At 46.3% G+C, this 269,243-nt stretch overlaps 5 protein-coding genes and 1 non-coding gene across 11 annotated transcripts in view; 2 read left to right on the forward strand and 4 right to left on the reverse strand.

The window, feature by feature from the left end:
• Positions 1 to 83, reverse strand: part of LOC136176094 (U6 spliceosomal RNA) — a 102-nt gene extending 19 nt beyond the window's left edge. Inside the window, exon 1 of the small nuclear RNA XR_010664475.1 lies at positions 1 to 83. This exon is cut by the window's left edge and continues 19 nt beyond it. This is a non-coding gene — a small nuclear RNA (U6 spliceosomal RNA).
• A 22,731-nt stretch (positions 84 to 22,814) lies between these two features.
• Positions 22,815 to 92,066, forward strand: NUCB2 (nucleobindin 2). Of its 2 annotated transcripts, none has more exons than XM_065944392.1 (17): positions 22,815 to 22,951; positions 28,043 to 28,196; positions 41,739 to 41,882; positions 42,548 to 42,655; positions 46,386 to 46,512; positions 52,040 to 52,143; positions 53,183 to 53,368; positions 53,653 to 53,743; positions 54,316 to 54,374; positions 54,472 to 54,564; positions 55,702 to 55,791; positions 62,864 to 63,034; positions 63,306 to 63,384; positions 63,796 to 66,582; positions 69,327 to 69,573; positions 82,597 to 82,762; positions 92,033 to 92,066. In XM_065944392.1, the coding sequence occupies exons 3-13, from the start codon at positions 41,739 to 41,741 to the stop codon at positions 63,378 to 63,380; spliced, it is 1,248 nt and encodes a 415-aa protein (XP_065800464.1). In that variant the 5' UTR covers positions 22,815 to 22,951; positions 28,043 to 28,196; the 3' UTR covers positions 63,381 to 63,384; positions 63,796 to 66,582; positions 69,327 to 69,573; positions 82,597 to 82,762; positions 92,033 to 92,066. The 2 variants fall into 2 exon arrangements, with proteins under 2 accessions (XP_065800464.1, XP_065800465.1); XM_065944393.1 differs by having other exon boundaries at positions 69,327 to 69,449.
• Positions 91,766 to 106,134, forward strand: NCR3LG1 (natural killer cell cytotoxicity receptor 3 ligand 1). The gene is made up of 5 exons (XM_065944394.1): positions 91,766 to 92,204; positions 93,129 to 93,476; positions 103,052 to 103,378; positions 104,931 to 105,030; positions 105,772 to 106,134. Exons 1-5 carry the CDS (start codon positions 92,105 to 92,107, stop codon positions 106,061 to 106,063), a joined length of 1,167 nt encoding a protein of 388 aa, XP_065800466.1. The 5' UTR covers positions 91,766 to 92,104; the 3' UTR covers positions 106,064 to 106,134.
• A 7,159-nt stretch (positions 106,135 to 113,293) lies between these two features.
• On the reverse strand, positions 113,294 to 116,177 carry KCNJ11 (potassium inwardly rectifying channel subfamily J member 11). Its single transcript, XM_065945368.1, has one exon. It carries the CDS (start codon positions 115,509 to 115,511, stop codon positions 114,345 to 114,347), a length of 1,167 nt encoding a protein of 388 aa, XP_065801440.1. The 5' UTR covers positions 115,512 to 116,177; the 3' UTR covers positions 113,294 to 114,344.
• A 4,124-nt stretch (positions 116,178 to 120,301) lies between these two features.
• Positions 120,302 to 198,228, reverse strand: ABCC8 (ATP binding cassette subfamily C member 8). Of its 4 annotated transcripts, none has more exons than XM_065944175.1 (39): positions 198,081 to 198,228; positions 196,676 to 196,817; positions 192,955 to 193,076; positions 187,268 to 187,434; positions 185,390 to 185,629; positions 184,307 to 184,495; positions 176,442 to 176,606; positions 173,078 to 173,233; positions 167,565 to 167,699; positions 167,084 to 167,246; positions 157,716 to 157,756; positions 156,392 to 156,537; positions 154,029 to 154,134; positions 153,774 to 153,890; positions 153,295 to 153,370; positions 152,513 to 152,618; positions 143,569 to 143,601; positions 141,777 to 141,812; positions 140,964 to 141,062; positions 139,818 to 139,902; positions 138,780 to 138,860; positions 136,875 to 137,012; positions 135,267 to 135,392; positions 134,228 to 134,327; positions 133,762 to 134,003; positions 133,497 to 133,663; positions 132,344 to 132,413; positions 131,378 to 131,535; positions 129,541 to 129,633; positions 125,408 to 125,510; positions 124,758 to 124,871; positions 124,324 to 124,444; positions 124,061 to 124,191; positions 123,188 to 123,266; positions 122,883 to 122,991; positions 122,392 to 122,495; positions 121,485 to 121,618; positions 120,959 to 121,021; positions 120,302 to 120,439 (listed from the first exon to the last, which is right to left on the reverse strand). In XM_065944175.1, exons 1-39 carry the CDS (start codon positions 198,226 to 198,228, stop codon positions 120,302 to 120,304), a joined length of 4,743 nt encoding a protein of 1,580 aa, XP_065800247.1. The 4 variants fall into 4 exon arrangements, with proteins under 4 accessions (XP_065800247.1, XP_065800246.1, XP_065800245.1 ...); XM_065944174.1 differs by having other exon boundaries at positions 143,569 to 143,604; XM_065944173.1 differs by having other exon boundaries at positions 185,387 to 185,629.
• A 19,408-nt stretch (positions 198,229 to 217,636) lies between these two features.
• On the reverse strand, positions 217,637 to 266,086 carry USH1C (USH1 protein network component harmonin). 2 transcript variants are annotated; one of them, XM_065944849.1, is made up of 27 exons: positions 265,976 to 266,086; positions 255,009 to 255,076; positions 254,070 to 254,213; positions 253,789 to 253,927; positions 249,445 to 249,553; positions 249,293 to 249,317; positions 249,042 to 249,099; positions 248,647 to 248,741; positions 247,122 to 247,206; positions 246,116 to 246,175; positions 245,895 to 245,951; positions 245,454 to 245,596; positions 244,343 to 244,408; positions 243,795 to 243,919; positions 239,510 to 239,559; positions 235,483 to 235,635; positions 234,331 to 234,447; positions 233,289 to 233,771; positions 229,970 to 230,089; positions 228,555 to 228,605; positions 225,809 to 225,850; positions 225,271 to 225,324; positions 224,833 to 224,932; positions 221,754 to 221,860; positions 221,668 to 221,670; positions 220,333 to 220,388; positions 218,113 to 219,326 (listed from the first exon to the last, which is right to left on the reverse strand). In XM_065944849.1, the coding sequence occupies exons 1-27, from the start codon at positions 266,009 to 266,011 to the stop codon at positions 219,200 to 219,202; spliced, it is 2,673 nt and encodes an 890-aa protein (XP_065800921.1). In that variant the 5' UTR covers positions 266,012 to 266,086; the 3' UTR covers positions 218,113 to 219,199. The 2 variants fall into 2 exon arrangements, with proteins under 2 accessions (XP_065800920.1, XP_065800921.1); XM_065944848.1 differs by lacking the exons at positions 218,113 to 219,326; positions 221,668 to 221,670; positions 228,555 to 228,605; ... (3 more) ...; positions 235,483 to 235,635; positions 239,510 to 239,559 and adding exons at positions 217,637 to 218,106; positions 240,665 to 240,738.
• Positions 266,087 to 269,243: the final 3,157 nt, after the last annotated feature.

A 269,243-nucleotide genomic window follows, 5' to 3' on the forward strand; every position in this document is an offset into this window, starting at 1 on the left:
CGAATTTGCGTGTCAGCACAGGGGCCATGCTAATCTTCTCTGTATCGTTCCAATTTTAGTATATGTGCTGCCGAAGCGAGCACTCTCTCTGGAATCTTGATTCCAACCTGTGCTTCATACAGCCTGGCATTTCTCATGATGTACTCTGCATATAATTTAAATAAGCACGGTGACAATATACAGACTTAACGTACTCCTTTCCCAATTTGGAAGCAGTCTGTTGTTCCATGTTTGCTTCTAACTGTTGCTTCTGGACCTGCACACAGGTTTCTCAGGAAGCAGGTAAGGTGGTCTGGTATTCCCATCTCTTTAAGAATTTTCCACAGCTTGTTGAACTCCACACAGTCAAAGGATTTCGTGTAGTCAATGAAGCAGAAATAGATGTTCTTCTGGAATTCTCTTGCTTTTTCTATGATCCGACAGATGTTGGTAATTTGATTTCTGGTTACTCTGCCTTTTCTAAAACCAGCTAGAACATCTGGAAGTTCTCAGTTCATGTACTGTTGAAGCCTAGCTTGGAGAATTTTGAGCATTACTTTGCCAGTATGTGAAATGAGTGTAATTGTGCTGTAGTTTTAACATTCTTTGGCATTGCCTTTCTTTGGGATTGGAGTGAAAATTGACCTTTCCCAGACTGGTGGCCACTGCTGAGTTTTCCAAATTTGCTTCCATATTGAGTGAAGCACTTTACAGCATCATTTTTTAGGATTTGAAACAGCTCAGCTGGAATTCCATCACCTCCACCCTCTTTGATCATAGTGATGCTTCTTAAGGCCCACTTGACTTCATACTCCAAGATGTCTGGCTCTAGGTGAGTGATCACAACATCCTGGTTATCTGGGTCATGAAGATGTTTTTTGTATATTTCGTCTGTGTATTCTTGGCATCTTTTCTTAATATCTTCTGTTTCTGTTAGGTCCATATCATTTCTGTCCTTTATTGTGCCCATATTTGCACGAAATATTCCCTTGGTATTTCTAATTCTCTTGAAGAGATCTCTAGTCTTTCCCATTCTATTGTTTTCCTCTATTTCTTTGCACTGTTCACCTGGAAGGCTTTCTTATCTCTCCTTGCTATTCTTTGGAACTCTGAATTCAGATGGGTATATTGTTCTTCATCTCCTTTGCCTTTCGCTTCTCTTCTTTTCTCAGCTATTTGCAAGGCCTCCTCAGACAACCATTTTGCCTTCTTGCATTTCTTTTTCTTGGGGATGTTTTGCTCACTGCCTTCTGAACAATGTTACAACCCCCCATCAAATTACCATATAATCCAGCAATTCTACTTCTGGGTATTGCAGGGAGCCGGCCTGAACGTACAGGCCCCTTATGGCTCTAAGAGAGAACAAAGGGTGGTCTCTCTTTGTCCTGCCACCCCTTCTTGTTAAAGTATAGACTGGCATTTATCTCCTTCAGGGAAAAAACACACCGGTGACCTTTTGCCTGTTTTTCTGGTGCTGATAAACTCATCATACTTGAAACCTGTTTTTCATCTAGATGATGATCTATTGATAAAGCCTGTTTTCTATCTAATGTTCTATTGATCTTAATCATGTTGGGCGCTAGGGTAATTAATGCTTTACTGATCTTGAGTGTGGGAATTTAAAACATCTGTAGCTCTGCACGTATGCAAACCCTCGATCTATTCTTAGTAACTCCTGTTAGCGTATATATAGGCGTGGTATTCTTCAATAAAGTTGGCGGAGTCAGACGCAAGCAGACTCCGTCCCTCTCAACCCCATCTTTCTCTTTCTGAGTCTTATTTTTCCTAGGTACTCTGGTAATTGCGTTCTCGACCAGTTCGTTTGCCGGCAGGCTCCGGCAGGTATTTATCCAAAGGAAATGAAAACACTAATTTGAAAAAGATATCTGCACCCCTGTGTTCACTGCAGCATTATTTACAATAACCAAGACATGGAAACAATCTACATGTCCATCAGTATTATTTACAATAACCAAGACATGGAAACAATCTACATGTCCATCAGTCAATGAATGGATAAATAAAATATACATATAAAACAATAGAATATTATTTAGCCACAAAAAAGAAGAAAATTCCTCCATTTGTGACAACATGGGTGAACCCTGAGGGCATTATGCTAAGTGAATAAGCCAAATAGAAAAAGACAAACACTATATGATCTCTTTATATATGGAATCTAAAAAACAAACATGAAAACAGGAACTCACAGATACAGAGAACACATTGGTGGTTGCCAGAGGCAATGTGGATCAAGATCAAGTGAAATGGGTGAAGTTAGTCAAAAGGTACAAACTTCCAATTATAAAATAAATAAGTCCTGCAGATGTCAAGTAAATCCTGGTGACTATAGCTTATTTTTATTATTTTATTTTAATTTTCATTGGAGTATAGTGGTGCTAGTTTCAGATGAACAGCAAAGTGAATCAGTTATACATATACATATATCTACTTTTTTTAAGATTCTTTTTCCATATAGGTCATTATAGACTACTGCGTAGAATTCTCTGTGCTATGCAGTCAGTTGTTTATATAGTTTAAAATACTGTATTTCATATTTAAAAGTTGCTAAGAGAGTACATCTTAAGTCTCATCACAAGAAAAAAATCTTATCTAGGTGTGGTGATGGACACTTAACTAGACATTGTGGTGATCATTTTGATATAGGGACTAGCAATACTGGTATCACCTTGATATTTATGAGAAATGCAGCATCTCAGGCCTCACTGTAGACCTACTGAATCAGAATCTGCCTTTTTAACAAGACCCCCAGGTAATCTATATGTACATTTAAATTTGAGAAGCAATGGATTAGGGGATTTGATGAAGGTGAAAATTTTTGCACTCAGGATACTGATGATATTTCTGGGTGAATTGTCAGGATCAGAGGTTAGCAAAAATTTTTTTTTCTTCTGTAAAGAGTCAGGTAGTAAATATATTTGGCTTTGAGAGCCATACATTCTCCATTATAACCACTGAACCTTACTCTCGTAGTACAAAAGTAATCAGAGACACTATATAGGCATATGAGTCTGGTTGCTGAGAATGGCTGTGTTCCAATAAAACTATTTACAAAAAACAGGCAGTGAAGGAGTCTTTGGGCCTAGAAAAGAAAACAAGAGTGTCAAAGACCCTTGCTGAATCACCTAACTTCAGAGAAAACAAAACCGAACTTTAGGTCCCGCCCTGATGCTCCAGGCCGGTTGTATCTATCTTAGACTTATCACCCCCTGCCCAGGGGACTTATCACCCCTGTCCAGAAACCTTCCACCCCCTACATCTGCCAAGATTTATCACCCTTGCTCAGAAGACTTATCACCCCCTGCCCAACTACAAATGCCATCTCATCTTTGGGTACTAAAGAGTACCCAAAACATCCCACCTGACTAATGTTTCCGCTATCGCTTCCACAAACCTCCCTTTAAATATGAAGCCTCCCTGATCCCTCTTGTGCTCAACCTGGTCCTTAGGCCGACTGTCGCCCCTCCTTGCTTGAATAAAGGTAACCTACTTCCACTGTGGTCGTCTCTCCTTCTTTTCTGCCTTGGCCCGAACTATGTCTTATGTTCTTGGTGCCGAAACCCGAAATCCAGGAGAGAGCGAGGCACCCGTCTCCTTTCTCTCTCTCTCTCACTCTTCCTCCCTCTTACTGTTTTCCTTTTTCCTGGAGTCTGGGAGCCTGAACACCTGCAGAGCTCACTTTCTTCCAGGGCTCATAAGATCCCCTCAGGGATGCCTAGTGCCTTTGTGAGCGGTACAAGCCTTTTTCTAAGGTTTTATTGGTACTTTGCATACCCCCCAGGCCTCGGCTCTACCCCCTTTCTCTCTCTTTCTCTCTCTGACAACCTCCGGAATAGGGAACTCTTGCCATTCAACCGGTCTACATGCAACACTCCACTCAAGCTGCCCCCTAGATTAAAGTAAGATCCTGACCATGTTCTAGAGGCGCCCTAGAACTCAGTCCTCTCTGGGTTCCAGGGACCCCCGGTATAGGGCCACTCTGTAGGTAAAGTCGTGGAGGATGCTCCACCTTGACACAGAGCTCTGTTCTCAGAACTCCTATTGCGACTACAGATGATGACTCGAACTCCCAATAGGAGCCTTTGCTTGCCTTTCAATTATGGGGTCTGGCCAATCTGTCCCAAAAGATTCCCCTCTGGCCTATGTTCTCAAAAATCTCAAATTGCTCTTACTCACTGAACTCAAAGCTAACCACTTAAAACAACTCTGTAAACAGATCTGGCCTCAATACCAATTAGACAATCAAGACCGCTGGCCTGAATTCGGCACATTTGACTTTAATATTCTTCAAAATCCCACCAACTTCCTTAAACAGAATGGCAAGTTGTTGGAGGTCCCATATGCCCAAGCCTTTTGGGCCCTTCAGAGCAGTCCCTCCCTATGCAAGGCCCGTTCCACCCATGAGGTTCTTCTATGCACATTGCCTCCCAAGCCAAAGGGCTCTTCTTCAATTAACAGACAACTGCAACCTTCCACACCCCCAGACAAGCCCCTTCCACGACCCCACGGAGAAGCCCCCTCCCTACCCACCACCCCACCAACCCTCTCCTTCCCTCTCATCCAACTCACCTGACCCCAAAACCTTGCCTGACTCCCCCTCGACCCTACTACCCCATCTCCCTGACTCCCCCTGCCCCATTCCCTCCCCACCTCCCCACACAGTCACGTACCCAACACGTTTCCCCTGAGAGAAGTGACAGGACCAGAGGGCCCCACCCAATTTTTTTATTTCCAATTAAAAAAATTATTTATTTTAATAGGAGGCTAAGTAGTTTACAATATTGTAGTGGTTTTTGATATGAATCAGCCATATGTGTACATGTGTTCCCCATCCTGAACACCCCTCCCTCTTCCCTCCCCATCCCATTCCTCTGGGTCATCCCAGTGCACCAGCCCTTAGCACCCTGTCTCATGCATCAAAACTGGAATGACCATCTGTTTCACATATAATAACATACATGTTTCAATGGTATTCTCTCAAATCATCCCTCCCTCCCCTTTTCCCACAGAGTCTAAAAGACTGTTCTATGCATGTGTCTTTTTTGCTGTCTCGCATACAGGGTTATCGTTACCATCTTTCTAAATTCCATATATATGTGTTAATATACTGTATTGGTGTTTTTCTTTCTGACTTGCTTCACTCTGTATAATAGGCTCTAGTTTCATCCACCTCATTAGAACTGATTCAAATGTATTCTTTTTAATGGGTGAGTAGTATTCCATAACTCCAATACTTTGGCCACCTCATGCGAAGAGATGACTCATTGGAAAAGACCCTGATGCTGGGAGGGATTGGGGGCAGGAGGAGAAGGTGACGACAGAGGATGAGATGGCTGGATGGCATCACTGACTCGATGAGCATGGGTTTGGGTAGACTCTGGTAGTTGGCGATGGACAGGGAGGCCTGGTGTGCTGCGATTCATGGGGTCGCAAAGAGTCAGACACGACTGAGTGACTGAACTGAACTGAATATTCCATTGTGTATATGTACCACAGCTTTCTTATACATTTGTCTGCCGATGGACATCTAGGTTGCTTCCATGTCCTGGCTATTATAAACAGTGCTGTGATGAACATTGGGGTATATGTGTCTCTTTCAATTCTGGTTTCCTAGGAGTGTATGCCCAGCAGTGGAATTGCTGGATCATATGGCAGTTCTATTTCCAGTTTTTTAAGGAATCTCCACACTGTTTGCCATAGTGGCTGTACTAGCTTGCATTCCCACTAACAGTGTAAGAGGGTTCCCTTTTCTCCACACCCTCTCCAGCATTTATTGTTTGTAAACTTTTGGATAGCAGTCATTCTGACCAGTGTGAGATGTTACCTCATTGTGGTTTTGATTTGCATTTTTCTGATAATGACTGATGTTGAGCATCTTTTCATGTGTTTGTTAGCCATCTGTATGTCTTCTTTGGAGAAATGTCTGTTTAGTTCTTTGGCCCATTTTTTGACTGGATCACTTATTTTTCTGGAATTGAGCTGCAGGAGTTGCTTGTATATTTTTGAGATTAATTCGTTGTTGCTTCATCTGCTATTATTTTCTCCCATTCTGAAGGCTGTCTTTTTACATTGCTTAGGGTTTCCTTCATTGTGCAAAAGCCTTTAAGTTTAATTAGGTCCATTTGTTTATTTTTGCTTTTATTTCCATTACTCTGGGAGGTGGGTCATAGACGATCCTGCTATGATTTACGTCAGAGAGTGTTTTGCCTATGTTCTCCTCTAGGAGTTTTTTAATTTCTGGCCTTACATTTAGATCTTTAATCCATTTTGAGTTTATTTTTGTGTATGGTGTTAGAAAGTGTTCTAGCTTCATTCTTTTACAAGTGGTTGACCAGTTTTCCCAGCACCACTTGTTAAAGAGATTGTCTTTTTTCCATTGTATATTCTTGCCTCCTTTGTCAAAGATAAGGTGTCCATAGGTTCGTGGATATATCTCTGGGCTTTCTGTTTTGTCCCATTGACCTATGTTTCTGTTTTTGTGCCAGTACCATACTGTCTTGATGACTGTGGCTTTGTAGTATAGCCTTAAGTCAGGCACATTGATTCCTCCAGTTCCATTTTCTTTCTCAAGATTACTTTGGCTATTTGAGGTTTTTTGTATTTCCATACAAATTGTGAAATTATTTGTTTTAATTCTCTGAAAAATACCATTGGTAGCTTGATAGGGGTTGCATTGAATCTATAGATTGCTTTGGGTAGTATACTTATTTTCACTATATTGATTCTTCCAATCCATGAACATGGTATATTTCTCCATCTATTTGTGTCGTCTTTGATTTCTTTCATCGGCGTTTTATAGTCGGACACGACTGAGCGACAGAACTGAACTGAACGTATATAGGTCTTTTGTTTCTTTAGGTAGATTTATTCTAAGTATATTATTCTTTTTGTTGCAATGGTGAATAGAATTGTTTCCTTAATTTCTCTTTCTGTTTTCTCATTGGTGTATAGGAATGCAAGGGATTTCTGTGTGTTAATTTTATATCCTGCAACTTTACTATATTCAATGACTAAGCTCTAGTAATTTTCTGGTGGAGTCTTTAGGGTTTTCTATGTAGAGGATCATGTCATCTGCAAACAGTGAGAGTTTTACTTTTTCTTTTCCAAATTGGATTCCCTTTATTTCTTTTTCTGCTTTGATTGCTGTGGCCAAAACTTCCAGAACTATGTTGAATAGTAGTGGTGAGAGTGGGCATCCTTGTCTTGTTCCTGACTTTAGGGGAAATGCTTTCAATTTTTCACCATTGAGGATAATGTTTGCTGTGGGTTTGTCATATATAGCTTTTATTGAGGTATGTTCCTTCTATTCCTGCTTTCTGGAGGGTTTGTTTTTATCATAAATGGATGTTGAATTTTGTCAAAGGCTTTCTCTGCATCTATTGAGATAATCGTACGGGTTTTATCTTTCAATTTGTTAATGGGGTGTATTACATTGATTGATTTGCAGGAATTGAAGAATCCTTGCGTCCCTGGGATAAAGCCCACTTGGTCATGATGTATGATCTTTTTAATATGTTGTTGGATTCTGTTTGCTAGAATTTTGTTAAAGTTTTTTGCATCTATGTTCATCAGTGATATTGGTCTATAGTTTTCTTTTTTTGTGGCATCTTTGTGTGATTTTTGTACTAGGGTGATGGTGGCCTCATAGAATGAGTTTGGAAGTTTACCTTCCTCTGCAATTTTCTGGAAGAGTTTGAATAGGATAGGTGTTAGCTCTTCTCTAAATTTTTGGTAGAATTCAGCTGTGAAGCCATCTGTTTCCAGGCTTTTGTTTGCTAGAAGATTTCTGATTATAGTTTCGACTTCCATGCTTGTGATGAATCTGTTAAGATTTTCTATTTCTTGCTGGTTCAGTTTTGGAAAGTTATACTTTTCTAAGAATTTGTCCATTTCTTCCAAGTTGTCCGTTTTATTGGCATATAGTTGCTGATAGTAGTCTCTTATGATCCTTTGTCTTTCTGTGTTGTCTGTTGTGATTTCTCCATTTTCATTTCTAATTATGTTGAAATGATGCTTCTCCATTTGTTTCTTGATGAGTCTGGCTAATGGTTTGTCTATTTTATTTATCCTCTCGAAGACCCAGCTTTTAGCTTTGTTGATTTTTGCTATGGTCTCTTTTGTTTCTTTTGCATTTATTTTTGCCCTAATTTTTAAGATTTCTTTCCTTCTACTAACCCTGGGGTCCTTCATTTCTTCCTTTTCTAGTTGTTTTAGGTGTAGAATTAGGTTATTTATTTGACTTTTTTCTTGTTTCTTGAGGTAAGCCTGTATTGCTATGAACCTTCCTCTTAACACTACTTTTACAGTGTCCCATAGGTTTTGGGTTGTTGTGTGTCCATTTTCATTCATTTCAACGCACATTTTGATTTCTTTTTTTATTTCTTCTGTGATTTATTAGTTATTCAGAAGCATGTTATTCAGCCTCCATTTGTTGGAATTTTTAATAACTTTTCTTCTGTAATTGACATCTAATCTTACTGCATTGTGGTCAGAAAAGACACTTGGAATGATTTCAATTGCTTTGAATTTAGCAAGGCTAGACTTATGGCCCAAGATGTGATCTATCCTGGAGAAAGTTCCATGTGCACTTGAGAAAAAGGTAAAATTCATTGTTTTGTGGTGAAATGTCCTATAGATATCAATTAGGTCTAACTGGTCCACTGTATCATTTAAAGTTGGTGTTTCCTTGCTAATTTTTGGTTTAGTTGATCTATCCATAGGTGTGAGGGGGTATTAAAGTCTCCCACTGTTATTGCGTTATTGTTAATATCCCCTTTCATACTTGTTAGCATTTGCCTTACATATTGAGGTGTTCCGATATTGGGTGCATATATATTTATAATTGTTATATCTTCTTCTTGGATTGATCCTTTGATCATTATGTAGTGTCCTTCTTTGTCCCTTTTCACAGCCTTTATTTTAAAGTTTATTTTATCTGATATGAGTATTGCGACTCCTCCTTTCTTTTGGTCTCTATTTGCGTGAAATATCTTTTTCCAGCCCTTCACTTTCAGTTTGCATGTGTCCCTTGTTTTGAGGTGGGTCTCTTGTAGACAACATATATAGAGGTCTTGTATTTGTATCCATTCAGCCAGTCTTTGTCTTTTGGTTGGGGCATTCGACCCATTTATGTTTAAGGTGATTATTGATGAGTATGACCTCGTTGCCATTTACTTTGTTGTTTTGGGATCGAGTTTATACCTTCTTTCTGTGTTTTCTGTTTAGAGAAGATTCTTTAGCATTTGTTGAAGAGATGGTTTGGTGGTGCTGAATTCTCTCAGCTTTTGCTTGTCTGTCTGTAAAGCTTTTGATTTCTCCTTCATATTTGAATGAGATCCTTGCTGGGTACAGTACTCTGGGTTGTAGGTTTTTCTCTTTCATCACTTTAAGTATGTCCTGCCATTCCCTTCTGGTCTGAAGAGTTTCTATTGAAAGATCAGCTGTTATCCTTATGGGAATCCCCTTGTGCGTTGTTTGTTGTTTTTCCCTTGCTGCTTTTAATATTTGCTCTTTGTGTTTGATCTTCATTAATTTGATTAATATGTGTCATGTGGTGTTTTGACTTGGGTTTATCCTGTTTGGGACTCTCTGGGTTTCTTGGACTTGGGTGGCTATTTCCTTCCCCATTTTAGGGAAGTTTTCAACTATTATCTCCTCAAGTATTTTCTCATGGCCTTTCTTTTTCTCTTCTTCTTCTGGGTGTTCCTATGATTCAAATGTTGGGGCATTTAACATTGTCCCAGAGGTCTCTGAGGTTGTCCTCATTTCTTTTAATTCTTTTTTCTTCTCTGCTTCATTTATTTCTACCATTCTATCTTCTACCTCACTTATTCTATCTTCTGCCTCTGTTATTCTACTGTTGGTTCCCTCCAGAGTGTTTTTGATCTCATTTATTGCATTATTCATTATTGACTGACTCTTTTTTATTTCTTCTAGGTCCTTGTTAAACATTTCTTGCATCTTCTCAATTCTTGTCTCCAGGCTATTTATCTGTAACTCCATTTTGTTTTTAAGATTTTTGGATCATTTTTACTATCATTATTATAAATTCTTTTTCAGGTAGACCCCCATCTCCTCCTCTTTTGTTTGGTTTGCTGGGCATTTATCATGTTCCTTTACCTGCTGAGTATTTCTCTGCTTTTTCATCTCGTTTAGATTGCTGTGTTTGTGGTGGCCTTTCTGTATTCTGGCAGTTTGTGGTTTCTCTTTATTGTGGAGGGTCCTCACTGTGGGTGGGGTTGGATGGGTGGCTTGTCACAGTTTCCTTGTTAGGGAAGCTTGTGGCAGTGTTCTGATGGGTGGAGCTGGATCTCTTCTCTCTGGAGAGCAATGAAGTGTCCAGTAGTGAGTTTTGAGGTGTCTATGGGTTTGGTGTGAGTTTGGGCAGCCTGTATATTGAAGCTCGGGGTATGTTCCTCTGTTGCTGGGGAATTTGCGTGGTGTGTCTTGCTCTGGAACTTGTTGGCTCTTGGGTGGAACTTTATTTCAGTGCAGGTATGGAGACTTTTGGATGAGCTCTTATTGATTAATGGTCCCTGGAGTCAGGAGTTCTCTGGTATTCTCAGGTTTTGGACTTAAGCCTCCTGCCTCTGGTTTTCAGTCTTATTCTTACAGTAGCCTCAAGACTTCTCCATCCATACAGCACTGATGATAAAACATCTAGGTTAATGATGAAAAGATTCTCTACAGTGAGGGACAAACTCACACTGTGAGTGAACCAGAGAGGTTCACAGAGTTACATGGAGAAGAGAAGAGAGAGGAGGGAGATAGAGGTGACCAGGAGGAGAAGAGGGGGAATCAAAAGGAGAGAGAAAAAGCTGGTCAGTAATCAATTCCCTATTTTTCGCTCCACAGTCTGGACCCCTCAGAGAGGTTCCCAGAGTTACATAGAGAAGAGGGAGGAAGGAAATAGAGGTGACCAGGAGCAGAAAAGGGAGAATCAAAAGGAGAGAGACAGATCTAGCCCATAATCCGTTCCCTAAGTGTCCTCCTCAGCCCAGAACACACAAAGATTCACAGTGTTGGGTAGAGAAGAGAAGGGGGAGGGAGGAGATAGAGGTGACCTGGGGGAGAAAAAGGAGAATCAAAGGGGGGAGCGAGTAATCAAGCCAGTAATCACACTCCTAAGTAAAAATGGGTACTGAAGATTGGATTCTTAAAGGTACAAAATTGGTAACAAATACCAGAAAGCAAAGATTAAAAATCTAGAGTAGAGGTTAGACTCTCAAAAATACAATCTTAAAAAAACCATACAAATTAACAAAAATTATAATATATATATATGAAGTTTGCTTTAAAAATAATCCTTTTTTTTGCAAGGTAATAATAGGTTATAAAAATGAGTCAAAGGGGTAATAGATAACTTAAAAATAAAAAACAAATTTTTTAATGATAATAATAAAAATACATCTAGGAATTTCTCTGGAGCTGTTGTGGGCAGTGTGGGTTCAGTTCAGTTTCAGATAGTTCCTTGATCCGGCTTATACTTCTCAAGATCTATAGGCCCCTTCCAATGTAGTTGGTACTAACTACAGGGTTTTAACCTGTTGCACCTGTCACTTCCAAAGCGGTTCCCTCTGTTTATTTTAGCTTCTTCTGTTTGCTGGTCTCTTCAGTGTCTAATTTCCACCCTGATACAAGGGGGCAAAGGTGGTCACTTATTTAGGCTCACCTGTTCAGTCGTGCTGTGGGGAGGGAGGAACACTGCAAACAAATATCACTGGCGTGTGTGGGAAGTGCTCGCAGTGTCTCGGGCACACTGGGTTTGCCCCCTGTTCATGGCGTGTGTGCTTTCCCGGGCTACACTTCTCAGGCTCTAGGTTGCTCTGCCAGGGAACTGTCTGAGGTGGGTCTTGGATTGCGTGCACTTCCCAGGTCTAAGCTGCTCAGGTGCAGGTTCTCCGTTACTCCACAAAGGCGCAGACTCAGCTGGGCCTGCGTTTTGTGCCCTTCCCAGGTCCGAGCAGCTCAGGCGACCAGGTGCTTGACAAGCACACTCTCCCCAGGTGGGCGGTGCGTCTTATCACCTCCCTGGTCCCAGCCGCTCGGCTTCCTGGGTGGCAGTGGGTGCACCCGTCTCAGGTGTGCCATGTGTCTGTCTCCTCTGGAGAGCTGGTCTCTGGCTGCAACCCTCCCGGTGGATGTCAACCGTCCAGAATCCAAAGAAGTGTTGGTTAGCAACTGGGAGCCTGCTCACAGTTTGGTAGAGGATGCCATCTCTGGGGCTGAGTTTGCCCCTTTCTGGCTCTGGCTGCCCCCCACCTGCCTCCATGCCTCTGGTGGGGGTTGGGCCGGTTCAGAGCTGGCTAGCTCTCCTCTGGTATTCACTTAGTCCTCTGTTCTGTTAGCGGGCCTGGTAGTGCCTTAGGTTAGGGCTTTTTGCGGGATAGTCCTCTCTCTCTCTCTCTCTTTCTTCTCTCTCTCTGGCTATCCCACAGTTTGGGTTGCTATCTCACATTAGTTCCCTTAGATTCCCCTCAGGGCATTCAGGCCCAGTTACCCTAAGCAGTGCAGCTCACACCTCCCTGTTCAGCCCCTGATTGCTGGTGGCAGATGCAAGCGTCTGGGCTACTTCTCTGCTGGGAGTTGCCATTGGGCATGTAATCTGTAGGTTTTATTTATTTATTTATTTATCCTCCTGGTTATGTTGCCCTCTGGGATTCCAAAACTCCCCACAGACCCACCGGTGAGAGGGTTTCTTGTCTCTCTTTTTATCTTTTAAAATATAAAAGACAAAATATGTCCTACCTCCTTTCGAAGACAACGGGCTGCCTTTCTGAGTGCCTGATTGTCCTCTACCAGCATTCAGAAGTTGTTTTGTGGAATTTGCTCAGTGTTCAAATGTTCTTTCAATGAATTTGTAGGGGAGAAAGTGGTCTCCCTGTCCTATTCCTCCGCCATCTTAGGACCGCCCTCCCATGTGCCATTTTCATTGTCAGACAAGAGCCACATAGAAGAAAAGTTAGCATCATTTTCTGAAAATCCTACCAGATACAGAAAAAAATTCTTGAGACTCTCCCAGGCCTATAACCTCACAAGAAGTGACATATATTATATCCTAAATGCCACTCTCACCCCAGATGAAAAACACCGTATCTGGCAAGTGGCGAAAGCCCATGCCAATCACTTACATAACCAGGACTGGGATAGCCCAGTTGCTGAAGTGGTGGTGCCTCAGTTAGATCCCCACTAGACTTACCAGCCTGATGACCCAGGTTTCAGGAGATTCAATCATATGATTACCTGCCTTCTAAAAGAAATGCAGAAAAATACTCATATCCATGTCAATTATGATAAAATCAGGGAAATCACCCAAGGGGCAGACGAAAATCCAGCCTTATTCTTGGCATGCCTCACAAAGGCAGTCCAGAAGTATACCAACCTAGATATTACCACGCCTGCTGGGTTACTCTACCTTCATGTTCAATTTATCAGCCAGTCTGCCTCTGACATTAGACGCAAGCTTTGACAACTAGAGAAGGGCCCTGAGACCTCCCCCAAAGAGACCTTCTAGAAGTAGCCTTCAAGGTGTTCAATAATAGAGAGGAGGCAGCTAAGAGAGAAAAAGACTGTGAGAGAAAAGCTAAGTATGCATTTTTGGCGGCAGCAATTAAGGGAAGAGATCAGCCCGGCCCAAGTCATCCCAGAATGGGGGTTAAGATGGCCCCCTGGACTCTGCTTCTGATGCAACCAGTCAGGACACCGGGCAAAGGCAGGCCCCCCACAAAAGCATGTCCCCATGTGGTCAATGGGGACACTGGAAGATGGACTGTCCCCAGGGGTGCCCTGACACCCCTGTGGAGGTCACCACCTCCCAGACCTGGAGAGTGGAATGTCCACAGGGTCGCCCTGGCGCTCCTGGGGAGATCCCCACTTCTCCCCAAATCCCCAGCACAACCCTATGAGAGTTGTTCCAATGACGGGGCCCGGGTTCCAGCCCCTGGCCCGTGTACCAGACACAAGCTTGGAACTTAGGGTAGATGGGGTAGTGGCCAGAAAAAAGACCTCCTTTATAGTAGACACTGAAGCTGCTTTCTCTCTCTTAACTTCCTACTCTGGCCCAACTCAAGACTCAGAACTCACAATCAAGGGCGTCTCTGGAGTTCCCTTAAGGCCAAAAATCAGCCCTCCACTACTCTGTCAATTTGGAAAATCGACCCTCATACACTCATTCCTCATAATGCCTCAATGCCTGATAGCACTCCTAGGGAGAGATTTGTTTTCCAAAATGGGGGTCTTTATTACCATAGCCCATCTCGATACAGTCTCTATATTCTGCATGCAGATGGCACCTGGACCATCCCTATCCCTCACCCCTGACCTTCCCTTGGATCTACCTGCTTTAGACCCCCAAATTTGGGACACTGATCACCCATCTATAGCCAAACATCATCCCCCAGTCCACATTTCCCTAAAGGACCGCTCGACTATAATCACCCAACAACAGTACTCTCTCATCCCAGAGGCCCACAAGGGACTTAAGCCTATCATAGACTGTCTTCTTCAAGCCTCTATCTTAATTCCTACCCATTCACCACACAACACCCCTATTCTGGCAGTAAGAAAGGGACCAAACTCTTGGAGACTGGTCGAGGATCTGTGAAAAATCAATGAGGCCATCACGCCAACATTCCCGGTAGTCCCTAATCCTTACACCATTCTGTCCGCCATACCTCTGACTGCAACCCACTCACGGTATTAGATCTCAAAGACACGTTTTGCACCATCCCCCTCCACACCCTCTCCCAACCCCTTTTTGCTGAGAAGACCCTGAGACTCATATTTCCCAACAACTAACATGGACAGTTTTCCCCCAGGGGTTGAGATAATCCCCACTTTTTTGGACAGACTTTACAAAAGGACCTACAGACACTCGACCTAGCCCCGAGTCATCTCCTGCAATACGTAGATGATCTCCTCCTTCATAGCCCAACTCGAAAACTCTGCCTGCAACATACTGCCAAACTCCTTGGGGCCCTGGGATCCTGGGGTTATCGGGTGTCCTGATCCAAGGCCCAAATAGTCCAGACAGAAGTCACCTACCTGGGGCTCTCCGTATCCCACCAACAAAGAACTATTCCCCTAGAGAGAATCCAGGCCTTAATTAACGGTACACTTCCAAAAACAAAAAGGGAACTCCTGTCTATCCTCGGCCTCCTAAGCTTTTTCCTTATTTGGATCCCTAACTTCTCCCTCATTACAAAGCCGCTCTATGAAGCAACTAAAGAATATCTGGATGAGCCCCTCTTTAACCCTTCCTCGCTGGCCAATCCTATTCGCCAGCTCACCCAGAGCCTCCTCTGAGTTTCAGCTCTCTAGCTGCGAGATCACACCAGACCATTCTTTCTCTTTGCTCATTCCAACCAAGGACAGGCCCCAGGACTTCTATGTCAGCAGGCTGGAGACACCTGGGTTCCCATAGCCTATCTATCAAAACAGCTGGACATGGTGACCAAGGGGTGGCCTCCCTGTTTACAGGCCATGGCTGCCATTGCAGTCCTTGTACCTGAAGCAAATAAACTCTCTAGGCATGCCCCTTTAACAGTTTGTTCTCCACACACCTTCTGAGACTTACTATCACATCGGGCTTTCCTCTCCCTTCCCCCTTCCAGGGTACAGGTCCTACAAGCTTTTCTCCTCTATCCTCAGCTCTCATTCTCCCCCTGTTCTCCCCTTAACCCCGCTAGTTTATTACCCACATCCTCTACAACGGACTCCCTCCTACATAGCTGCAGCCTAACAGGAGATCTTACCCCAAACCCCTTCCAACATTTAACAGATCAGCCCATCCTAGACCCAGACACCCCACACTGGTTCATTGATGGCAGCTGTCAAAAATCCCCACGCTTCACAGCAGGATATGCCATCATCCAGGGGACCTTCGTGACAATCACGGGACCCAGACAATTGAAGCTTCACCTCTGCCACCTCACACCACCTCCCAACAGGCAGAACTGATAGCTCTCACCAGAGCTTTGACTCTGGCTAAAAATCTAAGGATTAAGATCCGCATAGACTCCAAATATGCCTATAACATACTTCACTCAAACATCCTAATATGGAGAGAAAGAGGTTTCCTAACCAAAAAGGGATCCCCCATTATTAATTCAGACCAGATCCACAAACTTCTAGAGGCAGCACTCTTACCAAACAAAGCCGCCATGTAGGGGACATCAAAAGGGAAGTCTCCTATCAGCCTACAACAATGCTGCAGACCAGAAGGCAAAGGAGATAGCCCTGTCCCATCCTTCCCTCCAGTCCCCTGTCATCTTAGCCCTGACTCCATCCGACCCTCCAACCACCAGAGAAATCCTCTTTTATCTATACTCACTCTTTCATTCCTCGTCCAAAACACTCCAACAGTTCCTCCATAACCACTTCCCCATATCCACTGCTGACCAACAATATTTAGATAACCTTATCCGCTCCTGTCAAACATGTCAACGTACTAATCCCAATTCCAATCTTAAACTGACATCCTTTCCAACCCATCAAATGCAAGGTAGCCTCTCAGCACAGGAATGGCAGATAGACTTTACTCATATGCCCCTGGTTTGAAGAGTCAGATACCTCCTGGTCCTTGTGGACACCTTTTTGGGATGGGTAGAAGCATTTCCCACTACAAACAAAAGCTCCCACACCATGGCCCAAACCCTCCTCACAGAAATTATCCCCAGATTTGGTCTGCCTTCATCCCTACAGTCTGATAATGGCTGGGAATTTACGTTCAAGGTCAGCCAACAACTTGTCCAATTCTTACAGATACCCTGGAAATTTCACATTCCATAGCATCCCCAGTCCTCAGGAAAGGTAGAAAGGATGAATAGAATAATCAAAGAAACTCTTACCAAACTAACCCTCGGGGTACATCTGGATTGGACTAAACTTTTGTCAACTGTTCTCCTCAGAGTACGGGCTTTGCCCAGAAAGACCCTAGGGCTGAGTCCCTTTGAAGTGATGTATGGAAGGCCCATGCTCCCTCCTGGACTCCCTCCTGAACCTCCTCCCATTCCAAGCTTCCTACATTCCCCTCTGCTAGCAGAACTCCGCAATGCCATCTGGAAATATATTAACCACAAATTGCCCGCCCCTGACCCCCAAGTCCCCTTTACAAATAGGGGACATGGTCTATCTGTCTGATAATCCTCAGGGTGACCTAACCCCAAAGAGGCAGGGAGCATTCAAAATCATCCTCCTTACCCTAACTGCAGCTAAACTTGAGAAGGTCACCCCCTGGATACACCTCTCTCGCCTAAAACAGGTAACCTCTGATCCTGCGCTGCCCTCCTTAACTGACCCCTATCAGGTCTCCTTCATAGGACCTACCTCCGTAAAAATCACCTGGTGACAACCTCTGTCAACCATCCAATAAGACACTGAATGACCTGGATACTCTTCAACCTACAACTGTTCCTGACCCAACTACTACAAGACCTCTGGACCAGCGCCCCAACAGGAACCTCCTTCAAAGACCTGACCACACTGGTGTCTCAACTGTGGCTTCAGGGAACCTTCTACAACCTGACTCCAGGTGAAATTGATTTCTTTACTGTCATTCTCTACATCATTCTACATCCTAATGAACACTGTTCCTCCTCAGATTCAAGCAACCACCAACTTGGGGCCTTCTGCCCCTTGCCCTGACTGGCCTCTCCCCATCTTTCCAACTACGACTGCACTCTTAATCTTAGTCCTTGCTATAGGTCTAATAACTGTCTCCCCTCAGGACTGGTCACCTATCCTTCATCTTTTCATCGGTATCGCCTACAGTGTTAGTTGTGTTCTACTCCTAGGGTGCTACTTCCTCTGCACTGCCTAACTAACAGCCCCATGACTCCCCCGTTCCTTATCCTTGCTGCACTCCCCAGCCTTCTGGCTACTCCCTGCCCCTGCATTTATTCTTATGTTCATTCCTCATGTTATAATACGGCTCCAAGATCATGCACCATGAACCTCGGTTGGGGGGGGGGGAGTCCAAATCCTTACTGTTAAAGTACAAAAGAGAGGAAGTTTCATGAGCACCTGCCATAAGCCAAATGGAAGAAACATTTTTCTATCCCATTACCCATTGGGGGTACTCAGACGGGGGCAGGGTACTAGATCAAAATCGGGGAAAAGAAACAAGAACAAGTCATAAAGAACATAATTTCCTAGTTACAGGCGACCCCTGAAACTTATCAATGCCTAGACCTCCTTTCCCAATTATGGCCTCTTCTAAAACCTCCCTCTGGCAAACGACACCTTACATGCCTTCTCAACTCTTCTTTCCAATTCTTCCAGTACACACAATACACATCCCAGTGTTCTGTCTCCCTCCCTCATAGCAATTCTCTTACCCTCAACCTGGCTGTCACAGGGCAACTATACCTCCCCTTCCCAACAAAAAACTACACAACTCACTGGGCCAGTCTCTGACAATGTCCTACTGTCAGCCTTTTCAAACCTATATCAACTACTCTAGTCCCAACTACACTGGTCTTACAAACTCTGCTCCCTCCTTCTGTTCCACTTGGGTTCCCTGGAAAAGCACAAATAATTGAACCAAACAGGGGCTCTTCATTCTCTGCAGGACCTATGCATATTCATGTCTCCCCCTGGACTCTCTTGGACCTTGCATCTTGGTCTTCCTGACCCCGGGTCTAACATTCCTCAAAGAAGAAGAGGTAGAACAAATAGTCTACCCCCAAGGGGAACTTTCGCACAGGAAAAGACGAGCTGTCATAGCCCCCCTCCTGATTGGGACTGGCATTAGCAGCAGCCCTAGGCACCAGGATTGGGGACATCTTGACCTCGGCCCATTTTTACTACAAGCTGTCCCAAGAACTTAATGAAGACATGGAGCAGGTAGTGGAGCCCTTCGTTTCAGTCCAAAGACAAATTAACTCATTAGCTTCTGTGGCCCTACAAAATAGGTGAGCCCTGGACCTTCTCACTGCAGAAAAGGGAGGGACCTGCCTTTTCCTAGGAGAGGACTGCTGCTACTTTGTTAATTAAATGGGCATAGTCCAGGGCAGAGTCAAAGAACTTAGAGACAGAATTGAACACTGCAGAAAAGAGTTACAAAGCCTTTACACTCCCCAAAACCTGTTCCAACAGATCCTCCCTTGGTTGCTCCCTTTCCTGGGACCACTGGTACTTATCATTCTATTCCTCTTATTTGGATCCTGTCTCTTCAATCTCTTTCAAAGGTTTCTCCAAGAACTGATTCGGGCCATCTCTCGAGACCAGGTCAAGACTGTTCTTCTTTTCAAGAGCCTCATCCCAAGCTCAGGAAAAGGAGACCCTGGGCCCAAAACCGTCACCCTTATCGAGCAGGTAGCAGCCAGAGAGATACGGCACTCTTTTTCCCATTTTTTATGATTTCAGGGTCTGGAATGAAGGAGTCTTTGGGCCTAGAAAAGAAAACAACAGTGTCAAAGGCCCTTGCTGAATCATCTAACTTCAGAGAAAACAAAACTGAACTTTAGGTCCCGCCCTGATGCTCCAGGCTGTATCTATCTGAGACTTATCACCCCCTGCCCAGAAGACTTATCACCCCCACCCCCACCGCCCAACTACAAATGCCTTCGCAACTAAAGAATACCCAAAACGTCCCGCCTGACTAACGTTTCCCTTATCGCTTCCACAAACCTCCCTTTAAATATGAAGCCTCCCTGATCCCTCTTGCTCTCAGCCTGGCCTTTAGGCCGACTGTTGCCCCGCTTTGCATGAATAAAGGTAACCTACTTCCGTTGAGGTCATCTCTCCTTCTTTTCTGCCTCAGCCCAAATTATACCTTACAGGCAGTTGGGTAATTTGGCCCAAAGGCCATAGTTTGCTGACCACTGACCTAGACCATATAAAACTACAAAGTCTTGGTGCCCATGTAGAGTGTACTATTGTTTTCTTCTTTCAGATTACTTACTGTCTCTTGTAAGTATTACTGCCTCCCTCTCTTCCATTCTAAACACAATGAAGAACGTGGCCAGGTTATATCCTGTGGGACCCTAGAAAAAGTGAGAAGGGGAAAGTAGAAGTATTGAAAAGCCAGAATCCCCCTGACACCTTTTTGGTTTTTTTTTTTTCCTGGAGGACCCAGAGTATGGGGGTAGGCTTCACATCAGCTGGTTCTCTGGAGTTGTTTCCCTTTCATTTTCTCCTGGCCTCTAGTAAACTCATTTTGAGCTTTTCACCTGAGTCAAGAAAAATCATGCAATGATATTTTATCCTTGCTTAGACCAGGTTGAGCAATAGCCCCCTGATGGCAGTGGCAGGGTTAATCATAAAGGAGTTCAGAGGTAACAGGTTGGAGGCTTGTAGGGGTGGAGGAGCAGAGAAGTAATGTCTATGAGCATCTCTTCTCTAACAGTTTACATACATCATTTGAACCCTTATAGTAAGTTCACTATTATGATCCCAGGTTACAGATAGAGAAACTGATATCAGTATTTTATCCAACATTAATATATGGGCTATGGACTTACTATTTGCCAAGCACCCCTTTGCTTTACAAATATGAACTCATTTAATCCTCACATGTTTATGAAGTGGGAACTATTATTGCCTCCATGTTATAAATAAGGAAGCTATGCTATGGACAGAGGTTAAGTTACTTGGCAGAGAACACTCAGGTAATAAAGATAGAACCGGGTTTTTAATTCAGGCAGGGTTGGGACCTAGTTTTGACTCCAAAACCTTGTTTTCGTCTTTGAACAGTGCAGTAATGTGTTCTTCTGTCCTCCTCCCCATCAGGAGATTTTCCATTAGTGCTAAAGCCTGAAGTTTGGAGTTTTAACTAATAAATAAAGTAACATTTCCTTATAAGCCCCTCAGCCCACAGTTCCAGGGTTCATGATTAACATTCTTATTTTTCTCTATCACAAAATCACCTTTACTAGTATAGATGCTGTTGCCTGCTTTACAGGCACATGACATACTGAAATATCTTCCTTAGTGATCTCTCCTAATCCTGAATCTTGCTGTTTCGTCTCTGTTTGCCCTGTCTTCCTGTTTTCTTCTTCCTTCACCTCAGAATACTGCGGAGAATATTGCTGACATCTCAGTCACCCAGCTATGGTTCTTTCTTTTTTCATTGTGGTGTTGGACTAATCCAATTTCTTATTTTCCACTGGGTTACTAGATAATAATAATAAATAATATTTATCTTGATAATAGTGTAGAAAATTACCGTATCTTTCAGGGCTTCTCCTTAAAGGGTTTAATTCAAATGTTAGGGCTTAGATCAAGCACAGTGTATTTGGCCCTGGGGCAGATAATGGGTAATAAAAATGTGGAAGATACTTCCTGCTTTTGATGTATTTACAATTTAGTATTTTCCTCAGGGATGGGATGTGGCTTGTCTCCTAATCTAACACTAACATTGGTTACTAGTGATATATTAATATTATCAATACCCTCACATTAGTATTTATATTTTTCAGATAGACATTTAGTGTTCCTACACCATAACTTCTTGAACATCTTTTCTTACTCTAGTGCTTTCATTCTTCAATCTGTCCATCAGAACTGGGTATGATTATTTTCCTTACATTTGCCTCTGCTATTAAACCTTCAGTGGAGGCAGTCACAACATTCTAGGACTTTCATGACAGTAAGGGAGATAGTTTGAGATTTTAAGAAAAGGGACAAGCATTTCCTCCTGAACCTTAAAAAAAGCGGAACTTCTAGGCATTGTTCTACGTGTACAGATGAGAGTTGTGTAAGAAAAGAGATGGCTGGTCTTGGAATCTAGAGAGCTGAATTACAGTCGTGGCTCAGCCACTCACATGAGACGGACTAACATTTATCGAGCATTTACTATGTGCCCGTCACTTTTCTATTTACTTATGCTGTAAAGAGGAGGATACTATTATTATTCTCATTTTACAGACCAGGAAAGTGAGGCACAGAGCGCTTAAGTAACTCGCGGCGAGTCAAAGAATTGGTTTCATGTGGGCAGTTGGGCTCCAAATAGGTGATTTCGCTACTACCCTGTATTATTTCCTGATTAAAAGCAGCTAACATTACTAACATATGCAGCAGGTTCTCTACTGGTTTTCTGGAATCTTATCTAATCTTCACTAACAACTCTGAGATAAACACCATTTTCACAAGCAAGAGAACAGCTTCAGAGAAAGATGCCATTACTTAGCAGACTCAATCAAAAGCAGCCTCGAGGCTCCAAAAGTTTCTCTAATCCTCGAGCCACGAGTATCTTTGAGGATCAGTTTCCCCATCTTTAAAATGATGGGTGTGGAACAGATGTCTCAGTTCTACAAGAAGGAGGGTGAGGAGAAAAGAAAGATACCGCACATGGGTGTGAGAGAAGGTGAAACAAAAAGAAATCAAGCCACAGTGGCCCACGGCATAACAAAACCGGGGTAGGTGAGGTTACAAATACGGGTAAGATTCCCGCCATGGAGGAGGCCCGGGGTGTTAGACCCAAAGGAGGCCTGCGGGCGACAACCGCCCGACCCTCTGTCTCTGACCAGGCTGGGCGCTGCCAGCGCGCACTGGCGGCCGAGGGGTAGGAGACACCTGTTTTTTTTGTCCCAGTCCCGGGTAAGCACCTCACCCACCCAAATCCTGCTCCACAGGATTCTCCATGAAAGCCCTAGAAGGAAGGGGCGCGGCTTCCTAGTCCGCACCGCAGAGCGCCACGTCCCTCTTGGCTCACCCTCCTCGAGGCTCCTACGCCTTAGAGCTCCACACCGCCCGCCCCCTAGCCCTCCGGCGCGGCCTGGTCTCCGCCCTAGCCAATCGGCGCCTTCCACTCCCCCGGTGGGACCAATCAGCGGCTGCCGGGAACCCGGGCTGTCGCCATGGCAATAAGGAGGCGGGAGCGCGCCGTGGGTAGAAGTACAGTGCAGAGCCGGCGGCTGGGGGCTTTAGAGGCCAGCCTGTTCCCTGCAAGCGTTCAGCAGGCGGAGCCTCGCGCTTGGAGACCCGGCTTCGTAAAACTGGCGGCCTCGAGGTGGGTGAGGATCGGGAGGCTGGGGCGGGTCCTGAGATAAAGCTCAGTTCTTCGCCTGCCCTGCCCCAGCAGTGAGGATGGTGGGAGCTCCACCATGGACGGGCACCGTGGGGAGTAGGTTCCAGCTCTAGCTGGAGGCGCGGGGTCCCCTTCTCCGTTCCACTCTCTGCGGGGCACCGGTGCTTCCTTTGGGGTCTATCAAGGGGCAGGCTCTTGGCGAAGAGCAGGCGAGGGGCGGTAAGTGCAGGACCGAGTCCCAGGGTGGACTCCAGCCTGGCCTTGGCAGGGCGATGGGCGAGGGAGGTGCTCACTGGTGAAGAGAGTACACCTACCACTTCCAGGCTGATGCTTACCACATCCCGCGACACCGAGCTAAGCTAGGCCGGTGAATCCTGCTCTTCTCCCGGTTCTGTTAAGCCGGCTGCCGCTGACATCAGGAGAGGAGAAAGTTCGTGCCAGTTGTGGTATTGTCTTCTCTAAGTGACAAATCTTTAGATGTGAGATGGTGGTATGGAGTTTGAGAAAGACGGTACTGTCTTGTTGCACCTGCTAATGATAACTGAGTGACTAAATGTGCTTATTGTTGTGGTTGGTTCTGGGCAGTGGTTTTGGATGACAGTTATTTTTATAAAGTCAAGCAAGAGAGGAAATATGAACTTGAACCATTGAACCATTCTCGTTTCTTGGAGACAGAAACCTCTTGAAAGTCTCAAAGTGTCTACTAAACTGCTAAACTGGATCTGTCCATATACACAATTGAATAAGAATGGTGCCATCTAAGCCTTTTATTAAAGCTATTAAATCCATGGGTGAATATGAACACCAAACTATGTATTACTTTGGTTAGAAAAGGGAGGAGGAGGGAGAAGAGAGGTTAAATGCAATTATATCTGATTGTCAATTTTGTTTGAAGGAAATTGTGGACTTTCCTTATAAGAACTGAATTGATGAGATGGTTCCTTTAAGGAATGGATGAAAAGTAATATGATTAGTGGTATAAGATTTGGATCGGGTAGCTTATAGTGGTTTTTTGTTTTTTGGTTTTTTTTTTGGCAGCCTACTTAAATTACTTAAGATCCTCCCTCATAAATTTGATTGAATAGTGTGAGACTGTCTTCAGATTCTTATCTTGTTCCTCATAGATAGTGCCTTGGATTCATTCAGATTTAAGCCAAGTTGTATTTCTTGTTTTATAAAATTTGAAAACTAAGTTCAACAAATGTTGAACAAACAGATATTTGAACAATTCTTCCTCAGTTAGTAGAGTCCCAAGTTTAAGAAAAACATAGAAATTTAGAATTAGAAATGAAATATCAAATAATATCCCTCTTGTTACTAGGGTGAACATAGGAACTTCTGTTTCTCATCTTGGTCTTGAAACTCCCCATGATCTGCTCCAGCTTTCCAAGATGAGTGAGAAATTCGTTTGTCTCCTTGTAGTTGTCCATGTTGTTCTCCATCTATTCTAGTTTTATCTGCTTTGCAAGGGTGGAGTCCATGTTGCGTTTACATTATCTCTGATTTCCTGAGGGTATTTATTGTTTATACCACACATTTTGTATATACCCTTTCAGTATGCTTTTTGCTAAGTTGATTTGTGCTCTGTAAATGCCAGTTAAAATAACTTGCACAATTAAGGTGATAAAGGTACTCTTCAAAACAGTGGCTATTGATTATGGGCACTAATATAGAGTATAGGTAGCATGCTCGATACCAGTGTCATTTTATTTTGGGGCATATTATATACCTCCTAGATATTCAAACTAATTTTTATGTTATTTAGAATATGCACGTTCTAAGTGTTTTCCACTTTCTAAGGACCGTTTGGGTGACTGAAGTGTGTAAAATACCCTTTTAAGTATTGGGTAGCTGGAGGAATCAAGTGTAAGATTTAAAAATGTATCAAAAATAATTCTTAAATAAATAATCCTCTAAGTATTGTGAGTAGTTGACTATATTTCCGTGATAGATGGTTAGCTTTTTAAAAATAATTGAAGGTCTAAAATGGGGAAACTGTTATTCTTATGCTTAATACATGCAGTTAGTTTATAGACTTTAAAAAACAGGTTTCTAACAATTTCAAATAATTTATTCAAGGAAAAACCTTGATAACTTTAATGACTAATCTAAATTTTCTAAAACCTCCACAAACTGGTAAAAACTATATTTCATTAGAATTAATTCTAAAGGCCAGATTCCAATCCTGGCTCTGCCACGTGATCTTGGCCAAGTCAGTTAACTTCCCTGTGCCTTAAACCTTTTATAAAAGTAGGATCTGAACTGAACCACTTCTAAGATCATTTCTGATTCCAGCATGCTCTGATTTTAAAAATCTAAAGCAACCTAATGAAAAATTAAATAGCAGCTGCATTTCTTTTATTTTTTGGCAGAACTTTTTGACATACTATATTTTAGTTATCTGAAGTACAGTTCTCAGTCGTGTCTGACTCTGCCACCCTGTGGACTGTAGCGTGCCAGGCCTCCCTGTCCATCACCAACTCCTGGAGTTTACTCAAACTCATGTCCATTGAGTCAGTGATGCCATCCAACCATCTCATCCTCTGTTGTCCCCTTCTCCTCCCTCCTTCGATCTTTCCCAGCATCAGGGTCTTTTCAAATGAGTCAGCTCTTCGCATGAGGTGGCCAAAGTATTGGAGTTTCAGCTTCATCATCAGTCCTTCCAATGATCACTCAGGACTGATCTCCTTTAGGATGGACTGGTTGCATCTCCTTGCAGTCCAAGGGACTCTCAAGAGTCCTCCAACACCACAGTTGAAAAGCATTAATTCTTTGGTGCTCAGCTTTCTTTATAGTCCAACTCTCACATCCATACATGACTACTGTAAAAACCATAGCCTTGATGAGACAGACCTTTGTTGGCAAAGTAATGTCTCTGCTTTTTAATATGCTGTTTAGGTTGGTCATAACTTTTCTTCCATGGAGTAAGCGTCTTAATTTCATGGCTGCAGTCACCATCTGTAATGATTTTGGAGCCCCCCAAAATAAGGTCTGTCACTGTTTCCACTGTTTCTCCATCTATTTGCCATGAAGTAATGGGACTGGATGCCCTGATCTTTGTTTTCTGAATGTTGAGCTTTAAGCCAACTTTTTCACTCTCCTCTTTCACTTTCAAGAGACTCTGAAGTACAGTACGTGTAAATAATGAAGACATTGTAATTTTAATAAATTAAAAAATTTTGCTGTTGCTTTTATGTTTATTGAATATACATGTGAGCAACAGTATTTGCTTTTCAGAAACTCATTATCAAGCATCTTGTAGGGACTGGGGAGAGATAAATTAGGAGTTTGAGGTTAATATACACACATTATCAATTATAAAACAGATAAGCAGCAGGGACCTGCTGTATATCACAGGGAACTATATTCAATATCTTAATAACCTATAATGTAAAATAATCTGAAAAGACTATATATATATATCTGAATCACTTTGTTGTGTACCTGAAAGTAGCACAACATTGTAAATGAGTTATACTTCAGTTTTTAAAAAGAGTTGATTTGAAAAAAATTAATACTTATAGCCATCTGTTAAGATTGAGAAAAAAGGCAAAGTACTGGTTTTCTTGATTGGTGTCCTTTTCTACAGATACGAGCATCAAAGACACTAGGATCTATACTGATATCTTGATACAGGGAAGGGTTAGAATACAGCTCAGCTGGTCATACATCTGATATTTTATTTTGAATCTCACTTTCCTATTGACTCTCACTTTCAAATGGAAAAATGGAGTTGAGCAGTGGGTTGCCTTTTGCCCTTTTCACTGCTGCCATGGAGAAATTTAGAAGCCATCTATTTTTCTCCACTCTACTCCTTTTCTCCGTCAGAATTCTGACACTGACAGTAGGATGAAACAACCCAAGTTTCCTGACTTGAAGGAAGAAACCTGGGTCTCTTTCAGAAGCTTTATTTTAATGTCAGGGAGGAAGAGATTGTATTCTTCTTTTGTGGGTTGTATTTTTTTCATTGACTTGCACCAATACTTTGGCTGTGACAATGCTCTAGGGAGAGCTCTAATGTGGCCTTTCAAAAAAAAAAAAAAATGACATTTTAAGGTTGTATGTCAAACTGGCTTATTGCTTTTTAAGTTCAATGACTTTGGGTACTTACAACACAGAATTTTATTATTTAAATATATAGATATTAAATTTTCAAGATAGGAAGGGCATTACTGTTTATGAAGCATTTACTGTTGCCATGTACTGTGCTAGTTCCATTGTATTCATTCTTATTTTCATCCAGTCAAAAACTTATGAAGAAGTATTAGTTTGATTTATGGATAAGAAAATCAAGACTCAGAGAGTCAAGTAGCTTGGCAGTAAATGGGAGTGGTTAGGATTCAATCTGCAGTTTATTTTTGACCATGCTAATAAAAGTCATGTGCCTTTCCAACATAACTTGCATATGATCACTCTCCTACTTAGATAATTTTTTTGTTAACTATAGTACCATGAAAAGAAATAAATATGTGTTCTTAAAATTTGAAGATATTTTATTTCTTTATTTTCTTTATATACTGCCTCAAAATAATTGATTATATTCACTGGTGAGTTTGCAATATAACTGCCTTATGTTTTACAGTTGGGTGGTGGGTTTCAAAAAAGAACTCGAGATGTTGTGCTTTATTACTGATCTCTGTGTTTTAGGGGTGAGCCAAGCTTAATTTTTAAAAGTGGTGATAAGAGTAAAAAAGGATTCTAGGTAAAGATTTTAAGAAAAAATCCAGTTAAGGATTGAATGGGGAAACTTAGACTGTATATTGAAGTCTCACTGAAGAGGAAAAATAAACTTTTAGTTTGAACTTTTCTTAACTATTTCAAAGAAGGGCAATATGGTAAAACCTTGGCATATAAATAAATATCTTTGCTTATTTTGGTCTTTGATTCTATTTAGATAATATATTTCTTTTCCTTCCCCACTGGGATATGATATAGACTCCTTCCACTGTATAGAAATTTTGGCACCTTTTATTTTCACAGAATTTGACAAATATATACACTATAATGTGCCACTACCATTAATAAGCCTAAATTTATGTTTATGTTTATTTTTCTTTATTTTTTAATATTTAGAACCTGTGAAGAGTCAGTTCTTAGTGAAAAAGCATTGAGACAGGAGCCAGACCCACTTCTTCACTAATTTGATACTGTGCAAGTCACCTTACCTCTCTGGATCTCAGTTGCCTCATCTGTAAAAAGGAGATAGAAATTCTTAACCTGTTTGAAGGTAAGTGATCAGTTAAGAGGGCTTCCCAGGTGGCTCAGTGGTAAAGAACCCTCCTGCCAAGGCAGAAGATGTAAGAGACATGGGTTTGATCTCTGGGTCGGGAAGATCCCCTGAAGGAGGGCATGGCAACCCACTCCAGTATTCTTGCCTGGAAAATCCCATGGACAGAGGAGCCTGCTAGGCTACAGTCCATAGGATTGCAACGAGTCAGATACGACTGAAGCAACTTAGCACACTTGCACGATCAGTTCAGAAAGCAAAAATGAAAACACACTTAGTGGTGGCTTAAACATAAAATATTTATTTCCTCATGTAAAGTAATTCTTAAAGTAGGCAATCTAGAATAGTAGCTTCATAAAGTTGCCAGGGACCTAAACTTTTTCCAGTTCTTTCATCTGTTATCCCTAAAATGTGGCCCTGGTCCTCAAAGTCCAAAATAGCTGCCAGAGCTGTATCCATCAAAGCAAAGTTCCAGGTAGCAAGGCAAAGACAAAGAAGGATGCAACCTCTCCCTTTAAGGAGATTATTCTGAACCAAAGGAATTATCCTTTGGTTATATAATAACCAAAAGATTATCCTGAACCAGGGAAGCAGGGAAATGTATCTGAATGCATGGTTTGCCTTGAATAAAATTGGGCTTTTGATATTGCAGAGGAAGGGAAGATTTGGATATTGACTGGCAAATAGAAGTGTTTGCACAATATGAATCTTTTCCTCTTTCATCCCTGAGATCTGTGTGCTGTGATAAGCACTCAAAGAAGCTTCAGTAATTTGTCATGTCAGAGTTTTAAGTCTGGCCATTATCTCCAGAAGGAAATAACTTTCATCTAACCAATTGTTTTTCTTTTTTTATGTTTATCCCAGGATTCATTGTAGAAGGTTTCTGTCTTAATTGGGTATTTGTTCTGGTTATAAAAAAAAAAATTACCCATAAATATTCAATAGTATATGTTTGTTATATAGCTAACATTTATTGAGCCACTTGCTTTATGCAAAGTACTAAAAAGACAGAGATAAGTGATCCAAAGAGTATCACATAAAAAATCACCAGGAAGTAAATTTATGTTGAAAATTGTTATCCACCTTAAGATACTTTTAAGTTCAATGTTGTCATGCAAGGAACATTGTTGCCTTTGTTGGTTAAAAGATGTTGTTGTGGGTTTTTTTTTTAACCACTCAACTGTTAACTGTCTTGAAATTTCCTTTTACTTAACTACTCTCCCTTGCCTAACTTACTTAGGTATACCAATATTTTATTTCCTTCTAGAAGTTTATGGATAAATACTATGTAAATATACCCTATACTTGTCACATGAAATGATTCAATTGCCATTTTATCTGTAAAGAAAGTGAATTGAAATAAAATTTTGAGAAAAGGAAACTGAAATTTAGGGAATGGAAATTGGATGAGGGAAGAACTTAAAGATTCAGTTCATCATTTAGGGATATTAGAAAGAATTTAAGGAGCATTTAGCACTGTAAGTCATCTGACTGAGAATATCTTATTTGCTGAATACAATCTTAATGCCTTAAGTTTTTTTCAATTAATAGAAAGAATAATGTTATATGTTGTTCTGTAAGCAGCTTTTTTCAAATTGCAATTGTTTACTTAATAGGCTGCCTTCCACATTGGATTGAAAACCCTGTGAAGATAGAGACTGTGTCTATCTCACTTACCTTTGTATCCAGCATGATATCTGGAATATAGTGGGTACTTAGTAAGTGTTTGTTAAATTAATAAATAACAGATAGCAGAGTAAAGAAAACATACTTCAATTCAGTCTTAAATTTAAAAGCAATATGAGTAAAAGAAGAAGGTTAGGGGGAGAAAACAGTAGATGAGGAAGGAAGACAGATTGTTGAAAGGAAAGCGAGACAAACTAGTTTCAGTTTTCTGTATTCTTCACCCTTCTTACCCATGACCATTCTTGTTAACCACTTCCAGGATATTTGTCCCTATAAGCAAAACAGGAAACACACACATACAGACACACACTCACACATACCCCTACCCACTCACACCCACACCCACCCATCCACATGCACCCCAGGTAGACTTAATCCAGATAATTACTGGTAAGAATCAGTAGTTGAGAAATGTGCCTCTGTGTATGAATGGGAATTTTGTTTTGGTGGAGACAGGGAAGGAGAGAGCCACTTATTTTTAGAAATTGGAAATTGAGGGAAATAATTTTGTATCTATTGAATGTTAGGAGAGGCTTAAGAACTCTGTTTATTTTGTGCTTTTGCTTAAGGCACCAATGCCTTTGGGATCAGTGCGTTCCATGCTGTCTTGAGATCACTGCCTGATTTAGAATATCACATTATCCTACTTGAGAGTGATAATTCAGCCTATCCTGATTTGGATCAGTTTACTGTGTCAGCCTCCTTTGGCCCAGTACTTTCTCTTTAGGTCTCTGTTCTTATGGACAAAGAGGTTGATAAAAGAAAGGAGAAGACCATTCTTACTGATCTGATAGTGGAAGAAAAGTATCAATAAATTAGTTTCCCTTTTTCTGCATTGCCTCTCTTTATCACTCATCTCTCTTTTTGTATGGCCATTTGTATATTACTGGATTCATGAAAATCTGGAAACTTGTCTCTGACACGTTTGACATTATCTTGGCATTTAAAGAGATTTTTACAACATTACTTTTATACCTAATGAGCTAGAAAAATGTACATTTCTTTTGTTATGATAACAGTTAACTTTTATTGAGGCCTTATTAAGGAGTAAATATTTTAGTTAGCTTTAGGCTGCAGTAAGTTAATTGTCCTAATTATTTATAAAAATAAACACTACATGTAACGCCATGGCTGATTCATGTCAATGTATGACAAAACCCACTGCAATGTTGTGAAGTAATTAGCCTCCAACTAATAAAAATAAATGAAAAAAAAAATAAAGTGACAACACTCACATGTCCTTAAAATGTTACTTGCTTATCGCAAGCACCCACTGCTTTTATGAACACTTTTTCAATATTCAAAACAAACCCCAAATTTACCCTCTATTGCCACTGTCATGCAAATTTGAGTACTTTAAATGTGTCAGTTTATTATTATAGTGGATACATCTAACCATCTTTTAAAGTCTGAAGAATAGTTGTTGGTGCACATACATGCACCCAGAGTAAAATCTACTCGGAATACCAGTTACATCAAAACAGGCTGTTAATTATACCAGGAAAAAGATATTGTCAGTTGTACCAGGAAAAAAAAAATGTTGTTATATGATATTGAATGATGGAAGAAAGTTGTACCCCTAAAATAAAATAATAAAATTGTTTGGTTTATCATTCCATGTATTTCTAACTAACAAGATATTAAACTAAATCTAAAACTAAAAAAAAAAAAAAAAAAAGAAAAGAAACACATGTATTTCACCATGTAATTGTGGTTTCTACTTCTGTATTAGTGTTAGATAACATTTAATTTAAATAACATTCCTTTTATACTTTCCTCATAATTTAGAAGGCAAGAGCACTTTTAAAAATGAAAACATTAATTAGGGAGGGGGGATCGGGATGGGGAATACGTGTAACTCTATGACTGATTCATGTCAATGTATGACAAAACCCACTGAAATGTTGTGAAGTAATTAGCCTCCAACTAATAAAATAAAAATTAAAAAAAAATTAGATATGCAGCTAGCAAAATAAGTAAATATGTTGTGTTTAGGATAAAAAATAAATAAATAATAAAAATAAAAAAAATAAAAATGAAAACATTAATTAATAAACATGCTTCCAGTAAAAAAATAAATAAATAAATAAACACTAAGAGATTCAAAATTAATAGAAGGAAAAAGTATATTTAAAAATTCTTCATCAATCAAAAACAATATTTAGACACAGGCAAGAAAGGAGAGGAGATAAATAGTAAAGAGGCAGGGTACATAGCCCCCCAAAAGGTGGTGTTTCATTGACTCTAAGACTCCATTCATGAGGTCGCAGAGAGTCAGACACGACTGAGCGACTGAACCGAACTGAACTGAAGACTCCATTTGTTGCAGGAAGGAGGACCTCTTCCAGGGCCTGAAAGTGGGCTCTTATCTAGCACTCGGCAATGAATTGCCCGAGGAGACACATGAGCTGACAAAGCAAGAGGTTTTATTGGAAAGGGAGCCCAGGGTGAGAGCAGGAGGGTAAGGGAACCCAGGAGAAGTGCTCTGACACGTGGCTCTCAGTCTTGGGTTTTATGGTGATGGGGTTAGTTTCCAGGTTTTCTTTGGCCAGTCATTCTGACTCAGAGTCCTTGGTGACACGCGCATTGCTTAGCCAAGATGGATGCCAGCAAGAAGGATTCTGGGAGGTGGTCGGACACGTGTTTCTCCTTTTGACCTTTCCCCGAACTCTTCTGATTGGTGGTGGCTTATTAGTTCTGTGTTTGTTACTAGGACCTCCTGTCCTAAAACAGCTCATGCAAATGGTTACTATGGTGCCCGGCCAGGGTGGGTGGTTTCAGTCACTGTGTTTCCCCTAACACACCGATATTAGGACACACCATTTTATACCATATAGAATACATACTGCCCATAAAACTGAGTTCTTTATCACTTAGAATATCATTCTGTGTTTACCGAAAGTGCTTTTTAAGATATATTTAAACATGCAGGTTTTTCTTACATCGCATTTGCAGATATATTAAGAAATTTAAAGAAGCTAAATAAATCAGTTAAGGTATTTCTAAGACTCTTTCACATTCATAACCTAAGTCTTCTGAAATGCTTCCTTGATTCAGAATTGTGAATGTTTGTGTTTTCCCACATGACATTTCCCCCTCTACTGTGGAGAGTGATGGTGATTTAATTCTGGGAGTTTCTTTAAAACCATTTGCCTGGAATTTTCTTCCAAGCCTCTGACCTTCATTTTGCAAGCTTTGATCCCAGTGCATTCCTGAAGATGATCATCATCTTACAAGCTTTGATGCTGGTGCTTTTCAAAAGATGATGATGGGAAGTTGTCAGATTCATCTTCTTTCCCCAGTCCCTCCATCAGTGGTTTATTTACCACTGAGGGGTTACAGTTTGTCTAGACATGGCATCAGAGATAGCATCCAGTTGGGATGCCTTTCAGGTAACCTGTTCTTCAAATATTCAGGTATGCAGCCTCAGAATGCATCAAGAACTAAACTCACACACTTGGAAGGCTACTGAAGGCTACTAAAGGCTCTTGGACATTCAAGCCAGCTTTAGTTAACCTTCCTTTAACTTAGCCATAATCCCTCTTTTACATGTAACAGTAACATTTTTGGGAAATTCTTTTGTAGTTTAAAATTTAATATGGCAAGAACTTTTGGCCATAGATGCCTATGCTAGTGTTACAGTAATATGCTATTTCTTGTGTAAGTCATTCTTGGAGTATCAATCTCTTTAACTCCTTTAGCATTACTATATCATTTTGAGGGCTGTAAAAGAGCATCAGGGTTTTTTCAGCATTTCCTGTTGACTAAATTCATCTTTGTTTTTTCCTCAAAATTACTTGGAAGTTATGTGGCTTCTGTTCAGTGTTGGTTGGAAGTCTCTGACAAATTGACATTTGCCTTAGTGATTCGTGAATCCATCAAATCAGTCTTATATTCTATATAATTTTTTTTATTGGAGACATAGTTTCTGCTGCCTTCATTTGTGTTGTTTGACTGCTTATAAATTATCTTGTTCTATCTCAAAATGTAAGGTAGTTTTGTCTATTTGTGGGTATCTTCCTGTCTGTAGTTAGTAAAACACTTAGATGTTCCTTTACAAGAAAATGTAAAGTTGCTGTTATTCCTTTAACATCAAATATTTGCTTTACTAATATCAGCTACTTCATTTCTATGTTTAAAAAATAAATTTTTCTTTTCTTTTTTTTTTTGGTCGGAAGGCTTGTGGCATCTTGTTTCCTGAACAGGGATTGACCCTGGGCAGTGAAAGCCCAGAATCCTAACCACTAGGCCACCAGTTGTTGTTGTTGTTATTGTTCAGTTGCTTAGTCATGTTCTCTTTGTGAAGGCATGGTCTGCAGCACACCAGGCTTCCCTGTCCTTCACTCTCTCTCAGATTTTGCTCAAACTCATTTCCATTGAATTGGTGATGCCATCCAACCGTCTCATCCTCTGTCATCCCCTTCTTCTCCTGCCTTCAATCTTTCGCAGTGTCAGGGTCTTTTCCCATGAGGTGACTCTTTGCATCAAGTGACCAGCTTTAGCATAGGTGCTTCCAAAGAATATTCAGGATTGATTTCTTTTAGGATTGACTGGTCAAACCAGGCCACCAGGGAACTCCCCCAAATAGCCTTTCATTTTAATGCCAAATCATAATTTAATCCTTTTGAAGATGTATTAAATGGCAATTAAATTCAGTTTGTGAGAGACCAAAAATGCAAAAACTCAGTCTAAAGTAATAGCAGTAGGAATAGCTATGATAAAGTTCATGTGTGTGTTGGCAGTAAAGATTAAGTTGCTATTGCCACTTAATCAACCACTTTTAATGTTCTATTAACTGAAAAACACTCTGATTTCTGAGATGTTAAACTGAGGAATTAAGTACATTGTCAGTAATTTGATTAAATATAAACAGAGAAAATACTCTAGTTGGAAAGACTGGTATGCTGAATTTTAAGAAAGTGTGTGAGAATGTATGTGTGTGGGTGTGTATGTGTATCTACACACTAATAACAAAAAAAAAGCTGGTTTAAAAACTATCAAAATAGACCTTAAGGCAAATTAGGGTATAAAGGTCACTCAAATATGAAAAAGATTAAATCTACCAGAAACCTAGAAAATCTTGTTTGTGTACATTTAAAAACATAGCCTCAAAATATTTAAAGGAAAATGGCCAGAATTATAAGGAAGAACAGATACATCCAAAATTAAAGTGCAAGATTTTCACTTTTCTAGTATGATAATAGTCATTTTATCTAGACAAAAATGATTAAGAATGTAAAAACTGGATAATTATGAAATGTTATAGAGCTTAGCTAATTTTAAAACTTAGATCAGTTCAGTTCAGTTCAGTTGCTCAGTCGTGTTCGACTCTTTGCGACCCCATGAATTGCAGCATGCCAGGCCTCCCTGTCCATCACCAGCTCCCGGAATTTACTCAAACTCATGCCCATCGAGTCGGTGATGCCATCCAGCCATCTCATCCTCTGTCGTCCCCTCCTCCTCCTGCCCCCAATCACTCCCAGCATCAGGGCCTTTTCCAATGAGTCAACTCTTCACATGAGGTGACCACAGTACTGGAGTTTCAGCTTCAGCATCAGTCCTTCCATACTTTTATAGTAAATTATGTTTGCAAATTGCAATTGTTCCTTTTTTAATGTTCACATTTCTTTTACAAGCTCAGGTTTTTTTCTCTATTTTTCATTACTTTAAAAAAAGTTGAAGTATGATTCACATGTCTTAAAACTCACTCTTTGAAAAGTGTACAGTGTCTCACACTCTGTATCCAAAGTGTGAGACGTTCTTGGCTTTGCTTCATTTTTACTATATCTAGACAGGAAATCGTATTGGTAGTTGATTTTTGTGTTCTTTGTATCCCACCACCTAAATTTTCTATTTGATATACCAAGGCAGTTTTCAGCTGATTGAATAAGCAGTGTTTGGTTTAAAGGCATTTATAAATCATATAGCTTAATCATTTCTTAAAATCGTTGTGAATACAAGCAATTTTATTAGTATTTCTGATAATGTAGCAGAAAAGATCTACACTTTATTCAATAGAATTAACTACTAATAGAATCTAAGAGCATAAATAATACTGAGGTCTTATAGCAAGTGGATAGTGTATACACCTAAATTTAATTTGCCTTACTCTTCTTAGGTATAACTCCTTTTAAAAAAATTAGGGTTTAACTGCTTTACAATATTGTGTTAGTTTCTGCTGTACTACAAAGTGGGTCAGTTATATGTATACATATATCCCCTCCCTTTTGAACCTTCTACTTCCCGCTAGTGGTAAAGAACCTGTCTGCCAATGCAGGAGACTTAAGAGATGTGGGATTTGATCCCTGGGTCATGAAGATCCCCTGGGGAAGGAAATGGCAACCCACTCCAGTATTCTTGCCTGGAAAATCCCATGGACAGAGGAGCCTGGCGGGCTACAGTCCATGGGGTTGCAAAGAGACTGAAGTGACTTAGCATGCATGCATTCCCTTCCCCTTGAACCTCCCACCTCCCCCTCATCCCTCTAGATCATCACAGAGCACCATGCTAACTCCCTGTACTAGAGAGCATCTTCCCTCTAGCTATTTTACACATGGTAGTATCATCCATTTTTCTTTTCCTTGAGGATCCAAATTTACTTTTCAGATAAGCATTCTCTTTGTCTCTCATTGCAGAGGAGGTTTATGAATAACAGAGCTAAGGGAAATGGCATGTTTTCAAATGTTAGCTACTTTGGAACCACCTGTATTTTAACCACTTGTTAAAATAGACTTTGCATCCGTCACCCCCCACCTCCCTCAAAGATTCTCTGATTTAGATGATCTGGAATAAGCCCTGATAATTTGCATTTCTAACAAATTCCCAAGTGGTGCTGGTGCTGCTGGCTCAGGGACCACCATGCTTTGAGAATCACTGCTTAAAAGCAGCCATAGGCTTTGGACATAGGCTTTCAGTCACTCCCAGGTCCAAACTCTGGGTCTACCACTTACTGCCATGTGACCCAGTTCAAAATTTTTAACTGATAGGTTTCAGATTCCTGTACTTTAAAATGGGAATAATAGTATTTATTTCACAGGGCCATTGTAAGAATTAAATTAATGTAATAAAAAAATTTAGCATACTGATTAGTACGTAGTGTGTGTGTGTGTGTGTGTGTGTGTGAAAGTCGCTCAGTCGTGTCCGACTCTTTGCGACCCCATGGACTATACAGTCCATGGAATTCTCCATGCCAGAATACTGAAGTGGGTATCCATTCCCTTCTCCAGGGGATCTTCCCAACCCAGGGATCAAACCCAGGTCTCCCGCTTTGCAGGAGGACTCTTTACCAGCTGAGTCATGAGGGAAGTACGTAGTAGACACTCAATAGATGGTTTCTGTTGTTGTTTATAATGAGCCTAGGACTCAGTTAAATGTTTATGTACCATAAACTCATCCACTATTTTAGAGCAGATTCTCAGACACTTTTTGTCACTTTGAGATGCTATCAGGACACATGCACACAGACATTTTCATATATACAAACACGTTCCTCCGTGACTCTCTTCATTTTATGATATACTTGAAAGAAGAATGAGAGAGTAGAAATGACAAATTGGTGAAGGGATTCCACTTCCAAGACTGTATTTAACTAAGGTTTATTTTTATTACTCTCAGGCTTCTATTGTGTATTGAAGTAAAGGTGGACACTATTAAAAAGGGCATATTTAACAGCATGCAACATAGCTTCCAGTTGCTAAGCAGAACTGTTTATTAATGCATGTGTTGTATGGTGGGAAAAGGAGAGCCTGAGGAGCATTGGAGATGAACCCAGGTGGAGGAAGGAGTCTGTGTGAAAGGGTCTTTTAAACTCTGGATTGACTGTATCAAGTGATAGCAGTCACAGTTCCTGGTGGGGTTTGCAAAATAAAGTTGTGGAGGTACAACACTGAGCTGACTTTCCACATGCACATTGTAGAGACTATTCAAATCATTTTTAGCTTCCCTGGTGGCTAATTGGTAAAGGATCTGGCTGCAGTGCAGGAGCTGCAGGAGATGCAGGTTCTGTCCCTGGGTTGGGAAGAGCCCCTGGAGGAGGACATGGCAACCTACTCCAGTGTTCTTGCCTGGAGAATCCCATGGACAGAGGAGCCTCATGGGCTACAGTCCGTAGGGTCACAAAGAGTTGGACGTGACTGAAGCAACTTAGCATGCATGCCCAAATCATTTTAGCAATTATTCATTTTCTAACTATATGTGTACTATGTTAGGGGCCATTGAGACTCAATTAAGCCCCAGAAGTATATGTAGAAGACATCAAAATTGACTTGAGCAGTTAAGTCATAACTTGGGCTTTTCAGTCATGATTGCACTTAAAACTCTAGTGTTGTCTAACAGTCATTTGGTCAGCCTATTTACAGTGGCATAGGGGACTTGGCAAAGGTAAACAAAAATTTCAATTCAGAATTAAAAAAAACTAACTCACACTTTTTAAGTTAATTTTTTAAAAGGTAAAAGGTATTGCTAATAAATACTTGAAAAGATGGTCAACATCAGTAGCCAATAAAACGCAAATCAAACTCACAATAAGATACTGCTTCACACCCAGTAGGTTATCTATAATAAAAGATAGACAATAAATAATATGTGTTAGCGAGGATGCAGAAATTAGGGCCCTTGTATAGTGCTGGTGGTAGTGGGAAAAGATATAGCTGCCATGGAAAACAGTTTGGCAGTTCCTCAAGAAATTATAAATGGAGTTACAGAATTGATCTAGCAATTCTCCTCCTAGATATACAACAAAAAGAATTCAAGTCATTGTGTCAGACACAGTAACTGGAACATAAATATCCATAGTAGTATTATTCATACTAACCAAAAAAAGTAGAAATAGGACTTCCCTGGCAGTGCAGTAGCTAAGAATCTGCCTGCCAGTACAGGAGACAGGAGCTCGATTCCTGGTCTGGGAAGATTCCACATGCTGTGGAGCAACTAAATCTGTGTGCCACAACTACTAAGCCCGTGCTTTAGGCCCTAAGAGCCGCAACTACTGAGCCCTGGAGCCTAGAACCTGTGTCCGCAGCAAGGGAAGCCACCATAATGAGAAGCCCGTGCACTGCAATGAAGAGTAGCCCCTGCCCCCTGCAACTAGAGAAAGCCCGCTCACAGCAACAAAGACTGAGTGTGACCAATAAATAAATAAAAATTTAAAATAACAACAAAAAAGGAGACCGTTTATTGTAATCTTTAATAAAAAAAGAAAGCATAAATAACCCAAATTTTCATCAACTGATGAACTGATAAACAAAATGTAGAATATCCATACAGTAGAATATCTATTCAGCTGTAAAAAAAAAAAGAATGAAGTGCTGATTGATGTTACAACATGGTTGTACCTTGAAAGCATAATGCTATGTGAAAAAAACCAGATATAAAAAATACCATATGTTATACGATTCCATTTATATAAAATGCCCAGAGTAGGCAAATCTATAAAGCAGATTTATGGTTGCCACAGATTGAGAGAACAGGAGAAATGGGGAGTGACTGCTAATAGGTATGTGGTTTCTTTTTGGTGTGATGAAAATGTTCTAAAATTGGATAATGTTGATAATCACACAGCCTTGTGAATATACTAAAAACCATTGAATTGTGTGATTGAAAAGGGTAAGTTTTATAGCATGTAAATTATATCTCAAAAGAACAAAAGCAAAGCATATACCTATAGTGGTCATGAGGCATGAAATGAGAAATAAACCTTTGTTATCATAAAAAATCGTTGTGAGGAGAGGAGGTGATTCATGGCCGGGAAAAGATTCTGTGGGAAAACAAATCATCCTTCTGTTAGAGATTCCTAACGCTGAGTAGCCTGTCTCAAGTTCTAAAAGTCTTATGAAGATGGGAACATATTTAACTTCTTTGAGCCAGTATCTCCCAAACATTTCAGTATAAGTAACATTTACTCACAACAGTCGTGTTGAAGGACTAGTGTTCTAGAGAAGAGTGAGTCTTGGACTTGAGTATCCGTATGTAGGGATCACTTGGAGTGTTTGTTAAAACAGATTCCAGGGTCCCACCTCAGAGATTCTGACTCCAGAAGTCTTGGGTGCAACCTGAGAATCTGCATTTCCAACAAACTCCCAGATGATTTTATCCTTTAGGTTTGAGAACTAGACTTTGAGTAACATCTTTATAGAATAGACAAATCCTGTACCTTAGATGGAAGAATTTTATGGCAAGTGAATTGTATCACAATAATGTTGCTAAAAATTTTGATATACTAGAAATAGCACTAAAATGTGAATTCTAGTGATTTTGTTAATTCAAGACAATGCTGTGTGAGTGAATTATTTCCATTAAAAATTTCTTCATCTGTAAAATGAGTCACTGCTATATACTACCTAGGGTTGTGGTGAAAATGAGGCAGTGTATTCTTCCAGACTGGGTTTTGTGGATAAAGACATGTTACTTAAAAAAATGTCCATGGCCAGCTAAATTTGGAAGTCTCTGAATTAAATAATGCATATTCCAGATTGACGGTCAGACCATTATTTTTGACTTGGATCCTATTATCAGTCTATGTGTATCAAATAAATTAAGTATGAGCTTTTCATTCATTCTAATTCTTGTAGTAGATCCTCTGGAGCTACAAATATCCTTATGAAGTAGAAAATTAATAAGCAAGATTTGAACAATATATATTTTTTAAATTAACTTATTTATTTTAGGCTGCACTGGCCCTTGGTTGCTGTGAGTAGGCTTTCTCTAGCTGGAGAGCAGGGCTTACTCTCTAGCTGGGGTGCTTGGACTTCTCACTGTTGTGGCTGTCTTGCTTCAGGGCACAGGCTCTAGGCATACAGGCTTCAGTAGTTGCAGCACATGGGCTCAGTAGTTGTGGCACATAGGTTTAGTTGCTCAGTGGCATGTGGGATCTCCCTGGACCAGGGATTGAACTGATGTCCTCTGCCTTGCAAGATGGATTCTTAACCACTGGAACACCAAGGATGTCCAAGATTTGAATAATATTCTGGGACCAGCACTAGTTGTTACTCTTTTGCTTCAACCCTGTTACATCCTGCTTGATATTTTATTGACCTATTTATTTGAAAAATTCTTGACCAAAAATAACTTTGTCATATATGGGAGGAGAAGAGGGCAACAGAGGATGAGTTGGTTGGATGGCATCACTGACTTAATGGACATGAGTTTGATCAAACTCCAGGAGATAGTGAAGGACAGGGAAGCCTGGCATGCTGCAGTCCATGGGGTCACAAAAAATCAGACATGATTTAACAACTGGACAATGAACAACATTGGCTATGATAAAATAATGTCTGGTAAGGTTAAGAGAATATTTTCAGCCAGTTATTTGTCTTTTTAAATCAATTTATGTTCATAGAGCAAATTACTTTCAAAATTAGATCAAAGCTAATTTAAATATCATATCCAGAAGTAATTTTCTCTTTAGTATTTTAATTGAGAAAAAATATATATATAGTTTTCCCTTCTCCCTTTCTTAAACTTGGGCTATTTATTTTTTAAAAAATTGAGTCCCTCATTACCACCTTTATTTGAAGCTTTTTAAATTAACCAAATGTTTTCTTATATAACCAAATGTTTTCTTATATAAACAGTTTAAACTTCAAAATTTTGTTTACTTGTCTGTTTATTCTTAGCTGAAAAGCATTTTTTCCTGATTTTCTTTAGTGATATACTTTAAACATTTTTTTTGATGTTATAATCTATTCTTAACCCCTTTCCTAGAATTCTGGAATTCCTGGAATTAAGCTCCCTAAAATCAAATATATTATATTATTAATTGTGGTATTATTAATGTGGTACTAATGTGGTAATGTGGTATATATATATAGTTTGAAAATGTTTTTTCAGAACCTTAATATAATTTTGCCTTCATTTCAGATGAAGTGGAGGACCATCCTTCCACAATGTTGTTTTCTCTTGCTTATGTGCGCACTTACTACTCTTGAAGCTGTGCCTATAGACATAGACAAGACAAAAGTAAAATCTGCTCAGCCTGTGGACAGTGCAAAGATAGAACCACCAGTAAGTGAAACGACAAAGATAACCTGGTGGGAAGAATTTTAACTAAAATATTGCTAAGATTTTTTACTTATAAAATTGGAAATTTAGGAACTATTTTTCAAAAAGTAGTAAAATGTATAATGAATAAGTATATGTTGTTGTTTAATATTAGACAGAATTTATTTAATGTAGTTATGTTATATATATATATCTAGTTAGTATATTAGATAGTATATAAGAGAATATATATTAACCATATATATTATGGTTATTAACCATATATATCATGGTTATTAACCATATATTAACCATAATATATTTCCAAGATGGAGATAACCAGCCAAAAAACATTGTATTTTATTCAGAGAAGAGACAGATAACAATGAAGGAGACAGGTGACAATGGGGTAAACTCAATAATTTTAATATTATTGGTTAAGTCTACATTGTCTAAGCGATATAGAAAATTGGCTTTTACATAGGAGTAAAACATGATATTGGTTCTGATACAATGTTCTTTATTTGAGAAATAGAGTTTTTTAACTTTGCCCAAACTGTCAAAGTAGGTTTGTCTCAGTACCATTTTTCTAGACATTTGTTTTTTTGTTTGTTTTTTAGGATTGAGATCTTTAGATACAGGGAAGGAAAAACTTTCAGAAGAGTTATTGTTTGTTTCTTAATTTGAAGGATACTGGACTTTATTATGATGAATACCTCAAGCAAGTGATTGATGTGCTGGAAACAGATAGTCATTTCAGAGAAAAGCTCCAGAAAGCAGACATAGAGGAAATAAAGGTAAATGTAATTAAATAATTGTTTGACAAATATTTAAGCATGTCAGACACTGAGCTAAGTATTGGGATTACAAAGATGAGTCTCATTCGCAGCCCTTAAAGAACCCTCAAGGGAGACTAATACCGAGAAAAAGATTACTACAATGAATATGTGACAAGTGTATAATGTATTTTGGAGCTATAAGATTGGACACCTAATTCAGTGGGGGAAGGTGGGTCATATTTCTTCCTAGAGATTATGTCTATTGCTTAAAGATGTGGCTGAGAAAAGGAGAAAGACTGGGAGACATCCCAGGCCAAAGTGCAGGAGATATATAGGAACCTGGAAGTAGCAAATGTTTCTGGAAGCTAGCCTGGGAAGTGGAGGCCATGATTGGCCTAAAGATGAGGTTGGAAGGAATCATGGGCTAGATGATAGAGGGTCTTGTACATCATGGTAAGAGACTTGAAACACGATGGGAGGCCAGCAGGAAGCTATTCAAATGTTTAGAGTTAGTTTAGTTCTGGTGTTTAATCAGATCCAGATTAATAGAGGATGTAATGGCCCATACCTTATCTTAATAGGGGAGGTTTAATTAGCATCTGTCCTAAGAACCCCATTTATTAGACATTATCTTAGTCCTAGACCTCTCCTTAGTACTCATTATAAAGAAAAGAGGTTGCAAAAACAAGATCTGACATGAGAGATTCTTTCAAAGCCCATCCTTGAAAGGTGAAAGTGAAAGTGTAGTCTCCCAGTCGTGTCCGACTCTTTGTGACCCCTTGGACAGTAGCCCACCAGACTCCTCTGTCCATGGGATTCTCCAAGCAAGAGTACTGGAGTGGGTTGCCATTTCCTTCTTCAGGGCATCTTCCTGACCCAGGGCTTGAACTCGGGTCTCTTGCCTTGAGGGAGATTCTTTACCATCTGAGCCACCAGGGAAGCCCATCCTTGAAGGGTATTGAATCCATTTAATTTGGTTTATCTTAGAGTCAGAAGTAAAAAAAAAAAGAAAAAAAAATCCAATGATTTAATTTTAAGCTTTCAGTTATATCTCTCAAGATAGTTTTATTGGTTTGCTTATATTATTCTTATCTGTTTTTAACTTTCCTAAAAAATTATCTCAGCTGTTTCTAGAATCAGAACTAGAGAACTTCATTTGAAGGAAACATTCTGGATCAAGCATCCTTCTTATTTTAGTTTCTGTCCCTGGTCTGGGCCCCTTTTGAAAGTCTGACTGCATAAGGTTGTGGCTACTATCAGAGCCTGTGTGTAGCTTTTAGTTCACAGCTTTCCTCTTGGAAGCTGTGAACTTTTCTGGGAGAATGGTAGCAGCCTTATGCCAATAATTCCCTTGAATTATCTTTATTTTATTTTAGCATTTCATTTTTTTAAAAAAATTGACATATATTTGACATATGGTATTATATTAGTTTAATGTTTAGGACATAGTGATTTGACATTTGTATACTTTGGGAAATATGGGTCTAGTAACCATCTATCACTTCACAAAATTAATACAATATTATTGACTGCACACCCCATGTAGTGTATTACATCCCCATGGCTTATTTATTTTACATCTGGGAGTTTGTACCTCTTGATCCCCTTAACCCATTCCCCAACCTCCCTCCACTCTGGCAACCACCAATTTGTTCTCTGCATGTGTGTGTCTGTTTTTCATTTGGTTTAGTTGGTTTGTTCTGTTTTTTTAGATTCCACATATGTCAGGAAGCATTTTTCTTTCTCTGCCTGACTTATTTCACTTAGATAATACCCACAACCCCCTGAATAATCTTGTGTTTCCTTGAAAACTTTATTTGAGCTATGGAACTAACTTCCTGGGATGAATGATATCTAATAGAGACCTTTCAGTTTCTCTTATCTACAGTACTTCAGTTAGGACTAAGAGCATTATTTGAGGGCCAACAAAAATGTGGATAATGGGAGTTACTATATAGAAATAACCAGGGGAAAAAAGGCAGCTAGCTTGGCTTATTTGGTATGGGAATACTTTTATAACTGCCTTCCTTTCATGGTCAATTCCTTTTCTTTATGGGGTTGGATTGGGGAGGCGGGGAGAAAAAAATGGAGTAAGTTAAACAGTTATTTAATGAAAAAGAAATGAATAAAACTAGACAACAAAACCCAACCCCACAGAATCATTTCAAACAGCTAGGCAGTTCCTCTTTTCTCAGGAAAAACTGGAGAAAAAAGTCAGAAGTTGTCCTTTCCTTTTCAGGTAAGCATTTTGAAAGGAGCCTCATACTACATTTCTTCCCTTACCAAACATTGCTAACTGGGAGGATCATGGCATTGCCTTTGCCACTTCCCCGAGTGTACTTTTGTGAAGGATGTCATGACTTCTTAATTGCCAGATCTAGTGAACACATTCTATTCCTCTTCTTACTGGACTCCTTTATTTTATCTCAGTGGTTCTCAAAATTTTGAATTGTTAAAACGGATTTCTGGACCCCACCTCCCAACTTTATGATTCAGTAAGTCTAGGGCCTGCGGATCTGGTGTTCCCAAGTGATGTTGGTGCTTCTGCTTGACAACTATTGTTTTATCAATAATAGTGACCATCTCCCCTTGAAATATACTGCTCTTTTTGCTTCTGTAACAGACTATTCTCTTGGCTCTCCTTTCCCCACTCTGAACATTCTTGGTGTCCCTTGTGGAGTTTCTTTCCCTTCCCTTCCTCAGCAGGCCCCCTTGACTCAAGCCTGAAGGGTTTGTGTGCCTGATTGCTAGCTAGACTTGCAGTTTATGATTGCAAATGCATTTATAAACAAGAGAAAGTAAACCACCAACTATTTCACCTCTTAAAATTTGAAGCATGTATCTATTCATCTAAGTAATCAAAGGAGACAACCTAAAAAAGATGAATTTTGATAAGTTTTTTATATATGGAATGACTAAAGCTTAAGGAAGCCATGTTACTTAAAAAAGCTTTATCGAAATATAATTAATATACCATAAAATTTGCCCCTTTAAAGTGTACAATGCAGTGGTTTTCATATATGTACAGAGTTATATATCCATCACTACTATCTAATTTTAGAACAATTTTATTTCCTCTAACATGAAACCCTGTAACCACCAAGCAGTCTCTCTCCCTTTCCTCTCCTCAGCCCCTGGCCAACATTAATCTACTTTCTATCTCTGTGGTTTTGCCTGTTCTGTGCATTTCATATGAGTGGAATTATACAAAATTTGGCCTTTTGTGCTTGGCTTCTTTGACTTAGCATAGTGGTTTCAACGTTCAGCATATTGTAGCATATATTGATATATTCCATATTTTATCAATTCATCAGTTGATGGGCATTTGGGTTATTTCTACTTTTTTGGCTAGTGTGAAAAATGCTGCTGTGAACATTCATATTTAAGACTTTATGTGAACATGTGTTTCTACTCTTTCGGTATATATCTAGCAATGGATTGGTAGGATCATATGGTAACTCAGTGTTTAACTTTTTGAGAAATTGTCAAATTGTTTTCCAAAGTGGCTGCACCATTTTACAATTTAAGTTACTTTTTGAGTTTCTTGTTTTTGCTTTAATTATGGCTGTTAGATGTCTTAATTTAGAGTTACAAACTGAATTTCTTCTGAAAGAAATGTTTGTAATATCAAATTTATCTCAATCAGAGTATTTATCACTACTTTATCATAACCCTATTTTAGATATATTGTATCTTATCTAAAAATGTAATATTATAGATAACATTAATTTTTCATTTTTGTTAACAGAGTGGGAGGCTAAGCAAAGAACTGGATTTAGTAAGTCACCATGTGAGGACAAAACTTGATGAACTGAAAAGGCAAGAAGTGGCAAGGTTAAGAATGCTGATTAAAGCTAAATTAGATTCTTTTCAAGGTAAGTGCTAAAGAAAAGGTCTGAAAATTCCAATATTTGGTTTTGAGGTCAGTTTACAGACCATGTTCCTTTAGTCAAAATTTAATATTAGAGTTGATTTGGCTTCTCTTAATTTTCAAAATGTCATTCAAAAATCAGAATGATTGCCCTTAAATAATTATATCAAAAAAGGAAGATTGAAAAGTAATGAATTAAGCCATTGCTTTAAAGAGGAAAAATAACATCAAAGAAGACCAAAAGAAAGTAGGGGAGAGAAACTAATTAGAACAATTTTCATAGATGAAATATAAAAATTGTCAGAGCTAGCTCCACAAAAACACCACGTTCAGACAATGCCAAAGGCAATTCCACTAAACCATTAGAGAGCAGATTGTCAGTGCTATTTAAAGTATTCCAGAGCACAAATGAAGAAGGAAACTTCCACACTCTTATCGTGTATTGATGCCAAACCCAAAATAACTGGATGTTAAAAGAATACTCTGTCATAGCAAGTGGATTTATTTTAGGAATGCAAGATTAACTTTTTAGGAAATCTAATATTATAAATTATTATATGTGTAGATACAGGAAGAAAAAATTTTTTGGTGACAAAAGAACTTACAGAGTCAAAGGACAAATAATGAATTGGAATAAATCTTTCAAATTTGTATTTTTTAAAAAATTATATTTATCTATTTATGCATTTCTTTGGCTGTGCCTGGTCTTAGTTGTGGCATGGGGGTATCTTTGAACTTCACTGTGGCATGCAGGATCTAGTTCCCTGACCAAGGATCAAACTTGGGCTCCCGGCATTGAAAGTGTGGACTCTAAAACACTGGACCACTAGGGAATTCCCCTCAATTTTTTTTTAAATTGAGATATTTATTTTTGGTACAATATAAGGTTCATAGTAAGATTGAGGGGAAGGTACAGATATTTCCCATATACCCCCTGTCCCCAAACGTTCACAGCCTACCCCAATACCAACATCTCCCAACAACTGATGAACCTACACTGACATATCATGATACCCCCAAATCTATAGTTTATATTTCACTCTTGGTTTATAGGTCCAGGTAAATTTATAATGACATGTGTCTACCATTATAGTATCATACAGAGTAGTTTCACTGCTCTAAAACTCCTCTGGCTCTGCCTATTTATCCTCTCATATTCTAATTTTAGACTATGAGGAGATTATGTAGCTAAGAAGCAGAGTTTTTGAAATGTGAAGGTATCTCAAAGAAAGTTCATATGATCACCTCCATATATTCAGAAAAGGCATTTGACAGGAATTAACACACCTAATTAATTTTTTAAAAATAATAAAATAGTAATCAATAGATATTTCTGTAACATGATCATATATGTCCTGCTCAGCTACACATACTTATTGGAGAAACACAAATATGTATTTTAACTAAAATTAGAAACAAAATAATGATGCTCACTATGTCACCACTACTAATTAATATTGTATTGGAGGTATTAATCAAAGCAATTATACAAATGAAAAAATTGGAGGTGAAGTAAATGGAAAGTAGGCAATAAAATCATCTCTGTTTTCAGATAATAGGTGCTTGGAAAACTCAATGTAATTGTCTGAAAAACTTAGTATATACAACAGGAATATTCAGCAAGGTAAACAATATACAGAGGGCATCCCAGGTGGTGCTAGTGGTAAAGAACCCTCCTGCCAATGCAGGAGATATAAGAGACACGAATTTAATCCCAGGGTATCTTTAGGGAAGATACCCTGGAGGAGGGAATGACAACCCACTCCAGTATTCTTTTTTTTTTTAATTTATTTTTATTAGTTGGAGGCTAATTACAATATTGTAGTGTTTTTTGTCATACATTGACGTGAATCAGCCATGGATTTACATGTATTCCCCATCCCGATCCCCCCTCCCACCTCCCTCTCCACCCGATTCCTCTGGGTCTTCCCAGTGCACCAGGCCTGAGCACTTGTCTCATGCATCCACTCCAGTATTCTTGCCTGGAGAATCCCATGAACAGAGAAGCCTGGTGGGCTATGGTCCATAGGGTCTCAAAGAGCCAGATCAGACTGAAACAATTTAGCATGCACACAAACAATATATAGAAATCAGTGTTTTTTCATATGTGCAAAGAACGGCCAGTTAGGAGATGTAATGGAAGAGAAGACTATTCACAATACCAACAAAAATAAAATACCCAAAATAAACCTGTTAAGAGATGTGAAAGACTTACAGCTAAAAACTTGAAAATGTTCCTGAAGGACACAAAAGTAGATTTGAAAAAACAAGGAAGACATAGCATTTTTCTGATACAAAACTCAGCATTATAAACATGTCAATTCTTCCTAGGTTAATTTATAAATTTAACATGATCCAAATAAAAAAGATGTACATTTTTCCCTTGGTACTGGCCAAGTTAATTTTAAAATTCATATGAAAAGGGAAATAAGCAAGAAGAGCAATATGCCTCTTAGAAAGAACAAAGAAGAAGGACTTGATATACTAGATATCAAAACATATCACTGAACATCAGACATTAGAACTCTATGATTTTGTCATGTAAGTAGAAGGACCAGTGAAACAAAATAAAAATTCCAGAAATAAAATTAAATACATATAGAATTTAGTTTGCATTAAAGGTGGTATCTCATTATTAGATAAAGATTTAAAAAAATGAGTGGTCTTAATAGAGTTGGATAGCCATTTGGAAAAAGGTACAGTTAGATTTATATCTCATATATATCAGGATAAGTGCTTATGTAAATCAAGGATTTCAGTGTAGAAAATAAAACCATAAAAGCAAAGCTGACAGCATAAGCGAATTCCTTTATTGTCTTGGAATGGCCTTTCTAATTATGAATCAAAACCCAGGGGCCAGATTTGGCAAGTGAGATACCCTTCAAGTTGGCTCCTGTATCCTTATAATATGCCTGTATAGGTTGGTTATCTGGGTGGTTCATTGTCATCAATAAATATCTGAATATTTACTAAGGGCAGAATATCAGTTTTTAAACTCCAGTTGCATAAAAATCACCTGGGGAGCTAGTTTAAAAATACAAATTACTGAATCTCACCTCTATATATGCTGATCCTGGAGATAAGTAATATGCATTTTAAACATGTACCTCTGGTCAATGGATCATATTGGAGAAATTGTGTAGAGCAGTGGTCCCCAAACTTTTTGGTACCAAGGACCAGTTTCACGGAAGACAATTTTTCCATGAACTGATGGTGATGGGGATGGTGTCAGGATGAATCAAGTGCTTTACATTTAATGTATACTATATTTCTATTATTATTACATTGCCTCCACCTTAGATCCCTGGAGAAGGAAAAGGCTACCCACTCCAGTATTCTGGCCTAGAGAATTCCATGGGCTGTATAGTCCATGGGGTTGCAAAGAGTCAGACATAACTGAGCGACTTTCATTCATTCATTCATTCTACCTCAGATCATCAGGCATTAGTCCTGGAGGTTGGGGACCCCTTGTGGCTCAGATGGTAAAGCATCTTCCTACAATGCAGGAGACCAAGGTTCGATGCCTGGGTTGGGAAGATCCTCTGGGGAAGGAAATGGCAACCGACTCCAATACTTTTGCCTGGAAAATCCTATGGACAGAGGAGCCTGGTAGGCTACAGTCCCTGGGGTCACAAAGAGTCGGACATGACTGAGCGACTTCACTTCTTCACTTCACTTCTTCACTTCACTTCTTCACTTCACTTCTTCACTTCACTTCAGTGTAGAGGGTAAACTCTTTGCTGGTGAATAGACTTAGAAAACAAGTACCAAATACTCATTATCCTGAAACCAAGGACATCAATGAGAGGTAAACTAACTCATACCATCCTACTTCATGTAGTCAGACACACAGGGCAATTCTGTCCTTGAAGCCAGGCCTAAAGTGGTTTGAGATTTCTTTGCATTTAGACAACTTCCATCGTCCTTAATCTCGGAGAAGGCAATGGCAACCCACTCCAGTACTCTTGCCTGGAAAATCCCATGGTCGGAGGAGTTCGGTAGGCTGCGGTCCGTGGAGTCACTAGGAGTCGGACACGACTGAGCGACTTCACTTTCACTTTTCACTTCCATGCATTGGAGAAGGAAATGGTAACCCACTCCAGTGTTCTTGCCTGAAGAATCCCAGGGACGGGGGAGCCTGGTGGGCTGCCGTCTATGGGGTCGCACAGAGTTGGACACGACTGAAGCGACTTAGCAGCAGCAGCAGCAACATCTCCTTAATCTTGGCAATGTTTTCTTTATTCCAAGACAGGGGCTAGATTTCATTATCTAAAGTAAACTGTCTTACATCCTTAGAAAAGTTATGAATATTTTCTCCTTGATTCACAATTTATGAGTTAAAATTTCTGATAATTTGAAGAAGAGCTTAATGTTTCTTAATTTGAAAGTGAAGTTCGCTCAGTCGTTTCTGACTCTTTACGACCCCATGGACTATACAGGCCATGGAGTTCTCCAGGCCCAAATACTTGAATGGGTAGCCTTTCCCTTCTCCAGGGGATCTTCCCAACCCAGGGATTGAACCCAGGTCTCCTGCATCGTGGGTGGATTCTTTACCAGCTGAACTGTGGGGGAGGTGTATGTATAATTTTTAAAGTAGGCAATAGATTCATATGGTTTAAAACAAGAGAGTATAAGAAAGTTCCTGGATGGTTTTGTACATTATTGGTTTGCACTGCCCCCTAATACCATCCTTCCTGAGTTTCTTTACTCATATATAAGCAAATACAAATAAAAGTTCTCATTTTTCCTCTCTTTTTATGCAAAACATACATGCAATATGCATTTTGTGCTGTGTATTTTTCCTTTAATAATATATTTTGGAGAGCTTTCTGTATTAATATGCAGAGACCATCTTTTTTTTTTTTTAGCAGCTGCATATATTTCCATTATATATATATATCATAATTTATATACCAGAACCCTGTTGATGGATATTTGGGACATGGGGAGAGGGGAGGAGAGGGTGAGATGTATGGAAAGAGTAACATGGAAACTTATATTACCATATGTAAAATAGATAGCGAATGGGAATGTGCTGTCTGGCTCAGGAAACTCAAACAGGGGCTCTGTATCAACCTAGAGGGGTGGGATGGGGAGGGAGATGGGAGGGAGTTTCAAAAGGGAGGAAATATATGTATACCTATGGCTGATTCATGTTGAAGTTTGACAGAAAACAACAAAATTCTATAAAGCAATTATCCTTCAATAAAAAATAAATTAAAAAGAAGAAAAAAGTTTTTACCATAAGTTACACTGGTAGTCAACTAGTCTTTCTTGAAATAACATTAAAATGCACACATTAAATTGTATTCCATTCCAGATTCAATGATATTATCTTTGCCTAGAATAACAATGTGTACAATATTCTTTTTTTCCCAATTTGTACAATATTCTTAAAAAAATTAACCTTTAATCTAAAATGTTGAGCTTTCTTATAAAATATGAATCTTTATTCTTATGAATCATTTATATTAATTAATTATTCTAGCTTCTAGTAACTTATTGTTTACAGTTTTCTCATTTTCTTTCAGATACAGGTATAGACCACCATGCTCTTCTAAAACAATTTGATCATCTAAACCACCTGAATCCTGACAAGTTTGAATCTACAGATTTAGATATGCTAATCAAAGCGGTGAGAATAATTGTCAAAATATATTGTTTTTGTTGTAGCTTTGAGATTTTGTAATTTGACAAATTCCGTGAAGTGGTAGTATAACTTTTGTATACTCTCTAGAATATCTTTAAAGGGAGATAGTGTAACTCTTATTAGTACAATGTAGACATACAGATCTGTAATCCCTTGCCAACAATTCCCAAATCCAAAATACTATAAAAATGGAAACCTGGCTTGAATTCTAGTAAGGCTGTTTATAGTTTTTTTCTTAGCTTACTTAATATGAGTACTCATAGATTTTGATAAAGAAGTACTAATCTATTTGATTATGCTCTTCATGGGTGTTACATAATATTGCATATATGCCATATATCTTTTCTAAAATCTTGAAGATTCTGAAACACATCTGGCCTCAGGAATTTTAGATAGCAGTTCATAGACCTCCTGCGTTGTACTGTATGGAGTTAGCAGACTAGATGTTCTAGTCTGGGTATTCTTATGTTTAGTTAAGTTGTTAGAAACCATTCTAGTTCTCTATATGATACAGATTTGATACAGTCTCTTCCTTTTTCTTCTTTTTAAAATAAATTTATATATTACTTGCTTATGCAGAACTTCCTAAGGTTGAAACTAGCTTTGAACTTTTAGCTTCTTTGAATGCCTACACCTCTGATAGTGTTAATTGATTTAGTTACTAAGTCATGTCCAACTCCTTTTTGAGCCCATGGACTGTAGCCCTCCAGGCTCCTCTGTCCATGAGATTTCTCAGGCAAGAATACTGGAGTAGGTTGCCATTTTCTTCTCCAAGGGATCTTCCCGACACAGAGCATGAACCTGCATCTCCTACATCGGCAGACGGATTCTTTACCACTGAGCCACCTGGAAAGCCCATCTCTGAGAATAATGACCAAGTTAGAAGGGTAGAATTTAAAACGAAAGTTGAGTATGTTTTAGCCCTCCTATACTACCTTCTGTTAGAGAGTATGCTATATGGAAGAAAACTTTTATTTATATTTTCAATCACATCTTCTTATTTAATTTAAATACTGCTTTATAGGCTACAAGTGATCTGGAACACTATGATAAGGCTCGGCATGAAGAATTTAAAAAATATGAAATGATGAAGGAACATGAAAGGAGAGAATACTTAAAAACACTGAGTGAAGAAAAGAGAAAAGAAGAAGAATCTAAATTTGCAGAAATGAAGAAAAAACATGAAAATCACCCTAAAATTAATCATCCAGTAAGGACTGTGACTTTACCTATGGCTGATCATGTTGATGTATGGCAGAAACCAACACACTATTGTAAAGCAATTATCCTTCAATTAAAAATAAAAAATTAATTAAAACAAAATATATATAAAATCATAATTAAATGAAGATACTTCTTTGTGCCAGATAGTAGAATTTTATCATGTTATTAGTTCTTAAAATCTTGAGTTAATTTTTCATAGTTTTTCAATTTTGCATTTGAGTCTCTATATATGGATTACAGTTTATGTGTTTTTTTAAAATTGATTCACAGGGAAGCAAAGATCAGCTTAAAGAAGTGTGGGAAGAGGCTGATGGATTGGATCCTAATGACTTCGACCCCAAGACATTTTTCAAATTACATGGTAACAGAGTTGATTCAAATATTAATATTTATATCATCTATTTGAAAAATAATAGATGCTTTAGTCTTAATTCATTTCTGCTAAACTTTCCTAATTGAGTCCTATTGATAGTAAATATTTAGAGTTTTTCCTCAAGGGTAATATAATAGTCTTTATTACTGGTCTGCAGTATAAAATATTTTAGTTCAGTAGCTGTCTTTATACTTGCTTTTATTTTTGAATCATTATATGACTTACTGCAAGTTTCTCTGTTAAGTGACTAGCTAGGTTGCATCTAATAGACTAGGCTGTGATATTAAAATATAGTCTTAAAGCACATTGCTTTATATTTTGGGAAAAATTTGTTAACATGTATTTTTCTCAATAACTATGGTGAATTATGAGTAAGTAGTGAATTGTTATCAGTTGGACTGCTCGGAGGCTTCATAAAAAGAAAGAAACCTTTTTCTGTAGCATGTTGATGCTTTATGTAAGTAATATTTTTGCAAACCACTTGTAATTAGTTGTACTTTAATTATCTATTTTCTAAGGCATTAAAATCAGTTTTTGCATTTGTAACTTTTAAACTTTAGATGTCAATAGTGATGGCTTCCTAGATGAACAAGAATTAGAAGCCCTATTTACTAAAGAGGTAAATGAGTTCATTAAGTATTCAGTGGCTTTGCTCTCTCTTTTTCCCTTCTATTATCTTCCTTTCTTTTATGTTGGTTTTAAAATTTTCCTTTTAGTTGGAGAAAGTATATGACCCCAAAAATGAAGAGGATGATATGGTAGAAATGGAGGAAGAAAGGCTTAGAATGAGGGAACATGTAATGAATGAGGTATGTTTGAAATGTTTACCTGTTACTTCTGTAGATTATTCAAGTTCTTGCAATAAATCTTATTGTTAAATGGAAAACAAATATATAGAATAGATATATATAATTGTATTTTGCATTTTTGATTCTTAACACTCAATAGATTCCCTTAGGGTAAATAAAATTATTTTGTAACTACTTTAAAATGTTTTAAAAGATTAAGATGCTCTGTATATAGAAGAATGCTATACAACATTCTTTAGAAGTAAAAAATTAATTTTTGCTGAGAAATTAAAAACTCAATTAATGGTTTATAACAACAAATATTTATTTCTTGTTCATGTTATTAAGCTAAAAACTCTGAAAGAGCTATCATAGACAGGATAACTTCAGCCCACGGTTTCTGTTTTTGTCTGTGCTGCATAGCTTGTGTGATTAGCTTGTGGGATCTTAGTTCCCTGAGCATGCTTGAACCCAGACTGTTGGCAGTGAAAGTGTAGAGTCCTAACTGCTAGACCACCAGGGAATTCCTCGAGCCCACTGCTTTGCTTCAGTGATTTTCACCTGATATTTGAGCTATTCGTGGTAAATTGGGATTTCTGTTGAGTGCTGGCATCTTACATAACAAATGAATTTCTTTGGCCATCATAGAGTTCAATTTTGTAACTGAATTTGCCATAGTCTATAAGAGCCACTGAGAAGGATTTGGAAAGGTTGTCAACTTTACCTTTGATTTAGTTAGTTGTTTGTTTTTAGGAAAAAATTGCTGTGAGCATTTAACTTAAACTCCTTTATTCTTGCCTAAAAATGTCCTTTTTCTAGGAAGATTGTTGCCCAAGCACTTAGCTTCAAAAGAAGTTATAAATGGTGTAGGGAGGAAGGAAAATAATATTAGTCTAACCAGTCATATCAGCAGACTCAAACTTGGTGATCTTTGGGGATTTCAGGTATTTTCAAATTTGAATTATATAGAAGAGAAAGTTACTTATTTTCTGATTCTAGTATGATATTGAGTGTTCTGTTTTTTTTCTCCCTCAATTTCTATGGATGTTAGGCTAATGCTAATTGCTGTATGTTTATGTAGCAGCATCTATTAGAAGAATTTCTAGTGTCTAAATGAGAAAGTAATTTTATTTTATATATACATTTTCCTTTAATCAGGTTGATACTAACAAAGACCGATTGGTGACACTAGAGGAATTTCTAAAGGCTACAGAAAAAAAGGAATTCTTAGAGCCGGATAACTGGGAGGTAAGAGAACCTACTTGAAAAAGGATATGTGGTTCAAGAAATTTATATCAGTTTATTCCCTTTTAACTTTTATTTGCCATTATGTTTGCATGGATAGTTTTACCATCTTGACTTTTCATATAAAATGTCACTATAAAATAATGAACTCGATTTCTTGAAAAGCTGTGGCTGATCTCCACTAGTAATCAGTTTGCATGTAATGAGAAGTCTTTTTAAAATTGTACTTAAGTGTAAAATAATGCTCATTCTTGAAAATTAAAAATATGGATACATTTGAAGAGTGAATTGAAAGTTACATGTAATTGTACCATCCAGAAATAGACACAAATTATGCATTGTGTTATGCAAGTTTGGAAATCCTTTGTATATTTAGTATATGCATATATATAGCATACAGTGTATAAATAGTGTCTGTCCCATTTTTAGTTTATGTATATGCATAAATTCATATCTATATATGTTTTAAATGGCTTTATACTATATAAATGACTTTGTGAAATTCTGTTTTGTAAAATTTAGTGATATTTCATGAAAAATTTGCAAAGCCACATCTCAAAACCATGATTTAAAAAATGACCACTTAGCATGCAGTTGTGTGATAGCATAATTTTTATAGCCATTCTTCCAGATTTAGATGTTTGATTTTTTTTTTTTTACTGTGATAAATAACATTGTGATAACTATCCATTTGTTCATGCATTTTGGGGCATCTGTGATGATTTCCCTAAGATTAACTCCTAGAAATAGAACTTTTCTCAAGTTTTATGAGCAGGTTTTAGTTTCTAAACATAGCTGCCAAATTGCTCCCCGCCAAAGGTATTTGAATTTATACCACAGTTTACTGTGTATAAGTGAGTGCAGACATGTCTTGAAAAGAATGGTTGACGCAATGAGGTACCATTACACACCAGTCAGCATGGCTGCTATCCAAAAGTCTACAAGCAATAAATGCTGGAGAGGGTGTGGAGAAAAGGGAACCCTCTTACACTGTTGGTGGGAATGCAAACTAGTACAGCCACTATGGAAAACAGTGTGGAGATTTCTTAAAAAACTGAAAATAGAACTGCCATATGACCCAGCAATCCCACTCCTGGGCATACACACCGAGGAAACCAGAACTGAAAGAGACATGTGTACCCCAATGTTCATCACAGCACTGTTTATAATAGCCAGGACATGGAAGCAACCTAGATGTCCATCAGCAGACAAATGGATAAGGAAGCTGTGGTACATATACACCATGGAATATTACTCAGCCATTAAAAAGAATTCATTTGAATCAGTTCTAATGAGATGGATGAAACTGGAGCCCATTATACAGAGTGAAGTAAGCCAGAAAGATAAACACCAATACAGTATACTAATGCATATATATGGAATTTAGAAAGAAGGTAACGATAACCCTATATGCAAAACAGAAAAAGAGACACAGATGTATAGAACAGACTTTTGAACCCTATGGGAGAAGGCAAGGGTGGGATGATCTGAGAGAACAGCATCGAAACAGGTATATTATCAAGTGTGAAGCAGATCGCCAGGCCAGGTTGGATGCAGGAGACAAGTGCTCGGGGCTGGTGCATTGGGATGACCCAGAGGGATGGAATGGGGAGGGAGGTGGGAGAAGGGTTCAGGATGGGGAACACATGTAAATCCATGGCTGATTCATATCAATGTATGGCAAAAACCACTACAATATTGTAAAGTAATTAGCCTCCAATTAATAAAAATAAATGGAGAAAAAGAAAAGAATGATTGAGAGGTACCAACTGAAGTAGACTGAAAGAGAATATTGTCTTTTCCTATATAAAATAAAATTACCTCTAGTTAGTTTGAAATAAGGTGGCCAACTGTCCTGGTTTGCCTTGGATTGAGGAGTTTCCCAGGATGTGTAACTTTTCATTGTTTTAACCTGGATGGTCTTTGACAAATTGGGACAATTGGTCATCTTAGTGTGAAGTTAAATAAATCAGCTTCTTTTTTGTTTTAAGTTTTTGTCTAACATTTGAACTATTTCTGGACATTGGTGAAGAAGAAGAATGCTCAGATTATTTGAACATGAATTCCCTTGAATGCTTCCGGAGAACTGGATCAATAGATAATTACATACCTTTTTCACTTTGACTTAATTTCAGATTTAAAAAAAAAGCTGCAAGACTAAACAAAGAATTCCCGAACATCTTTTTTTTTTGACAGTTGCACATGCTGCTGCTTTAACCTTAAATACTTGAGGGTGTTTTTTCTGCAAAGATTTATCTTATATAATCACAGTAAGATTATCAATGCTATACGCAATACTATTCTCTAATCTCTAGCTTTTGTTGATATTTTTGTTAATTTTCCCTATATTGTCCTTTATAAAGGAAAATACAAGATCATGCATTGGATTTAGTTGTACTGTCTTTCTAGTGTCGTTGAATCTGGAAGTTTCTGAGTCTTTGTATCTCATAGCATTGATATTTCTAAAAAGTTGTTCAGTCACCCAGTTGTGTCCAACTTTGCGACCCCATGGACTGCAGCACGCCAGGCCTCTGTGTCCCTCACCATCTCCCGAAGTTTGCCCAAGTTCATGTCCATTGCATTGGTGATGCCATCCAGCCATCTCATCCTCCAATACCCTCTTCTCCTTCTGCCCTCAATCTTTCCAAGCATCAGGGACTTTTCTAATGAGTTAGTTGTTCCCATCAGATGACCAAAATACTGGAGTTTCAGCTTCAGCATCAGTCCTGCCAATGAGTATTCAGGGTTGATTTCCCTTAAGATTGACTAGTTTGATCTCCTTGCTGTCCAAGGGATTCTCAGGAGTCTCCTCCAGCACCACAGTTCAAAGGCATCAATTCTTTGGCGCTCCGCCTTCTTTATGGTCCAGCTCTCACAGCTGTATGTGACCACTGGGAAGACCATAGCCCGACTATACAGACCTTTGTCAGAGGAGTAATGTCTCTCCTTTTCAAAACACTGTCTAGGTTTGTTATAACTTTCCTGCCAAGAAGCAAACGTCTTCTGATTTCATGACTGCATTCACCATCCGCAGTGATTTTAGAGCCCAAGAAGAGGAAATCTGTCACTACCTCCCATTTTTTCTCCCTCTATTTGCATGAAGTAACTGATATTTCTAAAAAGTACAGACCAGTTATTATGTGGAATGACTCTCAGTTTGAATTTGTCTGCTGTTTCTTTATGATTCCTACTTTTGGTAGGAATATCACTGAAGTGATGCTAAGTGCATCATATCAAGAAGCATATGCTGCTGATTATTTCCATAACTGGCTAGGTTAACTTTGATTATTTGGTTAAGGTGGTGTCATCCAGGTTTTCCCAATGTAAAATTACTATTTTACCTTTGGTAATATGAAAAGTAACTTGTCTAATCCACTGCCAGAATCCTTAAAAAAGAATCATTCAACATCATATCAAAAGTATTGGTAAGCATTGTTTTAATAACTTTGGAGGTACTTAACTGTTTTCTGAGGGTTAGACATTTAGGTTATTTCCAGTCTTTTATTGTTACTTAAAAAGATAGTGCTCTATTAACACATTTTTATATTAGGTTTTTCTGTGTTCAAGATTATTTTATAAGATAGATTCTCAATGTAGTATTACCAGGACCAAGGGAATATTTGTAAGGTTTTTCATGGGAATAATATTTACTTATTTCTTCAACCCTAGGATTTACAAAGAGTTTCAGAATTGCTCATCAATATCTCTGAAAAACCAGACTTTAATATTTGTTTACATTTTTTGTCATTGTTCTAGCCTAAGCGGGTATAGTCCACATACTGTGATCACAAGTTTCTTGGATTAGTTCTTTTTTTCCCCTCCCCCTTCTGTGAAGTATTTTGTTCACTTAAAATAAAAGTATTATTTATTTGTTTCTATTTGTATTCAATATGGAGAAGTTTTCTGTCCTTATGGATTTTGTTTGTTTATTGAGCATGTGAAACATTGACATATCACCAGCAATCACATCTGTGCAAAAACATTTATTCAGAGAAGTATGATTTTCTTTCTCATATTTTCTTTGTCCTTACCACGCAGTTCTCTATTTATTCTGTAGGTAACCAATCTCGTTCAGTTCAGTTCAGTTGCTCAGTTGTGTCCGACTCTTTGCAACCCCATGGACTGTAGCACGCCAGGCTTCCCTGTTCATCACCAGCTCCGGGAGCTTGCTCAAACTCATGTCCATCGAGTCGGTGATGCCATCCAATGATCTCATCCTCTGTTGTCCCCTTCTACACCTGCCTTCAGTCTTTCCCAGCATCAGGTTCTTTTCCAATGAGTCAGTTCTTTGCATCAGGTGGCCAAATTATTGGGATTTCAACTTCAGCATCAGTCCTTCCAATGAATGTTCAGGACTGATTTTCTTTAGGATTAGACTGGTTGGATCTCCTTGCAGTCCAAGGGACTCTCAGGAGTCTTCTCCAATACCACAGTTCAAAAGCATCAATTCTTCAGTGCTCAGCCTTCTTTATAATCCAATTCTCACATCCATACATGACTACTGGAAAAACCATAGCATTGACTAGACAGACCTTTGTCCATAAAGCAATGTCTCTGCTTTTTAATATGCTGTCTAGGTTGGTCATCGTTTTTCTTCCAAGGAGCAAGTGTCTTTTAATTTCATGGCTGCAGTCACCATTTGCAGTGATTTTGGAGTCCCCAAAAATAAAGTCTGTCACTGTTTCCATTGTTTCCCCATCTATTTGCCATGAAGTGATGGGACTGGATGCCATGATCTTAGTTTTTTGAATGTTCAGTTTTAAGTCAACTTTTTACTCTCCTCTTTCACTTCATCAAGAGGCTCTTTAGTCTTCACTTTCTGCAGTAAGGCTGGTGTCATCTGTGTATCTGAGGTTATTGCTATTTCTCCTGGCAGTCTTGATTCCAGCTTGTGCTTCATCCAGCCTGGCATTTCACATGATGTACTCTGCATATAAGTTAAATAAGCAGGGTGACAATATACAGTCTTGACGTACTCCTTTCCCAATTTGGAACCCATCTGTTGTTCCATGTCCAGTTCTAACTTCTTGACCTGCATACAGATTTCTCAGGAGGCAGTTAAGTTGGTCTGGTATTTCTATCTCTTTCAGAATTTTCCACAGTTTATTGTGATCCACACAGTCAAAGGCTAAAGCATGGTCAATAAAGCAGAAATAGATATTTTTCTGGAACTCTCTTGCTTTTTCAATAATCCAACAGATGTTGGCAATTTGATCTCTGGTTCTTCTGCCTTTTTTAAATCCAGCTTGAACATCTGGAATTTCACAGTTCACATACTGTTGAAGCCTCACTTGGAGAATTTAGAGCATTGCTTTGCTAACCTGTGAGATGAGTGCAATTGTGTGATAGTTTGAACATTCTTTGGCATTGCCTTTCTTTGGAACTGGAATGAAAACTGACCTTTTCCAGTCCTGTGGCCACTGCTGAGTTTTCCAAATTTGCTGACATATTGAATGGAACACTTTCACAGCATCCTCTTTTAGGATTTGAAATAGCTCAATTGGAATTCCATCACCTCCACTAGCCTTGTTTGTAGTGATGCTTCTTAAGGCCCACTTGACTTCGCATTTCACGATGCCTGGCTCTAGGTGAGTGATCACACCATTGTGTTTATCTGGGTCGTGAAGATCTTTTTTGTATAGTTCTTTCGTGTATTGTTGCCACCTCTTCTTAATATCTCCTCCTTCTGTTAGGTCCATACCATTTCTGTCCTTTATTGTGCCCATCTTTGCATGAAGTGTTCCCTTGGTATCTCTAATTTTCTTGAAGAAATCTCTAGTCTTTCCCATCCTATTGTTTTTGTCTATTTCTTTGCACTGATCACTGAGGAAGGCTTTCTTACCTCTCCTTGCTATTCTTTGGAACTCTGCATTCAAATGGGTGTATCTTTCCTTTTCTCCTTTGCCTTTAGGTTCTCTTCTTTTCTCAGCTATTTGTAAGGCCTCCTCAGACAACCGTTTTGCCTTTTTACATTTCTTTTTTTGGAGATGGTCTTGATCCCTTCCTCCTACAATGTCACGAACCTCTGTCCATAGTTTTTCAGGCGATCTAAGCTCTTGAATCTTTTTGTCACTTCCACTGTATAATTGTAAGGAATTTGATTTAGGTCATACCTGAATGGTCTAGTGGTTTTCCCTACTTTCTTCAATTTAAGTCTGAATTTTGCAATGAAGTGTTCATGGTCTGAGCGGCAGTCAGCTCCCGGTCTTGTTTTTGCTGACTGTACAGAGCTTCTCCGTCTTTGGCTTTGAGGAATATAATCAATCTGATTTCAGTATTGATCATCTGGTAATGTCCATGTGTAGAGTCTTCTCTTGTATTGTTGGAAGAGGGTGTTTGCTATGACCAGTGCATTCTCTTGGCAAAACTCTGTTAGCCTTTGCCCTGCTTCATTTTGTACTCCAAGGCCAAATTTTCCTATTACTCCAGGTATCTCTTGACTTCCTACTTTTGCATTCCTGTCTCCTGTGATGAGAAGGACATCTTTTTTGGGTGTTAGTTCTAGAAGGTTTTGTAGGTCTTCACAGAACCATTCAACTTCAGGTTCTTCAGCATTACTGCTTGAGGCATAGACTTGGATTACTATGATATTGAATGGTTTGGCTTGGAAATGAACAGAGATCATTCTGTCGTTTTTGAGATTGCACCCAAGTACTGCATTTCAAACTCTTTTGTTGACTAAGAGGGTACTCCATTTTTTCCTAAGGAAATCTTGCCCACAGTGGTAGATATAATGGTCATCTGAATTAAATTTGTCCATTCTAGTCCATTTTAGTTCACTGATTCCTAAAATGTCAATGTTCACTTCTGCCATCTCCTGTGTGACCACTTCCAATTTACCTTGATTCATGGATCAATAACCAGTCTCAGTAGTTTCTGGATTTTTCCTTCCTGTCATACTTTTTGCCCAGATAAATATAAGTATATATTTTCTTTTTCCCCTTCTTTATTACCCCAAAGATATAATACTATAGATATTCTTCTGTACTTTGTTAATCATAGAATTTGAAAGCTGAATCAGAGCTTTTTGTTTTATTTCTAAGGTTATTCTTTTCTCATTTTTTTTGTCTTTTAGACATTGGACCACCAACAGTTCTTCACAGAGGAAGAACTGAAGGAATATGAAAATCTCATCTCCGTACAAGAAAGTAAACTTAAGAAAAAGGCAGATGAGCTTCAGAAACAAAAAGAAGACCTACAACGTCAGCATGACCAACTTGAGGCTCAGAAGCTGGAATACCATCAGGTGGTATTTTATAAAAGGCTTGTGGCATTAAACAGGATTCTAGGGTCTTTGCTACATGCCTCTGTTTTTGTACTATAATATTTCAATTAGCTGTTATATTTTAAATCTTAGTATTTTTTAAACTGCATTGTTGACTACTCTGAATTTTAAAATGTGAATATCTCATTTTGGACAACAATTTTTAGTTGGTTTGTTGTGCTTTGGCAAAGGTCATCCATATCAGAAAATCAAATAATACTTACTTTTAAGACATTCTTTTTCCATTCACTAGGTTGTACAGCAGATGGAACAAAAAAAATTACAACAAATTTCCCCATCAGCACCTGGTGGAGAATCAAAGATCTAGCCACGTATGTAATTTTATTTGTTTGTTTGAGAAAATTTAAAAAAAATGGAATAAATAGAAATTTACTTTTGTTATAAATATAACTTCAAATCATTAATATCTGTGCTACTTTCTCTTTATGTGTAGTAATAGAACAATTTGTATTATAGAAAAGTGAAAAGGCCTCTAGAATCTTTATATACTAGTACATTTCAAAAGCTATGTAATTTGATAGCCATATACATGGTGAAATGATTTTTTTCAATATTACTCATAATTCTTCCTAATCAATTATTGATATCAGAGAACATGTTTTTAAATTATGATCTGTGATTAAGCATGGTTAAGAAACAAATACTCAATATGTCTATGTATAAATATTCAGAGTAAAGGAAGATACCTTTAAAATGAGGGCATATATTTTTCTTTTGTACAGACATTTAAAGTCTGAAGTCCACCAGAACTTGGAAGAAAATTGTTGAATCATCATCTGTGTCATCTTTTTACCTCCCTTCCTTCTCCTCTGCTCAATAAATATTTTAAAGCATATGTGGAATAAAGGAAGATACTTTTTAAACGGGAACATATTTCTTTTAACACAGATATTTAGGGATTGAAGCCTATCAGAACCAGCAAGGAAGCAAACTCAGTACCTGCTGTCATTTTCATACCTCCCTTCTTTTCCCTTTGTTCTCCTTGAGTTATTTAATTAAGCAGCCTATGCCATAATTTAATGAAATTATTAGTAGCTATTTAAGTGAGAAAGCTCCATCCATTGCTTTTAAAATAAATTGCTTTCATTTATTCATAAAGATAGATACTCTTATGGGTGCTTATCATCCCCTCTCTCAATAAAAGTCTCTTTGATATTAATGATTCTTCTCCTAAGAATACCGTAGTATTCCCCAGTGTTTGCTGGTAACATTTTCCTGAAACTTTTAACTTTCAGCAATATTAACTGCTAGAAATTCTTCTACCAAACAGCTCCTACCCCTTAAGATCATTTTTCATTTACAGTATTTTTGCGTTATAGTCTATCATTCAAGATCAGGTTTTGCTACATGTAACAGAAAAGCCAAAGAGAATGCCAGTTTAACTAAAGAAGAGTTTTTGCCTTTTACATAAAAGAAATCCATAAGTAGGTAGTGTCCAGATTCCCATCTTTCTGCTCTGCTCTCCTCATTGCATGGTTTTTATTCTCAAGTTATTTCATTTTCATTGTCCAAAGTGGCTTTTGGAAGCAGTGGGCAAAGGGCAACCAAAGGAAATTTCCCCAGCTGAGTCAGCATCCTGGGTGCAGTTTTCCCAGAGAACCACACAGCACTTAAATTTACATCTTGTTGGCCAGAGCTGTGTCACATTGCCATCTAGCTGCTAGGGAAGCTGAGAAATCCAGTGTAAGTGAGACCAGCTAAAAGTCAGGATGTTTTAACTGGGGAAAAATTCGGTTTCAGAAGGGAAGGGGGAATGTTTGATGGGCAACTACAGCTCTGAAAACTTAATAAGCCTTTTGGTGACCTAATTATCTGTGTACATTCTTCTGAAACAGAACGCCCACTTCCCCCACCACAAAAGGAAACCACCAAAATCAAATCCATTAATGACTGTAACACAGAGCCTATGATATCTAAGTATAGTCCCCTTCGAGAGGATAGAATGTGGTTTCTTACATCCTGGCCACTTGCAAACTATAAAGCAGCGTGTCTGCCCCCTGAGCACCTTATGCATAATGAGGTAGGTACAGGAAAACTGCAGTAAAATCAACCTTTTAAAAAAGAGGAAAAGAGGAAACAGAGTAGTCATACATCCATGGAAATTAAAAAAAAAATACTCTGTGGCAAAAATAGCAAGGTGCTAATAACTCTCTGCTCTGTCCATAAATACACTCTTTGGTTTTTCTATCAGGCAACCCCTGTTTCAGATTTCTGGGAGGAACTCCCTTCTCTTATGTCCTCAGGGGCCCTTGGCATTGCCCTCTCGGATGTTTTTATTGCCCAGTAACCTTCAAGGACACAAGTGGCCTTTAGAAAGTGTCCCTTTCTTGAAGAGTGGACAGCTTTTTACACTTTTCTTCCTGTTATTATGGGTTTAGGGCCTTGGGGATTGTTTTAGATAGTTACAGGTTGTTTCAGCTTAGGGTTTTTATTTGTTTTTTGTTTTCTTCTGCTTTTTGGCAAAACAGTTCCCTAAAAACTTATTAGGTCTCTGGTCTGTTTTCTTCCATTTTTACCATGAGAAAGCACAAAGATCTTATCAAGATTGCTTTTAACAAAGAACCTCATCTTTTACTTGCTGGCCTCTATGTTCTTTCTCTCCCTTTGGGTCTTAAATGAGTGGGACCTACTTAGGATTGTTTTGAACTGTAGGCTGGGATGGGATAACAAGAGTCTTACTCTAATCTTTTTCTTTAGGATGGTTCCCATTACTTGGCAGAAAATTCTTAAGGGAAGGTTCTTGGAAAGGTTGCAAAAGCTTTAGCAGCTTCCTCAGAATCTTTATTTATAATTGTTTCAGTCTGGAGTATGGTAGTACAATAGTTGCCTTTTTCAGTTCTTCAGGGCTCCAGATTTGGGACTTTATCAATTTATTTGGTAGATAGCAGTTCTCTCTGCAAAGCTACATTCCCTTCCATATCTCTAGACCTGATCATTCTTAGCCTAAGTCATATCTGTCTTGTTGGACTTTGCTGAAAGAGGGAAGGCAGAGCCTACACGTGCTAGCATTTTGAAATTCTACTACCATTTTCTCTAATACCTTATCCTGAGTTTGCATGAGATATCACTGCCCCAAACCTGACCTCCTCAATAAGCAAGTTCCATTCTTAATATCGCTTTACTTGCTATATCTTACTTCTAGTTACCAAATTCTCTGTAGGTTAATATTCTTCATTGTAGGTCATTGAATCCTCTTCAGCTATCAAACAGAATGGAATTAATGTGGGAGGGGTGTATAGATAGCTCACAGCATCTTTGGGAGGGCTGAAAGAAGGGAACTCAGTCTGAACTTCTAGGAACTGCATCACAAGACTAGGCTGCTGAAGAAGCTGCTGCTTTGGGAACAGTTGGGAAGCTGTCTACTAAGGAAGCCACCCACTGGATTAGGAAGCCATGAAGTTGCCAACTCCAGAACCACACCACCACTGCCACAATTTAGATCAGCACAAATGGATACTTCACGTCCTGCTTCACTCCCCATGGAACTCAGCTCTGAGTAAGAGTTTCAAGTGAGTGCAACCAATTGTTTGAACCAATCATATATGAAATCCCAGCTGCAAGGGAGGTTGGGAAATAATATTTGATTTCCTACCCCTGTTGTAGCATGCTTACAGCTGCTAAGTGAACAAATCCACAGTAATACTTCAAAATTTTAATTGCTTCTCTTAACATTAATTATTTTAAAAACAGTTCTCATTTTATAAATTTTAAAATAATCTCCTCCAAACACTTCAGATTTCTTCCCCTTAAATCATGAATCCTAGAATTGACTAGAATCTAGTAGAATCTAGAAAAGTTCTACTTATATGTATCTTAAAAAAACCCTATAAAATCACTCAGCAGAGTAATGCTATTTTTCTAGAGATGGGGAAGAATTCCTATCTCTGTTGTTTAAATTGTAGGAAATATTTTTAAATGCTCTGGGGGATCCTTTTGTTGATGACTCTATATGTAACTGATATTGTGATAAGACAGGGATTCACATAGGATAAAACTTTTTAGATGTTGGACTGGGGTCAAATCAGAAAGTGATGGAGACAATGATATTGTACTTTTATGTGACAGAGAACAATACAACAGCAGTCGTATTGCATATGTGCTAAGTCACTTCAGTCATGTCCAACTCTATACAACCCTACCGGCTGCAGCCTGCCAGGCTCCTCTGTCCACAGGATACTCCAGGCAAGAATATTGGAGTAGGTTGCCATGCCTTTCTCCAGGGGATTTTCCTGACCCAAGGATGGAAACCGTGTCTGTTATGGTTGCATTGGCATGTAGGTTCTTTACCACTAGCACCACCTGGGAAACCTAGCAGTCATATTACAATACATTAAATATATCAAAGTAACACGTTTTACTGAAGAAGAAAAATGGCAACCCACTTTGGTGGAATCCCATGGACAGAGGAGTCTGGTGGGCTACAGTCCATGGGGTTGCAAAGAGTTGGACATGACTTAGCGACTAAACAATAACATGTTCTACACCTTAGGTTTATACAGTGTCATGTATCAAATATATTCAAGTAAAAAAATTAATTGGAGGAGAGCATAGAGAAATTTTTAAAAATACTTTTTTGGCATGAGTAGATAAGGGACAGATGTTAATGTAGATATACCTCAGTTTCCAACAAATTATAATTTATTAAAAATAGAATTGTTAGCCTAAGATTATTTATGGACATAAGGAATTCCAGTTGTTATAAGTGTTGGGCATTTATTACTGAGGGTTATTTCTTTTTTTTTTTTTTTTTCTTTTCATTTGGCTCGCAGTTTTCTTTTTTTTTTTTATGTCTTTTATTTTATTTTTTTTTTTTATTTTTCACTGGGTTTTGTCATACATTGATATGAATCAGCCATAGAGTTACCCGTATTCCCCATCCCGATCCCCCCTCCCACCTGAGGGTTATTTCTTAAAGAGTTGCTAATCGTATTCTTTCCAGCTCTCTTACAAAGTATTGGTCCTCTGTTTGATTTACCCCATTCATTTTTATATTGTTTCGATATTAAAAAGTCTTTGGCTTAGTTGACTTAGTAGTATGTATAAATAATTTGGAATTTTGTTTCACGTATGAATTTCCATGAAACATTTTATAGTATACTTGTTTTTATTTAGTTGTTAAGTCATGTCCAACTCTTTTGTGATCCCATGGACTGTAACCCACTATGCTCCTCTGTCTCTGGAATTTCCCAGGCAAGAATACTGGAGTGGGTTGTCATTTCCTTCTCTAGGGGAATCTTCCTGACCCAGGGATCAAACCTGTGCCTCCTGCATTGGCAGACGGATTCTTTACCACTGAGCCACCGGGAAGCCCTATAGCATACTTAGGTATATGTAATTAAAACCATATTTTCAAAGACAATAGTCCTCTATAATATTTGATTCTCACTGAAGGAAACTGAAATTTAGAAGTTTAGAAGTAGTGGTAAAAGATCTTTTTGAGAGATGGCTCTTTTTTTTTTAAACCAAGATTTGTTTACAACAGCATTTTTTCATGCTAATTGAACATATTTGTATTACCATAAATCTAAGAACAAGTCTGTTTTTCACATGAAAAAGAAAAAGAAAAAATTCGCGATAATGTGACCTTTTTTTAAGATAGTCAAACTAATAAAAGAGGTGATGAGAAATGTGTGTGTGTTTAAATATTTATTTATTTATTCTTTGGCCAGTTTGGGTGCTCGTTGCTGTGTGTGGGTTTGCTCTAGTTCTTGCTCATGGGCTTCTCATTGTGGTGGCTCCTCCTGCTGCTGAGCAGGGGCCTCAGGGTGCTTGGGCTTCGCTGGTTGGAGCACACGGGCTCAGTAGTTGCAGATTCTGGGCTCAGGAGCACAGGCGCAGTAGTTGTGGCTCATGCGCTTAGTTGCTCCGCAGCATGTGGGACCTTGGTGGGCCAGGGATGGAATCCATGTCTCCTGCATTGGCAGATGAATTCTTTACCACTGAGCCACCAGGGACAGCCAAAATGTGTTCTTTTAGGGAGAAATATTGACAAGTCTGGGCTTTCCTGCTGGCTCAATGGTAAAGAAACTGCCTGCAATGCAGGACACATGGGTTCAATCTCTGGGTCGGGAAGATCCCCTGGAGAAGGGCATGGCAACCCACTCCAATATTCTTGCCTGGAGAATCCCATGAACAGAGGAGCCTGGTGGGCTACAGTCCATGGGGTTGTAAAGAGTCGGACACAACTGAGCGACTAAGCACATTGACAAGTCTCGTTCTGGTTGGTGCCTAAAGTTTAATTTCTCTCTTATAGCTGTACAGTAAATAGAGAAGAAATTGAAAAAGAAGCAGTTAGCTGATGACTTTTATAATTTTCATGCAAGATTTGTGTCTCCTGAAAAAGCTGCTGGAGAAGATCATCTTTACCCTTAACCAAGTACGTCAACTTGATACTTTAATGCATTTGTTTGTTGGAATTGAGAGACTAAGGTGTATTCAGTAAAATGCAGAGTTCCTGTGGATGATAAAATGGAAGACTATAATGACAGCTTGTTTTCAAGGTACGCGATTTGAAGGAAATCAGATCTTTTCTTTGCTTTTTGTTTTTCCTTTAACACAATATCGTTAGCAGGACTTCAGTCTTTTCATACTGTTTTAATTAATCAATTAGTTAATGAAAATCCAACAACTTCGATCTAATAAATGGCAATTTTTTCCAGCTTTTAGCTTTTAAAATTTCGTATTGAGCTATAGTTGATTTACAGTATTATGTTAGTTTCAAGTATATAGCAAACTGATTTATATATATATATACACACACACTTTTTCAGATTCTTTTTCATTATAGGTTTTCACAAGATACTGAATATAATTCCCTGTGCTGTACAGTAAATCCTTGTTGTTTATCTGTTTTATATATAGTGTTATGTATCTGTTAATCCCATATTCCTGAGTTATCCCTCCATTCCTCTATTCCCCTTTGATAACCATGTTTGTTTTCTATGTCTGTGAGTCTGCTTCTGTTTTGTAAATAAGTTTATTTGTATTATTTTTTAGATTCCACATATGAGTTGTATAGTTATCTTTCTCTGATTTATTTCGCTTAGTATGATAATCTCTTGGTTCATCCATGTTGCTGCCGATGGCAATATTTCGTTCTTTTTTATGACCGAGTAATATTCCATTGTTATATATATATATATATATATATATATATATATATATTATACACACACACACACACACACACACACATATACACATATAGCTATATATATGCCACATCTTCGTCATCCATTCATTTGTTTATGGACACTTAGATTGCTTGGCTATTATAAATGGTGCTGCTATAATTTATTTGTTGTTTTTCATTAAAATTTTTTTATTGGAGTATAATTAATTTACAACATTGTGTTAATTTCAGGTGTACAGCAAAGTGAGTCAGTTATATGTATATCCACTCTTTTTTAGATTGTTTTCCTATATAGGCCATTACAGAGTGTTGAGTAGAGTTCCCTGCACTGTACAGTAGGTCCTTATTAGTTATCAATTTTATGTATAGTCGTGGGTATATGTCAATCTCAACCTCCCAATTTATCCCTCTATGCACATAACCCCTGGTAACCATAAGTTTGTCTTCTATGTCTGTTAGTCTGTTTCTGTTTTATAAATAAGTTCATTTGTATCATTTATTTAGATTCCACATATAAGTGACATCATTTGTCTTTATCTGACTAACTTCACTCAGTATGACAATCTGAAGTATGTCATACTTCAGTCTAGTATGACAACCTAGAGATTGTCATACTCTAGGTCCTTCCATATTGCTACAAATGGCATTATTTCATTCTCTTTTATGATTGTATAGTTATTATGAATTAGTAACCATAGTTAAAGAATTCAAGAACTGAGCCACAGCAAGCAGTAGCAGCAAGTGGTGAAGACACCAAATTGAAAAATTTGAACTTATGGTTGCCAGCACTACCAACCTGTTTATTGAGACAAAAACAAAGCAAAACCAATAAAACCTTTTATTACATTTTAGAAATTTAGGATTTCCCTCCAAATATTTCCTATTAGAATTATGTAGAAAAACACTTAAATTTCATGTTTCAGTTCAGTTCAGTTCAGTCGCACAGTTGTGTCTGACTCTTTGCAACCCCGTGGACTGCAGCACGCCAGGTTTTCCTGTTCATTACCAACTCCCAGAGCTTGCTCAAACTCAAGTCCATCGAGTCAGTGATACTATCCAACCATTTCATCCTCTGTCGTTCCCTTCTTCTCCTGCCTTCAGTCTTTCCCAGCTTCAGGGTCTCTTCCAATGAGTCAGTTCTTCACATCAGGTGGCCAAAGTATTGGTGCTTCAGCTTCAGCTTTAGTCCTTCCAATGAATATTCAGGACTGATTTCCTTTAGGATTGACTGGCTTGATCTCCTTGTAGTCCGAGGGACTCTCAAGAGTTTTCTCCAACACCACAGTTCAAAAGCATCAATTCTTCAGCACTCAGCTTTCTTTATAGTCCAACTGTCACATCCATACACGACTACTGGAAAAACCATAGCTTTGACTAGATAGACCTTTGTTGTCAAAGTGAAAAACAGAGGCTTTTTAATATGCTGTCTAGATTCGTCATAACTTTTCTTCCAAGGATCAAGCGTCTTTTCATTTCATGGCTGCAGTCACCATCTGCAGTGATTTTGGAGCCCCCCAAAATAAAACATTTCATGTTTACAGACGTCTATAATTTTCACAAATTTATTTTGTATTTTAATTGATATTAGTCATAGTCTGGATGATGCACCATGTACCAGCTTGGTCAGCCAGCCCTTGACTGTCATTACAGGCTCACCGTTCCAGTTGCCTTCCAAGCTCTGCCTGCCTGTAAACAAGGTGTTTTTTTTAAAAAAATAATTTTAAAAATAAGTTTTGTTTTGTTTATAATTTGTTTACAATCTACTATAAGCAATAGATATGACTTTTGCTGTGCAAATTTTCTCCCCTCTGGTTTTTTTTTTTTTTTTTTTGGCCACGTCACACAATTTATGGCAAATTAGTTTCCCAACCAGGATGAAACCCAGGCTCACAGTAGTGAAAGTGTCGAGTCCTAACCACTGGACCATCAGGGAATTCCTCCTCCTTTTGTTTTATCCTTAGTGATGAGTATGTTTCCTAAGACTGTCCAGGATTATGAAAATATATCTTGCAATTAAAGTGTTAGAATATTTCATTTTAAGGGACTGTTTACCCCCTCTCAGTGTCTATGTTGACAGCTTTGTACTTTCCTTCTTAATAAATCCTATTTGCTTGCAAAAAAAATTTCATTTTACAATTCTTGAAATTTTTAAATGAATAATTTATTTTCCATGTGATTTTAAAGTTCTAATTTTAAAGTTTCCTTGTCTGAGTGTTTTAAAAATAAGGGAGAAAAAAAAAATTCCATCTATTAGTATTCTTTGCCACCTCCCGGGAATCATTGTTTTAAAATGTTACTTTTAAATTTTAGTCCATTTAAAATGCTCTTTTTTAGTGATATGAGAATATGTGCCCTTTAATTAAATCCTTATCCTCACTTTAGAGTCCCTGCATATGGAGTAAGAAACGTGTGTTCGGCCTATGCCATTCTGTTTTTGTTTTGTTCCATGTGACTTTACCCATTGTGCTCTCCACTGTTACACTACATTTGTTAAAGTGATCTAAGTTTGCTTTACTTTTGAACTTTATCCTTTCTTTTCTTGGGATTGTTCCTTCATAAATATTTCCTTATTCGAATAGTGATATTTTACAGATTATTTCCTTTTTGAGACATATTTGCCATGTCCCTTGATGTTTTAAACATTTTTAATGGTAGTACTGAAGCACTTTTTCCTTCTTGTTCTCTAGCATTGAGTAAGGTATCTTAGAATTTGTATTTTTAACTCTTTCCCTGACTAAAACTCCACCCTAATCCTGTATTTATTTCTTGTTTCCTTTGATGTGTTTCATTCTCTGAAAACACATACACATCTCTGTTTCATTGAGAGTCAAGAATTGATCTTGGGGAAAAGAAAACCATGTTTGCAGAAAAGTCAGGTTTTCTAGGGCTCGTTAGGCAACAAGGCAATCTTCCTTGTGGTTTCTGAGCTCAGAGTGGTTTCTGAGCATTGCAGAGAGTGTTTCTACCCCTGAAGAAAGTCTCTGACTCATGAGTAGAGATGTCCTGACTTCCTCCCTTTAACAGAGTGAAACAGAAGGTTATGGAGCAAAAGCATCCATTCAGACTGCAGTAAATGTCCCTTGTCCAATTCTTTACATTTTTAATACCCTCCTTAAATAATAATAGTGTTTATGAAAATATTTTGTGCATTCCAACAGACATTTTCCATCTTACAGTTGTTAGTAAAGGAAAATAAGTATTTGGGGGAGCAGGAAGACCAGGACATAAATTTGACAATCTCTGATATGAAAAGAGGGGCTTCTCAGGTGGCGCTAGTGGTAAAGAGCCCACCTGCCAATGCAGGAGACTTAAGAGATGTGGGTTTGACCCCTGGGTCAGGAAGATGCCCTGGAGGAGGGCACGGCAGCCAGTGTTCATGCCTGGAGAATCCCATGGACAGAGGAGTCTGGCAGGTTACAGTCCATAGGGTCACAAAGAGTTGGACACAATTGAAGTGATTTAGCACATGCACTCACTGATTAGATGAGAAGTAGCATAGTGTATTGTTTCATTATTACTTTTGCCTGAATGATCTGAGTTTTAATTAAGTTCTTTCCTCTCTAAGTACTCTACCATTTTTCTACTGTTGTATTGACTTTTCCACTATTGTATTTCCAGTGCACCTCCTTAATCATTAGAGAAAGCTTAGAGGGATGCAGAAAGTTGTAGTATCATTGTTAGCCATCTTAAGGTTTCATGGCCACCATCTTCATGGCACTTATCTAGTATTTCAAACAAATTCTCCTCTTCCCTTGTAATCTCAAACTATTAATCTTTTCTCTAAGGAAGTCTGTTGTATTACTAATTAAAATTTGGAGGTGATTTTATTAAAACAGGATTAATTTTCTTTTCTTTCATTTATTTTTATTAGTTGGAGGCTAATTACTTTACAATATTGTAGTGGTTTTTGCCATACATTGACATGAATCAGCCATGGATTTACATGTATTCCCCATCCTGATCCCCTCTTCCACCTCCCTCCCCAACCCATCCCTCTGGGTCTTCCCAGTGCACCAGCCCTGAGCACTTGTCTCCTGCATCCAACCTGGGCTGGTGATCTGTTTCACACTTGATAATATACATGTTTCAATGCTATTCTCTCAGATCATCCCACCCTCGCCTTCTCCCACAGAGTCCAAAAGTCTGTTCTATACATCTGTGTCTCTTTTTCTGTCCTGCATATAGGGTTATCATTACCATCTTTTAAATCCCATATATATGCGTTAGTATACTGTATTGGTGTTTATCTTTCTGGCTTACTTCACTCTGTATAATGGGCTCCAGTTTTAAAACAGGATTAATTTTCAAAAAAATTATATTAAAGATAAAATAGAGGCTAATCTTTTAAGGACAACAATTTGAAGGCAGTTAATGATCAGAGTCGGAGAAGGCAATGGCACCCCATTCCAGTACTCTTGCCTGGAAAATCCCATGGACGGAGGAGCCTGGTAGGCTGCAGTTCATGGGGTCGCGAAGAGTCGGACATGACTGAGCGACTTCACTTTCACTTTTCACTTTCATGCATTGGAGGAGGAAATGGCAACTCACTCCAGTGTTCTTGCCTGGAGAATCCCAGGGACAGGAGAGCCTGGTGGGCTGCTGTCTATGGGGTCGCACAGAGTTTGACATGACTGAAGTGACTTAGCAGCAGCAGAATGACCAGAGTGACCTTCATTCATTTTCGATGGCTTTGGTGACTTACAGGTAGTTCAGTTTGCCCCTGTCAATCCAGTTTCAGGCCCCAAGAATGGACGGGCCCTAGAGGCTGAAAGAGCCAAGGGGGAGGAAGGAGCCCCCTTCCCACTGAAGATATTTCTTTCTCTGAGGTGGTTAATCCAGGATCTTATTAGCACATGAAAGTTCCAAGCCCTTGCAATTTTCAAAGTATCTTTATGTGTACCAATTTATATAGCCTCTAACTGAAAGTTCATAGTTTTGGAAGGAGTATGTGTTTATGTGTAAGCTTGTGCCTAAAACAGGTCCGGAGGGAAGACCATTAGTTATCTTGTGTCTTTTGAAAAAAACTGTCTTCTGGAATTAAAACATAAAAAAACTTTTTTTTCATTGTTGCCTTTTCTTCTCATGAAGGAGACCAATATTGCACAACCCATATTTTATCAATATTTATTATATTCTAAAAACCATTTAATAATGGTGGTTTATATATCCTATTTGAGGTCAAGATTATAAAGACCTTTTATTTGTTATAATTAATTTGGGGGGATTTTTTTGAAGTTTTCAAAAATTAAATGTTAAAAAATAACCTTTTATAAGTATGTGGCCATACTTCATACGTCAATTGTTCTATCAATTGTTCTTAAACTTTGGGAAGAAATTTTATTAGTTTGAAGTGTCCTCAGATGTAATTCTTCTTGGCTTATTTACATATTTGGGGCTATTTTTAAGACTACAAATAAATATTTGGATTTTAATTTGATAATAGGAAGACACAGAGACTTTATAAAACTTTGCTATATTTGAATTTGTTTTTTGGTTATATGTTGTAAGAATTCTTTCAGGGAAATATTTGTTGGAAAATATTATTCTGGTCATCATTTGTATAGGTTTATATTTAATTATAGGGCTTCCCTGGTGGCTCAGAGGTTAAAGCGTCTGCCTGCAATGCAAGAGACCCAGATTCAATCCCTGAGTCGGGAAGATCCCCTGGAGAAGGAAATGGCAACCCACTCCAGTATTCTTGCCTGGAGAATCCCATGGAGGGAGGAGCCTGGGAGGCTACAGTCCATGGGGTTGCAAAGAGTCGGACACGACTGAGCACTTTCATATATTTAATTATATTAAATGTAAAATCAGAAAAATATGTAGTATTTGTTGTAATTTTCTGGGAATTTGACAATATTGAAAGAATGAATTATTTGCAAAACATTAAAGTTGCAGAGTTCATGGAACCTCAGGGTCTTAGAAATTGTTTCCCTGGAAGGGACCTCTTCTCCTGTATTTCTTAGTAGACTTTTATCCAGTGATAGGATTGAAGTGGATATCATCTGGGCACTAGTGGTAAAGAACCTGCCTGCCAATGCAGGGGACATAAGAGAAGTGGGTTTGATTCCTGGGTCTGGGAGATTCCCCTGGATGAAGACATGTTAACCCACTCCAGTATTCTTGTCTGGAGCATCCCATGGACAGAGGAACCTGGCAGGCTATAGTCCACATGATTGCAAAGAGTCAAACACGACTGAAATGACTTAGCACTCACACATATGCTTCCAGGGACAGGACTGAAGTGAAAATCACAGTAGTTTCTAGGCTCTTGTCTTCAATATTGAAATCACCTAAGAGCTTCAGAAAAGAATGATTCCTGGGTCTCATCTCCAGAGACTGTGATTTCATTCTTCTGGAGTGTGATCTAGGCTTTGGAATTTTTGAAAGATCTTCAGGTGATTCTAATGTGCAGACCAGTTTGGGAACTGCTGGTAAATTATGTGGAAATCAACCAATATTAGAGAATCTACACTGGGGAGGAAAGCTGACCGATGTTATAAAGGTTCTATAAGCATTTAAATGTCTCTTCAGTTACCTGCTTCCCTGGTGGTTCAGCTGGTAAAGAATCTGCCTGCAATGTGGGAGATATGGGTTTGATCCCTGGGTTGGGAAGATCCCCTGGAGAAGGGAACAGCTACCCACTCTAGTATTCTGGCCTGGAGAATTCCATGGACTGTATAGTCCATGGGGTCACAAAGAGTTGGACTTGACAGAGCAATGTTCACTTTCAGTTACCTGCATGCACACACCAGTGTTTGTAACATGCAGGAAACATTTCCACCTAAATTCAAGAACAGTGACAAAGAATCTCTGATTATAGGGTAGAGGAAAGTTCTGGGGTCTGGGTGTTAGGACTTTGGTTATGTCTTTCTCCAACTATATGATTTTTTTTTTCCCCTCCTAGAGCCTGGAGAAAAAACTCTAAAGTTTAGACTGTGAGATTTTACTAATTTTACTAAAATTTCTCAACTTTTCCATTTGAAATCATTTCAGCTTTGCAAAAAACTTGCAAAAATAGTATATGCCTTTCACCTAGCTTCCTCAAATGTTAACACCTTAAGCAGAGTTAGTAAAATCAGGAAGTCAACATTAACATAATTTTATTAACTAATCTTCAAATTTTGTCAATTATCCCGCTAATACACTTTTGCTAGGTTAAAGAGCCAATTCAGGATCACACATTGCAGTTAGTTATATATATGGGTGGTTTGTTAACTCTGGAAGAAAAAAAAGCTTATCCAAAAAAGTTGCAACAGTAGGTCAGCTAATTCTAGAATGCCCTTCCCCTAGATATATCAGTTGTTAGCAGCTTGCCACGTTTGCCATCCAGCTCTCTCTCTCCAATTCTGATTTTTTACTGAAGCATTTCAGAAGTTTCAGACACTGTGATCCTTTACCCTAAATCTGTGAGTTAGCATCTCCTAAGAACAAGGACATTCTTTTATAATAACCGTCTTTTAAAAGTGGTCAAATTATCATCTTATTCAAATTCAGGAAATTTCCTGTAGACAAAAAATGTGGTCTGCCCCTTCAGTAAATAAAGAATGTTGCATTACCACCATCATCGGCCTCCATGGCTGCCCTCTGTGCAGCTGTGCACCTCGAGGGGAACTCTGGAAGGAGATAAACAGGATACCAGCCTTAGTGAGTTAAGGTGCTTATCAAAGGCTTGATTTCAATGAGCCAAGACTCTTGAATCTTTCCATACATAGAAAGGCACTAAATTCATTACTTGAGATGTATGGTTTTCTTTACTTAATGGGAATCTTTTGATATTCCAAGAAGCTGTCTCTTGGGCTTTAGTCCTCAGTAAGACCACTGATGGAGAAGGCAACGGCAACCCACTCCAGTACTCTTGCCTGGAAAATCCCATGGACGGAGGAGCCTGGTAGGCTGCAGTCCATGGGGTCACTAAGAGTCGGACACGACTGGACGACTTCACTTTCACTTTTCATGCATTGGAGAAGGAAATGGCAACCCACTCCAGTGTTCTTGCCTGGAGAATCCCAGGGATGGGGGAGTCTGGTGGGCTGCCGTCTATGGGGTCGCACAGAGTCGGACAGACTGAAGCAACTTAGCAGCAGCAGCAGCAGCAAGACCACTGAATAAAACACAATTCTCAATTTTTTGATTATGTGTTTTTTTCAGTTGACATTACAAAGTATTGATCTAACATCTGGTCCATATTCAGATTTCACCAATTGTCTCAATACTGTTCTTCATGGTTATTATTTATTTATTTGTAATCTAGGATTTAATCCAGAATCAAGCTTTGCATTTACCTGTCACATCTCTTTCATTTCCCTTTATCTAAAATGGCTCTTCAACCTTTCTTTGTCTTTCATGACATTGACACTTTTGAAAAGTACAGGCCAGTTATTTTATAGAATGGTCCTCAACTTGCATTTGTCTAGACCATTATTTCTCAAAGTATGTTCTATGACTGATGTTGTCTATACACCAGTGTCACCCAACAATGAGGGATCAACATAGAAACTGAAATTCGTTGTGCCTTTGAAAATAATTTTATGTTTGTTTTATAGTAAAAGTTAGAGGCTTAATTTTTATGTCTTTTGTTTTCATTTTTCTAAGAATTCATTTTTATTGTATTTTACAAAATATCAGTCCTCAATAGGTTGGATATTCTCTTTCTTTTTTTTTTTTAAACTTTTTCTTTTATGTTGGAGTACAGTCAATTAACAATGTTGTGATAGTTTCATGTGTCATCAAAGGGAATCAGTTATACATATACATGTATCTATTTTTCAGCATACTCCCTTCCCATTCAGCCTATCACATAACACTGAGGAGAGTTCCCTGTGCTATACCGTAGGTCCTTGTTGGTTATCCATTTAAAATACAGCAGTGTGTACTTCTTGATCCCAAATTCCCTAACTATCCCTTCTTCCCCCCATCCTTCACCCCTGCAACCATTAAGTTCATTCTCTACGTCTGTGAGTCTGTTTCTGTTTTGTAAATAAGTTCATTTGTATCATTTTTTTTTAAGATTCTGCATATAAGGGATGTTATACAATATTTTAGGTTGAATTTTTTTTTTTACAAAGGTCTTTTGTCTCAGTTATTTTGACAAACAGCGGTCTAGAATAGCCTTTTGAGGCTTAGGACTGTGCTTTAGTCACCTGAATCCATTACATTCAGACCATACCTGTCAGAGTTCAGTGAATGGTTGCCTGTGGGGTGACTTAAAATGACCATTCCTTTATTGGAGGGGCTTTTCTTATGCTGAGTTCAAATCTGTCTCTCCATAAATTCTACATAGGGACTTTACTTCTGCCTGCAAAAACATCATATAACATGTCTATGCATATCCTCAGGTGTTAGCTTTTTGAAGATTTAAAAACCTGAGACACATCTTAAAGCCTCAGTCTGCTTCAAGCAAAAGTAACTCCATTTCTTTTACCATTTGTAGTGATTAGGATTAAATTCTGCTGAAAATAAGAACACCTCAAATAAGAATGACTTACTGACTTTGTTTCTTGTGTTCCGCAAGTTCTGGGGTGTCATTCTAGGTCTGGTAGGGAAGTTTCACAAATCATCAGGGACCCAGCACCCCTCTATTTTGCTGTCACATTGTCCCCAGTGCGTGACTTCTGTGCTGTGGTTTAAGATGTCTGCTTGTGCTCTAGCTATTACATCTGCATTCCTTCCAGCAGACGAATGAAAGGGTAAAGAGCATATCCCTCCCTTTAAGGACATTTCCCAGAAATAACACAAAACACTTCCATTTATTGCACTCATCTCACACGCTAGTAAAATAATGCTAAAAATTCTCCAAGCCAGGCTTCAGCAATACGTGAACCATGAACTTCCAGATGTTCAAGCTGGTTTTAGAAAAGGCAGAGGAACCAGAGATCAAATTGCCAACATCCGCTGGATCATCAAAAAAGCAAGAGAGTTCCAGAAAAACATCTATTTTTGCTTTATTGACTATTCCAGAGCCTTTGGCTGTGTGGATCACAATAAACTGTGGAAAATTGTGAAAGAGATGGGAATACCAGACCACCTGACCTGCCTCTTGAGAAACCTGTGTGCAGGTCAGGAAGCAACAGTTAGAACTGGACATGGACCAACAGACTGGTTCCAAATAGGAAAAGGAGTACATCAAGGCTGTATATTGTCACCATGCTTATTTAACTTATATGCAGAATACATCATGAGAAATGCTGGACTGGATGAAGCATAAGCTGGAATCAAGATTGCCGAGAGAAATATCAATAAACTCAGATATGCAGATGATACCACCCTTATGGCAGAAAGTGAAGAAGAACTAAAGAGCCTCTTGATGAAAGTGAAAGAAGAGAGTGAAAAAGTTGGCTTAAAGTTCAACATTCAGAAAACTAAGATCATGGCATCTGGTCCCATCACTTCATGGCAAATAGATGGGGAAACAATGGAAACAGTGACAGACTTTATATATTGGAGCTCCAAAACCACTGCAGATGGTGATTGCAGCCATGAAATTAAAAGATGCTCCTTGGAAGAAAAGCTATGACCAACCTAGACAGTATATTGAAAAGCAGAGACATCACTTTGCCAACAAAGGTTCATGTAGTCAAAGCTATAGCTGTTCTAGTAGTCATGTATGGATGTGAGAGTTGGACTATAAAGAAAGCTGAGTGCTGAAGAATTGGTGCTTTTGAACTGTGGTGTTGGAGAAGACTCTTGAGAGTCCCTTGGACTGCAACGAGACCAAACCAGTCAATCCTAAAGGAAGTCAGTCCTGAATATTCATTGGAAGGACTGATGCTGAAGCTGAAACTCCAATATTTTGGCCACCTGATGTGAAGAACTGACTCATTGGAAAAGACCCTGATGCTGGGAAAGACTAAAGGCAGGAGGAGAAGGGGATGACAGAGAATAAGATAGTTGGATGGCATCACCGACTCAATGGGCATGAGTTTGAGCAAGCTCTGGGAGTTGGTGATGGACAGGGAAGCCTGGCATGCTGCAGTCCATGGGGTCGCAAAGAGTTGGACATGACTGAGCAACCAGACTGAACTGAACTGAACTTCCACTTATATTGCTTGGGTCAGAACTTCGTCATATGGCCATAGTGTGCTCCAAGAGAAGCTTGGAAATGTAGTCTTTTATTTTGGTGATCCCTGTAGTCAGGAAAAAAATTGGTGACTTTTCTAATGAAGAAGGAGAAAATAGTTATTGACTGACAAATAGCAGTCTCTGCCATTTTGTCCTTGTGTGCATGTCTTTTATTCAGTATTTTTATTTCTCATTGGATGTTTTCATGAATTTAAATACAGTTCCATGTTGTATGTGACTTCCAAAAACACATTGGACAAGTTGTGTCTTATATAAATGGCCTCAATATTAACTAGCATTTGAGGACCATGTCTCAACATGAGACATCTATGAATGTAAGCTCATTTCTTTTATTTATTCATGATAAAACCAATTTATTTATTTATGATAAAGCAATAACTTTATTACTAGTAAAGGCTAGATTTATGAGAAACTGAGATTTCTTACAATAAACTCCAGAATTATATACAGTCTTATACATCCCACTACAAGCTGTGCTGGACTACCACATAAGAGACAAATCTTTGCAAAAATGGTCCTGCTTGGAGCAGCAGAGAGAGCAAGTTCTCCCAGTGGGAACCTGGTTTCAGAAAGAGAAAGTGGGAGAAAATGGGGCCAGGCTATGTGAGTCAGTCATCAGAAAACCCTTCAGGAAGGCTGAGTGAGGCAAATCCTAGCTGTCAAGAGGAGTTGGGGATGGACAGCCTCTGTTCTGTCAAAGGGCTCTGAACAAAGTCATTCTCCTTTTTCTTTTCATAATCAATGGATCCTTGCATAGTATAACATGCCTTATTCTTTTATTTTTATTGGAATCTAATTTCTTTACGATGTTAAACTCATTTGTTTTAGAAACATTTGTGAAGCTTCTGCTGTGTGCTTTGGGATTGAATGAAAGACTGGCAAACACATTAGAAGATATGTTTTCTTGTGTGTTTTCAGGAATTCAAAGTATTTGAAACTGGAAAAGATGATAACATAAGTAAATTTATTTAATGTAAATTTGATTAACATTTAAATGCTAATAAAAATGGTGAAAGCTGCCAATTTTACTCTGCTTACTTTTTGAGGCAATTTCTCCAGTTTTGTACAGGGTGCTTTTTATATGTCACAACTGTGTACATTATTTTGGGCAGGTATAGGGATTTATCATAGATTTCCATAGAGGATGTTATTTAATGTCAGTAATACCAGAATCAAGATTGCTAGGAGAAATAGCAACCTCAGATATGCAGATGTACCACTCTAATGGCAAGAAGTAAAGAGGAACTTAAGCTCTTGATGAGGGTGAAAGAGGAGAGTGAAAAAGCTGACTTAAAACTCAACATTGCAGGGGGCGGTCCTAAGATGGAGGAGGAATACGACGGGGAGACCACATTCTCCCCCACAAATTCATCAAAAGATCATTTGATCGCTGAGCAAATACCACAAAACAACTTTTGAACGCTGGTGGAGGACACCAGGCACCCAGAAAGGCAGCCCATTGTCTTCGAAAGGAGGTAGGACAAAATATAAAAGATAAAAAGAGAGACCAAAGAGTTAGGGATGGAGACCCATCCTGGGGAGGGAGTCGTAAAAGAGGAGAAGTTTCCAAACACCAGGACACCCCCTCACTGGCGGGTCTGAGGGGAGTTTTGGAATCTCAGAGGGCATCATAATCGGGAGGAAAAAAATAAATAAAACCCATAGATTACACGCCTAACTGCAACTCCCAGCAGAGAAGTAGCACAGACGCTCATGTCCACTACCAGCAAGCGGGGGCTGAACATGGAGGTGCAGGCTGCATTGCTTAGGGTAAGGACCAGGCCTGAATGCGAGGGAAATCTGAGGGAGCTAATGTGAGACAGCAACCCAAACCATGTATCCCATGAGAAATTTAAAAAAAAAAAAAAGAGGAAAGGGAGAGAGAGAGAACTTTCCTGCGAAAAGCTCTAACCTAAGGTACTGCTGGGCCTGCTCACAGAACAAAGGACTGAGCGAATACCAGAAGAGAGTTAACTGGCTGAGGACTGGCCTATCCCCCGCCGGAGGTAGAGAGGCAGGTGGGCGACAGCCAGAGCTGGAAGGCAAGGGGCAAACTTGGCCCCAGGGATGGCATCCCCTACCAAACTGTGAGCGGGCTCGCAGTTGCTAACCAAGTCTTCCTGGGATCCTGGACGGTTGACATCTGCCAGGAGGGTTGCAGCCAGAGATCAGCTCCCCAGAGGAGACACACTGCACACCTAAGCTGGCGTTCCCGCTGCGCACCCAGGAAACAAGTGGCTGGGACTGGGGAGGTGATAAGATGCATCGTACCTGGGGAGAGCGCACTCACCAAGCATCTGGTCACCTGAACTGCTCGTATCAGGGAAGGGCACAAAACGCAGGCCCAACTGAGTCTGTGCCTTTGTGGAGCACCTGAGAACCTGAACCTGAGCAGTGTAGACCTGGGAAGTGCACACAACCCAGGGCCCACCTTAGACAGTTCCCGGCAGAGCAACCTGGAGCCTGAGCAGTGTAGACCGGGAAAGCACACATGCCATGAGCGGGGGCAAACCCAGTGTGGCCAAACATAGCAAGGACTCGCCACACATGCAGTGTTCCTTCTTCCCTGCAGCACAATTGAACAAGTGAGCCTAAATAAATGACCACCTTCACCCCCTTGTGTCAGGGCAAAGTTAGATACGGAGAGGCTTGCAAACAGAGGAAACCAAAATAAACAAAGAAGAACAGCTTTGGAAGTGACGGGTGCAACAGATTAAAACCCTGTAGTTAGCACTGGCTACACTGGAAGGGACCTATAGACCTTGAGAACTATAAGCTGGAACAAGGAACTATCTGAAACTGAACTGACCCTACACTGCCTTCAACAACTCCAGAGAAATTCCTAGATATATTTTACTATTACCATGTTTTAATTAAAAAAAAATTTTTATCTTTAAGTTCTTTATTACACCTTTGATTTTCATTTTTAAAACCTACTATTACCATGAAAAAAAAGACCCTATTTTTAAAGCAAATTTCATATATATATATATATATATATATTTATAACTTTTGCAATTTTATTTTGTTTTTTTTTTAATATTGTATTTTTGAGAGTCTAACCTCTACTCTAGATTTTTAATCTTTGCTTTTTAGTATTTGTTATCAATTCTGTACCTTTAAGAATTCAATCATCAGTTCCAGTTTTTACTTAGGAGTGTGATTACTGACTTGATTGCTCTCTCCCCTTTTGACTCTCCTTTTTCTCCCCCAGGTCACCTCTATCTCCTCCCTCCCCCTTCTCTTCTCTACTTAACTCTGTGAATCTCCTTGGGTATTCTGGGCTGTGGAGAACACTTAGGGAACTGATCACAGGCTAGATTGGTCTCTCTCTTCTTGACTCCCCCTCTCTCCTCCTGGTCACCTTTATCTGTTCTCACCTCCTCCCTCTTCTCTTCTTCATGTAACTCTGTGAACCTCTCAGGGTGTCCCCCATGGTGGAGAATCTTCTCACTATTAATCTAGATGTTTTATCATCAGTGCTGTATGGATGGAGAGGTCTTGGGCTGCTGTAAGAATAAGACTGAAAGCCAGAGGCAGGAGGCTTAAATCCAAAACTTGAGAATACCAGAAAACTCCTGACTCCAGGGAACATTAATCGACAAGAGCTCATCCAAAAGCCTCCATACCTATACTGAAACCAAGCTCCACCCAAGAGCCAACAAGTTTCAGAGCAAGACATACCAAGCAAATTCTCCAACAAAGCAGGAAAATAACCCTGAGCACAAAAAAACAGGCGGGCAAAAGTCATACCAAACCCATAGACACCTCAAAACTCACTACTGGACACTTCATTGTACTCCAGAGAGAAGAGATCCAGCTCCACCCACAAGAACACCGACGCAAGCTTCCCTAACCAGGAAACCTTGACAAGCCACTTGTCCAACCCCACCCTCAGGGAGGACCCTCCACAAGAAAGAGGAACCACAGACTCCCAGCATACAGAAAGGTCACCCCAAACACAGCAACCTAAACAAGATGAAAAGGCAGAGAAATATTCAGCAGGTTAAGGAACATCATAAAAGGCCACCAAACCAAACGAAAGAAGAGGCGATAGGGAGCCTAACTGAGAAAGAATTCAGAATAATGATAGTAAAAATGATCCAACATTTTGAAAACAAAATGGATTTACATTTGGAGTTATAATTTTGAAAATAAAATGGAGTTATTTATCAATAGTCTGGAGACAAGGATTGAGAAGATGCAAGAAAAGTTTAACAAGGACCTAGAAGAAATAAAAAAGTCAATCAATAATGAATAATGCAATAACTGAGATCAAAAGCACTCTGGAGGAAATCAACAGTAGAATAACTGAGGCAGAAGATAGGATAAATGAAGTGGAAGATAGAGTGGTGGAAATAAATGAAGCAGAGAGGAAAAAAGAAAAAAGAATTAAAAGAAATGAGGACAATCAGAGACCTATGAGACAATCTTAAATGCCCCAACATTCAAATCATAGGAGTCCCAGAAGAAGAAGACAAAAAGAAAGGCCATGAGAAAATACTTGAGGAGATAATAGTTGAAAACTTCCCTAAAATGGGGAAGGAAATAGCCACCCAAGTCCAAGAAACCCAGAGTCCCAAACAGGATAAACCCAAGGCAAAACACCACAAGACACATATTAATCAAATTAACAAAGATCAAACACAAAGAGCAAATATTAAAAGCAGCAAGGGAAAAACAACAAATAACCCACAAGGGGATCCCCATAAGGATAACAGCTGATCTTTCAATAGAAACTCTTCAGGCCAGAAGGGAATGGCAGGACATACTTAAAGTGATGAAAGAGAAAAACCTACAACCCAGAGTACTGTACCCAGCAAGGATCTCATTCAATATGAAGGAGAAATCAAAAGCTTTACAGACAAGCAAAAGTTGAGAGAATTCAGCACCACCAAACCAGCTCTTCAACAAATGCTAAAGAATCTTCTCTAGACGGGAAACACAGAAAAGGTTTATAAACTCAAACCCAAAACAACAAAGTAAATGGCAATGGGATCATACCTATCAATAATTACTTTAAATGTAAATGGGTTGAATGGCCCAACCAAAAGACAAAGACTGGCTGAATGGATACAAAAATAAGACCCCGATATATGTTGTCTACAAGAGACCCACCTCAAAACAAGGGACACATGCAAACTGAAAGTGAAGGGCTGGAAAAAGATATTTCAGGCAAATAGAGACCAAAAGAAAGGAGGAGTCACAATACTCATATCAGATAAAATAAACTTTAAAATAAAGGCTGTTAAAAGGGACAAAGAAGGACACTACATAATGATCAAAGGATCAATCCAAGAAGATATAACAATTATAAATTATATGCACCCAATATAGGAGCACTGCAATATGTAAGGCAAATGCTAATAAGTATGAAAGGGGATATTAACAATAACACAATAACAGTGGATAGATCAACACAATAACACCTATGGATAGATCAACTAAACAGAAAATTAGCAAGGGATCACAAACTTTAAATGATACAATGGACCAATTAGACCTAATTGATATCTATAGGACATTTCACCACAAAACAATGAATTTTACCTTTTTCTCAAGTGCACATGGAACTTTCTCCAGGATAGATCACATCCTGGGCCATAAATCTAGCCTTGGTAAGTTCAAAAAAATTGAAATCATCCCAGGCGTCTTTTCTGACCACAATGCAGTAAGATTAGATGTCAATTACAGAAGAAAAATTATTAAAAATTCCAACATATGGAGGCTGAACAACATGCTTCTGAATAGTTAATAAATCACAGAAGAAATAAAAGAAATCAAAATGTGCATAGAAATGAATGAAAATAAACACACAACAACCCAAAACCTATGGGACACAGTAAAAGCAGTGTTAAGAGGAAGGTTCATAGCAATACAGGCTTACCTCAAGAAACAAGAAAAAAGTCAAATAAATAACCTAACTCTACACCTAAAGCAACTAGAAAAGGAAGAAATGAAGAATCCCAGGGCTAGTAGAAGGAAAGAAATCTTAAAAGTTAGGGCAAAAATAAATGCAAAAGAAACAAAAGAGACCATAGCAAAAATCAACAAAGCTAAAAGCTGGGTCTTCGAGAGGATAAATAAAATAGACAAACCATTAGCCAGACTCATCAAGAAATAAAGGGAGAAGCATCAAATCAACATAATTAGAAATGAAAATGGAGAAATCACAACAGACAACACAGAAAGACAAAGGATCATAAGAGACTACTATCAGCAACTATATGCCAATAAAATGGACAACTTGGAAGAAATGGACAAATTCTTAGAAAAGTATAACTTTCCAAAACTGAACCAGAAAGAAATAGAAAATCTTAACAGGCCCATCACAAGCATGGAAATTGAAACTATAATCAGAAATCTTCTAGCAAACAAAAGCCCAGGATCAGACAGCTTCACAGATGAATTCTACCAAAATTTAAGAGAAAAACTAACACCTATCCTACTCAAACTCTTCCAAAAAATTGCAGAGGAAGGTAAACTTCCAACCTCATTCTATGAGGCCATCATCACCCTAGTACCAAAACCAGACAAAGAAGCCACAAAAAAAGAAAACTACAGGCCAATATCACTGATAAAGAGATGCAAAAAACCTTAACAAATTCTAGCAAACAGAATCCAACAACATATTGAAAAGATCATACATCATCACCAAGTAGGCTTTATCCCAGGGATGCAAGGATTCTTCAATATCAGCAAATCAATCAATGTAATACACCCCATTAACAAATTAAAAGATAAAACCTGTATGATTATCTCAATAGATGCAGAGAAAGCCTTTGACAAAATTCAACATCCATTTATGATAAAAACCCTCCAGAAAGCAGAAATAGAAGGAACATACCTCTACATAATAAAAGCAATATATGACAAACCCACAGCAAATGTTATCCTCAATGGTGAAAAATTGAAAGCATTTCCCCTAAAGTCAGGAACAAGACAAGGATGCCCATTCTCACCACTACTACTCAACATAGTTTTGGAAGTTTTGGCCACAGCAATCAAAGCAGAAGAAGAAATAAAAGGAATACAGATTGGGAAAGAAAAAGTAAAACTCTCACTGTTTGCAGATGACATGATCCTCTACATAGAAAACCCTAAAGACTCCATCAGAAAATTACTAGAGCTTAATCAATGAATATAGTAAAGTTGCAGGATATAAAATTGACACACAGAAATCCCTTGCATTCCTCTACACCAACAATGAGAAAACAGAAAGAGAAATTAAGGAAACAATTCCATTCACCATTGCAACAAAAAGAATAAAATACTTAGGAATAAATCTACCTAAAGAAACAAGATTATATATATATATATATATATATATATATATATATATATATATATAATGCTGATGAAAGAAATCAAAGAGGACACAAATAGATGGAGAAATATACCATGTTCATGGATCAGAAGAATCAATATAGTGTAAATGAGTATACTACCCAAAGCAATCTATAGATTCAGTGCAATCCCTATCAAGCTATCAATGGTATTTTTCAGAGAATTAAAACAAATAATTTCACAATTTGTATGGAAATACAAAAAACCTCGAATAGCCAAAGTAATCTTGAGAAAGAAGAATGGAACTGGAGGAATCAATGTGTCTGACTTAAGGCTATACTACAAAGCCACAGTCATCAAGACAGTATGGTACTGGCACAAAGACAGAAACATAGATCAATGGAACAAAACAGAAAGCCCAGAGATATATCCACACACCTATGGACACCTTATCTTTGACAAAGGAGGCAAGAATATACAATGGAGAAAAGACAGTCTCTTTAACAAGTGGTGCTGGGAAAACTGGTCAACCAGTTGTAGAAGAATGAAACTAGAACACGTTCTAACACCATGCACAAAAATAAACTCAAAATGGATTAAAGATCTAAATGTAAGACCAGAAACTATAAAACTCCTAGAGGAAAATATAGGCAAATCACTCTCTGACGTAAATCATAGCAGGATCCTCTATGACCCACCTCCCAGAGTAATGGAAATAAAAGCAAAAATAAACAAATGGGACCTAATTAAACTTAAAAGCTTTTGCACAATGAAGGAAACTCTAAGTAAGGTGAAAAGACAGCCTTCAGAATGGGAGAAAATAATAGCAAATGAAGCAACAGATAAAGAATTAATCTCAAAAATATACAAGCAACTGCTGCAGCTCAATTCCAGAAAAATAAGACACCCAATCAAAAAATGGGCCAAAGATCTAAACAGACATTTCTCCAAAGAAGACATATAGACTGCTAACAGACACGTGAAAAGATGCTCAACATCAGTCATTATCAGAGAAATGCAAATCAAAACCACAATGAGGTACCATCTCATGACAGTCAGAACAGTTGCTATCCAAAAGTCTAAAAACAATAAATGCTGGAGAGGGTGTGGAGAAAAGGGAATCTTCTTACACTGTTGGTCGGAATGCAAACTAGTACAGCACTATGGCGAACAGTGTGAGAGTCCTTAAAAAGCTGGAAATAGAACTGCCATACAACCCAGCAATCCCACTGCTGGGCATACACACTCAGGAAACCAGATCTGAAAGAGACACGTGTACCCCAATGTTCATAGCAGCACTGTTTACAATAGCCAGGTCATGAAGTAACCTAGATGTCCAATAGCAGACAAAGGGATAAGAAAGCTGTGGTACATATACACAATGGAATATTACTCAGCCTTTAAAAAGAATGCATTTGAATCAGTTCTAATGAGCTGGATGAAACTGGAGCCTATTATACGGAGCAAATTAAGTCAGAAAGAAAAACACAAATACAATATATTAATGCATATATATGGAATTTAGAAAGATGGTAATGATGACCCTATATGCAAGACAGCAAAGAGACACAGATGTAAAAACAGACTGTTGGACTCTGTGGGAGAATGCGAGGGTTGGATGACTTGAGAGAATAGCAATAAAACAGGTATATATCATAAGTGAAATAGATTGACAGTCCAGGTTCAATGCATCAGACAGGGTGCTCAGGGCTGGTGCACTGGGATGACCCTGAGGGATGGGATGGGGTGGGAGGTGAGAGAGAGGGTCATGACGGGGAACACATGTACACCCATGGCTGATAATGTGAATGTATGGCAAAAACCACCACAATATTGTAAAGTAATTAGTCTCCAATTAAAATTCAAAAAAAGAAAAAAATTAACCCCCCCCCCCCAAAACTCAACAATCATAAAACTAAGATCATGGCATCCAGCACCATCACTTAGTGGCAAGTAGAAGTGGAAAAGTGGAAGCAGTGACAGATTTTATTTTCTTGGGCTCCAAAAGCACTGTGGATGGTGACTGCAGCCATGAAATGAAAGATGCTTCCTCCTTGAAAGGAAAGCTATGACAAACCTAGGCGGGTTTTCAAAAGCAGACCTCTACTTTGCCGGTAGAGGTCCATATAGTCAAAGCTATGGTTTTTCCAGTAGTCACATACAGATGTGAGAGCTGGACCATGAAGAAGGCTAAGCGCCAAAGAATTGATGCTTTTGAGTTGTGCTGGAGTAGACTCTTGAGAGCCCCTTGCACTGTAAACCAGTTAGTCTTAAAGGAAATCAACCCTGAATATTTATTGGAAGGACTGATGCTGAAGCGTCAATATTTTGGCCACCTGATGTGAAGAGTCCACTGATTGGAAAAGACCCTGCTGCTGAAAAAGACTGAAGGTAAAAAGAGAAGGAGGGGAAGAGGATAAGATGGTTAGATAGCATCATCGACTCAGTGGACATGAATTTGAGCTAACTCCATGAGATAATGAAAGACAGGGGAACCTGGTGTGGTGCAGTCCATGGGGCCGCAGCAAGTCAGATAAACTTAGGCCCCGAACAACAATACCAGAAGAGGATTTCTCTTCAGGGGCGACTCCTTGGAAGACGTAGCAGTTGAGAAAAGGTGTAATTTAGGATGTTAGAATTCCATAGCTGGACCTAACTTTGCAGTCTATTTGTTACAACTGTGGCCCAGAAGCTAACATTCTGAAGGCCCCTCAGCTAGTGATGTCAGTGTGGGCACCCTGTTCCTCCTCAAGTTCTTTGCTTTTTCCAAAAACCGGCGGGATGCTGCGTGCTGCTTATTCCGCAGGTAAGAGAGAATATAAATATCTGTTTAGTTACTGATAGTATTAGTAAGTCTAATTTAGTACATTAACTCTAAATTCACCATGCCAGTAAGGCTACTCTTTATTGGGACGTTTATCATGCCACCCTAAGCGGATCTTCTTTAGAGCAGCGCCCGGGTTAACCGGATCCTGGCCAGTTTACAAAGCGATACTAGAGACAGCCCGCCCGTCCGCCCACCTGTTCACAGGTCCGCGCGTCCGTCCGCCGGCTCCCCCGCGCGTCTGCCCCTCCGCCCAGGCGCGCATCCCTCCGCGTGCACGCGCATCCCTCCGCGTGCACGCGCGTCCGCCCCTCCGCCCGTGCGCGCATTCCTCCGCTCCTTAGCCCGTCCGTTGGTCAACACGTCCGCCAGTCAACACATCCTCCAGTCCGCCCCGCGCTGCGGAGGCGGGGATTGCGTGTCCCCCGGACCGCGCCTCATTTTCTGCCGTAGGTGTGACTGAGCAGGGGCTCGCCGAAACTTTTCCTTCTTTGGGAACGGAGTTACCAAGACGACTTCGCAGAGTTCTGCAGAAGGGGCCCAGAGACCTAAGTGGGTGAACGTGCGCCCTTAGTTAAATACGCCTACAGTTCGGTCTGGACGCGAGAGAATACACGTTCCACCCACTTTTTAGGTGCTGCTCTCTCTTAAGAGGAAAAAGGAAGAAAGAGGAAGTTCGAGGCCTCGGTCCCGCTAGGCTCCGGCAATGGCGAAGAGGGCGGCTGTCTGCGTGCAGTGGGGCTCCGTGTGGCTGCTACGCGTTCTGATGTCGGTGTTGGAGCTGGAGCAGTTTCAGCTAATAGCGGGTAGGACGCGAGGGAGAGAGGAGGGAGGGAAGAGGGGGTAGCCGTCACTAGGCCGTGAGATCGCGGTCGGTTGGGTTAAGAGCCGAGAATAACCCGCGGTTAGGACTGATTTTCAGGAAATACTGATTCCTCCACTGATTGAACAATTGTATACCGAATCCCTGCTTTGTGCAGAGTCGCCACGTGTAGGAGCCCGAGAACAAGTGTTTCCTCAAGTTTGTGCTGTGGTGTTCTGTAAAATTCTTTCTTTCTTGCATCATGCTAGTTGCTGGAACTGAGGGAAAAAATAAAGGATGTGAAATGAGATTACTCTGGGACTTCACTGCTTGTCCAGTGGTTGAGACTCCACGCTTCCACTGCAGGAGGCAGGGATTCAATTTCTGTTGGTAGTAAACTAAAATCCTGCATGATACCCGTGGTGGCCAAAAACAAAAAACACTCAACAGAAACCTCTTCAACAGGGGAGAAGGAATTGGGCCATGGATCATACTAGCTGAGTCCCTTAAATTCCCTTCAAAAAGAAAAAGAAATAGACTCCACCGCATATCAGTGACTTCACTGAAGTCTTTACTGAGAGTGAATGGGTGTAACCGAAAGTGGGGTACGCCTGTTGGTCCCTCAAAAGCCAGTGATGAGGCCAGGTTGGTGGAAAGGAAACTGCTTTATTTTGGATATTGGCAGATTGCTGGGTGGATGGAGTGGGGGTGGGGTTGGTGGGGGGAAGGGAGAAACAAAGTTTGAGGATTTTATGTGGATTAATGAGGGGCCATGAACTAAGGGCTTTTGTATCTGAGGATGCCGCCCTGCGACCTGCCCCCCACCCCCAAAAAGGGGAAGATGTTCCCAGTCATGTGATGGTGTTTTAGAGTACCAGGACTATGTTTCTTTCAAGTGTCTTCCGTAACCTTCTCTTGTTGGCCACAGGTTTACTGCAAGTGGAGATGGCGGGGAGGACTCAGATGGTTTTCTTGAATGAAAATGTGACTATCTCTTGCAAGATCCCTGATTCCCCACACTTGGACATCAACAGTATAGGTATCACCTGGTTTCAAAAGACTAGAACTTCTGAAACTGACACCAAACTGTTTGAGTATTTTGGAAACCACAGAGAGGCATCCCAGCGTGGAGCCAGCGTGTCTCTACAGAGTCTGCAGAGGGGAGATGCCTCGTTGCAGCTGCCTGGTGTCCGGCTAGAAGATGCAGGGGAGTACCGCTGTGAGCTGGTGGTGACTCCTCAGAAGGCACAGGGGACTGTCACGCTGGAGGTTGTAGGTGAGCGCCTGAGGGCAGCACCCTGTGGTTTCCATGGTGATGGGGCTTGTGGTGGAGATGTGGATGGGCTGAGTGGAGCAGAAGTTCAGAGCCTGGGCCTGGGAGTCAAATAGACATAGGTTTGAGTCCAGGATTCCATGGACTTCTTAACAACTTTGGGCAAGTTTTTAATCACGCTGAAACTCTTAAGCACATGTAATAGTATTTTTTCTCAGAGAATTGATTGTAGGGAAGTGGCTATGAAAAATGCAGGTGAGATAGCTAGGAGGAAGCTGTTGTACAGCACACGGAGCTCAGCTGTGTGTCCTGGGATGCCCTAGAAGGGTGGGATAGGTGTTGGGGTCAAGAGGCTCAGGAGGGAGGGAATATATGCATACATAGAGCTGATTCACGCTGTTATACAGCAGGAATTAACACAGCATTGTACAGCAATTATACTCCAATTAAAATTTTTTTTAAATGCAGGTAAAAATGCTTAGACTAGAGCGTGATCCATTTTAAGTGTCAGTAAAAGGTAGCCACGGTAATTAGATAATTTCCCTGGTATGTATAGCAGTGAACGGCGGCTGCGTTGCGCTAGACATACCAGGGATATTATCTAATTACTGTAGCTATCTTTTACTGACACTTAAAATGGACCACACTCTATGCTAAGCATTTTAATTGCATTCAAAGATGGGCTCAATAAAGGACAGAAATGGTATGGACCTAACAGAAGTAGAAGATATTAAGAAGAGGTGTCAAAAATACACAGAAGAACTGTACAAAAAGATCTTCATGACCCCGATAATCGTGTTGGTGTGATCACTCACCTAGAGCCAGACATCCTGGAATGGGAACTCAAGTGGGCCTTAGGAAGCATCACTATGAACAAAGCTAGTGGAGATGATGGAATTCCAGTTGAGCTATTTCAAATCCTAAGAGGTGATGCTGTGAAAGTGCTGCACTCAATATGTCAGCAAATTTGGAAAACTCAGCAGTGGCCACAGGATTGGAAAAGGTCAGTTTTCATTCCAATCCCAAAGAAAGGAAATGCCGAAGAATGCTCAAACTACTATACAATTGCACTCATCTCACATGCGAGTAAAGTAATGCTCAGAATTCTCCAAGCCAGACTTCAGCAGTACATGAACTGTGAACTTCCAGATGTTCAAGCTTGTTTTAGAAAACACAGAGGAACCAGAGATCAAATTGCCAATATCTGCTGGATCATCAAAAAAACAAGAGAGTTCCAGAAAAAACATCTGTTTCTGCTTAATTGACTACGCCAAAGCCTTTGACTGTGTGGATCACAATAAACTGTGGAAAATTCTGAAAGAGATGGAAATACCAGACCACCTGACCTGCCTCTTGAGAAACCTGTATGTACATCAGGGAGTACCAGTTAGAGCTGGACATGGACCAACAGACTGGTTCCAAATAGGAAAAGGAGTCCGTCAAGTCTGTATACTGTCACCCTGCTTATTTAACGTATATGCAGAGTACATCATGAGAAATGCTGGGCTGGATGAAGCACAAGCTGAAATCAAGATTGCCAGGAGAAATATCAATAACCTCAGATATGCAGATGACATCACCCTTATGGCAGAAAGTGAAGAAGAACTAAAGAGCCTCTTGATGAAGGTGAAAGAGGAGAGTGAAAAAGTTGGCTTAAAGTTCAACTTTCAGAAAACTAAGATCATGGCATCTGGTCCCATCACTTCATGGCAAATAGATGGGGAGACAGTGGAAACAATGGGTGACTTATTTTTTTGGGGGGCTCCAAAATCACTGCAGATGGTGATTGCAACTATGAAATTAAAAGACGCTTGCTCCTTGGAAGGAAATTTATGACCAAACTAGACAACATATTAAAAAGCAGAGACATTACTTTGCCAGCAAAGATCCTTCTAGTCAAAGCTGTGGTTTTTCCAGTAGTCATGTATGGATGTGAGAGTTGGACTACAAAGAAAGCTGAGTGCCAAAGAACTGATGCTTTTGAACTGTGGTGTTGGAGAAGACTCTTGAGAGTCCCTTGGACTGCAAGAAGATCCAACCAGTGCATCCTAAAGGACATCATTCCTGGGTGTTCATTGATGTTGAAGCTGAAACTCCAATACTTTGGCCACCTGATGCGAAGAGCTGACTCATTTGAAAAGACCCTGATGCTAGGAAAGACTGAAGGCAGAAGGAGAAGGGGTCGACAGAGGATCAGATGGTTGGATGGCATTACCGACTCAATGAACATGAGTTTGGGTGGACCCCGGGAGTTGGTGATGGACAGGGAGGCCTGGCGTGCTGTGGTTCACGGGGTCGCAAAGAGTGGGACATGACTGAGCAACTGAACTGAACTGAACTGATATGTCTATAGTTAGCCTTCACTGAATGGATACCTCTGAAAGGTAGCTAGGGAAGGAGAGCGATTGCACTCTGGTTCCATGGATCTGAATCCTATTCTGTCTGACTTTGCTGCTTCCAATCTGAGCGATTGGTCAGCCATTTAATATCTTTGCCTGTGAATTTTCCCACTCAAAATGAGGTGGCAACTGTAACCTGCCTCATAGTGTTCTGAGGATTAGATAAGCTCATGTACGAAAATGCTCGACCAGTGCTGTTGTAAGGCAGGTGCTCAGTCATGACTTACAACAGCAACATTCTTCCCTAAACACCTTTTTGAGCTCCTGTTTCTGCTATTATAAGGAGGCTGGATTCTCTGTGGATGGGCTTGGGGCTGCCATAACAAAACACTACTGACTGGGTAACTTATACAACAGAAATTAATTTTTGCACAATTTTGGAGTCCAGAAGTCTGAGATCAAGGTGACAGCAGGGTTGGTTTCTTCTGAGGCCTGTTTCTTTGGCTTGTAGGTGGTGTCTTTTCCCTGTATTTGTGTATCCTAATCTCCTTCTATAAAGACATGCGTCAGATTAGGGCTCAACCTAATGATCTCTTTTAACTTAGCAACAACCTCACTAAAAACCCTATGACTCAGCTTTTGCTTGTCTGTAAAGCTTTTGATTTCTCCTACATATTTGAATGAGATCCTTGCTGGGTATAGTAATCTGGGTTGTAGGTTTTTCTCTTTTGTCACTTTAAGTATGTCCTGCCATTACCTTCTGGCTTGAAGAGTTTCTATTGAAAGATCAGCTGTTATTCTTATGGGAATCCCCTTGTATGTTATTTGTTGGTTTTCCCTTGCAGCTTTTAATATTTACTGTTTGTGTTTGATCTTCATTAATTTGATTAATATGTGTCTTGGGGTGTTTCACCTTGGGTTTATCCTGTTTGGGACTTTTAATGGACCGGAACCTGGTGGTCTGGAGTCTACGATGAGAAAGTGAAAGAAGGAAAGAGGCTAATATTCCCTGGGTTACGCAGCCGGTCTTCGCAGTCCAGGGAATCAGTCAGAAATAGAGAGAGAGAGAGAGAAAGACAGACATGGGGACCCAAGCTCTGATGGAGCAAAGGTGTTTTAATCAACATGGTGTGGGCATATATACTGTCTTACAAGGTAGTTATTCTCAGCAAAGATAAAGATTAAAATTCCAGACTTACAAAACATAAGGTGATCCATGTTAAAGAGAGAGAGTTGTAAACAATCACTTTTACCACATGGTTCATAAGAAGGAAGAGGGTACTTATCACTGTATTGAATAACTAAGGAAGGGTATGCCTGGATTCCTCAGCCCTGGGAGAGGCTTGCCTCTCCTCTTAATTCCTGAATATTCAGGAATTAATAAGGAACAGGGGATTCATGACAGATCCAAAACAGCACACACAAAGTCTCCTGTTAAATGCTTCCTGACAGGGACTCTCTGGGTTTCTTGGACTTGGGTGGCTATTTCCTTCCCTATTTTTGGGAAATTTTCAACATTATCTCCTCAAGTATTTTCTCATGGCCTTTCTTTTTGTCTTCTTCTGGGACTCCTATGATTTGAATGTTGGGACGTTTAACATTGTCCCAGAGGTCTCTGAGGTTGTCCTCATTTCTTTTAATTCATTTTTCCTCTCTGCTTCATTTATTTCCACTATTCTATCTTCCACCTCACTTATCCTATCTTCTGCTCAGTTATTCTACTGTTGGTTCCCTCCAGAGTGCTTTTGATCTCAGTTATTGCATTATTCATTATTGATTGACTTTTTTATTTCTTCTAGGTCCTTGTTAAACATTTCTTGCATTTTCTCAATCCTTGTCTCCAGTCTATTTATCTGTAACTCCATTTTGTTTTCGAGATTTTGGGTCATCTTTGCTATCATTATTCTGAATTCTTTTTCAGGTAGACCCCCTATCACCTCCTCTTTTGTTTGGTTTGCTGGGCATTTATCATGTTCCTTTACCGACTGAGTATTTCTCTGCCTTTTCATTTTGTTATAGATTGCTGTGTTTGGGGTGGCCTTTCTGTATGCTGGGAGTCTGTGGTTCCTCTTACTTGTGGAGGGTCCTCCCTGAGGGTGGGGTTGGACGAGTGGCTTGTCAAGGTTTCCTGGTTAGGGAAGCTTGCGTCGGTGTTCTTGTGGGTGGAGCTGGATCTCTTCTCTCTGGAGTACAATGAAGTGTCCAGTAGTGAGTTTTGAGGTGTCTGTGGGTTTGGTATGACTTTTGCCCGCCTGTTTTTTTGTGCTCAGGGTTATTTTCCTGCTTTGTTGGAGAATTTGCTTGGTATGTCTTGCTCTGAAACTTGTTGGCTCTTGGGTGGAGCTTGGTTTCAGTATAGGTATGGAGGCTTTTGGATGAGCTCTTGTCAATTAATGTTCCCTGGAATCAGGAGTTTTCTGGTATTCTCAAGTTTTGGACTTAAGCCTCCTGCCTCTGGCTTTCAGTCTTATTCTTACAGCAGCCTCAAGACTTCTCCATCCATACAGCACTGATGATGAAGCATCTAGGTTAATGGTGAAAAGATTCTCCACAGTGAGGGACACCCAGAGAGGTTCACAGAGTTACACGGAGAAGAGAAGAGGGAGGAAGGAGATAGAGGTGACCAGGAGGAGAAGAGGGGTAGTCTAAAGGAGAGAGAGCAATCTAGCCAGTAATCAATTTGCTATGTGCTCTCCACAGTCTGGATCACCCAGAGAGGTTCATTGAGTTCCATAGAGAAGAGGGAGGAAGGAGATAGAGGTGACCAGGAGGAGAAAAGGGGGAGTCAAAAGGAGAGAAGAGCAGTCTAGCAGTAATCAGTTCCCTAAGTGTTCTCCACAGTCCAGAACACCCAAAGAGAGTCACAGAGTAAGTAGAGAAGAGAAGGGGAGGGAGGAGATAGAGGTGACCTGGGGGAGAAAAAGGAGAGTCAAAAGGGAAGAGAGCAATCAAGCCAGTAATCACACTCCTAAGTAAAAATTCGAACTAAAGATTGGATTCTTAAAGGTACAGAATTGATAACAAATAGTAAAAAGCAAAGATTAAAAGTCTAGAGTAGAGGTTAGACTCTCAAAAATACAATATTAAAAATATAAAACAAAATCACAAAAATTATTTTAAAATATATATGAAATTTGCTTTAAAATAGCATCTTTATTTTGCAAGGTAGTAGTAGATTATAAAAATGAAAACTAAGGGAGCAATAAAGAACTTAAAAACATTAAAAAATGGTAATAGTAAAATATATCTAGGAATTTCTCTTGAGTTGTTGAGGGCAGTGTGGGGTCAGTTCAGTTTCAGATAGTTCCTTGTTCCAGCTTGTATTTCTTCTCAAGGTCCATAGGCCCCTTCCAATGCTTAGTCAATGCTAACTACAGGGTTTTAATCTGTTGCACCTGTCACTTCCAAAGCAGTTCCCTCTTTGTTTATTTTGGCTTCTGCTGTTTGCAAGTCTCTTCAGTGTCTGATTTCCACCCTGACACAAGGGGGCGATGGTGTTCACTTATTTAGGCTCACTTGTTCAGTTGTGCTGTGGGGAGGGAGGAACACTGCGAACAAATATCACTGGCGTGTGTGGGGAGTGTATGGACCACACTGGGTTTGCTCCAGCTCATGGCGCGTGTGCTTATATGACTCAGCTATCTCACTGCTGGGCATGCACACTGAGGAAACTGGAATTGAAAGAGACACGTGTACTCCAGTGTTCATCACAGCACTGTTTACAATAGCCAGGACATGGAAGCAACCTAGACGTCCATCGGCAGATGAATGGATAAGAAAGCTGTGGTACATATACACAATGGAATATTATTCAGCCATTAAAAAAAATAAATTTGAATCAGTTCTAATGAGGTGGATGAAACTGGAGCCTATTAACAGAGTGAAGTAAGCCAGAAAGAAAAGCACCAATACAGTATATTAACACATACATATGGAATTTAGAAAGATGGTAACGATAACCCTGTATGTGAGACAGAAAAAGAGACACAGATGTAAAGAACAGACTTTTGGACTTGGTGGGAGAAGGCGAGGGTGGGATGATTTGAGAGAATAACATTGAGACATGTATATTACCATATGTGAAATAGATCGCCAGTCCAGGTTTGATGCATGAGACAGGGTGCTCAGGGCTGGTGCACTGGAATGACCCTGAGGGACAGGATAGGGAGGGAGGTGGGAGCGGGGTTCAGGATGGTGAACACATGTAAATCCATGGCTGATTCATGTCAATGTATGGCAAAAACCACTACAATATTGTAAAGTAATTAGCCTCCAATTAAAATAAATTAATTAATTAAAAAAAAAAAAACCCTATCTCTAAATATAGTCACAGTCTGAGGGACTAGGTTTAGGACTTCAACATATGAATTTGGGACGGGTTCAATTCAGTATAATTGGGGGGCAGTATCTGTGAGCTCCTCACAATTGCACTGAAGACTTGGAATGTTTTATACCTATCAATTTTGGAGGTGGGGATGTATATTAGAATTCCTCTGCAATTGATAGCCTAAAATAAAAGTTTTTTTTTTTTTTCAAAAATTGAATAAATTGACTTTTTTTTTTAGAAGAGGTTTAGATTTATGGAGAAATTGCAAAGATAGTACAGAGTTCCCATATTACTCTTGCCTCCACACCTTACTTGCCCTATTAACATCTTGCATTTGTGCTATACTTTTATAATTAATGAACCAATATTGATACATTTTTGTTTATTAAAGTCCATAGTTTATTCACTTGTAGCTCAGTCAGTAAAGAATCTGCCTGTAGTGTGGGAGACCCGGGTTTGATACCTGAGTCAGGAAGATCCCCTGAAGAAGGAAATGGCAACCCACTCCAGTATACTTGCCTGGAAAATCTCATGGACACAGGAACCTGGTGGGCTGCAGTCCATGGGGTCGCAAATAATAGGGCATGACTGAGCAACTAACACTTAACTTACTTACATAGTTTGTTCAGGTTTCCTTAGTTTTTTTGTCCTGATAATTTTTTTTTGCTCTGAAGGCTACTTTTTTCAAAAATAGTTTTATTTATTTATTTGTTTTTGGCTGTGCTGGGTCTTCATCGCTCCATGGGCTTTTCTCTAGTTGTGGCAAATAGGGGGTGCTTCTCATTGCAGTGGCCTCTCATTGTGGAGCATGGGCTCTAGGGCACATGTGCTTAATCATTATTTAAAAGTCTCTATCTGATCATTCCAAAATCTGTGTCATACCAGAGTTTGGGTCTGATGCTTGCTTTGTCTTTTCATACTTTTTGGCATGCCTTGTAATTTTTTGTCGAAAACCAGATGTTACATATCAGATAATAGGAACCGAGGTGAATAGGCTTTTGGTATGAGGATCTGTGTTTCTTTGGCTAGGAGTTGGACTGTGTTTAATGTTAATGCTGTACATACAGGTGCCAGAGACTTCAGTTCCTTCTGGTGCCTTTCCCCCCCTGCCTTGTTTCCTTTGAGTTTCCTCATGAACTCCTTCTGAAATAGAGCCCGTGTTTAACAGCTCTCTCAGTTGTACTCTACTGTTATCATTCTGGGGCTCTGTTGATGTAGTGGTTAGGTGTAGAGGGGAAGCTGTTTATAATTTTCTGATTAAATCTCATTCTTTGAGTTGCCTGAGCCCCTAGGCTGTCTCACCTTCACAAGTGTTTCTAGGTGAGACAGGAAGGCTAGAGGGGGCTGGAGTTGGCTAAACATCACTATCCCAGGTCAGATAAGACTTTGGCAAATTCTTTTCCCTTAAGAGCATCCTTTATTGTGGAGAATGCACTGGCTGTATATATATAAAAACTTAATTTTTATTTATTTAATTACTTAGTTTTGACTGCTCTGGGCCTTTGTTGCTGTGCACGGGCTTTCCCTAGTTGCAGCAAGTAGGCGCTACTCTCAGGCTGAGGTGTGTGGGCTTCTCATTACGGTGGCTTCTCTTGTTGCAGAGCACAGGCTGTGGGGTGCACAGGCTTCAGTAGTCATAGTGCATGGGCTTAGTTGCTCTGCAGCATGTGAAATCTTCCCAGACCAGGGATCAAGCCCATGTCCCCTACAGTGGCAGGCACATACTTAACCCCTGGACCACAAGGGAGTCCTGGGTATATTTTGAAATAGTTACTTTTCTTCTCTTCCCTGCTCAAAAGAGGAGGGGATTTTTCTTGGATCTTCACAGTGAGAGCCTGGTGGGATTCTTGGAGGTACAACTCATGAAAGTGTGTGGCCCGCTCTAAGGCTGGGCCGCTAGGAGTTCTTTCCTCTCAATCTAGTCCACACTCATCCCCTAGGAGTTTGTCAGAGTTAGTGCTTATGTGTGTCAACCAGTTTATTACTCTAGTATCTTCTGCTCAAGGTTTTATGATCTTGGCCGTGATTCGCTCAATCTGCCTGTCTCCCTTGTTTATATGGAGGTGATTTGCCCTGTCACCTCAGTTCTCCGATGAACTAAGGAAAGCTGTGGATTTTCAGTTTGTTCAGCTTAGCTTTCTTTCCTGTTCCAAGGGTAGAAATGATGACTTTCAAGATCTTTACATGTGAGAGGGGAAGCCAGAGGTCAGCAGTGATTTTAAGAAGGCGACTTATTTTCCTTTCACAAAAATGTAGCCAACCCAGGGCAGATATGGCAGTGCTCTGATCATCTGGGACCCAGGATCCTTTTATCTTGTCACTTTGCTGTCCTTAAGCTGCATTTCCTCCTTCTGTTTAGAAATGGCTTCTCTGTCCCCAGCCATGATATACTATTCCAGCCATTCTGTATTAAGAAGGAAGTGGAGGGGGAGAGACACTGTTCTTTTCTGTAAGATACCCTTGTTATTTCAGGATACTTCTTAGAAGTTGCTCTCACCACTTCTGATTACAACAAAACTTTCAGACCCTTAGTTCACATGACTACACCCAGCTGCAGAGGAGGGTGGGAGAAGTAGCTTTAACTTGGAGGTGTCATGGAAGAAGGAGAATGGCAGCAATTAGCAGTCTCTGCCCACATCAGTGTTTATTCCAAGGGTTTCCTCAGATTCCCAAAGGTATCTATGACACAGACGGACTTAAGAAACTCTGCTTTATAAAACTGCCTGAGATTCGGGGTCACAGCATATCAGTACCCCGCTGGCACTGGGACCAACGTACCCAGAACATTTAGTCTAAGCAGAATACCATTCAGTTTACTTCACTTTCCTGAAGGCTTGCCATGGGTCTGACATTAAGCTGATAATAAGCAAATCTCTACCTACCCTCAAAGAATGACTTCTCTCCCCTGACAGCTCCACCAGTCAGCAGCTTGTCTAAACAAGTCATTGTGAAAGATAACGAGGAGAAACATATTTTCTGTACATCAAGTGGGTTCTACCCAGAGCATATTAACATCACGTGGAAAAAGTGGACCCAGAAGGATCCCCAGTTCCGGGAGTTGTCTAAGAACATCACCACTGACCACATAGTCGAGAATGAGGATGGTACATTTAATATCACTAGCCACCTGAGGCTGAAGCCATCTCTGGAAGACAATGGGACCATCTATCAGTGTGTGGTATGGCATGTATCCTTGCCCACAATCCAGAGTTTCGACTTCCACTTGATTATACATCCAGGTAAGCATCTTCCTGGACATTTCCCTTACTCTTCATCTTGAGAGGAGGATCATATAAACTTTGGTTATATAGGGAAGGGGAGAAAGACTGGTCTGATTTAGCTCAGCCCCAGAGTCTGCAGTCCAGATTAGGTCCCTAAGCCAGGACAGATGGTCTAATAGGTAGACAGATGGTCCAATAGGTGACCTGGCTTCTGTGGTCATGGCTCTGGTCCTAGGTGGGGATGACCCTGTTGGTCCAATGCATCTGCATAGGGCTGAGAGAGGTAATGAGGGCAGAGACTGACTGGTGGCCCTGAGGAATGTGGTCTGGGTGTGCCAGATGGGGCTTGAGATGATCCTGAAGGGAGAGAGACATCGTTCTTAGAAGTAAAGACTAGTACACAGCTGTGTAGTATGTGCACAGATGTGTTTAGGGTGTCTCTGGAACATGGGGAGTATGAAATTGAAATATGCTTTGTGTGTTTGGTATCAGGGATTTGTCTGGGCTGGGTGATATGTATATATCTTAGCCCATTGTTGTTGTTTAGCCGCTAAGTTGTATCCAACTCTTTTGTGACCCCATGCACTGTAACTCGCCACGCTCTTCTGTCCATGCGATTTCCTAGGTAAGAATACGGAAATAGGTTGGCAGGCAGATTCTTTACCATCACCAGTCACCAGGTAAGCCCTCTTAGTCCATGTGGACTGCTGTAACAAATTGCCACAGACCAGGTGGCTTGTAAGTGCCTCCTCAGGTGGTGCTGTGGTAAAGACCACCTGCCAATGAAGGAGATGCGGGTTCAACCCCTGGGTTGGGAAGATCCCCTGGAGAAGGAAATGGCAACCCACTTCAGTAATTTTACCTAGGAAATCCCATGGACCAGAAGAGCCTGATAGGCTACAGTGCATGGGATCGCAAAGAGTCAGCCACGCCTGAGTGACTGAGCATGCACATGCACGCATGCGGGTGGCGTATAAGCAACAGAACTTCATTTCTCACAGTTTCAGAGGCTGGAATCCCAAGATTAGTGGCCAGCATGGTTGAGTGAGAGCCCTTTGGCAGATTTCAGACTTCTCATGCTGTCCTCACAAGGTGGAAGGGGTGAGGGATCTCTCAAGTTCCTCCTTTATAGGGCACTGATCTCACTCCTGAGTGCCCCATCCTCATGACCTAATCACCTCCCCAAAGCCCTGTCTCCTAATGCTATCATGCTGGGCATTAAGATTTCAGCATTCACATTTTGAGGGGAGAGTGACATTCAGTCTTTAGCTGTATACAGGTGATACAGGATGGTATAGTGGTATGGAAGCTTTAAACATGTGCCCAGCATGTGCATATTGTATGTGGTGTTTGATATTGCTGTGTTTCTGATACGTGCTAAACAGGCTGTTTGACGTCTGGAGGTGTAAGTGATAGGATGGAGGAGGGCAAAGACATGTGGCAGAAGGTTGGTGGTACTATCTCTGACAGAAGATGACATACAACCACACAAATCCTAGAAGCAGTCGTGTGGTCTCTTTGCCCCCTGTGAGTAGGCTTCCTCTTAATGTTTTCTTCCTTCTTTCCGCAGAATCTGAGAAGAAAACTTACTGGTTCTATATTGGAATAAGCATATTAATCATTATTGGACTGATCATTATTGGACTGATCTTTCTTTTTCTTAAGAAAAGGTAAGGGGCTCCAAAGCAAAGTTTAGCCTTGTGTTTTGGAGTAGGCTCTGGGAGTTCAGAATTCATTGCCAGTGCATGGTGTTGGGGAGCTCTCAGGATTGATGCTGGAGTGTTCTAAGTGTATTTATGATGTATGACTTTTTTTGATGTGTTGGGGAGGAACTGTCTCATCTGGTCTCCATGTAGCAGCCTGGGACTCTGGGAAGATGTGCTGTAAAGCCCCTCTGCTTCCTCCTGATGAACTGGCTCACTGTGAATCAAGACCTCATTGTTCACCCCAGGCCTGTGAATGATATATGAGCTGCAGTGTTACTGTCACATATAGAGTCCATGGCTCAGAGAGGGGATTTCCTTCCCCACCATTTGGGCATATTTTGTTAGTAACTCAATGGGATAACTTACCACCCAGATTATACTGGTTTAACCAAGAATTTCCAACCCTAGCGAGGGTGTTTCCAATCTAAAACATGTTTCCAAACATGTTATTCCCTATGGCCCAAATAGCAAATAAAACAACTCAAACTGTTGTCGAGGCCAGTTTAAATGCAGTTAAATGCTTCTGGATAATAAAATTGCCCGCAATTATTTACAGGCCTGCCAATGCAGAATCTGTGCAATAGCTAGTATATCTCATTATAAATGCTTTTGGAAAAGTAGACCAGTCCATTCATCAGGAAAAAAAGCTGTTTGTCTAAAGTTGACCAACTGATTCATAGGACTTACTCTCCTGATTTGACCTAGGTCAGTAAAATGCTGGAAATGCTGCCTGCTGGAGGATGAGGAGAGAGGGTCTGTGCTCAGTGTTGTCCAACTCTCCATGAAACTACGGCCTGTAGTCCTCCAGGCTCCTCTGTCCATGAAATTTTCCAAGCAAGAACACTGGAATGGGTTGCCATTTCCTTCTCCAGGGGCTCTTCCCAACCCAGAGATTGAACCCAAGCCTCCTGCATTCCAGGCAGATTCTTTACTGCTTGAGCCATTGGGGAAGCTGGAGGATGAGAGACACTGTAAATCAGAGACTTCTGGAGGATGAGACCCTCGAAACTGGAACTGGATCAGATGACCGCTCCCTCAATGCATCAACAAATCTAGCTATGACCCAGAGGGATGGGATGGGGAGGGAGGGGGGAGGGGAGTTCAGGCTGGGGAACACATGTAAACCCATGGCTGATTCATGTCAATGTATGGCAAAAACCACTACAATATTGTAAAGTAATTAGCCTCCAACTAATAAAAATAATAGAGGGAAAAAAAAGCAAAAAAAATTCTAGCTAAGATCATCAGTACCAACAGAACTGACTCTTGAGTGCATGAGACTTCTTTTTCAAAGCCACTTGAAAAATAAAGCAGTAGAGTGGCTTGTCACACAGTGAAAGCTGACTGATACAGCTCTTCTGGAAGCTGGATTTTGACCCAAAAGTGTGATTGCCATGGAGATGTGCTGCTGAGACCCCCTCCAAGAGAGCCTGCTATGAAGAGCATACTTAGCCACCATGTTCCAGCTATGGCATCTCAGGCATCTGCTATAGTTTTCAGGCTTACTTGAAAGCTAATGTCATGCTATCCCTCACTTATCCCTTCTTCCTCCCTTCACAGATAGCAGACCTGTGTCAAAGTTTCAGTCAGAACTGTACTTACTTCCCTCTGATTTACCCTGTATGTATTTCTATTCTCCAATAACAATGGCATAGTGAGAAAAACTGGAATTGATCAAGGGAAGTAAGAGTACATAGAAGCAGGGTTATGTAATGAATTGTGTAGTTGCATGTGCACTTTGTATCACTGCTTCAATTATTGGCATCAATGCCTGGAAGGACATTGGAAGGGGAAAAGGACAGGGGAAAGACAAGTTTACACTCCTGTACCCAGGTTGGCCAGTTTAGGTGACCTGCCTTTCATATCACTCCAGAGAGGAAATAGAGTACGGTGTAGGTAGATGAAGATATACAATGCCCCCAGCCAGGTGGACCTGGCAGAGAGGATGCCAATTGTAGGGAAAGAGCAATCGGTGGTGGCAGTAGTCAGGCTCTCTCTTGTTCTATAGCCTCTCGCTCTTGCCCCACGTTTGGTAAATAATGATTATGTAAGAGCTGAGATCACTTACAGTACTGTGCATGCATGTCATGAGGTACTTCTTGGCCCCAGGCTGCTTTTGTTCTGTAAGTATATATAAGCTCCGCCTGAAAAGCCCTGGAGGCTGCATTAAGGCTACATTATGGCTTTGTTAAAGTTATGTTATGGCTGCTGCTATGGGTGCTGTGCCAGTCAGGAGAGAATAAATGTGTCTGCAGTTCCTATAGCTCCTTGCGTCTTCTTGCAGCCTCTTAGTTCACGCCTCACCTACCCTGGGTTCAGCGAACAGTGCATATAATGAGATACAGCAAGACAGCTGGTATAGTCAGCAGGATACAGCGAAACACCAATACTCTGGGTACTAATGCAAGAAACCCATTCTCTGGAACCCAGTTTTGACTCTAATCCCATTCTTTGGCCTTTCCCCAACTCCTTTCAAGTTGGAACAGATCTGTTGTTATTCAAGCCTACCCTAATCTGGGGGTCAGCAGCCTTCATGTCTTCTTCCTCCAGGTCTTCTGCATGTCTTAGTACAATAAGGTGTCTGACACTAACCCTGGGGAGACCACAGAGGTGAACCTAGATACAGATGGGGAGCCAGAGCTACTCTTTGCAGCAAGCACTCTAGGAAAGTTCTCCCTAAGAAAAGATGTTGGAGAGGAACTCGAGAGCAGGACAGAGCTGAGAGGATGATCCATGAGGAGAGTGGGTTCGTAGAAGCTGGCTGAGTTCACCCCAGCAGAAAGACCAGAGGGCCATCTAGGTGGGCCACATGTGGGCTGTGTGACTGGCTGGAGATGCCAAACCCAGAGGCATTAGGCCTGAGCAGTTTTTCAGAATGTCTAAGTAGATCATGAACTCCTTACTGCCAAATTCAGACTTAAACTGAAGAGAGTAGGGATAACCACTAGACCATTCAGGTATGACCTAAGTCAAATCCCTTATGAATATACAGTGGAAGTGAGAAATAGATTTAAGGGACTAGATCTGGTAGACAGAGAGCCTGATGAACTATGGACGGAGGTTCATGACATTGTACAAGAGACAGGGATCAAGACCATCCCCATGGAAAAGAAATGCAAAAAGGCAAAATGGTTGTCTAAAGAGGCCTTACAAATAGCTGTGAAAAGAAGTAAAAAGCAAAGGAGAAAAGGAAAGATATTCCCATTTGAATGCAGAGTTCCAAAGAATAGCCAGGAGAGATAAGAAAGCCTTCCTCAGCAATCAATGCAAAGAAATAGAGGAAAACAACAGAATGGGAAAGACTAGAGATCTTTTCAAGAAAATTAGAGATATCAAGGGAGCATTTCATGCAAAAATGGGCTCAATAAAGGACAGAAATCGTATGGACCTAATAAGCAGAAGATACTAAAAAGAGGTGGCAAGAACACAGAAGAACTGTACAAAAAAGATCTTCACAACCCAGATAATCACAATGGTGTGATCAGTCACCTAGAACCAGACATCCTGGAATGTGAAGTCAAGTAGGCCTTAGAAAGCATCACTACGAACAAAGCTAGTGGATGTGATGGAATTCCAGTTGAGCTATTTCAAATCCTGAAAGATGATGCTGTGAAAGTGCTGCACTCAACATGCCAGCAAATTTGGAAAACTCAGCAGTGGCCACAGGACTAGAAAAGGTCCATTTTCATTCCATCCCTAAGAAAGGCAATCCCAAAGAATGCTCAAACTACCACACAATTGCACTTATCTCACACGCTAGTAAAGTAATGCTCAAAATTCTCCAAGCCAGGCTTCAGCAATATGTGAACCGTGAACTTCCAGATGTTCAAGCTGGTTTTAGAAAAGGCAGAGGAACCAGAGATCAAATTGCCCATATCTGCTGGATCATCAAAAAAGCAAGAGAGTTCCAGAAAAACATCTATTTCTGCTTTATTGACTACGCCAAAGCCTTTGACTGTGTGGATCACACAGTAAACTGTGGAAAATTCTGAAGGAGATGGGAATACCAGACCACCTGACCTGCCTCTTGAGAAACCTGTATGCAGATCAGGAAGCAGCAGTTAGAACTGGACAGGGAACAACAGACTGGTTCCAAATAGGAAAAGGAGTACGTCAAGGCTGTATATTGTCACCCTGCTTATTTAACTTAGATGCAGAGTACATCATGAGAAACGCTGGGCTGGAGGGAGCACAAGCTAGAGTCAAGATTGCTGGGAGAAATATCAATAACCTCAGATATGCAGATGACACCATCCTTATGGCAGAAAGTGAAGAGGAACTAAAAAGCCTCTTGATGAAAGCGAAAGAGGAGAGTGAAAAAGTTGGCTTAAAGCTCAACATTCAGAAAACTAAGATCATGGCATCTGGTCCCATCACCTCATGGGAAATAGATGGGGAGACAGTGGAAACAGTGTCAGACTTTATTTTTGGGGGCTCCAGAATCACTGCAGATGGTGACTGCAACCATGAAATTGAAAGATGCTGCTTTTTGGAAGGAAAGTTATGACTAACCTAGATAGCATATTAAAAAGCAGAGACATTACTTTGCCAACAAAGTTCCGTCTGGTCAAGGCTATGGTTTTTCCAGTGGTCATGTATGGATGTGAGAGTTGGACTGTGAAGGCAGCTGAGTGCCGAAAAATTGATGCTTTTGAACTGTAGTGTTGGAGAAGACTCTTGAGAGTCCCTTGGAAGGAGATCCAACCAGTCCATCCTGAAGGAGATAAGTCCTGGGTGTTTATTGGAAGGACTGATGCTTAAGCTGAACCTCCAATAGTTTGGCCACCTCATGCAAAGAGTTGACTCATTGGAAAAGACCCTGATGCTGGGAGGGATTGGGGGCAGGAGGAGAAGGGGACGACAGGATGGGATGACTAGATGGCATCACCGACTCGATGGGCATGAGTTTGAGTAAACTCCTGGAGTTGGTGATGGACAGGGAGGCCTGGCGTGCTGCGATTCATGGGGTCGCAAAGAGTTGGACATGACTGAGCAACTGAACTGAACTGAACTGAAGTAGGTTAGTTTCTCCAGCCTAGCAGTTCAGTTTCACTACTGGAAGAGGGTGGCTTGGCTTCCTTTCACTGCTGAGCTCAGGACTGAGACCCAGGACACATGTCACAACACCTGTGTGAGCTGGAGACACGGATGGCAGATGTGCAGCGTCAGTCTGCACTGCCACCCAGCTGGCTGGAGCGGGAGGAGCCTACAAGGCACGGACCTCAATCCACATGAAGAAGGTAGAGGATGGAGGGTTCTTCATAGACATCAGTGGGAAAAGGTAACAGTGAGGCCCTGTAATAGGGAAGAAGCTTTGTATTCTCCTGTTAACCAATAACAAGCTGTTGCCTATAAGGTTGAATTATACATAATGGCCCATCCCTGGGAAGCCTGCCTTTCAGGTAATGAGTATTGAGCTAAAATACCTTTGTTGAGCTCAAAGGAGACATCCTGATGACCTATAAATGACTGCAAAAAGGAAGAAATGAACACATCTCTGGAGGATGACCAGAACTAGTAAAGTCATTTGATTTTTACTTCCTCCCATTGCCTGAATTCTAACTCAGGCAAGATGGTTCTGAGGGGCATGAGTCCACCATCTTCCTGGGCTACTGACTTTCTAAATAAAGTTGCTCTTTCTTGCTCCAACAGCTTGTCTCTTGATTTATTGGCCTCTCATGTGGCAAGCAATATGAGCTTGGACTCAGTAGCAGTCCCTCTGGCTCCTTTGGTGTTTGGACATGATCTGGGCTGTCACTTATAGATGAGTCTGCATCAGTCTCAAATCTAGGAACTTCCTGAGTTACACTTTCCCTCTTGTTCTTGGTCTAGAGACATCTGTCTGCCGGTGGTGGTTTTTGACAACCGAGAGCAAGGTGACACCTCTAGTAAAAGGTGATGCTCAGGTCATTGGGATCATGCAGCGGTGGGAAAGGAGAGAGCTTTGGTGTGAGACAGACTCAGGTTCAAATCGTGGGCCTGTCACTTACTAGCTGTATGATCTTAGCAAGTGACCCCCAAGTCCAATCCCATTTCCTCATCTACAAATTGGGAGAAGAGCGCCTCCCTCAGCACTGGACCACAGTGACATGAGACATCCTTTCTGGGGGATCTGCACACAGGGTGTGGATGAGCTTAGACTGCTCCATCTGTTCTCACATGACGCCCTGGAGGCAGAATATCAGAAACAATTCTCACAGAATTTCCTGCTGGGCTGAGGGGAGCCTACGGGAACTCTTCTGTCTATAGTTAGACAAATGCCTTAAGGAGATGGGTGCCCCCAGAGGATGGGAGCACTGTTAGTGGACAAGAACATCTGTGGGGTGGTCAAAGAAGGTCTGGTCCAGCTGCTCCCTCCATGCCTGGAGCTTTTCAGCTTTTCCCTGAGTTAAGCCTAAAGGCTAGGGGTCTCACAGGGTGAAAAGCCTAGGACTAGTGATTTCTGATTTTCTGGGATCAAGTAGGTCTTGTCTGTGGCCAGCAGGTGGCGCTAAGCCCTCAGTTCTGCCATTTCACCATCCCCAGCTGTTTAAGGTGTTTGAAGGTGTGGAGAAAGGTTACTCTGAATGGTCCCCAGGGAAGGTGCTGCCCAGACGCTTCTCATTGGTGAGTCTGGCCCCCTCCTCTGGTCTTAAGGACAGCTAAGCTGAGTCTTCAGACTTAAGAACCAGGCACTGTCCCCAGAACTCTGGACCAACTTTGAACAGCTTTCTCATCTCCTTCCTCTAAACCAGAAACAAGTCAGCACAGCAAGAAATCAGCGTTTGGGGGGGGGGGGGGTTGTTTCTGTGGGTACAGGGATGGATGGGGGGGTGTGGTGTGTGTGTCTGTGGGTACAGGGATGGGGCATCTTAGAGCTTGAACCAGCAGTTCCTTTGTCCTTCACCCCTGCCTCTGGAGTAGCCTGGGACAAACTCTCACTGATCCAGCCAAAGCCCTCTGCAGGCCTCACACTGCACCATTGACCTTGACTCATCCTGTACATTATTCATCATTCACTCATTCAGCACTTGCTCAGTGACAGTCACAGTGCTCAATCAGCCACAGTCCCTGACCTCAAGGAGCCATGGACTTGGGAATGGGGAGACAGACCCACAAACACTGGCAAAAGTGGAATGCCCACAAGCACAGAGGAAGGGACAGGACCATCACTTTCTAGAGGAATCAAGGGAGGTTTCAAGGAGGCATCATGGTGACTTGGACTTTTATAGATTTCCACAGGGAGAGGTGAGGCCTGGACAGTCCAGGCAAAGGGAATAACATCATCTAAAGCTCAGAGGTAGGAAGATCAATGCTGTATGCAGGGAGGGGATATTGAGGCTGCCAGGGTGGTGGGCGGTCACATAGGGTCCTGGCCAGAGAACAGCAGGCTGTAATGACTAGAAGTCAGGCACAGCCTGAAATGACTGGTTATGGGTCTAGCCTTGACCAGAAGGTAATGGGGAACCACTGGAGGCACTTGACGTTGGAGAGAATGAAGTCTTTTAATAAGACCACTCTGGTGGCCACGTGGCAGATGGAGTCCAGAGGGTTGAGATAGAGAAAGAAGCGCAGGTAATAGGTGCTGGCACAGCCCCTGTTGTCAGGGTCTGAGCTGGATGGGGACACAGTGTAGAGGGTACGTCTAGGCACAGAAACGCCTCACTAGGGGACATATAATAGCACTTTCTCTCTTGGCATTCACTTGCTCAGTTGTCTCATCACGTAGCTGATTCAACAGCAGTCTCAACAGTTAACATATGTTGAGCACTTACTATGGACGAGGCACTCAAGCATTTCACATGTGCTCTTCATTTACTCCCAAAACAATTCTATAAGGTAGGTACTATTAGTAGCCCCACTTTATAGATGAGGCAACTGAAGCACAGACAGGTTACATTAGGTGAAGCACTTGTTTTGAGAACTAGTGCTCCAGTCGCCACACTAAGGCCCGTGACGTCCCCGCCTCTTTCCTTGAGCACCTTAGCCTCACGGCAGATCCTGGGAGTGGAGGCAGGGCTCAGGGCTGCAAGCTTTATGAGTGCCCAATCGAGATGGTTAGACGGGCTGGCAGGGCTGGGCTCCCAGAGGCAGAGAAGGGAAGTGTCCCTGAACGGTGGAAGAGGACCAACTCCAGGTCCCTTTCCTGGCCTCCCAGCTAGGGTCCCTGGAGCCTCTGAAATGTGGGCTGGCAGCAACCAGCCCCTGCCCTCCCTGCCCACCAGCAAGAATAGCCCAGAGTTTAGGTCACAGAGGGGTAGACTTTATTGACAGCAAAGAAGGCAGAATTCTGGGCAAGTACACATAGCACTGCTCCAAGAGTCTGGCTTGGGGTCAAGCCGGTCACAATCAACGGCCTTTTAGCCTCAGGGACCTCACCCACCCTCACCATCCTGTGCTTTCCACCATTTCCTCTTCTAGCAATCCAAAGGCTCTCTAATGACACCCTCTTGACCAAGTGAGTGGCAGCCCCTGGTGGGGGGCCAGGGCAGAGCACAGGCCAGGCCTGTGGTTGGCCCAGGACCCCAGTCTCTCTCAGCCTCTTTCAGTCCACAACCTCCCAGGGTGGGGGACAGAATGGGAGCAGGCAGGTGCGGCAGCTCTGGGCCAAGGAGCCCCCATTAAAAGAGCTTTGAGGTCAGCGGCAAGCGGCCCATCTCTCCTCCCCGTGCCCGAGCAGGGCTCAGAAAGCTAAGCCCCTCAGTGACGTTTTCTATCTGCTGAGCCTGCCCGGGGGCAGGGGCTCCCCATCTCCAGCCCTCCAGCTCGACTGTGCTCCCTCATCACCTGCCCTCCCTAGCAGGCCAGGCCCACCCTTTCGTCCATCACTTTTTCAGGGACCAAGTAGGGGCTGGGGCCTCACTGCAGGCATCTCTTGGGGCCGCAGAAATGGGGCAGCAGGCCTTCGATTTGGAGCCTGTTCTTCCCCAGCCACCTGCCCAGCTTGCAGCCAGTCAGTCGTGGGGGCCCAGGACTAGATGGAGACCCAACTTTAGGGCCTGACCCTTTCCACAGCTCTGTCAGTCTAGGGCAGGGGAGGGGGATGAGCCAGTCCTGAGTTAGGGTTGGGAGGAGCAGGGACAAAAATAACCCAGTGCAGGCTCCTGCTGAGGCCAGAAATAGAGTAGCGACAAGTGCCTTGTAACACCCTGGGCGAGCAGCAGGCAGGGAGGCTGAGCTGGAGGGCCCAGTCTCATACCAGGTCCTGGACTGGCCAAGGGACCCACACCACGTCCGCTCTACATACCATGCCACACTGGCGTGCGCACACATAAGGAGGGGGCCCAAAGGAGCAGAGTTCAGGACAGGGAGTCTGGAGAGATGCTGAACTTGGGCTTGGCCTTGGCCACGGCCACACTGCGCTTGCGTAAGGGCCCGCGAGCAAGGGTCAGGACATCCAGCAGGCTGGGGTCCTCCTCAAGCTGGCGGGCAGTGCAGAGTGGCGTGGGCACTTTGATGGTGTTGCCAAACTTGGAGTAGTCCACGGAGTAGCGGCCATCCTCCTCGGTCACAATGGGTACAAAGCGTTGGCCCCAGAGGATCTCGTCGGCCAGGTAGGAGGTGCGGGCCTGGGTGGTGATGCCCGTGGTTTCCACCACACCTTCCAGGATGACGATGATCTCAAGGTCCTGATGGTGGTGCAGGTCGCAGGGTGCCAGGTCATAGAGCGGGCTGTTGGCGTCAATGACGTGGTAGATGATGAGCGGAGCCACCAGGAAGATGCTATTGCCACCCACACCATTCTCCATGGGGATGTCCACCTGGTGGAGGGGGACCACCTCACCCTCAGGGCTGGTGGTCTTGCGTACCACCTGCATGTGGATGGTGGCACTGATGATCATGCTCTTGCGGAGGTCGCCCACGCGCAGCATGAAGCAGAGGCGGCCGTGGCGCAGGGCAATGACTGCATGCTTGCTGAAGATGAGGGTCTCGGCCCGCCGGTGGGCCTGGGCCGTCTTCATGAAGATGCAGCCCAGCATGATGGCGTTGATCATGAGCCCCACGATGTTCTGCACAATGAGGATCAGGATGGCCAGAGGGCACTCCTCAGTCACCATGCGGCCGCCAAAACCAATGGTCACCTGGACCTCAATGGAGAAAAGGAAGGCAGACGAAAAGGAGTGGATGCTGGTGACGCAGGGCACAACGGCACCCTCGCCAGGGGCCAGGTCACCGTGGGCAAAGGCGATGAGCCACCAGACCATGGCAAACAGCAGCCAGCTGCACAGGAAGGACATGGTGAAGATGAGCAGCGTGTATGGCCACTTGAGATCCACCAGCGTGGTGAACACGTCCTGTAGGAAGCGGCCTTGCTCCCGGATGTTCTTGTGGGCCACGTTGCAGTTGCCGTTCTTGGATACGAAGCGGGCTTTCCGCTCACGGGCACGGTACCGGGGCTCTGCGGGGTCCTCGGCTAGTCGCGTGAGCACATACTCCTCGGGGATGATGCCTTTGCGGGACAGCATGGCTCCAGGGACCACCAGGTAGAGGCCTCCCCCATGGAGGAGGGGGACAACCCCTGACTGAGCCTTCTCCCTACTGTGGCGTTCCCGCCCCGGGACCACCCTCAGTCTGCACTGGTCTTACTTCTGAGATGCCTCTCCAGCTAGACTCGACTCATCCTCACCTCCACCTGGCCCCTGCTTCACTTCCTTATACCAGCCTCACACCTCAGCCCACCTGCCCACTGCCTACTGAATCACCTCCACTCTGCCTGTTCGCCACCTGGCGCTGGATCCCAGGTCAACTCTCCTCCAGCCGCTGGCGACCCCTAGGCGTCTTCCTTCTCCCCACCGAGCCTTCCTTCTCAACCCACCTCTCCCACCTGGGAACGTCACACCTCCGGATCTTACCGACTGACCAGACCTCACACAACGTCCACCGTGTCTCCTGTCTGGCCCATTTCTGCCCTGGGCTCCCCGCCAAGCTCCAGTTTCACACGGTCTCCCCTCCAGGTACGCTCCCTCTTTTCCTACCCCACCCCGCGAAGCGCTCTCGCCGATTTGCGATGCGCCCTCCAGCTCTCGTCCTCTCTGTCTCCTTGGGATCCTGCGCCCTCCAGAGTCGCCCGTCCACCCGGCCCCACTCCAGATCCCCTCGCCCCGGCGCGACCCGGCGGGGCTCAACTCGGAGTGGCGGCCTCCCGGCCCCGCGCCCGCCGCACGCACGCCGGCGCCGCGCCCCCGCCCGCCGCTCCGTCCCTGCCCCGCCCGCCCGTCGCCACAGCACCTGCTCCTGCTCCTCAAGCTGCAGTCCTCGCCTCCCCGCCCCCTCCTGCCGCCCGGGCGCCCGCGGCGGGTCGTTCTGCGGCCCGTCTCTCGGTCAGTCGGCCCGCGGAGACCGACCTGTGCTAGGTGGGGTAGAGGATTGAGGACACCGGGCGCCCGGGGCGTGGAGTGGGGGCCGGGGGCCGCCAGGGGGAGCCCGACCTATTCCTGGGCCGGAGGGCGGGCGGGCCCCGGCGCAGGCCCCGCCCCTCGCCATTCACCACCCCCGCCTGCCTTCTCCCGAGCTCGCGGTCTGGCTTGGGGACTTTGCCCAATCAGATGGACCGAAGAGGTTCCTCCCAGCCCTCACACTAGGAAATTAGGGCGGGGTGAGGGGCGTGAAGGGAGTCGCGACCCGATCTCCCTTTCTGGGGACAGATTCCCTGTTATCCTGGCTCTCCTACTCCAATTTTCCCATCCTCGGTTGTGCCAGTATCTGCCTGGGCTTTGTGGGTTCCCCGCGAAATGAGATAGAGGAACTGTGTCACCAAGCTGGCGACTGGGGCGGGGGGCAGATTATGGGGCGGGGGGCAGATTAGGGGGCGGGGGGGCAGATTAGGTGGCCGGAGGACTTCTCAACAGACCGCTTCTTCTCCTTGGCGAGGCTTTTTAGTATTTTCTGAGTCACGGATTCTTTGGGAATCTGATAAAAGCTACGGACTTCCTCCCCGGAAAAAAGTACCTTAGTAGGTGTAAAAACACAGTTTAACACCCACTACAGGGAATGCTGGATGCTTAAGCCCAGAAGCCTGGGTGGTTGCATCTTCTTCAGTCATGACCCATCCTTTTAAAACCACCCCTGCAATTTAAAGAGGGTTTGAGCTACCGGCGCCTTCCAGGATGGCTCAGCAGTAAAGAACCAGCCTGCCAATGCAGGAGATGCAGAAGATGCAGGTTCGATCCCTGGATCGGGAAGACTCCCTGGAGAAGGAAATGGCAACCCACTCCAGTATCCTTATCTGGAAAATCTCATGGACAGAGGAGCCTGGCGGGCCACAGTTATGGGGTTGTAAAGACACGGCTGAGTCCACACGCACTTAAGCTACAGGTGCTTGCTTTACACCTCCTAGGGTACATGACTTTGTCTGCCTTAGGTTATTGGAGGCACCTGGGTCTGAGGAGCTGTGTCAAAGGGCTGTTTTGGGCACTGTGTGTGTGTGTGTGGGGGGGGCACAGGGAGGGCTCAAGTTTTTGGCCTTAACAGGAATGGTGTTTCTACTGCAGGTATCTACCTCGGGTTGTTCTGTGCCTTGGGCTCCCTCTGCTACTCATGGTAAGCATGATTTGGGGCTTACCAGAGATGCAGGTGAAGGCAGGAGGAGAAGGGGATGACAGAGGATAAGATGGTTGGATGGCATCACTAACTTGATGGACATGAGTTTGAGCAAGCTCTGGGAGTTAGTGATGGACAGGGAAGCCTGGCAGCTGCAGTCTATGGGGTTGCAAAGAGTCAGACATGACTGAGTGACTGAACTGACCAGAGATGCAATGCTTAGGATGGGGAGGGGAAAACAGGATGAGTAGAGAGGGGAACTCAAGGAGACAGAGTTACACAGGAACCCTCTGGGGCAACTACAGCTGTTCAGCCATCAGAAAAGAAGCCTTGGAGAGCCTTCCCAGGGAGTTTAGGTACTATTGCAGAAACCCTTGGTGTTCAAGGAGGATGGACTAGTTATTTTGTGTGGCTCAAAATATAGAATCGGTATGGACAGTGAGTGGAACAGAGGCAGGCTTTGATTTCATGTATGGAAAAGAAAGTGAAAGTGTTAGTCATGCAGTCATGTCCACCTCTTTTGCTACCCCATAGACTGTAGCCCTCAAGGCTTCTCTGTCCATCAGATTTTCCAGGCAAGAATACTGGAGTGGGTTGCCATTCCCTTCTCTAGGGGATCTTCCTGACCCATTGCAGGCGGGTTCTTTACTGTCTCAGCCACCAGGGAATCATCATGCATGTATGGAAAAGTCAGTTCTAATAACCAGAGATGACCCTCATCTGTCATGTCATGGTTGGTGGACCATCAGGGGTGCTATAGAGAGATTTAGGTTAAGATGACCTTGGGCATCTCTGCAAGACTTCAGTGTGAGCTGTGATGTGCCCCTGTGCCTATGCTACTTTCCTTTAATCCCTTGGGGGGGATTAAATATGATAATTAGATAATTATGATAAATTAGATATGAGGATTGGGAATCCTTTTTTCCCTCCTCAGGCTCTGCTCTGCTCCATCCCAGTGGAGGGAGTTGCTGGGCCCCCAGAGGCATCGCTGAGGCATCTTAGAGCTGGAAAGGCTAGGACTTGCCTCACAGGGTGACCCCGAGGCCTCAGCTATTGCTTTCTCTTCCCTTTGCAGGAAGGCTTGCTCCCCACCCAGAGGGTTCAGCCTCCTGCTGTGCTCCATCCTGCACCTCCTCATACTTATCTCCCTGCAACACTGCATTTGTCACGTCTCTTTCTCACTCAGAGACCTTCCTCACTTTCCTATTTTGCATAGGCTTGTCCCAGACCTTTGGTTTGTCCTGGCATTCAAGGCTCTCTGATTTTGTTCTCCCTCCCCATTTTGGCCCTTTTTCTTTAACCCTCTCCTTAGATATAATTCCTACCCTTCCCATGATCAACTTCAATCCTGCCTCTCCCAGGCACCCTGCCAGGCCTCACAGAGCTCTTCCTTTTGAGCTCCTCTCACTCCTAGAACAGCCAGAAGGGTCTGTGCTGGGCCCCTCTCCAATGACTGGTGGGTTTCCCTTACATTGTCCGACTCTGACCCCCTTGCAAAGGACAAGGCTGCAGGCCAAGACAACTGCATCTGCACCCCAGGACTCAGTACAGAACATATAAATGATAATAAAGTGATATGGAAATGAGCACCTTCCTTTCTTGCTGGGATAGGTGTGCACTCCCATCTCATGATGCCTGTGGAGTCTGAGGACAACTGTTGTAGTCTCCCCAGTGTCTGGGCCCAGCATCTCCCAATCACTACCTGGTTGACTTGTGGTATAGGTACTGTGCTTTCCCTCTGATGGGCCACCCTTCCTCAACTTCTGAATGTCCCTATGTGTGGGATGGAGTGGGGGACATGTGATTCAGGCCCCCCTCTGTTTCAGAGGGGTAGGATGTACACTGCAGGTGCTAGTAGCCATCTGTCATGGGCGAGGGGCAGGAAGATGGAACCCATCAGACCTGAGGGCAAACACCTGGATCCAGCCATGCTTGAAGTAGTACACCTCCTGACCTTCTCAGTCACATAGGATAAGAAATTCCAGTGTTTTTTTAAAGCCACTTTGAGTTGGGTTCTTGTCATTTGTAATTTAAATGCACTGGTCCAGGGTACCTGGGGACCCACAATTTTAACCCAAGAATTAAAGTAAGAAGGAAAAGGGACTGTATGAAGATCTGCCACCTTATCTGATGAGATAATCACAAAAATACTATAACCCCCAAATTTGTATCTTGGAGCCTCCAATGTGATAGGGCCAGTGAAGAGGTAATTAGGTTAAATGAGGTCACAGGAGTGCAGCCTCATCCAATATGTCTAGATTCCTAATAAGGAGAGCGAGAGACCAGGGGTGCACAGAGGAAAGGCCATGTGCAGATGCAGCTAGAAGGAGAGAGGCGTCAGGAGAAACCAAGCCAGTGACACTCTGATCTTGGACTTCCACTCTCCAGCACTATCAAAAGTAAATTTCTGCTGTTTAAGCCACCCGGGCTATGGTGTTCTGCTATGGCAGAACACAGCCTAGCAGATGAAGACAGCCTTCATTTCACAGATGAGGGAAAGTGCTTTCGGCCACACTCACATAGCTTCCTTAGGTCTACTTGATGCTACAGTCAGACTGGATCCATGGGACCCACGGCCCACCCCAGTCCCTGCCCACCAGACCCACGACCTCTGGCCTTCAGTAGGAAATAACCAATCTCTTTATTTACAAGGGATTTACAGTTAGAAAACCCAGGCAGGAGGGCGGGGCAGGGATGGCACTTGGGCTGTGGTAGGTCATTTGTCAGCACGGACGAAAGAGGCGAAGACACTGTCTTTCCGGCTGAGCAGCTTCTCTGGCTTGTCGAACTCAAGGATGGCGCCGCGCTTCAGGACAATCACCAGGTCGGCACTCAGGATGGTGTGCACGCGGTGCTGGGTGGGGCAGGAGGGGCTGTCAGTGTGGTGCAGGCAGGGCTGGGGCCACTGAGGCATCCCTTCTGCATCTTGGAGGAGGAGGCATGTGGCCAGAATGTCCTCTGTCTGTGGTGACTGCCCTTTCCCAGGGTGGGACTCCAAACCCTCCATCCACTAATGCCACCTTCTCCCTCACCAGGTCGCAGATCTGCTCAGAGATCCCCAGCACCCACATCTCCCATTTGCTCTGGAGAAGTAACCCTAGCCTAGCTTGCAGGGCCTTGGGACAGGGGTGGACCCTGGGACCTGGAAAAAGAGGGAAGGTCTGAAGGAAGTGTGGGTGCAAACCTTCCTATACCTCAAATCCTGCAATCCAGGCTCCTTGCAAGCCTGCCAGACTGCTTGCCCTGCACTGTCCAGGGCTCTCTCTCGACTACCAGGTGCAGGTGAGCCCAGAGGCTGCCCACTGGTGATAGCCTCAGGAGGTCAGTCCTCTCTCTGGGGGTCCCCCCTGCACCCCATCAGTGGGCCCCTTACCGCGATGGTGACCACGGTGCGGTCTGCGAAGGCCGTCATCACCACTTTCTGGAGGATGTTTTCCTGCCAGGTGGAGCAGCAGATGTTGGCTCACCTGACCAGTGGGTGGGGTCTGGCCTGGCTTCTGGCCCAGTCGCCATGTGACCCCAAACCCAGCCCTGCCCCCTCCCTGGGGCTCTAGTCCCCACAGGACCGACCAGGTTCCCAGTATTCAGGGGCTGGGCTCTGCCTGTGGGGAGCTCAGCTGTGTGTGTGCATGTGTGCATGCATGCAGGCTGTGAGTGTGTCTGGGTGTGCTGTCTGGTGGGGGATGGGTGTGAAGTCTCTGGGTCCCTGTGCAGCTTGTGTATATGTGTGTTATAAACATGCCCTAAGACTGCTGAAATCAGGGTCCCTCATTCTTTGCCCCAAATGAACCTTGATGTTAAGGGCAACCTGAACTTCAGGACTACTTTCTGAACTTCTCCCTAACACCCCCTGAAAACCCTCTCCAAGACCCCTCCCCATGGGTGTGCCCAGCACCGACCGTGGCCATGTCGATGGAAGCCGTGGCTTCGTCCATGATGAAGATACTGGTCTTCCTCACGAAGGCCCGGGCCAGGCAGAACAGCTGCCTCTGGCCCTGGCTGAAGTTCTCCCCGCCTTCTGTGATGATGGCATCTGAAAACGCCCCCGGGGAGGGCTGAGTTAACCCTGCGTTGTGAGTTGAGTGGATGGAGTGGCTTGTGTGGGAATGTGTGTGCAGGGGCTAACGTGCAGGTGTGTGTCGTGGGTAGAGGTGTGTGCAGGGTGGCTGCACCTTACACAACACAGGAATTACAGGAGTGACAAAGAGAAGCACATCCCCTGGAGTTAGGCGCGGCTGTGGCCCTGGGCAGTACTGGGAGGAGGTGTGAGCAGAGTGTGTATGTCAGGCATGTGTGTGGGCCATGGTGGGGTAATTTTCTGAAGCCAGGGCTTGGCTGGCCCCCACTGCCCCAGGGGTTGCAGCAGGTACACCAAGGCTCCGCTGACCCCCCACCCCCCGGGTTGGGGACAGACTCTTCTCAGTAGCTTCGATGAGTAAGCTGTGCCTGCGATCCCTGAGTCGGTCCTCTCCTTCCTCAGGGTGGAACAGGGCAAGCAGGTGGATGCGGAGGGCAGGGCATGGTATCAGGGGCTTGCAAGTTCTGTGCCACAGTGACCCTTACTGTCCCCGCTGTGCCTTGCAGGAGGGCCAGATCCTGAACTGACCAGTTGTGTGACCTGGGACAACTCACATGACCTATCTGAACTTCTGTATGGTAAGAGGTAGAACTTAATGGTTTCTGGGGTCCTGCCAGACCCTAGGCTCTAAACTCTGGGTGAAGTTAAGATGTGGGTGTGAGTCGTCCATCCCTAGCCCTTACAGGTGTCCCTGAGTGCCCGGCCACTGCTCAGCCAGGAGTAGTTACCAAGGCCTCCCGGCAGCGCCTTCACCACCAGCTTCAGCTGGGCTATCTCCAGGGCCTCCCACAGCGTGCTGTCGGAGCACTTCCGCTCTGGGTCCAGGTTGAATCTGGAGGGTGACATACAAAGCCCTTGGGGAGGGGAGCAGGGTCCTGGCTCCATTCCCAGGGTATGTGCAGTGGGCGAGGCTGAAAAAGGTAGCAGTGAGGGACCTGATTGACTTGGGGCCTGGCTGGGAGGGGGCAGCAAGCTGCTGGCTGTCGGATAGGGGAGGAAAGCATCCCAGGCCTGAGGGGTGGGGGACCCCTACCTGGGCGCAGCAGGAAAGAGAAAGGCATGAGGGGGCAGCTCTAAAGAGCCAGTGCCAAGCCTTCATGCCCGAGCTGGAGCAGGGCTGCCCCTGGCCTTGCCATTCTCTCATCTCTCTGCCCAGCTCTGGAGGAGTGGAGCTGGGCCTGGGGCTGGTGTGGGCCTGGCAGTGGGGTGGGCGGCTCACCGAATGGTGCCGCTAAAGAGGACGGGGTCCTGCAGGATGATTGACAGGCGCGAGCGCAGAGTGTGCAGCGGCAGTTTGGCGATGTCGATGCCGTCGATGATGATACGGCCTGTGTGCAGACAGCGTCACAGGCGGGGCACCAGGGAGCGGGGAGATGATGGCACTGGGGACAGGGTCCGCCTGGGACCCGGGTCCCAGCGAGGATGCAGGGGAAGGCAGCGATGGCTGGGCCTCCTGCGACTTCTGAGCAAACCCAGGACTGAGGTCCCGTCTGGTGGCTGTGGGATGCCCGTTATACAACTCACCTTCGAACATGTCCACCATCCGGAAGAAGGCGAGAGAGAAGGAGGACTTCCCACTGCCTGTGCGGCCGCAGATGCCAATCTGGAAGGAGAGGAGCAGCCACGCTGTGGGCACTGGGGTGGCTGGGAGCCGTGAGGGCTGGCTCTGGGCTGTGCGGGCGTGAGAGTGTCTCTTCAGCCAGGGCTGGTCCCTCCCGGGTTCGGGCTTGTTTCCTGCAGTGGCTCCAGAGGGGGCTCTGGCTTGCCTGACTGCATGTGGGTGTGGTTGGTACAGGGCCTCAGGGGAGTTGGGGGCCCTGGGGGCACTCTCAGTGGGGTGTGGCAGGAGGGCACAGGGGTGGCTGAGTGTGGTGTGCAAGGCGTGCCCCCTTAAACTGGAGCCATCCCTTACCCCATAGCTTCCTGCCCATGGATCTCTACAGAAATGACCATCAGGGGCCAACCCAGAGACAGAGATGGCCATACAGAAGGACCGGAGAGGCAGGGACAGAGAGGTATCGAAAGGTCAGGGAGAGTAAGATGGGCAGCCACAGACAATGATGAAGTGAGAGACAGGAGGAGAGGCAGAGGGGGTCAATCAAAGTCAGATCAGAGTGCCAGACAGGGGGCTCCCTCCTCAGGACAGGCCTTCGCTCTCTGCCCCAGGACTCTGCTCTGAAGTTTGGGGACCAGTGTCCTGGGCGAGCCCCTGGCCGTTTGCAGGGGGCCCTGACAAAGCGCCTCTGAGTCTGTGTCCGTCTCCGTGGTGGGTGAGTGGGGGCAGCAGGAGGAGAAGGGGAGAGGCCCAGGGCTGGGTGATTGGGCGTCTGGATGGGTGTTAGGACTGGAGGGTCAGAAGGTGGCCCTGGGGGTGCTGTCCAGCTCTCCCCGCCCCACCTTCTGTCCAGGGGAGATGAGGGCGTTGACGTGCTTCAGCACCGGCTTCAGGGAGCTGTCGTAGCGCACACTCAGGTTCTGGATCTGGATCTTGCCCTGGTCCGGCCAGTTCTTGGGGATCAGCGATGGTGCTGGGGATCGGTAGGGGGCGGTCAGCTGCCAGGCATGGGCCACAGCTGGTATCCAGGAGTGCCCCCCAACCCCAGGTTCCTCGTGCCTCATCAACCCAAATACACATCCAGGGGTCCTCCCGCGCCCCTCACCCAGCAGCCCCTCGTAGCTCTCCGCTTCAGTTTTCAGCAGCCCGTGGATGCGTTTCACGGCCCCCAGCTGGAGCTCCATGTCCGCCAGGTTCCTGACCATCCAGTTGAGGTAGTTGGACACCTGTGGGGAGCGAGCCGGTCACCTGGTCCCGTCCCTGGGCCCTGGATGGCTCTAAGCCCAGGGTGCCTTCTGCTGCCCGCTGCTGGCGGTCCAGGCTACAGTGAATGTGGATCCTCACCCAGCACCCATCTGGGGCCCAGGCCTGGGGGAAGGGGTGGGGACCTGCAGGGAGCCCTGCTGCGCACATGGTCCCTCTGGCATCAGACTCGGTGTAGCTGGGGGGAAGGCCCAGGAGTCTCAGTCGGGGGAGGGGGGTGCCCTCTGTTGTCTGCTGGTGTCTACCCCCTCCCCTGCCCCGCCTGTCACCACTCACCATTAGGGCGTAGGTGAGGCCCAGGCCCACCAGGCCAGCAGAGAGCTCCTTGTGCAGGGAGTTGGAGATGGAGGTCACGGCCACGATGAGGACCACACACGCACCAATGTACTCCTGCGGAGGGAGCGGGGCTGGCCTGGGCCCTCGGTGGGTGCTTTAGCCGCAGCATGCCCCCCCGCCCCAACCCACCTCGCTCTCTCAGGACAGAGAGCAGCTCAGCTGAGACTGAACCCCAGCCCCGCACTGCACATACACATGCTCAGACACACGGGAGGGCGTGAAGGCTGGAACCCAGCAGACACCGTGTGCACACAGCAGCGTTCCCCCACGCCATGCCCAACACGCACACCTCACCAGCTGGCCCCACATGCCATATGACCCCCTTCAGACACACTTGTCACAGCTCAACGCGCAACTGTTCTCCCTCTGGGCCCACACCTCAGACACACGAGCCTCCAGGCAGTGAGAGAGGGAGGACCCCCAGGGTTGGGAGAAGCAGGAGGGCTCGACACCCACCCCCGTGTGCGCACCTGAGTCGGCATCCATCCTTCCTTCCCGCCCTCCGGCCCCTGTTTGGCCCTTGCTCTGGCAGCACAGCGCTATCAGAGCCCCCTGTCCTGGGGCTGGTGGGGGGTGGGGGGGGCACTTGCCATGCGGACTTCTAGCCACCTGTTGGCCGCCGTGAGGAAGAGGGAGGCGATGTTATTGGAGTCTGTGTATTCAAGGAGCTTCTGCTGGAACCGGGACTCATACCTGGAGGGAGGATGAGGAGGGTGAGGGGGAATAATCTTGGTCCATGCAGTCCCTGGGACCCTCCTCACCTGCAGCCCTGAAACATGCCACCTCTGCCACCTGATGTATGCCACTCCTCTCTGGAATGCCTTCCCAGCTCCCTTCTTCTTATTCATACCTGTCAAGAGCGCCACCTCCTTCAGACTCTCGTTTTCACTCCAAGACCAGTTCTCCTCTGTAGGGCTTCCCTTTTACACTAAAGGGCTCCTCTACCCACCCTGTTGCTCAGGCCAGAAACCTGATTCACATCCAGTCATCTGATTCACATCCAATCCCTCAGTCCTCTTCTGTCTTCCTCCAGCACTGCCCTTGCCTCTCTGCCTGCCTCTCGCCTGCTTCTTGCCCTCCACAAACTTATCTGGACCATAGCATCAGCTTCCTAACTGGTCTACCTGCCATCTCTCTACAGTCCACTCTCCACACAACAGCCAGCATAAGCTTCCCAAAGCATGAATTGCATCCTATCTCTCCAATGCTAGGAATATGAAAGACTTTTTAGGATAAAGAACCACCTTCTTGCCTGTGGGAACCAGCCCCTGCCAACTTCACCAGCCTCCTTCCATGCCACAAATCCCCTTGCTCACTGTGTTGCAGCCACAGAAATGACAGCAAAGTAATTGATTACATTGCTTGCCTTTTTTCAGTTTTGTGACAATGCCAAGTTCCTCCCCACCCAAGGCCTTTTATCATGCTGTTCCCTTTGCCTGGAATGCTTTCTCCTCTGCTCTACCCAAGGCTGATTTCTCTCAACCTTCAGGCTTTACCTTAAATGACATCTCTTCAGAGTAGCCTTTCCTGGCCTACTGTTCTCCATCTCTGCAGCCTGTTTGTTTCATAATCTCTGCTCATATATTAATTTCTCTAGCTGTTTATTATCGATCTCCCTCATTAGACTGCAAACTCCATGAGGATGGAGACCTTGTCTGTTTTGGTCACTAATGTATCCCCAGCACTTGTGTGTGCTCAGTGGCTGAGTTGTGTCTAATTCTTCGTGACCCTATGAACTGTAGCCTGCAAGGCTCCTCTGTCTGTGGGATTCTCCAGGCAAAGATACTGGAGTGGGTTGCCCTTTCCTCCTCCAGGGGATCTTCCAAACTCAGTGATTAAACCCACGTCTCTTATGTCTCCTGCATTGGCAGGCAGGTTCTTTACCACAAGCGCCACCTGGAAAACTCTATCCCCAGCACCTGGCACTGTCAATAAATACTAGTTGAATGAACGAACCTTCTCCTATCCCTCTAAGATAGACTGGATCTTTCTGTACAAGGAACTCTGGAGACTTCTTCCCTCTTCTCGTGCCCTCATCATGTTCTCCCTTGCGTTACTCTGTATGGACCTGCCCCCTCTCTGACCAGCCTGGTCTCTTGGTGTCACTCTCCTTGGCCACCTCTTCAGACCTTGGGCCAGGCCTACAGGAGGGGGCAGCTGTGTTTGTTTGATGGTGAATAAAGGAAAACCATCTCAACATGGTCTCAGGGAAACAATGGAGGGGACTCAGAGGGACTCAAGATGGATCTTGTTGGGCATTTGCTTTTCACTCCCAGAAGGTGTTTGTTCTGCTGTGATTATTTCTGGGTTGAAGGGTCTGAGTCTGAACCATGTGTCTGAGGAGAGCAAAGTGAATCTCTGGGGTGTGAGAGGGTGTGATTGCCCAACCACAGGGTAGATGTGTGTGTGTGGCAGGGTGATGTGTCTTACGGGAGTGTGAAACCACATGTCTGAGGGCTTGAGTAAGTGCATGTTGAAGGTGTGTATGTGTGAGTGCTTGTGTAACTGAACAGCCTGAAGCGTGTGTGACTGCCCTGAGGGGTGGGTGTGCATGAAGGTGCATGTGAGATGGGGCTTCTGTGATAGGTATGTGACGATGTAAGAAATGTGGAAAGAGCCCCAGATTTGGGGTCATGCAGAACCAGGCTAGAGTCTGAGTATTACTATTACTGGCTGTGTTTCAGGACTGAAACTAAGTTTTTTCATGGGGCTAGTAATAGTTTCTATGTGAACTGAAACAATCACTCAGTGTTGGGCATCCTTGAAACTTTTTGGGGGAGAAAAAGTAGGGCTTCCAGGAAAACCAGAGGGTCAGCCAGACCTGGGTCCCAAGCCCAGAACCAGCTCTCACTGTCTGTGTGACCTCGGACTGGTTACTCAGCCTCATCTGTAGAATGGGGCTTCTCCTACCTATGTCACGAGGCTCTGTGAGGATCAAATGTTATAATCCACACACATGCCTGACACACAGGAAGTGTACAACCAATAAATAAACACTAGTTTGCTCTTGGCAGGGCAGACTGCTGGGCAAAAGCCAATGAATTCAACACCTTCAGGGATGATTTTTAAAAAGTCCTTCACTCAAATTTAAAAATCATCCACTGTGTCAGTGCAAGGTGGAGTAGGCCTCCCAGGGAGCAGTTTCACTAGCTGACCACAGGCTTGGTTGAGGCAAGTTGCAGGATACTGGCATCCACGCAGATCCTATCAAGGGAGTCTGGCCCACTCGAGGAAAGTCACATTCTCTCTGCCCCAGGCCCAGCCTGAAGACCTCCAGAATACCAATTCTAAGAGGAGCATCAGCAAAAGTTAGAGTAGAGGTTGGCTGGGGAGTGCTGAGGGGTCCAAAGGGTGGAAGAACTGGGGAGTTCAGCCTGGAGAAGAGGACGAAGTTGGGAGGAAATCTTGGAGTCATGCCAGGCTCCAGGGAGTTTCCATAGGGAAGACAGCGCAGGCTCACACAGCAGCAGGGGAGGTTCAGGGAGCAGGGCCAAGGCCAGGGCAGAACTCGGCTTTGCTTTCCTCAGATGAGACCCCAAAGAGGACTTCCCGCTGGCCTCAGATCCCCAAGGAGCGAACTGGGGCTGTGGTGTGGAGTCTGGGCAGCTGGACTTTGGGGGTTGGAGGGAGGAGATACAAGCCTCCTCAGACCCTCTCCTTGAGCCCTAGGGTCCTGGACACAAGGCCAGTGTCGCATGGTTATTGTCATGCCCCGTGCAGCTGTGTCATCCTAAAAATAACCTAGAGTCATTCTCTCAGGCTTAGAGACCAGGGCCCCAGAATCTGGGTCAGATGTCTCTAACGTGTCTATCCAGAGGAGAGATGCTCTAATATTTCATACAGAGACTGAGGTGGGGAGCAACAGCCCCAACCCCCACTCCCAAGGCAGCCTCAGACGCCCCTGTCAAGATGAACATCATAACTCAGAGTGTCAAGAGGATGGCAGGGCACTGATGTTTGGGGGAAGTTTCTATAGCCTGGTGAACTCTTACCTATTCTTTGAGTCCTAGCACTAATGCCACCTCTTCAGTGAAGGCTTCCATGACTGCCTCCCTTCAATGCTACCACAGCCTTTCTTTCGGAGTACTTGGCACATGGGTTTGTCCTGGCCTGCTCAAAGCATAGGCTGTAAATGCCTCCAGGGTATGGGCTCATCTGAATTATTTCTATCTTTTCACTGCCTGGCGAGGGGCTGGGTGAACACTCAGTAAATGTTTGTTGAATGAACAAGTCAGCTTCAAATCTGAACTTTGTGGAAACTTACAGAGAACCTCAATTTCCTTACCTGAGAAATGGGAATCATCAAGTTTTCCATGTCAGATTGCAGGGCAGAATGAATGAGTACTGGCATGTAAAGTATTCAGCAGTGCTAGTGTTTGGCTCACAGCAGTGTCTCGAAAGATGGCCTCAGGGTTGGCCCACACATATGACGGCCTTTCCAGCATAGATTTGTGAGGAATTGTCTCGGCCTTGTCTCTTTTCACATTTTACCTTAGTTCACAGAGGCCCTGGGCTTGGCTCCAGGTCTGAGAGTCTCCCCTCTGGACCATGCAGCTGGAGCCCAGTGGACCTGACCCCTCGGGTGGACCGGCCTCAGGGCCTGATGAGGGGCTGGGAGACATGTGTTCTGGGCTTTCCTAAGTGGAGCCCTGAGAATCAAATCCCGTGACCTGTGACCCTGGTTCCATCCCCACCCCCCTACCCTCCAGGGTGAATCTGGTACCTGAAAGCCCGGATGGTGGTGAGCCCTTCCACAGTTTCAGCGAAATGTGAGAGCAGCGGGAGCTGGGTGGTGTCGTCCAGCTGCTGCAGGTCCCTGTGAGGGAAGTGGGGAGCAGAGCCGAATGGTTAAGAGGGTAGGTCGGGGCTCAGCCTGGGTCTGAATCCTAGCTCCACCGCTACTATTGTGGGGCCAAATGGCTTCACCCCTCTGGGCCTCAGTTTCTCCCCTGTGAAGATGGAAATGGAGGGTACCACCCCATCAAGCAGTCGTGAGGACTGGATGGGCTTGTTTATGCAGATGCTTAAGCAGAGCATGCTGAAAGGTGACCGTTATCACACACGTCATCCACCTCACGTCTGCATCTGTCCACTGGCTTTGCTGCAGCGCCTCACTCTGGTGAGGCTCTGCAGGCAGTGTTGGTTCCCTTTCAGAGGTGAACAACCTCAACAGCCAGTCAAAGGAACAAGAGGACCAAACTCCCCAATAACCACCACAGGTGATGTCACGTCACATGCCAGGATCTAAAGAGCTCCTTGAGAGGGAAAGGCCAGTGGTTTCCTTGGCAACAGAATTTGCTCCTGCTCCCCACAGCTGCACCTTGACGTGTATTAGTGCCCGGGAGGCCAGGATGGAATGCAGGAAGCAGCTTTCCTGGACAAACCACACCCACGGCCAGAGTGGATGCCAGGGGAATAGGGTGGTTTCTCTGGCAGAAGAAATGAACTTTGTAGAACAGCTTGTATAGTGTTTAAAAAGCCTCTGCGATTTTGTGAATATCAATGCACTTTGTTCTTCGTGGGTAGCAAGGGATTCTGGATCAACCAGGCAAAAGCCATTTATACAGATCTTGATCCTTGAGGGCAAGGTAATTGTAGCCAAAATGTATCTAAATTTAATTATTCTTATTATACCCAATCAGTATTTTGACTCATTTCTAATAAAATCTGTGTACTTGGGAGACATCCTTAACCTTTCTGACCACAACCCCAGTAACAAACACATTTTATATTACAAATTGGTACACACACATGCACACCACCCCCCCACACACATACCCATACACAGCCAAAACAAAGGTTTCATCAAGCAAAGCTTATTGTTACTATAGGTAAATCAGTCTGATATTTTCTATATATATATTCTATTTCATTGAAAAACTGGTTGTGATCTATGATACTGATATCATGACCCACTGATAGGTTGTGGTTGGCAGTTTGAGAAACACCGGCCTAGAGGCTCTTAAAAACTGGTCCTACAAATCTTTGGATCTGTGAGCTTAATAGAATCACTCCCAGAAAGAACTTCTTAGAAAATGTTCTTAGAAAATTTTGAGTAGGAAAGAGCCATGCACGGTTCCGTGGCCCATGAAGGTGAGTGTGATCAATGAGAAAGGCTGGGGGAGGCTCCCTCAAGTCAAGGATTTTTCTAGCCTTGCTCTGGACCCACGTGAGTTGGGAGGTCTGGTTGCCATCAGACCCATCACATCAGGTGCCCTCTGATTTTATGCATCAGCAATCAGCCTGGACACTAGAATCATACAATCCTTCTGGGCAGCATTTTGGCAAAATGAATGAAGGGCATAGTCGCATGTATACGCACTGACCTAGCAACCCCATTCCGGAGCTTATCACCCCATGAAATGGTTCAGACAGTAACTGCAGTGTGTGTGTGCTGCCAGATGCTTATATTAGGATAGTGGAATATGAATATTTCTATTTTCATTTTGGGGGAGGGGAGATGACTCTACCAGTTCTGCGATAATTCTGATAACAGACCTGAAGTGCCTGTTGCAAAGTAGTTCCTATCCCTCACCCCCACTGATAAGTGCTGCCGTCACCTGGATGCCACCCGGAAGTACTTCTGGATGAAGTAGCACACGACAGCCAGGGGCAGGAGGGCCACGAGGAACACCGGTGTGACGTAGGAGATGACGGCCAGGGCTGAGACACAGAGCAGGGTGGAGCGGCTCAGACACTCCAGCGTGGACGGGATGTGCTGCGGGAAGGGAGGGTGAGAAAGGGAGGTGAGTTTTTTTTCCAAAGCTTAAAAAAAAATTTTATGTATGGCTGCATTGAGTCTTAGTTGTGGCACGTGGGATCTTGGTTGTGGTATGTGGGAGCAGCCTGTGGGTTCCAGAGCTCTTGGGCTCTGTAGTTTATGGCTTGCAGGCTCTCTAGCTGAGGCCCTCTGGGCTTAGCTGTTGCAGCACGCGGGCTTAGTTGCCCCATGACATGTGGGATCTTAGTTCCCCCTCCAGGAATGGAACCCTCATCCGCTGCACTGGAAGGTGCATTCTTCCACTGGACCAGCAGGGAAGTTCTGGGAGGTGAGTTTTGGTACTGGGTCATCTTCAGCATGTTACCTGCCGCCAGGCTTTGCTCTTTCTTTACTACTGGTCCATGTCTTGCCCCTGCAGCTACACTGTAGGCCCCCTGAGACCAAGCATTAGGACTTTGCTTTTTCACCATTTAGTATGATGACGAACAAGAACATAGGCAGACTCAAAATGCTTGTTTTCCACAAACTCAGTCACCTTGGTGCAGGGTATGCTGGAACCTTCTTGTGAGCCAGAGCGGGCTTGGCCAGAAGCCAAAGGGATGTGGTTTCCTCTGGCCTCATTAAGAGAGTCTCCCAGGGGAGGCCCCAGGTCCTAAGGCAGCATTATAATCAGATGGAGCCCACTAGATTCCTAGCTGAAAGCTCTGATCAGCTGATCTGGGGAAGCCAGTGTCAGACAGGAGAAGCTCCTGGGGACCTGGCTTCTCTTTGGACTGGGGACATACGTCACCGTGATCTTACATACCTGGTCGATGGTGTTACAATCAGATGAAAATCTGTTCAGGATGCTTCCAAGGGGCGTGGTCTCAAAAAACCTAATAGGCGATCAGAGGGCAGTTACTCATCCATGTATTGATTTCCTTCCTGTTTACTGAAGGAGGGTAGCTATTTTTTTGTTTCCACATCTCTGGAGTCATCCCCAGGTCTTCCTTCCCAGGGCAGTTGCCTTGGTAGGTCTGTACACATCTGGCCTGTGTCCAGGAGAATTCCCGCGGCTGCCCAAAGGGGTGCTGGCCCCTTCCCAGCCTCTCTGACCCTCCAGCCCATGTGTGACCACTGCCACCATTCTCTGCTTCTCACTGGGCCTGCCTCACTCAGCAGCTGTCCTCCTGGGGACATAGGGTTCTCTCCAGAGAGACGACGCTCCTGGGGGTGGGGATGGGGCCCTGGGGACAGCCTGTCAGCTGGCTGACCCTGTGAGGCCACTCCAGCTGTCAGCGCTCTGGCTGTGACCCAGAATCAGCCCAATCTCAGAGAATTTCAGAACCACAGATCTGGGACAAATAGAGGATAAGCAAACTTGGAAGCCATGTCTGTGGGCCACAGAGTGATTATGAGGCTGAAGAGAGGAGAGTGTGGTCGGGTGATGAGGAAGGGTCAGATAGCTTGTTTGCCTGCTGGGTTTGTAAGCTGGGTTGGCAGCCAATCGGGCTGTGACAGCTTTAAACGTCTTTCACACCAAGCAGCCTTTGGGGTTTTGATTGATCCCATTACAGAGGATTAGAACAACAACCCTGTGTGTCCCTGGGGTCAGAACCTGCAGAATGGCTGAGCAAGGAAGGAGAGGTAGGGAAGGGGAGAGCTGAACTGGGGTTGGCACTTGCCCAGAAAGGGGAAACATTCATGCAGAGTCTGCAGGTCATTTGAAGGGCTGTTGTGGCAATTACATGAGCTAACTGTGTGACATTTCTAACACCCTGTGTAGCTGAGCAGATGACAGTTTCCCTGTTTTCTGCACCAAGGAGGGGGCTTTTCCCACCTCATGTCCTTGAGTCACATCTAGTGACCTGCAATAGAGATTGAATGTATGGATATATCCCCATTTTACAGATGGGAGGGCTGAGGCCCAGAGAACAATGACTCGCCCACAGCCAGGCACAGCCAGGGGAGAGGGCTACCTCATGGGAGCCAGGATGATCTGGTTCAGCAGGCTGCGGTGCAACCTCTTGGCCACCTTCAGCCCCGTCCATTCCACTGTGACGGATGTGACGAGGCACAGCACGATGCCCAGGCTGCAGAGCACCGTGAACACCATGGCGTAGCCGGTCTGGTTGAGGGAACACTCCTGGGCCTGGCAGAGAATGAGGCTGGCATCCTGTGGGGGGCGGCCGGAGCTCAGTCCTCCCCCTCCCCTGGCCCCAGCCCTAGGGCTGCCGGACCCACCTGGCTGAGGGAGCAGTTCCTGGCCATGGGGCTCAGGGTCAGGGCACTGTCAGTCCACTTGGCCAGCCAGTAGTCGATGGCCACCAAGACCATGTGCTTGAGCAGCTGGGAGAAGACGAGCAGCGAGAGGAGCAGGATGCCGGCCGAGGACAGGTACTTGGCACAGGCCCGCCACGGGATCTTGGCACGCTGGTGCAGCACCGATGATAGGTTGTCCTCCTCCTCACTCTCGGCCGCGTCCTCTGCAGGTGTAAGAACCCCTGATGGATTCACCTTGCACACCCCTCTGAAGAGAACCAGGGGTTGTATCAGCCCCACTTACAGATGGGGAGACTGAGGTGCACGGGGCAGGGAGGGCATGCATCAGAGGCACACCATCTCCCCACTCCCAGAACCCCAGCCCTCAGTCTCCTCATGGTGGAACAGACCTCAGGCCATGATTCCACTCCAGTCCCACTGTCTGTACCTTCCTCCTCTTCCTCATCCTGCAGGAGCCCATCTCTGGAGGACATGGCTCGGGGCAGGCCCTGGGGTGGCTCTGTAGCTTTTCTCTCCATGACGGTTTCCTGAAAGATAGATGGGGCCTGGCTGATGTCCTCAGGGTGTGCAGAGGGGAAAAGGGAGGGGGGTAGGAGGGAACCGCACCTGGTGACGACCACTGGCAGTTACCAAATTGCCCCTGCCTAAAGGATGGTCCAGATGGACACATATTTGCCTGCCAGAATTTACTCCTTCCCCTGCATCAGCGACTAGCATCCCAGTATCCCTGTGGGAGACCACCTCTCCCTTATTCTTAGTTTCTGTGATTCAGGTGGGCTAATCATTCTCTCTGGCTCCCAGAGTGGGCATGTGACCCAGGGTTGGTCAGTCTTCACATTTCACATCCCTGACCACAATGATTTGTTCAGGATGGGCCCACGACCAAACTGGACCAACAGGAGTCAGCCCTGGGACTTTTGCTGAACTATCATAAAACAGGCGCTATCTTTCTGGCAGAGCTGCTGACCTGGAAGAATGGAAGCCTGAGATGCCGATGGCCCTCACTGCCTCCATGGGAATGAAGCCAGTGTGAGAGAAGCAGAGCCAAGGGATGGAGAGAATGAGATTCCTGATGATATTGCTTGATCACCTGGATCCAGCTCCACCTGAAGCTATAGCATCACTGGACATTCTAGTTTCCTGAGCCAGTAAATCCTTAACTCCCCACCCCCTTTTTCTCTTTGTTTAGCCAGTCTGAGTTGGTTATCTGAAGCTCTGTAACTAAATGGTATCTGACTATCTCAGGACGTGGGGAAGGCATTGGCCTGACTCTGCCTTGGGTAGCTGGCACAGGTGCTGGCTGTCTAGTAGAAGCAATTTCATGCCCAGCTCCCACATTTATCTTTTGTGTGTGTTTGTGGGGGGCTTCCTAGGGCCAATGAGGGCAGGAAGGCCTTTATGAGTTCAGGTTCTAGCAGAACCTTATCCTCAGGGGCCAGGCTGCCTGGCCCCCAGGCTACACCCACCTTCTCCAGTTCTTGGTCCTGCCGATTCATCAGGGTCTTCCAGTGCTCAAAGAGCTGGCACTCAGACCTCTGGAAGTCCTTGAGTGTGCCCTCTCTCTGGATGGTGCCGTCCTTCATCGCAATGATCTAAAAAGGCAGAAACAAATTTGGCTGGGGGCTGGCTGAGGCAGGGGAGTGGAGGTCATACCCCTGCCTGACCGAGGGGTCTGAGACGGATGTGCACAGTGCACGCATCCCTTCCCCACCACAAATGGCTCCAGCTCACCCATTGCCCTCAGCAGGACACTCCAGGATTTAGAATCTGGCACATCTCGGGGGTTGTTCTCAGTGGTTGCCCCGTGGTTGATAGGAGGGTTTGCGGAGCAAATTAGTGCATCCTGGTCAAGTTGTCTGGTTATCCGCAAGGACTCCAGCACTGACAGCTGTTTGCATGCACTTAATGGGCTAACAGCTCATTACCCTTAGCTCCTCCTCATAGCAGGCCTGACAGGTTCCACCAGTGTTTGGCAAAGCACCTATTGGTCTAAATGTGTGAGGCCTCTTTGAGATCAATAACATATTTTATTTGAAACATTCAATGTTTTATACTCACGTAGACTCATCATTAATCCAGAAACCCACCCTGCTCTTCTCACTCCCATTCACCCCATGCTGGGGTTCAAGGATCGATGCCCTGAAATCCTGTTCACTTAAGGAACCAGGCACCTCGGTGTTTGCCTTCTTTGGACCAAGGATTCTCCTGAATTGTCTCATTAGGGTCACCACAGAAACTCAGACACAAACTTATACCTCCTTTAAAAGCTATTTTAAAAATCTGGATTCTGCCTCTCCTGCCCCCGCTCCTGCTTTTTTCCTGCTTTAATAGCTTTTTTGAGAAATTTGGATTTTTTTTTCCTTTTTATTCATAGTAGAGGGAAGATCTTACTACATGTAGAAGGAAGACTTATTTGAGGGGAATTATCAGGGGCATTTAACATAGACCTGAAGCTTAGAAAGGGCCTCATTTTCCCAGACAAATTTATGTAGGAGTCAGGCAAGGCCCCAGTTTCAAAAGTCACATAATTTTCATCTTGAAAATTAAATGCTTTCCAATTATTTGAAAAATAGCTACTGTCTTCATGTTGAGGAATATGGAAATTTAACTGATATGATATTTCATTCTACTGATGACACTCATGTTTCTATTACTACTGCCATTGTTTGTTTCCATATTTCCCATTTAATTCTAACTTGAATCTGATGCACTAGTGGGCAGGAAGATGCCTCTCCTGTCCACATGGGCACTCCCCAAGGACAGGGGAATGAGTTATCATTCCTGGGTAGGAAAAGGAAGTAGGAACTGAGTGTCTGCTTCTTTCCGAGACTTCTTGGTGCTGACCTTGTGTGTATTCACGGGGCCCCCGGTCAGGAGGCAGATGTCTGCAACTCTAGGTGACACCAAACACTTGGACTATGCCAGGTCTCCCTGATGGGCCCAGCCTGAGTGAAGCCATCCAGTGCTGCTCTCTTCTGCTCTGTGACCCTCAGCATCTGATTGAGTCGTTTGAAGACACCCAACTGCCTCTCCCACCATAGCCCTCCGCAGTTTGACCGCTGCTGGCCCCTCACCCAGTCTGCATGTGGTAGATACTGTAGCTTGTGGGTCACTAGGACCACTGTCCTCTTATCATCTCGGAGCAGCTCAAGGATCCCGGCCTGCATCAGATGGTCACTCAGATGGACATCGAGAGCTGAGAAGGGGTCATCCTGGGTAGATGGGAGAAAACAGGAGCAAGCAAGGGGGTGGGTAACGGTGGATGTAAAAACAGGGGATGTACATGCTCTGGTTTAGGGACTGACACCACTTGGGCTGTGTGGCCTTGGATAGTGTACCTAACCTCTCTGGACCTCAGTTGCCTCATCTTAAAATGGGCTATCAGTCGTCACTCTCAAACAGATCTAATCACAAGCACTTCCTGACTCCTGAACCTCCAGTGACTCCCATAGTCTATTACGTCCGAATTCCTTAGCACCCTAATACAGACCCTTTCCCACCTGCTCAGTCTTCCGTTCCAGCCTCACTTCCTGTCTGTCTTGTAAAGGCTCCCTGCGCTCTGATTTCCAGGGAATCTGCCATTCCAGGCCTTTGCCCAAGCTCTTCCCTCTGCCTGGAGTGCTGATCTGCCTTTCGTCTGTCCGGTGAACTATTACTCATCCTTCAGCACTTCCCCTAAGCACCAGCTCTTCCCGTGCTCTTTTCTGATACCTGAGCTTAGTCTTCCCTCCCTCTGTTCCAGGGATACCCTGCAGGAAGTCAGATCGGATTGCTATTTGTCTACCCCAGACCATGGGGCCCGTGAGAACTGGTATCCCCTGTGCCTGTGCCTAGTATAGAGTAGGAGCTTAAAAGTTAGCTGAATTAAAGTATCCACTTTATTTCTCTCTAACAAGGTTGTTTAAAGCTCACCAGGGATCATGAATAAGCTAGCACTTTGTAAAATGCTATGCCTGTGTCAGATGGTAACAAACACTGTGAACCTTTCCATTATGCAGTGAGTTTAGTGGGGAGGTGGCAGGGTGGAGGATAAAGCTAGGATCAGAGACCTGAGAGTCCTTCTTCCAACGGTCTGTCCAAATGGCTCCCTCTTTCCTTCTGTTTAACTGACTCACTCTTTAATACTCTCTTCTATGAAGCCCTCCCTGATTACTCTTGTCCTCACAATTGTCTCCCTGGACAAGGGAGTCTGTCACACAGTCTGGCTTTCAAGTGGGCTGTGGCTCTTGAGTATGGGCGAGCTCTGTTTTCCTAGTTAGATTCTAAACCTCTGAAGCCAGGGGCTATGTCTTGGAATTCTTCAGTATCAATTGAGGCACGCCACACAGAACTTGGCATGAAGGAGGGCAGGTACAGCCAAGCTTTATCTCATGTTTGATTGTTAGAGGTTACCTGGAGTGCTGTGTTAAGAAGGATTCTGAGGCCAAGTTAAGTTTTCATGGGAAAGAAAAAAGATCAATTAGCAACGTCTGCTCTGGGCATGAAACAGGAAGTGGCAACACACTTTCCATGTATTTGTGATTCTTATATTTGGGCTAAATAAGTATTAATAGGTTAGGGATGTTCTACAAAGAAGGGGTATATAACTACTGCTCGCCTCCCCTCGTGGCTACTGCAGAGCTGTGTGAAGTCCACATTGATCAGCTGGACTAATCTTGTCTCAGTTTTTCCATCAATCAGTAGGTAGGGAGAGAGGTGGGAGGGGGGTTCAGGAAGGGGAACACATGTACACCCATGGCTGATTCATGTCAATGTATGGCAAAAACCACTACAGTATTGTAAAGTAACTAGCCTTCAATTAATATAAATTAATTTTTAAAAAAAGATCAGTAGGTAATATCTCTGGCAGGAGAAGTTTGCTCCTGGAGAGGGATGTTGTTTGGTGATGGTGTGTGTGTCTGTGTGTGTGTCTGTCTGTCTGAACCAAGGGGGCAGCCAGACACAAGGACCTCAAGGAAGTTGCTGGCTGGTGCACTCACCAAGAAGACGACGTTGGTGTGCTGGTAGAGGGCTCGGGCCACGCTGATTCGCTGGCGCTGACCGCCAGACAGGTTGATGCCCTGCCGCCAAAGGGGAGGAAAGGTCAGGCCCGCACAGCCCTTCAGCAGAGACTGTCCAGGCCCCTACTTGATGTGAGCTCTTTGGCTTCATTTGCCTCTTTGCCCTTCCTCATCTGGTACAGAGGAGGAACTTGTACACGTTCAGTGAATTCATTCAGAAGTGGGGAGAATGATCCCCAAGCCTTTGACAATTCATCATGTAGGTGCTAGGGACCATGTGACCCATGAAAACCAGAACAGAGGAAAGTGAAAGTCTCTCAGTCACGTCCGACTCTTTGCTACCCCATGGAATTCTCCAGGCCAGAATACTGGAGTGGGTAGCGATCTTCCCAACCCATAGATCAAACCCAGGTCTCCTGCATTGCAGGTGGATTCTTTACCAGCTGAGCCACAAGGGAAGCCCAAGAATACTGGAGTGGGTAGCCTATCCCTTCTCCAGGGGATCTTCCTGACCCAGGAATGCAACCAGGGTTTCCTGCATTGCAGGTAGACTCCTTACCAACTGAGCTATCAGGGAAGCCCTAGGAATGGGGGATTTAAATCACACGCCAGGAGGAGAGCCATGGGAGAATCCTATTCATCTAAGCTTATGGAGGAGGGACCCCACCTGAGGATGCAACAGGAAGAACAACCCTGAGCCTGGCGCACTGCTGGGCGGGCTCTCAGTACCTGCTCGGGGTGTCATTGGAGACGTCAATCCCTACCCAGTCTGGGAAAGTGCTAAGCTGACCTCTGCACCCAGCAAGACTGGAAACTTGTCCAGGACAACCACCAGTCCAGGGCTCAAGGATATCATTTTGATTCCATGGCAGGCACTCTCCAACCTTCCCCCTCTTTCATTTCACATTCCCTGCTCTCCCTGAGAACGATTTCAGGGCGTGGTGATGGTGATGGGTGGGGAGCAGGGGAGGCCGAGGACCCCAGCTTTGAGTAACTCCCCTGGAGGTTGCTACTAACCCGTTCCCCAATCTGGGTCTGGTCTCCATGGGGCAAGATGTCGATGTCTGGCTGTAGGGAGCAGGCTTCAATGACCATCTTGTACCTGCAGTGAGGCGGGGTGGGGACACAGCTGAGCAGCCTGGCCAGAGGTGGGCCTGAGCTTCTGCAGAGGGTCATTACCCTCCGGGCAGCTGTGCCAGGATGAGCGATGGCTTTAATGGGCCTCCTGATGCGTGTGAGTAAACACCACGTGAGCTTGAAAAGAGCTGAGGGCAGCACCTGACACCATCTTGGAGCAAGTTAAATATTTGAAGGATGAAATTGGATGGGAGCAAATAGCCATGTAAGTGACAAGAGAGGGCCTGTGGCCCCTGTGCAGTGGGAAAAACTAGAGCCAGAGCCCACGCTTGGGGCACTGCCAGGGAAAAATCACTGCTGGTTTGTTGAGGCAGTAAATGATGATGGCTCCTCAAATATTTGCCCAGCCTGCTCCCCTCACACTTCCCTGGCCAGCTCTCAGCCTGGGTGGGTGCCAGCCAGTGTGCGTGGAAGCATCAGAGCGTCTTGGTGACAGGTACTTGGGTGTCAGGAAGATGGATTTGAAACCCATTTCTGTCACTTCCTGGCTGGGTGGTCTTGGGCAAGTTACCTAACCTTCCTGAGTCTTGGTTTCCTCATCTATAAAATGGGGATAATAATAGTACCTGCCTACTGGGATTGGTGTGAGCCTTAGAAGAAATCACGAATACCAAGAGCCTCTGGAAAGAGCTCCATGGATGTCAGCGGTCATTAGCCCTGGAGGGATTTGTGTGTGAGCTGTAGAGCTGGGGGTAGGGAATCATGAGAATGAAGAGGGCAGAGCTCTGGGGGAGCCTTTTCACCAACCTTAAGAGGAGGCACCAGTGCGCCCACACCTCCCTCCCCTCCTACCCTCTCCACCACGGGAGCTGGACTGCCCCGATGTCCAGCACATCTGGATCATTTCCAGATGGACCATATGGAACAGGCTGGAATCCAGATCAGTGGGCTGGAGAGCAGGATGGCGGGGTGAGGGAGATGGATGGAGGAGCAGGCAGCTGGCTGGGCTTAGGGGCAGGGGAGGGAGACTGAAATAAGACCAATTTCTCCCCTCCCCCAGCCTGCCTTCCTCTGGGAGGCGTTTACCGTTGCTTGTTGAAGGGACTCTCAAAGGTGATGTTCTCCTCCACGGTGGCATTTAGCAGCCACGGCTTCTGAGAAGCATAGGCCACTGGGCCTCTCTTCCTGGAAAAAAGCAGGGCAGGGGTAGGGGAGGCATTCTCAGGGGGGTCACTGTCAGAGGTGGTTACCAAGCTGACGGATAAAACTGGGACTAGGGAGTGGGGGCAGCGCGAAGATGAAGTGCAGTTGGCTGAAATCTGCTCTGTATGTGGCTCCTGGTGGCCTCTCCATCCCTCAAGGCCTGAGGCAGGCTTGGGTGCTGGGTCTTAGCTGACTGGGGCATATGGGACCTCGACCCCTGCCTGCTCTCCACCCCTCCCTGTCCCACCTCTGCTGTCTGTTCCCCTTCCCAGGTCTACCCCGAGCCTGGGAGAAGCCAAACAAGTGAACACTTGAACCCTGATCTCCTCCTTCCTTGTGTAGCCCTCAAACCACTCAACTTTGATGTTAGCAGCTAACTCTCCAAATGGAAATTTTAAAAAGAGCAGTCTTAAGGAAATCATGTTCAGCGTGGTATGGTTTCTGAAGACAAAGAAAGAAAAAAAGAAAGAAAAGGAAAAGATGACCACAGGGATTAAAACGATCTGGTGTGAAGGGCTTGATGCATGGAAGCAGCAGTAGTCTCCCAGCCACGCCATGAAGCACAGTGCTCTCCCTGGCCTCCTCTGAGGCTGGGCTGGACCTGGGGGGCTGTCTTCCTGAGCTCTGTGGCTCCTCAGGCCAGAGACCCTCTCTGAGGAGGTCTGCCCCGGGGGGCAGTGCTCGGGGGCACAGTACCTGACGTCCGTGTCGGCCACCGTCTCCCGCTCGGGGCTGCAGCAGGGAGGGAAAGACACATATTCAGGGTTCACCTGCGTGGACTGAGCACTCCATAGACATTCTCAGCCCCTTCAGACCCAGCGGGACTGCCTGGATAACCCCTGAGGCGAGTCTGCAGCCACAAATGCCACAGGTCCTCCTGGGGAGCCTCCACTGCCTGGATACAATCAGGGTGTGTGAAATTGCAAGGGAGAGTGGAAGGATGTAGGCTCATGGTGGTGGTGGGGGCCTTCCTACGTCAAAGGAGTCTGAGGCCCAGCTCGTGGGCTCCTGCAGACCCAGCCTCAGAGTCAGGGCTCGGATGCACTGGCCGAGCTCATGAGCTGACACGGCTGCACAGACAGTTGGGGCAGGGAGTGCGCTCTGCCCCTGGGCAGCCAGCCTGGGGGGGACAGGCCACCATGGGTGCCTGCAAGTCCGGGGGTGGGAAACCACAGCTGATGCAACTCAGGGTGGCACCTGGAGGGCTGAGAAGGACTCCAGGTGTGATTCCCAGAAGACAACCGTGGAGCCTGGGAGATCCACCCAGAGGGACAGGGTCAGCTGTGGTGGCCATGTGGCCTGGACAGACCCCAACTGCTCCGGTGTCAAATATTCTGTCCTGTTGCTCTCGTCCACATGTTCACACTTGTCACATACCGTGAGGTTTGCTTTTGGGCTCAGGAGTTATGGTCACTATGGCTAGAGAGGCTGGGCTGTCATCAGGCCCTGGCACTTGGTGACAAGGTGGGAGAAACAGCGGAGAAAATACAGGGACGTGAAACCTCTGTGGAGTTGGAGAGTGAAGGCCAGACCCTTACGCTGAGTTACAAGGTCAAGTCAACCTTCCCAGTCCTGACTTCCCACTACCTCCAGGGTGTCTTTATTCTCTTGAAAGAAGTGTACTTAGGGAGGGTTTTGAAGGTCTTACAGCCACATTAATCTATTTCACTTGGATGTTTTAGACAACCAGAACATAAAGCACATAGAACATAAAGCAACAAGACTAATTTTTTGTCTGGCCTGGGGAATACCCACCTTATCTCCTTATAGCTTTGTTTTACTCAACTTTTTTTTCTTGATCACCCCTAGGGCCATTTTAGACATATTTTTTCCTAATTGTCCTTTCCCTGCCACATTTATCTTCCAATTCAGTGGGTTTTTTTTTAAAAAATTATATTCATAAGTTTGTGCAACCACCACTGCTGTCTAAATCCACATCTTCATCACCCCTAAAAGAAGCCCCATACCCATTAGCAGTCATTGCCTTCCTCCCTTCCGACTAATCCAATTTCTGACTCTATCCATTATGCAATTTTAAAACCACAGGTCCACTGTACGTCTGCTTATATACTGTGGCCCTTTGGAGAGCCACAAAACATTGGAATATCTAAGTTTTTCCTCTCCAGTACCAGATTTTTCCCTCTTTGAGAATGCATGCCTCACGTATTATAGGGCTTCATGTCTTTAAGTGTATGTGGACTATACAGCCCCGAATCTATACTCAGCACCCCTCCCTGCCCCACACACCCTGCCTAGCCCCCCCCCATCTTTTTTTAAAAACTATTTTCCTCCCCTGTATTCCTTCTTCTTCCTTTTTTAAAATTGGTCACATGGCGTGGCATTTGGGATCTTCGTTCCCTGATCAGGGGTTGAACCTGTGTGGCTTGCAGCGGAAGTGTGGAGTCTTAACCACTGAACCACCAGGGAATTCCCCCAAGACCCTTCCCTTTACTGGGGACCCACTCCACACCCAGTCCCAAGGCTGTACCTGGGGTCTTCTCCAGTCTCGCTGTCAGGAAGGCTGCTGGGGCGCAAATGGGAAAAAACACCAGTTACTTCTCCCCCGCCCATTGCCTTTATTTAGATCACATTGTGTCTTTGGGGAGAAGCAACTTCCACAATCACCACCCCTCCCACCCATCCCCAGTGTCCCCAAGTGGCTTCTCAATTTCTGTCCCTCCCACAGCCCCTGGATGGGCTTCCTCCAAGCAGCAAGGGCTTCATCAGTGCTCCTGGCACCACTCCCAGCAGCGGCGAGGCTGGCTTGGTGTCAGGATGGGCTTTTAGTTGGGAAAACTAAGGCTCAGAGAGGGAAAGTGACTTTCCCAAGGTCCTAATCATTTCATACAGTGTTTTCAAACTGTGGAATGGGACCCAATATAAGGTCTGAAGTAAGTAAACAGCAACTGCACTAAAACAAACAAACTCCCCCACCCCGAAACCAGTTGCACCACGCGTGGTCAAGATGTGTATTCTTTCTGCAAAATTTTTTCTTGCATATCAATGCATAAATGTAACAGACTGTGATATAAAATGCATTTCATACTGTGAATTATAGTAAAGAAGTTTCTTTTTGAAAAACGCTGCGTGAAGTGACCTGAATTTTGGTGCCAGCTTTGCTAGTGCTCTTTCTCTTGCCCCAGGCCACCTCTCAACCTTCCAGAAGCAACCTTCTGCCAATGAAGTGTGTACTTCTGACATGCACATTTGGGGAAAATCAATCTATTCTGTTTTCATGCAGATCTTACTTTAATAAAACCAGCTAACATTTATTATAACCTTGACAAGCACAGTGATAAGCACTGCAATCAGTTCAGTTCAGTTGCTCAGTCATGTCCGACTCTTTGTGACCCCATGGACTGCAGGACACCAGGCTTCCCTGGTCTTCACTATCTACTGGAGTTTAGCACCGCAATGCTATTATTTATTTTAAAAACCATATGAAAGAGATCTCTTTATAGACAAGGAACGTGAGACTTTTGAGAGTCTAAGTAATTTGTCCAAAGTCACACATCCAGCAAATAGCAGAGGAAATAGATTTGTCTGATTCCAAAGCTCCATGCTCTTAATGACTATGTTATATTGCCTCACTATGACTACCCAGGCCATAGCTCTGATAAATTTCTTGCAAGGAAAATCAGGATGGATAGAAACAGAGATAGGAAGAAGACAGATGAAATTTTCTTCTGTTCTCTGCTGAGGGGCAGAACTTAATGGAGACCTTGATGGATATATAATCATCAACTGCCTATGATCTTATTCTTCTATCTTTATTAGTTTCATTTCATTCTCTCAACTCAACCTAACTCGTATTGCTTAATCATCAGATTGCTGTAATTTATGGACAAGCTGGTAACGTGAAACAGATAAAAAACTCAAGCTTCCAAATTCCAACTCTGCGTCCACAACCCAGACAAGCTTATCTCTGCAATCTTCTGCCTTGACTGCATCCAGAGTTGCAAAGGCTGTTATTTATCTGGAGGGAAGCACATCTGTGGCCTCCCCAAGGACCCTGGGACACAGGGAGCTCCTTCAGCTCTAACTCAGTTTGCATCATTATCTGGGCTGCTCAATTAGCCCTTACAATGGACTACTTTCCCCTCTAATAAGTTCCTTTGTAAGTCCTTTATCCCCAGTGGAATTTTAAGGCAGGAAGAGCATCTTTTTTAGCCCCCAGAGGGCTTAGCATATGGGAGATCTGTTATAAATGGAGGTTGATAACAGACATCTTTAATTATTTGGGAGGAAGGAAGGGAGGGGGGTTGGCACTCAACCTGAGGCATTGTGTGCAGTTGTTTGTATCCAGGGTTTCATCCTCACAACTCTATAAAGAGGTTTTCCATCTTACAGAAAAACCAAGGCTTAGAGTTTGCCTGATGTACCCAAAGGTCAGAGCTAGGAAGAGGGGAAGCTGGGGTGTGAATCCAGGTTCATTGTCTCCTCTTTTCAGCATAGTTCCAGCCTTCCTAGAATGAGCCTCCTCATTGTATCTGTATGTCTTAATCTGAAAAGTAAAGAAGGGTACACATGGCATGGACTCCCTTCCATTGATTGTTGGGCTCTTAAAGGAGTGTTCCTCCTCTGCCTGCACTTTTGGGACCAAACACTGAGCTAAGAAGACAATCTCTCCAGTTCTCTGACCCGCCTCCTTCTCTGCAGCCAGCTGTGAGCTGGGTCCCTGTGTGCACGCCAACCTGAATCATGGCACAGAACCTGCCCTCAAACGGCTCATGGACTGGCAGAGTGAATCTGGCACGTACAGAAGTCAGAAAGCTATAGAGGCCAAAAGAAAAGTAGGAGCAAGAAAGTACTATAGAACTTTGGGAGAAAAGTATACAGACACATATGCAAATGTGCAGAAAAAGACTGGAAACTTCTGGGTGGTGGGATAGTGTATGAGCTCATTTTAGGTGGTTTTTGCCCTCTTTACACTTGCTTCTTTTCTCATTCAATGTACATTCTTTTAGAATCAGAGAAAAATATACCTTTTTAAAAAGATTTTTTTTGACATGGACCATTTTAAAGTCTTTTTTTGAATTTGTTACAATATTGCTTCTGTTTTATGTTTTGGTTTTTTGGCTGTGAGGCATGCTAGATCTTAGCATTCTGACCAAGGATCAAAGGGCCAAGGACCCCCTGCATTGGAAGGCAAAATGTTAACCACTGGATCACCAGGCAAGTCCAAATGTAATTTTTACAAATAGTTTGGAGGAGGAAGAAATCTGAGACAGTGAGGAAGGGCTCATAGAAGTTAACAGGTGGACGGAACCTCAAAGAGAGGAGGATTGAGACTGGGCATGGAGGGAGGGAATTCCAGGCTGGAGGAGGAGCTAGCATGAGTGCAGGCAGTGAGAGAAGTGGAAGGAACACAGGCTGTAAAGTATGTATCTGAGGGGCTTCTCTACTCACTGGTTGTGAAATCTTAGGCATGTTCCTTTACTTAGGTAGCGTTGTTTCCTTATCTATAAAATTGAAGTCATGGTAGGAACCTCACCGTGACACTGAGAGAATGTATTAACAACACAGCTCATAGTTGGTTGGGGGGAAAGATGAGGATGGGGTTTGAGAATGAGTGATGGAGTAGGGGCGTGGGGAGACCATCCTTTCAGCATCCCTAGTTTCAAAGGTGCAGGCAGAGGAGGAATCCAAAGGCCCCAACACTCATTTCAGACCCCCAACAATAAATGAAGAGGAAAGTTGTGGAGATTGAGATTGAAAGGGTAAGTTAGGACTTACAGGTCTCCGTGGTCCACACATCCTGCCTCAGAGAAACTTAATGCTGCTCTGAAATCCTTTCATCCTCAGTGTCCTGTCCAACTGAGGTTATTGGGTCCTAATGCCAAATCTCTGCTATTGTTCAGATGAGGAAACTAAGGCTCAGACCGGTGAAATAACCTGCTCAATGTCACAGTTATCCAGTGGCAGAGTGAGAACTACAACCAGAGATCATCCCGTTCTCAAGGCAGGCTTGTCACGTTCACACAGCGCCCCTTCTGTCTGCCCACCGTCTTTCCACACCTGCCTTCTCCAGGAAACTTGGGGTGACCTTGAGCTCCTGACCCAACTCCCCAAAAGCTGCAGGGACTGTATGAACAGATGGATCACAAGAGGAGCCTAAGTTTTTTTTTTTTGCATTTTGGTCACACCCTGCAGCATGTGGGATCTTAAGTTCCCTGACCAGGGATTGAACCCACACCCGCTGTATTGGAAGACAAAGGCTTAACCATTGGACCACCAGGGAAATCTAAGAGGAGTTGTTTTTCACCCCTGGGGAATCAGGCGTCTCAGGAAGTAGCCTTCACAGCCAACCACCACAAGGCAGCAATGTTCAGAGGGTGTCTGAGAGCAAGCAGGGCCTGGGCCCCACACCCTAGCAGGTGGCAGGAGCCGCAGGGAGCGCCAGTGAGGCCAGTTCGCAGTTCCTGGCGGGGAGCTGGGATCTTCCTCCCACCCCTAAGTTTTTCTCGGAACCCTGCTTCCTGCTGGCTCCCGGGGGACATCTAAAATCAATCTACTGTGGATACTAACGGCCCTCTTCTTTATTTCCAGGGAAAGAACCTCACTGGAGTCTATCTGCTAATTTTGACCACTTATCAGAATGTTTTTCTCTTAATGATCAAGGAGAGAGTTTGCAAATTCCAGGCTAATGGTGCATCAGAGCAGAGAGCTGGGTCGGGGCAGGCAAGTATCATTAGAGAGAATTTTGAAAGCTGCGCAGTTTTCCCAGAGACCTGGAGCCCAGCAGCTGATGTGTGGGATCTGCTCAGGGCGGCCACAGTAATTCTTCAGCCTGGAATTCAGGGCATTACCCCTGGACTCCGGGGCCCCCACAGGCTTCTGTCCACCTAAGACTGGTGAGCCCCCTGAGGGTGGGGCCAGGTCTTCTCATTTGTAGCTTACACAAAGTGGCCCACAAAATACACATCCTGTGTGGGCACCGCTTTGGAATAACCCTCCAGCCCCATCTCCAAGGAGCTCAGTGTCCTGGGGGAGACAGACACACAAGCATGCGATATGAGGCATGCACAAAGAGGATTTGTACACTCTAAATGCTGGTGGAAAAGTTGGTTGGTAGAATTATGGGTGAGGGAAACAGCCTGGGCCAAGGTGTGTGGGAAGGAGAGAGACATAAAGACATATTTAATGGCAGTTTCCTAAAGGTCATAAACTGTTCCCAGTTCATTCATTTAGCAAATGAATTCATTTAGCAAAGGCAGTGTAGATACAGAGAGACAAATAAGATATGATCTTTGTCCCCAGGGAGCTCACTGCAGTTCCTCCTGGGAGACAGGCTGGGGTATAATTAAAGAGCAATAGGAGAATTTTTTTTCCTGGCATAGAAGTACATTGTCAAAGAATAATATTTACACTAATATTTATAGGTCACTTGGTATGTGCCAGGTTAAGCCTCACATTAACTCCCTGGGTAATAAGGGGAAACTGGTGCAGAAGGGTCACAGAATTTCCCAAAGGATGGAGTCCAGATTTGAACTCGGGCAGCCTGCCTCCTGAACTTTTGATCCTGCACGCTTAGCAGTACTGCTAATCTTTTTCAAGGAAGGAATAAATGAATGGTGCACACACAAACCCGTCTCCCAGAGCATTCTCTGTTGTGTGCCTCCTACTCCCCCAAATCCCTGCCTTGTGCCTCCGGGGACTCTTTCTGGCTGCCTGGTTACCAGGTCTCAGCCCTGGTATGGATTAAAAAAAAAATATGGGAGCAACCTGGCATCACCCTCGCCTCTGGCTGCAAACAGGCAGGCCCTTGGGAGGGGCTGCTAGGTCAAACACTATTTTGCTCTTGGTTCATTTTGCAAGTGCATCATCTCCCTGCAGACCCGGGCCCAAGGTCTGAGGCATGGAGCTCCTGCAAGTAACGGAGAAGGGCCCTCAACATACAGCCCCTACACTTAACTCACTGCACAGGGTAGGTGGGCCAGGCAGAGCTGTGTATAAGCCAGGATTCTGAGAGCAGATGAAGCCAATGAGCCATGTCTGGCCAGCCTACTCCTTCCTTCAGTTACTGTAATGAGCTCAGGGCTTGTCTCCCTTCCTGTGGCCTCTCTCTCCCCCATCCCTCATCCTGTATCATCAGTACTTTTCTTCTACAGCCTTCAGGCTAAATCTTATTTCCTGGGCCTGGTACACAGGGTGTCTGACCTCAGCTCAGCCCACATTTTCAGTTCCCCCCACACCCGCTGCTCCTGGCACCAGAACCACATCCTCTCACATCAGCATGCCTTTGCCCACCCTGATACCCCTGCCTGGAACATCTTCCCCTCCCACCCCTGCCTCTTGCATCTGACAAAACCACAGGGGTCCTTCAAAACTCAAGACACCATGTCCACATGAGTCTTCTCTCCTTGAATACATTGTTCACTGATCCTCTGTGCTTGATGGTGGCAGGAGGTGGCACCATGGTACTGGATATCTGTTCCCCTCTTTTGGAAGCAAGGCCACATCTTCATGATCTTTGCATTCCTATTGCTGTGACGCTGTGACTGGGGTCTGGCATACAGCAGGTGTTTGATAAACATGGGGCGAGTTAATACATCAATGCAGAGAAATCAGAGCACAAGCTGAGTCATGAATGAATTCTCACAGCTTCTCAGGGTGGGCTGCAGGCTACCCTGACATGCTTGCTATGCTTGGGAGGGAAACTGAGCCATGGAAGAGGACAAAATAGTTTCTGGAGACATGAGATCCTCCCTGAGCCTCAAACAGAACCAGGATGTGGGGCCCAAGCTGCCTGTTGAGGAGAGTGAGTGTCCATGCAGACAGAGCTGTGAGCAGCGATGAGGTGGTTCTGCTAGGGTCGGGGGTCAGGGTATCACAGCCATAGCAACTGCTGGCCCTCAGAACGTCAGGCGGGCTGTTTCTTCATGTTGCTCTCCAGCCCCTTCTCTCTCAGCACACAGTGGAAAGCCCATGCACTTGAGGACTACTTAAGTCTACATTCCACTTCTGCCATTTAAGAGCTGGGTGACCCAGGGCAACTTGCTTCACCTCAGTTTTCTCATCTGTTAAAAGGGGATAATGAGAATGCCTGCCTCATAGAGTTTGGTGAAGACTGACCAAGACAGTGAAGTAAATAAAGTGCCTTACACAATAATCTTGTACACAAGAGCCACTCCAACTCCCTGGAGAGGACCCTGAATCCCCTGCGGCTGGGGCAGATTTTCTCATCTGTTAAATGGGGATAATGAGAACGCCTGTCTCATAGCGTTTGGTGAAGACTGACCAAGACAATGAAGTAAATAAAGTGCCTTACACAGTAATCTTGCCCAAAAGAGTTGCTCCAACTCTCTGGAGAGACCCCCTGGGGCTGGGACAGAGGCTTCCGAAGAGAAAGGAGGAGCAGTCAGACCCTGAGAGCTTGGAGAGGAGGTGGGAGCTGAGGCTGAGGCCTCTGCAGAGGGCAGAGAGGTTTGATGCTAGTGTAAAAGGGCACCCGAGGGTGAGGGGGCTGGGGAGGAGATGAAGGAAGTGGGACACAGGGGACAGGCTCAGAGAGGCCTGAGCCGGATGCAGAAACGGGAATCTAGGAGTGACCCCAGTCTCTGAGCAGTGTAATCCCATCCAGGAAATCCCACCCTGCCCTGAGAGAGGGCCTGGATCCCGCTTGCCCTCTACATGGAAATTGGAGAATAATCTCTGGAGCTAAGACCCAAGGGACCCCAGCCCAAGGCAGCAGGCAGGCTTGAGGGAAAGAGTCGGGGCTTGGGACTCTGGTCCACATGCTGACCATGTCACCCCATCTCCCTGTCCTCAGTTCTAACTTCTGTGAAATGGGGTGATAACACCCAGCCAGAGGATTCAATGTGCTGTGTGTGCAGTACACTTATTAAAGGGCCTGCCAGTAGCAGGTGCCCAATAACTACCAGTTGTTTTGTTCAGCTCACAGTTCACTGGGGTTTCCTGTCTTCCTGTCACAGATATACACAGGCAGCCAGTGGCAGGACTCCTCCCTCCAAGGCCCTGAGAGTCAGTTGGCACCAGGGTCTGGCCATCCAATGCCTGGACCTTTCCAGTCAGGCTGTGTGGAGAAACACCTGAATAAGATGGGGAATGGAGGCAGAGACCCTGTGCCCCAGACATACCACATTCCCAGTGGAATTAAGGTTTCTGAGACTGAAGTTATAGGAAACCCAAGGAACTCATTGCCAGCCCATAGCCCCATTGAGGAAGGAAACTTGCCATTTGTTGGGTGCACTGTTCAGGGGCATTTTGAGAAAGCAGGAAATGGGGGTGCCTGTTCCAAAGCCTTTCTCTCTGCTGTCTGCTCTCAAGTTGGTGAAAAAACCTTACATCTTGAAAGCTAGTTTGCCCCTAGAAATGATCGCTAGGGAAAGTTTGTCCTCTGTTGAACTGGCCTCGACTTTTATTCCTGAAACCTTGATCAGATCCCTCTTTCTCTTGGATACTTGGGGGCAGGGAAGTGCCGGGGGGCAGAGGGTGTGGACTCTAAGCCAGGTTACATGTTGACTGCAGTAGCCGTGTTCTGCCCAGGTTTCTGAACAGCTTTCCCACCCTCTTCATTTCTTATCTCTTCTTTTCTTACTTTTAAAAAAGCTTTTATCGTATATGTAACTTTAATCAGCTAGTTTAAACTGCTTTTTGGAAATAGGTAGCTATAAATAATAGAGATTCACGATTGACTCAGGCTGGGGTTCGGCTCTTTAATGAAGATAGCGATCTTTGCCCAGAATCCCACATTTGCCTGATTTATCTCTGGTGCCTTGAAATACGCACTGACTGGTCTGTATCAGCTTTGCTGATGACCAAGCCAGAAACCAATGTTCGTGTTACAGTTCCCCGCACCGGGAGGCAGTGCGCCTGAGGGAACATGGAGTTTGGAGTCAAACAGAACTGAGTTTGAATTCCAGCTCTTCCACTTATTGGGTTGGTGAATTAGGGCAAATAATTTGGCCCTTCTGTACAAAATGAGATCTGTTAATAGTACTCACCTTGCTGGTTTTCATAAGGATTAAATGAAACTGTGTGCAGAGGACTTAGCAAAGTACCTGGCACATAGTGAAAGTGTTAGTCACTCAGTTGTGTCCGACTCTTTGTGACCCAGGGACTGTAGCCCACCAAACTCCTCTGTCCATGGTACTTCCCAGGCAAGAATACTGGAGTGGGTTTCCATTTCTTTCTCCAGGGGATCTTCCCAACCCAGGGAGAGAACCCAGGTGCCTGCACTGCAGGCAGATTCTTTACCCTCTGAGCCACCAGGGAAGTCCGTGGCACACAGCGAGGGCTAGTACTGATGATGGTAACAAGAATAGCAAGTCACTGGTTTCACTGAGTGCTCGCAGAACACACTCAATACACGCGTGACACACCCTGCACTGAGAAGCATGCTTGCAAGGAGGGCTGCCTGCCTGCCCGCCATCTTCCCACTAACTGAGCCTGGAAGATGCACACAGTACCTGTTCCAGAAGACGGCCCCTGAGAGCTTCTGCATCTCCCCCAGGGTGGCGAGGAGGAGCGAGGACTTGCCGCAGCCCACCTGCCCCACGATCATGGTCAGCTGGCCTGCAGGGAGGGAGGGAGGGCGGCAGGTGGAACTGAGGCCAGAAGGAGTCTGAACAACTACCACCCAGAAAGACAGACAGACAGGCAGACAGATAGACCCAACTCTGGGGCCCCCACTTGCTCTTCTCCTACCTAGAATCCCCAGGGAGTCCTCTCCTCCTTCGAGCCTTTCCTTCTGGAAACCCACACCCTATTTCTGGTTCCCCACGTCCTTCTACTGCCAATTCCCTGCCCTTTTCTGACGGCCTACTTCTCTCTCCAACGTGCTCCACTGTGAGCTCAGGGCCTCCTGGTCCCCACAGAGGCCACCCTATCCTTCCCCCTCCTGAGCTCTGCTCAGGGTGCTGCTTCTGTCCACTCTGCTCACAACCTGAAGGCCCCTGCTCATTCTTGGAGTCCCCAGCTCTGCCACGACACCTTCTCTGGCTCCTGGGGGTCACCTTTCCTTTTGTGAAGCACCCACTCTGTCTGCAACAGATGGTCGGACATCAAGGCCCCGCTGTCTGGCTCTGTCCTTGCTGATGCTCTCCCACCAACACCTGGACTCCCCAAGGAAGGAGCCCAGCCCCTCTCTAGCCTTTGTAGCCCAGAGCGCCCACCAAGAGTGCACATGCAACAGCTGCTCAGTCGGTCCTGACACCCCTAGACCATGATGGAGGGGTGAGCCGGGCCATACCTCGGGGGATGCGGATGGTGATGTTGGACAGTGTGGGGATTCCATCGGGGGTCCATGTGAAGAAGCCTCCAATGATCTTCATTAGGGGCACCCACCGAACAGAAGAGAACAGAAAAGCAGCTGAGGCTGGTGTGAATAGTCTTGCCTCCCCTCCCCCATGAAAGCAAAAAAAAAAAAAAAACCAGAAAACACATTGATTTCAGTCCACCTCCAAGGCAGGGGAGTGGGGGCATGGCCTTCTCATGCAGACCTCTAGCTGAGGCACCCTCCCCAGAGGATGGCCACAGGTCCCCCCACTTGGTGGAGACTGAAGCACTGGCCCTGCTCTCAGGACCCCTATGGACACTACAGGCAGGCAGGGTGACCTCCATTCAGGGCAGAGGGCTCAGGACACAGGTGTCTGGTCCTTCAAACACTGTGCTTCCTCGTGGAGATGATGCTGAGTGGCTGGGCATGGAGGTGCAGGGTCTAGGACTCACCTGGACACAGCAGTTGTCAGCATCCCCATCTGTGCCAGGGGCCAGGCTCTGCAGTGGATTCGTGAGGCCCCGACAATCCTCCCGGGCTGGACGCTTGCGGTTCACAACCTTGAGGGGCTGGAGTTGATTAGAGGAGGTGAGGGCCCAAGGGCTGGGAGCAGTGCAAGGAAGCTGAGGCAGGACAGCAGCAGGGCTGGAGCTGCAGGCGTTAGAGAAATACACCGGGAGGGGGGTGAGGGGCAGGGGGGCACTCACCACCGCCTGGTACTTGCTGGCTTGGCCCTGGGGCGCGGGTTCTCGCGGAGCACACTGCTCCTCGCGGATCTCTGCACTGGACAGGAACTCGCTCAGTTTTTGCACGCTGCAGAGGAAGCGCAGACCCCCCTCACCCTGCCGGGGGGCAGAGGGGAGGGGAGGGGGAGGAGGGGGAGGCCTGAGAGAGCAGCTGTGGCCCCCACAAAGCCCACACGGGAGGGGACAGACCAGGGGCATTCTGTGGGGGGCAACAGAAGTTACTAGGGTTTGTTAGGGTTGACTAGTCAGCTGGAGTAGGTTAGGGCATGGATTAGGAGGGACTGACTAGTTTTAGGGTTACTTAAAGTTAGTTGGTTAGTCTGGTTATTAGACTGAAGGAGGGTTGGTGTTGGGCTTTATCGGTTACTATTAGAGTTCTGATAGGTTAGTTAGGATTAGGATTGGCTATTAACCATTGAGTTGGGGTTTCCCTGGTGGCTCAAATAGTAAAGAATCTGCTTGCAATGCAAGAGACCCATGTTCAATCCTGGGATCAGGAAGATCCCCTGCAGAAGGGAATGGATAACCACTCCAGTACTCTTTCCTAGAGAATTCCATGGACAGAGGAGTCTGGCAGGCTACAGTCCATGGGGTCACAAAGAGTCAGACATGACTAAGCTACTAACTACACAGCGGACACTGTTAAATACTTTATAAGCACATAATTGAATCCCCATTAAATAATTTGATCTTGCTGGGGGAGGTATGGAAGAGGTATTATTTCCAACTCATGGAGGAAAAGGCTATTCTCCACCCCAAGGATTTCCTTATGAACTCAGAGGAGGTTCCAGAAGCTTCACTTGATTCATTCTCTCTTATCCCTAGAGGTGGGCAAGGTGTCTAGGGAATCTTGAGAATTGTTCATACAATCCCACCTTTTGCTTAAATTTCCAATAGCCTGGGGGCCATCCCTACCTCTATTTCTGTTCTGAGCACGACACTCCCTCCCCATACAAGGAGCAGACTGCCAGTCTCTGCCTGCTTCTCCCTCTGTCCCCATTCCAACACAGCTTGGTGGGGTGGTGCGGGGGCAAGGAGTGGGAGATGGAGCTGACTTAGGGTAAAGCTTCAGGCTGTGTCCTGTTTCCACTCTCAGCCCAGAGTCTGGTCTCCTTCTTTAAAAAGGCTGTAGCTATCCTGAGATGAGATGAGGAGTATTTATATAGAAATGCTTCTGGGTCAGGCAAGAGATTTCCCATAGTTGTAACACCTTTGAATATCTGGGTTCTACACAGAATCATCAGCTGGGGTAGGGGTGGGGGAGGAGGGCTAATGATTAGTAGTTTCACAATGTCACTAAAAGTGAGTCAACACAGTTGACCCTGGAAATGGGAGCTAATCCCTTTCCAGCCAGCTACTCCCTAGTGAGATTCTCCCACGACCACAGCTCCGCTGTGTTATGCCCCTCCATCCTCGACCGCTTTCCATCAGCTACTTCATTCCAATAGCCACCCCTCCTGCCAGCTGTCTCGGACCTGTCAGGTCCAGGAGAGGGATGTCACTTCCCTCAAGGCTGGAGGGGTTTAAGTACAGAGGATGTTTGTTCCTGTCTGGTCCCACTGGTGATAAGGAAGGACATAGCCAGCTCTGCCCAGAGGCACACCTGGCCCTTGCTTTCACAAAGCTAGTTCAGAGGCCTCGGGAGATTTTCACACTCCAGCTGTGGCATTCCCCAGCCAGAGCCTCAGCCTTCTACCTCCAGGCTTTCACTCCCAAGAAGGCGATGCCTCTGGGAGAGTGGCAGAGTCACCACTGGGCTCTTGAGCCCTGAAGTGGGGCCTCCCAGTGTGCAGGCCAGTTGGAGATAGAGGGTGCAGGAGCTTGGGGAAAGCCTCTTCCCTGACTGGGACTGTGAAGGCGCTGAGTCCCGTGGAGAGACCGTGGGTGTTCAGCTTGGGGAAGACAAAGATTTCAGGGATGCCTGCTAACATCTGCAGGGCTGTCATCACGTGGGAGAGCGATGACATTCATTCTGAGTGGCTCTGGAAGGCAGAACTTGGAGCAGTGGTTAGAATTTATGAGGATATACCAAGTTCGGCTCAAGGTCAATTTTTTTTTTTTTTTTAATGGAGTTGTCTTGAAGGTGACTTTGAGTTCCCTCTCCTTGGAGGACATAAGAAATTTGGCTAGTCCTTCTCGGGGATGGTGTAGAGGGGAGCTACACATGGCCCTCTGACCAACCACAACCAGCTTCAGCGAAGCCCACATCAACGGGCAGGCGTGTCCCAGGACTAAATAACTGTGGTTACTGTGGTCACTGGAGCAAGCCTGGGCCTGACACATGAGCAGCTTGACTGTCTCCCTGGCTGGAACCCTCCTCTCACCTGACCAGAGCCTTGACTGTGGACCGGACCACGCTGGACAGCAAGAACAGTGGCGTGACCAGGATGTGGAAGAGCGAGAGGGAGGCGAAGGCCACCGAGGGGGAGAAGTCGGCCTCTCTGAAGAAGCTGACGTGGCCCACAAAGGTCTGTGGACAGAGGCACAAATGAGATGGGAGAGAGCGTGACTCAGGGCACGGGCCCCTCCCACACGGGCAGCCCTCAGTCCCCGGGGAAGGAAACCAGAAGGGGGATCAAGGGACCCAGGGGAGCTTCTGGTTGGAGATGCTGTCATCCTCAGAGTCATCCATGGAACCATCCCTCCTGGCCCTGCCTCCTTCATTCTAGGAACACCAGGAGTCCTCAGGTTAGGTCAGCTCTGCCCACTCTCAGACAACAGTCCTCAGCCGGAAAATGCAAACATGCTAATTACAAAACCATCTTCTCAGCTATGCCCCCCTCCCCCCGCCAGCCTCTGGCTACCTGGCTTGGCTCAGTACCTCTGTTACCCAGAGTTCCCCAGGAGCCAGGCCGGGAACCAGCCCAATAAATCATGTTGAAAGTGAATTCCCAAGCGTGACTGACAGGCTGTGAACTTGACACAGTTCAGGGACTCCGGCCCCGGGGGAAAGAAATGCATCTTTTTAAAGAACTGCAGTGGTCACAGAAGCCAAGGATGGGAGTTCTGAGAGAAGGGGCTGTGGGCGTGTGGCCTTTCTGAAGGGGCGTGCTGCTGGCCCCCACTGCTCAGCTCCCACACAGCTCTGGCCAAAATTGCTTTAGAAAACCACCACTGTGATATTTAATGACATGGAGAATTGTTCGTGTCATATTCTTAACTTTTAAAAAGGTTGCAAAACTGCGTGTGAAGCACAATCCTATTTTTGTAAAAATGCTGTATTCTGTGATTCAAGAAAAGACTGGAAAGAAACACATTGAAGTTGTTGCCAGTGGGATTATGGGTGATTTAAGTTCTCTTTGCCTTTTCCCTTCTGAATTTCCCAACATTTCTACAAAAATGTGTCTCACTTTTATAATGAAGAAGTTTGATGGCAATTTTTTAAAGAAACTTTAATTGCTCTCAAGAGTAAGCATCAGGTCTTCCAGGCTGGGAGGCAGAGGTCTGGTGTGCCTGGAATGGGGTGTGGAGAAGGGACCAGCTTCATATACAGACAGACTTGCCATCCATGACCCCATTCTCAGTGCCCCTGCTGAACCGAGCTTCTGAAGCCCCTCTGCAGAAAGGCCAAACCCTGGGAATCTCCCACTCCAGACATCCCCACTGCCTGCCCTCCCACAATGGGAGATGGAGAAAGGGTCCACTTACGATGAGGACAGCTGCAATGGGGATGGCCGTGTTCATGAAAACTGTGGAGGAAGCACAGAAGGAGTTTAGCAGGATGAAGACAGCAGGAGGTGAAGCTTCCCAGGTTGGACTGGAGGCAGGGCAGCCTCTGGGGTCCTTACCCAGCCTGCAGGGTGGAGCTGGGGCATGGGAGGGGCAGAAATCTTAGCCCTACGGCGCCTCCAGCTCCTTACCATGTGCCCTCAAGATGCTTATCTCCTGCCCTGGAGTCATCTAAGCCTCTAAAGAAAGGCTGAGATGCTCTTACTCTGCTCCATGTGGACCGTGTGAAAAAAGTGGCAGGAGGAGGGATTGGAGAGTTGGCGGCCTGTGGTCAACCGTGAGGTCAGCAGCATGTTTCTGAGGGCACCAAGCTGCTTCTCCTTCCTCTGTCTCTAGTCACTGAATCTCCCCAGACTGAGGCTTAGAGGACTCCGTCTCCCATGGCTCTTAGAACTTCCCTGGCGACTCAGATGGTAAAGAATCTTCCTGCAGTGTGAGAGACCTGGGGACAATCCCTGGGTCAGGAAGATCCCCTGGAGGAGGAAATGGCAACCCACTCCAGTATTCTTGCTTGAAGAATCCCCATGGACAGAGGAGCCTGATGGGGTACCGTCCACGGGGTCGCAAAGTGTCGGACAACTGACACTTTCACTCCCACAAGGCTCTTAGGAAGGATTTCAAGCTCATTCACACTGAGGTATTAGTGACTGAGGACAGCTCGAAGCAGGGACTGCCTTAGCTCTAAGGCTGAGAGTCCATGCCTAGGTGGGGCAGTCGGTTTCCTGCAACAGAGGCTCCTTCTTTGTTCTGCTTACAGTGCAGTCCTCAGACTCTTCACAGGGACCCCAAAGAGCAAAGAGATCTGGACTTAAAGTCAGAGCAGGGTGGAGTCCTCATTTTTTCTAACCTGTGTAATCCTGGGCTGATCGTTTACCTCCCTGGACCTCAGTTTCTTTCCCCTGAGTTTTGTTAACTTGGACCTACTTGTTCCCACACTCAGGCGCTCTCCAAGGTGAGAGCAGGTAATGTAGGGAATGGGCTCCATGAAGCCTCAGTGCTACCTGAGTATTACACCCCCCGGGCGGCTCGCTTAGTCCTGCTCCTCTGGCCCAATCTGTGAGATGCCCGAGGTAGCCCTGACCCCGGGCCCAAGCTTCCGGAGAGCAGCCCTCCTGGAGTAAGAGATGCCCATTCTAGCTGCCACCTTCCCACCTCCTCCCTCTTCCTTCCTGGAGCCTCTTCCAGGCCAGCCAAGTGTCTGGTTCTGCAATCAGCCAGATGAAAGCAGAAGGGGGCAGGAGCCAGAGGCCAAGGGCTCAGCCTGTGCACATGGCTCCTCTTCAATGAATGGTGAAGTGTCTGACACTCTGAAGAATTCCAGATGTTCAACACCATTTCAAGAAGCTGACTGTCTACTTACTCCAAGAGTCTAGCACCAGCGAGAACATCCACAGTGTGTGTTGGAGATGTGGAACCCCAAGAGAGAGGAAGAACATGGTCCCTGCCCTCATGGGGCTCCCAGACTGAGGAAGGAGGTAAGGAACTATGCTCCCAGGAGGTACCTTATAGGATGGGAGACAGGAAACGTGCTCATGTGGGGCTCTCGAGCAAATAGGAAAGACACTGTTCCCTTCTTTGGGGAATTCCTGATCTATGGGCCCTGCCATTGGAGGGCTCCCTGTCTCATGGAAAAGATATGGCTGGAGCCCTTGGGGCACTGCCCATCTCTCTGACCACAAGGCTTTTTGTCAACACTAGTATCATACATGACAGGGCTTTGACTGGTCTTCCTGGATGAAGGCTCCATGGTCTCCTGGTGCCCACCACAATGCCACAGCCCTCCCTCATGGCCCTCTTACACTGCAGGGGGCAGGATTTAAGCAGTATTGGTTTTCCCACAGCACAGTGAACCCAGATCTGGGACACAGAACACAGCATGGCCATCACTGGCTGGGAAGAGGGAGGGCGAGGAGGATGTCCATCAGGCCTGGGCCCTTGACCATCACCATACAGTTAGAAAGACAGGTAGCCTCGCCCCTCCCCTACAGGCAGCTCCTCCACGGAGCACCCTCAGGGCAGATGGCACCTTCTGTTCCTCTCCTGCCCACCCTGTCAACAGGAACTTTTGCACCCCACCCTGCCCCAGGCCAAGACCCCTCCCACACATGCGGGGGCCCAACACCCAGCTAAAGAACAGGCCAGGAAGTTAGATTATAAACTGGTACAACTCGCTAAGAAAGCAACCTGGTGCTTCGTAGCTAGAGCTGCACAGAAATTCAGACCTTCTGATCCTGTAATCTCTCTCTTAGGAATTTATCCTGAATAATCACTCAAGAGAAGCACAAAGCTCTGAGTAAGACGGTGTGAGCCGCACCACTATCTGTCACAGCGAAACGAAAACTGCAACCACAGCAAAAGAAGCACTGAAATGAAGTAAACTGGAAACATCTAACGGGAGCGACTGTTTTAGTAAACGAGGGACGGCAACTCCAGGCAGACTCTACAGTCAGGAAATGTGTGATCATTGACATTGTGTTCCACTCCGCGTTTTCCTTGGTCGTGATTTTTTAATTTATATATATTTTTTCTCTATTTCATTGTCCTCATTCTTGTAGCTGCCTGAACTCCTTTGAGGAATGAGACCAGCTATACATAAATCTGAAAAGGAGCATTCCAAAGCTGAGGCAGCAACACGGATAACACGAGTGATATATAATTAACTTCTGTCCGGTTCTGGCTATTGTATGGAGACGCTAAAAATGAAAACGTTATCTTCCATTGTCATTCTCTTTTGGAAGGATGGCCTTTTTACAGGGAGCTCTGGGTCACTTTCAGGGGTGGGGGCTGGGTGAATAGACTCGCCAGCTGCTTGCGTTTCAAAGGCCTCTCTGAAGATCAGGCCATTAGGACTTGGGGTGAACACAGCTGGAAGTGGGGGTGTCTGTGCCGGAGACTGGGAGGTGTTAGCCACAGGCTTGCTACAAGGTCTGGTATCTCTCTGCACTCAGCAGACCCCCTGTGCCTGGGATGAAGGTAAGGTGGGGTGGGGTGGGAAGGGAGCTGGGCATCCCTTCAAGCTCTCATGGCTTGAAGACCTGAGGCCTTGCCTCCATTTCTCTGAATAAGGGCCTATAGGAGGAGTGGGAAATAAGACCAAGAATAGATTTCTCTCCAACTTTGGCATGGGGTAGGCTGACTCACTTTGATGTGATCTAGGAAAAAATTTAAAAAAGATAACCACGACAGTGCTCAAACCTTGAATGTTGGGGAGTAGGAAATACTGTTAAATAACACGATGTGAAAGCAGAAGATTACAAAACGAGGTGTGAGTGTGACGCTGTTATGGAAAAGTTTAGTTGCATGTAGGCAGGCCTGAAAGGCCACCTTCAAAAGGGAAAACCTTTCTGTAACAACTCAGAGTTAAGGATAGATATTGTTTTAATAACCCCCTCCTCCTCTAAGAAATATTCATTCAGAAATTGAGGGTCTCCTCTGTTCCAGGCATTGCGTTCCAGGCAACCAACACAACCCCTCACTACTGAGGGATAGAGTAGTGAACAACTGTGTCGCCCCTCAAACAAAACAAAATAATACATCCACTGAAAACAAAGCAGGACTCAGATGGACCCGCTCCCCGCTGGCTTTGGTCAAGGAATGCTGCCCGGCCCGTGGGTGCCAGCCCCCACACGGTAATAACAGGAGCTTTTCATCTCCAAAGCTTTGATAAATATTTCAGAAGCCACGCGTCAGGGAGTCACAGTGAGCCATTTGTGCCTCTGGTTAAGTTCACCCCCTCCCCCCCAGGCCCAGGGGAGAAGCTGCCGGCTCACAGTGAGGCAGGCCGCACCTGCAAGAGCACTATTCAATCTGATAGTCAGTCTGAAGCCAAGTGAGGGAAGGAAAGCAGGTTCACGGTGCGTCTAGCGCTGGAGGTGGTGGAAGTGAGGCGGGGGGCTCACAGCCAGCTGAGTCCTGCCTCCAGTCCGCCCCCCACCCCCAACTCCCTGGCCACCCAGTGCCCGCCCCACCCCCTTCGCTCCCCAGGCAGGCCAGGATACGCATCACCAGTCCACTGCGGCTGCACCAGCTGGCAGGAGGAAGACCAGATGCTAAAGGAGTCCCGAGGAGCTGGAGGCCAACTTGTCCCCAGACACGGGCTGTCCTCAGTCAGGGCCTCCACCCAGGGGGAGAGAGGGAGCTTAAGACTTGCCAAGAAGAGCCAGGCCCTGGGTTTCCAGGAGGGGCAGGTGCTGGGTGCTCCCTGAATGGCAGAGCTGGGTTTGGTGGGGGGGCTTGTTTTTGTTTTTCAGGACACAGTATGAGGCCAGTCACATTTATCCAATGTGAACCACCTAAGTGTGGTTCCGACCCTGACTACAGAACACTGGAAAAGACGGCAAACCCGTCCTTCTTTGAGCTCCTTCACTGCCTCCCTGCCTCAGGAGGAAACCCAACGCACAAGATGCAGCACTATCTGGCCCTGTGATCTCTGCTCACAGCAGTGTATCTGAGTCTTGAACACACTCTCATCCTTTTCACTTCTCAGCCTTTGGGCCTGGAACATCTTCCCTTACTCGGTTGACATATGATTCTTTGGGCACCAGCAGTGGGTTTCACCTAGCCCAAGCCTTCCTTGACACCCACCACCCCTAAGACTAGGTTGGGTGCCATTCCAGTGGATTCCCCTTTCTGCTCCCGTCACTCATGGCACAGCTGTACATCTGGCTTCCCTTCTACCCTGTGAGTAGCCTGCAGCAGGGACTGGTACTTCTGCTCGCCACCTGGTGTCCTCCAGGCCCTGACACACAGTAGGTGCTCAGTAAATATCTATTAGATATGGGAATGAAATAAAAGAGGCCAGGGCCAGGTGCGCACCATGCATGCAAACCCAGGGATTTAGAACTGACCACAGGCATGGCCCCTGTTCACATCATGGTCTCCCATAAGACACTGAGGGCAAAGGCCATGCAGCCTCCTCTCTAATGCCCAGGGCCTCAGTAGAGTCTGGCAAAGAGAGAAGGCTCTGGAATGAGTGCTACACAAAGGATAGAATGAACGGGCAGCATGTCGGGTGGGTGACGGTTAGGGCCTGGGACCCTCCTGTCACCTCTGCAGAGCTTATCCTCCAATTCATGGCTGGACTGGACACCTAGAGCTATGTGGGTACTGCAAGGAAACAAGGGTGGGACTGATGACTGACTTCTAAGAGGAGTGAGCGTGGCACACCCCCGCTTTTCCTCACTTGGTCTTCTTACTAAAACCTGGCCTGTGCCAGGTGCAGCCAAACCTCCTCCTGCATGAAGCTTTGTGTGTACTCCCGCCCACATGGCTTCCTTCTTCTCTATTCTCTGCCATTTATTGGCTGAGGACCTCAGAGAGTCCTTTCACTTCTCTGAGCCTCAGTCTCTCCTGCTGTAAAATGGGACAACAGGGCTGTGAGGGTCAGTGCAGTCAGGCTCGCCGAGCAGCCAGTGCAGAGCAGGTCCTGTGGGTGAGAACTCCCGGCCACACTGTCTCGTGTATGTGAGCTCTGACCGCTCAGCAGAGTATAAACTCCGTGAGAACAGGAGCTCATCTTTTGGCCTCTTGAGTGCTTAGCACAGGGCAGGGCTCACTCAGTGCCATCTGAGTAACTCACATCTGTTCTTCTTCAAGAGGAAATACCCATTCTGGATTTTGATAGCAGGGAAACTGCACTGATTTCCTTTTCACCCCCTTGTGCTGACCTGCCCTGCACCAGCTCAGGGCTCCACACACAGGAGATCACAGTGATGCTGACATTGAGACCATCAGATAGAGCGTCAGAGGTAACCTTGTCTGCATGACAGTCTGACTGCCTGGTGTATGATGACCAGACTGAACACCCAGCAGGCAGCACCACCGACGGGCCCCATCAGGAAATGTGACTCCAGGGCTCCTTTGCAGTGCCAGGACCCCATGGTTGGTGCCAGAGGCCAGAATGAAAGATGCCCCATTACCTCAAGCCTAATCACCTGGGTCCTAATTCCAGGTGACAGAGAGCAGAAGGCAGGAAGCCCAGGAGGACATAAATGAAAACACACTCAAAGCCAATAACTGCAGCCCAGCAGCGCCGCTAACCTGTGTCTCCCCATCCCACCACCGACCAACAGCGAGAAACCCATCCCAGGAAGGGCGAACACCCAGCAAGCAGCACTTGGCTCTCCAAGCTCTCTTTCTCTGAGGGCTTTTCCTGTCCCCTCTCTGCCGTCTCCCACGGACCAGCCTGGGCTCCTCTGGTTGTCTTTCTAGGTCACCAAGTACTAGACAGGGGAGGGACCCTGAGCAGACCCCTGCATAGCTCCAGAGCCCCTGATTCCTTCCAGAGTCATCTCAGCTCTGGACAACATGCAGCCTCCTTGCCCTAGGTCCTCCTGCCCCAAACCCTTCACAGAGCCATGGCTTGTTATCTAGGGGCCCACAGGACAAAGAACATTTATTAGACAGGCTTCATTGGGCTAGCCCGGAAACCTAGGCATCTTATAATGCTGTTTACATAGGAAGCCATGTCCCTGCGGGTTGCAGTTCAGATCGCAGGAAATGAGCATACATTTCCTAGATGCAAAGGAGCTCCCACATGCCCCTGTCTATATGGTCTGAGGCTGCCTCTACCTTGCTGCCAGGAATCTTGGGGACTCGGTGCCCCCAATTTCCTTACTGCTTCCCTTCTCTCTCTCCCATTGTAGCAACGGTGAGCCTGCCCCACCCCACCCTGCCACATTCTTGTTGGGAGGGAGAAGTCCTTCCCTACCTCAACAGCTGTTCCTCCCGATGGGGTGTCTGGAAGCCAAGTGTCTGTAGTTCACGGAGCTGAACACAGTGTGGGGTTACTGTTACCACGACCAGGCCCAGGGGTAGGCAGAGCCGACAGACAGGCTGAAGAAGGCCAGGGGTTGTGCACACTGGTTTCCCTGTGCTCCCCAGAGGCTCCTTCTCTATTTCTCCTGTTCTATCAAGTGCTCACAAGAGTCTCCGGGACTGCAAGGAGATCCAACCAGTCAATCCTAAAGGAAATCAGTCCTGAATATTCACTGGAAGGACTGATGCTGAAGCTGAAACTCTAATATTTTGGCCACCTGATTAGAAGAACTGACTTATTAGAAAAGACCCTGATGCTGAGAAAGATTGAAGGCAGGAGGAGAAGGGGATGCCAGAGGATGAGATGGTTGGATGGCATCACTGACTAGATGGACATGAGTTTTTAGTAAGCTCCGGGAGTTGGTGATGGACAGGGAAGCCTGGCGTGCTGCAGTCCATGGGGTCACAGAGTTGAACATGACTGAGCGAATAAACTGAACTGATCAAGTACTCAGTCCAGGAGGAGGCCACAGGGTCCTAGCAGAGAAACCTGGAGTGTCTCGGTGAGGAGTCCAGGAAGCCTGCCATGCTCATCACTCCATTCTGTGAAAATCAGTTCTTAGCAGGAATTTCTGCAGAAAGATGCCATGGCTAGTGCCATGATGGTGGATGGCCTGGTCGCTGCTGCATGGACCAGGATACCATCTGTCCTGTGCTGTCTGGCCGGACACAAGGAAGTGCTCAGTGCAAGACCTGCCCTGTGAGAACCTTCAGGTTGAATGCAGGCCACTTTGCCCCGCCAGACCCTCTGTCTGACAGGCAGTGGACTGCCAGGAACACACAGATGACCCGAATCCCTTCTCATTCCCCCTGCGCCTGTCTGGGAAACACAGTCAGTGCACCCTCCACTGCTGCCCACTGCTGGCAAGCCCACACCTATGTCTCTTCCTGGCACACCAAAGGCACCAGCTTCAGCTGGCGGAGGGGGTGGTAGTGTCTATCTCTCCTAATTTCCTTCTTTGTTTCCCATTCCCATCAAAGCCCATTCTAGGTTGCTTCTCTTCCATTCAGAGACCACAGCCTGAAAACGGTGTTCCATTGTGTCCTAAGTTTTCTTCACCTCATTTAGGTTCTCAACTCTGAGAGTCTCAGAGATTCTAGAGAATCTAGTCTGAGCTATGCTATTAACCTCAGAAGTGACCTCAGGGAGATACTCACTCTGGGCCTCAATTTCCCATCTGTTAAATGGTTCTTCTAACTTGCAAAAGCATTTCCCATTTACTTCTCCCTGCCACATTCTGTGTAATTTCCACAGATACATCTTTTTATTCACAAATCCCCTCTTCAAGTTATGTAAATTCCTTTAACCGGTACACTGGGTTCTTGCCCTTTTATTTTTTCTCTCTGGGGGCTTCCCCTCAGCCCTTCCTACCAAAATGGGTCTTAAACTGGGCAGATCAGGGACTCAATATGGGGTCTTCTAGCTGCTAAATATCTACATCCTGATTATGTATTTGGGCAGTAACTGCAAAGGGATGAGTCCATGGGGTCACTAGACCAACTATGGAGGTAAACTTAGGCCAGGACTCCATCCACGGCGTGACCTCTATTTGCTCACTTGGACCAGGGAGCCATCTGAATTCAAGAACTGAATTTCTAATTTTGAGAAGTTCTTTTGGCTTTCTTTTTGCTGTTTTGCCTGTGCCCTCCTTTAGCTCCTTAGTTATTTTAACACATATATTTTATTATCTCTTTCAAACTATTCTATCATCTCTAGGTACTGAAGAACTAATTCTAATTTTTGCATTTGCTGACTCTCTGATGGTGCATCTTTTCTGGTGGATTTTAACTTCTTTATTATTAGCTCATTATTTAACAGGAATGTTTGCCACTGGAGTCCTATGTTCTCTGGAAAATGGTTTTAATATGTGTATCTTCTGGGACCATAAGAGTTCTATATGTTTTGGGTTTTTTTCTCTATTTTTCTGGATTTGGGCTTCCCAAACCACTTGGCTAATGTAAATTCAGTCCCTATACCTGTAAGTACCTCAAGGTTGAGCTTTTGTTCTTTAAAGAGAAAACTTCTCACTCCTATGGCCTCAGGGAGACAAAAGTTTCCTTAAAGCTCCCTTAGAGCAGTGGCAGCTCAGTCTGACTTATTGAAAAGAAGTCCTCACCTTTGGGAGAATTCAAAACTGCTGTTATTTATTCATTTATTGATGCCTCTCAGTAACATATCAGCTTAGCAAGACATCAAAGACCACATCTGTCTTTCTCATCACTGTATCTTGAGGGCCAGCCCAGTGCCCTCCACCTGACAGGCTCTCAATACAGCTGCTGGATCAATGGCTGAGATCACTGCTTTCTGGCAGCTCTGTTATAAGAGACAGTTTAATCATCCCTGGATGGGATGGTCCCCAAGTCTCCTGCTTCTGCACCTCTACTTCCTCCTCCAGCCCTGGCACCCTATCCTGGCATGTAGGCAGCAGCCCACAGTGCTGGCTGGTTGGCGGAGGCAGGGTGGTACTCACTGGAGATGGAGGTGCAGATGGCGAAGGCCCTGAGGCTGGTCATCTCCTTCTTGCGGGTCATCTCTACCCGCGTGCGGAAGATGTTCTCCCAGGCATACAGCTTGAGCAGCTTGATGCCACGGAGCATCTCGTTGGTCTGCTTTAGCCTCTCATTGGAGTACTCCTGCCAGAAGTCCCCAAGTCAGAGGAGGGTTTCCTTTGCCCCCATCCCACCCAAGAGGAGCGAGCTGAGCAATGCCCTCGCCGTTTTACAGATGATGCCCAGCTTTTGTCCCCACAGGAAAGTCCCTGCATTAACGCTATTTCACAAAGAAACTGAAACCCGGACCGCTGACGTGACTTGCTTAAGGTCAGTCACGGTGTGGATGTGTGAGGGGCTGTTGGTGGCACCGGGGTGAAGAGTGAGCAGACCCACTAACACGAGGGGAGACGAGCCGGGGAGGGCTGGGGAGGGGGGCACATGCGCGCTGTGGATACTCACCAGTGTGCTCCGCTGGGCCTGCGAGAGCTTGGTGGCCACGAAGTACTGGACAGGGGCCAGTACAATGATGACGGCCGCTCCAATTAAGGCACTGATCCCGAGGATGTAGTAAAGGAGAATCACACCCACGATGATCTGAGGGAGGGTCACGGAGATGAGTTCCCTTTGACCTGGGGGCTGCCCTGCCAGGTCGTGTTGACGTTGTTCAGTCGCTCAGTCGTGTCCGACTCTCTGCGACCCCATGGACTGTAGCCCGCCAAGCTCCCTTGTCCATGGGATTTTCCAGGCAAGAATACTGGAGCGGGTTGCCATTTCCTTCTGTAGAGAATCTTCCCAACCCAGGGATGGAACCTGCATCTCCTACACTAACAGGCAGATTCTTTATCACTGAGTCACCAGGGAAGCCCCTGCCAGGGGGTATCGGCGAAGTCTGCACCCCACCCCTCAACCCCACTACCCTAAAGTGGGACATGCCTTGGTGTCCAGCCTTCCAAAGTTTCCTGGGAGAAAGAAGAGGAGGTGTGACAGTGTGATTCCAGAAGGAGGGATTAATACGATGCGTTCTCACACAAGCAGAGAGTTTCTGGACTGGCAACTAACTACATTTATCTGCAAGCCTGACTGAGGCATTCACTCTCTCCAGGTCTACTTTCCAGATGGAAGTCAGTCTCAGAGCCGAGGCTGCACAAAGAGTGATGGCACCTTTTATTCAATTTGCTGCTTATCAAGGTTGATATCTCACTCTCTTGGAAAAAAGTGATACCTGAAAAAAGGGGTAAAAGAACTGCATCCAGGCCTGACAAAACCAGTCCAGGGTCTGAGAGTTTACTTTTTATTCTAATGTTCCTGGTGTCTTTAATTTTTAATGAATCTGGTAAGTATTCTCTAAAAAGAGAATTCATTCTGCTTCTAGCTTTATGTAAGTGACAGTCGGCTTCTGAATATTGATGAGAAGTGTAAATTACTCTTGCCAGCCCTCAAAGCTTCAAGATGACAATTTCGCAGGTTGCCTTCAAAGGCAGACACTTCTAAATTCAGGGCTTATTCTAGAAGAACAGATGTGCTGTCTTCCTTAATTGAAAAAAAAATGGTTAGGTTGGCCCTGCACTGCCTGAGCCCTCATCAGATTGGCACGAAGCTCCTGCAGCATCTCAAGGACAGAGGAGTGGGTGGCTGACTCTGTAACATGTATTAATTACAGAACGCCTCCTGCATTAGCGGGTTCTTAGGGGCTGGTAAACGACCCCTTCACCACCTGCCTCCCAGTGTTTAACTGGTGTTAAATGCTGGCACGGGTGGGCAGAGGAGCACATTACGGAACATTCCTACTCTTGCCAGAACCCACTCCCATCATCATTCTGGAAAGTTATCCTTGGCATCCACCCTTTTCATTAGCTGTCCTCATTTGGAGGCAATCAGGGTGTCGTTCAGCAGCTTGGGTAACGATGGATACCACAAGAGCTCTCAGAGCACTCCCAGAGCACTCCCAGGGCCCCAACTGGGTGTAGGTATCTGTATCCACCACCACCTCCATGGCAGGCAGCTGCTGGGGCAGGAGCTGGGGATGTGACCACTGCCGCCACCCCGTGTCACGCTCCCCAGACCCTCTGTCTGCTCTGCTCTTCTGCAGGTGTCTGAATGGACCATGTGGAAGAACACACCAGAAATCAGGGATTCAGAGTGCGCAAAGCAAGTGTGGGGAATAAAAAGACTGTTTTATCTCCTAGTCACAGGCCAGGAGAGCAATCTCGTGTAGTAGTGGGGCAATCACAGTCCAAGAGTCGGGAGCCCTGAGTTTGAATGCAGTCCCAGCATTTACAGGCTGTGGAGTCCTGAGTCTCAGCTTTTTCATTTTTAAGGTGGTGACTTTAATTGCCCACTTAGCAGAACTGTTGTGAAGATTGCATGCAAGCATGCTCAGTCGCTTCAGTCACATCCGACTCTTTGCAACCTTATGGATTGAAGCCCTCCAGGCTGCTCTGTCCATGGGATCCTCCAGACAAGAATTCTGGAGTGGGTTACCATGCCCTTCTCCAGGGTTGTGAAGATTAAATGAACATATATGATAAACACGTATGTAGTGCCTGGCACATAGTTGGAGACAAGGTGGCTGATCCTCCTTATTAAAATAAACAAACAAGCCTCATGGGAACTCCGTCACTAGGGAACCACAGAAAGGATATACCTGGGTATGGTGTTGCTTCCAGCTTGTTGGGTCGCCCAAGGTCAGGCCCTTGCCTTCTCTGGGCTTCCAATGCTCATGGGATGAGGTGGTGCAGAGGCCCCCACTATGGACAAGTTCCTTAACATAGTTGTCCATAAGCTTCAGGGGGCCCACAAAGCCCCTGAAATTGTAGGCAAAACGTGTGAATGCACCTTTGTTTTTCTCAGGAGAAGTTTCATTATGTTTTCAAAAGTAATGACCTGTATGGGAAAAGAATCTAAAAAAGAGTGGATATATGTGTGTGTATATATATATATATATATACACCTGAAACTAACACAACACTGTACATCAACTATCCTTCATAAAAATTATATAAAAGAAGTATATGTAGATCAGTGACGGTATAGAGCTGGGGGCAAGGATGAGGAGTGACTCATCCAGTGGGTATGGGTTTCTTTTTTGGGGTAATGAAAGTGTTCCAAAATTATGATGATGTTGCATAATTCTGTGAACATGCTAAAACCCACTGAACTGTGCACTTTAAATTGGTGAATTATATCTCAATGAAAGTGTTATTTAAAAGGCCTTTGTGATCAAAATAAGATTCCAATCAGGGAGAGCCTTTGGGGACGAAGGAATGGGGCTCCCGAGCTCTTTTCAACACCGTCAAAGGCCTCGTGTGCCCTGTGGATAACCAGGCTGCATATGGAATCCTGAGCCGGTTGAAGGGATTATATCAGTTCTGGTGGTAATACCGGGTCTTGAGGGCTGGTCAAAGCTCTAAGTGCAAAGGTACGGTCTTTGAGGAATTAAAAACAAAAAATCAAGGTCTTCCTTGGTGGCCTGGTGGCTAAGATAAATGCAGGGGGCCTGGGTTTTATCTCTGGTTTGGGAACTATAGCCCACAGGTTGTAACTAAGGGTTTGCATGCCACAATGAATATTGAAGATCCCGTGTGCCACAACTAAAACCCAGTGCAGCCAAATGAATAAATAAATATTAGAAAATAAATGTTAAAAACCTAGAAAATCAAATGATACTTCATGATAAATAAGTATAGATAAGTAATCAGTGGGGGCTTCCTTGGTGGCTCAGTGGTAAAGAATCTGCCTGCAATGCAGGAGACTTGGGTTCAATTCCTGGGTTGGGAAGATCCCCTGGAGGAGGACATGGAAACCCACTCCAGTATTCTTGCCTGGAGAATTCCCATGGATAGTGAAGACTGCCGGGCTACAGTCCATAGGGTCACACAGAATCGGACACGACTAACGCGACTAAGCAGCAGAAGCAAGGAATCAGTGGAGGTAAAAGCTCCTACCTAACTTTCCTCCCACTATGTTGTGAGGGTTAATTACACATGTGAGAGAGGCTGGACAGGCCAGACACAGGGCAGGGGTTATTAGCTGTTAGTTAGTATTGTTAGCAATGGTCCATATGCAATAAAAAGTATTATTAATAGTAACCAGGTTTGTAGCAGGTTTGGTGGACAAAATCTCCTGAAATGACTTGTTCAAGGGAAACAAGTAAAATGATAAAAGATAAAATGGTAAATCTTAGCAGAGCGGAGGGGGCACAGGGGTCTGGGAGTGAGTAAGTGGGGGATAGCATATATGGCTGTTACCATAAAAAGGACCATCAGATTTTCTGCCCTACATCCAATCTTGTCTAGAAGGAAGTGGCAACCCACTCCAGTATTCTTGCCTGGAGACTTCCATGGACAGAGGAGCCTGGTGGGATAGAGTCCATGGGGTCACAAAGAGTCGGACATGACCGAGTGACTAACACACGTCTTCCAATCTTGTCTAGCTGCCTCCCTATACAAGCCTCTTCTATTTTCCTTAGTGTCTCTTAAATACAAACTTTGAGTTTCCCAGGTGGCTCAGTGATAAAGAATCCGCCTGCTAAGCAGGAGACGTGGGTTCAATCCCGGGATCAGGAAGATTCCCCGGAGAAGGAAACAGCAACCCATGCCAGTATTCTTGCCTGGGAAATTCCACAGACTGAGGAGCCTGGCGAGCTACAGTCCATGGGGCTGAAAAAGAGTTGGATACGAGTGAGCAACTAAACAACACTCTATGTCAGGCTCCCTGCTTGGTGCTTTGCTTATGTTATCTAACTGAATCAGCAGAGCAACTCGAGAGAGTAGGAATCTTCCCCCTTTTCACAGATGAGGAAACTAAGGTTCAGGAGAGGTTAAGTATCTTGAACCCAGGGAGCCTACAGACTTTCTGGGAATGGATCTGGGATTTTGGCTTTTGACCTGAGCACCAGATTGAAGATTCACCCTCAGGCACAGGACAGGGGTCACAGACTCTGTGGAGGAAGAGCTCAGGATGGGAGAAGGAGCAGACGAGGCCAGGAGTCAGTAAACCATGCCGAGGATTCTCATTCTATTGTCGGAGGAGAACGCGCCTCCTCCAGAGCCAATCTCAAAAGTTGTCTGGCTTTAGAAAATGCCATGTTTTAGAGTCCCAAAATCAAAACAGGCTTATTGGAGAATTTAGAAACGGATAAATTAAAATTTTATAGGGCTTCCCTGGTGTCTCAGTGATAAAGAACACACCTTACAATGGAGGACACATGGGCTCCATCTCTATTTGGGAAGATCCCACGTGCTGTGGAGCAACTAAGCCTGTGCACCAAAACTATTGAGCCTGTGCTCTAGAGCCCTGGGAGCTGCAACCACCGAACCCTCAGGCCACAACTACTATAGCCCACAAGAGAAGCCAGCAGATGAGAAGCCGGTGCACTGCAATGAACAGTATCCCACTCACCGCAACTAGAGAAAAGCCCCAACGAAGACTCAGCACAGCCAAAAATAAATAAAGTTTTAAAAAGAATTCATTTCTTTAAAAAAAATCACTTGTAAGCCCCCATGAGGCCCTTTAGTTCTTTTTTCCCTGTGTGGATCTGTGCAAATGCATACATATGTGTATTCCAATTTAGCAAGAAGCACACTGTGAATACTAAAACACATCATGTTTTTAGATACATGTTGTGAATACTAAAAGCACACCTAAAAACACATCATGAACGCTTTTCAATGTAACAGCTTTTATGCGAAAGTATTCTACACATGATTATTCTTCAGTTTTGTTTTTTTTTTAAGGTTGGCTGCATTTTTAAAGTCTTAGTAACCATTGCCTTCTTTGATCATCAAGAGAGATGCCTAGACCCCTTGGAGAGTGAGGCAGTGTAGACACCCAGGATTTACCCCATGGAGATCCCAAGGAGGTGAAAGGTATAGGTAAACATGGAATGGAAGATGGCAGGCTCTTAGCCACTGTGCCTGCACCAGCAGATTCAGATTTGTCTCCCAACTCCAGACAAAGCACACATCGCTTACCTGTACTGGCATGGCCCAGAGGTTTGGGCACAAGAAGAAAAACCACATGAGCTGGTTGGTGTCGATGGCTACCAGGTTACAGATCTGCCCGGCTGTCATTTCCCCCATGGATAGGTTGGAGGTGGACAGGTGCATAATTTTATTGTAAATCTTGGTCTGGAAATGAGAGTAGAGTGTTTCACGGTTGTCATCATCAACCCCCTAACCACCACTCCAGATGCCGTGTGTCTCTAACGAACTGGGGGCTCTTCAGGAATCCCCCCCATGGAGCTCCAGAGCAGCCCTGTAAAGGGCGCTGGGTGACTGTTCCAGTTTTATAAATGGAGCAGCTAAGGCTCAGAGAGGTAAAGGGCTTTGACCACAGTCCAAGCAAGTCAGAGAGGCAGCATTCCCATGAGGAATCTACACCAGCATGACAAGCTACTTCCCCAGCAAGCAGGACCTTTCCCTTGGAGACAGGACTTAATTGGCTTTTAAATCTTAAAAGCAGATTGCCATGCCCAGTTGAATTCTTGATTTACTGAAGGTCAGTGGAGAACATACTTGAGAGCCATAAAAATGATGAAAGGTGGCAGCCGTTTGTTTTAATGTGGCTTCAACAATGGGGAAAGGGGTTTGCTCTGGGGCTAAATCCTGTCTTAATTGAGCCTTGAAATAAATTCAAGGGTTCAACCTGGGAAGGTCTTATGTGAGACAAATGAATATGTCGATCAGCCCTAGCACTATCTCGAGTCCAGCCACCCCCGAGAGCCTTGTTCTGTCTCTCCAGGGCACATGAGGAACTTTCCATGTGCTCTGAACCTAAAAGCTCTATGTGCAGAGTGATTGTGCCTCCCAGAAAGATGGCAATTTTCAGGCTACGTGTCCTGAAACAAGGAAAAATGCATTTCTGTCTTAATGACCTGGGGATGCCTGCTCTTGAAGGAAATTCTATTGTGCATTCTGCTGTAAGGTGGATTCCCAGCCCTCAATTCATCTTTTGTGTAAAGCCAGGCCTTTTCGTGGGGCAGGTCTGCTTAAAGCATGAACTTCTGTCTTTTCTGAGTTTATGTACACCATGGTTGAGGTTTAAAATAATGGCAGTGACTTTTTTTTTGATGGATCTAGGTTTATCCTAAGTTATATACAATTGATTTTTAAAGAATAATAATAAATCTAGTTTCAGTGAGGTAGGAACAAAAGTAAACTAACAAAGAAAGCATTATTAAGTAAAGATAAGCATTCACAGAATTACACAACTAAAATCTGGTATATGTCAAAGATTATTTACAATCCAGAAATTTTGCTTCAAAACCTTTTGTGCAAGAACTGTGGTTGTTCTCAAACTCACGAAGACATAAATCTTTATCTATAGATGTCTGTAAATCTTTCAAAGGAAGAATTTTTTTCTAATTTGCTCCCATAATTAATGCCAGCATTTTCTTTTGGGGGCATAATGAATTAATCTTTCTTATTCATGCAAAATATTCAGACAGTTTAATAAAAACAATTACATGCTAATACATTAAAAAGCCATATTTGGCTCTTTTAGCATAATTGGAAAATACTAGGTTAGAGTGTGATTTATGACAGAAATAGAAAGTAGATTTAATTACAAAACTGTTTGGCTACAAAACTGGCTGTTGTTTGTAGTGGTATGTTCCTGCCTATCACTGAAAGGCTCTGAACAGAAGTTAGGATTTTAGAAAGGTTTTCTGAACTTGCAATAGCTTGGTTCTCCTAGATCTGAACCCCTATGAGTCTTAAGCGTCTTAGATTTTTCTGGGATCTTTCTATCATTATCACACGATGACCTTTGTAAGGAAATGGCTCTGCTTTTCAACGAAAAAGCACTGGAGATGGAGTGTTGTCATGCACAGCTTCACAAGTTGCGTACTACACAACTCCAGGGGGCACCATTCACATGGACTATACCAAGACAACCAGAGTTTGAACCTTGACACTGTCCCCAGCCTAGGCTACACCCTTCTCTTTAGTCCCTTTTCTGCAGTGCTTCTGATCCTGGCTCCCAGAAGACCAGTCAATGTAAATGACTTTGAGGAACATATCTGAAGAATGAGGCAGCTTTGGGATTTAGTCACAACCTCTTAGTGTTCTGCTGACTTCATGGGCATTGCTGGGTACAGCAGAATCTGCTAGCTGTTGTCCCCCATTATCCATTCTCTTCTTTTCATAAGAAGAATTTGTAGCAGGGCATAAAAGCCTGTCAAGAATAAAGCCACACTTTCTAGCCTCTCTAGGTGCAGCCATGTGGCCAATTGCTCTCCAACGGGATGGGAGAGGATCTCTGCAACTTCTGCATCATGATTTGAAAAGAAGGCAGCCTTCCCTCCTACTGTCCCACCTTTATTCTTGTTGGTTTAAATGCAGACACAATAGTGGTGATATCCACAGTCACATTAAACCATGAGACAAAGTCATGTGAGAAGGCTGGCAGCACAACAGTACAGAAGGAGCCAAGATCTCTGATGACTGTATCAGCCGTGACCAAACGTGAAAGACAAACTTCCATCCTGTTTAAGCCACGATCACATTGGGTCTCTCCGTTCTAACAGTGGAACCAAAATTCTAATGAAAACAGAGGGGTTCATCACTACCTTGCCTAAAGGGTCCCTGAATCCTTCCTGACCTTGATCAGCCTTCCAACAGACTCTGAGGAGGAAGTCACAGCAGCCAGTAACAAGAACCTAGACCCAGGGACCTACCAGGCCAGATATATCCCTCTCATCATGGCCTGAGACTTAAGAGCTCAAACTGATCTTGGTCTGGTCTGAAATTGCTCAGTCGTGTCCGACTCTTTGCAATCCCATGGACTGTAGTCCACCAGACTCTTCTGTCCATGGAATTCTCCAGGCAAGAATCCTGGAGTGGATTGTCACTCCCTTCTCCAGGGGATCTTCCCAATCCAGGGATTGAACCTGGGTCTCCTGCATTGCAGGCAGATTCTTTACCATCTGAGCTACTCAGTCTATCTAATCCTGGCATGTCAAAGATGCTTTTTTGTAACCAAAGAAGACTGTCCAGTAGCAGAGCCCTGGAACAGTATTTGTAGAAGGATTATGAGGCTGCACTTGCATTCAGCAGGAAAAAGTTCTGTGATTGATTAGTGATGTCTGTCCCACTTTGAGGCTAAGCAGCTGACATCTCAGATCTAGTCTGAGGCAGAACTAGGGCTGGAACTACTACAGTTCCAAGGCCAGCCCAAGGCACTTTCCACCGTGTCAACTGCCTTGTCAATGGTTAGATTCAAAACACTGTCAAAGGGCAACAAAACAATAAATTCACAGCGGAATCATTCTTGAGTGTTCATGAGGACACATAATGTGGTCCTTATTGCAAAGTGAAAAGATAATCATTCAAGTACCTGTATTGCTCCTCTCAAGTTAATTCCAGTTTCAATGGCGACATAGTAAGATGCTTGCAGAAATGTCCTTTGCAGTAGGAGGGCAAGGAACAGAAGCACGGCTAAGACATAGGCATTAGCAAGGAACTCTTGGGATGAGACAAAGTAAACTCCGAGAAACTGTGTCTGTTGGAAAGAGAAATTCAGAGGTAGCTATCATTGCCAGCAAAATGACCGCCATTAATACCTGTTACGGGCCACAGAGGCCATTGTTATAGGTCTCTCCATACTTGCAAACCTTGTGCAACTGTTTATGGGTGGAAAAATCAGGCTAAACCCTATAGAGAGGATTGCCTATACTCTCTCCATCAACCCACTTAGGTAGACAGAACGTGGCCCAGTTCTAACCTTATGTCCATAAATATGATTCTCAGCTTTGTGGACATGAGGCCAGGGGATTTCACTCTGAATGGGGCAAGAATAAATAGAGCAAATCACAAAGCGGTCAAAACTAGAACCACTAAAACAGACCATACGACATGTATTCTCTGCTACAAAAGCGGAATCAGCTGAGGTTTTTGTCTCACACTCACCAACAGCCTGTACTGTAGAAATTTCTGGGAAGAAAGACCAGCAGAAAACAAGGCAGTACTGCTCCCAGGGAGGGATAGGACTGCATTGCCTGTAATGGACTATTTCAGACCCAAGCACCCCTGTCTTGTGGGCTCCTGGGACCTCCTTTCAAATGGAAGGCTTTCTGAACCTCCAGCAAGATCTTAGATGATAAGCAGTGGGGGAAATAAACCAAATGGTTTAATTTTGTTGCTAAAGATACCAGGGGACAACAGCATGTCTGTTTCTAAATTCAGCATCAACAGCTCCCAGGAAAACTTTGATCTTGATTAAGTCCATTGCTCCACATCAATGTTTCCATAAAGGCACAGTTCACCCTTTCTGAGACTCTGCCCTGAACTCTGCAAGTGGTTTGGAAGGTTGTGGGAGCTGCTGCTGCAGGGTAAAGAGTGGTGGGAACAAAATGATGAGAAGGAGCCTGAGGGAGTGTCCACACCAGGATCAGGCTGAAAGGGTCAGGATTCTAAGCGGAGGCCTTTTCTGGAGTCAGAAATCCCTACAACCTGGATATAGACCTTTCTGATAGTAGGAAAGATTTTGCCTCTTGGTTCAACAGGGTCTTTCAACCAGCTCTCACAGGTCCATGGAGCTTGTTCTGGTTACAACTATATCACCCTTCCTCTGTGGGACAGGGTTGCTCCCTTTTGGGGACAGCAGGAAACAGTCACAGGGAAAACTGAGGTCTCTTAGAAAGAGGGTCCTACTGAAACCTGAAGGCCCTGATTCTGTCTCACTTGTTAAAGTACAAGGGGGAAAGGCAGAGGGGGGAAGGGAGAAGTAGAGAGTAGGGGTTGCTGGAAGCAGCAAAATGGACCTTAAAATTAGGCTGCTGAGTTTGAGACCCAATCTTACAGGGAAGCAAGGGGCAGGGCCCAGTGTTTACCAGGTACAACGCTCACAATACCCAATGAGAAGCATACCATTATTAGGCCAATTTTATACATGAGGAAATGGAGTTTCATCATGGTTAAGTGGCTGGCCCAGGGTCACATGCTGATAAAGGAAAAGATGTGAACGTGAAACCATGTGATGCCAAAAACACTACCATAGATCCACTACCTGAGCCTCATCCAACCTTTTAACATTGAGTCTCCTACTGTCAGCTGCAAGCTTGTGACCTTGCAGGGACTGGAACTTGCCCACTTGGCGAGTTCTGGGTCCAAAATGAAGGCATCTGGTCTAGGGAAAAACCTGGTCATGTTTAACATGCCTTGGAATTCTTCTGTTCTACCAGCCTTTGTAGAGACTCAGCTCTGGAAAATGGAGTCTATTATTTTAAAGCCACAAAGGACATGGTGGGGATTTATCTCAAAGGAAATAATTTAACATAATGAAACAGCTGTATGTGCAAAGATGTACTTTCTCTGGGTTAGAGCAGGCAAAAATCCATGTAAATGTGTAACCACAAGGGATGGTTAAGTATATTATGATACTCATGGGAAACACTATGTACCCAAGAACATCAATCATCATGAAAGCTCTTAAGTAGCATGGAACGGCTCACATTCACTATGTCACAATGATGAGACAGTACATAGGCTGCAGAATGAGGGCTAAAAAAAATCAACCAATCTCATTGTTCAGGTTACGGGTGCGTGTGTGTTCTTTGTTAAATGCAGTCATCAATATCTGTACATTTTCCACAAAGCAAAAAATTCTCTTTTTAGAATTTGTTGGAATTTTTGGTCTAAAGGAAAAGCCTTGCTCCCTTTCCCCAAAACACACACACCCTAGGGTCAGAAATAATATTTATTTGGGTCAAGAGTTTTGTGACCTGTTAAAATGAAATTCTGCTTGCAGTGTAAGTCATTGGGTCATTTTTTTTTACCTCTCTTCAAAGAGACAGCATAAAAGAGATAGGGGCCAGAGTAGCTACCTTTTGATTAAGAAGTAGGTACTAGACTAGCCAAAGAGGCCAGGGATACTGCTCATGGACGGCAAGCCTTGGGAAGCTTCAAATGGCTGTCAGGGCACTGGCATTGCCCAGCACCTTGACAGCTGGAGAGAAAGGCCAAGGACTTACAACTTGACATTTGGTGGGTGGAAAATGTTTTGGAAGATCAGATGCCCTTGTCTCACATTTTCACAAACTCTCAGGGAAGAAATTGTGTTTGTTTCCAGGGGTTTGCATAGTAGCACTCAATAAATATATTTTAAAGTAATCAATGCATATGATCTTCCTCTCCCATCTACTTTTTATAGAAGCTATCCATTTCCCTATTTTACAGTTGAGCCAATCAAGGCATGCAGAATGTAAGGTCCCAGCACTGGAAGGCCATGGTAAAAACGTTGATAACTGTCTTTGACTGCTTATAGACCAAGGAACCCACCCATCCATCCACAGCCACTTGACATGGTGGTTTAGAGTTTGAGGTTAGCCCATATCTGAGTTCAAGTTCTGATTCATTATGTTAGTGACTGTGTTTTTGTAAGTTCCTCAACCTCTCTTAGCTTCAGTTTCTTTACATGGAAGATGAAGCTATTAAGGGTTTCTACTTCAGAGAGCTGTTATGACAATTTAGTGTAACAATGTAAGTAAAAAGTTTTCATAGGACTTCCTCAATGGTCCAGTGCTAACACTCCACATTCCCAGCGCAGGGAGCATTGCCTTGATCCTTGGTTGGGGAACTAAGATCCCACATGTTACATGGTATGGAAAAATAAAGATTTGTAGTAAGTGTAAGCACTCAGTATATGGTAATGTCTGCATTTTTCATTGAAAAATCATTTCTCTTGTGCTTTTGGGGTGTCAGGCATGGAGCTGGGCACACAGAGGACAGCCAATGCAGATCCTGTCTTAGGGGACTCAGGGTCAAGTTGAAGAAGAAGAAAATGGGTGTTTTGATGGTGCAAACATTGGATATTACAGAGCACATAAGAGGAGCATCTAATTCAATCAGAGGAAGGCTTCCTGGAGGACGTGACATCAAAAACACATCTTCGCAGTTCAGAGGGAGCTAGTGAGGCATGCCAGACCAGAGCACCCACATGGACACCGTCATAAAGAGACCAACCTGCACATTGACATCACAGTCACAGAAATGTGTATAGGTTCTCAAAGTACCCAGAGTGACAGCCACAAATACGGGTGTCCAGATGGGGACAGATACACACAGAAACAGACATACCCAGAGACACAGGGACAACAGAAAGACACACACAGAGACTCATAAGCAGGACCCAGGAGAACTCATTCAGAAACACACACTAACCTACACACGATCCCCACGGAGGTTTAGAGGCTGTGTGAAGCTTTGTTTGGCCCTGAGATCAAACCCAAACTGTTCTTTCTTCCTCTGCTCAGCTGACAGCCTAGGGCAGTGCTGGCCAGTTTCAGATGCCAGCAGTTCTTTATAAATCCAATTCCCTTGCCCTCCAGCCAGATCAGAGGCATCCATGGCAGGTGACAGATTGTGTGTGGGGGTTGGGTGAGGGAGGGGGCTGGAAAGAGACCTATCAGGGGTTTTGCAGGGCCTGGGTCCCAGTGTTCCCTGGGGAGTGACAGCGGGGACAGGAGTGTTGAGGATCCAGCAGGCCATATGACACTTCCAGTAATAAAAGAAGAAACAAGAAATGCCTGTCCTTGAGGATGCCAAGGGCAGCATGATTTCTTGCCAACTGTGAGTATCCTGGCAAGGGAAGAGACGACAGGGCAGCCACTGATAACAGAGTAAACAGTGGGTGCCCGGCTGCGCCGACTGCAGCAGGATGGATCCAATTGAGCTGGAAGAAGGGCTCTCTCACGGAAAGGGTTGTTAAACACAGCTAGAGAGCTTCCTTCTCTGTTCATGAAGACCAGGACAGCACCTGTCTCTCTGGGTGAGAGCCACTGGGAGGTGGGGTGGGGCGGGGGTGAACCAAATAACTTCAATAAATGATCCCTTTCCTCCACTAGACCTTCCCTGGTGGCTCAGACGGTAAAGTGTCTGCCTATAATGCTGGAGACTGGGGTTCAATCCCTGGGTTGGAAAGACCTCCTGGAGAAGGAAATGGCAACCCACTCCAGTATTCTTGCCTGGAAAATCCCATGGATGGAGGAACCTGGTAGGCTACAGTCCATGGCATTGCAAAGAGTTGGACATGACTGAGCAACTTCACTTCACTTTCCCCCACTACATGAGAATTAAGGCATATCCCAGGCAACCACATGACTGAGGACTCTCTGCTGCTGACATTGGAGACGATATTTACTTTCAACTCTCGTTTCTATGTCTGTAATTTGCTGATTGCATTTGGGCTGCTGGGAACAAATATTAGATTTGATAAGGCCTGCTGCCACTGAGGCAGGGCCATCTGTCTCGGCGATTTATGTGCTGACAAGTAACTAAGACAAGAGCATTCCAATGAGAGGGCAGCAAATCCCAGGGTTTGTGTACCAACAAAGAGAAAAGAGAAGGCAAAGCTAACATTCAAATGAACTAGTATTCTAAGTGTTGTTCTTGCCATTTCTTTGATACATCTGGCCCCAGAGTTCTTAGGAGACTAGTGTAAGAGTTTAGGGAAACAGGATGAAGACGATGATGTGGACAAGCTGATAAGGGCTCTGGCTGGTGTCACTTTTCCCTAATGTTAACAATTGGCTCCATACTTTTTATCAGTGTGGAGTATTTGGGAATCCCCTATGGCTTCCCTGGTGGCTCAGACATAAAGAGTCTGCCTGCAGGGCAGGAGACCTGGGTTTGATCCCTGGGTCAGGAAGATCACCTGGAGAAGGACGTGGCTGCCCACTCCAGTATACTTGCCTGGAGAATACCATGGACAGAGGAGCCTGGCGGGCTACAGTCCATGGGATTACAAAGAGTCAGACACGACTGAGTAACTAACATTTCTTTTTTTTTCACTTATGGTTAGACTGAAGCTGAAGGTGACCCTTTTACAAAAGAAACAGTCTCTTCCCCGCTTTTTGGGCCAAATAAAGTTCAGCAGCTCAAATGCCAGAGAAGGTCTCAAGAGCCACTGAAGTCTAAATAAGCAAAAAGGGCCCTAATCATTTTTTCTTTTCCTTTTTTTTTAAAAGGCTTTCTCATGTTAGTTTTTTAAAGAAATCGATGCATTGTATAAACATTTTTTAAAGTGAAAAAATTGTGAAGTACTGTAAAGTTTTCATGAAATTTATTTCCAAGTTAATAGTTCTCACATCCTTAAATGAGCAAGAAATCTACCCATCTTAGCCTAGATAACTCTTACTCATCTGTCAAAGCCCCATTCAAATACCTTCTCCTTTTTGAAGTTATCATGATCACTGGCTGAGTTAATTACTCCTTTTCCCATAGTTCCTTGTATCTACTTCCAAGCAGCAGTATTTAACACATGAGTGGCACTAGTGGTAAAGAACTTGCCTGCCAGTGCAGGAGACATAAGAGGCACAGGTTAGATCCTGGGTTGGGAAGATCCCCTGGAAGAGGGCATGGTAACCCACTCCAGTATTCTTGGCCTGGAGAATCCCATGGACAGAGGAGCCTGGCGGTCTACAGTCCATAGGGTCACAAAGAGTTGGATATGACTTAAGTGACTCAGCACACATAAAGTATTTTATTTAGATTTCTCTCTCTTCCATTTGGTTTCATATTCCTGGAGACCAGAGATGAAGGCTTGATGGTAATAATCAATTTAACATCATGATTGTAAGTGCCCAGACTACGGAGTAAAAGAGACTTGATTTCAAATCCTGACTCTGTCACTAACTAGCTGAGAGACCCTAGGGAAAGTTACTTAATCTCTTTGAGCCCCAAATTCTTCATCTATAAAATGGGGATTAAAGATACCTACCTTATAAGTTGTATGGTTTTGTCAATTATATCTCAAAAGGTTGTTACAAAAAAAAAAAAACAACTTACCCTAAAAGGCTGTTTTAGGGATTCAGTGAGATAACACATGGATAACTTCTGCACATAGCCAGGCATGTATTAAGCAGTCAATCAGTGGTTGTTATTATTAATCTTCTTCATCATAATCATTGTCGCTATACTCTCTCAGTCTTACCCAGGTCTGGCACATAGTACAGCTCAATAATTGTTTGCTGAGTAAATCAGACAGACTTAGAGTGTCTCATATTCCTGGCCAAAAGTGCTCAGCTGATTAATTATGTCTCTGGAAAAAAATTCATATGCACCTCCTGGGAATTAAATGGTATCTGCAGTTATGGAACCCACGAGATGGATAATACTACACAAGGGGAAGTCGTAAATTAGTAATCAGATCCCTAATTAGTAATTACCTGCATCTTTTTTGGACTATCTATTTGTGGTTAAAAGGTTATAATGATGTTCCTGCTGGGGAAGTAAGACTCTGAATCTTATTAGAGGTGAAAAGTTTTCCATTTTGTGGCCATCTAAACCTGGCATCATCGACTCAATGGACATGAGTTTGAGCAAACTCTGGGAGATAGTGAAGGACAGGGAAGTACTAGCGTGCTGCAGTCTGTGGGGGTCACAAACAGTCGGATGTGACTGAGCGACAGAGCAATAAGAAACCTAAGCAGCGGCACAGAAACAGATGAAAGAATTAGGTACTCCACCCTCACCCCCAGAGTGAATGCCATTGCCCCAAGGAAGGAAAACGAACCCCAGAAAGATTTTCTGTCTCTGTTGTCTGACAAATTTCAGTTTGTAGCATCTTTAAAGCCGGAAAGGCCATTGGGTATCATCTAGTCCAATGGGTTTCAAATACTTTTAAGAGACAGAACTCTTTTTTTAAAACAAATTTTAATGGGAAGTTCTAACATGTTTATAAAACTGGGGCAGCTTTTAACAAAATTTGGAGTGGAGAGAGAAAAAGCCTCACAGACAGAGGTATCCCACTCTCCTCCCCACAACAGCAGTCACCAAAGTGGCCCTGCAGAGCCTCAAGTGCTATGAGCATACAAAACTGAAGAACAGAGATCCCATAAAGTTATCGAGAGTCTGTTAAGACAGCATGAATTAAAAACTAATAAATAAAAGCTTTAGACACTTCCTGCAACTTTCTGAATGACGACATAACCGAGAGAGGTATTATGGTGATTACGGTATGCCGCTGTTTAATTGCTAAGTCAAAAGCGTAGGGCACCATAAATTCTCTAGGGGCACAAGTTTGCCTTCTAGCATTTCTGCTGACCAGATGCAGACATCTCCTAGAGACAGATACTGCTAAGGGCTCTGCATGGTGAGAAACTGCTCTGTGCATCCACTCTCACACACATCAACCTCTTGCCTGTTCTCACAAGTGAGTGAAAACCTTGCAGAGCATGCCCTGCTCTACCCCTGGGGGCCTACCTTGGGCTGGAAGACGCCATTCTCCTTCCCAAGGTGGTCCACAATTCCAAAGATGCACAGTGGCCCGGCGAAGCCCAGCAGGTCAGCCAAGATGCGGAACGTGCTGCTGAGGACCAGGCGCCTCCCGAAGGCACAGCAGAGGGCCTGCCAGATGGCCCGGGCACCTTGTGTGCTCTGCATGTCCTTCCGCTGCCCAGAAAGACAGAGTCAGAGTGGCTGAGGGCCCAGTCACAGCAGGGCCCAGCCTCCCAGGGAACCCCTGGCTCCTGCTGCCTAGAGAAACCCAGTGGCCACGTCTGCTGCAAAAAGTTGGAGTCAGGGAAGAAGTTATAGAGCCACCAAGTGCATGGTTGTATGGGTCCATATAGAGACCTAACGTGGTCCAGATAGGGAAACTGAGGCCAGGTGATGGATCAAGGTCACACAGCTGGGCAGGGACTGTGTGGTGAGCATAGTGCTGTAACCAGGGCATGGCATATGTCAGTCCAATGCCACTGTGTCTCTCTTGGTGTTTTCCTCTGAAATGCTAGGGCAGCGGCAGTGAACGAGCACTGGATTGGGAGTCAGGTGACTGGCTCTGCCACCTGCCAGAGGTAGGCTATCTCTGGGGAGGTCATGGCCTTTCTCAGGGCCTCAGTTTTCTCATCAGTGATTTGAGGAGATGCCTTCTGGCCTAACTCATAGAGTTATTGCAAGGATTAGGCCACTAATGCCCTTGCTCTCCAAATGGGTGACAATCCCCACCTGTAAAGTCACTGAGCTCCAAAAGAAAGACCTTAAGACACAGGAAATCCAGTAGGGTTACCTCCCTTTAGAGCCTCAGTTTCCCCACATGGACAATGAAAGTGTTAGCCTAGGTGACCTAAACCATGAGGACCATTCCCGCTGTGACTATCCTGTGGGTCTTTGGTCTTGGACTTCTCCCTGGTTCACTGTGTGACTTAGGGCAAGTCTCTTTCCCTCACGGGACTGTTTCCCCACTGTCCCATCAGGGGTTTGACCTGATGCTTTCTGAGCTCCCTGTCTGTGACGTTAAACCAGAGCGCAAGGAGCGGACAGTGTGATCACTCCCCCACTGACCGCCCGGGCATCGAAGGCCTCGCAGAGCCGCTGGTAGTTGGTGAGGGCCCGCATGGCGATGGGCAGCTTCCCAATGGCTCGGAGGTCGATGGGCTTCTTGTGGGCCGTCTTGATGAAGGCGTTCATCCACCAGTAGGTGCCTTTGGACAGCAGGTTCACAAAGGGCTGCAGGAAACGCACCCCCAGGTCCTGCAGGTCCTCTGGGGGCTTCACCTCCCTTGGCGTCTTGAAGAAGATGTACCTCTGTGGGCGCACGGGACACGGGGGAGGGTAAGTGCAACTTCTCGTCGCCTCTGCTTTGTCCCAGTAGAGATCTGGGGTTGTGTCATCCCTCCCTTGATTTCTAACAGGTCAGTCCATCATTTGCCTCTTCCCAGGAAAAAGACTCTCCCAACTCCTCTTGACCACCAGTGCCAGGGCCTCCTGACTCATAACTCTTCATCGAGGTCCTACTTTGAATCCCCTGGGCTGGGTTGGGTTGGGCAAGAGCAGGAATCTCCCAATGCCATCTTCTCTCTCCCACAAATCTGAAGAAACCACCATGTTCATATAGGGTTTGCAGACTGTGGACCCATGCAGACCTGGGTTCGAATTCTGCCCCCTCCACTTACTAGCAAGGTATCTTTGGACAAACCTCATCTTAAAACATCTCATCTAAAAAGGGGATTTTATTTGTATCACAGCAATGCTGCAAGAGTCAGTGGAGGCAGAGAATATGAAAGCCTCTGTACGTTGCACATCACCAACTAAAAGCAGAGGAGTCAGAGAAATGCAAATTAAAGTAGCACTTCACGTTCATCAGACTGGCCCAAATTAGAGAAGGCTATAGCCCACATTGCTGGCTGGAGGAAGGGAAAGGGCTTTCTAATTCATTGCTGGTAGATTACAGCATTTCTGAAAGGCAATCTGCAACATCAATTAACATTTCAAACACACAGGCCCTTTGAGCCAGCAACTCTGCTCCTTGGATTCTCTCCCATAGAAATAGAAGCAGCTTTACATAGATACAAATATGTTTAACACACCATTACTTGTGATGGCAAAAAATTGGCAACAACAACAAAAAATTGGCAACAAAGTGAATGCCCATCAATAGGGTAATGGCTCAGTTACACAATGGAATATTATGCAGCCATTAAGAAAACTAAATTAACCATACTACACTTGGAGGAAGTCCTAAGAGATATCTGATAGATGAGAAAAACAAGATGCAAAAAACTGTATGTAATATGATCCCATTTTTACAAAACAAACACTGAAAGAAACAATACCTATTTATGTTATGGAGATATCCTTAATAGATGCAAGTATGTAAGCACAATATATTAATAACAAGAATGAAAGGATACATACTAGAATGTTAATCTGGGTTACCTGGGGAGGGACTGGTTGAGGAAGCGGAAGGTATGAATCTCAGAGAGGAAAAGGGAGCAAGCAGAAATGATTAAAAAAAACCCAAACTCAAAAGATATGTATGTAGCCACACTTACCACATTTACTAACTCATGTGTAATTATATGAATACATTAAAATAAAACAAGCCCCCCCACCTCAAAGAGAAAAAAAAAATCAAACTCAGAGAAGCCAGAACCTGAAGTTTTATTTCCTATCAAACCCAGATCCTATAGCCTCAGCTGTCACCTCCTCTCCCCCTGGGAGCCTGGGGTAGAGGGCTGCTGGGCTGGATGGACCGTTCCTCCTGAAACATCCCTCACTGGCCTCAACTCGCCTTTTGAGGACAGGTGAAAGAAGCTGACTCCTTCTAGGACTTGGCTAAGAAGCAGGGTGGCGGTCCACATCCAGGGGCAGGACCCTGGTCAGCAGCCCCGCCCTGGCCCAGGTGTGTCCGCAGGTGGGTGTAGCCCAGGGGGGCCTGCTTACCCTCACCCTGATGACGTTGATCTCCACAAGGAGAAGCATCCCGTAGAGGATCACCAGCAGCCCCGTGAGGCAAAAGCGCAGCTGCGAGAAGCCAATGGCGTGGTCATAGAACTTGACAAACTTGATGGTCTTGGTGATGAAGGCCAGGGTCCAGTAGACTAGCAGGGCTGCCGGGGAGAGGCGAGAGAGCAGGGAGGACGTGGGTGCATATATGTGCATGTGTGTGCACTCACGCGTGCGCAAGTGTGTGCAAGAGGAGAGAAAAGTGTGTCAGGGAGGAGGTGTGCCTGTGGGCAAGCACACTCAGAGTGAGAGATGTCTGTGTGTGTGAATATAAGAGTATATGATTTTGAGACAGTGAAAGTAAAGGTGTTAGTCATTCATTCACGTCTCTTTGCGACCCCATGGACTGTGGCCCACCAGGCTCCTCTGTCCATGGAATTCTCCAGGCAAGAATACTGGAGAGGATTGCCATGCCCTTCTCCAGGGGATCATCCTCACCTAGGGACTGAAACCGGGTCTCTTGCATTGCAGGTAGATTCTTTATTATCTGAGCTACCAGAGAAGCAATGTGCATACATTAAAACATTCATGACAGGCATGTTCAGAGATAATAATAATCCTATAAGTCAAGGTGGTCAGCCAAATTTTCCTTTATAATAAATGAGAAGAAAAATGGTGAAATTATTTCTTGAATTTAGCTAAGTTATAGGCACTGTATCAAATAAGTACTTAAAAAATATTTATCTCATTTATTTCTTACAAAGTCTTGTGAGCAAAGTCCTGCCATCACCCTCTATTAAACAGATAAAGGAATCAGAAAGGTTTAGTAACTGATACAAGGTCACACAGCCATTAAGTGGCATAACCGGGCTAGCCTAATGCCTAATACATGTAGGTTCCACCTTATAATGACTTCCTTGTGGAATCCCCAGTTTGGGAATATCTTAAAGGTCCTTCAATCTAGTCCTTTAATTTTACAGATGAGGAAGCTGAGACCCAGAGAGAGGAGGGGACCTGCCCAAGCTCTCTGCAAGCTAATGCCAGAGGGAGGGTGAGGGCCTAGGTCCCTGGCCCACCTCACCCAGAGCCCACTATGGCATGATGATGCTCTTCAGGGAGCCTGGGGAGTGGGGGATACAAAAAAAAGTGAGTCACATTCCTGTGAGGCAGTGCATATTGTGGTTAGAGCTGGGCCTGTAGCCAGATACACTTGGGCTCAGATTCTGTGACTTAATGGCGACATGATCCTGAGAAAGTAACTTAACCCATCTAGGCTTCAGTTTCCTCATCCATAAATGGGAAAAATAATATTACTACCTCAAAGGTTGTTGTGAGCAATCTATGGAAAGCATTTAGCACAGTGAGCCTGGCACACACTGAGTGCTTTAATATATTTATTATCTCCAGATTTCAGACCTGGGACCATAAATGTCAGAAGCCATTGGTGGATTCTATCCTCTAAATTCCTATCTACTCCATTCAAATCCACCAATAAACCAGCCGGTTTTGGTTTACTGGTGATGACAAAAGAGAGCAGTAATTAAGTCCCCCTTTAGGGAGAGCTTTAGCATAGGTGGTCCTTCCCCTTTACTCCCTAGAGTCATATGGTTTACGATATATGACATATGGGATCTTATATATGATGTAAGGTAAGCCCAAATGCCTGGAGTTGCTGCGGTCTGTCTCAGCCTGGCTCTGGGCTGGGAACTAGGTTGAGACACTGAATTGGGGAGGGCGAATGCCACCTATCTCAGGTCCTGGAGTGAGAGCATCAGGATAGAAGGCAGGAGTGTCTGCTTCTGGCCCCAGCCCTCAAGTCTGGATGCTCTCAGCTGAGTCTGGTCTCCGGGTCACAAGGAATCCCCTAGCTGGAGGCCATACCCCTGCCTCCACACCTATACTCTCCCAATAGACTCTATCCCAGGCACCAGAAGCTCTGGAGGCCTTCGGGAGGGTTTCCTACTGGGACCAAGACCTGTAAATACGTCTCAGATTGGTCTTGCCTCTAATGCTTAACAGACAGGATCTGATTTGATCTTTATAAGAACCCTATGACTTAGCCAGGGACTTACTATTCCTGTCCAGATGGGGAGACTGAGGCTCAGAGAGCCTGAGCGTCTTGTCCAAGGTCACACAGAGAGTTAGTGGTGGACCCAGGACTAAGCCCAGGGGTAATTTCCACAATCCTACCCCACAGTGCTGAGTCCTCAGCCTGTGGCCAGATAGAGCAGTGCCCAGTAAAAGCTTAGGGCTTGTCTGAGAGAACAGGAGAGGGGAAAGAACAGCACAGAGGCTGCTGCTGAGCTTTAAACTCTGAATTCCCCTGAACCTACCACATTGTTAGTCAACTATACTCCAATAGAAAATAAAAAGTTAAAAAAGTAAAGTGATAAAAAAAGCCCCTCTGAATTCTCATTACCTCTACTTCTTCCCTCGCTCTCCTCTCCCTCACCCCCACATCCTACCTATTACCAAATTCTATTTTACTTCCTAATTATCTTGAATCCATCCACTTCTGTCCATCTGGGTGGCCACCTGGGTTGCCACCATCATGTCTCCTCTGGACTACCGTTAGAGATTTCTCATGGTTTCCCTACTTCCCCTCCCGCCCTCCAGAGACCAACACATTTAATAAATTAAGATCTCAATGCACCCATGTTCATAACAGCATAATTTGTAATAGCCAAAAGGTGGAAGCAACTCAACTGCTTATTGATGGATGAATGTATAAATAAAATATGGTATACGTATAAAATATATATATATACAATGGAATGTGTATATACACAATGGAATATATATATATATATATACACACAGAGAGAGACATACACAATGGGAAGTCATTTAGCCTTAAAAAGGAAGAACTTTCTGACACGTGCTACAAATGGGTGAATCTTGAAACTATAAAACAAAGTTAAATGAACTTTAAATGGACAAAATAGTGCACGATTTAACATAAACGAGGTGCCTAAAGTAGCCAAATTCACAGAGACAGAAAGTAGAAAGCCAGCTTTAAAAGGTTGAGGGTAGTTATTGCTTAATGTGTACAGCTATTGTTTAATGGGAAAATGAAAGAGTTTTGGGGATGGATGGTGGTGATATTTATCCAACAAGGTGAAAGCATTGAATGCCACTGAAGTGTACACTTAAAAGTGATTAAAACAAGTTTTATGTTACATATCCTCAATGGCTTCCCATTGTCCTTGGGATAAAGACCAACGCCTGTGGTGTGGCCTTCAAGGTCCTGCCCCGCCTGCCACTCCAGCCTTCACAGCTCAGCTCCCTTCTGCCCGCTGCACTCCAGCACCGCTTCTCCCCCACCCCAGATTTCCTAATGTGCTTTCCTTCTTCTGCCTCTGGGCCTTTGCATATGCTGCTCCTTCATCTGAAGTATTTCCCTGTCCCTTTCCCCAACTCGTTCCTACCTATCCTTCCGTTTTCAACTCAAACATGATGTTCCCATAAAATACCTCCTGATCTCACCCAGGTCCACGAACAAGGTTACTTCTCAGGACACTGTAAGCTGCGTCACGGTTCACCTTTCTACAGGACTCCAGACCTGTGACCAGACAGTAGCCTCCACAGAAGGACAGTTCTTTCTCTAATACTCACTGCCCTGCAGCCCATGGGGTGCATCCTTTTCACTTTTCCCTGTTCTAGAACTTCCGGCTCCGCGGACAGCAAAACTCTACCTAAGGGGAATGGAGGGAGTTAGTCCTTGTTCCTTGGAGAAATTCTGGTCTGTCCAAGGGTGGTAACTTGTGCTTCATTGTTGTTGTTGAGTCACTAAGTCGTATTCAACTCTTTCGACCCCCTGGACGGTAGCCTGCCAGGCTACTCTGTCCATGGAATTTCCCAGGCAAGAACACTGGAGTGGGTTGCCAGTCCCTTCTCCAGGGGATCTTCCCAACCCAGGGATCAAAACTGTACATCTCCTGCATTGGCAGGCAGATTCTTTACTGCTGAGCTAGGGGAAGCCCAATTGGTGCTTTAGGAAGAGAATATTATATGCTTTCTGGAGAATGACAAAATAAACGTGCCAGATGTGCAGATAGGGTGTTTCCAGCGGCACTGGTCAGCCGAGCCTGGCGAATAAGGAGGGGTCTCTATGCATGAGAACCTGCTTCAGACACTGGTGCGGGAGGCTCTCTGAAGCCTGTATTTAACCTGCTGCCCCTCAGTCCCCCAACCACAATCACATGGGGGGCTCTGGGGAGAGGGCATCTCTTGGACGATCCTGATGGAGTGCAGCTTCCACCTTCCCAGGAAGGCAGACCTGAGACTGTCTTGGGAAGCACCCGGTTCCCACTCATGACACCAGGCTATCTCTGGCTTATCCCAGAGAGTTTCAGACTCCAGATGTCAATTAATGCTGTGACTTCTAAAAATCATGGTCTGACTTAATGACACACAGTCTGACCACAGCTAACAGTCAGACGTACAGCCTGGCCTTAGGCATGCAGACCGAGCCCCACACAGAGGAAGGTCTGTGGATTTACACCTCGGGTCCAACACAGTCTGAGGACTTTTAGACACACAGCTTCATTCTTTTTAAGAGCCTGCTTCGGTTCCAGACTCCTGGGTTCTAAACCAGATATTACCCCTTGACTAGCTGGGAAGACTAGTGCAAACCACTTAACTTCTGAGCCTTGGCTCCTGATCTGCAAAAGGGTAATAATGGTACCTCCCTCATAGAGTTGTTGTAAGGATTACATGGAGTTAATACATGTAAAAAGCTTAGGATTGTGCCTGACACATAGGAGGTGTTAATGAGTGTTCACTGTCATTATGTGTAACCTCTGAGTTTAGTGTTCATGTCTGTAGAACGGGGATAGCAACAGTACAAGAGGGAGAGTGTCAGGGGTAAGTGAGATAATGCATGGAGGAAGCTTAGCATTGAGCCTGGCACACAGTACAGTTTCAATAAGGGTCAACAGTCATCACTGTTGTTTCTGCCTGGGACCCCAGCCACATGGTGTCAGAAGGTCTAAGCGGGCACTCCTAAGCGTTGGCAAACCGCAGGCTCTGGTCCTGGGGCCCTTCTCTTTTCTAAAGATTACCTCATCTGGGCTCAAGTTTTACATGCCACCTACTGCCCCAGACCTCCCCTGAGTGCCCAACTTGCCTGTCTGATACTTGAGCTGGCTGTTTCAACTCAGGGTGACTTAAACACCCCAACTCCTGCTCTTTGCCACGTTGGTCAATCACACACTGTTCATGCAGGTGCCCAGGCCCAAAGCCTAGGAGTCTTCTGATCCTCTCCTGGCCCCCGACCTAACCTTCAACCATTCTCCCCGCATTTGCCTTGGCCCACACCAGCTTCTTTGCCAAGTTTGCGCCTATCAGAAGGTCTTTGCACTTGCTTTACCATTTGCATGCAACATCTACCCCCCAAAGTCTGCATGCTCACTCTTACCAGAGGCCTCCTCTGGGCATCCTATAGAGACAGCAACACAACCTTTCCTCTCTACCATTTTCCTTACTCTACTTTCTGTTCTTAGCATCATCACTACTTGTTTGTCTACTGTCTTTGTCTGTACGTCTCCTCCACCAGTCTGGAGGCTCCACAATGGCAGGGATTTTTCTCCACTTCTGAACCTCCAGCGCCTAGAACAGCGCCTGGCACAGGAACAAATCGAAGTCCCTGTTCCCTCCCCCTCTCACCCCTCCCGCTTCCGTACCGATCAGCAGCTTGGGGAAGTTGGAGGTCTCAATGTTGTGATAGTAGACCACAGAGGTGACAGCGGCCATGAACGCCATCCCGGCCGGCATGTACAGGTGGAGATGGCGGGACTCGGTCACCCTGAGAGGAGGGCAAGAGAGAAGGAGAGAGGAGATGTGGGTGAGCTGTGCCATACCCCAACAGAGTAGCCCAGGCCCTGTGTTTAGGGCGCAACATGCAGTGTGGCCTCCACAACACACGAATGGCGGCTATATGTTGGCAGCTCTGCTTGGCAGTACCCCAAACAGGTCTGTTAACTAAGGGGCCCAGGCGTTCACACGGAGATGCTATGAGGGTTTGGCGTTCAGACTTTGAAATTCATGGTCTTCTCTCCCTGGGTTCACGCTTACAGGATCTGGCAGAGGGAAGCTGGCCTTGGCAGTTACAGCTGCAAAGCTTCTAGCCTGCAACCAGAATGCAGAGAAGCTGGGGTCCTGATGCCATCACTAAGCCACCACACCAACTAAAAAAGGTGGCCTCCAGATTTCTTGTTAAATGAGACTGTAAATGTTGATATTCTTCAAGCCTTGATTAGTGGCTAGTCTCAGCACAAGGCCTTCACACTGTTATAGGAGGTACAAGGCAGTCACTAGTGGGGACATTGGGAACAGCCAACACCCTGCCCAGGGTCCTTCAAAACTCTCGCCTCTGTACTCCTTGAAATAACTTTGAAGTGACTTCCTTGGCAGTTCAGTGGCTAAATACCACACTCCCAGGGCAGGGAGCCTGGGCTCGATCCCTGGTCAGGGAACTAGAGCCCACATGCTGCAACTAAGACTGGCACAGACAAAAAAATAGTAAATAAACATTTTTAAAAGAAATACATAGAACATTTTTTAAAAAGAAAGAATTTTGAGGAACTCTGTACCCCTGCATAGATTTTAAGTGACATCTAAAATGTTATTTCATAAGTTTAAATACAGTCTTTGGTTTGCAGTAGAAGGTAGAAATAATAAATATTTTATAAGATAAAATGACAATGAATAACCATAATTGAAATAAGAATTTTATGACACGACTTAAACAGATTTGGCTGCTTTATTGAATAATACATACTGACTTAGAAAACAAATTAGGTAAAAGTTTCTACAGAGCTTTTTCCAGTTTATGCTGGTCTGGGAAAACATTCTACGTTAAGAAAAAAAATTTCTAAATAACCTAAAAACGTTTGGTTGTTCTAAATTCAGAGCACCACAGAGAAATAATTCTTAAAGGAAGACAAGAAGCCCTATAGGTTAGATACCTTAATTAATCACTTTAAGAAGCTTGCATGTATGCTAAGTCACTTCATCTGTGTCTGGCTCTTTGTGTCCCCATGGACTGTGGTTTGCCAGGCTCCTCTGTCCATGAGATTTTCTAGGCAAAAATACTGGAATGGGTTTCCATGCCCTCCTTCAGGGGATCTTCCCTACCGAGGGGTTGAACCCATGTTTCCTGTGTCTCCTGCATTAGCAGGCAGGTTCTTTACCACTAACACCACCTGGGAAGCCCAAATGAGGCTTATACTTGAAGACCACTGCTTTAACACCCCCTCTCTTATCTGCCCTGTAGACTGCTCAGCAAGTCTGTAAACCCAGGGTGGGTGGATTGGGGGTGTCAGAAGGCAGGGACTAAGGCTTCTCCAGTCTGATTCCCTGCCCATGTCCCTCTTTCATACTCACCTGCCCAGGGGTGTAGGCTACAGATGGAAACCAGCAGACACTAGGTGACAAGTGCCCAACTGAGGAGCTGACTCACCCTCTGGGGAGCTGATAGCACTGAGCATAGAGAGGTTTGGGATACAGGTGCTGCCCACACAGGGGGGTCCGCTGAACAGCCAGCAGGAAGGAGTCCCCAGCCAGATTTTTTCCAGTCTCCCACATCCTGGGAGTGTATTATCTGCCCAGGGCTCTGCCACTCTGCACTCTGCATTCTCTCCATGCTCTAAGATCATCCTGGACTCTCCTATGAAGCAGGTCAGGCAAGGATTATGAAGCTCATTTCACAGGTAGAGAAAGTGAGGCCCAGGAAGGCTGGGTGACTTGTCCAAAATCCTACGGCTGATACGCGGCATAGCAGAAACGCTGGTGAAGACCAAGATCTACTTTCTCTACAGATATGATGTTTTCCTCTCCATTGCTTTGTTCCTTATAGCCCAGTGAGTATCTTCTGGCCCCAGGGCTCACAAGGCAGCCCTCCCCTCTCTGGCATTTGCGCTGCTTTGGAAAGGGTGCTGGGATGGAAGGCAGGAGGTAGACTTCTCACCTGCTAGTTATGTGGCAGTATGCATTCTTGTCCTACTCATCCCTTGGGCTTTGGAGGAAGCCCAAAGCAAGCAGTTATCACAGAGATTATCTCTGAAGCCAGGATGCAGTGGGAATGGAGGGTGAGGGAGTATGTGTATCGATGGGGGTGGGGATCCCCGATCCCCTCCCCCAGTCGTCCAACTCCAGAAGCCAGGGTTGGCAGGAGTGGAATCTGAGCATAGTCTAATCCCCGCTTACAGAGGTTGGACTCAGCTATTTAAGCCAAATGCCCACCACCTTCCACCACCCCTTCACCCAGGGAGTCATTCTTCCTTAATGCGATGGCTGCTCACCTCCTCCTTGTCTGCACCCCCAGCTACTGACACACCACTTTCAGCTGCAGTCATCTCTCACCTAGACTACCGCAGTCACCTCCTAGGTGCTGTTTCTGCCTCCAGCTACTCACTGCTGCCACCCTGCCCTCAAGTTCTCACCTCCAAGTGCTGTGCTGATTACATCGCTTCTAAACTGCCTGCAAATTTCAACTCAAACCCTCAGCCTGGCATTGGAAACCTTCCTGGAGAGGCCCTCAGTGTCCAAGTCTCAGCCTTCACAGTTCTGGTGTGTTTCACACTAGCCCCGCTGCACCGCTCCCACCCTCTCCGGAACTCCTCTGCTCCTCGGAACCCTAGTCATCCTTCCAGATTCGGCTCAGAAGCCCCCTCAACCATGAAGCTTGCCCAATCTGCCTTCGTTTATCCTCCCAGAGTACTTACTTGTAAGATTATTTCATTTATTCTCTTAAGGAGTCACTAAGGGTCTATGGAACTTTCTCATGTGCCTTGCACGGTAAATACAAAGATAAATAAAATGCAGCTTCCAGTTCTGAGGCCTTTCTGGCTTAGGGGGAAAGAGTTTGCAAATAGATACAGATGAGAACATACAGTGTGACCTGTGCAGTGGCAGAGGTGTGGAGCGTATGCTGTGAGGCCCTGGGAAAGGTGGGCACGGGGAGAAGGCCTTTGGGAATGAGGCTCGAGACAGGGAAGGCCAGCTGTGAGGAACCTGGGTACCAGGCTAAGCACTTGGGACCTTGAAAACAACTGGGAGCCAAGGAAAGGTCTCAAGCAAGAGTGATTTTTTGCCCTGAGAAGGTAACTCCAACAGCCTGTGAGGGAGGCTGAGTATATCCACAGAAGCTACGGTACTCTAATAAATTCTAGGATTATTTCACTGGGTCTTGATGTGCAGATCTGGGTAGGGTATGATTCTCCAAGTGTCCAGTGCCTGGCACAGAGAGCTCGGCACACAGATGTTAGGTAAACGGTTGCTGAATTTATTAGCAAATGAAACCATATCGACTCATGGGGTAAAGGTGAGCTGGGGTCTCCTTGGGCCTTTCGGGAGGCACCCTGGAAGAGATCCTCTCTCTTCGGCCCTCTGAGAGCCACTCACCCATCAGACAGGATGCCCTCCGCGATCTCACACACCAGGACGAAGAGCAGCATGAAGGTCAGGATCCAGCGCAGGTTGTGCCCAGGGAAGTGGAGCCATGTGCTGTGGTGAATGTGCACCTTGGAGCTCTGACTGCCCCATCCTGCAAGGAGACGGGGAAGAGGCGGGGAGCCTGGCTCACCTGGAGGAGGCTTCCTGAACCCCAGGAAGGTGCTTAGGCACTGGGCCCATGGTGGGGTGAGGAGTGTACCCAGGACAGTGCCCCAGTCTGTTCACTTGAACTAAATGTCTTTGCATGAAGCCCAGACCCACGGAGGCCCACATGTGTGGGTACCCATTTTATATCTGGCTTTTCATGTGACAAACTACAGCGTAAATAAACCATCTGGTTTAGAGCAACAGTGTAAATGCTGGTACAATTTTTGATGTATCTGTGAGCATAGTTTCCTTCCTATTTCTAATTGTCTTTGTCAGTAACTAGCAACTTTTTGCTTCTGCAGCATCCTCCTCTTTTTAATTCTGTGAGAATGTTTCCTTTCTTCCCAAAAGCTGTGTATGAATGTTAAGATTTGCTTTTTTTCTTAATTAGAGGGAATTAACAGGTTTTGGGGGAATCATGGGACACCCTGTGAGTTGACAGAGCTTGTGAAATTCGAGGTCTTGGAGAGACATACAGGGAACCCCAGGAAAGAGGCACTGAAAACCTCCCGGGCGGTTCCGCCCAGCTCTGCAGAGGGTTTTCAAACAGGACTCTGGGGGCCTCCGGGTCGCTGCTAAGTCGGATGGGCTCTGCACTGATGGAGCCTGAGAAGTTGCACTCTAGGCACACGCGCGCCCGGATGGGGTTGGCTGGGGAAGCGGAGCCTCTTCTCGCTCAGGGCGAGTGGGATCCCAGGATCTCCGGAGACTGCTGACCACCACTGTCCGGCTCAGCCGAGGGCTCGCAGGGCCTCCATCCCAGCCTCCGAGGCGCAGGCTGCTCTCCTCCGGGCCCCAGTGGCGGCTGACATGAGGGTGCCCTGGGGGAGGGGTGACCCGGCTCCCTACCTAGCGCCTCTGAGAGTACAGCCCGACCCCCTCCCGACCTTTCCAGCGCGGACAGAGACCCCCTGCCTTCCCCTTTCTCCATTCCGGCTCGAGCCCTGCGGTGGCAAAACTTGGGGGTCCTCTGGGTCAGGAGCTTCCGTTGTGGTTGGTGAGGTTTCAGGGACATCCCAGTGGTGAGGGCTGCGCGGAGGTGCGAGCGCAGGGACCGAGGGGCATCACACAGAGCAGGGGAACCCCGGAGGGAGGCGAGCGGCGATCGCCCGCCCGCAAGGGGACACCAAGAGCGGCAGGACGCAGCGCCTCCTCCTCCCTCCCGGCCTCGCCCTCCCCTCCTCCGCCGCTCGCCCCGAGCGCTCACCGATGAAGAGGATGGGGAAGGTGATGAAGAGCAGGAAGACGTGCGGCACCACGTTGAGCGCGTCCACGAAGCAACCGTTGTTGAGGACGCCCTGGTCCACCCGGTAGGCGGCCGAGTGGTTCTCGCTGCCGCAGAAGGCCAGGGGCATGGCGGCGCCGGCGCGGGCTCCTGCTCGGGCTGCGGCTGCAGCTGGCTCCACGCGCCTCGCGCGCTCTGTCCCCTGTAGCTCCGCGGCCGGGCCTGGCCGCCAGGCCCCCGCCCCCACCCCGCGGGCCCCGCCCCGCCGGCGCTCCCGCGCCCCCACCCCCACCTCCCTGCTCCGCTACCTGCGGGGCCCCGGGGGGCGGCGGGGAGCCAGACCCGCCCGGCCGCGCTGGGACCGGGAGTTTCAGCTGCGGCGCCCAAACGAGGTGCTGTGCGGGGGGCCGCCTGGTGGGTACCCCGCTGCGCGCGCGCGCGAGGGCATGGGAGAAGGCAGGCTGGCTGGCTGGGTGGGTGGGTGGGTCCGCTTGATTCTGGGTGGGAGGCTGAGGGGTGCAGAAGAGAGGAGGGTCCTCGTGTGTCCGGAGTGAGTGCGATAGGAGTCTCACTGCCCTGGGTCTGAAATGTGGGCTCACCTGGCCTGGTGCTGATGGGTGAAGTTAGATCTAAGGGTCCTGCTGGAGGCAGAGTGGGACAAATCCCACCCCATATGAATAGGAAAAGCCTTGAAAAACAATATCTAGGGGGACAGTTCGATTGTTTTCAAAAGTCCTTCCAGGGGTTGGATGTTCAGAGGTGCCTCATAGCCTATCCCACTCTTTCACAAAGGGCATCTCCCAATACTCCTGCTAAATGCAGGTTATAATGCCTCCCATTTTTCTGGTGAGGAAACTGAGGCTCAGGGAGTTTACATGACTGACCCTAGGTCTCACTGCATCCAGTGAAGGCAATGGAAGGCAGCCAAGAGAGATGGAAAGATAATGTCACCCTAAGCTGTATCCTTGGTGCCTCAATGGTAAAGAATCTGCCTGCCAATGCAAGAGACACAGGAGACTTGGGTTCGATCCTTGGTTGGGGATGATCCTTTGGAATAGGAAATGGCAACCCACTCTAGTATTCTTGCCTGGGAAATCCTGTGGAGAGAGGAGCATGGCAGGCTGTAGTTCATGGGGTCACAAAGAGTCGGACATGACTGAGTGAGCGTGCACACAACCTGTTTCCTTAACCTGACACACACAGCTTAAGGAGTTCAAGAACTCTTAAGCTTGTGAAATTGTAGAGACAATATTATGCCTTTTTGGAAAAATTCTCATAGGTCTATGGGAAAAAAACAGTTTATGTCCTATGAAGAAAGATGAAAAAGGGAATTTTGGTTTAGATTTTAGAAGAATTTTCTGAGTTAGAGGTTTGCAACATAAATGTATGTATTCTCAGGGGGAGATGGGGCGTCATCAAGGAAGCTCTCTTCAGTCCCTTTCCCTCTGAGCCTCTCTGAGCGTGTTCTGAGGCTACTTTGAGGCTCAGAGCCTTTACAGAACACTGTCGGGCAGGGCCTCAGCTCTGCCTCAGGCCTTGAGAGAGGCCAGGGCAGAGCCAGGCACCGGAGCAGAAGGCAGGTGGGGCTGAGTGAAGAGCTGAGGCAAGGCAGGAGATCAGAGTCCGAAGTCCTTGGACAGTCTCTGACTTTGGGGAATCTCCATGAGGCTGAAAGAGGCCTGCAGTATTACCCAAAATAGTGAAAACCTGGTGGCGGTAAATGTCCAGAACCAGTGAAAGGAGTTAATTAACAAGGGTGAAGGCAGTCACTGAAAAAGTGATTGCTGAGTGCATGTATGTAACCAAGTGGGAAAAGCTTGTGAGACAATATCAGATGAGAAATCAAGAAATAAAATTGTATGTTTCCTTTGATTATAGTCATGTTAAATATGTATATTTGAATGCAAGCCTGCAGGGGTAGCTCAGACTTGGAAATGGCTGTTAGGTTAGGGTGGTGTATAGTGTACATTAGCTGCTGTTGCTGTGCTGATTCTTATTGTTATTACCATTCTCTTTCTGTAAGAACAAAACAACTATGTTTCAAAGAGATATGATGTGCCCTTGGTCCCCTTAACAAGATTGTTTTTAAGATTTTATTTTTGACTCCCAAGCTTTTCTTTTCACACTTTCTGCTGCCATTTTGGGGACTTCCTTAGTGGTCCAGTAGTTAAATCTTCACATTTCAATGCAGAGGGTGCAGGTTCGATCCCTGGCTGGGGAGCTAAGATCCCACAGGCCTTGTTGCCAAACAAACCAAAACATAAAACAAAGGCAATATTATTGAAGTAACAAGTTCAATAAAGACTTTAAAAATGGTCCACGTAAAAAAAAATCTTAAAAAAAAACCCCAGCAACTTTTTGTTGTCATTTTGTTTTTGTAGTTATAATTTCAGTTTTTCACACTTTCAGCAATGCTATTTTACCTTTCAGTAGTAGTAATATTTTGTTGTTGTTGTTGAGTCACTCAGTCTTGTCTGACTCTTTTTGACCCCATGGACTGCGGCATGCCAGGCTTCCCTGTCCTTCACCAGAGAATATATATGTGTATTCCAGTAGCACTATTACCAGTGGAGATATAGGTGTGTTTAAAAGACAAGTCCCCAGTTCTGGCTCTACTGCTGTGAGTTATGTCACAGAGGACAAGTCACTGTTCTGTGTTTAACTTTCCTCTTTTCTAAATGGGGAAGATAATGATACAGACCCCAGAGGATTAAAATGAGGTCACAGGCATACATGTGCTATGTTAGCCTGGAAGATGGTCCTGGCTACTTCATGCTCTGGGGGCTCCCCCATGGGACCCCATCAGTCAATGAGGGTTATCCAGTGGCCTTTCCCTTCCTTGCACTCAGCACACAGCGCCCAGCATAACCCACATACTTGCTTCTTCTAGGTCATTTGAGATAAACAAAAAGCCTGCTCTAACCCAAACTGGGGAGCTTCCCAGCTGACATTAATAGTAAAGAATCTGGTTGAAATGCAGGAGACACGGGTTTGATCCCTGGGTCAGGAAGATCCCCTGGAAGAGGACATGGCAACCTACTCCAGTGTTCTTGCTTGTTAATCCCATGGAAAGAGGAACCTGGCAGGCTACAGTTCAAAGGGTCGCAAAGAGTTGGACATGACTGAAGCGACTTAGCATACAACCCAAGCTGGACCCAAATATACAGGACAATTAAGGGATCACTCACTGGGACTAAGAGAGTGTTGGGTCTAGAGGCTAGAAGGGGTATCATGTTTGCCATCTCTAATACAAACCTACTGCATGATAGGCAATTTCCACCCTTCCCTACACCTAGCTTTCTAGTGAGGATACGCATCCCACTGCCTGTCATGTGACTGTATTATCTTGAAAAGTGTGGAGCTAGGGGACTTCCCTGGTGGTCCAGTGGCTGAGACTCTGTGCTTCCAATGCAGGGGGCCCGGTTGGATCCTTGGTCAGGGAACTAAATCTCACATGCCTCAACTAAGAGTTTGCATGCCACAGCTAAGACCCAGCATAGCCAAATAAATAAATTTTTTTAAGAAGTGTGGAACTGGATGCATAAAGAGGCATGAAAAGACTTCTGCTATAACATGGATTGTAATCTTGAAAACACCCAAATGTTCATCAATAGAGGGCTAGTGAAAGCAAAACCAAAAAACAAACAGACAATATCATAATTCCATGCTGTGGGATACTGCGAGGCAAATACAGAGAATGAAGTAGGGTTATGTACAGAGATGTGGAAAGATGTCCAAGGCATAGATATAGAGCAGTCTGTGCATGCGGCATGAACCCATTTTATTTCTGCAACAGAAACAGACAGGGAGCTGCAATGTCTCTATGGGGAGGCACTGGATCTCAAGCTTTTCCACCTCTAAAGATGCTGGCTCGATTAGATCTATAGCAGGCTTGAAGCAAGGGTATTCCCTTTTGAGAATTCTCAGCCTTCCTCAGAGTAGAATGGAAAACCTGGGAAGGATTTTGCGACCTGGATTCTTGAGCTCAAAGGGCTCACCAGATTAACACAGCTGCAGGTAGAGATCCTCCCTCGCTTTGTGTACAGCGAGAGGAAACCTGGGCACGAGGCTTCAAAAAACTTCCTTCTAGCTGTGATGTTGTTCATGCTTTAGTGCCCTGACTCAGGTGTGTCAGTAACCTGACAGAGGGAGTCATCAAGATGATAATGGTGACATAGAAGAGAAGGAGGATATTTCAAGAAATTAACCCTTTCAGTAACCCCAATCAATAGTGTGATGGTTAAAAACAAACAAAACCAAAAATGGTATTATCCATGCTATGCAGTAAGTACAAAGAGTAAAGTAGGCCTATCCGTGCATGCGTGCTAAGTCACTCAGTTGTGTCCGACTCTTTGCGACCCTGTGGACTGTAGCCCACCAGGCTCCTCTGTCCATGGAATTCTCCAGGCAAGAACACTGGAGTGGGTTGCCATGCCCTCCTGCAAGGCATCTTCTCGACCCAGGGATCCAACCTCCTTCTCTTAAGTCTCCTGCACTACGAGGCCAGTTCTTTACCTCTAGCGCCACCTGGAAAGCCCCATGGCTATCCAAACCGACTTGGAAAGATATTTTCCCCTGCCCCCAATTCTCCCTTCAGGCAGATGATTGTGAAGGAAATTCCAGGCGGAGAACAGACAACAGATATATCAAAGAGAGAGAAACTCTTGAAACCAGGAACCTGCGCTGCTTGCCTGCTGCACACACACATGTGTGTGTGTGTGTTTCTGTAGGGTGGGGTGGAGGGGTGGATAACCATACAGCAAGCGAAAGGCTAGGTGTCAGTTGTGCCAGAAAAATCCACACAAGAGCCATTTTGAAGGAAGATTTCCTTGCCTCAGAGCAGGGGCACCAGACTGGCAGTGGCAGGGGACCCTCTGCCATCCTTGCTTGGGTGGATGCTGCAGAAACCAGAGGAACCCTCTCCAGTGTCTTGGCACCACATAACTGGGGAGGTGGGGAAGGAACTCCAAGAAAACCCAGGGTTAACATTTTCTGCCAGCCTGGAAGGGATAGAGGTCCGAAATAGAAATTAAATAAGTTTTTGTTCTTGCCCACTTAAGCTTTGGTCCAAGATCACCCTCACCATAGTAACACAAGCCAGAGGATGACTCCATGCATGGCTTGGTTTCTCTACACACTTGAGGACAAGCCCATCCTCTCATTGTATTCCCAAAAGATCCGGCTCCCCAGTACCTTGATTTAAAATGGAGGCTTTACTGAACTCCTTATGGGGAGGTGGGAAGATGTAATTTTCACACCCACAACAGAGACTTGGTAGAATCTCCTGTTTCTCCTCCAGCCCAGCAGTCTTCTCTGATTTGTGTTTTCTTACCTCTCCTCTCTCTATTTTCCCACACAGCCTCTTCTTCAAAACATGCCCTGCAGTCCCCAGGGCAATTCAGCGTTTGCCTTCAGTTTCTACACCCACTCAGGGTTTCTCAAGCGTGCCCTGTGTCCCTTCCCTAGCTGCCGACTGGCCTCCAGCCTGCTCTCTTCCTGGACAGATTATTGGGAGAGATAATAAGATTTTTCTCTCTTTTGTTTCCCCAACATTTGTTGAGTTCTTAGTATATACCACACTTTACCTGATTTAAGTCTCAGAGGAACTGCCTAGAAGTTACTATTATCAGAGAAAAAAAATATCTGAGACTCGGAGGAGTTAAGCTCAAAGGACCAAAACCCAGCTGGGGCCAGCTTCAGAGCTTGCTGTCAGTCACTCCTTAAAGTGATGCTGAGGATCCTGAGAAGTTTACTGCCTCTGAGACTTCGTCTCCTGAGGAGAGAATGAATGCAGGCCCCAAAGCACAGACCTTTGGGGAAACCTACACAGCTGTGTACTCCGCCTTTTCTCTGTGTTAGAAGCCAAAGGAAACACCCAGTCATGACATCAGTCACTGGCATCAGTCGGGGGGCCAGGTGGGAGAACCTGAGTGTGAGGGGCTCCTGTGGAGTGGGGCCTCACCTGTGGGTGGAGCAGGCTCACAGATGACCTTGCAGTGATTTGCTTCGGAGATGATTTCCAGCGACAGAGGGAGTGATTGCATGTGAGGTGCCCGGGGATCCCATAAGGTGCGCTGGGCTGCCTCTTTCCCCACCCGAGGTCGCCCTGCAGCAGAATCCCCCTCTGGGCTCCTCTCTCTGGCACAGCCTGGCCCCAGACAGGTGCCTCTGGCAGGTACAGCACAGCCTCAGCTCTCCCAGCCTGGGGGGCCCCACCAGAGCCAGGGCTGAAGCCAGGTGAGGTGGGGGATGCTGCCTGGCCACCTGTCTTCCTTTTAGCTTTCTTCCACCCACCATCCACCCAGAAGGACCTCAGCTCCTGTTCCCCTGAGCCAAGGGGACCCAACTCTGTGCTGGGGGACGTTCAGGTTCCAGCTCAGCCGCTGACCAGCCATGTGACCTTGGGCAAGTCAGTCTCCCTGGTCTTCAACTGTAAAAGTGGATGAATAAGCCTTGCCTCGAGATTCAATTGTGTAAGAAAGCCTGGCAAACAGGAGACCATGTATCAAGCTTACCCATTCTCAAATCAGCTTCTTATCCAAGGACAAGACACTGATCAAGACACTGGTCCCCCTCCTAGTTTTATTAAGTGTAATTGACATATAACAATGCATAAGTTTAAGATGTATAATATAATGACTAAATATATGGATATGATTATCACTGTGTTTAGTTAACATCCATCTCTTTACAGAGTTACTTTTTTCTTGTGATGCGAATTTTTAAGATCTACTCTCTTAGCAACTTTAAAATATACAGTACAGTACTGTTCACTGTGGTCATCATGCCATACATTACATACTCAGAACTTATTTATCTTATAACTGGAGGTTTGTACCTTTCGACCACCTTCATCCATTTTCCCTATCCTGCCTCTCCACCCTCAATCTCTGGTAACCATCAATTCATTCCTATGAATTCAGCTTTTTTAGATTTTGCACATAAGTGAGTTCACATATTATCTTTCTCTGACTTATTAACTTAGCATAATGCCCACAAGATTCATCTGCTTTTGCAAAGGGCAGGATTTCCTTCTTTTTATGGCTAATATTCCATTACGTATAGTGACTACATTTTCTTTATCCATTCATGCATTGATGGACACTTAGGTTGTTTTTTTGTATTGGCTATTATAGGTAATGCTGCAACACTTACTGATTTTTAATAATTGATTGAGTTCCTACCTAAAACTTGAGTGGGAAAGAATAAAATGCCCTTAGAGCATTCTCTAGTTTGATCATCATCAAGCAGGTGATACAATCGTCACCTTTAAAGCAAGTGATACAATCATCAGTACAGAGGTGAGCATGAAGCAGAGTGGAAAAGTCACTGACCCAAGGACCCCCAGCCATGTAGGTAGCAGAACTCAGGTTCCTACCTGGAGCATCCTGCTGAGAAACAGGGGTGGACTGGGGTAGGGGTGGGATAAATGAGGAAGGCCAAATGGGGTATGGGAGCTTTCCAGTTGAAAGGAGGTGCAAGGAGGTGTGGTGGGGGTGTCTGGAAGTTGTCTCTGCAAAGCAAGCCCACGCTCCTTATTTAGACTTGGCCACTTGAGGGTGTGCCTATACGTAAGTATATATACAGCCAACTTCTTGGCGCACTGGTGAAAACCTGGTGTATAAATTAAGGTATGTGTGGGCACGCCTGCCGCAGTGACTCTGTTGGGGAGAAGGAAAGAAGACCCTTCTGTCTGGGGCTTGGGCAAAGAGAGACCTCTTCACGCAGGCAGAGACCTGAAAGGGAGGGAGGGAAGGAGAGCTGGGGATGAGAGAGACAGAGGCGTTGAGACAGACTCACAGCCACTACCTAACATTTACCTACTTACTCGAAAGAGACATTACTGAAGCACTCCCCCCTCATTCCCTGTACAGACTCAAAATTTGTTTTTAGCTAAAATTTAATATATTAAACGTTCAAATTCGTGAATATATTTGAGTTTAAGCTTTTTGAGTAGCCAGGGTGCCCTTGAGAAGACAATCATTTAATGATGTGAGTGTTATGGGACTTGGGCAAAGGACAGAGCCTGGAGAAGTTGTGATAAGAGTAAAGAGCCCAGTGGTTTGGAGAGAAGCATCACCTTTTCCACTGGAGCTGGAGAAATCAAATCAAACTCCTCTGCTGGTCCAGCCCCTGGTAGGAAAGGGTGGGGGGAGGAAGATGTTGAAATTTGTTTGCTCTCCTATTTGGGAGAAATAACTTGGTTCAGTCTATGGCTGCTCCAATCTATCTGAGGCAGTTAGTCTATCCCTTATAGGCTTTATTGGGTATCTGCTGTGTGCAGACTGGGTTTCCCAGATTACATTGATCCCTGCAACCCTGTAAACTGAGTATTATTGTGTCCTTGGGAAGCTAAGGCCCAGAGAGGCTGAAGGATTTGCCCTAACTCACAAGCCAGTGAGATGCATAGTGAGTAAAAGTGAAGTCTCTCAGTCATGTCCGACTCTTTGCGACCCCGTGGACTGTAGCCCACCAGGCTCCTCCATCCATGGGATTCTGCAGGCAAGAATACTGGAGTGGGTTGCCATTTCTTTCTCCAGGGAATCTTCCCAACCCAGGGATCAAAACCAGGTCTCCCGCATTGCAGGCAGATGCTTTAATCTCTGAGCCACCAGGGAAGCCAGTGAGATGCATAGCCTCCACTGAAACCCAGGTTCATCTGGATCTGGACCCACTATGCTTCCCATACCAGTGGTTCTCAGAGTGAGATCCCTGGGCCAATGGCATCACTAAGGAATTTGTTAGAAATGCAGATTCTTTGGTCCACCCTAAACTTACGGAATCTGAAATTCTGCGGATGGAGTTGAGAAATCTTATTTTTATTTTTAAAAATATTTGTTTGGCTGTGCTGAATGTTAGTTGAGGCCTGAGGGATATTCCATCTTTGTTTTGGAGTTTGAGGTCTTTAGATGCAGCATGCAAACTCTTAGTTGAGGTATATGGAATCTAGTCCCCTGACTAAGAATTGAACCTGGGAGCTTGATGTCTCAGCCATCGGACCCCCAGGGAAGTCCTGAGAAATCTATTTTAACAAGTCCTCCGGGTGATTCTAACCCAGGCAGAGTTCGAGAGTCATTGCTCTATACTGCATTGTCTGCTGATTAGGAATAACAGATTGTCCCTACCCTCAGGGGTTTACAATCTGCTTGGGAAAACAAGATAAACATACATCTATTTATTTTTTTTAAAAGGTGACTGGGCTTGCAGAGTTAGCGTTCTTGAAGTTTTAGGGGAAACTGGCCTTGGGGATGGCCCAGCCTATACAGGGGAAGAAGGGGCAGACTGGCTGGTTAGGGAGGGATACCACTGTATGTAAAGGTGGGGAAGCTGGGGTCAGACTTCCCCAGATGGAGTGAGGGAACCAGCAAGTCTGGTGGGGATGAGGCTCCATGAGGGAGGACAGTGGGAGGCTGGATGACTCGTGCTCTGGAATTTCCAGCTATGAAGCTCCCCTCAGAGATTCTGCCCCACTGTTCATTTGGCAATCCACATTTAGGAGGAATCTGTTGGGTGTGCCCAGCAGGGAGCAGTGGGAGCTAATAATAGGCTCCCTGACCCACTGACTGCCTGCTTCTAGGCTTTCAGCCTTGGGCTCAAATGTTACTTTCTTGTGTAAAGCCTTCCCTGACCCTCCCTCCTGGTAGGCTACTTAAAGGTCCCTCCTTTCGGTTTCTCAGCGCTTTGTATAGTCCCTGTCACTGCCCGTGCCACCCAGTGATGGGCCGTTTGCTGGTCTGCCTGACCCACTGTGGGCCAACACTGCGTCTCATGTAACTTTGGTTCTGGCACGTGGCAGGTGCTCAAATCTCAAATCTTTGTTAAATGAATGAGTGAGTGGATGAATGAACGAACAAGTTGATCAATGATAATGTTTCCCCATGGGCACAACAGCTGTGTGCTTGCTCAGCTAAGTGGAAAATTGATGTTTATGAATTGAGTCAGCTTTTTCATTGACTTACATCATATCGTGCAGGTACACTTTCTTTGTCTGTCTTTAACAGATTCCTCCTCATTCACTTGTTGGCATATCTCTATCGAACACATATTATATGGCCAGCCCCTTAGAAAATGCAGAGACCCAGTGGTGAATACAGGGCCTGCTTTGAGTGATCTTATTCTTTAATCTTCCGGGAGGTCCCAACATCTCATTATTAAGGTTTTTTGTTTTAATCATCACCCTATTATAGAGTGGATTTAATCTCTTTTGGATCAGAGATACTTTTGAAAATCTGATAAAATTTAGACCACGTCTCCAAAAGGAGATTTACATTCTGAGGTTCATAAGCTCTCCCTAAATCTATCCGTGGACCCTGAGTTAGGAACTGCAGGCCTGAGGTGGCTGCCCGGTGGGTGTTGGTCGAAATGTGCAGAAGGTTTAGAGCCACATCAAGCAGAATTTTGCCCCTCGGTATCTGTCAAGTGAGTAAGGGGGCCTGAACAGTAGTCTGAGCTGACTCAGTGGTCTCAGGATCACCATAAACTGATGGAGAGTCTGTGGTCAGAGTGGCCAGCTGTGCGGCACATAGGTAGCGAGGAAGAAACTCTGCTTCCTCTGAGGTGACGGCCTTCATCGCTTGCCTGTGATGCTCTCTGAGAACCTCCCTTGTCTGTCCACCCGTGACCAGCATGTGGACTGTGGGGAAATAAAACTCCCTTAGATTTCTCAGTTCAGTTCAGTTCAGTCGCTTAGTCGTGTCCAACTCTTTGCAACTCCATGAATCGCAGCACACCAGGCCTCCCTGTCCATCACAAACTCCCGGAGTTTACTCAAACTCCTGTCCGTCGAGTCGGTGATGCCATCCAGCACTCTCATCCTCTGTTGTCCCCTTCTCCTCCTGCCCCCAATCCTCCCAGCATCAGGGTCTTTTCCAATGAGTCAACTCTTCACATGAGGTGGCCAAAGTATTGGAGTTTCAGCTTCAACATCAGTCCCTCCAATGAACACCCAGGACTGATCTCCTTTAGGATGGACTGGTTGGATCTTCTTGCAGTCCAAGGGACTCTCAAGAGTCTTCTCCAACACCACAGTTCAAAAGCATCAATTTTTCGGCACTCAGCTTTCTTCACCATCCAACTCTCATATCCATACATGACTACAGGAAAAACCATAGCCTTGACTAGACGGACCTTTGTTGGCAAAGTAATGTCTCTGCTTTTAAATGTGCTATCTAGGTTGGTCATAACTTTCCTTCCAAGGAGTAAGCATCTTTTAATTTCATGGCTGCAATCACCATCTGCAGTGATTTTGGAGCCCCAAAAAATAAAGTCTGACACTGTTTCCACTGTCTCCCCATCTATTTCCCACGAAGTGATGGGACCAGATGCCATGATCTTAGTTTTTTGAATGTTGAGCTTTAAGCTAACTTTTTCACTCTCCTCCTTCGCTTTCATCAAGAGGCCTTTTAGTTCCTCTTCACTTTCTGCCATAAGGGTGGTGTCATCTGCATATCTGAGGTTATTGATATTTCTCCCGGCAATCTTGATTCCAGCTTGTGCTTCTTCCAGCCCAGCATTTCTCGTGATGTACTCTGCATATAAGTTAAATAAGCAGGGTGAAGTATATAGCCTTGATGTACTCCTTTTCCTATTTGGAACCAGTCTGTTGTTCCATATCCAGTTCTAACTGTTGCTTCCTGACCTACATACAAGTTTCTCAAGAGGCAGGTCAGGTGGTCTGGTATTCTCATCTCTTTAAGAATTTTCCACAGTTTACTGTGATCCACACAGTCGAAGGCTTTGGCGTAGTCAATAAAGCAGAAATAGATGTTTTTCTGGAACTCTCTTGCTTTTTCTATAATCCAACTGATGTTGGCAATTTGATCTCTGGTTCCTTTGCCTTTTCTAAAACCAGCTTGAACATCTGGAAGTTCACGGTTCACGTATTGCTGAAGCCTGACTTGGAGAATTTTGAGCATTACTTTACTAGCATGTGAGATGAGTGCGATTGTGTGGTGGTTTGAGCATTCTTTGGGGTTGCCTTTCTTTGGGATTGGAATGAAAACTGACCTTTTCCAGTCCCATGGCCACTGCTGAGTTTTCCAAATTTGCTGGCATATTGAGTGCAGCACTTTCACAGCATCATCTTTCAGGATTTGAAATAACTCAACTGGAATTACATCACCTCCACTAGCTTTGTTCGTAGGCCCACTTGACTTCACATTCCAGGATGTCTGGCTCTAGGTGAGTGATCACACCATTGTGATTATCTGGGTTGTGAAGATCTTTTTTGTACAGTTCTGTGTATTCTTGCCACCTCTTCTTAATATCTTCTGCTTCTGTTAGGTCCATACCATTTCTGTCCTTTATCAAGCCCATCTTTGCATAAAATGCAAATAGATTTCTCAGGTGTCTATTTAAAAAAAAGAAGCCCTAGCCTCCTGAGATTTGAAAATATATATGATGTAAAGAAGAAATTTTTGTCTTCACTTTCCCTAGAAGCATTTTGCCCTTCATACACCATGAGAGGGTCTTCCCTGATGGCTCAGCGAGTAAAGAATCTGCCTGCAATTCAAGAGACACAGGAGACATGGCTTGCTTCCTGGGTCGGGAAGATCCCCTGGAGGAGGGCATGTCAACCCACTCCAGTATTCTTGCCTGGAGAATCCCATGGACTGAGGATCCTGGTGGGCTATAGTCCAAAGGGTTACAAAGAGTCAGACATGACTGAGCAACTAATCGTGTGCACGTGCGCGCACACACACACACACACACACGCCATGAGAATTAGATCTGTAGCCATTTGTTTAGATGATTGCTTTTACCCAAAAGGATAACAAAACATATCCAGCAATTCCACCTGTGGATAGAGGCTCAAAATTATTGAAAGCAGAGTCTGGAAGAGATATTTGTACACCCATGTTCATAGCAACGTTATTCACAATAGCTAAAGAGTAGAAGCAACCCAAGTGTACACCAGGAGCTGAATGGATTTTAAAAATGTGCTATTTCCATACAATGGAACATTATTCAGCCTTAAAATCACATGCTACAACATGGAAGAACCTTGAGGAAATTATGCTAAGAGAAATATGTGTGCTTAGTCACTCAGTTGTGTCTGACTCTTTGCGACCCCATAGTTTGTAGCCTGCCAAGCTCCTCTTGCATGGGGATTCTCTAGACAAGAATACCGGAGTGGGTTGCAATGCCCTCCTCCAAGGGATCTTCCCAACCCAAGGATTGAACCCAGGTCTCCCACTTTGCAGGTGAATTCTTTACCTGAGCCACCAGGAAAGTCGAGAAAAGACAAACACTATATGATTCCACTTATATGAGGTACTTGGAGTAGTCAAATTCATAGAGATAGAAAACAGAATGGTGGTTGCCAGGGCCTGAAGGGATAGGGGTTATGGAGAGTTATTTTAAATTTACTGAGTACAGAGTTTCAGTTGGGCAAGATAAAAAGAGTTTTAGAAATGGATTGTGGTGATGGGTGCACAATAATGGGAGTGTGCTGAGTATCACGGGACTGTGCGCGTGAAAAGATTAAGACAGTAAATTGTAGGTTATGTGTATCGTGTCACAATTTAGAAAATGATAACAAAGCTTCTCTTATCTCTCCCAGAGAGCCAGAAGGTTATAGCCAGGGCCAGTTCCCGAGGTTAAGCCCCTGAGGTACCAGGAAGACTAGAGCACTAGCTCCCTAGGTGTGTACGTTCAAGAAGCTTAGATTGAGAATCCTTTCCATCCCTCCTCAAAGAAGAAAAGACTTTCAGTTTCCCTTTCAAGAGGGGAGGGAAATGGCTATCTGCCTTCTATATATATGAATGGAGAAAACCCAGTTTACCATCCCTGGCCTATGGATTGTCCCATTACTCGTGTAGGAGACTTTCCCATCTGGTTTTCATCTCAACAGCTCAGCGGTAAGATTGGGGGCAATGGGAGGAGTGGGAAGGAGGGGCTGACTCCCTTGTCATTGCCTATAAGATAATTGATAGGAAATCTGCCTCTGATCTAGAATACCTCCTGCACACATTCAAGACACAATTAATGAGGGTGAATATTAAACACCCAACCAGCGCATGTGTGTGCATGTGCACACATAAACACACACACTCAACTGGTGGCCTGTTGGGGAACCGGTTCAGCTCCCCTAGTAAGGGAAGGTGCAGGAGGACTTTGTGCACAGAACACATGGACGGGGAGATAGCGCCCCCAGCTGCTGTAGTTGTGGGTGTGGAGCACTGAGGCAGGCTGAGCAACACCTCGACCTCAGAGTCCACCTTGGGGAAGCCGCATCCTGAAATGGGGCCCAAGCTCCTCTTTCTATCCACTGTAGATCAAAATAGCAACAATAATGTTAATTTGAGATCCAAAAAATTTCTAAGCACTTTACCCCTATTCCTTTTGATTCTCACAATTCAGTGAAGTAGGTACTGTTTTGTTGTTCTTGTTGTTTAATTGCTGTCAAATCTGACTCTATTGCAACCCTATGGACTGTAGCCCACCAGGCTCCTCTGTTCATGGGATTTCCCCACAAGAGTACTGGAATACGTTACCTTCTCCAGGAGAGCTTCCTAACTCAGAGATTGAATCTGTGTCTCCTACATTAGCAGGTGGCTTCTTTACCACGGCGCCACCTGGGAGGCCCCGGGTACTGTTTATATAGCACTTTTATAGTTGAAGAAATGGAGGTAGAGATTAAGTAACATGCCCAAGGTCAGATTTCAGTTCTCACTTCTCTGGACATTCGGAATCAAGTGTTGGAACCCCTGTAACTCAGTCCAAGAGTTCTGTGGTCATAGCAGATCTTTCACATCCACATTTCTTGTCCCCAAGTGGTGACCAAGCAGCCTGCCCTGGCAGCTGGAGTAGGTGAGAGTTCCACACACCAAGGGTGTTATCCCCTGGCCTCCTGAGCCTCCTCCCAGAGTAGATCACAACAGAAGAGAAGGGAGACCAGAAGGAAGGGAGGAAGGAAGGGAGCTTTGGAGAACCAAGGTCCTTACGGACACTACTTTGGGACTGCCAGATCTATTCCTTGTTCTCTGTGACAGCACCCCAATTTTCCTCTTAGAACCCAGTCTTCCCCTTTACTCAGTCCAGTCGGGTGCTGGTAGGGTTACGTGGATGGACATGTGACCCAGGCCTGGCCAATTAGGGAAAGCCTACTCCCAGGACAAATTTATTGGAACTACCAGGTTAGAGGAGTGCTCTTCCCATTGAGGTAGCACTACCTGGTAGAATATGTTTTGAATACTGGAGGCCATCTTGGCATCACATGGAAGAGTCCATCTGAGAATGAAGCCAACCAGAGGAGGTAGAGCCAAGAGATGGTGTGATGGATAATTTTATGTCAACTTGGCTGAATGCTGCTATGAAGGTATTGTCTTTAGATGAAATTAGCTTTTAAATTAGTAGACTTAGAGTAAAGAAGATTATCCTCCATGATGTGGGTGGGTCTCATTCAATCAGTTGAAATCCATAATAAAGAAACCCTACTTTAGGACATTAGGGTACTAATGTCCCCTGAGGAAGAGGGGGACAGATTACCTTCATACACAAGCTGTATCATCAGTTCTTTGCTAGGTCTCCAGCTTGCTGGCCTCCCCTGCAAATTTTGGTCTTACCAAGCCCCGTGATCATTTGAGCCAATTCCTTAAAAATCTCTCTCCCTTCCTTCACACTCACAGATGACTAGAACATGCAGAGAGATTCTCATGGGCGTGAAGTGGACAGGGTAGAGTGAACATGTGCAAAGACACAGGGAAATCATAAAGCACGGCATGCCCAGGAAATCCATGTGTGGCGGATGTGGAAAAAGTGATGGGCAAGAGACTGGGTTGGAGACGTTGTCAGGGGCTACGTGATGCAGGATTTGAATGCCAGGCTGAGGAGTTTGGACTTTGTCCCGAGGACAGCAAGGGAGCCACTGAAGAGTGTTAAGCAGAGCAGTTAAATGAACTGACTCAGGCTTTGGTTGGTTCACTGAGCAATGTGAAGCACACAGGATGCAGAGATAACAGAAGCAGAGAGAAATCATTTTATGGCTGGTGCTTTTCCTTGTGCTCTTGAAATTATATCCTAGACATCACTTCCCTCTCATCTACTGGAAGCAGTAAAGCACAGTGGTTAATGATGTGGCCTGTTGGAACCACCCTGCCTGGCTCCCCATCCTGGCTCTTCCACTTACTGTCTATTTAACCTCAGGAGGGTCACTTAAGTCTTCATGCCTATTTCTTTAGTGAAAGTAACACCTTTGTCCACCTCTTACTAAAGTCTTGTAATGATTATGTGTCATCACATACTTAGGGCTCAGCACAGTATTTGACACGTGGTAAGGTGGCACAGTGGTAAGAACCCGCCTGCCAAGGCAGGAGATGCAAGAGACATGGGTTTGATCTCTAGGTCAGGAAGATCTCTTAGAATGGGAAATGGCAACCTGCTCCAGTATTCTTGCCTGGAGCATACCATGAACAGAGGAGACTGGCAGGCTACAATCCATGGGATTGCAAAGAGTAGAACACCACTGAGTTACATACACACACACACACACACACACACACACACACACACACACACACACCTCGTAGTTAGTAGCAATCTTACTCCCAGCAAGGCCAGCAGGCAGCCTCCTAGGCTGCAAATCCCAGGCCCCAGGGCACCAGCAGCGGCAGGCCCCTGCCCACTGTCCTCTCCCTGTGCCAGCCCCACCTGCCTTCCCTGGAGACCTAGTCTGCCTCTCTAGTTCTCACAGAGGCACGGCCAGCCCAGGCCTCGGAGAGCTGGGAAGGGTCACTGCAGGGACAGGAGGAGAAAAGGGCTTTTCGTTCTAGAAACAGATTCTCCTCTAAGTCTTGATCTTGGGAATTAGGCCAGAATCGGGTAAAAACCAGTTTCCCAGCCCTGCACGAGCCCAAAGGGGGTGTCCTGGGAACAGAGACTGTCAAGTCAGCCCTTTCACTCCGTCTTCCAGATGCAGAGGTGGGAGGCTCAAAGCCGGCTCCACCCCAGGGACTGGCTGTGGGAAGAAACTTCAATGACATGGGACACAATGCTAAAAGTTCAGAGTCAAAGGGCAGCCTTGAATTCCCAGCCGTTTCGTCCCGTCTCCTCACTGTGCAGTGCGGTGGGAATGGCAGGTCTACCTCCACCTTAGGGGGACTCTGGACAAGACACTGCCTTTTTGGCCCTAATTTTCTTGAATACCCACTAACGGGGATTGGATTCAAAGGCGGTAAATAGTGTTCTACTTAGGGGCCAGACATTTGATCAGTTTGCCTGGTTGACTGATTAGAAAGAGTGCTAGGATTGAAGGACTGATGTCTGCCCTGCATGTGGGAGGCAGTGGGTGGTGTGTGGGCAGTCTTTGACCTGGATGGGTTTTTCGTCCTGAGTACTCAGTCTTGGCTCTGAAGTGGATTCCCATGTCTGGCCCAGTTCCCCGGGTGAGCTCTGAGCCTCAGTCGTGCCCCTCATGTGCCCCCCTGCCCCCCGCCCACCAGAAGGCCAAATACTGCTCTAGGCCTCCCTTCTATGCATATTCTCTGAAGCTGTCCAGTCTTTAAGTGGTTGATGCCAATGTCTGCTGGGTACTTTGAGCTCAACCTGGAGTAGCTTTGCAATACACGAGAACTGATTTCCTTGAATCATGAGAGTCAGGCATCATAGAAAAGGAAGCTGAAGCCCAGGACTTACGTTCCCCCACTGTCCGCAGCCTTCCTTTATTTTATCCTCTCTTCTGGCCCAGTCCAATAGCACACTCTCCTGGCTCTTCTTTCACTAACCAGGGGCTCAAAGCCCTCTTTGTCTCACTCATCCGGTCTTGATAAGTACTGATAAACTCATTGACCCTGAGGTGCCAATAACTAAGAATAGCTGGAGATGAATTTCAAAGGGTGAGATTCCAGGCATGAAGGAACTGAAGGCCTCAGCAGCAGTAATTGTAGGTCATACAAAGAAGTAACCATCCTTGAAGAACAGAACATTCATTGCTCTTTAACTGTGGGAAGAACTGTCCTGCTAACAGCCTAAAAACTGAGAGATACCAATGAGGGTTGCCCTGCCCCCTACAGCTCAGAGTGGAGAAAGGTATGGGCTCCCGAGACAGAGCACCTGGGTTTTGAATGCCAGCTCCATAACTTTTTGACTGTGGGACTTGGTGAAAGTCACTTCACCTCTTTCTACCTCAATCTTCTCTTAATAAGATGGGGTTGATGATGGCAGTCCCTACCTGGTGGAGTTGTTGAGGGGAGTAGATGAGCTTTCCATAGAAAGACCAGTACCTGGCAGACAGCTGATGCTAAGTGCTGCCTGTTAACATTGGGCTCCTTGGTGGGGTGAGGGGGTGCAGCATCATCTTGGTCGTTGCAGTTTGAGGTGGTAGACACAGGGTCCAGCTCAGGGATGGCACATAGGAGGTGTCAGCACATAGGAGGTGTCCCTCAAAGGAGGGAGCCCTTCCCACAGCCTTCACTTTGGAATTATCGCCAGAGCCAGGTTAGGAGCCAGATAAGAAAACATAGAATTCCTCAGCACGGTTGCTATCTCTGGGAACCAGCTGTTAGGAGGTCATCGTGGCTTTGTCTCTAATGCGATCGGAAAATCCAACAGTTTCTCCCTCTCTCCTTCTTTCTCTCTCTGCTCCTCCCATTGATCATGACTTGCTGCTCACAAGTCTGTCCTTGCCTCAGCCACCTTGTTGGGTGGTATGTGACTCTGCCCCCAGCTGACAGCTTCCCTCAAGACCGCGCATTCAGGTGAGTTGGCCCAGTCAGATTCTGCCTCTGGAATTGAGAATTGGGAAATGGTGGTGGAGCTACAGCTGAAAGGTCATCTAGAATTAGGTAGAAGATGGTGATGGCTGTGTTCAAGGTGAGCTCCGAGGATGCAGAAGAAGCTGGTAGCAGAGACAGGAAGCCTAGTCAGAGAGAGCAGCTCCTCTGAGGCACCTTAAATCAGAAACACCTTCCACTTCTCAGAAGGCCTGGGGACCCTTGGCTCCTGGTCTTGGAGCCCCATGACATGCCGACCACTCTTTTCCTTGGAGCCAGCCTGGGAGCTCATCCCTGGACCCTGAACCAGGAGGGCTTCCACACACCCCCTGCCAGCCCCTGCAAGCTATGCCCTTCTGCCTCATGTCATTGTCGCCTCCCATGAGGTTTTGCCAGATGTAATTTCATGGATGGAGTGGACCCCCTGAAGCTGCCTTGCTCACATTCTGTCTTGGTGACTTCAAGAGAAATAGCTGTGACCATGCTCTCTGTGAGAGAAACTGGGATACCTCACACCTTGAGGTGACCTTCTGGAGCTGCAGGCTTCAGCTACACTTTCTGGAATTGAGCAAAGTCCCTGCCACACAAGCTTCATTTCGTGCCATCTTTCTGCTGAGAAGACACTGAAGAGCCCAGCCTGTCTCCAGCTTCCCCAGTCCCCTGCTCCAAGTCAGCTCCTAGCCACTGGATCACATCCTTCAAGTCAGTCCCAGATCCCGGCACCCAGATCTGTTTCTCATTCTTGAATAGGAAGCAAAACTACATGAATTTTAATTTGACAGCCTTGAACCTGCTGTCCAAAGCCACACTCACTCCTATAAGCTGGAAAAGAAGTCTGCTTATTTTATTAATGAATTCAGAGTAAGGTTGTGGCATCAATCTCGGCAGCAAGGAGATCAGGAGAGAGAGGAGAGGGATGGGGGTGTGGGGGGGGGGGTGCGGAGAGAGAGAGATAGATCCAAGAGTCAGGTCCTAACAGAGTTCAAGGGAGGAGTCTCCCAGATTCACTGGGCCAGAGGGATGACAGAACAGTCTGGATCACAGTGCCTCTTCAGAATGGCTGGCTGCTCCCTCCCTCCGTGTTGGCCTTGAGAAGGTGGCCCGAGGTGCTCCTTACGCAGCCCTGCTTCAGGGTCAGAGGAAGTTTGCCATCCCTGGGGGGCGGCCGCGGGTTTCCAGGGAGCCTGCAGGCGGCTGTGTCTCAGATGGTTCAGGCATGATGATCAGGAGGGTGGAGCCACAGCTCACTGGCTTCTAGGGCTGAATTTGTTTTCTCCTCTGAACTTCAGAAGAAGGTCCTGTGGGGAAGAGGAACAACCCAGGTGGGTGCAGGCCTGCGGGCGGGCACTCAGCCGAGGGCAAGGCCAAGGGCAGGGAGCATACACTGCGCCCCCTGAGGTACCTAGCCCTGCTGGCTTCCGAACGCCCCTCTTGGTGCAGGCCCCAAGCAGCCACACCCCAGTCATAGCCACGGCACGCAGGAGCCAGGGAGGGAGCAGAAGGGACATCGGGGATGAGGTAAGAGGGGATCGGAAGGCAAAGGGGCCGAGGTCCTTTGAAAAGAGCAGAAAGCAGGTGACAGAAAACATAGAACCACTGAGGCCACCCCGCAAGTCACAGCCACAGTTGAGGTCAACTGACTTGGGAGCATGAGGCCCTAACGTTTTGAGAAACTTGTAACAGAAAAGTCAGCACGTCCAGGCTTTGGTCTGCCCCAGAAGCTGCCAGCTGTGGGCTTTAGGCCACACCAAACACCAGGTTCACGGCCACCTACCAGCTCTGTTCATGGGCACTGCCCTGACACAGGGCAGGAAATACATCCCAAAGCTGGGCTCCACAGCATCCCACAGATAGAGTCCAGAGTCAAGGGGAAGGGAAGGCGCCGAGGACAGTCTGGTCTGAGCCGGGCTCAGGCCACAACAGGTCACAACAGCACATGGACCAGTCAGATAGGCCAGCCCTGGTTCTTTGGACCAGCTTCAGTTGCTTCTAAACTAACCTGGCTCTACCCCAGCACAGTGTCCTGGTGGAGCTCCCAGAGGGTGGGCTCACAGGAAGGGGAAATCCAGGCTGTGCTTCCTTTGGGTTCTCTCAGCCCATCACGCCTGGTTTGAGGCGCTGCCTGTGCCTAGCAGAGAATGGTGCTCACGGGGGTGTGGTGGGGACCCAGGGCAGATCCCCAGGGCTGCGGTGCGTGAGGACACCCAGGTCTTAAGCATGCTACAAACTGGGCTCTGCTCGGCTTCCCTGAGCAGGAGCGCCTCTGAGTCCCACAGAATTCCAGCGTCATCACCAGCAGGCCCAGGTGGCACTTCAGGGATGGCACATCCCCTAGACACCAGTCCAAAGAACCTGCTGGCAGCAGACGGCCACGACATGCAGCCTGCCTGGCTATTCACCGTGGGGGCTGCCAGGCTCCAGTTGCAGGAGGAACCCGTGTCTAAGCACGGGAGCATGGTCTTCAAGGAGCTTTCGAACCGGTTGGGGGCTTTCGGCTGCAGAGGAGGGAAGAGAGGGGCTACATACGCAGAGCAGAGCAGGAAACACAAAACAGGGCTTGGTTATTCCAGGCAGAGCTCCTCCGGACCTCTCCCTTCACTGGGCTCCTGCTTTGGGTCCTGCCTGGACCCTGGGTTCCAGAATTAGTTGCTACAAGATCTTGATTTCTCTAAAACACACAGGACTCAGCCTCTGCTGGGAGCGGGAGCGAGCAGGCACAGAGGTGGGGGAGGTGATGTGATGAAGTGAGGATGAAGGCCAGTGACAGAGGCACACAACAGAGATGGAGAGGGAGACAGCGGCAGAGACAGAAAGACAGACACTGAGAGAAAATGGATGCAAAAGGGTGGCAAAGATGGAGAACTGGACTCAGAGCCAGAGTGGGGAGAGGCAAGTAAAGGGGGAGAAGGGGGAGAGGGATGAAGGGAAGATGGATGCAGGGGACAGCAGTGGATGGGAGAGAGATGGACAGGAAGGATGGGGGAGTGGGAGGGAGGGGGAGGAAAGACAGAATGAGACAGAGAGATATACACAGAGACTGGAATAAGACACACACAGAGAAAGACCCTGGATCAAGGAAAACCTGCAGGGTGGGGCCAAAGTCTACAGTCCTGGCTACATGAGGCAAAGTAGCTAAGGATCAGGAAGCCCTGCCAGAGAACAAAAGACACAGAAGTCTTTAAACTAGCTGGTGATGGGGCCAGAGATGAAGGGCTGCCTGGAGAATCAGAAATCTGAGGCTTTGTCCCTACTTCATTGTTTACTTGGCCTGTTTTCCACATGGAAAGAAGAATTTGGACAAGACGGACTTGGAGACAGCTCTGGCAATACTGGAGGACTGTGACTTTGTTCTAGGCTTACTCTAGACAGGGAGCTTTCTAGGATCAGTTACTACTAGATGTTGTGTGCTTGGGCTGTTCCTTCAAGCTGGAAGAGGGCTGGGGCTGGGGTGAGAGAAAGTGGCCAAGATTCTGGAGGAGGAGGAGGAAGACGACAGAGTGGGCCAGGCGCCCGCACACACTTACAGCTCATCATCATACTCCTTGGGGGGACAGACGGCGACGACAAGGTCGATCCAGTCCTGTGGGGGGAAGCTGTGTGACTCGGGCATGCTCAGTGGTCGTGGCATGTCTGCCCCTGCCACTCCGTTCCCATGCCTGGGCACCATGGTCCAGGACCAGCCAGCTGGGGTCTTCTTCCCATGGGAAGGTGGGCCCAGGTGGGGCTGGGAGGTCCTCCTGGTGGAGAGGACTCTCACAGTGCAATCCTTCAGTCTGGAGAAGCTTCCAGTCTCTGAGGTTTCAGAACCACAGAGACCAGAGTTGCCAGGTCCTTGAATGATACCAGATTCCAAATGGTGATCTGTGGACCACAGTCAGGCAAAAACCTCAGAATTACTCAGGAAATTTCTTCAAATTCTAGATTCATGGGCCTGGTCCCTAGAAATCTGAGGTTAGGTCCTGGGAAACAGCATTTTCAACAAACTCCTTAGGTCATTCTGATGCACAGCCAATTAGGGAACTTCAGGCTCTTTCTGCTCCTAACATTTAAAGTCCCTCAATGGCATCACCACCATCCCTAGCTTGTTCCTCATTGTCCATCCTTGGCTTGGGTATATCCAACACAAATTTTGTGGAATATCATTAGGCCCCTCTACCATGTAATCGTCCCTGATATTGAACTGAAATCTCTCCCCAGGACCTCCCTCCATCCAATCCAGTTCTGCCCTCAAAATCACAGAAAACACTCTGTTCCCTCTACCCTAATGCAGCACTTCAGATAATCAAAGACAGTCATCATGTTACCCGTAAGTCTTCTCTTCTCCACATCCCTTCATGTGGGTCCCAGGCCCATCTGGTCAGCATCCTCGGCACTGAACTTAATATCTCAGACTCGGCTGCCTGCATACAGTTGCACAGGTTGTGCATTGCACAACATGAGCAGGCACCATTCACATAGTAGTCTGTAGGAGAGCACGCCCTCTGATTGTGCAGTGCACAGCCTGGGAGACCTTACATGGCAGTCCTGACCCAGGTGGGTATCTAATGAGCCAGAGCAGACTACCACCAGCCCCTCCTTCGTTCTGGGCCCTCCACTTCTGTTAATGCTTTCTACTAGCCCCAAGCACTCTTTTGATTCCTGTTTGGCATGTACTTAGTGAAGACTTTTAAGTCTTTTTCTTGGGTGGGTTGCCACATCTGGTCTTATGAAGTCTATTTATGACACTAGGTTTTTGTGCTCAAGGTCAGAAACTGACTTTCTGAATTCTGTTTTGTCAGATTAAGACCACTGGCCAGATAGGATATGTGGGTGTCACCCAAGAGTTACCTGGACCTTGGATATCTGCCCTGGGATGTGACACCCTGACAGTAAGGTCTGGCTGAAGAGGCCAGGGTTTGAGGCAGGCAGACAAGGGAGGGAGAAGAGAGGGAATTTTTGTTCTTACCCCTTGATTCCAGGCCTTCTGCAAGGCGGCCTCAGCCTCAGCCAAGGTGTAGTCTGTCACGATCTTGCCATTGATGGCCATGATCTCATCCCCTTTCACAATGCCACCTGCAGGAAAGGAAGGCTGACACACAACTGGGCTGTACGTGGAAAACAGGGTGTCACTGTAGGGCCGCAGAAGGGGCCTGACTCTTGGGTTCAGAAAGCTCGTATAGGTTCAGAGAGCACGAGGGGAAACAAGTGACTAGGTTACTCAAGGGCAGCACTTCCTACCCACCCCTTCACATGCCCTCCCCCCAGCTCAGCAGAATCGGGACACCAGTGATGAACTACTGCCAACCCGGCTTTGTCCCTGTGACTGCAGAGGAAGGCTGACCTGCATTTCCGGTGAGGTTAACCAGAAACACAAGCTACTTCTGTGAGCCCTCCCTCTGTGCATCAGCCGTTCTGGTTAGTTTTAGTTCCCTGAGCCTGAGCTCTTTCTTGCCTCAGAGCCTTCACACGATGTTTCGCCTGGAGCACTTGCCCTCTCTCTTTCCTCATTTGTTCCAAGTCTGAGATAAAACTCTTGAGAGGTCTTCTCTGACTCACTCCCCACACTCAATCTCAAGTGGATCTTTCCTATTATTCTCTCATAACATAGTATTCTCCTGGTTTCTCCTGTACAGCATTTTCACGATCTGTAATCATATATCTATTTGTTGACTGGGGGTCCCTCCTATCAGACTGTCAGCTCCATAAGGGCAGGGATTGTATTTTTGACTCACCACTACATATCCAGTGCTTAATGAAATACCTAATACAAAATAGGAATTCAACAGATAGTTCTTGAATGAATGAGTGTGATTGAAGGTGTTTCTGGATAAGCAGACCCATGATCTGATAAGTTGGAGAAAAGCTGAAGTTAAAAACTAAATAGAAGCGCTCACTGCAGGACTTGTCGGAGCCTTGAATAAACTAATAGAGCATGTTTGAGTATACTAAAATGCACTGTGCCTCTCCAAGAAGTTGATTGTGCGTGGTTTCCCCACACACCTTCAACGTCAGAACCTCTCCTTATTTTTCTGAGGACGTTCTCCCAGTCCTGGTGTCCACAGAACATTCTGTGTTATGTTGACACAGTTTACCCAGGAGCCTCGTGGGCACGAAGGCCTACCAGCCTGTGGCGTGTGCTACTGAAGATGGCGGCTGTGTTGGCTTAAAACACACACGCTCCTGGGGGAACTTTCACCAGCTGCTTTATGTCCAAGCAGTGTGGGACCAAACTGTAGGCAGCAGCTTCTTCTGGGCAGTGGGCCTGGGGAAAGGCAGCTCTCACATTTTCATTTTGTACAAACCCAAGATGGAGCCTCAGGGCCAAGAAGACAGTGCTCGGGCCGGGGCTTCGTAAGAAGGGAAGGGCCCAGGAAGTCACCCGGCCATCCTGGTGCTCTTTCCCTGATAGATACGGCAGACAGGTGGGGCCAAGCATCGACCCTTCCCTCAGCTGGTGCAGGAAAGGAAGGCAGAGGAGGAGGCTGTGAGCCAGGTGGGCAGAGGTGGGCCACGGCAGCTGCCTGCTTGACCAGGAACCCCTCCTACAGCAGAAATGAAGGCTCAGAGTGTGACTGTAGGAACGAGGTCATGAAGGCCATGGGAGGCCGAGCTGGGCTCACCCAGGTAACTCACAGAAGCCTGGCTGCCACCGTGGTCAGGTCACCTTGCCGTCACTCCGCCTCCTTCCTCAGGCCTGCACCACCCTCTGTTCTCACCTCAGCTTGTGGGAGAGACTCCAGCCTAGCACTGTCGAGAAGGCATCTGACCCCGGGATTCCCTGCAAGGGTGTGTGGTGTGTTCATCGCTCAGTCATGTCCGACTCTTTGCGACTCCGTGGACTGTAGCCCACTGGGCTCCTCTGTCCATGGATTTCCCAGGCAAGAACACTGGAGTAGGTTGCCATGCCCTCCTCCAGAGGATCTTCTCTACCCAGGGATCAAACCTGTGTCTCCTGCATCGCAGGCAAATTCTTTACCATCTGAGCCACCAGGGAAGCCCTCTTTGGCCTGCTAAGGGACTCCTCCTTCAAGGGCATCTATCCCTCCACAAGGAGTCAAGAGTACAGAAAAGCTGCCTGGACTGGAAGAAGAATTCATTAGTGGTGGCGTTTGGGACACGGACACGTGAATGGGTTGATCGTTTGAAGCATGAGTCTGTGCTGGGTCCACAGAGGCTTCACTCATTAGCAGGGGCTGTTTTTTGTTGGTAAGGGGATCAAGGCAAAGCAAGAAGATCTGCTGCAGAAGGTCCCAAGCAGGGGTGGCGCTTATGCTGGCCAGTAAAACAAAGGACCAAACTGTTGTGTCCAAGTGCTGCCTCCACTGCTACTGGCTGCGGGCCCTGAACCCTTCCCGTGCCTCAGTTTCCTGAGATGTGAAATGAGAGTGATAACCATATCTACTCTCAGGGTTGTATGTGGATTAAATAGGGTAATGCACATGAAATACTTAGACACAGGCTATGTGCAGGTATAGAATAACATCTGGCGCAAGGTTAGCTCTGGACAGACGTTGGCTCTTATTGTTAAAAGCACGGGTAAAGTTTCAGTGGTTTCTCTCTTGCCTTTATTTGTGCAGTCCTCTCTGCCTGGAAAGCTCCTTCTCTGCTTCTCAAGGCAAGCATTGACTTACGTTTAAAGGCTCAGCTCAGGTATCACCGTCGCAGGGAGCCCTCCAGGCTGCCCCCTTTCCCTCAGTGGGTCAGGCCCTCAGGCTTCCCACAGCTTCCCTCCACCCTCTTAGTCCTCGGCCAGCCCGTAGCACACCACACTGTTACGGTCAGCATTTGGTGATTCTGAGGATGTTTCCACCCCTAGACACGGAGCCCCTGGAGGGCAGAGTGGTGTCTGAGTAGCTCTGTGCCCGCAGATCCCGACACCATCATGTGCCTGCGGGGAACGTGTGGGACTGGTGGACAGATCCAGCGGGGACAGCATTCCTGAGAGCTGTCAGCCCGCTCCCAGCAGGCTGCTGGTTGTTCTCCTGGAGGAGCCGGTATAACCATCACACCATCCCCAAACCTGAGCACGGCTGGTCCCCACTCACCATGCCGCTCAGCAGCTCCACCCTCGTAAACGGCAGAGACAACCACCTTCCCGATCGGGGAGTCCACACCGCCTTCCAGGGCCAGGTCTAAAGCTCCCTCCTGATGAGAGGGAAACAGGCCTTTGGAGCCAAGCAGACAACAGACTGCGGGCACCTGGGCACCCAGGACCCTCTTGTCGGGGCCACAGAGAGGGCGGGAGAAGCCATGGGGGCAATGATGGGCAGTGCCATCAGCAAGAAAATGGGACATGGGCACCAAGTGGGGCCTGGGCATGTGGTCCCGCCAGAGGAAGGGGTGTCCCCAGGGGGGTGGAGGAGAGTGGGGATCTGAGAGGCCACCCAGGAGTCACTTTGAGAGTAGGAGAAACAAGGGACCAACACAGGAGGGGGCAGGGACAGAGAAGCGTGGTCCCCGCCCAACCTCCGTGTGCCCCGTACCTTCTTAACGCGCAGGAGCCGGACGTCCTTCCCCATGATCTGCTCCGGGGTGAACTAGAGGAAGAAGACAGGGGTGACGGATGCAGGTGGGGGCAGGGGTGGGAGGGAAAGCCAGGCATCTGTGGGACTTTGGGCCCTGGAGGCCCTGGAGAAGGGATGGACAAGGGGACCCTGCCTGCCCCATTCCCATCAGTCATCAGTTGGGGGCCCCATGGACGCCCATACACAGAGATGGTTTGTCCCTGGGATTATTGCGAGGACTGGGTGATAGCAGGCCTGGTATCACCAGCACAGTGCCTGGTACGTAGTTAGTGCTCAGCAAGTGCAACTATTGTTATAAAGCACATGCACACACAGTTCACAGCGGAATGCTGTTGGAGAGAAGCCTTCACAGGCAAGAGCCTCCTTGGGGCTCTTCACAGCCCCTAACTCATCCCCAGGACCCTCAGAGCCCAGAAGGCATCACCACCAAATAGACCATAACCCCCCGCCCCCTGCTCCTGGGCTTACTCCCCAGGGGAGGAGAGTCATTTCTCACCATGGAGTAGGGGTCGAAGCCTTCCTCATATTTCCGGAAATCCTGGAAGCAAAGAGAGAGTGTTAGGGCTTCGGGCTCCTCCAGGGGCACTGCAAGAAACACACCTAGGGCGAAGGAAGACAGGGAATGGCGGGGAGGCAGGGAGAGAGTGGCGGGGTGAGGAGGCCGCTGTGGCCAGCATGGGGGATGCGGGGAGGAGGCTGGTGGCTCCAACAGCCAGCGCATCTATGTCTGGGAGAAGCAGGAAGCTTGGGAAGCATCTGAAGGACCCCAGCCCTGTTCCAGAGAGGTGGGCATCTGTGACTGGCAGGGGCACCTGCTGACGTTGAGGGCAGCCTTCCTGAAGGTCTCCTTGCCCACAGCTTTAGGTCTTTCAGGCCCTTTCTCAGTCCCTCCAAGCACACCTGAAGCCAGGTCCAGGTTCTGGGGGTGAAGCCCAGCTTTTCTCCACCCACTGCTCTGACCCCCAAAGAAGGACGATATGGCTTAGGGGCCTTCCTGTGGAAACCAGCTACAGCATGATGGGTGTGGGGAAGGGACGTCAGGCGCCCAGAGGAAAAGGGGGTGTCTGTGCTTGCGCAGTGCCTGGTACCATTCTTCATGTCATGCTTATGTAGAAGGCAAGGCTCCCCCAGAACTCTAGCCAAGGGAGGAGGCGGGGGACCCTCAGCTCAGAGGACCTGGCTTAGTGGGGGCTGTGGGGGCAATCGCCCCAAGAAGTAGAAACAAAGTCCTGAGAAGGGAGAAGGGAGGGCAGAGTCAGAAAGCACAGTCTTTCCAGGAGTCACGCGCAGAGAGCGGGAGCCCGGGGTCCACAGACTGAGGGGCTGGGCACCCCAAGCCTGGGGGCAGCAAAGCCTCAGTCAGTCGCCGTGGCAAGGTGGGTGCAAAGGAGAAGCCCTGTGACAGACACCCATACACGCTTTGTTGAGTGGGGCCACCCCCCAGCACACAGTCACCTGGGCCATAACGTGTCCCCTGGGGCCTGTGGTTGGCATCATGGGTGGCCACAGCCCCCTCTATGCCCAGCAGGGAACCACCAATCTCAGGGCACAAGACAGGGACCAGAGAGCAGCAGACAGATCCCTGGGCATCTGCCTCCCCTGCCTCCTCATGAGCCTTCATCACTCAGGCTCACCCCAAATAGCCTGGGGGTCTCCAGCCCGGCCCAGCTCTGAAGCCGCTCCCAGGCTGGCGTGTGGGTGTCAGGGCAGCAGACAGAGGAAGGGGTGCAGCAAATCCATGGGCAAGAAGGGTAATGGCAGGACGTGGAGTCAATTCTCTTCTACCAAGAGGTCTCCGCCTACCCATGGCTGTTTCTTCTGGAAAATTGGCCATGGGTCTCCCTCTTTCCTTCCCTCTGAGAATCTGCTCTCAGTCACAGGCCAGATGGCAAGGACTTGTGCCTTGTGTGAATTCAGATGAGAGATCTATAAGCCTCTAGCGCCAGTCAGTCCTTGAAGAGGGAGTTAGCCCTTCCTCCAACAGTTTGCGACCCTGGGACCCAGAGAGGTGATATTCACGGCCAAGAGGGCGGTAGAGGATTTAGGAGCCTGACTATGGAACCTGACCTCCTAGGTCATATTCAAATATGGGGTCTGACACTGGCTGTGCCATCAAGGGCATGATTCCCAATCTTTCTGCACCTACCAAATGGGGATGATATAAGCGCTTACTTCCTAGGTTCTGGTAAAGATTAAAAGAGTTAAAATACATAAGGTATTTACAAACAGTGCTTGGCACAGCACACCTTGGGTACCTGTCACAGCCCAGTGGGTACCTGTCAGTGCCCGGCCTCCTTAGAATGCCCCCGTCTCACTGTACAGTTGATACCTCCTGTTTCCTCCCTGCCCGCAGTCTGTTTCAGCCTGTAGTCAGATATTAGGCTATTGGTGAGCATGTCGGTGGGCTTCCCGAGTGGCTCAGTGGTAAAGAATTTGCCTGTCAATGCAGGAGACCCAGAAGACATGGGTTCAACCCCTGGGTCGGGAAGATCCCCTGGAGGAGGAAATGGCAACCCATTTCAATATTCTCACCTGGAGAATCCCATGGACAGAGCCTGGCAGGCTACTATAGTCCATGGGGTGGCAAAGAGTTGGACATGACTGAGCACGCACACACGACAATGTTGGTTGCAAGATCTCCATCTTGGGCTGTTTCATCGGCAAGGAGACGGCCAAACCAATGGCTGGCTCTGAGGATGTAAGCCCCAGGAGGTGGGAGGATAAATGGTTGCCTGCCTGAACCCACTCAGGGACCAGCAAGGTCTTCTGCGGGCCCCGTGCACAGGAGTGCCCCCTGCAGATAGAGGTCCTTGGTCCCCACTTTGTGCCTGATGTTGGTTTAGGGCCAAGTGGGGTTTGTTGAAGCTGTGACCTGCCTTTAGAAGGAAAGGAGGGGCAGGGGCAGGGAAACGCCTCCGGCAGCCCTTTCTCTCTAAGGCTGGAGCAAGCAGACATCTTGGCCTCTGCGACACTCTGAGCCTTCCCTCTTCCTGCTCCTCTATGAACCAACGGCAGCAAAAAAGGCGAGTCCCCAGGGACCTGCAGCTTGCTCAGCTTGGGCGTGGGGTCTCAGCACCCCAGGGCCCACCTTATATGAGAATCCCCCCAGCCCAGAGCCACAGGCTGCCAGCAGATGGTGCCTGGGGCCGCCTCGGAGCTGACAGGCACCCCCAGAGAGGTCACAGTGGGAGGGGCAGAAGGAGGTGCAAAGAACCACAGACACGCGACGGGGATCCTTTTACTTGTCGGAACGCTGTCTGATAAACCACCATCCTCTTCAACATCTCCTGTGGCTGCCAGGAAAAAAAAAACAAAAACTATGCTGGACTCTACCAATAGGTCTCGTCTGCCCCCTGGTGCCAGGCCTTGGGCCTGCCAGCCTGGGGCTGCCTGGCCAACATCCCTCCCCAGAAAGACGCAGCCTGATTTATGGTGGAGGGGGCCCTCAACACTCCCAGACACAGCAGCTACCAGTCCCAGGCAAGCAGACACCACCCCTTGTCATCAGCCTGAAACGCAATGCGGAGGTATCCACAGCCTGTCATGGGAGAGTGAACTTTCACTCTTTGGGGAGCTGAGGGGACAGCTAAAACTCAAAATAAGTATCAAAGCGGCTCCACCCTGACATTTGGATAGGCTCTCCTTGAGAGGGGAATATAAACTCTAGCACGGCTCTTCCCACCGTGGGTGGGAGGCCTGTCAGTGGCCAGCACCCCTGGAGGGGGTGCACCTGAGTCCAAACTGGCTCAGTCATAGGTGATGGGGGGTCGGTAGACTGTCCCCCTCCACCCCAGGCCCACACCCCACACTCCAGCCCCAGCGAGGAGTGAGATGTGAAATGGAGAAGGGAAATGGGCCAGCTTTGCTCACTGCCCCATCTGAGGGTGACCCACCACAGGCCTTAGGGGCTCAGGCCAGAGCAACTGGAATCACTGTTGGTTTTGGCAAAATGGCAAGGAGATAAGAACTTGGGCTTTGGAATCTGAAAGACTGGAGTAAATAGTCAGACTTGGCTCTGCCTTGGTTAACCTACTTAACCTCTCTAAGCTTCAGTTTCTTCAAAGGAGAACAGCGGTAGCAAAGGAACCATCTCACTGGATTATTATGAGGATTAAATGGGGCCTTACAGAGCCTGGGACTTCCCTGGTGGCTCAGATGGTAAAGCGTCTGTTTACAATGAGGGAGACCTGGGTTCGATCCCTGGGTCGGGAAGATTCCCTGGAGAAGGAAATGGCAACCCACTCCAGTACTCTTGCCTAGAAAATCCCATGGACGGAGGAGCCTGGTATCCATGGGGTCGCAAAGAGTCGGACAGGACTGAACGACTTCACTTTTACTTTACAGAGCCTGACACATGGAGGCTGATAATAATCAGTGCTGCTATTATTCTTACTTTGAGATGGCGCTCTAGGCCATTTGATCAAGCGAGGAACAGGAATTTCACTGGTTGTGGCAACACTCACCTATACCCACATGGATTCACTGCCTGGCTAATGAGAAGGTTATTAGCCTTACAAAGAGTTATTACAGAGTTATTACAAACTCTGATGTGAGTTTGAATCCCACCTCACTTTTCCTCTAGAGGAAGCAGCAGCCAGAGGAGACAGCCCATGTCCACTCCTCTGAAGCGGCCTTACAGGGAACTCGAGGGACTTACCAGGACCTCAGATTTCACAGGTGGCCTGTAGACATAGTTGGACTCCTGGTGGACCATGACCGGCTTGGAGATGGTGGACACGCCAGGGCCTCGTGGAGGCTGTGGGCTTGGGCAGAATGTCTACAGGGGTTAGTTTAACGAGAGGCCCATGTGAGGTCATGAGATGGGTGGCCCAGGCCAACCACGGCACTTTGACACACAGGCAAATTCACACCATGCACTGAGCCAGCTCGGTCCGTCCGCCCTGCGGGATGTCCTAGGTGTGTGGCCTTCAGCAGAGGGACAAGAAGTCCATTGGCCACAGTGTGGCCTGGGGCCACAGAAACATTTGGGTGGTTCTGAGGAATCAGGGACTTGAGCCGGAGCCTGTTGTGGGGGTGCCAGCAGGCACTGCCACTCAGAGGAAACTCTCAAGGCTCCCCCTCAGTGGCCACGGGTGCCATCCATCCTCTTCTCTTTCTAAGGAGGCAGCTGCAGTTCCAGGACTGCACATGCAGCATCTGCTGCTCCTGCTGGGTGGGCACAGAGTCCCTGGAGGCAGGGGGGTGGGAGGGCAGACCAGTAAGCACAGCGTCAGGAGAGCTGATGCAACATGTCTGCTTGGCTCTGACCCACTTGATCATCTTGGGCAAGACAAATCGGGTCACAGCCCTGCCCTGAACCCTTCATGGGTCCCTATTGACTACCAAGCTCCTTGGCTCAGCCCCCAGGGGCTTGTCTACCTTCCTTGGCAGTCTCATCCTCACTCCTTGCCCTCCTCACACTGCCTAGATTGAGCCTCCAAACTGCTCAGCTCTCTTGCCTTGAGGGTTTTGCACATGCTCTTCCCTCCTGCTTTACCTGCCCAGATGTTGGCTTGGGTGCCACCACCTTTGGGGACCATTCCTTGAGTTTTTCCTCCCCACCCCCTCCTGCAGTTCCTTCATCTGCCCTGGTGTGCGGGAGTTTCCTGCTGACTTGGCTGTCCTTCCACCAGACTCAGGACTGGGTTGTCCATCTTGTGATGGTTCTCAGCGCCCAGAGTAGGAGTCACTAAACAAGTCACATGAGCAAATGAAGAACTTAGTAGGTAAGTGAACGCCTGGGACAGGGGGTAGACAGTGCCCGGGAAACCTTCCTCTGGCAGGTGCCCGTGTGGCTGACACAGGTGTTTGTTTCCACCACCTGAGACTTGCTGGGGGCAGGGCTGACTGTGCAGACGTGTGATGGTCCACACGTCCTGCTGCAGCACTGATGACCCTCACCGGAGCAAGCGGGGAGGAGGAGGACGGGCAGGGTCAGTGATGCACGGACCAAAGTGCTGATACAGGAGAGAGGAAGCTAACCGAGACAGCTAACCCCCAACCTTCATGGCTTTTATGTCACTTAAGACAGTTAGGGTCCAATTCTTCAGAGGCTCCTTGTGTGGGGGGAAGCTTTTAATTTTCTCTCTGCTCTGATCAGGAACTATCAGTGGGAACTTCATGATGACTGGAGGAATTTGAGCAAGTGGGACCTGGTTTTGAATCTTGACCCTGACTCAAAAGGCTGCCGGTTACCTCTGATCTCATGGTTGCAGCTCTACCCAAATTTTCTTGTACCCTGATCTGTCACTGATCATAGGTAATGTCTATTGAGCACCTCCTATGTGCTCCAATTATTAACTTAGAATGAGCTCATGTATTAATTCATTTGATCCTCATAATAAGTAGGTGTCGTTAGCATTCCTATTTTATAGATGAGGAAACCCAGGCTCAGACAGATGAAGCAATGCATGGCCAAAGTCATAGAGCCAGCGACTGAGCCAGGATTCAAATCTGGGTACTTCCTTCTTGCCATTGTTATGTCCATGGCACCTGCAATAGCCTTATCCTATCCTACCTGTATCACTATCCCCCAAGGCTCAACTCTAAAGAGGTGCCGTCAACCTCCTATCAGAATGAATCCCTCCCACAGCACCTAGCCTGTGCTGCCGTTATAGCTGATTCCCGCCTGGTCAGCTGTTAATCCTTTAGCTGGCAAAGTCCTGGAGAACACAAGTGTGACAACTGTCTCTGTGCTGTCTTCAGCTCTGCTTCCCGCACCCTGCTGCCATGGCCCCGCACAGAAGCACAGGGAAGGTGTTCAGTTGATTACTGAGTTGAATTCGTTGAGGGAAAGTTGCTGCCCCTCTTGGTGGGGGCCCCTCTCAAGAAGGATGTTGGCTTCTGTGCCAGACTCACTCAACCTCCTGCAAACCTGCTCTGGCTGGGCCTGGAGGCAAGACATCCTTGGAATGCCAGACTTCCGTCAGGGCTCAGGGCTCAGGACCCCACTGGGAGTCCCTCTGAGAGGCTCCTGCTGGCAGTTGCAGCCTTGTCAGCATCTGGCACTTTCTTCGTTCCCAAATTCCCTCCTCCAAGCACTCCCGAATGAGATGCTTAGTCTGCACTTCATGCAGGAACCCAAATCCATGCAGCAAAGGTTAATAAAAATAGCTGATCAGGTACTACTGACTACCCTGCCCTGAAACCCCACTCTTAGTCAACATGAGCAGCTGTAGTTCTGACTGAAGTCTTCCCTTACAGCTACTGGAGCAGAGAAATATTTTGTTTTTCCCTCCCAGGGATCAAAGCTCTGTGTCTTCACTATGGATTGCCTCTTAGTCTTTGGCTAAAGAGCAATTAATGAGGAATATGTCTTTTTGAGAAAGATCCCTGTTCTGCCTGCTGACATCCAAGAAAAAGGTCCCTAATCTTTTAGTTGCAAATTTGGAGCTTTCTAGGAACTATCCATTTTCATTTTTTTCCGTAGCTGGCAGTTGGCCAGAAATTTCTGGGTATTATGCTTCAAGCTAATATAGTTGGCTAGTGTTGCAGAAAACAGCATGGTAATGTCTTAATACTGCAGTGGACAGTGTTATCACCTCATTTACAGAGTCTAATACTGCTCCCCTGTTAAACAGAGGATTCATTCACCACATTCAAGGCTTTCTGAGCTAATATCAAGAAACGATTACCTGGCATATAAATAGAGCTCTGACTCTTCATTAATACAGCCTTGCAAGTGCTACAGTGAAGGTTACCAGCTGGTACTAGCCAAGAGGAGCAGAGAGAACAATCAACTTGCTCATCCCAAGTATCACAGGCAATTCACCATACCATGCAGCACTTCAAAATCAGCAGAAGCCATACGCATGCAGGAAGTCCACAACTGCAGGCTGGGGAGCCAGTTCCTGGAAAAGGGGCTGGGGTGGTGTTTCCTCCCATCTGCACTCGCAGGAGCAGAGGAGGGCGTGGGAAACAGCAGCCCGGCCCACTCTTTCTGCTTCCCTGCATTGCATGCAGAACAGAGGCAGTACCTTCTGGGCGGGTGGGAAGCTCCGATCGGGGACTGGAGAGTTAGCAGGCTTCCCACTGTGGTTCTTGGCCTCCCAGTCCTCTGCTAGATTTCCTGTCTCCCCAGTGCGGAAGGGGTGGTTGCCCAGCGCTTCTTCCAGCGCCGAGGGCAGCGGGCGGGTGGGAGTGAGGTCTTGGGTGGGAATGGAGGGCGGGGGAGGGATGGGAATGGGGGGCGGAGTGCGCTGCACCCAGGGCGAGGAAGAGGCACTCACACGGCCTGATGAGGGCAGGACAGGGGGCGTGGGGACCTTGGAGGGTGGGTTGGAGGGTGGCGGGTGAGGCATCACAGGCAAGGCAGAGGCGGTCTTGGGGGGATAGTAGAACATGTCCAGGGGGATGTCATCCAGGTCAGTGGTGTGCAGGTGCAGCCCACCTGCGAAGCGTCTCAGGGGCGGGGCCAGGGGAGACACAGAGGGTGGGGGAGGTGGGGGCCCTGTGGTCATCTGGGGGTGGCAAGGAAGTTCTGTCACGGGCGAGCGCCCCACTTCACGATACACCAAGTCTATCGCTCATCTGTTTCTCTTGCTGCTGGAGACCCACCACCCTTGAAACCCGAACCTTGGAAGCAGGAGGGGTGGTCAATTCTCTGCCACCTGGGTGCCCAGCTGATCCCACACCAGGTGGCCAGTAGGGGGCACCAAAACGCATGCGAGTGATGAAAAGGCAATCAAATAATTCATCATCTAAACTGGAGCGCACATGACAGGGAAAAATACACTCTTCATAATTATGCCCGGACAGCAGGCCTAACGGATCATCTCAGATGAGCTGGGACTTAGAGGTCACTCTGGAAATAAGCCCAGAAATACAGACACACTTCCCTCCTCAAGAGGGGCGCATGGAGTGGGCTGGTCAGCAGCCCTGGAGGGTGAAGCTTCTCAGTGGCCAGGCTGCCTCCCTAGCATGGGGACATGCCGCCTCCCGCCATCCCCAGGGTGGGTGGTACCAAAGGCAGCAGGAGGGTCTATGTGGACAGAAACGCTCTGGGAAGGGCTCTGTTACCTCTGAAATCTCATTATCAGCAGAAGAAATCTGCTCAAGGCGTGTCTGACAGAGCCTTTCCACCCAATACTGAATCTTTTCCGACTCCTCAAGGTCTTCCCGCTCTGTCTCAGATACCTGGGACCCAAGGCCAGCGCAAAATGGAGAGGACGGAGGGCACATTGAGTCACACATGGACAGCACACTCAAGTCCATAGTTCAGAAGCAGTTCTTAAAAACCCAGAGTACTGTTGAATGTGTCAACTACCTAGAAAAAGTCCCAGGCTTGTTCCACCTGATCCCAGTGGAGGGGAAATAAGGGAAAGAGGTGTTGGGGTGTTAGCTTACAGCAGGTGTAGGCAAAATTCGAGAAGGGGCTTATGCCTTGCATGAGATTAGCTGTCTTTAGGATTCCCACCAATTCTGAGGCTCTTAGGATTCTCCAAAAATGGTCCTTTTGTAGGCACATTCCAAGAGTCCAGCTTTACTGCTTGTTTCTTTTTCCCCTCATTCCAGGCTGCCTTGTCCTCAGGAGCACAAGTTCAATGTTATCTTTAATTCTGTAGCTAATTTGTTCTAATGTCAAATCTAATGCACTTCACATTTTCCAGGACTTCTCTGGTTTTGTAATCTAATCAGCTTGGCATTCTGATTCACAGAAGCTTTAAAGAGAAGATTAACCTGAGTTGTTCATGGAGGTGGGGCTCAAACTGACCCAGATCTAATGACTGGTGAGTAGAAGGCTAACTTCAGATCTACAGTCTGGGCAGAAGGGTTAGCCTCAGACTCAAACCCTGAGCAGGGAGGCCAGCCTTATGGCCATACCAAGGAGGAGAGGCCTAGACTTGCACTCAGTTTGGTGGGAGTGGGGGTTGAGGGCAGACACAGACCTCTAGCCATGTGCAAGGAGGCCAACCTGAGACCCACAGTCTGGGCAGAAAGGCCAGCTCCTGAGCAGTCTCGATCCCAAACATACACACCTTAGCCAGAAGCTAGTCTCACTCTGGGGAGGTGGGAGGATCTCACCCTCCAGCCTGGGGAGGGGGCTGGGCTCACTCCATCCTCAGACTCCATCTGGAAACAGCTACTCTAGCTGATTTCCTGAGAGCATGGTGGGGGCCAACCAAACTGTCCTAGGGATGCTCCCTGGCCTGAGAGCAGGACACGTCATACCTCCTGGGCCAGTCGGTTGATCTTCAGTTGCTTTTCCTTCTCCAGCATTTCCTCTTTCTCTTTGTAAAGCTTCTGCTCAAACTCCAGTTCCTTCTTATTCTTTCTCAGCTCCTGAAGGCTATCATACTTGGCTTTCTTCTTATCCTTTCCTTTCTGAGCAGATGTGGCATTGTTTATATGACAAGGGTTACAAGGCATTGTTGACACTGGCACAGCGCAGCAAACAGGGCATTCAGGCAACAGCAGGCACCTCCCCCCCATGAGTCCCTCTCCTAGGCCTGCTCAGTCATACTGGGCACTGGGCTCTGGGCTTCAGGTTTAGGACGGGCAGGACGCTGCTACCCATCGCAGAGTGAGACACACTTCCTGTGCCGGTCAGAAGAACTGGCTTACCAGTTCACTAACAAGCTGTGTGACCCTGGCTAGGCTCCTTAACCTCTCTGGGCCTGGTTTATCTCACCTCCAGAATGGGGGAAATACCTGCCCCACAGGTTTGCCATCTAGAGCCAATGAAATAACATCTATGAAAGCACTTTGTAAGCTTCCAAGTGCTGTATTTTAAAAAGGCACTGTATTTATTTCCCAGTGTCTGGGCATAGGCCTTCTCCATTATCTGGATGTTCAGACAACACAGATGCATCCTGGTAGATTCTAGAGAAAATCTGGGACATTTGGCTAAACCTCATTTACATAGATCCTCTGTCCTGAGCTAGAGGAGAAGGGTGTCAGCCTCAGACCTGGAAGCCCAGAGCCAAGGACATCAGATTTTGAACTGCTGCTTAAATTTTTGAACTTAAGATTTTGAACTGCATTTCCTCCTGCAAAGTCCAAACCCACTGTTTCTTCTAAACTAGGTGGACTAGTTAGAAACTATAGGACTGGGAATTGGTGTGGAGGGGCAGGTAGGAAGGATGGCCCAAGTGCTCTTCACTGGCCATCAGGGTTCCAGAGGATTGGGGGAGGGAAGTGGAGGGCAAACGGACTTCTTTTTCCTGTTTGAATTAGACCACAAAGTCTGCTTTCCTAGCTGCTTCTCCCATGGGCTTGCAGGGAAGCCGAGGAGTAAAGAAGGAAGAGAGTTAAGACTTATGGACTGCCTGTGTACCAAGAGGTTCACATTGCTTATCCTATCCATGGGGCTTCGCTGGCTGCTCAGATGGTAAAGAATCTGCCTGCAGCGCAGAAGACCCAGGGTCAATCCCTTCCGTAGGTATTATCCCCCTTCTCTTGATGAAGGAGCCGAGACGCAGAGGTGAAGTCCCTTGCCTGGTGTCAAACATCTAGTAAGTGGTGATGCCGGAATTTGGACTAGAGTCTTCCAGGTCCCACAGTTTCCCCACTGCACCCTGATGAGCTGGGGGAAGGGGAGCAGGACAGGAGGGAGTGTCGGCCCCTCGTGCAGCATGGAGGACAGGGGCCAGGAGACAGCAACAACTCTCCAGGGAAGGAGGAAGCCTGCATGTTCGCTGAACTCACCCCTACCCTCCTAGGCCTTCCTGGGTGGGGCCTGCTCTCAGAACTCCCGAATCATCCCATCATTCAAGGCCAGGAATGAGAAATTGAGTTTCCCAGCAATGGACACACAACTTTGTCCACAACTAGAGGGGCCTGATGGATCATTATGGACCTGTGACTGAGTCATTCTGTCTCCCTTCCTAAAGACAACCCCCAACTCTGTGCACAGGTGCTTTGGAGATGGTCCCCCATCTAGCAGATGGGGGCCCCACCCTCAGAGCAGTCTATGAGCCACTTGAGAAAATGGTTTTCACTGCTTCAGAGCCCTGCTTGGTTCCTTCTTACCTGTTCACTAGACTCTTGGCTCAGTTGATAGATGAATCTCTACCATCACATTATTAATTCAGACAACTCCCCAAGAGGAGTCAGAACCATTCTGCCCAATGGCAGCTTGCTAGACTAAGGGCAAGAGCTTCCACAGCGACCATCATAATAGGCACGGCCATTCTACTGTTGTTGTTTTTTTTTTTTTTAAACACCAGTGTTAAGATTTTAGAGCTAGGACTCCTGGGTGGGGAGGGAGATGTGACAGTTTCTGTCTCATTTCCAAGAAAAGAGCACCTGCTTACTGAAGCAGAAAGGCAAGCTACCCCACAGCGTCGCGTACTGGTCTCATAGTAGCCTTTTCCATATGGGTTACTTAGCTGTGTGTGAATCTGCCTCTCTTGCCAGACCGCAGGTTCCAACCAGTAGGGTTGGTCTGCATAATTTACTCAAGCAGTCCTGGGGAAAAGACTCAGTAAGAACCACAAAGCCTTCGGGCACCGGAATAGACTTTGTGAGGCCACAGGCCTGGGCTCCTTGAGCCCCAGAGTGCCCAGGAAGACTCTGAATAGTTATCTTTTCAAATAAGACGAATTTTGTGCATTGCTGACCACGGCCATCGAAGGCCACTTGTAGTATCTGGGGACTTGGTTCCAGCTGCTTGGAGACAAAGCATCTCAAATAACTCTAGAAAAAAAGTGTCAGTGGATTTTCAGAGTCAGCATGAGGGACATAATTCTATTGTCCTTTAGTGGTCAGTCAAAGTCACTGCAAATACTCCTTCTGGTCCAGCCTGAGAGGACAGGCAGATGGAGGGGAGGGGTGTGCTCTTGCCTCTACCTTCACGTGATTTTTCTCTCTTTTGGAAATGAAAACCAAAACACTAGCGATTTCTGGAATGACTAGACTAAAGGGTAGAGGAAAACAGGCCTTCCTCTTTGCCAACAGCAATTCTCAAGTGCTGCGATTTCTGATGGGAGGTGTGTGTGAAGCAGACACTAGTTCTTTTACATTTACCTAGTTATTAGTGCTTGGAAAAGAATTTACCTGTACATCTCCTTTTATTGTTTTTTCAAGTAAAATCCTCTGTGTGTGGGCATGTGTGTTACCCTGTCTGGTAGAGATAGTATATAGAGAAGAATTAGAAATTGAACCCAATGAAATATCATAAGCCATAGAGTCAGCCTGTAAGATGAAAAGGACAGCCCATGAGGCCAAGACCTTTCTGGGAGGGGGGCAGTGTAAAGAGGGATCCCCTGAGATGCTCTGTTGAGCTTATTCAATGAGATACAGATCATTATCTGTGCTCCTAGGTAAAGACATTTAACCCTGTCAAGGGTAATACAGACATCTATTATCTTAACAGTACCATGTTACAGGAAGGGGGTGGTTGTTTCCAGCACATCAGATATTCCCATTTTCCAGGCAGGGAGATGTTACATATCATCAAGGTCACCCAGCTGCCAGTGCTTTGGTTTCTAGGGATCTGACATCCTGCCAGAAAGAGCCAGTCAAATGATAACACCTAAATTAGTTCACCCAGATTTATGTTGATGCCAGATTTCCAAATACCAAGTCATTCTGAATGTCCAATCTACAAATATTAACAGCAGCATTTTCATAATCAAATGCCAAAGTGATTTAGGAAAAAAAAAAAAGAGGGAGCTTTATGGGGTCTGGAGATACAGGAATAAGATTTAGAGAGAAAATTCAAGGCCCCAGAGGCCAGAAAAATGCATTATCCAGGGCACATGCAGGGAAATTTCTAGGATAGAGCTAGGATTGGTGCGACTTTGAATCCAGCCTGAGGCAGAAAAATCCCCACCCTGGAGCCAGTCTGTGTCTGGTGCAGTCAGCCTCATAACCTGTCCTGCATGCACCCAATTGGATTTTTCACTCTGTCTGACCTTGGCTTCTGCTCTTAGCCTCTGGTTCTACTTGACAGAGAAACAAAGTAGATTCCTGCCATGGCTCTGCCCTGCCCCGTGCCCAGTGGGCCTGGTGCTGACCCAGCGGAGCCTGATGGTACCTGCGCAGGTCTCCGCCTGTGAATATTTCCCCCACGGTGCCTCTGTGACAGCGCTCTCTCCTGTGACATCAGCCATCAGAGAGGCACAGAGGGGGTTAGCCCCCACCCCCCCCATTAAACAGCTGGTCACACTGTTGAGAGGCAACAGGCAAAGAAACAAGGGGAAAGGTCAAAACCCACAGCAAACTCAGCGGCCAACAGCACTCAGTCCTGGCCTACCTTCCGAATGGTTGGAAATTTGCCATCGTAACGATAAAACCAGCCAAAGGCTATAAGAACACAGAGAACAAAGCGATGAGATGCAGATCAGCTTAACCAGGGCATCCACGGGCAGCAGCCAGGAGCTAGGTTCCCAAAGAACGTGCGGCTTTGTGAGATGAAAGCAGCCCCAGCAAATCCAATAGCCGAACCGCACCCTCTGCCTGACTTTCCGCTTACCTGGCCTCACCCAGGTTGTAAAGCAGGCCCAAGATAACCCCAGAAAAGGCCCGATTCCCAGGCCCTGGGCCGCTGTCAACTGCCTCCAGGGGACACTGGCTTCAGAAGTCAGTGCCAGAAGTCCAAGACAATGCCCCTTGTAGAAGGATGAGCTTTTCCCCATCATAGCCACAGTCTGCGAACACAAAGCCCCATTGAGTGAGGCCTCTCCTAACCGGCGTCGGGTCCCTTCATCCAAAAAACAACCCCAAACAAAAGGGAGCCTGGGTCTCTGCCTAGAACGACCGTCAGACAGGACAAAACTCTCTTGCCTCACAGTGTGGTCCATGTCCTCAGGTTTTAACATTGAAAGAGGAGACCCTGCAGGGTGGGGGGAGGGGGTCAGCCCTGGGAAGGATGCTCAGGCAGCAGTGGGCAGAAGAACTGTCCCCAGAAAAGCATATCCCCACCCAGGCCAGATCCACAGCCCCCTGCCTTCCCCAAAAGCAGCATGAAAGACGGGCTAATATCGCAAGGCTAAAGCTCCCTGGCCAGTGGTGATGGCTTAACAACCCACTTGACCAGCCTGAATTCTGGAACAGGATCTAGAAAGCGCCTTGCTGGAGTCAGCACTCCCCTCTTAGTTGCTGGATGTTGGGGAGGTCTAGAGGGCCCTAGGGGAGAGGCCAGGGCACCAGAGGAGGAACCTGGGCCTGTGGGGTATTAAATGTTTGAATCAGTGGTTCCAGCTGACATTTCAGCCCGGGCACAAGTCTTTTCCTCAAGGTTTTGTGGGCAGTGCTTGGACCAAGCCGGGGACTTGGAGGAGCTTCTGAGACTCCAGGAGTCCCCACCACGTACTGGGCCCGCAGAGCTGAGAGTGTGCAGGGCTGGCAGGAAGAAGCGGGCAAGGCAAGCAGAGCAGCAAGGCCAGGGAGCGAAGCGGGGCCCGCAAACCTGCTCTCCCCGCTTGTCCGTGCCTCCGTCCAGGTCATCTGCTGGGTCAAACTCAGGGTCCACACCCAGATCATCTACCCAGGAAAAGAGGAGGAAGCTGGTGAACCAAGAGGGACTTGGAAGACCAAGGGGCCAGAGGTGGTTGGGGGAGCCTGGGGGCCTGTGACCAGCTTATTCCATGGGAGAGCTGGGAGGTCAGGGGCAGGAACAGGGCTCAGGAACCCAGAACAAAGGTTTCTTGCTGTGGGATGGTGCGTGCAGCACTTTCAGCCTTAGAAGCTCTCATTTCTCTATCTGTACATGGGACTAATCTGATCTGATGGCAGCATGAGAACGATTGTGCAAGGTATTTGGTTGACACAGGAGGGGTGGTGCTGATGACGGGAACACCTGAGTATTTACCAAGGGCCTGCAATGGGAGAACAGATCCTCCCTGCTTCTTCTGATCACCCTGGGAGCTCTGGGTCCCCAGGGGATGTCAGAACTGTGTGGATGGGCAGCAGATGAAAGTTGGGATCTTAAGGAAGTGAGGAGATATCAAGGAGTAAAAGTAGTTAGGAAGACATGGATTTTGACCTAATGTGGAGAACACCAAACCATCTGTTCCAGTGGTTTCTAACCCAGACTCTGGCCTCCCTGGGGCCCTGGAATATTTGAGTCTGTTATGGGCTGCTTATTAATATTTCAAAATATTAATGAGAAGAATTTGCCCATTAACAAAGGAAAAGGTTATAAGTATTAATAAGTTCCTTTGCTTTTGGCTCAGTTTACATTTACTCCACAGTGAAACACTTGCTTTCTTGCTAATAAGAGGGATTACTTAATGAAACAATGAACACAAAAGGATGACTTAATAGTTTGGTAGGAAAAAAACTCAGCTTCTAAACCATGGGGTCTAACGGGGGTGGGGTGGTGGAGGGGCTACCAGATGGGGTCCTTGATGGGGAGAGATGGCTAGAAAGCTCTTATTTAAACTTCTTTATCTCTCAAACCTTCTTCCAGCTCTGGGATCCTTAAATACCCCTCTGCTCCCTATTGCTTTTGCTAAGGAAAGCTATTTTGGGGCCTCTGCGATGGCATGTTCTGGCTTTGAGGACTCCATGTAATGTTGGGGTTCTCCTGGGTCAGTCATAGGTAGGCAGCCAGATCCCTGGGACAGGGGGTGGGGAGGAGATAAGGGTGGATAATTAGGATGAACTGCTTTATTTTCTAGGCAAGAGATGTTCCTCGCTCTTTCCTGTCTGTTCAGAAATGCAGGGTCCACATAGGCAGATACTTGAGTCAGATAAATAACCTGTCAGCTGACTGGCCCCCCAAATTGAAGAGTGGTCAGGGAGAGGCAGGCTGCAGCTCAACTCAACTTGAGCTGAGTTCTATCAGCTCAAGAAGAGAGCATCCCAACCTCCTAGCAATGGGCAAAAGGCAGGAATCGGGCTGACTCAGAGGCCTCAATGTATTTCCTGACCAATCTCCAAAGCAGAATTAAACTGCCGATGCAAACGGAGGTGGATGGAGGTATAGCCACCTCAGCTCAGCTGGCAGGCCCTGGTCATCAGTCACGTGTTTCCCGGGGTTCCGTGAGAAAACACTTATATCTCGAGCAAAGCGAAATTTCCTGCTCCTTTCATTCGAGAAGACTGATTTGGGTTAAAAGCAGTGAATAAATAGCTAGAGAAAGGGTTTTTATTTTCTACAGTCCCTGAAAGGGTGTGTTTGCTCTCAAGCCCAGATTCAGTTTCTAGGAAGGTACTAAATTGACTAGGATTCCTTTCATAAGAAGCAATTAAAATTGATTCCTCTCCTTTGGAAGCTCCTATTTCACTCCTGAGAGCAAATTAGCTCCCTGTCTAAAACACTGATTATTCACTGAGAATTTAGCTCAACTAACACCAAATGTCATGGGGTGGCTGATGACAGCGTGCTTTGTCCTTGGCAGAGGACCCAAGATGACACTGCCCTGGTGCCAGTAAGGAATGTGCTGGGGGCTGTTTGCCCTGCCCCCGGGAAGGGCGGCATGGAACTATCCAGATGCCCTGCACCTCTTGTGGACCCAAGTGGCTTGTGCTGGCAAGGTGATGTCCCTCCAGGGCTCAGTATAATCCACAGTTGGGGCCACAGCTGTATGGACCCCCATCACAGGACCCCATATGGCTGGTGCACAGCAGAAGTGGGGGACCCGTGGTTCTCGGATGCAGATTCAACCCCATATCTGTAGGATCCCAGGTCAGCTGAGCACAGTCAGCTGGAATAGATTCTGCCCCATGTCAGGTACAAATCAAAACAGCTGGAAGGTCAGAGTGAAGGCCCAACCAGGAATCCTGGACCTGTGACCGCCACGGCCCCCACACTGCATCGCTCCTGACTCCCCACCACTAGCCCACGGGAGAAGCACTGAGGCTGAACCCCCTCCTCTGCCCCTGGAAGGGACATGACATCCTGGGAGCTGAGTTGGAGAGCAGGTGGGCAGGCGAGCGGTTGGTGGGAGCCTGGACTCAAAGTGGACGTGGGATCATAAGACAGATGAGGAAAGATGGGAAGGGTAGAGGTTGCTGATGCCCCAGGATGGCTGAAGCTTGGTGCCTCGGAGGGTCGCACAGTTCTCTCCCCAACTCCGCCCTCGGCGTGGCGTGACTGCGGTCCACTCACAGGGGTGCAGGTGGTAGGGGTGTTCCCAGGAAGCTCCTCCCACAGCTACCCATCAGCCTTGGATCACAGAGTCCTTCTCTCACATGAATTCCTTCTGCTTTCTCTTACCACTGTTTCACCACAGCCCCAGTTTAGAACCCAGCAAAAAGAGGACGTGACGCCCGACACACGAAGATGATCATCCCTGAGCTGTTCCCGCTTTTGCCACGGCTCTCCAGTCCCTCTTCAGAGGCCCAAGGGCACATGCTGGAGTCTGGGTCATGGGGCAGAGCCGGGCAGCAGGCCCCAGGACAAGGAAGGCAGGCAGACTCCACCCATCCCAACACGCTGGCAGACAGCCCCTGCACACGGCTGCCCCTCCATGAAGACAGCCACGGCCGATTGGCCTGGGCAGGTGGTGTAGGTGTAGGGAGACCTGTACCTTTGTCGAGACACCCCCAGGCCCCTGGAAGAAGCCCTCTCCCCGTTAGCACACGATACATACACTTTGGCTTGCGAAGGGGTACTGGGTGCACCTCGGCGGTGATGGTTTTAGGTGACCGCAGCTGTTCCTTCGAGCCCCAGTCTTCTTCCCATTGCTTCCTGAACTTCTCTTCCTCCTCCACGATCCTGAAATAAGATTCCCACGCCTGTGACTGGAGTCACAACCTTCACAGGCCCGCCTTCTGCCTACTGGGGGACCCCAACCACCCTGGGGAGAAGCCGTGTGGTTCCAGTTGTGGTGAGGGACCCGAGTCCCTAGCACTTATATTCTAAATCAGGTGGGAAGGTCACCCTGGCAGTGACAAAACCGTGTTCCAGTCACCGCACCTAGTAAGACCCATTACTAGGATTATGGAATGGCTGCAAATTATGGAGTCTGGAATGGCTACATATATTATTTCATACATTATGGAATGGCTACAAAGGATGATCCACCAGGGGACAAGGTAAACTGGGCCTGGAAGTGGCCTCTCGGGCCACACTCCTGCGAGCACACTCACGTCCACACACAGACGTGTGCGTGCACACACGTGGGGCCAAGGCACTCACTGTTCCATCTCCTTCCGGTATCTCTCATTCTCCTCTGCTGCCTTCTGGGCAATTTCCTTTTTCCTTCTGAAACACAAAAGCAAGTTGGCATGCCAGAGTCGATGTGAGTGAAGTTAACTCTTCCTTGTAGCTAATCTCTGATTTGAGAAAAAGCTTTAAATATTTCTTCCAGGCTCCTTTCCAAGGATGGTTGGACCAAATGCAGATGCTGGGGAAGTGGGTGCAAAAAAGTCTGGGTCCCAAAAATGTCTGTGTGGTTTTGCTTGGCACTGCTGAGCAGAGATGCTCCTCTGCAGGGGACTGGAGGCCATTCAGGGCAGGCCACGTTGCCATGCAGCCAACTCTAAACACCAAGAGGAAGTGACTGAGTGAGGTCCTCCCAGAGGAGGGCCCCAGACCCCAGAAGCAATCCTGGGCTGCTAACCAAGGCCAGGGTGGTTCTCCAGGCTAATTCTGTGATAGGAGAGATGGAAAGATCCTGTCTACCTTCCTTTCCCAAATTCTTACTATGCTTGTAGAACGCAGGTAGATTGGAATTTTGACAATGGTTTTTGAGTCATGAATTGCTAGCTCCACTTATTCTCAGTCATCATCCCAGCCACTCTGGGGTTGGTGGGGGACAGTTCTTAATCACCACAGATCAGGTGGCCAAACTGCCAGGCTGTGAATTCCACAGCTTAGCCATATCTGACCTGGCACACGAGTGGTGTAGCCTCTCTGTCTCAGTATGCTCACCTGTAAAATGGGTTAATAACCATGTATCTTTCACAGTTATCATGGTAATTCAGTTCAGGTACATAAACAAGGCCCTCATGCAATGTCAGCTGCATGGTTGGTACTTGACAAATGTTAGCTACTGCTAGTAGCATCCTCATAGTCCATATTCCTGAGTCTTGGAAATCAAGGGGTTTCCTTGTTAAAGAGGGTGATGCCCAGTGGTCTGGAGGCAGGGGATACGTGCGCTGAGCATCATTGAACCCATCTGGTCTGAGGACAGGCCTCAGGGAGAGGATGAAGTCAGCTCAGGACGCAGCCAACAGGAAGCAAAGCAGGGGGGATGGTACAGGGCCTGGGAGGGCTGGGCGGGAGCACCCTGGCTGGTCACACTCACTGCTTCTCCATCTCCTGCTGCTCCTGGAGGATCTTGTTGGATTCCATCGCCAGCCGCTTCTGCATCAGGAGCTCCTGCCGCTGCAGCTCGCGCTGCCGAACCTCTGCCAGCCGCTCTCTGTCTGTCATAAACAGCTCCCGGCCCTTGTGGGGAGAAAACAGGCCCTTTGCTCAGTCCCCGGGGAGCCTAGAAGTACAGAGCCAGAGCTTTGGGGGGCCAAGATGTGGGTTGTCTTCTCATCACTATGGCCCTCCATGTCAGGCATGTGGCTGCTGTTCTCTGTGACCTTAATTTCTGGCTAGGCAGGGGTCTTTCCATCAGCTATCAGAGCTTCAGGGACAGAGACCCCCGGGCCAGGAGAGTGTGGCAGAGACCAGGGGTCTGAGGAGCTGGGCTGCAGGTAGGGGTCGTGGGTCTTCCGCCAGCTCGTTCTGGACTTACAGCTCCAGCTACGATGGAGATGGTCAGGCTGCGGCTACTCTTCAGCACATTCACGGCCTACAGGGGACAGACAGACAGTTAGCAGAGGCCTGACAGACCAGAGCAACCGAGGCCTCTGGGGAGCACAGAAGGGTTCAAACACTGAGGCAAGGGAGAGGAGGGTGGAAAGAGGAGGGCAGAGTGGCTCATCATGGCCGGCAGGTGAAAACCCCACATCTCACCTCCTTGTGGTCCAGGTTGGAGAAGTCGATGCCATTGACTTCAACAATCTGGTCCCCTGTCTGGGGGAGAAACAGAGAGGCATCAGTGTACTTGTATTATCTGGACACTTTTTCTGTTGGAAGGGCTCCCCCTGGAGGCCAGTATCAGACACTGGATCTTCAAGTATCGGCGCCTCAACTCTTTCCAATGAACAGCGTTCCAACGGGGTCCTCCCAGAGCCCCTTCATTCTCTATCTCTTTCAAATATTACACCAATAGAGGTTCATTCCTTTGGTTGAATTTATGCATTTGCTTAAAAATCTCAGTTTGTAAGCATAGGAGCCTTTAAGATTCTCATACAGTAGATTCTGTGTGGAATCTATAATAATTAGTATAATAGCTAGTATTAATTGATCCCTCCCTATATATCAGACACAGTTTGAAGTATATGTGTTAGTTCATTTAATCTACACAATGACCCTAGAAGGAAAACTATTACTCCCATTTTACAGGATCCTTTTTCTGAAGCACAGAAAAAGGAAGTAACTTGTCTAAAGTAGAGGTTATAAGTTCTTGTTTTAGCATCAGACCACCGAGGGTTGAATCCCAGCCCTGCCTTACCAAGTACATGATCTTGGAAAAATCACATACTTTCTCTGGGTCTCGGTTTCCTCATTTGCAAAATGAGGCTAATGATAGTACCTAATTCTCAGAGTTCTCATACATTTTAAAGGGCTTAGATCAAATGTCCAATCCAGTAATCACTCAATGAATGTCAATTCAGATTATTGTTACTACATTTCCAAGCTCAGGACCAAAGGATCCTAGAGCTGGAGAAGGGCTGTATAAAGGGTCGAATGCCACCCCCTCTGTGAAGCCTTCCCTTCGAGGGATTAACGGCAATCATCAGCCAGTGAGCGCCGAGAAAGGGCTGTGTGGGAAAGCACGTGCTCCATCCCTATGAGATCACAGTCCGACCCCGCACCCCTGGGGGGCGCCCCCTGGCGCAGGCCCAGGGTCACTCACCTCCAACCCCACCTCAGCAGACAGGGAGCCAGGCTTCACATGGCTGATGAAGATGCCAGGTTTCTGGATGGGGCCGCTGGAAATGCTGTGGGAGAGATGGGAGGTGGAGGTGGCCTCTGCTGCAGAGTGCTTGCTCATTCAATGTCCTGCCCCATCTGCCTGTGTGTCCAGGTCCCCTGTGAGCTCAGTACCAAGTCCTCTGCCATCTACCTCCTCAGCCTCTGTCTACCAGTCCTGGGGCAATAACCACAGGAAGCTACTTCTAACTCCCCACACCCAACCTCTCATCCAACATGCAGATGCTGTTTCTTCTTTTTTTCTAGCATTTTCCAGCGCATTCTTTAAGACTCAAATGCTATCTTCTCCTCATGGTTTTAACCAAACTCCTTATTCTCTCTCAAGACTAAGCTTGTTGCTCCCTTCCCAATGCTCCTAAAACACCTACAGCAAGGAAGGCGTTTGTGCTGTTATCCTCCCCTCCCAGGTCTGTGGCAGACATCACTAATCAATCAAACACTCCTCTACCTGAGCCTAGATAAGGCCTTAAAGTTATTTTCAAAATAGTACTTCAGGGTGGCAGCCACCACTAACTGATTAGAGACAGCACAGAGTAGACAGTATTTTCCATGCTTGCATGAGAGTCCCTCAGTACTGTAACTATTTATGTGGTTGGCTTCTATATTAAGCTATAATTTCTTAGAAAAGAGGGACTTTCTTTTTTATCACTTATGCTTGGCAGAAAAGTGTTAAATAAATGTGACAGAAAGAAAATAAGAAGAATCACGTAGGGAATTCCCTGGAAGTCCAGTGGTTAGGACTCTGCACTTTCACTACCAAGGGCCCAGGGTCAGGGAACGAGGATCCCACAAGCAGTGTGACAAGGCCAAAAATAAATAAATAAAGAAAGAAAGAAAGAATACCTTAAATAATAATAGCTAATATTTACAAAATGCTTACTACCTGGCAGGCACTAAGCTTGGTGCTTCACTCTGTCATCTCATTCTTTCTCACAACAACCTTGTGAGGTGGGGACTATGACCTCCGATTTATAGAGAAAGCTGAGGCTTGGAGTGCTTAGGTAATTAGTCCAGGGTTTTCGAGCTCATAGGTGGCAGAGCAGGGCCCGGAACCTAGATCTCTAACCGTTGTACTTGTGTGCTTAACAAGACTGTCCCATGAGCCCCTCTGCCTGTTGGCAATTCCCTGGCTGCCTCTTTTAAGGAAGTCACAAAGTAATAAGTGACAAGAGAACTGTGTCAGAGGTGGCCAGCTGGACAGGCTCCTTTTGCGTGACTTGAGGGCCCACCAAAGGAGCATGGCTCTGCCTTTGGGCCTCAGTTTCCTCCTCTGTAACATGAGCCTGATAGAGCTGTCCCTCCGGCCCCACAAGACTGTTGTGAAACTCAGAAGCACTAAGAAGTGTCATTACTAGTGGACAAAAATCTCAGCAGCAGCAGAGAGAAAGGGGAGCGGTGTGAGAGGCCGGCTGGCCATGAGCAAGCCCCAGGGTGCGCCTGCCACCCACCTGCAGCCAAGGCCCCGGGAGCCCACCAGGCTGATGAAGACCTTCTTCTCCTTGTTTTCCTGGCTGCCGGGGGAGCCCAGGCTGCTCCGCCCGCCCTGGGGGAGGGAGAGGCTGAGGTCACCAGGTGTCCACACTGTGCAAGTGGCCTCCCGTGCTCATAAGGCCTCCAGGGCGAGCACTGCTGCTCCCACACGAGCCTGACTGCCCTTCTGGCCCTGGGGAGGGTGTGTTTGCACCGGCTGGGCCGCCGCCCGCAGGGCCATTCTGGATGCGCTGGCAGCCTGTGTGAAGCCCCCTGAGAGCACCTCCCTAGAGTAAGCCCTCCTTCAAGCGGGCTGCTCCTCCTGGAAGACCACTCCATCCAGACCCACCCCCCACGGTGGTCCTGACCTTACCCCAGATTCCGACACAAACTGGTCCACGTACTGCCATTTGAGGGGCTCTTCGGGAGAGCTGATGGGATGAGAATGTAGAAGAGGGGTCATTACGGAGAGAGGGTTAAGGCACCAGACCTGGAATCCAAGTCTGCCCTCTCTGAAGCCTCCACTGTCACCGACCCAGGGGCAGAGCTGGCCAGACCCCAGGCTGACCCCAGGACCCTGAGTGCATGGGAGAGAGTCTGCCTGCGGAGGAGGGTCCTGCTCACCTCTTCACAGGGATCAGGCCGATGTCTGTGGGAGAAAGGGGAGGTGGGTTATGATAGCTTCTTTCCCCTTCCTTCCTCCCATTGCAGCTGGGTACCACCAACTGCCAGACCCCACCCCACCATCAGCAGCCCCTTGTCCTGGCCTCACTCACGTCTCACTTTGATGGACACAGTCTTCTTGGTGCGGATGAGGTTGATGACCTCCTCATGGGTGCAGGAGGAGATGGAATACCCATTGATCCGGACGACCTCATCCCCTACCTTGGCCACAGGCAGAAAGAACACGCATCAGGCCGCTGGGCAGCGCACGGCCAGTGCCTTGTCACCAGCCACACACCCTCCATCAGCTGGAGGATGCCCAGGGCAGGCGGCACTTGCCAGCAGGCTTTCTGCCCATTTCACAGATGGGGAAACCAAGATGGAGGTGAGCCGCACAGAGAGCAGGAAGCAGAGCTGGGGGTAAAAGTCAGAACTCGGTGTCCCCACTCTGTGACACTTCCACCCAGGGGGCACCATCAGGTTTTGGAATCCACACAAAGGGCAACCTTTCATCCAGATTCAAGCGGTTCTTCCCTGGCCTTTGTCCCCCCAACCCTGAGGAGCAGGCTTGCATCGCAACACCACAACTGAGTCAGGATAGGAACTTCCATGACTCCTGACTCAAGCTCACATCACTGACACACATGATCTCTTCTGTTCCATTTGCTGGAAACTCAATAAACATTTTAACTCTGCCCTGGCCCTGACCTCTGAATTCCTCTTCTGGAAGAAAGCAATGAACACTGAAAGAACACGAGGCTCTAGCATCAGATGTCCTGGGTTCAACTCCCTGCTTTTATTTTTGTTAGCTGTGTGACCTTAGGCAAGTCTCTTGAGCTTTTTGAACCTCAGTTTCCCTCATCTGTAAAATGGGGAAATACTGTGGATGCCATGAGAATTAAGTGAGTGTGTAACACCAGCTAGCGCCTAGCACACTATAAATAACCAATGAATAGTTGCTATTACCATTAGCTGGGCCTCAGCTCTAAGTTCTCTGCTCAGACCCCTTTTCTCAGGACTTCAGTTTGATTAACTGGGAGAGATGGGGGCTCAGGGACCTGCGGGGCCAGCCCTGGATACAGATCCCTGGTGACATCAGTCAGTTCCCTGCTCGGCACGGCTGTGGGCTCCCCCGAGCACCTTGGCTCTGGGGGTCAGTCCTGAAGTTCCTCATTTAACAACCACGGGCTGGAAGGATGCCCGGACATCAGTTGAAACGGAGGCCCAGGAGGTGATGGTTTGTGCAGGGTCATGGTCATGAGCTGCAGAACTGGGACTGGTTGGTGGAGCCCCTCCCCAGTCTGAGACAGCACAGGTTAGCTGGAGGCTTAACTCACACCACATTTCCTGACCTTTCGGAGGCTTGTCAGTACATGTGGGGGACGAGGACTGGGCAGGCATACAGCCTCTCAGGGGCCCTCTAGGCCAACTCCTACCCTCTACAACATCCCTGCCCCAGAGTCACCCAAACACTTCCCTTCCAACCTGGACACAGACCCCAGTCTTCTCAGGGGCCTGGGATGAGTGACAAGCAGCTCACAAAGGTGACCTGGGGCAGGGGAGGGGCTTGCTAAAGAACTCACTGTGTTTCTGGGGATGTCTCATGGAAGGAGAACAGCTGGATGATCTCCCTGCATCCATTCTTCACAATAACCTGTGTTTCTGCTCATAAGGTGAGGGGACTGAGGCTCAGAGGGGTGAGGAGACTTGCTCAAGGTAATCCAGCTAGTGAAGAGTGTTGCTGAGATTTGAAGCCAGGTCTCCCTGACAGACAGCAAATGCTGTCTCTTGGTTGTCTGGGAGCAGGAAAGAAAGGCGTCTGGCCAAGCTTGGCTGCAGCTCCCTGCGTCCTGTCCTCTCTGGATCCTTGCCACCTGACAGAGCCCTCGAGGACCACAGGGAAGGAAGGGATTACCCCGTCCATTTTTCAGCTGGGACAGCCAAGGCGCACAGAATCATTCTCCAGCCCTGGACCATACAGCCAGCTGTGCAGGGCAGAGGACGCAGGTTCAGACAGGATACACGCAAATAAAAACCTAAAATACCTCCAGTAGGGAGACTAGGGCGGAGATGGGGTTCCAGGGCAGGGTCCAGGACCCCATTTGGAGTCCAGACTCACAGGTCAAATCATCAGGGCCTCTGGTTCGGCCAAGCTTGTCTGAACATGCCCCTCCCCTGCCTTCTGGAATCTTCCCCCAGCCACCCTGAGGCATGGGATCTCTCCAGAAACATGAACCCCAGACAGGTGAGCAGATGCAGACCTTTTCCCCCAAGTTCCTCTGAGTGAAGCTCCCTGTCTTGTTCTTAAAGGTAAACTGTGGGACCCCAGTGGGATGATTCCCCAGCTCAACTTGCAGGATCAGCTTTCCTCTCCTTCATGCCCCTGAATGGAGCCCTGCAAAAGGCCCTTTGTGCGAGGGCCACGGTGAAATGACGATCTGAGGGAGAGCGGCTCAAAGGAGAGGTGAATCCATCAACCTGGGAAAGGGTCGACAATTCATAAGCCTGAGAAACGGGCAGGGAGGTAAATCTCTAAGATTCATTAAAATGCCCCGACGCCCCCAGGCACGGAAGCGCCATTGAGAAATGGCTTGTCCTAGGAGGAGAGCTCACCCTGGGAGAAAAGAAAGGGCTCAGCTGACGCCAAGAGAGGAGCTCATTATGTTTTTTCTCTGGCTGCGTTTCTGGGCTGGAAAATGTGCGGCACAGGAGAGGGATAATGAAGGGGCTGAAATTTCAGACGCTCCCAGCGAGCCGTGAGACAGGGATTTAGAACAAAGCGATGTCTGTCAGCACCCAGTTTCCACCTCCCACTCCTCGGTGTCTTTTACCAGCCTTCGGGCCCCCTGAAGCCCCTGGCTTGGCAGTCCAGACTGGGATGTTGATAACAAACATGCTGGAAGCTCAGGGGAGGGTGTGGGAGGGCCTCTTTTAGCTGGACATACAAAAACACAGCTCTGGGCTCTGGCAGGAGCGAGACCTGAAGGTCTTCCCGTTCTCTGCTTTGATACTGAGGTGTGGAGACCCCAAGGGAGGGACCCTGAGGTGCTGAAGAGAGATCCCTGGGCTTGGCAATCAGGAGATCCTGGTTCAAATCCTGGCTCTGTCACTTAATGTCTGTGTGACTCTAGTCAAGTCCCTGATCTTCTATCAACTCTGTAAAATGGGGATGATCCAGCCGAAGCATATAAAAAGAACTGGCTGGCAGCATGTTATCTGGCACATTACAGGTGCTTATTAAATCTCCCTCTCTGCCTGTTTAACAAGCACATGGCATTTCCTGGTGTATAAAGAATGGATAAACAAGATCCTGCTGTATAGCACAGGGAACTATATTGAACATCCAGCGATAAGCCGTAATGGAAAAGAAGATGAAAAAGAATGTATAACGTTTATAATCAAGTCGCTTTGCTGTAAGCAGTAATTAGTACAGCACTGTGAGTCAACTAAACTTCAATAAAAAGTTCATTTAGAAAAAAACAGTACATTCATGTGATTCAAAAGCCAAACAATCTAAAAGATGTAGCCTTAAAAATCTCACTCTCACTTTATTCCCTATCCACTTCGGTTCCTCCTCCACCAAGTAACAGCCTTTCATTGGTGTGTGTGTGTGTGTGTGTGTGTGTGTGTGTTCCCGCACACAAATACAAATTGAAGTCATACATATTTGAGGAGCATAAAATACATGCTGTTTTGTATAAACAAATGCATAGCATTTATGTGTGAGGTACTGATACAAGTACTTTGTAATGTGAATTCATTTATTCCATCAGAACAACCTGATGAGGTAGGTTGTTCGTCATCCCATTTTACAGATGAGGAAACTGAGGCAGTAATTTCACCAAAGGTATCCAGCTAATGAATAGCAAAGCCAGGATATTCTGGCTTCAGAGCCTATGCTTGAAGCACTGCACTATGCTAGGATTTCCTTTTCCCTTCCAGGGAGAAGGCTATGTATCCAGAACTTCAGATGTCAAGGCATAACTATGCTCTTCCTTCAGACATAAAGGAGGTGGGTGCAGAGAAGGTGGGGGTAGCCAGGTTCTCAGCTCTCCTCAAGAGAACAGGCAGCACACTATTAGATATAAAGTGGATAATAAGGACTCACTGCACGGCACAGGGAATACTGCTCAATACTCTGTAATGGTCTATATGGGGAAAGAATCTAACAAAGAGTGGATATATCTATATGTATTACTGATTCACTTTGCGTACACCTGAAACTAGCACAACACTGTAAATCAACTGTATCCAATAAAAATTAAAAATTGAAAACAGACAAGTGCCTGCAGCCAGATTTCTATGGTCCTGAGGACAATCTGTCAGGATACAGTGGCCTTTTCCTCTCCCAAAGGCTCAGAAGGGTGAGGTGACCACGTTACACCACACAGCCTAGTGTGGGGAGACAGGAAGCCTGAGGGCCTGGTGCCCACGACTCTTGGGCCCTGCTCACTCACCTGGAGCCCGACGCTGTCGGCCTGGCCACCTTTGATGAGGTGGGAGATGAAGAGTCCACAGCCAAACTCGAGGCCACCACGCACGCTGAGGCCGAGGCCTTCAGGGTGCAGCCGGTCCAGACGTACTTCCTTCAGCTTCCTGCCATGGGAAGAGGGGCCAATGACACCCCAGCTCTGGTCCAATGGCCAGCACTGCCCCATCCACTCATGAGCGACCCTGTCCATCCCAGGGTAACCTCTCCCACCCCTGCCTCCAGCCTGCAGCTCCCTCATTTCCACACCTGGAGCGCCGGGGGGTCAGTTGGTCGTACTCCACCTGGTGTTTCAGAGGGATCAGAGGCCTGATGGCATCGAACAGGGGCAGACGGCTGGGCTCGTTGATGACCAGCTTCAGGTCCCCCACAAGCACGGCCACGTCCATGGTCCTGCAGAGACACAGGGGCCCTGGAGCCTCATCCATAGCCATGACCTCTGAGACCCAAGGATTCCTAGAGGAAGCAGTCCTGGGTTGGGTCCCCACCCTTGGGTCCAGACCTTTGGTGGATAAAAGCTTAGAGCCCCTAACCCTGGGCCAGGTGCCTCAGAAAAATTTGTTCTCCCATCTAAGTATCCCAAAGAAACCATCCAGGTAGGGGTTGCTAAGCCATCAGGCAGATGAAATCAAGCCAGGATCCTCACTCATTTCTGCCTAGTTCCAAAGCCCAGGGTCCTTCCAGACAGGAAACGTCTGTGAGGTGGTGGCCAGCCTTCTCATACCCCTGCTTCTCACCTCCGAGCTGCAGCTGAGCTCTGTAAATCCTTCCCTCCCAGGATATTGTAGGAGCCTCCACCTCACACTGTTCAGACCCTCAGCGTCTAGGGCTGGCACTTTTTTGGCTACCAGCTGTCTCACTTATTCTCAAGCTCCCTTCTCAAAACCCTTTGACGGTTCCCCACCGCCCAGAGGATGCAGTCCATCCTCCTTGGCAGGCTCAGGGTCTTCATGACCTGTCTCCATGGACCTGCCTGGGCTGTGGAAATATTTGCTGACACAAGTGAATGGCATGTCTACCTGAGTCCCAGGAACACCGAGCATCGGCCTCCCTGAGCCGCCCCCCCCCCCACCACCGCCCCCAGGATTCAAGCGGGAAGTGGTCCTGTCTCAGAACAACCCATCCCAGGGCTTCCTGAAGATAGAGGTACCCGGGCTGGTCCGCGGAACCTGGACCCTGCACACTTACTGGTGGTACATCCGCAGCACATCGTAGAGATAGTCCTTCTCTGCATCATTTTCAATCAGAAAATCCACCTGGAAAACCCCAAGGCAGAATTAGAGCGCCAGGCCCAGCACCTCCACACCAGATCTCGGGACAGGGAGGTCAGTGACAGTGGCAGCCAGGGGATGGCCCTCCTCTGCATCTCTTCAGGGTTGTGAGAAGAGGCGGGAAGCCAGAGGCCAAGCTGGCACCTGCCTCCAACACATCAGAGTGCAGACCACCCTGACGTGGCCACAGGAGTCCCTCTGCCTCGCATCCGGATGTGGTCAGGTTGAGTCTCGTCCCCAGGGCGGTGATGCACACAGGGATGCGTATGCGCATCATAATGTGAACCCCTCGTGACGGTGATGCACCCCCACGGCAGCCGTACTGCCGATCACGTCCATGGCTATGTCACCTGTGTCCAGGCGACAACGCCAGTGTCAGCCCCCTTGTCTGGAAGAAGCCCACTCTTACCTGATGGTGGCTGTAGTGCCGGATGACTGCTTTCAGAAAGGACTTAGGCCACTCACTCAGATAGCACATCCCCACCCCCCACCGCCACCCCCGCCGGAGCACCCTAGCACTGAATTCTCCCTCGTCCAGTCCTGGCCTAAGCTGGGTCCGCCCTGACTTCTGGTCACTCTTTCCCCTTCCCACGTCCCTGTGTGCCTCCCCTGCCACCCGAGGGGGAGAATCAGGTTACATTTTTTCAGCTTCCCTGACGTCAATGGCTGGGAGTCCAGGGTCAGGGTCAAGAGCTGTTTCACTAGCACCTCAATCCCAGGGGAGCTGGTGGGCCAGGAGCCCCGGATTCCACTCCCTGAGACAGCTCACTGTGTATCTCTTGCACTATGTCTTAAGCTCTCTCTTCAGCCCAGGACTGAGTGAGAGGACAGGGTAGGAGCTTGAGGGGTCCTTAGATCCCTCCCTCCTACAGGCTCCAGACCCAGCAGCATGGTCCAGGGCTTCAGCCCACATAAGAGAGAAGATGCTGCTGGAAGCTGCAAGCTCCCACCTGATTGGTCCTCGGAGGAAAGTTGAAGCATCTTTGCCTTATCTGTGGGCATCTTAAGGATTCTGGGAAGTTGGGGGGGAAATCTGTCTGTCCCAACCCAGAGAGGACATATGGGCCCCAGCCGTTGGGATTTCTGGCCTGAGCAGATGGATGACAGAATGCAGACTTCTGGTCTTCACCTAGCAGTACCTCCTTCCCTCTTAGAATCAAGCTGAACATTTGATTAGAGATGAGCATAAGCTAGGAGGCTTGCCCTGCCCTGACTCACAGTTGGGCTTCAGCAGCTTCAGAAATTGATCCTACCCGCTCCAAAGAGGGCATTCCTACTTCCTCCTGCTTCAGTGTCCCTCTCCTCCAGGCCAGGGGCTCCCGGCCAGGAGAAGATGGGGGACAGGAGCATGTGCTAGAGTGGGCAGCACTGAATCTCAGGTGGTAGCCTTGGCTTTTCCACACACCACAGAAGTGGGCACCGTGAAAAGGCCACATCTGTGAGGACCCAGCCTGGGCTCTCTCCACACTCTGCCTGGGTTTGCGTGAGAGGGGTGGGGAGCCACACCGAGACAGACCTGGACTGCCCACATGTGGCTGTGGTGCAGAAGTCTGAGCAGAGGAAAATTCTGAATTTCTCTAGGATCAGGCTCAGAAATATTTAAATAAATTGGATCATATCACTTGCGTGCTTAATAGCTTCTCATTTTACTTAAAACAAAATTCAAGAACTTCCTTGGTGGTCTGGTGGTTAAGATTCCAGGTTCCTGGTGCAGGGGGTCCTGGTTCAATCCCTGATTAGGGAACTAGATCCTGCATGCCACAACTAAGACCTGGCGCAGCCAAATTCCTTACCTTATCAAGGCCGAACTTTAGCTCCTGCCACTCTTCCTAGCTACACAAGCCTCCGTTCAGTGTTTCCCACAGGCTACACTCGCCCTGGCCTCAGGGCCATCACATATGCTGCTCCCTCTGCCTGGATGGTTTTCCTCCTTCCCTGCATGGCTGGCCTCTGCCCCAGGGAGGTCTTCCTGCTCACCAGCCTAAACAGAACCCACTCCATCACCCCAAAGATGCTTCAATTCCTTCACTACAACGGTCACAATTTGCAGTTCATTAAAGGCTGCTTTTTGGTGAACTGGTTTGTTTCCTTCACCAGACAGAAAACCCCACAAGGGAAAGATGAAGTCTGTTTTTTCTAAGTCTCTCGAGCCTAATGCATAGAATATGGTCAGTAAAGAAGTATCAGAGGAGTTTGTCCATCCCCCTGCCTCCTGGTCCATGTACAGTCAGATGGGAGGAAGAGAATCATGGAAGCAGAAGGGGAAGGGAAATAACATTTGCATCATGGAATGGCACCAGGAGCTTCTCTGGGCTTTACTCCACTTGTTTATCTCACCAGCCCTACGAGGCCAATTTTGCATACAAGGAAACTGAAGACCAGAAAGGTTACAATATGTCACACAAGGTCCCACAGCTAATCAGAGGCAGCACTAACATTTGAACCTCAGTCTATCTGATTCTGGGGCTTCCCCAGTGGCTCAGCGGTCAAGAATCTGCAAGGCAGGAGACACAGGAGACATGGGTTCAATCCCTGAGTCAGAAAGATCCCCTGGAGGAGGGCATGGCAACCCACTCCAGTATTCTTGTCTGGTGAATCCCATGGACAGAGAAACCTGGCGGGCTATGGACCATGGGGTCGCAAAGAATCTGAGTCACTGAAGTGATGGAGCACGCACGCATGTTATCTGATTCCAAAGCCTATGCGCTCCCCGCTATACCACTGCCTGTGTGAGTCAGGACTGAAAAAACGTCAGGGCCTCTTTAGGTCAAAATTTCAAAACTTTTGCTCTCAAGCAGGACCCCCTTATCTTGAATCCCCATCTCTCTCCTTTGCACTCTTAAGAAATCCCTTTGGGTTTGGTCTATAACAAGCAAGAAAATACCTCTTCTGGGTGACTCCTGGAACTGCAGATGTTCTGCTTTCTATGAAAGCATAAAAAGCCCATCTGCTCTGATTGCAGTGAGGAGAGCCTGACCAAAGGGCTTCTAGCTCAATTCCAGCCATGGGTGGTGACATAAGACAAAATAGAGGAGAGGGAAATCTCTTCTTGACTGAGGCCTTATGACTGAAGCTCTCTGCAACCCCTCCTAGCAGAAACGCCTCCTGCTGCATCATTAAATGTAAGAAGTGAGGCACAGTCCTCCGCAGACAGCGTTTATGCGCTGGGTGGAAAGTAGAAAAGGAAGACAAAGGCAATTTCCAATATTAGAGTCTAAGGTTCTGCTTTTCTGCATCCCAAGCACAGATCACCTGGAGACGCTCTTCAAGGAAAGAGCCTATTCCTGGGGGTCCCAGGCTCCTGGTCCTTGTGGGCAGCTCTCCAATGCTGGCCCCTGCATCCAGAGGTCCCCACCCAGAAACCACATCCTACAATTCTGCCCCTACCTATCCCTCCAGGGTCATCTCTATCACCTCCCAAGTGTGACTCAGGCTGCAGCCAAACAGACCTTCCCCTAACACACTGGAACCTCCTCGACCTCATTCAGAATTGTCCCATCTATCCCCAGCAACTCAACTTGTCCATTTAAAAAATTATCCATTTACCATAATAGCTGGGAAATCATATCTGGCTTATGTAGAATGTTCTCTAAACACCAGTGTAAGGGATAAATCAAAATGGTGGGAGTCTCGTGACCCTGACCATTCCCCACACAGGAATGTCTCCAAAAAGACTCAGGGATAACAGCACTACTTTGTTCTCTGACCACACCTGAGTGAAAACACATACACCAAGAACAACAGCTGAGAAGGATGAAGCTTTCTCTGGAAGCCTGAACATGCAGAAACATCACCACTGTAATTCAAATTCTGCTTTTAAGTATTTAAAAAACTTGTATGATATCTCTTCTTCTTGGAATCTAGGTTCAAGCAAACTCCCTAGGAGGGTGTCCCCCACAGAGTCCAAGGGGCAGCTTCAGGGATCCCATCCCTGAATGGGATATGTGTCAGAATGGCTGTGTGCCATTCTCCCAAAAGCTTGTGCTCAGCTACCTGTAACACACCTGGTACACAGTAGGTCTTAAAGCACATGCCATGCAAACATTCACCGTGCTCAGTGGTGTCTGCTGAATGATGAATGAGCTCCAGCGGCCTTAGTCTAGAGCCTTCCTTCTATCCTCTCCGCCAGTCTGCAGTCACCTTCCCATCACTCCTCAGTACACAGCCTCCTGAATCTGTCTCCTCTTAGCTCAGTTCCAGTCTCAGACCCATGCAAGATGGCCTGCCCTCCCTCTTCCCACTGACCTCTGTTTTCATTTAAGGGGAGTCCAAGCCCCCTCTTCTAGAGTCTCTCCTGACCATGCCCAGCCCAGAGCCTCCTTACCAGCCTCCCAGCCTGAGGCCCTTGACTGGCTCCCTCGTTTGGGCCAGACTCTGCTTACAGACAGGCCACGATGTCTGAAGTACTTTACTTGTATTATCTTTAACAACCCTCTGAGGTGGATGGATATTATCCCCATTTGACAGCTGAGGAAATCGAGGCTCAGAAGGAGCAGAGATGAGATGACTGCTGGCTCTAAAACCCTTGCTTTTTTCCAAACTAACACATGGTATCCACTGATCAGGTAGAACTTCCTTATTTGCATTTGTCTAATACACATTAATTGAGCACCTACTGTGTGCAAGACACCATGTCTTCTTTCTCTAACTGGATATAAAAAGCCTTTCCCTTTCTTGGATCCCTCTTGATGATGGACACAGAAGCCCTAAGGAGACCACCATGTACAAGTAACTGTGTGGGGGTCTCTTTATCATATCATTACCCTATGCCCACTCACTGTGCCCACTCATCTTGGGTCTGGTCCCCTCTGTCCAGCATGGGCCGTCTCTGGCCGATGCTCAGCTGGCTCAGTGCTATCAGCCTGCATAGTAAGGGACATCTCCCTCCTCACAAGGTGCAAGCCTCTGTCTAGGGCACTGGAAGTAGACTCTGGGTTGGCCTCGGGTTTCTTCAACCTCACCTCCCTGCCTTCCTCCATAGGGACTGCCCTTTCAGATTGGCCCCACAGAGGAAGCACACAACCTTCCACTCATGAAAATTCATGTATGCACTCAGCCAAAGACGGAGAAAGAGAGCAAGAAGCAGATTAAATAATGCATGTTGTTCCACTGGGTGACATTTGCCCTCCTAGGGCTGTGGCGGGGATTAAGTGAGTGAATATCTGTAAAGTGCTTAAGACAGTGCCCATGGCTCCGAAACTTCAAGGGCTCTAAAACGTGTGCTGCATTGCTTCCTTTTTGCCTCCAGACCCACAACTGAGCCTCCTCCACCTAGAGGAGTGCCCCAAGAAGCTTTGCCTGGGCTCCCTGCCCCCTACTTCCTTCTGGGTTCAGCCAAGGAGGGCGGTAAGACGGCCTGGGGAGAAAGGGAGTGGAGCTCTGATTCCCCAGCTCACTCTGTGCCAGACCACCGTGAAGCAGGTGCCCCCACCTGAGGCTGCAGCGTCTGACTGAGCGTCTCTCTGCAGCCACTTTCTCCCTTGTTCTGGAACCCCCTTCCCTTGCCCCTTGGGGAGCCCCTGGCCTCCAGCTGCTGCTTGTCCCAGGCTGTGTCACCGCGCCTTGGCAGGTCAGCCATCCCCGCCCTTTCCTGTAAGCAGTCCCTTCATAAAACTCTTCAGTCTTCCATGTGAGTAAGCCACCTGCTTCCTGCTGAAGCCCTGGCTGGAGTGAGATCTTAGCTATAAGCACTGGTGGTACCAGCAGTGTTTCTTCTCTGTGAAGAAGTCGCTCAGTTGTGTCTGATTCTTTGCGACCCCATGGACTGTAGCCCACCGGGTTCCTCTGTCCGTGAAATTCTCCAGGCAAGAATACTGGATTGGGGAACCATTTCCCTCCTTCAGGGGATCTTCCCAACCCAGGGATCGAACCTGGGTCTCCTGCATGGCAGGCAGATTCTTTACCATCTGAGCCACCAAGGAAGCCCAAGTCTCCTCAAATGACAGCTCCCCTTGGTCAAGCCTTTCCTCAGAATCCCCCACAAAGCCTGCCCTGTCATCCTCTCTGCACAGGAAGACACGTTGTCCCTACCTCTGCCGTGGGACTCACCAAGCTGTGTTGGACTTCCTTTCTTCACCTGCCTGTCCCCTCACTAATCCGTATGTGGTCCCAACACAGGCCTAACGGAAGGAAGGCGGGCAGTGAGGCCACACCCCCTTTCCCATGTGGGTCTGCACATGGGTCCTCTGGCTTTCAGCTTCCTCCTCTGTAAAACGGGGATAAAAGTATCTCATAGGATTCCATCCTTTCATGAGCGATAAAAACGGCTTTTTAAAAAATTCTTCATTGAGTGAATAGCTGTTACTTTGAACAGCACCTGGAAAGTAGCAGGTTCTAAGCGTTCGTTAGTTAAACTAAGTAAAAATAAGTGAATACAAGTTCCGTGTTCTCAGCAGTTGGCAGAGAGTGGACCTCCGTAAGTGTTGTTGGAATGCTGGGATCTAGTTCCACTTCCATCCAGGCCTGCACAGTGTGCATCCCAGAGTTCAGTTCAGTTCAGTTCAGTCGTTCAGTCGTGTCCGACTCTTTGTGACCCATGGACTGCAGCACATCAGGCTTCCCTGTCCATCACCAACTCCCGGAGTTTACTCAAATTCATGTCCATCGAGTCGGTGATGCCATCCCACCATCTTGTCCTCTGTTGTCCCCTTCTCCTCCTGCCTTCAGTCTTTCCCAGCATCAGGGCCTTTTCCAATGAGTCAGTTCTTCCCATCAGGTGGCCAAAGTATTGGAGTTTCAGCTTCAGCATCAGCCCTTCCAATTTATATTCAGGACTGACTTCCTTTAGGATGGACTGGTTGGATCTCCTTGCAGTCCAAGGAACTCTCAAGAGCCTTCTCCAATACCACAGTTCAAAAGCATCAACTCTTCAGTGCCCAGCTTTCTTTATAATCTAACTGTCACATCCAGACATGACTACCGTGGGCATCCCAGAGAGCACTGGGTTTATCTGACTCATGTTTTATTATCCTTTATTTTTCAAGAGACTTGTGTCATGCTTACTAGTTGGTAGCATTTGACCCAGTGCTGGGCACAGCAGATCACACCCTCCTTCTGCTGGTTCTCTTGCCTTGCTTAAAGTTCCTTCTCCTCTTCATCTCCTCTACAGGTTGGGGTGCCCCAGGCTCTGTCCTGAGCCTCCTCTCCATCAGCACCATCTCCCTAAGTGACTTCACCAGTCTCTGGGGTTTAAATACCATTTATACCATAAAGATTCACTGAGGCTGATCCCCAGCACAGAACTTTTCCCTGATCTTCACACTCCTACATCTACTGATCTTCTCAGTCGCCTTTGTACTTAGAGATCTAAAAGGTATTTCAAACATAAAACATTCAAAATGGAACTCTTGGTTTCCACCACCTCCGGCTCTGTCTCCACCAACCTCCTCCTCCTCCTCCCATCAGTCTCACGCTTGATACCTTTCTCTCCACACCCGCAACCATCCCATCAGCAAAGCCTGTCAGATCTACGTTGAACATGTATCCTGGGTCTGGCACTCCATCTAGTCCATTGCGGGAGCCTCCTAGGGAGGGTCCCCCTTCTCCCCTTTGCCCTCTCAGTCTCTTCTCTACCAGCAGTCAGAGCAATCCTCTTAAAATGTGAGTCAACCGTATCACTCCCCTGCTGGCTTCTCTCACTTAGAACAAAACCCCAAATCCTGAGTGTGGCCCATTAGGACTCCACCACCCCTCTGATCCTTCTCCCACCACTCTTCATTCCATAAGTCCTCTCAGAAACATCATCCTACTTGCTGTTCCTAAAGAAGGCAACCAGATGCTTGCCTCAGGGCCTTTGCACTAGCTATTCCCTCTTCCTGGAATGTTCTTCTTACCACCTGAGACACCAGGTGTTCTACCCAATGAGGTAGAAATCGGCTCATGAGGTAGAAATGACTGCATGTTGATATATGCAGTCATATATCTGCATGACTCCTCCCCTCATTTCTTTTATGTCTTTATGTCTTTGTTGAAATATCACTTTTTTCAGAGAGGTTCTCCTGACTATCCTATGAAAAGTACTATCTTGTCACTCTTTATCCCTTCACCTCACTCAGTTCATTTTTTTCATAACACTCATTACTATTTGGCATTTTATGACACTTCCATTGGTTTGCTTGTTAACTGTCTGTCTTCCTACTAGAATGTACTCTCTAAGAGGGCAGAGGCTTTGTTTTGTTATTCAGTGGTTAGAGTACTGCCTGGCATGTATTAGCAACTCAGTCAGTATTTATTGCATGCGTGCATGAATGAATGAAATATTAGCAATCCCTTGAAGGCAGAGGCTCTTTCTGACCTTATTTATCCCCCAAACCTCTTCTGCCAGATGCCTAGCTTTGGGCAGGACACACTACAGATGCCCATGAATATGTGATTGCTGAAAAGTCAATAAATACTTTTTGAGCAAATGAGTAACCAACTTCCTGCAAACTGCAGGTGCAGTGTTTCTTTTGAAAAGCTGGTTCTCTTGGGGGGAAGCCTTAGTCTCTGATGCCCCCCTCCCCTTGCCTTGGTATCCTGGCTGAAGGCTATGACCAGGAAGGGCATGCAAGTGCTGCTCATGGCCTTGGGGAAACCGTACAAGCCCAACAGTCCCCGCTCAATGGTCTGGAGACTGTTGGGTCATCCATTAGGATGCTCTGCAGGCATCAGTGGGGAATGGTGAGGCCATTTACCAAATGGTTGCTTCACAACCAGGGCAGCCAATATTTGAATTCCTATTTCATCCTAATCATCCTGTGAGGTGAGCACAACGAATTCCATCTCACAGTGAAGGAAACTAAAGCTCAGCGAGGTTAAGTGGCTTGCCCAAGGTCTCACTGCAGTGAGTGACAGGACTGAGATTTGAGCCGATTTCTACCTCATTGGGTAGAACATCTGGTGGCTGAGGTGGTAAAGAATCTTAAATTTAAAGAATTAAAGAAAGTTAATAACTTTCTCCAGGTCACACAGCACTTTCCATGACAACACATTACCTTTAATGCTACCTCCAACGACTAAGGATTTATTTAGATTACATATCATTCCCAATGGGGTAATTTTGCTCTGAAACACTAAGGAAGGGGCATCTAGAAAGCAACCAACAGCAACGTCTCTCCCCGGCTGCTTCATCCTCTCTCCCCAGTTCCCAGACGATCTCCAAACTGGGAGGGGAAGGCTGCTGCGGCCTCCTCCGAAGCAGCAGAGCACAAAGTCCAGCCCCAGTCTTGCCCAGCATGCCCCGCCTGCACACTCAGGGCATTAATAGGTAATGACTCTTGTGACGAGGAAGAGCAGGGCGGTGGAAACACACAGGCCTGTGGCCCTTTGGGGCCTGGGGAAGAGAAAGAGGGGCTAACCCAGGGGTCGAGTCAGATATCGGGGACCCCAGAAACAATGCTCTCAAAGAGGCAAAGAAAAGTACCTCATGAGGAGAAGACAAAAGAGGACCCGACATTACTTTCAACCCCAGGGCAGGAAAGTGAAATTCAAGCCTGAGTCATCCTGGGGTAGGGGACGGGCAAGTGGGTTGCCTGAAATCTACACTCACCAAATGTCCCTGGCGGCTGAAATTTCTCCTCCCGGGTCTCTTTGCAACAGGATGCTCTGGTGAACACTGTCTCACACTCCCCTTGTTATTTCCCAGCCCCCACACTCCTGCGTGAACTTCCGGTTATCTCTCATCCCTGGGATCCCAAGGCCTCATTTTTAGAAGACTCCGGCCAGCAGGATCTGTCCCCTTCGTGCCTCCACCAAACCTTGATTTCAACACTAAGCACCCAGGTGTGGTTAGTTATTAGTGTAGGGTCTGTCACCCACCCACATGACCAGCAACTTGAAGGCACAGACTGGGTGCTCAAAACATGTTTCTTAAATGAACAACTGACTGTTGGTCCCTAATCCCAGGCCACAACCCTTAGCCCCTGTGGCCTCCATACTGGCTGCTCCTTGAGCTCCGCTGGGCTTCTCTGTGGCGAGAGGGGGGCCAAGCCCCCAGACCTTGTCTACCTGAGCTCTGCCCCCTCAGGCTTGGGAAGGTGGTTGGCTGAATCTAAAGACATTGCATCTCTGGGTGGGTCTCAAGGTGCAGTCACCCTTCCCTCAGGCAGGGCCTGTAGGTAGCTCCAGACACCCCTGGCTGCACCCTTGGGCTGAGGCATCCTCAGGGCTAGTGGGGAGGTACACTGGATCTCTTCAAAGGGTCCTCTCTGACCTCAGGGCCTCAGCAACTCCTGCACAGCTCTGGAAACAGTTCTGGGAAGCCTGGGTCAAACCCAGCGACGGTCTCTGACAGTTCTGGGCCACCAATGAGGCCCCTCACTGGGACACCCTAGGGGAGAGCCTGAAGGGTCTGGCTGACTCCCACGGCCCCCTGGGCAGTTCCTCGGCTATTTCTCAGGTCCTAAGAAATGCTCTTAGGTGGGGAGTGGGCTGTCTGATGTACCTCTAATTCGAATTTTCAGGTCAGAAGACAGATGGAGGCATCCACTTGCCCTCCTTCCCAGTCCTCACCTCTCAGATACTATCCCAGAGCCTCTCCACACGCGTCAACAGCCCAGAGCTGGGGGCGCTAGGAGGGAGTGGGGGCAGGGGGGAGGGGGGCGTTGCCCACTATGGGGCATCTCAGAGAATTATCCCATCTTAAGACAAGATCAGAAGGAATTCTAACCCCCTCCCCCCCGCAGCGTATTAAGAAAAAGGACAGTTTCAGGAACGAGACCGGTTTCTACACCTAGAGTCCCAATGCTCCTCCCTCATTTTACTGGGGATTCCTGCTGGCAACCCAGAGCCCACCCAGAGCCCCGGGACCGGCTGGCAAGGGAGGGGTGGTGCCGAGGGTATCCACTGCCCACCCACTCCGCCCCCGGACTCCGCGGGGCCGCCAGAGGGGCCGCCAGTGGCTCTGACCTTGTGCCGGAATTCTCGGGCCACCTTCCGATCCATGGCTGGGCTGGATCGAGTCGCTCCTTCGGTTCCGCTCCTTCGGGTGCCGGCTGCTGGGTGCCCGGCTGCCCCAGCCCGCAGAGGCGGCGACCGTGAGAGGCGGAGCCTGGGAGGGAGGGGGCGGGACCTGGGGCGGACGGGGCGGGGCGCCGGGGCGGCGGGCGGCACCTGTCCGGAATCTCGCCGCCTCTCACCGAGAGCCGCTGGCCAGGAGGGTGCGTCTATGGTGGCGGCAGCGACGGCTGGACGTGTGACTGGCCCTGCCCTTGGAGTGACTCCCAAACACACACGGTTAAGGTAACGGATCTCAGGAAGCTGTCTGTCACCCCTCGCCAAGCATCTCATCTTCAGTGTACATTCTATATGGGCGCTTCCCTGGACTTTTCCAACTTGGAAGAACCCTGTTTGTGAATTCCTTGGGGCTGGGTCTTACTGTAGCCCACAGGAACCTGAACCGTGGGTGGGAGGGCCCCTTCTCCACTGACTTCCTCTCCCACACTTCCCTAGCTCCCCTCCACTCACACACACACACAAGCATGGGAGGGCCTGGAAATGACATCCTGATTTACAGCCGACCTTTACCCAGTGATGAGGCCCCGTCTGGTTCATTTGATTCAATTCAACTAAAATCTGAGGTAGGAGACGGACCGGCTCCAGGTTGGACATTTACAATCAGCCAGCCTGCCTCCTCTTTGCATTTCCTGAGGCAAGAGATAGGTGGGCTGCAGTTGAGGAACTGACCACCAGCCCCCTGTTTGCTCTCTCAAATGGAAGCAACGACAGAAAGTCTTTGTCTCCTGTAAACATCTCAAGTGAATAAGGCAAAAGTCCAGTCTGAGTAGAGGATACGGGAGACCCTACACATGTGCAGAAAGGCTCCTTGGAGTTAAAAGTCAGGGGATAACTCCAGGCCATATAAGTCTTGTTCCTCCCAGAAGCCTTCACTTTGAGATCCACCTTGGCTGACGGGTGTGTGCACACCCTAGGGGAGGGTCCCAGGGTAGGCCACGTATGGGGAAAAAAATCAGACAATTGGCCTGAAAGAAGACAAAGGCCCGGAAATACTGACCTATATAAATGACTTAAATGTATATAAATGTACTCCTCAGACAGGGGGACACCCACCCCCTTTGTCTCTGGGTGTGCATCTCAGCCCTGCTTTTATCTCAATTAAACAAACTCTCCCACTTATTGTGCTGTCTCTAAAGTAAACTTTGTACCTGCATTTACAGTTTCTGCCTCAGTGATAAATGCACTTTTCACTGCGGGCGAAGATCCAGGGAAAACTAGCTTCTAGCCTCTAGCCCTTGCTGGTTTGGTGGCTAGGACTCCTAGTTTTCATCCAGGCTATCCAGATTCAATTCCTGGGCAGGGAATGAAGATCTCCTTTCAGGCCACCGGTTTCTGCTGCCCCACCCAGATCAGGTCTAGTGCTGGGGTGCAAAGATAATGATAAACCAGGCCTGAGACAGACTGAGAGCACGGAGGGGGTGAGGGGTGATAAAGACAGCTGTGAATGGAAAGAGTGGGCACCTTTAATTATGAATTTGTTTACTTGTTTCTGCATTCAACCCAGGGCAAGGGCCTGCCCTGTTTGTACCATGTCAAAGGGGAGGGGACAGGAGATGAACTGCAGCTCAAATCAGTGAATTACTGTGATTTCAGAGGCACCTAGAGATCCCCGTCCTTTGCAGCCCACCTGCAATAGCTGAAGTTTTGCCAGCAGACTATTTTTATTTGTCTAAACTATGACCTAATTTGAGATGTAAATCTTTTCTGGAAAAGAATCTTAAAATAGCATCCATATTCTCCCCTTAGTATTAATTAGTTGTGTCAGAGATAAAAGACTTGTGGAATTTTCAAAGGTCTAAGAAAGGTGCACAAAATAAATTCCCCTCCAACTGACTTTTTTGACTTTCTGCATTTCATAGCTATGTCATATGACTGTTTATTTCATGTGTAGATTTCAGGCAGAGCAGCAAATGCCCTTACGAGGGTGAATGACATCCATTGACACCCCAATCCTTCTTTCACCTGATCACTGCCCACACAGATATTCTTCTCTAAATGCCTCCCTCCTGGTTTTAGGGACAAAACTGAGTCCTCCTTTCCCATTGATACCAAGCCCAAGTTCAGGCTGTTTGTTGCACAACAGACCAATAAATTGAGAGATGACTTGTTGGGGAAGGAACCATGACCTTATTTGTAAAGCCAGCAGACCAAGAAGATGGTGGACTAGAGTTCCAAAGAACCATCTTCCCTGAGTTAGAATTCAGGCTTCTTTTATACTGAAAGAGGAAGCAGGCATCTCTTATAGTAAAAGGGGAGGGAGTGTGGTTGGATGTTGCAAACTTCTTGATGCTGGAATCCTTTGTTCTTATAGCTGTCCACATAGCTTGGGTCTCAACGTTCCTGTAAATATCAAACAAGACAAATGTTATTCTCTGTTCTGAAACTTTTGTCTCTATATGAGTGGGAAAGTATTAGACCTTAATGGTCAGATTCCTGAAAATGGGTTATCCTGTATATTTCACACTATTGACTACATTTTGGATTTAGAGCAAAAGGAATAGAATATAAAGGTTAAAGTAAAGGAAACAGATTCAATATGGAGTCAGATTTGTCCTTCCCTATTACACCACGAATGTTCTTTTTCAAGCTTTCTCTAAGACAATTTTGCTTTCACCCATTCCTTAACTGGTGTTCTTTAAGGTTCCATCCTTGGCTATCTCCTCTTCATCGTCCCACCTAAGCCCATGGCTTCAAATACGCTGTCTGGAGATAGTTATCCGTGCTTTATTTACCACTGTATTTCCAGAACAGTGTGTGGCGAGGAGCAGATGCTCAATAAATTTGTTGACTGGATGAATGAATAAATGCATCCCAAATACACACCTCTGCCCAGGGACCTATGAGGGCTGACACAATCATCATCACCATCTGCAAGGCCTGGCATCTGGTTGATGTTCTAACACTTAGTTGGCCAAGTGAAAGATGCAAAGTTTCCCAAGGCTCTCAGGTCAACATTTCTACCAGTCCAAATTTTTTCCTGGGCAGAGTGTATCTTATTCACAAAACTAAAGCTGTTTTTGTCAAAGTCAGGCCTCAATGGGACCAATAATACCTGAGTGTAAGGCATTTCTGTTAGTCAACATATCCTGAACTGAGGCCTGATCTAGTGCTGGACACACAGAGAACTGAGGCATGATCCAACCCCTAGTGGTGCTCAAAA

This window comes from Muntiacus reevesi, chromosome 9, assembly GCF_963930625.1.
Source record: "Muntiacus reevesi chromosome 9, mMunRee1.1, whole genome shotgun sequence".
Lineage (NCBI taxonomy): Eukaryota > Metazoa > Chordata > Mammalia > Artiodactyla > Cervidae > Muntiacus > Muntiacus reevesi.

Bases quoted from the DNA above. Each gene is read 5' to 3' on its own strand.
- ABCC8 (XM_065944172.1), bottom strand. From the start codon at position 198,228: ATGCCCCTGGCCTTCTGCGGCAGCGAGAACCACTCGGCCGCCTACCGG. The intron at 167,700-173,077 runs GTAAGCGATGTG...ACCCTCCCTCAG, and splicing joins TCTGGGCCATGCCAGTACAG to ATCATCGTGGGTGTGATTCT. The intron at 129,634-131,377 runs GTGACGGCAGCA...CTTCCCTCACAG, and splicing joins TACTTCCGGGTGGCATCCAG to GGACCTGCAGCAGCTGGACG.
- NCR3LG1 (XM_065944394.1), top strand. From the start codon at position 92,105: ATGGCGAAGAGGGCGGCTGTCTGCGTGCAGTGGGGCTCCGTGTGGCTG. The intron at 92,205-93,128 runs GTAGGACGCGAG...TGTTGGCCACAG, and splicing joins GCAGTTTCAGCTAATAGCGG to GTTTACTGCAAGTGGAGATG. The intron at 93,477-103,051 runs GTGAGCGCCTGA...CTCCCCTGACAG, and splicing joins TGTCACGCTGGAGGTTGTAG to CTCCACCAGTCAGCAGCTTG.
- KCNJ11 (XM_065945368.1), bottom strand. From the start codon at position 115,511: ATGCTGTCCCGCAAAGGCATCATCCCCGAGGAGTATGTGCTCACGCGA.
- NUCB2 (XM_065944392.1), top strand. From the start codon at position 41,739: ATGAAGTGGAGGACCATCCTTCCACAATGTTGTTTTCTCTTGCTTATG. The intron at 52,144-53,182 runs GTGAGAATAATT...ACTGCTTTATAG, and splicing joins TAGATATGCTAATCAAAGCG to GCTACAAGTGATCTGGAACA. The intron at 53,744-54,315 runs GTAACAGAGTTG...TTTAAACTTTAG, and splicing joins GACATTTTTCAAATTACATG to ATGTCAATAGTGATGGCTTC.
- USH1C (XM_065944849.1), bottom strand. From the start codon at position 266,011: ATGGATCGGAAGGTGGCCCGAGAATTCCGGCACAAG. The intron at 249,318-249,444 runs GTGAGTGAGGCC...TTTCTCCCACAG, and splicing joins TGTGTCCATCAAAGTGAGAC to ACATCGGCCTGATCCCTGTG. The intron at 243,920-244,342 runs GTGAGTGCCTTG...ATCTTATTTCAG, and splicing joins TACCGGAAGGAGATGGAACA to GATCGTGGAGGAGGAAGAGA.